The 288202-nt window shown below is 41.8% G+C and overlaps 15 protein-coding genes and 2 long non-coding RNA genes across 28 annotated transcripts; 9 read left to right on the top strand and 8 right to left on the bottom strand.

The window, feature by feature from the left end:
• Window positions 1-1235: 1235 nt before the first annotated feature.
• Window positions 1236-2591, bottom strand: LOC308320149 (tubulin alpha-1B chain-like; the record flags this gene model as incomplete). Its single annotated transcript, XM_080770467.1, has 1 exon — window positions 1236-2591. One exon carries the CDS (start codon window positions 2589-2591, stop codon window positions 1236-1238), a length of 1356 nt encoding a protein of 451 aa, XP_080626593.1.
• Window positions 2592-8028: 5437 nt separating this feature from the next.
• LOC308320148 (tubulin alpha chain-like) lies at window positions 8029-9390 on the bottom strand (the record flags this gene model as incomplete). The annotated part of the gene is made up of 1 exon (XM_080770466.1): window positions 8029-9390. The coding sequence occupies one exon, from the start codon at window positions 9388-9390 to the stop codon at window positions 8029-8031; it is 1362 nt and encodes a 453-aa protein (XP_080626592.1).
• A 1934-nt stretch (window positions 9391-11324) lies between these two features.
• Window positions 11325-12680, bottom strand: LOC308320147 (tubulin alpha-1A chain-like; the record flags this gene model as incomplete). Its single annotated transcript, XM_080770465.1, has 1 exon — window positions 11325-12680. One exon carries the CDS (start codon window positions 12678-12680, stop codon window positions 11325-11327), a length of 1356 nt encoding a protein of 451 aa, XP_080626591.1.
• Window positions 12681-13071: 391 nt separating this feature from the next.
• ggt5b (gamma-glutamyltransferase 5b) lies at window positions 13072-28103 on the bottom strand. The gene is made up of 12 exons (XM_080771145.1): window positions 27808-28103; window positions 22280-22407; window positions 21707-21802; window positions 19347-19542; window positions 18660-18820; window positions 17909-18055; window positions 17458-17588; window positions 16889-17073; window positions 16134-16225; window positions 15927-16036; window positions 15410-15520; window positions 13072-13653 (listed from the first exon to the last, which is right to left on the bottom strand). Exons 1-12 carry the CDS (start codon window positions 27984-27986, stop codon window positions 13507-13509), a joined length of 1683 nt encoding a protein of 560 aa, XP_080627271.1. The 5' UTR covers window positions 27987-28103; the 3' UTR covers window positions 13072-13506.
• Window positions 28104-44649: 16546 nt separating this feature from the next.
• Window positions 44650-51459, bottom strand: LOC308319316 (uncharacterized protein). The gene is made up of 8 exons (XM_080769330.1): window positions 51238-51459; window positions 50747-50869; window positions 49274-49432; window positions 48837-48965; window positions 48248-48385; window positions 48029-48151; window positions 47892-47939; window positions 44650-46878 (listed from the first exon to the last, which is right to left on the bottom strand). The coding sequence occupies exons 1-8, from the start codon at window positions 51302-51304 to the stop codon at window positions 46097-46099; spliced, it is 1569 nt and encodes a 522-aa protein (XP_080625456.1). The 5' UTR covers window positions 51305-51459; the 3' UTR covers window positions 44650-46096.
• Window positions 51460-51652: 193 nt separating this feature from the next.
• On the top strand, window positions 51653-57713 carry LOC308319662 (uncharacterized protein). 5 transcript variants are annotated; one of them, XM_080769777.1, is made up of 10 exons: window positions 51653-51776; window positions 52330-52409; window positions 52799-52951; window positions 53221-53409; window positions 53627-53722; window positions 54019-54186; window positions 54831-54992; window positions 55308-55436; window positions 55522-55581; window positions 55975-57713. In XM_080769777.1, the coding sequence occupies exons 2-10, from the start codon at window positions 52364-52366 to the stop codon at window positions 56742-56744; spliced, it is 1773 nt and encodes a 590-aa protein (XP_080625903.1). In that variant the 5' UTR covers window positions 51653-51776; window positions 52330-52363; the 3' UTR covers window positions 56745-57713. The 5 variants fall into 5 exon arrangements, with proteins under 5 accessions (XP_080625903.1, XP_080625907.1, XP_080625905.1 ...); XM_080769781.1 differs by lacking the exon at window positions 53627-53722 and having other exon boundaries at window positions 54055-54186; XM_080769779.1 differs by lacking the exon at window positions 53627-53722.
• A 550-nt stretch (window positions 57714-58263) lies between these two features.
• On the top strand, window positions 58264-66575 carry olfml2ba (olfactomedin-like 2Ba). The gene is made up of 8 exons (XM_080771051.1): window positions 58264-58752; window positions 58891-59154; window positions 59456-59563; window positions 60672-60827; window positions 61702-61897; window positions 63037-64008; window positions 64487-64663; window positions 65358-66575. The coding sequence occupies exons 1-8, from the start codon at window positions 58588-58590 to the stop codon at window positions 65972-65974; spliced, it is 2655 nt and encodes an 884-aa protein (XP_080627177.1). The 5' UTR covers window positions 58264-58587; the 3' UTR covers window positions 65975-66575.
• Window positions 66576-67210: 635 nt separating this feature from the next.
• On the bottom strand, window positions 67211-116246 carry atf6 (activating transcription factor 6). 2 transcript variants are annotated; one of them, XM_080769381.1, is made up of 16 exons: window positions 116014-116246; window positions 113581-113657; window positions 111160-111238; window positions 107991-108088; window positions 106894-107017; window positions 106203-106406; window positions 103427-103602; window positions 91701-91886; window positions 90515-90606; window positions 89197-89325; window positions 85929-86027; window positions 85541-85649; window positions 84521-84591; window positions 83079-83190; window positions 77710-77794; window positions 67211-69251 (listed from the first exon to the last, which is right to left on the bottom strand). In XM_080769381.1, the coding sequence occupies exons 1-16, from the start codon at window positions 116120-116122 to the stop codon at window positions 69055-69057; spliced, it is 1947 nt and encodes a 648-aa protein (XP_080625507.1). In that variant the 5' UTR covers window positions 116123-116246; the 3' UTR covers window positions 67211-69054. The 2 variants fall into 2 exon arrangements, with proteins under 2 accessions (XP_080625507.1, XP_080625508.1); XM_080769382.1 differs by having other exon boundaries at window positions 85929-86024.
• On the top strand, window positions 84569-103526 carry LOC308319351. The gene is made up of 3 exons (XR_013964460.1): window positions 84569-84679; window positions 94764-94803; window positions 103394-103526. It is a non-coding gene; the product is annotated as an uncharacterized lncRNA (long non-coding RNA).
• Window positions 116247-125025: 8779 nt separating the features above from the next.
• rxrgb (retinoid X receptor, gamma b) lies at window positions 125026-174786 on the top strand. The gene is made up of 10 exons (XM_080769953.1): window positions 125026-125163; window positions 154568-154815; window positions 161294-161438; window positions 161771-161950; window positions 162261-162421; window positions 165736-165865; window positions 167938-168070; window positions 170719-170810; window positions 171754-171859; window positions 174481-174786. The coding sequence occupies exons 1-10, from the start codon at window positions 125133-125135 to the stop codon at window positions 174626-174628; spliced, it is 1374 nt and encodes a 457-aa protein (XP_080626079.1). The 5' UTR covers window positions 125026-125132; the 3' UTR covers window positions 174629-174786.
• Window positions 174787-177200: 2414 nt separating this feature from the next.
• Window positions 177201-192692, top strand: lmx1a (LIM homeobox transcription factor 1, alpha; the record flags this gene model as incomplete). The annotated part of the gene is made up of 7 exons (XM_080769416.1): window positions 177201-177379; window positions 184818-185041; window positions 185594-185763; window positions 189605-189682; window positions 190671-190758; window positions 191845-192021; window positions 192550-192692. The coding sequence occupies 7 exons, from the start codon at window positions 177201-177203 to the stop codon at window positions 192690-192692; spliced, it is 1059 nt and encodes a 352-aa protein (XP_080625542.1).
• Window positions 186345-188051, top strand: LOC308319965. Its single transcript, XR_013964504.1, has 3 exons — window positions 186345-186419; window positions 187308-187368; window positions 187622-188051. It is a non-coding gene; the product is annotated as an uncharacterized lncRNA (long non-coding RNA).
• A 4505-nt stretch (window positions 192693-197197) lies between the features above and the next one.
• Window positions 197198-224388, bottom strand: selp (selectin P). Its single transcript, XM_080770464.1, has 38 exons — window positions 224322-224388; window positions 224085-224160; window positions 223186-223602; window positions 222126-222236; window positions 221823-222014; window positions 221541-221732; window positions 221190-221393; window positions 220779-220967; window positions 220400-220609; window positions 220029-220238; window positions 219672-219881; window positions 219288-219467; window positions 219058-219193; window positions 216038-216087; window positions 215465-215860; window positions 214493-214597; window positions 213715-213900; window positions 212173-212459; window positions 209127-209177; window positions 208938-209016; window positions 208305-208516; window positions 207769-207943; window positions 207307-207417; window positions 206935-207120; window positions 206649-206837; window positions 205613-205798; window positions 204864-205049; window positions 204010-204195; window positions 203502-203690; window positions 201965-202150; window positions 201174-201359; window positions 200713-200901; window positions 200122-200307; window positions 199760-199945; window positions 199281-199469; window positions 198968-199156; window positions 198106-198231; window positions 197198-198016 (listed from the first exon to the last, which is right to left on the bottom strand). Exons 1-38 carry the CDS (start codon window positions 224322-224324, stop codon window positions 197955-197957), a joined length of 6603 nt encoding a protein of 2200 aa, XP_080626590.1. The 5' UTR covers window positions 224325-224388; the 3' UTR covers window positions 197198-197954.
• Window positions 224389-226575: 2187 nt separating this feature from the next.
• Window positions 226576-227688, top strand: LOC308319918 (14 kDa phosphohistidine phosphatase). The gene is made up of 3 exons (XM_080770150.1): window positions 226576-226774; window positions 227111-227235; window positions 227388-227688. Exons 1-3 carry the CDS (start codon window positions 226633-226635, stop codon window positions 227478-227480), a joined length of 360 nt encoding a protein of 119 aa, XP_080626276.1. The 5' UTR covers window positions 226576-226632; the 3' UTR covers window positions 227481-227688.
• A 3777-nt stretch (window positions 227689-231465) lies between these two features.
• Window positions 231466-249395, top strand: firrm (fignl1 interacting regulator of recombination and mitosis). Of its 2 annotated transcripts, none has more exons than XM_080769407.1 (25): window positions 231466-231605; window positions 231765-231873; window positions 233087-233126; window positions 233266-233354; window positions 233438-233542; window positions 233722-233862; window positions 234029-234191; window positions 234363-234447; window positions 234748-234886; window positions 236059-236148; window positions 236263-236327; window positions 237294-237442; window positions 238328-238457; window positions 238897-239083; window positions 239570-239652; window positions 241374-241425; window positions 243338-243427; window positions 244000-244185; window positions 246326-246445; window positions 246875-246970; window positions 247065-247178; window positions 247570-247674; window positions 247782-247862; window positions 247964-248113; window positions 248773-249395. In XM_080769407.1, the coding sequence occupies exons 2-25, from the start codon at window positions 231784-231786 to the stop codon at window positions 248980-248982; spliced, it is 2760 nt and encodes a 919-aa protein (XP_080625533.1). In that variant the 5' UTR covers window positions 231466-231605; window positions 231765-231783; the 3' UTR covers window positions 248983-249395. The 2 variants fall into 2 exon arrangements, with proteins under 2 accessions (XP_080625533.1, XP_080625532.1); XM_080769406.1 differs by having other exon boundaries at window positions 231760-231873.
• Window positions 249396-249885: 490 nt separating this feature from the next.
• On the bottom strand, window positions 249886-261976 carry scyl3 (SCY1-like, kinase-like 3). 4 transcript variants are annotated; one of them, XM_080770164.1, is made up of 15 exons: window positions 261316-261976; window positions 259834-260018; window positions 258366-258551; window positions 257782-257895; window positions 257575-257631; window positions 257338-257440; window positions 256911-257010; window positions 256537-256617; window positions 256176-256315; window positions 255516-255697; window positions 254741-254912; window positions 254227-254337; window positions 253646-253816; window positions 250842-251617; window positions 249886-250525 (listed from the first exon to the last, which is right to left on the bottom strand). In XM_080770164.1, the coding sequence occupies exons 2-15, from the start codon at window positions 259996-259998 to the stop codon at window positions 250463-250465; spliced, it is 2421 nt and encodes an 806-aa protein (XP_080626290.1). In that variant the 5' UTR covers window positions 259999-260018; window positions 261316-261976; the 3' UTR covers window positions 249886-250462. The 4 variants fall into 4 exon arrangements, with proteins under 4 accessions (XP_080626290.1, XP_080626291.1, XP_080626292.1 ...); XM_080770165.1 differs by having other exon boundaries at window positions 256537-256614; XM_080770166.1 differs by lacking the exon at window positions 254227-254337.
• A 2418-nt stretch (window positions 261977-264394) lies between these two features.
• Window positions 264395-275074, top strand: lpxn (leupaxin). Of its 3 annotated transcripts, none has more exons than XM_080769424.1 (9): window positions 264395-264467; window positions 267693-267784; window positions 269150-269229; window positions 269548-269635; window positions 270369-270617; window positions 272481-272600; window positions 272922-273003; window positions 273090-273238; window positions 274232-275074. In XM_080769424.1, exons 1-9 carry the CDS (start codon window positions 264407-264409, stop codon window positions 274496-274498), a joined length of 1188 nt encoding a protein of 395 aa, XP_080625550.1. In that variant the 5' UTR covers window positions 264395-264406; the 3' UTR covers window positions 274499-275074. The 3 variants fall into 3 exon arrangements, with proteins under 3 accessions (XP_080625550.1, XP_080625548.1, XP_080625549.1); XM_080769422.1 differs by having other exon boundaries at window positions 272427-272600; XM_080769423.1 differs by lacking the exon at window positions 264395-264467 and adding an exon at window positions 265946-265984 and having other exon boundaries at window positions 272427-272600; window positions 274232-275073.
• The last annotated feature ends 13128 nt before the right edge of the window (window positions 275075-288202 follow it).

Here is a 288202-nt window from a genome sequence, read left to right as displayed (position 1 = left end):
CTCCCTCCCGTCCCTGTTGGACACTTATGACAGTGGGTGCTTGGGTAGGGCTAAGAGGATTATGAAGCTCCCAAGACTCAGACTGAAAAGTGCTTGATGTGTATGCACAGCCTGGAAGATTAAAACAAAAAAATGACTTGTCTGCAAATATCCATGTACATTTTGGCCAGACTGTTACTTGCACTAATGTATATATGCGTACTTAATGCATATATGCATATACCTTACCCCACGGCACATTGTATTATATAATAATAATCCCACTAATTCTGCACATTACACAATGCACATCCCGATTGCTGCTAAGATGTTTTTAAAGAGGGTTATGTGTATTTTTTTGTTTTGCTTTTTTAATTTGTATTTCTTATTTCTTATTTTATTTTTTATTTTATTTCAATACAGTCCAGTATTATCTTATTATAATAATTATCTTGTTTTATATTGTATTGCACTTGTTAACTGTTTATGCCACAAATATTTCACTGCTTGTACCGAGTTAGTGGCTAAACCCATCTTGATTCTTTTTCAGATACAATAAGACAGTATGTTACGTTTGGTTGGAATTTAATGTACATTATGCATTTCTTTCCGATGCACAATTAGTACTGCATTTATGTATTTTAGGTAAGATCCATCTTCTCTAGTTGAGCTGTGTTCTCCATCCCAAACGGTTTTTATTGGTCGAGATATGCATACTGCTTTGGGCACATGTTCCTGGAATATAGATATGGATGGGAAATTTATACAACAGCTTTATTAAGAGTGGGGACAACAGTATCTTGTTTAACTGTGACCTTATTTACTGTATAGCTTCTGATGCACTTTGGATTGTTTAAACAGTCAAACCGTATAGTGAGAGCTTCGTCTAGTGGCTGTATCTCAAATATTTAAAGGAGATAGCTGTGTATGTGTGTGGGTACACCCGCGTTGTTACCTCTGCTTCATCATGCAACAACACAGGTGTTCCCACGTTGTTGCATGATGAAGCAGAGGTATTCCCTCTACTCTCATTAGTTACATTTATCAATAATGTAGACATACTCATTTGTTGTTTACACTTTCTAGTTCATTTGAATGGTTGGACTAGTCTATGCCAGGTGACACTTTTATGTCAGGATAGTTTTGTGCAAAATTCTGGTGCCAGTTCGCTTACTCGCTAGCTGTCAGGAACTGGTGTAACATAAAGATCTAGGCGGGTCTGTTAATAGGTAATTTTATTTTCCAGCTAAAATGTCTCAATCCTCTTCTCCATCATTCTCTGCATCACCCTCAGTGGAGTCCATTCCAACTTCCTCATAATCCTTCTCTAGGGCTGCCATGTCCTCTCTGGCCTCAGAGAACTCTCCCTCCTCCATACCCTCACCTACGTACCAATGCACAAAAGCACGCTTGGCGTACATCAGATCAAACTTGTGGTCAAGCCGAGCCCAGGCCTCGGCAATAGCAGTGGTGTTGCTCAACATGCACACAGCCCTCTGGACCTTGGCCAGATCTCCACCAGGTACTACGGTGGGGGGCTGGTAGTTGATGCCAACTTTAAAACCAGTTGGGCACCAGTCGACAAACTGGATTTTACGGTTTGCCTTGATGGTGCTGATGGCAGCATTGACATCTTTGGGCACCACATCACCACGGTATAGAAGGCAGCAGGCCATGTACTTACCGTGGCGAGGGTCACATTTTACCATCTGATTGACCGGTTCAAAGCAGGCATTGGTGATTTCTGCAACTGTGAGCTGCTCGTGATAAGCCTTCTCAGCAGAGATGACAGGGGCATAGGAAACCATGGGGAAATGGATACGGGGATATGGCACCAAGTTGGTCTGGAACTCTGTCAGATCAACATTAAGAGCACCATCAAAACGAAGAGAGGCTGTAATAGAGGACACAACCTGACTAACAAGCCTATTGAGGTTGGTGTAGGTAGGACGCTCAATATCAAGGTTCCTACGGCAGATATCATAGATGGCCTCATTATCCACCATGAAGGAACAGTCGGAGTGCTCTAAGGTGGTGTGGGTGGTCAGAATGGAGTTGTAAGGCTCCACCACTGCAGTGGACACCTGAGGAGCTGGGTAGATGGAGAACTCCAGCTTGGACTTCTTGCCGTAGTCAACAGACAGGCGTTCCATCAGCAAGGAGGTGAAACCAGCTCCAGTTCCACCTCCAAAGCTGCGGAAGATCAGGAAACCCTGAAGACCAGTACACTGATCAGACAGTTTGCGGATCCTATCCGACACCAGGTCAATGATCTCCTTGCCAGTGGTATAGTGTCCACGGGCATAGTTGTTGGCAGCATCCTCTCTGCCGCTGATCAACTGCTCAGGATGAAACAATTGTCTGTAGGTCCCACTGCGCACCTCATCAATGACAGTAGGCTCCAGATCTACAAAAACAGATCTGGGGACGTATTTTCCAGCCCCAGTCTCAATGAAGAAAGTGTTGAAAGAATCGTCTCCTCCTCCAATGGTCTTGTCACAGGGCATTTGTCCATTGGGCTGGATCCCATGCTCCAGACAATAGAGCTCCCAGCAGGCATTTCCAACTTGGACACCAGCCTGTCCGATGTGGATGGAGATGCACTCACGCATCTTTGTATGATTCGGTCACGCTTGACCGGTACAGATCCTCTTCCAACTGGGTTCTTTCTGTCCGTCAGTCTCAGTCTCTTCTGTCTCGGTCTCTCTATCACTAAGTCACCTAATATATTTGACTCTACTGCTGATTGTTCCTCTACATTTAGTGATCAAGGTTGCTGTGGACATTATGTAGATGATGATTGAGCTGTTGTCCGACGTCATACACAACACAAACCATTGCCAGACAATGCTGATTTGCCCTTACTGGCCAGAATAGTGAGGAAAGTCATAGTAATTTGTGTAAACCCATAGTCTTATTGTATAGGTTATTTGTACAGCAGACAGTTGATTGCTACATAAGGTACATAAGGTGGGCCATTATTGGCCATTGTGATTGGTTAGCCGATTTGCTCGTTTAATGTTTTGATGTTTAATTTACGTCATATTTAGCAGAATTCTGACGTAATTTCTCCGTTCATTGTCAATGGCAAATATTGAGACGGGCGGGAACAAGATTTAGCAGACATTTGAGTGGAATCCCCCTTTCATTGTCAATGGCAAATCTTGAGACGTGTGGGGACAAAAGCTGTTTATAGAAGGGGCTAGCGCCCCTTAAAAATGCACCATCCCACCATGATGAATACCTGAAAATAAATAATAGACAAAGTTTAATTGCTAGTAGTTCAATTGCAAGGGCAATCGTCCCTCACCTAAGGGAGAACTAAAATTTTGTGCTTTGTGCTTTTGTGCTTTTGAGAGGAGAGAACTACCATAGCACAGATCTTGGCACTAAGGAGAATGATGAGTAGGTGAAATGAGTAGGTGAAAAAGGACAACTTGACTGTTGTACTAGCTGTTTCATCTACTTCAAAAAGGCATTTGACTCGATCCACAGGCACGATGGTGAAGGTCTACTCTACGGTGTCCCTCCCAACTTACTCTGGGCGATAGAGACCTTGTATTCAGGAACAAGGGTCAAGGTGGTGACCCCAGATGGCAACAGCGAGGAGTTTGACATCCGGGCTGGGGTAATGCAAGGGAACAAACACCCTGGCCCCTTTCCTCTTCATCATAGTCCTGGACTGTGCACAGGATGGCCATCAGTGGACGAGAGCAGGATCTTGGCTTCACCCTGACAGTCCTGACAGACTTGGACTATGCGGACGACATCAGCCTGCTCTCCGACAACGTGGAACTCCTGAGGTTATCACCTATAACATCTCACCGGAACATCCACCTCTGACTACAACAGGAGGCACTGTGCTGAAGGAAGGCGCTTGCATGGAGGGCCCTGAAACGGCATGACCAGTGTACCTCCCCAAAAAAACGTTGTCCTTGCTTGGAGTCCCTTTGTAGATTTTGTCGAAGACTTGTTTAAACTGTTAAACTTAATTAAACTGTTCCGGACTATGTCGGACTAGGGTACTGTTGTCTGAAAATGGAGATGTCCCTGTCTTAACTTGTTTTGACCTGTATGTCACTGCTTTGTTCCACCACTTTGTTCTGTTTTTGTTTTTTGAGCCTAAGGGGGGAGGGGGGTATATATGTTTAGTTTATATATGTTTTGTATTGTATTTTGTATGTGTACATGTCATATGAAAAACTGTAAAATAAAGTTCATAAAAAAAAGAAATTCCTTGCAGATGAGTGTCAGAGTTTAGAAGTGCTCATTATCAGTAAAGCAACATCCTGCTGCCTCCTGCATTATGTACAAAATCCAACACTTAGAAAAGAAATCACCTGCAAGGATCGTCTTGACATAACATATCTATATCTATCTATGCTCATAACATATCTACTGTGGATTTCTATGAAACAAACACTTTGCAGATATTAAGAGGATAATTCAAACTTTTTAATACTTTTCTGTTTGGATGAATGGGCTGTCAATGGGAAATTGCTATATAGTTACCACCTTGCTGGCAAAATGGACGTGGTCTGCATACAGTATGGTCAATTGGGACTAAATAGAGGATTTCAATCCAGGAGTCCAGGACAGAAATCAATTAAAGATCTAGACTTGTGAGATAGTGTTATACTTATACTTGACGCGATCAAAAGCTTTATCCAAGTCCAGTGAGACCACCACCTCTCGCATTCCTCAGAAGGCGGTGAGTATAAAATGTTAATCAGACGCCTAATATTGAAGAAAAGGTGTCCACTCCTCATAAAGTCTGTTGATTCTGGGTATTGTCTAGACAGTTTGCCAAGAATTTGGCCAAGATACTGTATTACTTTTTAATCTGAATTTAGTAGGGAGATAGTGTGGTATAATGCAGGTTACAAGTATTACAGATTCAGCCATCATATTTTTTTGTTTTTGTATCTTGTCAATAAACATTTAAAAAGTTACAATCTTTCCATTAAAATACATATTCAGTTGCTTTCATCTCCATGACAAAACGATAACAAAAAACTACAGGGAATGCACATTTTCTATCTTCAAAATTCCCATTTCACTCATAGTGCACATAAAAAAACGAAGTAACTAACAATGCTATTGATTAATTGAAAATGGTGGACCCTATTGTAAACAAGTCTAATGCTTTATGGTGTCGTCCACTGTTAACATTTTTTGTATTGAGTTGTACTTGAAATGTACTGTAATTCTGCAAACTGTTAATAAATCAATCAATCTTATTGTGTTCTATTGATTGTTTACTCTGCCTTAGCTTAATTCCTGCTTCTACTATTCTGTACTAATTGATTGCCTGTATTATTACTGTTGCTTTGCATTGTTTTTAAATTTTCCTGCTTTGTGTGCTGTTTACTTTTGCTGTTTCCTTTTTTAAAGCACTTTGTAACGTTGTTTTGAAAGGTGCTATTGAAATAAAGCTTTATTATTATTATTATTAATCAATCAATCAATCAAAAATGCTAATATTATCTGTTAAAAAAATAATGATGCATATCCTGCATTTATAGCTAGTTCAGGCAGACAACTCAAGCTCAAGGCAGCACGCCTACCTGATCAGGTGACCAGTCACATGCACTACCTGATCAGGGCGGGCTATTTTAAGTTTTTAAACTGCTTACCGGTATTTGCCTCCTGGCTGTGCTGTTGTGCAACTGGTGCTGCTGTTGCTGCCTCTCTGCTGCTGTCCGTTGCATCGCCTCGCTGTCTGCTGCTGACGATAATATACCACCGCCTCCCTTGGGGTTCTTATCATTCCCTGTAATTCTACATTATATGAATAAATTAATACATTAATACAGTAATAAATAAGAGTTATAAATAAGAAGAAATGCATAAATTGATGGGTTAGAAAATCTTGCTGGAAATGACCAATAAATCTTTATCACAGACAAAAACACACCACACTGCAGTAGGCTACAAAGGGAAATAATTTCCAAGTTTGTACTTGCCGTATATAAAACTACCCATAAACAAATAAATATCACTTCAAGTTAAAGGTACATAGCTACTATGTAACCTAATTGCCCTATGCTTACATAACAGAATATACTATACTGTGTGTGTGTGTGTGTGTGTGTGTGTGTGTGTGTGTGTGTGTGTGTGTGTGTGTGTGTGTGTGTGTGTGTGTGTGTGTGTGTATATATTATATATATATATATATATATATATATATATAGCAGTTATCAGCTTTTGTAAAAAAAATGAATCCTTGTTTACAAACTAACAATTTAGAGAAGTTATACACACTATAGTATACATTTACCAAATCATTGATAACTCAGCAGAATGAGTAAGTGAAATCAGTCTGTACAAAATCCTTGAGAGAGAAGTAAATTGTCACAATGCCAACACTGAGAACACCCATGTGGGTAGTTTTATAAAGAAACCTATACTGACCATTATGGCTTGTTGAATACTCTCAGAGAAATAATTCCAGAAAAAAGAATAAACGTAAATGTGACCAACCGACAATTTGTAATAACGTGAACAAGATAAAAGGGAGAAGGATAAAAAAAATCACACCTGTGTGAAGTGAGGGGCACTCAGACACTCTTATCATCGTACATCATAATGCATCATCTCATACTGGACATTCAGAATGCCTGTTTGCCTGTTGCCACAAATGTACATCATATTTGGCGGACATCTGACCTAATTTCTCTTTTCATTGTCAATGGCAAATATTGAGACGTGTGGGGTCAAAAGCTAGCGTCGCTCAAAAAAAACATTCACGTCTCGTTTTCACCCTCAACCTGGCATTACCTCCATAAAGGAGGTACAAGCCTAAGCAAGACATGCCATTCCATCTGGGAAGAAAAATGTGATGCTACCCAAACACCCATGAACCTCTAGCTCCCTCTGTATAGCATATATTTTAAATTATGATTGAAAAATGAATATGGCAACAATATTAACATCTGTTAAAACAGATAATGGAGTATATAAAAAGAATGCTATCAAAATAACCAGGTCTCTCATAACCCAAACTAAAGCACTGTATTGAGAGGCAGAAAAATAACAAAATAGTGATACGAATGACAGCTTCGCCATTGATGTACACAGATAAAAGTGCCTGATTAGGGGCCCATTTAACTGAAGATGTGACAATCTAGTCTGTAAAGAACAGAAATGACATGGCATGATAATGTGAGGTCTAGAAATAATAAATACCAGCCTGCACGACAAGGGGAAGGATGACATCTATAAGACCATTATGTGCCTGTAACAATCCATTTAAAAGCAAATAATAATAATAATAATATGATAATGATGATAATAAAAGGCCAGCTCGGTAGGCCTATAGGTAAGCCAAATATATTATTAAAAGGGGTTATCAACTAAGACTAAAAAAAAACTAACAAAAAACTAAAACTGAGTTCTATACTATGGGTGTATATAATGTATAATTTGTTATTGTCCTTTTGAGGGCCTCTTATAGAGGGCCTCTCTAAAAGAGGTTACAAACATACCTTATTGTGTTGGGTATATTCTGTTATTAATTAACAATAGAAAATAAAAAAGTGTTGCAGTAGCTGTTAAATATAATGTAAAATGTTACTACTGTAGGTAGATATTACTTTGACTAAACGATACGAACAACATTCTGTTATCGTTTGTTTTTTGTAAATATTTAGTGGACTGACTCTTGAGAGAGACCATTCATATTTTGTTTCCACTATTTATTATAATATTATTATTTACTTTTTTAAATTTATTCTCCCCATTAGATCAGTACAACTCCTTTATACTTTCACCTAGGTTGCAATCAAACTTTGTGAATTGTTATACATTTTGAAATATTAACCTTTTCTAACTTTATTATACTGGAAAGTTATGGAGAGGCAAATAACACCATAAACTGAGTTATATATGCACACACTTACATAGTAACTTCCAATATATGCAAGGGTTCCTGGGCAGGGCAATGAGAGAGACATTAACTGGTCTTTACCTGCTTAACTGGTGGTCAGTCTGGTGGTCAGTCATCGGTCTATCAATAGGAAGTCATTCTAATTTTCCAACTAAATGACTTTAAGTCTCGTCTCCTTCTCCTTCATCATCTTCTCCAGCATCCATGGACTCAAGTCCAACTTCCTCAAAATCCTTCTCTAGGGCTGCCATGTCCTCTCTGGCCTCAGAAAACTCTCCCTCCTCCATACCCTCACCTACGTACCAATGCACAAAAGCACGCTTGGCGTACATCAGATCAAACTTGTGGTCAAGCCGAGCCCAGGCCTCGGCAATAGCAGTGGTGTTGCTCAACATGCACACAGACCTCTGGACCTTGGCCAGATCTCCACCAGGTACTACGGTGGGGGGCTGGTAGTTGATGCCAACTTTGAAACCAGTTGGGCACCAGTCGACAAACAGAATTTTACGGTTGCCCTTGATGGTGCTGATGGCAGCATTGACATCTTTGGGCACCACATCACCACGGTATAGCATGCAGCAGGCCATGTACTTACCGTGGCGAGGGTCACATTTTACCATCTGATTGATTGGCTCAAAGCAGGCATTTGTGATTTCTGCAACTGTGAGCTGCTCGTGATAAGCCTTCTCAGCAGAGATGACAGGGGCATAGGAAACCATGGGGAAATGGATACGGGGATATGGCACCAAGTTGGTCTGGAACTCTGTCAGATCAACATTAAGAGATCCATCAAAACGAAGGGCAGCTGTGATGGAAGACACGACTTGACCAATGAGCCTGTTGAGGTTGGTGTAGGTAGGATTCTCAATATCCAGGTTCCTACGGCAGATATCATAGATGGCCTCATTATCCAGCATGACAGTACAGTCAGAGTGCTCTAGGGTGGTGTGGGTGGTCAGAATGGAGTTGTAAGGCTCCACCACTGCAGTGGACAGCTGAGGAGCTGGGTAGATGGAGAACTCAAGCTTGGATTTCTTGCCGTAGTCAACAGACATACGCTCCATCAGCAAGGAGGTGAAACCAGATCCAGTTCCACCTCCAAAGCTGCGGAAGATCAGGAAACCCTGAAGACCAGTACATCCATCAGCAATAAGACGGATCCTGTCTGACACCAGGTCGATGACCTCCTTGCCAATGGTGTAGTGTCCACGGGCATAGTTGTTGGCAGCATCCTCTTTGCCAGTTATCAGCTGCTCAGGATGGAACAACTCTTTGTAGGTCCCAGTGCGTACCTCATCAATGACAGTGGGCTCCAGGTCTAAAAAAACAGCCCTGGGGACATACTTCCCAGCCCCAGTCTCATAAAAGAAAGTGTTGAAAGAATCGTCTCCTCCTCCAATGGTCTTGTCACTGGGCATTTGCCCATTGGGCTGGATCCCATGCTCCAGGCAATGTAGCTCCCAACAGGCATTACCGACTTGGACACCAGCCTGTCCGACGTGGATGGAGATGCACTCACGCATACTTGTATGAAATTGTCAGGTTCTTGCTTGTCTGTCTCCTAATGTATTATCGCTCCTCTCCCTTGCTCTATATTAGCCTATTGTGGTAGAACTCAAAGTTAATGATTATTTTCATGCTACAACAGACCTTATGTAGTTTGAACGAGTTGTGGTCTCTGACATCACACACAACACAAACCGTTGCTTAATGACACCAACTTGCATAGGTGTGTGAGTCCTGATAGACAAGCTGGCCAAATCTGCTCCACATACGTAGACTTTGTCTGTTTCTTGGTATAGGTATTGTCAGGTATATTTGTCATACATATGAAAACCAACCAAATGAATTGATTAATACCAAAATTATATTCTTAGAAAAGCACACACACAAGCACTTGGGTGGCACCGTGATATAAGTAGCTGCCCAGTGCCCACCACTGTGGAGTTTGGGTATCCGCATCCATCCGCATTCAAATTTGTTAAGCATCTATACAAACACAATTGCCCTGCGTTCATTTGGAGGAGTGGGTCATATTTGTCACTGCACATACTCCTACAGGCTGGGCCGGCACCTGTCAGCACGGACACGGAGTGTTGGGCGGGCTGTGGGAGGAGAAGGACAGAGGCTCGCTTTGTCCTTCCGGTGGGGGCTCCTCACTGGCATATGAGCCAGTAGGATACAACAGCAGTGACAATGCAGATAAGGAATCAATTAATTGGCATAATGACTAAATTGGGGGGTTAAAAAAAAAGAAAAAGTGCACACTTGTCCTCCTAAGTGTTTGTTCTCCTAAGTGTTTGTTCTCCTATTTTTATTTAATATTATCTTTGTTTATTTAATAATCTAATTAATTGAAGGAAAGTCTTAACAAGAGTAATACTATATTTAAAATGATCATTTATCAGTAATAGGCATCGCATCCCACTGATTACAATGAGAGCTGTTTTGGAGTTTATCAATTATTTCTTATATAGTTTTGCCTTGGCAAAATTCAATTAATTAAAAATAAATATTACCATATTGGATCAGGAATGTGACAAGAAATCTTGAATTAAAGGCTTCATGGGGTGAGTAATTGATATTAGGAGGATTTGTTGGGGTGTCTGTTCAGATCAAAAATGATTTCTACAAGATATGCACATTTTGAGACATCATCACTGAATTTTGAAGCTAGCTCTGTGTGATTTTCTTTTCTTTTTTTTTTAGAATGGAAAGACTCCAGAATATTCATAACTGTTTAACACTGTTCGGCATGAAAGTCATCAAACCTAAGATGGCAAAGTAGAGCAGTGTGTTCTCCCACAGCAGAACAGAGAATAGAAGAGATGTGTTTGTAAAGGCCTCTTCTTATCTTGGCAAACAATAGTTAGAGTTTTCATGAATAAGTCCTTAACTTCTGACAATTCAGCTAAAACTTTTTAAGGGGCAATGACTGAGTCTGTTCATTTCATTTGTAATTTTTTTCTATGATTTATCTTTGGTAATAATATTGGATTAATGTTTGGGAACGAACACACACACACACTCTTATATAGATATATAGATAGTTGTATGTTCCCGAAACAATGATTTAGCAGCCATGCAGTGACTCTGAGGACCTCTTGGGGGCACGGACAACCTTTTGATTTGTTTTTTTGTAAATATTTAGTGGGCTGGCTCTAGTAGAGAAACTCACATTATTTTGATGTTTGGTTTGTTTATTTATTTGTTTATTCATTCATTCCCAAAAACACTGGATCAGTCCAGATTTTTTCATGCTTTAACCTCCGTTGCATTCAGAATTTAAGGTTGATGCATGGTGAATGAAACTTTGAAATATTTAACTTAGTTTAGTTTTAGTTTAGTTTTTTGCTTCATACTGAATTATGAACATTGCAAAGCACTTTGATGAATGCGCTATAGTAATGCATAATTTCCCATTCAGGGTCTATCAATACGAAGTCCTTTTAAATGACTAATCCTCTTCTCCTTCATCCTCTACATCACCCTCAGTGGAGTCCATTCCAACTTCCTCATAATCCTTCTCTAGGGCTGCCATGTCCTCTCTGGCCTCAGAGAACTCTCCCTCCTCCATACCCTCACCTACGTACCAATGCACAAAAGCACGCTTGGCGTACATCAGATCAAACTTGTGGTCAAGCCGAGCCCAGGCCTCGGCAATAGCAGTGGTGTTGCTCAACATGCACACAGCCCTCTGGACCTTGGCCAGATCTCCACCAGGTACTATGGTGGGAGGCTGGTAGTTGATGCCAACTTTGAAACCAGTTGGGCACCAGTCAACAAACATAATTTTACGGTTTGCCTTGATGGTGCTGATGGAAGCGTTGACATCTTTGGGAACCACATCGCCACGGAATAGAAGGCAGCAGGCCATGTACTTGCCGTGGCGAGGGTCACATTTTACCATCTGATTGACCGGTTCAAAGCAGGCATTGGTGATTTCCGCGACTGTGAGCTGCTCGTGATAAGCCTTCTCAGCAGAGATGACAGGGGCATAGGAAACCATGGGGAAATGGATACGGGGATATGGCACCAAGTTGGTCTGGAACTCTGTCAGATCAACATTAAGAGCACCATCAAAACGAAGGGAGGCTGTAATGGAGGACACAACTTGACCAATGAGCCTATTGAGGTTGGTGTAGGTAGGACGCTCAATATCAAGGTTCCTACGGCAGATATCATAGATGGCCTCATTATCCACCATGAAGGAACAGTCAGAGTGCTCTAAGGTGGTGTGGGTGGTCAGAATGGAGTTGTAAGGCTCCACCACTGCAGTGGACACCTGAGGAGCTGGGTAGATGGAGAACTCCAGCTTGGACTTGTTGCCGTAGTCAACAGACAGGCGTTCCATCAGCAAGGAGGTGAAACCAGCACCAGTTCCACCTCCAAAGCTGCGGAAGATCAGGAAACCCTGAAGACCAGTACACTGATCAGTCAGTTTGCGGATCCTATCCATCACCAGGTCAATGACCTCCTTGCCAATGGTATAGTGTCCACGGGCATAGTTGTTGGCAGCATCCTCTTTGCCACTGATCAACTGCTCAGGATGAAACAATTGTCTGTAGGTCCCACTGCGCACCTCATCAATGACAGTAGGCTCAAGATCTACAAAAACTAATCTTGGTACATACTTTCCAGCCCCAGTTTCAACAAAGAAAGTGTTGAAAGAATCGTCTCCTCCTCCAATGGTCTTGTCACTGGGCATTTGTCCATTGGGCTGGATCCCATGCTCCAGACAATAGAGCTCCCAGCAGGCATTGCCAACTTGGACACCAGCCTGTCCGATGTGGATGGAGATGCACTCACGCATTTTTGTAGGGTTTAGACACACTTGACAACAACGGATTCTCTTTCAATGGGTCTTGGTATCTCGCACTCCTCTCGTCTATCTCTCCAAGTTCTCACGATTTCACACTTTACCTATCTTGTCCGTATGGTTTGGTTGAAGTCAGTGTCTGAAAGCATTTACACCCCACACCACCTTATGTATAGCCTAACCAATTTCTGGTCTGACGTCACACACAACACAAACCATGCAGACTGCTGCATTTTTCTGAAAAACACATAAAATGAATCATGACTTGAGAAAATTGGAAGGCATGTTTAGTATGTTGTTTTTGATTTAGTGAAGCACTGAATCTCACACGCAATAAATACATGTCTGGATTTTACATTTTATTGTCTTCCAAAACTTACCAGAGATGTATTCTCATGTATTCTTTGTAGACATAATGAAAACGGAAAAATGTGAATAAGAGTTATTAACCAAAGTAGCTACAAAATAAGACAATAAAAGCATTCACATTTCATTCACAAAGTAGTACTACAGTAACCAGTGAAAATATCTAGCTGCCCTGCCAGCGGCACTAAAAACAATCAGCCATGTTGGTCCAGCCATCCGTCCGCCTGCCTGCCACGATCTTGTGACCACTGAAAAGTAACGTGACCACTGGAAAGTAACAGTTTTGGAGTGCAGGGTCCAGTACAAAGATGATGGCCTCTTCGGCCTACAGAACAATGATGGCCTCTTCGGTCTACAGCACAAAACCTTTCAGCCTTTGATGCTGTATGATAGAACATTGCATGTGTTCAGTGTTCGTAAAGATGCTTTGAAGTCTTGTTGCATGAATTCAGTGTCAGTATCCAGCTGCTTGGCCCAACTTCCTGGAATCTGATATCGCTGTGATGCAGCCACCTTTCCGTGATACTGCATTGACCACATTGAAGGCGTAATTTAAATCCTTCACTTTGTGTCCAAGAGCTTTCAGCCCCTCTATCACCACCTAAGAAACACACACGCGCGCACACGTACACGCGCACACACGCACACACACACACACACACACACACACACACACACACACACACACACACACACACACACACACACACACACACACAAGAAACTACTGTAAATGTTGTAGGATTGTACTTCAATAGTCTCTATCAGACTGATTCTAAAATCAAGCATATTGGTCAGTGTACTAACAAGTTCCTGGGATTACATAGGAATAATAAATTGGACTGGATGTACAACTCTAAGGCCCTTTTTGTAACTAGCTCCTCACCACTCGCCCTACACACTTCCACTCGGTTTGAGCATAGATATAAATAATAGAGACGCAATGCAATGCAAATGGATGGAAGGGGAAGGTGCGTCTCTATTATTTATATACCTATGCTCAAACTGAGTGGAAGTGTGTAGGGCGAGTGGCGAGGAGCTAGTTTAAAAAAGGGGGCTATGCTTCATCATAAAAGCTATATTATGATGTGCTGCCATCACCAAAAAACCTACATCAGTGGTATGGCGAGGATCCAACCTGCCCCCTCTGCCCAGCTCCAGTGACTCTCAGACACATCATGTCTGGTTGCAAGACCAGCCTCACACAAGGCCGCTACACCTGGAGGCACAATCAGGTCCTCAAGAGCCCTTGAGATCAAGAGGAGTGCAACAAACTCCTTACCCCCAAGAACAAGCAATCCCATCAAAACGACAATATTCATCCGGGAGGGACAAGAAAAGCCCAAGCATCCTCCAACAAAGCCAGAAACTGGACACCTAGCCATGGCCCGGGACTGGAAGATGCTTGTCGATATTGGCCAGCAACTCATTTTTCCACCTGAGATTGCTTCCACCAACCTTAGGCCAGACATGGTACTCTGGTCCCCTTCACGCAAGTTTGTGTACATAATAGAGCTCACAGTCCCATGGGAGAACTCTGTTGAGGAGGCCTATGAGCGCAAGAAACTGCGATACACAGAGCTGGCAGCAAACGCAATTCAGCGTGGCTGGAATGCAAAAGTCTGTCCAGTCGAAGTGGGATGCAGAGGATTTGTGGCTTCTTCCACCATCAGGCTACTGAAGGAACTTGGCATCCATGAACTCCATTCAAACCCCTCATATGAGGTATGCGGTCAGCTGTATGGCTGGCTCAGGGAAGAGGACGCCCCTGCCTTGCATAGTCATGGGACACAAGCTAAGGCTTGATCACCCTTTAGCTGGCCACCTTTGATGAGGGTGTATATAGAGTTGGAAGGCCGAAACACCCGCTGATTCAAAGGCACACTACTGAGGATTTGTCCCAAAATTGACATCATACCCTAGTTAAGAAATACACCTCCTAATGCCACTCTTAACATCAAGGCAAATCGCATTTGAGCCCACACCATCTATTGGCACAATGGACAGTCTTAACATCACGTCCCGTGTTTTATGATTCTATGCTCAAACTGAGTGGAAGTGTGTAGGGCGAGTGGCGAGGAGCTAGTTTAAAAAAGGGGGCTATGATCTCTACAGGAAGGGACAGAGCACGCTGTTCTTCCCAAGGAGGCTCAGGTCCTTCAATGTGAACAAGAGTGTACAGTCAGTGTTCTATTCTTTGCAGTGCTTTGTTGGAATACAAGATGACCAGAAGGTCCTAGCACCGAGTTGAACTGGATAATTTGGGTTTATCTTATCTTATTAAACAACCAGAGTAGGCTACAATGTATTTGTAAGTCATTCACCAATGCTAGACAGTTATAATAAAAACAGATTACCTTATCAAAGCCATCCTCAAACATCACGTTGTTTTTGGCATCAACATATACAATTCTGTCAGCAATGGAATCTTTAAGATTCATCCCCAACCACAGGTGATTCATTATAGACTGGAGAAAAAAAAGAGTTTCAGAAATACATCTCACAGATATTGATATTGTTATCATAATCATGAAATGCAAATGTTTAAAAAGACTCAATAGGAGGCAATCAAATAATCTAAAATCTAAAATAAGTCTGTATTTGTAATTATTGTACACTGTGGTTCTGCAGGAGACTATAGCTATATGTATAAGAGGTCTGTCTCTGTTTCCGGAGCTAATCTTGTAAAGCGCTTGACTGAATAAGCACTACCTCCACTAATATTATTATTATTATTATTATTATTATTATTACATTTATTATTATTATTATCCTTTTTTACATATACACTTATACTTTTTAAAATACTTAACTTTCATTCATTTTATAATGTAACATATTAGGACAACTAAATTAGGTACATAACTGACTTACCAAGGCCATTGCTGTAGTTATCATGCTTCCCCCGGACCCTCCAATTACAAGAGTTTCTCCAGTCCTCGAGTCAAATATCACTGGAGCCATTGAGGAAGGTGGCTGTTCTCCTAATGCAAAAGAAAAAACAACATTTGCCTACATCAAAAAACAAGGAGAAAAACACAAAACGATAAAAAATACCATTTTAAAATGCTGTGGCATTACCTGCCCTCATGCCATCTGCTCTCCCACAGAAGTCAACCAGTTCATTGTTCAGAATTATGCCAGTTCTGGGAGAATAAATGGCGGAGCCAAAACTATAAAATAACATAACAATGTAATATTAGAAAGCATCAGAATTGATTCTTTTGTAACTGAATACATTAAAGATGATATTGTCATGTGTATAATGTGTTGTAAAATCAATGAAAAAAGATGTTGATGAAATAATACATCCACAGAGCTTTTAAGAAATGTTCAGAATAAAAGTATTGCTTTGTTTAGCTCTATAAACTGATGGTCACACTATCTATGTGCATGTGGGTAAGGTACTTTTTTAGACTAAATATATTGTTGCCATCAAATTACAATGTTTTCAAATGCAAGATTGCTACAGTTTGCTGTGAAGGAGCATCATCTAGTGGCTGAATGTTAACTATTGAACCTTTAAATAGATTCACAGCAAGCAGCTACTACTGGCCATGTGTACTATTGTTTGCAGATGTTCACCCATGAGCTTTTAGCATAATGAAACTGCAGTCAGTTTCAGTATGCTAAACTTGCCCACCTCACCTCAGTGCTTATATCTGCGTTCCATTTGTAACTTTACAAACAATGTTGACATTGACAATCAAACAATATTACTATGGGTTAGTAATAAATCGGTCGTTTCAAGCTGCAACCCAAATCCCTCCCAAACGGTTGTCTGCGGAAAGGGTCCTCAGTGCAAAAAAGGTTGTGGACCCCTGCTTTCAACTCACATTTGATTAATAGTACTTGTGACAGACACAGCAGAACCATCCTCAGCCAGGACAGACACATGTGTGGTTCCCATGCGGTCAGAGGAAGGCTGTATATTGTAGTACGAGTCATTGTGTGTACGGTCTGTGGATATCATTGCCCTGATGTGGTCAATGAAGTCTGGATCAATCAAACGAGTTGCATTCTGTGAATACATAATGCCAGGATGAGCTAGTACTGTGGCATCTTACTGTTTCTAATGGAGATGTAGTCATGATGATCAGAGATAGCCTACGTCTTGGGACATTCATTCATACATTTCTTGGGCTTTCTTTCTTGCTATCATTTTAGCAGACCTTGTACTGTACTTCCCTGTGCTTGTCCATGCAAACTGTTAATAAAGTATTCAATCAATCAATGAAAACGGCATTGCAGAACCAATGAAAAACGATATATATTATTATTAGGAAACTATTGTTATTTAAAGCAGTGCAAGGGCCTGAGTTTGTTAAGTATACTGTTTTCCCCCATGTTATAGCCCATATGTGAAATAAGTTAGTGTAAGTAAATCATTTCTCATGTTCCGCACCTTTCCAGAATTGAAGATAGGATCATAAATACTCTTCCTTTGCCCGTTAGCAAATTTAGCTGCCTCAATGTAACGCTGGTATGTTTGGATCTTCTCATCACCAATTAAGGATTTAGGTGATAGGTGGAACCCTAAGTGAAAGCATTTCAGACAACTGTCAATACTGTCACTGAAATAAATGGAATAGAATGACTGATTAACAAATAAAACTTTGAACAATAACATTGTATGCTTCGTAAAACGGACGGCAAATATAGTAGAAGAGGCTACTGGGTGCAGGGTTAGGACTTTTTGTGTTATCCTTTTAGCCTAAATGATTTACTGTACCTCTGTGCCATTTACATTTTTGACTAATAAAAGTATTCAATCAAAATCAATCAGGTGTAACATTCTGCACTGTGATTGCCACAGTCACTGGACTACGCAGGGTCTATTGAACAGTTAAAGAGACCTTCCATGAGCTTGACAATGAAGGCGAGCAAGGCTCCCCCAGCAGGAGGTGGAGGGATGTGCATTAAGCCATTTTCCAAAGGAATTGTCCATGCCTCCTCTATTCGAACCCGGAAAGAACTAAGATCCTCCAATGTCATACTCCCACCTAGCAGAAATCAGGAGGAATAATAAGATGGTAAGATGCAAACTGTTGACGTGTCATACAACTGATCGGCATAGGACATTTAAGAACATTTAATACACTGAACATTTACATTTTAAAAGAATTTCAGTTTTCCATGTGTCTATGAAGTGACAGTACTTCGTTAGACACACTGGAGTCATTTTTATGTGCAATGATGTATTATTCCCTTTGTATTTAGGGTTTCTTCCTGGAGGCTGAACCCTTGACAGTCAAATGTGCCAATGAAAAAAACAGGAATATAGTGACATCACATTATCAGCCCCTCCCCTCACCACCCACCAGGCAAACCAGGCATGAACCAATGAACTGGTGGGGGTGCCCACATAAAAACGACATTTTAACAAATACTGTACACTTTTTTGAAAAGATTCTTCCTCCTTATATAACAGTAAGACCTGATGATCATGTTTTAGGGTGGAAAAAATCATGGCACTCCATCTTTAAAGAGTATAAGTAAGATTCATTCAGATTATGTATGATTCAGAATCATGAAACACCCCTAGTTGTCACATGCTACTTAAAGCATAAAGAACATCAGTAGTATAGCACCCTGCTGACATCTCACCTGCCTCTTTAATGTCTTGGATCAAGTCGAGTCCTATCTTCCCAGTGTAGAAGGCATCAGCCCCTTGCTCTGCTATGCTTTCCATGGTTTCTGCCAGCTTAGGGAACTTTAAAATATCCCCTTCATTCATAACCGTCTTGTTCTTGTTACAGAACAACTCACTGGAAAAGAACATCCACAGAGTCAGAGAGCAAAATACTTACTATAGAAAATAAACCATAAACAGAATCCACATGCAACAGCAATACAATGCACATGACTATGTGCATGGATGCCTCTGCTCTGCTGTCGGTGTGTGAATGTAAAGCACTTTGACTATAGAAATGCAGACCATTTACTGTAATGAAATGTGCTACTCTCAACAAGTGTCTCTTTAGAAAGGCAGTGATACCAGTTTATAATCTATTTTAAAATGCATTTCATCCACGTTTTCTAGACAGCTCATTTGACACACATTTGATTTGAATCTAAAAAGTTCTTCAGGTATGTGGGAATCATTAATGTAAATCACTTCGAGACTTCAGGAAAAACCTACACATTGTGTGCTGCATCTAGAGACCTGAATGACAAATTAATCACAGCTGGCTTTCTTTCTTTGTCAACATATTTTTTAAAGGCTTTGGCAAACTTGCATTTTGCTATTACATTATGAAATGCAAGATCATCACACATGGAGAAATACTATACCACAGAGAGGAGTTCTTCACAACTGGTTCTATAAGCCGATGTTTCAGGACGCCGGCCAAAAAGGGTGGCAGAGAGAACCCCTCCCTGGCCAGCTTAATGGTGGGTTCAAATAACTGGGACCAGCGCAGCTTCCCATAGCGTTTATGAACTTCCTCATAACCCCGGAGCTCTCCAGGAACACCAATCCACTGGCTGCCTATAGTGCATGCCATAATAAAGAACGGAGAAAACAGAAATAAATCATACACTACAATTAGAACAAGAAAAATCTAAATTAAATTCTGTTTAGATTCAGTAAAATGTACAATTCCCAAGTGGGCTTACTAGTTTTAGTATGATTTTTATTTTTTTATTGTTTAAGAATGTTTCATTTTTTATTTTTTATTTTTTTCAGTTCAGTAATAGTATGGCGCCCCGTCAGATTGAAATTGATGACCAACTAACTATCTTTGATGGTCAGCCTTTATGGTGCGTTACGTCTCATTCAGAAACTTGCCCTATAAGCCGGGATGGGGATTTCCAAGCAAATAGAAACTACAGCCTCTCTCTTCCTGGAAAATTAGCAGGCTGAAATAGAAGCCCTTTTTCTTGCAATTAATTAACAAGTTAGACATGTTTGAAATGACAGAACCTACAGATGTCGTCACTGACTGATAGGAAGGTTTGTGAACTGTCCACAGCCCTCCTGAGACACAGTGGTTAGACATAAACGGTGCCACCTTATAGCGAGCATTAGTGAGAAGAACCAATCATATGAAGATAGATCCTGAACATGGGTGAATTGCTCCTTTAAGAAACTTACGTTTGTGGACTTAACCCCACAAAACTGCTCTCAGTCAAGGCACTTGATAATAAATCATGTTACTGTGACTGTCCCATTTTGATGCATCCACAGACCAGCTGTGCCCTTTGACAACCTTCAGGGATTTGAGCAAATGATGCCTCTGAGATTGACCAGCGGAGGACTCTCAGAGGTCTTGGTGAGTGCAGAGAGGTCAGGGCAACAGGCCTGTTGTCCTGACGGCCAGTGAACCATGGCTTTAGTTTCTGGAGACTGGAACTACGGTTGTGAAACGGTCTGTTCTTTTGACAGAGAACAGCGATTGAACCCTTGTAGGAATTCTATGAGCAATAATAAACAACAGGGAAAGTTGCGCAAAGGGGGTTTGGTCCCCACCCCCCCACCCCCAAGTAAGACATATGGCCACCATGTGAATATTAAGGTCAAGGGCTTGTAGACTCAGCATGATGTCAGAGCTTGTCTTTTACTTAAAGTTAACACGCTGGGGAAACATTGATCTATTTAAATAGCTAATAAAGATTAGTCAACTCCCGCAACTGGTGGATCAATAACCATAGTTATTGATCCATGGTTTGCATTTTAACTGGTTATTGTGTTCACTTGTATGTGAGATGTATTGTTTTGAATGGTTTGTCATACTGCTCTCTTGCCCCGATCACTCTTGGAAAAAAAGATTTTAATCTCAAAGAGTACTTTTACCTTCTTTAGTGCTGTCATTATTAATAATAAATTAACTAATGTTATTGTATTTATGCTAACAGTAAAAAGTGAACCAAATGATATTTCTCAGCAACAACATAAATGATAATGATCATTGACAATGAGGGTAATGTGAATAAGGATAATAACAACAATAATAATGTGTAATCTAACGGTTATGTAATGCTATCTCTACGGTGACACTGGGAGGGGGGGGGGGTTGGTGTAGGATGCAATTCTCATATCTGACTTTTGTTTGTGAATCTGTTAATGTAATGAGTATTACGATTAATTTTCTGTTGTAAGTAGGGTAGGCATTTATAAGCTTTTAGCTTCTGCCTACTCCTTTTGATCATCTTCATGTTTTTGGTTTTGTTTTCATACCAGCTTACGTTCATTGTCTAAACTAAAAAAGGGACATTTCACTTTCAAATAAAAAAAAGTTCAAATATACTACACTATTCACAATTGTTAGGGCCCAGCACCTGTGCCTGCATTTATTCCACTTGCCCGTTACAATATAAATTACACTATATGTTCTTCTTTTTATGAGGGGGTGGGACCTTTGCACTAATATGTAAGCACTTTTCTGCAAGTGTCTCAGTCATCAGCATGGTGAAGCAGAAACCGAATTTCCTGTGGGATTAATAAAGCTCTACATTCTTAAGTAACTGCAGGGCAATATTTCTTTCTAATGTGCATTATTGAAGACAACACATATCTGTTAAACACTTTCCATTATATACTGGCAACCACAATTACAGCAAGCAATTGTGTTTTTAGATAGCATACAAAATGTACAAACTAAAAATACATTTATTTTATGTTTGCTTATTTATACAACAACCACTATTCCTACCTGTGGTAAGTATCATGCTGGTCGGGCAATCTTTAAGAAGATTAGCCTTGAATGACTGTGGGACAGTCTCTCTGGAGTTGAAGACTTTTACTGCACCTATAGCAATAGATATAGATATGATAATCTAGTTAATGATTACAAATGGCAATTGACCATATTCTCACAGCAGCTGTTTTGCGCTTACTTCAAGTTCACACTCACCGCGTAGGCTATGATGTAAGAGCAAAGTGGCTGCCATACTGTCAACTGGGTTGGGTAAGGGTCAAATTAGTACAAAATCACACCATAATGTGAAGTGAGCGGTGGCTTTGGAGTCAAGCACAGTTGTTGACTTAATAGAATGTGTAATGTCTGTAACGCGCAAATATATATATATATATATATTTAATATTAATATTAATATTGAGATCGTACTCAGTCATGCGGGCAGGCGGGCGGGCGGGCGGGCGGACGGACTGACTCAGTCATGTATACATACATACATACATACATTCATTATGGACAGACGCACATAGCTGTGCATAGGAGACTCAAAGATATGGTGAGTGACACCCCACCCCCACCCACACCCACCTGTCTTATCCTTTACAGTGAAGATGGAGCCGCCCCCAAGCCCCATGCTCTGGGGATTCACTAAAGATGTGCACAGAAGAGCTGCAATGGCGCCATCTACTGCTGAGCCTCCCTGTAGCAGCATATCTCTGAAAAAGCAAAATAATTAGAAACATGTGTTTATTGGATCAACTGAGTTTCTGTGTCAGCTAACCAAACACACATCATGTTAACTACAATAAAAACTGAAACTAGGTATGGGAAATATTTTGTTAACTTAATTAAAAACTAGGCTTAAGAAGGCATTAAAAAACAATATATAAATATATATAATACCTTCACCTATAACGGTGTTGTTGTTCAACATTAAGCAGGGTCCCTTGTGACTGTATAGTAGTTTGGTTCCCAATAAACTTTCTCTCTCTCTCACACACACACACGCACACACCACTCACGCACTGTTGCACGCGCACACACGCACGCACACACACACACACACACACACACACACACACACACACACACACACACACACACACACACAATTAATGTGTTAACTGCATTATCACCCAAGTTATTAAAGAGTACGCCTGTCCCATCAGGTTTGAGAGGCTGCAGTGTGTGCAGCTTGGCTAACGTTAGTTATTGTTCCAACTTCCAATAAAGTGGATTCAGTCATAGCCAGGGAACTGGCTAAACAGGTTGTATTGTGTGTGTGTGTGTGTGTGTGTGTGTGTGTGTGTGTGTGTGTGTGTGTGTGTGTGTGTGTGTGTGTGTGTGTGTGTGATGTGTGATGTGTGTGTGTGTGTGTGTGTGTGTGTGTGTGTGTGTGTGTGTGTGTGTGTGTGTGTGTGTGTGTGTGTGTGTGTGTGTGTGTAATCCACGTAACTCGCGAACCGTTCGCCCCACTGACTTCAAATTTGACACACCGTTCGTCCACACTACCACAGGGAGTGCAGTGCCCGGCCTTGAGTCCAGAACCAGCACAAAAGCTTCTGCACAGGCTCTGAACAGGGCCCAAATTAGCCAATTGATCACACCTGATCACCCCTAGATCTCCATATATGGAGCTGGGCCTGACATCACAATCATGTTCTCACATCTGCATAGACTCCATATTTGGGCATGCCTGACAAAGAACTCCATCATTTCCAACTTGCATCGTTCCAAGTCTCTAGTAGTAAGATAATGAGTGACATAAAATAAATACCAAGTGGAAAAAGCTGCATTTTGTTATACCAAGTCATAAGAAAAGGAATAGTGTTTAAAGGAGTAATAACTTAGGTAAAGAGTATCTTATTACACTTCCTGAGTAAAAGTAATGTTGCTTTAGGGTGCAGGTCAGAGGTTGTGGAATAGTAGCCGTATACATCCACACAGGCATGCACGGACACATGTTGGTTTTGCAAACTTTGGGGGACTTAGGATAGTGTAAACTGTAAATCAAAGTGTCAGAATTACAATTCTATGAGGCAAGTTCAAACCAGAAGCTAAATATCCTGGCAGGTCTCATACAGCATACCAGAAGCTCACTCACCATGCTATTTTCATTTTCCCCCCTTTATATCGAAGTAGTCTGAATGCTGAATGGACTTTTCATGGAAACGTACAGTAAATGAGGTGATAGCTCTAATTTAATGGAAACCATGGGGAGAAAAGAGAGGTTTTGAAATAAGAATTCCAAGAACCTTTACCATCATGCCCCCTTAACTTATAACCAGCCTTCACTGGTCATAATAATGAGGGTAATAATAATGATGATAATAATAATAATAATAATAATAATTATTATTATTAATCAGTAAAAAATTCATAACATTTTTTATCTATAGAATCTTTAATAATGCATTCTGTTACTAAATGAAAATGATGACTATATATGACTATATTATGCTGCTATTCTGTAGTTTTTGTTGTTCCACCATTTATTCTCCCAGAACTGCCACCATTCTCAACAATGAACTGGTTGACTTCTGTGGAAGAGCAAATAGCATGAGGGAGGACAAGTAATGTCACAGCCTTTGATTTAAAATGGTCTTTTTCAAGTAATGTCTCTTTTTCTCTTTTGGTGCACCTTCCTATGTGATACTGATTTGAGGACTGGAGAAACGTGTAATTGGAGGGCCCGGGGGAAGCCTGAATAGCAATTTGGCTTTGGTATATTATCCAGTACATGTTATTTACAGTTCTGTGGAACCATGAAGGGTCAAGGATTTGTAGAACTTCAGGTGGAATTAGTGGAATAGTTTCTAGAACCACTTCTGAAAGGAGCAAAATTAAGCCTTCAGTCTTGTGTTAATGATGAGAAGAACATGGAAATAATTCATGAAAATCTAGATCACTGGTTCCAGTGGGTCCCCAGCAAATTAGTTGATACATCATCACAATCATTTAATCTCTTTATCCATTTATATGTTGGCTATTCTAGATGTACAAACTCACAGCGAGTCACTTCGTGCTCAGCTGCGCTGCAAGCTTGTACATCTGCTATTTTTGAGTTGAGTTTTTGAATATATATTTTATTTATTTTGTCCTTCTGGTGCGACGGGTGGTCTTTGGCACTTTCAGATAGGGTCCATGGCCAAATACATATCAGTTTGACATGAAAACAATTGAGAACCACTGCTCTAGATTACATGACACAGAGAGAAACTGGCTTCCAAGTTCATTGCCAAGTGAGGCAGAACAGACACTCAATTCAAAACATATGCTGTGCTCAGGAAGGGAAAAGAAAGACTCTGTGGAGTTGGTGCCGCTGGACAAACCCATAATGTAGCTCCAGTACGTGAAATTGCAAATGTCATGGAGGATATTTGGGCTTTATGAGAGCAAAAGAATGAACACAAATGCTGTGACTGCAGACTGCACTTGAAAATCCGAGAGTGTACAAATGTAACCAAATGGATCCATAAGTATTAAATAAGGATAAGGCTTTTATGTGAAGGTGCATTCTATATTATATACTGTAGAATAGATGCACCTCAGTCACCTCACACAGAGGAAAAAACATAATTTCTGCCCGGCAGAGTTAAGGATATAACAATTATACTATACTCATATACTGCATGAGACGAAAGTGCTAGAGACTGCAATTTAGAGTACAACTTTACTGTACGTGGGTTTGACAATGAGAAGTACAGTGTTTGGAATAATCCCTTTAAAATCTGTCGCTTGCAAAACTACTGTGGCAAGAGATGGACAGTGACATCCATTTCCTCTCATTGTTCATCAGAAGCAAACAGGATGTCCAGGGTCAGATTGATGACATGTGATTACATTAGATTAACTCTGCTTCAGTCAAGCATACAACAAAGTCTAAAGTCTTTTTACTACAGGAAACAAGAAAATAGAATACTGCTGAAAATCTAGGCAGAGGGCTGAGAAGGTGGGGTTTAACATTTTTAAATAGAACTAACGGATACAGGATAGTTGGGCAGTCATGGGGGGCACCAGGGACCCGGACATTTCACTTCGTCCGTTCACATTCGCCGGCTGCCAGGTGCGGCTGCACTAATAACTTTGGGGCAGGCCTGTCTAGAGTTTGAATGGACAGTAATCAGTCAAAAGGGAGACATCAAAGAGGAAGAACGGGTGAGGGATCAACATATGGAACAGGTCAGGCGTGACCATATATGGAGGTGTGACTGTGACCGACCGCACGACTGGCGGGAAATGCAGGTTTTCATAATGAACTGCGACCTATGGTCCCACAATTGACATTATGCACTTTATGCTCCTCTTTTCTCTCTATCCTTTTTAACTGCAATCATGCAGTTATATGTGGGGGTTGTTCTCCATAAACAAATATTCTAATGCGCTAGCCTGTGACCAAGTGTAGACTGCAGACGTAAACATGTTCTGTACTAGGGTTCCACAGCCGGCCAAAATCATCCTCTCGGCGTATGGCTTGCAGACATTTTGTCCTTTTAATAGGTTCTGTTATTTTCGATGGCAAACGTATAAACTTTAAATCTGGATTTTTAGCCTTATTTTTTGTGAAAATTTTAACATAGCAGCCCTTCGGTAGCCTGATTGTCAGACTCTCCCCCTGGGCACACCTTAGCGGACAGCCGCGGACAGAAGAAGCTGTCTTTCACGTAATTTCCTTGTTTTTAGACAGCTGGTGGATGGAAAAGAAGCTCCACCTCCGCGGCTGACTGCCACGACGGACAGATTCCCGGAAACGCTCTCCTCCGAGGCAGTGCCGGTTCTAGGCCTTTAGTGGCCCCAAGCAACATAGTATTATGGGCGCAAGCCACCCCGGGTCCAGAAAAATCTGTACATTTGCCATGAAAATGCTTCAATCTGGTGCACTTTGTGATCAAAATTAAGAAGCTAGGTGGGGGCCACATGTGGCCAGTAGCCCATGTAAGGGATAGGGCAGGTGGAAGGCCCATCTCTATACACTGACACGGAGCAAGACAGGAACGCCCATAAACGTCACATCCGTTTTTTTACCCTGGGCAGAATTTTCTATGGCTGCCAATGCAACTTTTTCCAATCCTTAATCACATACGGACAAACATCTATGCCGATAATATCTAACTTGCGGAGGTAACATGCCTTGTCCACGGGCAACAGATCTTTCAACGTATGGCATTGCAAATACGTTTGATAATCGCTACTCTGCGCAATATTGTTTTGGAAATGCCGCAAATTGCATTGCAGTGAACGAGAGGAAATCACACTTCCCCTGGGGGTGGTGACTCCGCCCTGAATATGCGTTGTCGTGTCAGTGTATTCTGATTGGATGAAGACTGGGCCACCTAGCCAAAAATGAAACCTAAGGTTTTTTGACCCCCAGCCAGGGGTTAACTGGGCTACTGGGGACAGGGAGGAACTCCTTATAACTCTATAGTTTTATCACAACAAAACAAAAAAACAAGTGATATTTGAATTAAGTGAAATCACTGAATATACCATCTTTAAAAAGTAAATAAATTGCAAAATGGTCTTAACTTAAGTAGGCTAATGTATAGAGAATGCACGGTACATAGTCTACATGATCATTATCAGACTTAATTTTATCATTCAAATTATTTTTTAAGGACTGGTAGAAATTTGTAGCAATTGTAGAAATATTAGACCACATTATAGGCCTACCTACTTTACTTAAACATGTAATTTCTTTACATTTTTAAATGGCAAATTTAACACACCAATTGTCACCAAAGGTGCCCACTCTAACTTGATGCCCACGCCCAGCCCACCTATCCTGTCCGAACTATGACAACTGCGTAGCGTATAGCTTTCAGTTGAACACATACAATTACAAATTATTTTTGTCTACCATAATGATAACGTAATGGACCGTCACCTTCGCCATGAAGGAAAAAAAACAACATTCACGCAATATGAACTCAACTCGCCATGAAAAGAATTAAGACTATAAATTGTTACACAGTTAACCAAAATCGGTAGACCTATGGAAAAAAACAAAAAAACAACATTGGATATCGTTTTACACTTAGCCTACTTAATTTGTTTATTTAGTTATTTTAGCTATAGGCTACAGCCTGTTTAATCAAAATAAATAAATAAATAATTACCTGCCAATCTCAGAACAACGCTGTGAGTCTGCAGCTACAGCAGCGCGTTTGAAGGTGCCGTGGGAACAACATCGTTTGTCGACCAGCAAGGCAATGCACACACACATGATGAGAGCGACTGCACAAAGTAAGACAACACAGAAAAGGCATCTCTGCCAGGGCTTATACTTTATAGCCATTAATTGGCGTTCTGTGGGGGCGGCAGCCGGCAGGTAGGTGTACCTTTTCCTGCAGCTAGTAGACTTATGATCTTTTCTATCTGTCGGTGAGTCTGAGTGTAGGAACGAACTGTGATTGTGGCGCGCGTGTGCGGCCAAATAAACTGAATGAGCTCTGAGGTTGCTGAAACCCCTCCCATCCATTTGGAGCCCACTGTCCCCCACCAGCCACCACTTAGCCTACTCCATATACGGAATTACGGATACGGACGAAGTGAAAGTGAATGTGCGTCTTGTGCGATTTGTGTGTGGGGAAAAAGGGATGTACGCTGGAAAATCGGTCACACTGGAAACCCACCGTCATGGCATGCCATGACAAGCCCAAGCCCCGCACCATGGGAGACTGGGCCTTCTGCCACTTCAGCTACTTTATCAGTGGCCTTTTTAATACATCTGCCAAGATTGACTTATTGATGCATTTGTGTGTTTTCTTTTTTGGGTAGGCCTATGGCATGCATAAAGTGAATGGCAGATCGAGTGGCAACTGGCGAAGTGAGTGACAAAGTGAATTTAATGTTGTTTAAAATAATTTAATGCAAGGACTCAACTGTCAAGGCCAGAAAGTAGTTTTTTTGTCACTCAGTATAGGCATACCAGCACAACTTCCGGGTATGATGATGATGTCACACGCATAGGCCTACCCTCTATAGGGGGTCTCTTAATTACCATGATCTGAATTAAGTATAAATGTCATTGTTTTTTGTTTTTATTCTTATTCTAAATAAGAATGTTCTCCTGAACATGTCGGTGTAGCAGCAGACATAAGCTGATTAGGTAACACCTGTGCAATGACACATCACTACGGATAAACGTTTGATGATGTCACGACTGTGAGCAACAGATTTTACAATGCGACAAATTATGCTGTGGTCTTTGCATATTTTGCATCTGCCTGCAGCATTAGGGAATTTCTTTTTATTCAGCTTGACAGCATACCCAACACGTACGGCATGCCAGGCCAGCATGATATAATGCCAAATACTCCCAATTTTTGCGAGAATCTCCACACACACCGCGCACACACAGACTTGATACTGAATAAAATTTGACCTGGCATCAACCCCATACTGTAACTGAAGCCAAGCTGCCTGCCAACACAGAACGGTTTCAGGGAGCAGAGTCAGCCAGATTGTAGCTGTGTACAGGATGCTGGAGGGTATAAAGCCAAGAATCTGACAGCTGACATATTTATCAACATAAATAAATCATGTGATTATAGTGTGATTATAAGACAGACAAATGGTTTTTTCTAGTCAAAGTCAAAGTCGTACAATTAGTCACACATTACCGCAGTGAAATGTCTTCTCCGCACTTGGCGCGATGAGCTGCAGCGTCCACTGCGCTCGGGAATCATTGGCTGATTTGACCCCTAATCCAACCCATTGATGCTGAGTGCCAAGCAGAGAGGCATTGGGTCCCATTTGGTCTTTGGTATGACCCGGCCGGGGATCGAACCCCCGACCTCCCAGTTTCAGGGCGGACACTCTAACCACAAGGCCACTGGCCATTGTTCTACCATCCTTCATTGCTAGGGAGTGCCAGTAAAGCTGTTAGAAGCTGATACAAATGTAGCATTTACTTATTTACTTATTTATTTAATGCACCAAGGGAAAGAAAAATATAAGGAACCAAGAGAGGATATCTTATATTTCCACTCTTAGTTTGCATTGCACAGTGCGCTCAGTGCGCTATTTCCGAACGCGCCCCTGTCTCAACATCGTGTGACCTTTAGCTGCTTGACCCAGTGTAAAACACTCATCTACTTAAGCATATTGATATCCATGATCCGATGACCATCAACTAATAACACTTTCCAATACTTTGTGTGTGCATAAAGGATCAAGTCAAACCAAGACTAGTCAGATCTGGAACGAACGAGGTCATCCTCTCTGTAGCTGATGATGTTATTCACCTGTTCCCTGAGTTAACACGTTGCAGGTTCTCTCATTTTACGTTGATTTTAGTTGAACTTGCTGTCTTTATCTGCTGTACAACATTGCCTTGAGATAGTCTTGCTTCACTACCCAGCAAGCCAAATGACGTTATGATGACGTCCCCCAGTGACTCCGGTGACGTTCAGGACTAGGCCAGATCACAGCCCATATGATCTTTACGTCATTTCCAGGACATCTTCACCAATTGAAATAATAAAGCTTATTCTGCGCCAGATCTGACTAGTTATGATATGACTTAAGTTGATGTGGCCTCGATCGGACTCTGTCTCATCCAGGGACGTCTGTCTTAGTGAGCAGAATTTATGTTGGTTGAAATCAGGTGATATTCTGGGCCAGATCTGACTAGTCTTGGTTTGACTTGATCTGGCCCCAATAGAGACGTCACTAATTCGTCCAGGTCCTGACCATGCTGGCTGGGTATGGTAACATGAAACATGAGACCCCATCTTGTTGAAACATGCTGTTCATGCTGTTGAAATGTTCTCCAGTTCTTGACTCAACCATTAACAAATAAACTCCTCCCATGACTATATAAAGTTCAAGTTGTGCATGTGTCTGTTGGTGGCAGGCAGGCAGACAGATTATGCCCTGATATGCCTGACATCAGCACAAATTGTGCTGATGACAGAATTTGCACATTCAAGTTCAACAAACAAATATCTTTAAGATGGTTAAACTGTACTGTAGATAAGTGAACAATAGCACACTTGTTTGTAATATAATGCTGGTGGAGTGTACAGTAGATAACATTTTCCTTAAAGTTGACCGATATGGTGTGTTATTGTGACCGCAAGTCGCATTTACTATGAAATCGTGCATCAGTTAGTTAGTTAGTTAGTTAGTTAGTTACCGTAGTTACAATTAAAAGGAACCATGGCTCAGTGGTCCAGGCACCTTGGCTGGTAATCCAGTCTGGCAGTGTTCAACTCCCGATCCCGACGGCCTTTACTGCATGTCTTCCCCCCATCTCTCTCCTCAGCCTACTGTCTGTCCCTCCATAAAGAAATATACATATATAATATATATAAAATAAAGGCGAAAGCCACAAAAGTGTAAACTTTAGGTGCCAGATTTTGGAGTTGGTTCATTGACAATGAATCAGTGACTATTTGTGTTTGTGGGTTGCTTCAAAGTACACCACAACAGGGAGTTTATCCAACAATCCGTGTATAAAGAGAAGCAAACATAACCAAAGTGTAAAAAAGAGCCCTTTTATGGAGTCTTCAGTCATTCTATAAATGACTAAATATTGCCATCTATAGGTGGGAAAAAACATATTTTGTTGCATGGTTAAATTCTAAGGTGAACCGAAATAATGTTTTGCTAGAATAAATGAGACAAATTTTGGATTGTTTAGTTATTCATATTAGAAAGGTAAGAGAGATGGGTATTAATTAGACTGTTTTTGTTTCCTTTTTAGCAATATAGCTTAAAGTTACAGTTAACAGCCTCAAACATCCAGAAGAAACACAAGACATCGACAATCTCCATCAGAAGAAGACCAGTAGTACAGAGAAAGAACATGAAACCATGATCAAAAGATACAAAGAAGGCCCTGAGAAAGAAAGTAAGTAAGTAGATAGGTCGGAGAGGCTTATTGACCTTTAATTGGTGCGTCCTGCCGACCAAATCAAAGGTTATGGAGAATATATATATATATATATATATATATATATATATATATATATACACTATACACAAACAAAATACACTTATTATGGAATACTGTAATAATAAATGTTAATTTTATTGACTGTCCTGCTACGTCAAACTGACTACGGTCAAAGGACAGCAGTGAAGCAAGACTCAATGGATTGAAGTTGGCAAGGACCATCATCTTTTAGGGAACTGTGTTGCTGTCTGACAGATTAATATTATACTGCATAAACAATATAAAACACGGTCAAGATCAAGGTAAACTTTATTGTCCAACAAATGTAACTGCGGTAACAATCGTATGACTTTGACTTTGACAAGGGAAATTTAAGTTGTCTTACCCTATGATCTTCCCTGTCTGCACCAATCTGAACAATTTGGACCTCAGTTGCACTGAGATATCACAGAACCAAACTGTGATGCCAAATCTGACCAGGCTTTCCAAAAAGATGATCTTCCTTGCCAACTTCATTCCATTGACTGCAATAAAAGTCCTTTGACCGCAAAACGGTCATTTCTGATTGGGTTTCTGACAGCATTTTTTAGAGAAGGTTTAAAAACCATTACAATAAAGGGACAGCAACTCAGGGCTCAGGGACAACACTCTCAAACATATGTACGTATGTTCCTCAGAGAAAAGAAAACAATTCACCATTTACATAGATTTTGTCAGTAGGCAAACTGGTCACAAACCTACTTCTCCAAACGATAGTCTGAATAGAATGCAGTCCATGGTCCAAATATATACAGGTAATAATAAACACCCCAAATAATAATTATTTAAATAAATAATAATTCATAAGTGTCATGTTTTATTTTTTTGTGATTTTGTTTTTAGTTGAACCAATGGACTTCCATAGAGTAGCACCATCTTTGTTAACAGTAAACTAGGCCTACTGTATCCTGTAGAGGGCAGTGACATATTATGTAATGTTCTTGGAATTCATAATAATTAATCAGAGATATGCTTCCGAAGTAACCATTTAAAGACTCTACACTCTACTGTAACGCTGTCTTAACATGATCCAGTTGCATGGTTAAATTCTAAGGTGAACCGAAATAATGTTTTGCTAGAATAAATGAGACAAATTTTGGATTGTTTAGTTATTCATATTAGAAAGGTAAGAGAGATGGGTATTAATTAGACTGTTTTTGTTTCCTTTTTAGCAATATAGCTTAAAGTTACAGTTAACAGCCTCAAACATCCAGAAGAAACACAAGACATCGACAATCTCCATCAGAAGAAGACCAGTAGTACAGAGAAAGAACATGAAACCATGATCAAAAGATACAAAGAAGGCCCTGAGAAAGAAAGTAAGTAAGTAGATAGGTCGGAGAGGCTTATTGACCTTTAATTGGTGCGTCCTGCCGACCAAATCAAAGGTTATGGAGAATATATATATATATATATATATATATATACACTATACACAAACAAAATACACTTATTATGGAATACTGTAATAATAAATGTTAATTTTATTGACTGTCCTGCTACGTCAAACTGACTACGGTCAAAGGACAGCAGTGAAGCAAGACTCAATGGATTGAAGTTGGCAAGGACCATCATCTTTTAGGGAACTGTGTTGCTGTCTGACAGATTAATATTATACTGCATAAACAATATAAAACACGGTCAAGATCAAGGTAAACTTTATTGTCCAACAAATGTAACTGCGGTAACAATCGTATGACTTTGACTTTGACAAGGGAAATTTAAGTTGTCTTACCCTATGATCTTCCCTGCTGTCTGCACCAATCTGAACAATTTGGACCTCAGTTGCACTGAGATATCACCGAACCAAACTGTGATGCCAAATCTGACCAGGCTTTCCAAAAAGATGATCTTCCTTGCCAACTTCATTCCATTGACTGCAATAAAAGTCCTTTGACCGCAAAACGGTCATTTCTGATTGGGTTTCTGACAGCATTTTTTAGAGAAGGTTTAAAAACCATTACAATAAAGGGACAGCAACTCAGGGCTCAGGGACAACACTCTCAAACATATGTACGTATGTTCCTCAGAGAAAAGAAAACAATTCACCATTTACATAGATTTTGTCAGTAGGCAAACTGGTCACAAACCTACTTCTCCAAACGATAGTCTGAATAGAATGCAGTCCATGGTCCAAATATATACAGGTAATAATAAACACCCCAAATAATAATTATTTAAATAAATAATAATTCATAAGTGTCATGTTTTATTTTTTTGTGATTTTGTTTTTAGTTGAACCAATGGACTTCCATAGAGTAGCACCATCTTTGTTAACAGTAAACTAGGCCTACTGTATCCTGTAGAGGGCAGTGACATATTATGTAATGTTCTTGGAATTCATAATAATTAATCAGAGATATGCTTCCGAAGTAACCATTTAAAGACTCTACACTCTACTGTAACGCTGTCTTAACATGATCCAGTTCACTGTTTTGAAATCTGATGTGAAGCAGACTTTGGGTTGATGTGAAGCAGACTTAGATTTACACCTGTATGCATGAGCAATGAGGAACAAGGAATTCCATATTCAGTCAGCTGTCAAGTTGTAGGTTACATAGACTACTGCTCTAAGGCAAAAGTAAAGGTAAGAGGAACTGTTACCTTTGTTAACTGTTATTTGTAACTATTATTACAAATGTATCAAACATCATTTTATAACACATTTACAGCCACCATTCTGGACAAATATGGCTAGTATAATATCTTCAGGCAAACAATCTTTAACTTGGTTTTAGACACTGACAAATCACCAACATGTATACCCTAAAAATATATAGGGTATACCACACTGTAAGTCCTACAGTATGATATATATTTTTAGACCTGGATACATTTTCATTTACTCAATTTCTGTACTTTGAAATGTAGAAAATGTACTTTGGACATTATTTTACACACTTTGAGTATGTAAAACGAATGCTTTCCACTTTTCCCATGAGCTTCTGAAATTCACAGCCAGCTGGAAATGATGGGTGCTTGCATTTAAGGTCACATAACATAATTCTCTACATACAGGGTCAATTTACCCACTGAGTCATCTTACCCCTCTCTCCCTTAAATAGTTTCTCAGAAATAATATGGATTTATTACAGACAGAATTTCACTTTGTAAACTCACTTTCGTATTTTGTAACATATAAAAAATAAGTAGGCCTGCCCTACACTCTTTTCAGTTGCTCAGTACAGAAACTGTTGTATTGGTATCACATAGTTCCTCTGTATTGAGTAAGTGAACACAGGTGTGAAGCTATTGGTTTACCTGAAACATCATGTTTATTCTATGTAGGCTACTTATTTATATTTTGTATAATATATTAATCTTTTGTTTTGTTTCCAGATGTATATCTTCTCAGTGGTCCTTGGCATTTCAATCACACTTCACATCTTTACAAATGTGTTAGGTTACAATACCGGTAATTTTCCATCGGCTTGTAAATTGATGTTGCCTCAACATGAATCTCCCAGCGGTAGCTTATATGACGCTCTCAGCAGCACACCACCATATGAGATCACATACACAAAGAGAACCAACTTCAAAGAGCCGATTACGGGTACAGTAAAACGTATTCTCAGTCCAAACTTGTCAAATATGGCCACTTTCCAGAATGATATACAGTATATTTGCCATGAGACAGTGGGTGGGGCATGTCATTGTATTTTCATTTCAAGTAGCCTAAATTTTATGTCAGATAACAATAGCTATATCTGCTGGCAACGCTGGTGTCCAAAAATGATTTCTGTAGAATTGGATCGATTGGAGCACCAATGGTGTCTAATTGGAGACGCTAGACTCTAGCGTTTACAATTGGTTGGGAGGTTGGGAGTGAGAATGTGTTGTACAGATGTGTGTTCCGCTCTGTGAGTCTGTACATGTGCGCCTTCTATTTGTCAATACTATAGTCGATCTACAACTTATAATATTACGTGTGGTATTGCCAAACGTTGTGAGCTTGTAGATCGGCAACATAACACCATCATATCTGTCTCTCTCCTTTTCCAGTGACTCTTAATAGCACCTCAACCAATCATTTCAAGGGGTTTATGTTGGAGGCTCGGGAACAAGCAAAACCAAATGTTTCTGTGGGGACTTTCACTTTGTTGGATGAACTGACTCGTCTCCTGACGTGCAATGGATTGCGAGTAAGTGCGCACACGCATACACGTAACACGCGCACACACACACACACACACACACACACACACACACACACACACACACACTGCCATTCTCAAATGCTATATTTCTATTCTAATTGTATTCAGTTCAGTACCTAGGTTTAAACGCCCATATATGTAGCATCAGTACTCTACACTGGTGAGGTCACCAGAGTTGAGATCACTGGCTTTAAGCCCAGCCATGAGCCATTCTTCTTGACACAAACATACAGAAGCTTTAAACATTATGTACGTGTCTCCCTAGGCTTCTGCTGTTAGTAATAACAACAACCGAGTGAAGACATCCATTCATGTTAACTGGACTGGAATGGAGCCAAACATCTTTTTTAGGTTAGTCTTTTAATAATTATGTAGGCTTATATATAGTACTATTATTGAAGGAGCGTCCGTCTTATACAGAGCTATACTGAGGGGGTTGATCCCGTGGTTGGACCTGGCTGACACGCTGATGATAGAATTGTACTGTTCGCTGTGTGTCAGTGCTCCAATGATAAAACACAGGCAGCTCTTCATTATTATCATTATTATTGTTGTTTCAGAGCCACATTTCTTGAGGAATTTGATATCTTTTGGAATCCAATTGATAAAACTGTACAAGCTCCAACTACAACTACGACCACTACTACACAGACCTCCACAATTCCAACTACACAGACCTCCACAATTCCAACTACACAGACCTCCACAATTCCAACTACACAGAACTCCACAATTCCAACTACACAGACCTCCACAATTCCAACTACACAGACCTCCACAATTCCAACTACACAGACCTCCACAATTCCGACTACACAGACCGCCACAATTCCAACTACACAGACCTCCACAATTCCAACTACACAGACCTCCACAATTCCAACTACACAGACCGCCACAATTCCAACTACACAAACCACCACAACTCTAACAGCAACAACACAGATCATCACCGCTCCAACAAGTCCAACTCCAAATCCAATCTTCTCGGTAACACAAATTCAGCAACATTTTGTGAATTAATGTATGGCCGCTCACCAATGTATGGTGATGAATGTATGACAACTGCTATGTCTCTCTCCCTGTGTTTCTCTATGTCTGTCTATGTACTATTGTCTCCCTCTCTCCCTTTAATGTCTTCCCTCCTTTCCCATCGTTTATATTCAGTCCTATCTTCTGCTAGGCTTAGTGTTCTTGATTGGAAGTAAATGTTTCTACACACTGACTTGGGTAAGCTTTTCTTTAAACATATAACTTCAACCATGACTTAATTAGACCTCCACAATTTTAGAATTGCTTCTAAAAAAAGATGCCTTAACATTGATCAGAAGTTCAAACTTCCCCTCTCTTACATCTTACAGATAAACACAGAACGCATGCTTGAGGGCTATCCGTACCTTTGTCTAGGTTGGGTGAGGGTGAGGGTGAGAAATGTAAAACTTACACATTTATGTATCTCTTTACATCTGAGGTTTGCAACGTTGGCTTGTGAATTAAGAAAATAATAATATACTCTATTTTCTTTTAGGTGTGTGTAAGCGCTAATTGTTGGATGCTGACTCTGATAGCTGAAATCATTGCCTTGATAATGTTTTTTTTATTGGAATCCACACATGTGAGTGTTTAAAAATGGTTGCTTTTGATTTTAAAACAAATAATCTACATCTACACAGCATCTGAATATGTACTGAGATTTTTCTGACAATCAAAGCTGTAGCTTCCGTGTGTGTGTGTGTGTGTGTGTGTGTGTGTGTGTGTGTGTGTGTGTGTGTGTGTGTGTGTGTGTGTGTTCAGGTGGTGGATCAGGTCATTCTCATTTCTCTCGTTTGTGTGGCGATTGTTCTTTCTGTTATCAAGTGGATCCTACCACGCATTGGACCGAGTCATGAACTGTACGTTTCTGCTGAATCAATACAGACAGACATATTGTGTACACTGTACAGTATATACATATTGGGTGATTGATTGATTCTTTTGGGCCTTACATATGGTCAAGCTCCAAAGTAGGAGCTTGACCAAGAACATCAGCAACTATCAGGCACAAATGTTATTATTATTTTTTTAATATATGTTTATTGGTAGTAGGTTTCAACAATTTAGTTCAGTTAGTTCCCTCACCCCATCCCTCCCCCCACAGTTCAAATGTCTTTTTTAATTATTTTTAGGAAGGACATCTATCTTTGTGCTGACCCAATGGTGTCCTTCATCCACGAGATTTTTTGCGGTAAGGATTTTTTTTTAAACATTTTTTTATCTCATTGAAATGACTCAGAGTAGAGCTTATTTGGGTACAGTCTTGGGGTCAATTATACTTGCCGTTTATCATGTCATGTTTCATAATGTTAACCAGTCTTCGAAAACTAATTTCTGACTGACTCAAACACAGTTGCTGCCATCTTTGTGTGTTTGAGGGAGATTGTGGATTGGACCCTGCAGAATAATACAGCCCTCTTGCTTCTGAAAGTGATGGGTGGCTATACGACTTGGCGGTTCCTGTTTTACACCGTAGTCTTTATTTGCCACATCAACAGAAACAACAGGCTGTGCAAGAAAGGTTAGGCCTAGATTTATATTTTATTTCATATTTTTATTCTTCTATTTTAAATACAAATTGTACTATACATGCTTGTGCAGTGATTGGTTAAATAGCAGAATAAACTATTTGACACTTTTTCATTTGCAGGACGTTTACAAATGAGGGGTGGCACAATACAAGTGAGAATCTACACACTATTAATGATGAGATACCCTAGTAATAAGCATATTTAAAGCATGGCAAGATAATGCATTTTTACATTACCACTAAGAATAATAAGGCCCTTTTCACTTTTATTATTTATTTCACTGTTATTCTTTGAATTCAAGGTGGTGGCCAGTGGAGGAACAGCAGGTTAGAACGGCTAGCATTCATTCACACATGGATCAATATATTAGTTTCTTCTCAAGAAATCGCTGCAGGCTTTCTACAATTTTTCTTTTTTAAACTAAAGAAAAAAAAAACGTTTGGAGACCCCATGCAATGTTTCTTTCAACGTTCAAATTCTCTGTTTTTTGTAAACGACAGTACTTGGCGGATTAGTAGGAGTACATCCATGTACTTCATTTTGCCTTCTATATACTTAGCCGTATATTCTGATTTATTATCATACAAAATATGTACATAATCTTACTGTATTTGCAGTAAATATAGAAAGAAGATAATATTAATAATAGTTCTTAAATGTTGTGTGGCCTTGTTCCACTCTAATTGGGTTAGGGTACATGAGTTTTGTATTTGAACCCTGTAAAGCGAATTGTCAAAGTATTATAGAAGAACCCACAACCATAAGAATGTACCTAAATGATTTTTGGATAGTGTCTAAATGTTTTTACATCTTTCTTTAGGATGTAAATAATTGAAGACTAGTACTACATCTGTTTTAGTCTTTGACACACACATCAAGAGAACAATCAAATCTAAATGATTAATTAATGATTAATAATTTCTGTTGCAGGAAACTTACAAACATGTGATGAATGGAAGGAGGTGAGAATGAACACACCTTATATTTATGACTTACATAAATGGCTTACCCAGTTGTGAGCATAATTAAATAACAGCAAGAAGTAAACATGCCTTGGCTTTTTCACTACTCTCTGAATTCCAGATGGCACACAGGCGCAGCCAAAGAGCCGGGACAGTCAATGCTGTCGTCTCTTTTATCTTCTATCTTGGAAACATTTGTTTTGTTGTAATGCTTATTGGCTTATTGTATTCCATACATTAATTTATGAAAATATATGAATAATATGAAAATATAAGTAAATTAGGGGTGTCATACTCGCAACATCAATTATTGGGGTATTAAAACATGATGATGTGTATCTTTAAGACTGCACTACAATATTTAACCAGTAAGACGCCTAAGGACGAGAAGCACGCATCCGCCTCGTTGACGGCAGACTGCTGGGTGAGCGCTGGCGCTTTGGCATGGGATTTGAGGGTTTGAGGTCAGATGTAGAGTTGCTGGCCAATATCGATGGCCAGCAACTAAGACTGCTTATAAATCCTTTACAAGCGCAACCCTCTCTAGTATCATGGAAAGGTACTTTATAAATACTTTGTATGTAACACTCTAATGCAAATGTGATTGTTCATGTTTGTGTTTAGCAATACAAAATAAATGACTTAAAATAGACTGCATGTGTCTTTTTGTTCTTTACCACTTGAACCCTAGCATCCTTCTGGGGTGTACATTTGGCAAACATATAGATCTACAAGCTTGAAATGTATCACAACTAGAGGTGCACGATTATGAAATTATGACCGATATCTGATCTCCGATTATTTGCAGGGTCATATCTGCCGATACCGATTATGACCGATTCCGATATTTTACGGCCCACGGATTATGTTTCCTTCAAACATTAGAAATACACAAAACAAAAGTGACAGAGCCATTGACGGTCACATTATTATTGCATCATTAATATCTGTGAAAATAATCTGTATTATTTTGAGACCGATCCAATACCAATATGGCATTTTTATGGCCAATTTTGATATGCTACCGATTATATTATAAGAACTGCCATGGCATTTTCAACACTTCATGTGGCAAAGTCAAGATGTGTTTTGACTTGAAGCTGAACTCTGAAATACTTGGTTTGCCTTAAATGGGAGTTGAATATCTTCATGTGCCAGGCACCACCAGTCAGTAGACCAGGAATGTTAACATCATTACATCACACAGTCAAATGTGCCACTACTAACCTTCCAATTTCTCTTATAGGTAGAATAAATATCCTCAAAATGAACACACTCCCTAAACTGTTGTATTTGTTTCAGAATATCCCCCTGCCCCCTCCCCCTGAAGGCTTTTTTACTCAAATGGAAAAGTTGTTTCGTAATTTTATTTGGAATATTGAATTTGTTATATTTACCTTATGATAGAGCAGGGCTAAAGTGCCCTAATATGTTATGGTACTATTGGGCAGCTCAGTTGAGAACTATAATGTTCTATTATACAGAGAAGGGATCCCCCACATGGAGGAACATTGAATCATACTCTTTGAAGCTCCCACTGCCCGAATATCTTTACTCTAATTCGAGTAAAAAACTGATAAAATATACAGCTAATCCTATTGTTAAAAACATGATTAAAGTTTGGCAGGATGTCAGACTTTATCTTTTGGATATCCAACCCAGTTTTTGATTCAGCCCAATTTGGGGAAATGAATATTTCACCCCAGGAAGGGGCTTCAAGATATGGGCCAAGCAAGGGATTAAACAATGGAAGGATGTTTTTGACAAAAGGGGGAATCTACTCTCTTTTGATGAACTAGCTGCTAAATACAATTTACCCCGTACACACTTCTTTAAGTATTTACAACTCAGAAGCTTTATAGGGGATAAACAGGTGAATTCTCTGACACTCCCTCCCCTGTCAATAATAGAAAAAGAGCTTATCAGAAACCCCTTTAATAGGGGCATCATTTCTGATTTATACTCTATGTTAGTAGAATTCTCTCCTGAATCCTCTGAATCCAAATATAATGCATGGAAGGCTGATCTACAAGAGGAATTGACATTGGAAGAGTGGAGCTCAGCCTGTATGGATGCTCAATCCCAGACGGGTAACACTCGGTTAAAACTGTTGCAATGTAATTCGCTGATGAGGGTCTATATCACTCCAGAGAAATTAAATAAATTTAGTGCAGATATTCCAGATACTTGTATCAGATGTGGTAAAGACAAAGGTACACTTTTCCATTGTCTGTGGGCATGTCCAAGAGTGAAAGAATTCTGGGAAGAAGTGAGGAGGGAGATTCAGAAGATATTGTCGATAGATATTGAGCTTGACCCGAAACTGTTTCTATTAGGTCTTTACCCACCTGGCGATTCAGAGTAGCGAACAAAGATTTCTAGATTTATGTTTACTACAAACCAAAAGGGCTATAGCCTTATCGTGGAAAAAGACCCAGTATTGCTCAGTGGTTTAGGGAGTTATCATTGTGTCTTCCTCTGGAAAGAATCACTTATACTTTGAAGAATAAACAGAAGATGTTTGATAAGGGGACGGTTTATCCAATATATTACGGTTAATGATTTATCTTATTTAATGGTGTAGTGTATTGGCGCCCAGACATATAGGCATTATACAGTAGGCATATATATATATATATATATATATATATATATATATATCACTCATTCTTGAGATGAGGGACAAAAGTGGAAAAAAGAATGTCCCACACATAAGAGCCTTATTTTATGTAAAAAATAAATTAATTCATAAAAATAAAAGCACTTGCAAAGTTAAGTGTAATACAGTTGTGTATTATTATGCCCTTAATTTCATTATAATTTCAATATAATAATATTAAAAGATTTGTATTACTTAACTTGATTACTGAAAGCCATTATAAGATAACTGAGGACTTTATATTATTGTTGAAATGATAAAATTCAATTAAAAGGGATTTTAGTGTGTCTGACGGAGTTGACATGAATCAGGTATTAAGTGCATAAATGTCCCATTTTAGAAAGAAATGTTATGCGAAAAACCTGTTCCTTCTCAAGATTGGTAGTTGAGACCTGTGTCTACAAATACATCTATTTGATTTGAATGTATCTTAAAAAAAAAAAAATCCAGTTTGAAAAAAGTTTTGTCCCTTATCTCAAGAATGGGTGATATATATATATATATATATATAGATAAATAGAGTTGGGGACACAATCTGGGGTAGATATGTGGAGAGACCCAGTAATCTGACTGCCTCCAACTAAAACAGCTGGAGGAACTCAAATTGGGCATGCAGAGGGATCATTTCACAAACCAAGCCACCCTTCCCCTTCAGAGGTAGAACAGAAGTTAGTAGCCTACTATGTTAAGATGGTTTCATCATGTCATAAAGACACATAATAATACACCTGTGTTTACAACCACTACACACTGATACAGGTGAGGACATGTATTTCACATTGGATAGATTTCACATTGAGATATATGGAGTTGTGGGTTAGATGTAGTCTTATAGTCCATGTTTAAGTATGAGTCTATTCTTAAGATATGGTATGAGCATTGAGTGATACTGAGGGGAGACATTCCGCACCCTCGCCAGGCCTGGGTCAGACAGGTCAGGGAACTGGCTGGCTAGGACAAAGGCCTGGTTGATCAGTAACATCTGGTCATCATTAGGGTTTGGGACACACACACATACATCTGACACGCACACTGGCAACCATACAAATCTATACACATGCACGCACATGCACGGGATTGGATGTGTGAGACTCAGTATATAGGAGCCTCGTGGTAGGACGAACGGGGCTTCTCAGAGAATATTGGGTCCTGTTTGGTCATGATTGTGGCAAGCTCATTGGTGTTCTTCAAATAAACTCAAAATGAGAAAGAAAAGGACACTGCCTGGACCCTCTCTTTTTTATACAACCTGCCTGGTATATTCTCCACCATTATGAACATTAATATACCACAAATCTGGCGAGCTAGCCAGGAGTATACTACAATGGTGGAAACTGAAAATGTCTAATTGTACTCTCTGCAGCTGTTTGGTCTTGTGGCCATAAGGACTCTGTTGTTGTTACCATTCTAAGTGCCTTTATTTTATTATACTGTATTTATGTATGTACTGTATGTTCTTGTTTTGTTTTTCATTTTAAGTAATTGTATTGTATTGTCTGATGTATTATGTATTGTTTTGTTGTATTGTCTGTTTGTTAAAAAAAGAAAAATGCAATAAATATAGAGTTTTCTTAGACGGTCCGTCTCTGTGTGAGCCATTTGCAATTACTTTGCACCAGTGGTGGAAAGTAACTATTAAGTACATTTACTCAAGTAGCTGTAATTAAGTACAATTTTGAGGTATTTTTACTTTACCAGAGTATTTACAATTTCCAGTACTTCTACTTGTACTCCACTACAAATATTGTACTTTTACTCCACTATAACTATTTGACAAGTACATTTTGATACTTGTTATTGTGTTGTTATTGTTACTTGCAACAAAATAGTAGATCAGAGTATTTCTACATTGTGGTAATACTTTTACTGTAAGTAAAAATGTGAATACTTCTTCACCCACAATGACTCCGCCAGGTCATATCAGTCACACCCATTCAATTTCAGTTGATAACAAAACATACTCTCCCTTCATGCCTTCGGCCTGGTGGAGACAATAAAACAATAAAATATGTTTCCTTGTGCTCCCAGTCTGTTTTTGTCAAACCATTGCACAAAATAACAAAAGCAATATGGCACCCCCTGTTGGAGCTCTTTACTAATTGTATGATTTGCTGGACTGAAGATATACCCCATCTTCCCCAAATGTGTTGCCTGAGCAATCGATCATCATTAATTAGCTGAAGCTACAAAAAGGTTATTGTGAGGCTCATTGCACAGTCTGCAACATAATTAACAAAGAACTGACGTATGTAAACAAATTGACTACTTTGCTGCCTTAATTTCCATTATAAACAGTAATCTTAAGAGTATACTACAGTATATGGAAGACCACAATGTGATTTGAAAATATTTACTTTTGATATTTGTGAGTTTGGCGGAAGCTCAAGTGAGGCAATTCTCTGGGCAAGATACAGAACAGACATGGGTGTAGTTGTGGATCACTTTGTAAATTAAAATATTTTGGCTCGTATTGCAACTTCCTTCTTCACGTTTGTTTTCAAATGTTGAATTTGTATGCACTACATGTGAGTGCATTCAATATTAAGAGACATTGTGGCCCGCAGGAAGACTAGCTGTGTACTGTCATCCTAACAAATGAATCTTTCTAATTCTGACCACTGAGAAACTTCAACCCTGGTTTATACACTGGCAAGTAACACTGGCAAGTACCAAAATAATCTTTATTGAAACATTATTCACAACTTAACATAGTAGCAAAATCACTACAAAAAAATACATCTCAATATATGACCAAGACAAAACTATGAAGGAGTGGGGAAATTATCAAACCATTTAAAGCCAGATTCCATAAGTTTAATCATGCCCATTGTCTCTCTCTGGACAGCAGTAACTGCAGCGACCACATTGAACCACTGCAGACGTGCTAGTTATATTGTATTAAAATATATACACTACCATACAGATTGGTTACTTTTTATTCATCAAATCTTGCATTATCAAAATAATCTTCTCTGTGTGAGAATGTAAGGCACAATGTGTGATTTGCTGACTACAATTTAGTCAAAAATATGACCATATCAAATATTACATTTGTAAATGTCATATTATGTCCCCAGCTAAATTTGTTTCAGAGCTCAAAACATTGTGTGGACACAGTCACACAAATATACAGAGGTTTAAAAACACTCCAATCTATATAAGACAGCATCACAAATATACTTACAAAATGCAGCATGGAATCAGTAGCTACTACCATGAAGGTAAAAATCAGAAGATACAGTATTAGAGCAAAAGCAAAGCAAATGATTTAAATACGGAATGGAATGAAATTATCTAGTGCTGTGTACTGTAGATCACCAAACTCTATACGATTGAAAGTGGTTGAACAAGGTGCCATCATCAGTTTGTAATTCAGACAAAATAAACCATAACAGGATATATTCATAACATGAATAAACTCTGGATATTGAATAAAAACAAATGATAAAGCCTGCTGTACAGTACCTCACATTGGTTATCAAATATCTTCTGGTTTTACTGCCAATAAAATAAAGTACAGAACAAGAGTGGTATAGTATAGTGCAGTTATGGCCAATTGTAACATTGGTCTGCAAACATAGGTACTGTATATACTGGTAATAATACATTATCCTGAGAGGGGCGCACATGTGACCTTCAAATATTTCACCTCCATTCCCAATGGTGGGGTTTGACTACAAAGAAGGCCAGCCTCCGCATCATCTCTCTGGTATTTCAGCTGCTCTTTTCTCCAGAACCCCTTCAGGGGAGTCTAGACTAGAGGAACAAAACTCATTTGAAGCGGTATCCTCACGACATCCTCAAGGTTGCCAGTTCAGTCCACTGGTAGTCCCTCAAGCCAGACATTCCAAAACTCTGAAAGATACACGGAGTCTGTAACTATGCCTCCTGAATGCCGTTTACGCAAGATGTTATGTGTTTTCGGTTCACCAAACTATATTTTTATATCTTAAAAATATATTTTTTGAATTTCATTTCTGCTAAGCAGCAAGCTATTATATAGGCTTCAACTAAATTGTGCAACTGCAAAGACAAAACAAAAGTCGGGGCATCCGCTTTACTCCCTCTCATTTTCAGCGCTTCTGTTTTTGAAAAGTGTGTGAGCCTACAGTCTGAGGCTAGTTCACTGGCATCCCTTCTGCTCTACCTCGACCTCTGCTGCCACTGGCAGGATAAGGTGTGAAATGCGGCTCCACAGTCCACTGAGCTTGTTCACATCCATCTCATTGAAGCCAGTCTGTCTGTCAGTGCCTATAAAGCGTTCGTTAATACAATCGTGCACCATCTCCTCAACATCCTTCAGACTCTTCTGCTCCTGCACCTCTTCTTGGGGAAGCAGCACCGTGAAGGCCAAGAACACCTGCTTATAGGCAGCAGTCTCGTGGTCACAGTAACGGTAGAAGATGAGTGTGGAGGCCGGAGGCAGCTCCTCGAATCGGTTGATGACAGCCACAGGCTTGTCCCCTTCGAAGGCTCCCCGCAGCTGGTTGTCAATGTCCAGCTTGACCTGGTCACTGTCCAGGTGAGCTTTACTGGCTCCGTCAATGTGGAGGACAGAGGCGTTGAGGGCAGAGGAATAGGCATAGGCCAGGCCTCGGGTCAGGCAGTACAGAGTCTTCTCGGCCTTACGGCCTGCCGTCAGGATGAGGCTGACCGGCTCAGTCGGATGATCCATTTGGAGATGCCTACTCAGGTGGATCCTGCTCCTTTTCCACAGCTCAGCACGCTGGCTGGGGAACTGGGCCTCTAGCGCCGACAAGTGAGCAGTAAACTGGTCTAGCGTCACGGATGTGGATGTACGCTCTCTGCCGTCTGCATGCTGACGGAGTGCTGGGAACTTGTTGTAGGCCAAGAGAGCTGCAGAGCCCAGTAGCAGTAACAGGAGAACTAACCACCATGTGGACCCTGTGGAACATAGTTGGACATGAGACATAATGTTAGTGCGTGGTAACAAGTAGGCCAAAAATAGCAGATCTACAAATTCATTAATCAATGCATTGTGAGCTTCTAGATCTACATTTTTTACAAACGTTCACCCAGATTAGGGATGCTACCACAAGATTTATGTTAGATTTTACCGCTTCGATATCTTTCTCATTTGTTCCTTATTCATGGTGGTGAAAATAAAAGGCAAAGAATCTTTGAAAAACATTTAAAAATCAAAGCAAAAGACAACTCATTAGTCTACAACCATTGCTACGTTCAAGTCTTCCAATTAAACTGCTAGATACATCTGCCATCAAAGGTTTTACACAAATTTGCCATTGGTGACGTTGCCAAGATTTTGTTTGCCACACAAATTCTATTGTTTTTGCATAAAGCACTAAAATAACATTTATTTTGTCACTAACTCAACTATTAATCAGCATAATTGTCAGGTTACTCAATTTACAATTCAGGCATTTAGCAGATGCTCTTCTAGAGCGATTTACAGTAAGCAAGAACACCACATGAAATACACAAAAAATGTCATCAAGAATCATTAGAATAGGAAGAGTAGAATTGCTGTACAATGAAACTATGAGTATACGCTATAGAGTGCTATGTCTACATAAAATGCTATCTAAATTACACAAGTTCAGCTTTTGCATACACCTGAAGGTCGTCGAGGCTAGGGCAAGTGCTACGGCAAGTACTATGGGCTAAGATAAAGGTGGATTCTCAGACTACGCCGGAAGATTGGGAGTGAGTCTGCAGTTCCGATTGCAATGGGAAGTTCATTCCATAGTTTTGGAGCCAGAAGGGAGAAGAGTCTGGGACGTGTGGAGGGTTGTCCCGGCTTTTTTAATAAGCAAAGTACACATTAAGCCCAAACCACATCAATGCAACTCATTGAGTTACAATGAGTTGCATTGGTGTAGTTGGGACAAACTGTTTTGTCCCAAGTAGTCCCTATACCGGTGTGGTCGAGAGCTTACCTCTAGAAGGTGATCCAGCACTTCCCTTGGTGGCAGACTTCTTTACACCTTCAAATCAAAATAAAATACATTTTTAGCAAACAACTGGCAAATGAACTAAATATTCTCAAGTAGTGGAAAATGTGACATTTTCTTACCTTGCGATTTGTGTAGACTTTTCACAGGTTTTCTTTTAGCAGGAATGTTCTTGACACATTGTCGCGGTGCATATAATGCTTCAGAGGTGAGGGGCCTCTTTGCAAGGTAAACCTTCGGAATATCTTCAAATGTGTGGAAATATTATTAGCATAAGAAAATACATTTTTCACATTTTTCTTCCAAAATCAAGATTTTTGATGAATAAATACAACAGTTACCATTGCTCTTGGCCTCCATCTTCTCTCTGTACTGTGCCATGCTGGTCTTGGAGACGGGAACCTTGGACATGTTCTCTGCTGGTCTGCGCTCTGGAGCAGACCTAATGAAGGTTGCAGGCAAAGCCCTATCTGTTTCATCTGAACACAAGGGAGCAAGAATGATTTGCCATTTCGAATTAGTTATTATATATTTCGAAATAGTAATTATTGGAAAAGTACTAATATCACAGTAATATGTTACTTTCACCTAGTTACTGTAACACCATTGGACAGCATCATCTACTTGTTATTGCTGTTACTATTATACTATACTATTATACCATTATTTAGTTTGCACCACAGGGTACATCGTACATGCATGCATTGGTGTATTGAGGACTTTCTACCGAAACTAAAAGTCAACCGTAGCAGACAACAAAGATTGAGACAGATGACTTAACCAAATATAAACACAGGGTTAGGTTTTAATGGATGCACATTAATGAATAGTAACCAAGGGGTTAGTAACCAAGTTTCAAGAATATGTGAGGTGTCTTTGCATTACATCAGCCTGCATAAAATCGAAGTAAAACTTACGACACTACCGTACCTCTGCTGGTTCTTAACCGGCCTAAGGCCAGATCTTCAGTACGGATGGGTGGCCGACGATGTAACATCACACAGGGGTTCATGTCCACAGCTGGAGTGCTCTTGGATAGTGGAGCGGAGACACGGGTAGCTGACAAAATAAGATGCCAGAATGAATTGCCTGGTTTTACAATTACATAATTGTAATTATAATTAAAGTATAAACATAAGATTTGTGATTATGTTCAAGTAATTGTGTAACACAACTGCAGGCTCAGATTCTGACAGCTCTTAACAGATTAGCTCTAATTGATCACTCTGACTCGTCTGATTGACGAGGTCATATGATCATATCGGATTTCAAAACTCAAAAGACTATTTTGAACAAGTTCCATCTAATCATTGTCTAATCATACAAAATATCACAATGAAATGTCAAGTGAGCAGGACACATCTTACACTGCAGAGTAGTAACACAGGAATCTTCTGTTTGGGTCATTTCCTGGTCTTCAGTATTTTCTGAATTATCATCCTTTTCCTGGACTTCCATTTCATCTTCGTCATTACGGTCATGCGGTGATCCGTCAGTCTCTACTTTGCTCTTCTTGTTAGGGGATTCTGGGTTAGTCGGAGAAATTTAATTTACACGACTTGGAACCAAGTACCTTTAGGACAAGGGTTCTTAAACTTTTCAGTCCGTGTCCCCGCGAAAGAATGTTAGGGACTTTAAGCAGTGACTGTTTCAGGACGGCGACGCAATGCGGAAGTACGGCTGCTCCGACGCCGTCGCAGTCAAAATCGTTAAGCAAACAGCCGACGGCGACATTGGTTGCCATGGTGACGCGCGTCCATGAAGCATGTGTCAAACATAACATAACTTTTTTTTTTAAAACACCCCGTCGAGCGTCAGCTAATTGCCGATATTGCTTAATTCTTACATGCGCTGGACATGATCAGCAGTGGAAAGAGGAAGGTGCTGGAGCAATCCGTGTTATTCTAAAACCGTTTTAATAAACATGGTTAATATGACATAATGGTATTAGTGTTATTTCTTCATTCAGAGCATGCCAACACATTTCACAGCATAAGAGAGGTGATGGAGCAATCGGTGTAAATGTATGACAGCTATAATTTCAATAAACATGGTTATGACATGGCGTTGTAGACACTACGTGTAAGTGTAGGTTCTCCCGTAGTGAAAGGGCTGTGACGGAGAACAGGTTTATGTATCAAGCACTGATCCATTTCCGGTTGCCGTATCCGACAGCCAAAAGCCCTTTCCACACCTAAGCGCAAAACGGTTTTGCGCCGCGGACAGAAGAAGCTGTGCGGGGTGTGCGCAGCTGGTTTTTAGACAGCTGGTGGATGGGTATTAAGCTCCACCTCCGCGGACGATTGACGCGGAGGAGAGCGCTTCCGGGAATCTGGCCGTCGCGCAAGTCGTCCGCGGAAGTGGAGCTTCTTTTTCATCCACCAGCTGTCTAAAAACCCGGTTTTGAAGCTGCAGCCGAGAACGTGCGCGGCTCTTTTGATAGTGTGGCAGCACCTGTAGCCGTCGTTGCTTAAAGTCGCTACTATCTTTGAACTGGGGACCTCCCAACCTGACATGCACGTGGCATTACATTTAGTTTGACTCGTTCCACAGATAAATATTGTGAAAATAGACGAACTACAAGCTTGTATATCAAATATATTTTTTAAGTAATTAAATTGTAACTTTAGAAAGGTGCAGATAGATACCCTGTATACATTATACTGTATGTTGATTTGGTTAGTTTACTGTTGAGTGAGAAAACAATGTTGCACATTAATCTCATCAGGGGAACCCCCCTTGGGTCCTGAGTCCTGACCCCCGGTTTGGGAAACACTGCTTTAGGCTATGGCAATTACGAAAAGGCCGTTAACTATAGCGCATTCCCTGATTCTTCTTACCACCATCCTCTGATTCACTGTCTTCATCATCTTTGGAACCGTTGACAGCTATGGCTGAGATTTGGTCCTCTGTCCCTCTACGCCTCCTCTTTAGAGGAGCGCTGGATGCCAAGCCAGCAGTCCCTTGCAAAACATGAGTTAACCATTAACTTATCAATCATTGTAATCCAAACAACGCAGCCCAATTTAGGGAAAACTACACGTGTAGCAGTTTCCTTCCTAAATACCAATGAACTGAATGAAAGTCAACATCATGGGAGTGACTCCAAAAAGCAAGTTAGTGAGTTGTTAACCTGGATAACTTGTTATTGTTCATAAGTAACGCAACAGAAATCCATCCATTATCAAAGGCGTAGTATAGCCTTGCCCTTATATATATACACTGTATCCCTAGAAAATAGAGGTGACAACTTTAAATGTGTTATGTACAGTGTTATTACATACGAGAGATTTGATTGTGAAACCGAAAGATTGTTGTGATGAAAACCAACCTTTCATTGACGACCGTGTGGTTGGTCGTCTCGACGCAGACTGAGTAACCGTCTTTCCCGAATCCATGTTTTGTGTGATCAAAGTTATAACGCTGCTGTGTGGTGCCAAATAAAGCAAGCTAGCTAAATATTCCGAAGAAACATCGTCATTTAAAGTATTAACACAAGAGAGATCAGCTTCCTTCCCGTCGTCCAAAGTGTGATGTGATGATATTGTGTAGCCTGTGGGTGTGGGGGGGACGTTTTAGGCAGAACACCGGAGGTGCATATCAGGAAGTTAAGCAGTGTTGCCAGATTCTGTGAAAGAAATAAGCAACCAATTTCCAAGAATATTTAAAGAAAAACAAACCCAAAGACGCTTATAATAGGCGGACATGGCAACACTGAAGGCACGTACTACCATATGACATGTCGTTCTAAACAAACATGTAAAGGGAACAGTTCCGTTCCGCCTGTAACACGGCCGTCTGACGTCTGTGTATGTCTGCTGACATATGGGTCAAATTCCACGGTTATTGCTTTCTAAAAGAGGACACCCGGTAAGATATTTAGTCATTTCTAGAAAATATGCATTGGGATACGCGCTGTGACGTAGTTTAATTATAACGTGTTTGACGAATCAGTCCCAGTCATTAATTTCCGTTTGCAAACCTTAATAAACAAACAGTAGCCCGTTTCTGTGCTGATCGATAAGCCTGGTGAGGTGACGCGAACGAGCTTAGCCTGATGTCAACAACACTGTTGGCCAGCTGATAATCATATCTCTATGGACGGTGCCAATATATTAGCTTTCTGAACACATTTTTATTTTTACAGTAATTGTTCATAGAAAAAAAGTAAGGGTTGTGTCTGGTGTGTACGGTTTTGGTTTAGTTTTTAGCGCTAGCTTAGCCTTGGATCAAAAAAATATGAATCGTCTGACTAAGATACGAAAGCGAAACCTACATCGATAGTCACTCTTGAAGAAGTAGTCTCGGTACCCAGGCTTTAACGGCTAGCCTCGGCTTGAACACCCCGGAAGAAACATAAGAACGCCTATCTGAATCTGATCATTAATATGAATCACTTCTTGACCCCACTGTCTAAATGTAGCTTAAAGCCTGGCTCACTTCACTTCAAATGAATCATGGCCGAACCTGCTGGGAGTCATGGGACAGAGAATCTCCAGTCAGGTAAGGTCCAGTGGTGAAAGTGCATTGGATACAGGAAGAATGGGCACACACAAAAATAAATAATGCAATGTGCAAGATTTTAACATACATTACATAGTACATCATTGTCAGACCTAATGGTACCTTTCAACTGTTTATGCCCATAAATAATAATAATAATACGTAATAAAGGTATAATTGTGAGTATTTTATCTCAATTATTCATTTTATTTAATTCCCTTATGTTTTTATTTGACACTGAATTTTATACACTTAATGGCTTGTTTTTTATTCTGTTGCTGATTATTCGTTTTTTTATAAGCATAACTTAGGTGTTAAGTGCTACAGTACAGTATATGTTTATTATTGTCTTACCATTGTCTCTCTACCATCTAATGGATATTACACAGAGAACACAGACGATGTGGACCAAAATAAATGTGACTCTGCATCAGAGAATGAGGTAGATGGAGACCATGTCCATGATAAACCAACAGACGCAAATGAAAACCCTGAGAAAGATGAAGAAAAGGAGCCTGTGGAGTCATCAGGGTGTCAGAAAGGTACAACTGCTGTTTATGTATGTGTGAGCCAAAAATAGCTAATCTATTCTATTGGTGATTATTTATTCAGTTTTTCATAAAGCTCTTCATAACTTAGTTATGATAAGTGCTAGTACAGTGCATAAAAATAAAGTTTATTATTGTCTTACCATGATGAATATTATGTTGTATTTGCTTGTCCCTGTTGTGCCTACATATGACACAGAGAACACAGGCATTGCTGTTTTCCTTAATCAGTCAGTGTGACTCTCCATTACTCTTTCCTACAGTCGGTCACCATGGAATAGCAGTACCTCTATCAGAAGGCCACAGCAGCAGTACAGAGGTTAAGGAAAGTGATCCTGCATCAGTGAATGAGGTAGATGGAGACCATGTCCATGATAAACCAACAGACGCAAATGAAAACCCCGAGAAAGATGAAGAAAAGGAGCCTGTAGAGTCATCAGGGTGTCAGAAAGGTACAACTGTATGCTGTTTATGTATGTGTGAGCCAAAAATAGCTAATCTAATCTAGAAGCTCACAATGCATCACAATGCGGTGAGCTTGTACATTAGCTATTCCCAGTATTATTGGTCTTTTTCTAAACTTTCTGGTAAATCTTATTTTTATTTTGTTTTTTTGAGTGGGGGGGTTCTCTTTACCATGGCTCTTCCTTACACCTCCCTTTTTTACAGGCTCCTCCAAACTATCCACCACATCCACAGATTCAATAGACAAGCCTGACAGTGTCATAAGCAACCAAGAAACTCTTGCTGGGAATCAAGATGACGGTGAACCTTTTTTCTTTTTTTTTTATTTGACACTCAATTTTATGCGATTGTTTTTTTTTTTTTTTATTCTATTGGTGATTATTTATTCAGTTTTTCATAAAGCACTTCATAACTTAGTTATGATAAGTGTTAGTACAGTGTATAAAAATAAAGTTTATTATTGTCTTACCATGATGAATATTATGTTGTATTTGCTTGTCCCTGTTGTGCCTACATATGACACAGAGAACACAGGCATTGCTGTTTTCCTTAATCAGTCAGTGTGACTCTCCAGTCTCCATTACTCTTTCCTACAGTCGGTCACCATGAAATAGCCGTACCTCTATCAGAAGGCCACAGCAGCAGTACAGAGGTTAAGGAGAGTGATCCTGCATCAGTGAATGGAGACCATGATGAACCAACAGACGCAAAGAAAGGCCCTGAGAACAATGAAGAAAGGGAGTCTACTACGCACAAATCAAAAGGTTAACTAAAATAATAATTTAACACCCAGTCCCATTCAGGTATGCGGTTAGGCGCAAGCTTGGCTCAGGGAGCATGCAGAGTCCAAGGCACTTTGGATAATAACATCATATACTGTGTTTGTAAAACTTTATTTGTTTATTTAGACAGGATATTGCATATTAATGGACATTACATATGAATGCAACGTGAAGCCACCAGATTTAGCAAAGATGTTAATTTTCTCTACTGTCTGATGGATATTATGTTGTGTGAATTTGCGTGTCCCTGTTGTGCCTACATAATATGACACAGAGAACATAATAGGCAAATGTCACATTATAGTAATGTAGGCTGCAGAAAATAAACTGGAGCTGACACAGTATAAGCACATATGGGCGTCAAGGCTCTACGCGGGAAAAAGCCACTCGCAGCAGGCGTCTCTTCCTGGTTTTTAAACAGCTGGTGGATGGAAATGAAGCGCAGGCTTCATTTTCCATCCACCAGCTGTCTAAAAACCAGGAAGACTCCTGCCTCTCGCAGCATTTGGCATCTTCGCTGTGTGTGCACTGACGGTTTGCCTGTTCCAACAGAAATAGAAATTGTTGTTGTCCTTGATAAGTCAGTGTGATAAGTCAGTGTGACTCTCCATTACTCTTTCCTACAGCCAGTCAGCCTGAAATAGCTATACAAACTCCATCAGAAGATGACCACATGCAGAGTAACACGGCATCAGAGAATGAAGTAGATGGAAACCATCATGAACCAACAGACACAAAGAAAGGCCCTGAGAACGATGAAGAGCTGGAGTCTGCGCAGGAATCAAAAGGTAAATCTTGGTTTTGTTTTGGGTTTTTTTTACATTTTATACGCTTTGTGCATTTTTTTAATTCTATTGATGATTATTTATTCAATTTTTCATAAAGCTCTTCATAACTTAGTTTTTGTTAGTGCTACAGTGTATAAAAATAAAGTTTAAAGTTTATTATTGTCTTAGCATGATGGATATTATGTTGTGTGTATTTGCTTGTCTCTGTTGTGCCTACATAATATGACACAGGCAAATGTGGACAAAAAAGTCACATGTAGTAATGTAGTAAGTAAGAAAATAAACTGTAGTTTATAATTTGCCTATTCTGAACAGAAGTAGAAATTGCTGTTAGGAGCAGTACAGAGTTTAAGGAGAGTGACGCTGCATCAGAGAATGATGAACCAACAGACGCAAAGAAAGTCCCAGAGAAAGACGAAGAAACAGTGTCTACGCATGAAAAAGGTTAACTAAAGGAATTGTTTCTCTTTACCATTGTTTCTCTTCCTTACACCTGCTCTTTTTACCGACTCCCCCAAACTCTCCACAGATTCAACAGTCAATCCTGACAGTGTCATAAATAACCCAGAAACTCATGCTGGAGATCAAGGTAATGGTGAACCATGATTTTATGTCAATTGTAATTATTCACAAGGTCTTGAAAACCATTGGTGTCATTGTCTGTTATCATTTAGGGCCACATCAAGCGATTGCGGAGTGCCTAACACACTGAGAGTTATATTTTGCGTGTCTTAAGTACCAGGTCTTATTCCCTAACTTGAGTAAATTAAAGACCTGGAGGCGTGATCAATGCTCTTTGGCCACTCAGAATAGCCAAATGGCATTGATCACGCCTCCAGGTCTTTAGTTTACTCAAGTTAGGGAATAAGACCTGGTACTTAAGACACGCAAAATACAGCCCTGAGTAGCAAAGATGGATATTTACAGTTATGGACAAAATGGCAGGAGAAAGAATTGACTGTCTGGATTGTGTTCTCTATAGGTAACAAGAAATTGTGGCTTTTAGCCGGTTTAATAGTCCTGGTTGCAGTATCGCTTCATGCCTTCAGCTCTCAGTCTCCACCTGAGCAGAAGGAGGTCCGGCGAGTCGACGTCTTCCTCAAGGAACTGGAGATTATACAGTCAAAGTTCCCCACTCAGCGCCCTGAGCTGTGGCGGAGGGGCAGGATACACCTGAAGAGACACCTCCAGATGGAACGGCCCACCGAGCCCGTCAGCCTCATCCTGACTGCAGGCGTTAAGGCCGAGAAGACTCTGCACTGCCTGGCCCGAGGCCTGGCCTCTGCCTTCTCCTCTGCCCTCAACGCCTCCGTCCTCCACATTGACGGGGCCAGTAAAGCTCACCTGGACAGTGACCAGGTCAAGCTAGACATTGACAGACAGCTGCGGGGAGCCTTCGAAGGGGACAAGCCCGTGGCTGTCATCAACCGCTTCGAGGAGCTGCCTCCGGCCTCCACACTCATCTTCTACCGCTACTGCGACCACGAGAACGCCGCCTACAAAACGCCCACTCTGATCTTCACGGTGCTGCTGGCGGGCGAGGAGGAGCTTCCCACCCACCTCAGTCTCAACGCTGTGGAGGAGATGGTGGACGACCACCTCAAGAAGAAGTTCCTCTCCACAGGCCGCCGCATCACCTTCGACAGGATGGACCTGGACAAGTACAGCGGCCTGTGGAGTCGCATCTCGCACCTTATTCTCCCTGTGGCCTCAGAGGAGACCATGGAACCTGAAGGCTGTCAAGAGACATAGACACCAACAGACTTAATATTTGAACTAACCACTTAAACCCTCCATTCTTAGTAAAACGGACCTGGGTTACAACTGTACATGGACCGTTGTTTTTGTGTGTCTACACCAAGGGCCAATATCTTGCCAATCAAATCATCACTATGGGGTACACAGTACACACAGACACACAAAGCTGGGCATAGGCAAAACAATTGTGAAAATGTTTAGGCATAAGTGGTAAGGCAAGATAGGGTCCCAACTCTTTGCTAAAAATAAAATGAGCTTGTAGATCAGCTATTTTTGGCAAAAGCTTCCCCTAGAATAGGCATGCTTCTCTCATGTGTGTAAAGTCAAGTTTCATTATAGCCTAATATCACAAATCATGCACAGAAAATGTAAACTATGATAATTAACAATAATTAAAAGCAGCGCAGTGCACAAACTTCCCCCGCAGGATGAAATGGGTATTATTCTTAGATACACGTGTGTGTGCACACACATTTAATTGGTGTTCATGGCATTCCGTGTGGAATATGGTAAAATGCCTGACGTTCTCTTTCATAGTGCTTTATCAGAAAGGTAGCCACAATACTTACTACTGTCCTAGTGTGTATAGAAAATTCATCTTGAAAAACGTGATCTCAGAAAATACTTCTATTTACTTTGTCTCTGGCACTTTACTCTTAAGTTTTCAATGTGTTTATTTTTATTTTTATTCGGAAGGAAATTACATCTGTGCTTTGTACAAATGATTTTAAAAACATAGTTGATCATGGTCTCAAATATTATGACATTTATAAGTATTGTTTGGTTACAAACTACTAAATTATATGAGGCAACACCCCTCTTGGGTTCTAGTACCTTTTAGTCTTTGATAACTCGGGAATTTTGGATTTTCTGAATTTAAAAAAAAATGTTTTTTTTTAATGACAGGACGTGTATCATCAATGAAAAAGTGCCTTACAAGAATAAACTTTTCAATGTATTGTGCTCATGTACATGTATGTTGTTATAATTTATATTGCAGCCAGGGGGCAGTACATCCATACTGGTCATTTTCTGTAATGTCATGCTTATTGCTACTCTTCTCTGAATATGCATTGGAATCAATTAACTTCTGATAGTTAACTTTTTCGTTTTATTTCATTCATTTTTGCCGATGCTGATTTTTCCCAAACCGAAACGTAATTTATTAAATTGATAAGTTTAGTGTGCCATTTAGTCAGACAGACTGTCACGTTTCTACATGTGGATACAGTCCTATTCCTACTAGGCTACTACAGCGTTTGTGTGTCACAATGTCAATGCTTTTTAATCCGTTATTTTTGCGTTGCGTGATTCTATTGCGTTATTTTTGGTTAGTTTGGCGACAGGCAGTGCCGCAATATAGCCTGCCCTACACAGTAGGCCTACAGTACTACTAGTTACTATACTGCTGGATGTTGGCCTGCGCAGTGCGCTCGCGCGCGCACACACTCTGACACACGCACTGTATAACAGCCGCCTCCATTCATATGGAGAGCATCGCAGTGAGGCTGAGGGAGGGGAGCGCAGATTTCCATCACAGTCACATCAACTGGAGGTGTGGACAGAAAGCGTGCTCTCATCCATTCCTGAATGCACTGTTTTCTGTCAGGAGGACTAGCTAGGCTACTACTTTAAAAAAAAATATATATATATAGGATGAGAGCATGCTATGTTGCTTGATCTCACCTTTAATGGCTTTTATAGTTTTTGTTTTTTAAATTGCATTGCCAAAAAGTAGGCTATGAAATTACCAAGGCAGTTAAATAATTGACAGGCTGTGCCTGATTATAACAGCATTATTTTGTCTATATTATTTTGTGGCAGTATACTAGGCTATATGGATAGGAATAGGGTATGCAGTTTGTGCGTGTTTTTCGCACTGTGCTCTGCTGCACCAAGAGATCGGGTAACTGAAAGTTTTATTCGGCCTGAAATGAAGTATGATGACCATGGCGACCACCTACAAGAGGAGATAGACGGCCAGGCAAACATTCTCTCACAGGTAAGCCAAATAAAAACACACTTTGGTTTGTTCATATTGAATATGGATTATAGTCACTGTCATATTATTCCAATTTAGGCATTCAAAAGTTTCTGATTGTTCGTGGTGGAATATACATCCGTCCTCTTCTCTTTGTAGCTGCTGGGTGATTATGACAAAGTGAAAGCCCTCTCGGAAGGTTCTGACTGTCGGTGTAAATGTGTTGTCAGACCCCTGAGCAGGAGCGCCTGCAGACGGATAGAGGAGGGCAGCGCCACGGCGCAGGACTTCTACACGGTGGAGACCATCACGTCCGGACCCCAGTGCAAGTGCGCCTGCATCGCCCCTCCGTCGGCCGTCAACCCATGCGAGGGAGAGTACAGACTGAATAAACTTAGACAGGCTGGAAACGAAAATGTCAAGGTGATGTGAAGTCCAGTGATGGCCATTTACTATACACACCTACTCCCCCGGGCCAATACGGGATTGAAGGCTTCTGTTACTCATCTATTGCTTATAGATGGCCAACCCGATCACTGGGCAAACAAACAGCATTTAAATTCAAGGACTCCCTTCTCTGTTCATACTTCATAACCACAGTCCACAGACAGAGAAGTTGGATATACACGCATATAATTCTTGGATGGGTTGGGGATATTTTATTTATGAGATCATTGGAATAATGGGTAACCCATTTTGATGGAATCTACTTGGTCATTTCTAGCTCTCCTCCATCATTGAGCTGCTGGAAGGATCCTTTTATGGCTTGGATCTACTGAAGCTACACTCCATCACCAATAAGCTGCTGGGGCGTGTGGAGAACATTGAGAAGGTAATGATCGAGTCCTAGGAGGAGACGACTGACCTTCACATTATGCAGCAGGATGTGCACAAGCAGCATAGCATGGAGTAGATTATTAAAGTATGCCTTGCCCTATGTATGCACTAGCCTATACTACAAGTCTAATGTAGGTTATCCAGGTCACATGTGTAGGCCTACCAATCACAATTTATTTAAAGGTTAGGGTTAAATGTATAAATAATAATAATAGCCTTCTCAGAGGAATGTGCTGATATTTCAGGGCATTCTTTAAGTTTACACAGTATTACATATCTATTGTATATGTACTTGCTAGTTACTCTAGTGCAACACCCGGATATCGAACCCGGGTCTCCCACGCGAAAAGACAACATCTTAACCACTAATCCAAGGGGATTCGGGACTGGGGGTGTTATTAAACTTCTAGGCCATCAGTGCTACACTAGCACATATACTTGTTTCCTTAGCACTCTACTGAATCCTGTATGTAATCATGTGTTGGTTTAGGCTCATGGTTCTTAATGTGAATGTGCACTTTGTAAGTTGCTCTGGATAAGAGTTTCATGTACATTCCTATATTGTAAATGGTAAATGTTGTGGGGGGAAGCCAGAATTAGTATTAGTATCATACCCATGGGTCTAATGAAACACTCTCCCTGGCTGGGACTATCCCATTTATTTTAGGTTCAATTAAACCACCTTAACCTGAAAAATGGGTCCAAACTGTAGCCTATAGTTCTACTTGTCTTGACAAGTTGCAAATTAAAATCTCAGGTACAACAACTTGAGTATAAGCTAAATGGAAACAGTGTCTTCATTCACTTTTTTATAGAAAACTCTAAATTAACTTGTCTAACATGAATTAGTAGGCTACAGGTTTAAAATGAATGCTGGTATTGCCTATACACTAGTTGTGAAAAAGAATATGACAACTGTTGGAGTATGACAAATTGAATGTGATTCAATACATTTTACACTTTCTGCGTTAAACTCTGACATATTTATCCATAAATGTGGTTGTAGTCCTCAAACCAGAGTTATTTCATGAAACCCTTGCAATTGGTACAATGCTTGATGTCCTATAACAACATAAATATGCTCTGTTCATCAATTCATCCAGACAGTCTCTGTGAAGTTGAACCACAGTAAGGTTGAGGCAGAGCCCCAGAAAAGCCCTCTGGTCCAGCCGCATGTGACAGAGAGCCCCCCTGTCCCTCCTAATGACGTGCTCCAGGAGAAGAGTGACGTCAGGGCTGCAGCATATCTAAACCCAGAGGCAAGTCAAACTTGGTGGGATTCCCAAGGGCTCTATACTAGGCACCCTCCTGTTTTACCTTAAGCTTGTAGATCCGCAATTTTGTGCAAAGAAATTGCCCCAGAATAGGGATGCCAGGGTTCAGCACATGCTTAAATGACCAGTAGTGGATGGTGGTATTGATTAAGTCCACATGTTGTATAGCACTAGCAGTGCAGTGTGTGGTCACTTCTACAGGAGCGGGTCTAATGTGTCAAAGCATCGTATGCTTTCCTCACGAAAAGGACTTTTTTGCCCACAACACTTGGACTGTAAAGACGGAGGCTAAGTCCTGTCTACGTAAAGTGTGGTCTTCTAAAAACAAATGAACAATGATGTGTTCTTTCCATAAATCGTTAAGAATTATTGAGGTAATGCTAAGATTTGGCAAGCCCACTCTGTTTTTCACATCCGAATGGACATTAGTGATCTGTGCAGCCCACATAGAAGTTGACATGTAGGTAACGCCTTGCACTACTGGACTCTGATCCAACTCCAGTATTAAGATAAGCTTGTCCACCAGGGATGGGTGGACCTGGACTGGATGAAAACCTGCGAATAAATCCGTGCCATCATATCAATGTTGTTGTTTCAAAATTGTGTGTTCAATCTTGCCTGTCCTCACCTCTCACACACAGCATAGTGAAATGCCAAAAAACTGAAAATGTATATTAACACTGCAGGAAACAATCCAGGTGGAAATTGCTTGGCAAAATACATTAGCACAGAATGTTTATCAGCCTACTTAACAGTTAAGTCGTTCTTCACAGCTAATGAGAAGTTGTATAACCTGATTTACAGTATACTATTCTAGTATAAATTAAGCATACAGTAAAACTATATTTTGTCCTAACAGGAGAAGTATGAGGAGAAGTTTATTGGGGAACCTGAGTCCTTCCTAAAGAGGGATGCTCCTCTCCAAACCCCTACAAACCAGAAGCATTCTGATGCGGTGAAGACGGGTCCCAATGGAATGATCATCAGAGGAATGACCTTTTACAAATCTGATCCAGATCCTATGGTGGCTGACGATGGGGAGCCCGGTGAGAACTGTAAGTGCCAACCCCGACAGAGGTCATCCATCACTTGTCATATAAACCGATAACAGGAAGGCTTTTGTCCGTAACTTGGTAGATAACAATGACATGTTTCTATTTCTAATCTATTGCGATTGCACATATACTGTAGGAAGAGATTTCAGTATGTTTTTAAAGGTGTTTATTTGAGACACAGTGCTGCTAACTTCAGCTGTTTGAGAAGAGCATCTGCAGATTATAAATCAGTTCAGAAAGTGCATCGTAAACTGGTATTCTCACAAAGCTCTGGGAAAAAGAAACATCTCAAGCAAGCTGCTCAGTAAACTGCCATTGTTTGTGCAGACACAAACATTGTGTCCATTGTTTTTTCTACTGTTTAATTAAAGATGCAAATGCAATCCGTAGGATTTGTGTCCTAGCTACCAGGGATTTGAAACCCTGGTAGTATAAGGACCAACATTTCTACTGGTGAGCTAGAGAAGCCCTCTTGGGCAGGGCAGACATTGCGCTTTCAGCTTCAGGCAATACCTCTGGTCAACCAGCAGTACATTTCTCAATGAAAGAGCAGGGAGACCATGCACCTCCAACCACCGCAATTGTGTATTATATTGTGTTAGCATACTCAACCATACAGATTGGTCAGAAATTATGTTTTATTCAGACAAAAAGTTCTGTATTGCATCTTTAATGGTATGCTGCTGCCGCTTTGCTAACTGCCACCTTGTGATGTCCTATATATCATAATACTTATAGTCGCTGTCGGGAAGAAACTTTGCATCTTTTAATGTTTTTTCTTAAATTAATGTCCTATTTTATATTGACAAAAATAGGCGTTATACAAGCTTACTACATGTGTTGTGAGCATGTCTTGTAGATCAGCCATTTTTGCAATTATTTAAACCGTTTTTCTTTTCTTTCTTTTTTTAAACATTTTGCCTGTAATGACAATATGCCCAAAATCGGGAGGCAAGATGGAAAGTTTTTCTGACTGTGGATTTTATAAATATTTTACCAATGTAAAGTACTAACAAGTACTTGTGACAATAACTACAGTAATGTCTTGAACATAGAAGGTGTCCTTAGTTCCGACAGTGACGTTATAACATTCTGCTTGGATGTTATGTAATCATGTGGTGTTATACTCATCCTTGCAGTTTTTGAGTATCATGGCTTCAGCGGTGATGGCCCGGCCTTCATTGAGGAGCACCTCCTCCAGCACAGAGTGCCTCCCAAGCGCAGAGTACGGGTACGACCTAAGGAATCTCAACCACCTGAAGCCACGAAGACCAGCCAATCAGCAACGCCTAAGCACACAGAACTGGGCGTGTCCAGTGACACCATGTCAGCAGATTCAAAGAGCGTTCAGTCGACAACGGAACGTGTCACGGTGAGGCCATCGCCAACCTCACGGCCAAGCAGGAGCACAATCCTGGGTTCTATTATTCCAACCCACACTCGCAGCACTCCCAGAGCCACTAAATGGCCCTTTCCCGTTATGCTCAAACCAGTCAGTAGCACACCAAGCCTGGTCAGAGAAGATCCACTCAAAAGCACTATCACTAAAACCTTGATCACGCCAAAGCCACACACATACAAGGCCCTGTCAACAAAAAACGCTCAGTCACCCATCATCACCATGATGGACATCTCTTCTCTGGAACCGCCAAAGATGATAGAAGTGCAAGATGCAACACAAACCTTTGCAGGCACTACTAAAGCTACGCCCCGTGCACCAAGTCTACCCACGGAGGATTCCGTCACAGCCATCTTCACAGACGTTGCCACAAGCTCTGCACCGGTCATACCCACAGCCACCACCTCCACTGTGGTCACGACGACCACAACTAGAACAGCAGCAATTACAGAGCAAGGAACTGCATCCATCCCCTCCTCTGGGTTCACTATGTCAACACAGAGGCAGACAACCGTACCATCTTCTCCACCCTTTACCAGGTCTATCATGACCACCACTACGCCTACTACTGCTACTGTCCCTACTAGAACCACTAGACAGACTGCTCCTACCAAACGCAAGTACAGCATCAGCTGGGATGAGGAAGAGAATGGACCGTCAGAACCAGACGAGTCAATGCAGAGGAATGAAGAACCATCGCCAGAGAAACCAGGTATTGTATGAGTTGTATGTAACGTGTACTCTATGTGGTGCTTTCCTGTGGACGAAGAGAGTCAAAGGTGTTGCAATGCGATTAACCTGCTTGAATTACCTAATTAATTGGAGTTTAACCAATTATGAGTTTAGGGTGACGGTAGCTTAGTAGTGGATACTGGATAGGGAGGGAGGTTGTCACCCTCATACCACTTCACATGTGTTGAAGTGTCCCAATTAACCCCCAACTGCTTCTCTGTGAGTGTTCATCATACGATCTGAGCAGCCATAAACTGTTTGAAGCTATTCCCCCCATGGGATTAAAAAAATTAAATGATGTAGACTTTGACTGAAAGTTATAAATCCCACTGATTTTACACCTAAGAATGCTATTAACAAACCATCCAGTATTAACATTACTTGCAAATTCTATTTGAATTAAGCCTGAAAACTGCAGACTAATAAATCTTCTGTCCAACTCTCTGGCTCATTCACAGAGGAATGTAAAGACACGTTGGCGACAATCTCAGAACCGGTAACTCATAACACGTATGGCAGAAATGAGGGAGCGTGGATGAAGGACCCAAAGTCTGGTGAAGACAAGATTTATGTTACAAACTACTACTATGGAAACAACTTGTTGGAGTTCCGCAACATGGAGGTCTTTAAGCAAGGTAGGAGTCAGTGGTCAGACCAAACATACACTTATAGAAACAAGCTTGAGGAATCGGTTTACTAGTGTATACCATACTGTATACCTTCGTAACAAGGTTATGTTCTTGCCTCCATTTGATTGTTTGTCTATGACCAGGATAACTGCCGGATCACCATGAAATTTGCTATGCACATTTGTGCTCCGAAGTAGAAAAGAAACCTACAGATTTTGGTGACTCTGACCTTTCCTCTAGTCTAGTGTCACCACCAGGCCAAATTATCACTTTTCAAATGAGACAATGAGACATTCTTGAACCAGACAATATTAGATGTACACATAATAGGTCCCCAAGAGGGAGAAACCAATTGATTGGGGTGATACTGTGACCTAACTTAGCAGTGAGCAAACTGGGGAGTTTTATTTGGCCTTGATCAAGCCTGCAATTCGACTGAGTACATAATTTTTTTAATTTTTTTAATGATATCCTTTGAGTTTATTGCCTTTATTGATAGATATACAGTTAGTAGGTGAGAGCGGGGAGAGACACGCAGCAAAGGTCGTCGGGATCGGGACTCAAACCCGCGACACGCTGTCAGGCTGGATTACCAGCCTAGGTGCCCTGGACCACTAGGCCCGGGACCACTAGGCCCGGCCCGGGCCAACTGAGTACATTCTTGTTCATGAATGTTCCGCTTGTTTCTTTTCCTCTCTAGGCCGATTCACCAACTCCTACAAGCTGCCGTACAACTGGATTGGAACAGGCCACGTGGTCTACGACGGCGCATTCTACTACAACCGAGCCTTCTCCCGTGACATCATCAAGTATGACCTGCGTCTACGGTACGTGGCCGCCTGGACCTTCCTGCACGATGCCGTGTTTGAAGAGTCCTCGTCACCGTGGGAATGGCGTGGGCACTCCGACATTGACTTTGCGGTAGATGAGAGCGGCCTGTGGATCATCTATCCGGCACTGGATGACGAGGGGTTCCTGCAGGAAGTGATAGTTCTGACTCGGCTGGACCCATCGGATCTCAGCATGCAGAGGGAGACCACGTGGAGAACGGGACTGAGGCGCAACCACTACGGCAACTGCTTCATTGTATGTGGCGTCCTGTACGCTGTCGACAGCTACAACCGAAGAGACGCCAACCTAGCTTATGCCTTTGACACACACACCAACACTCAGATGACCCCTAGAATGCCCTTCACCAATAACTATACCTACACCACACAAGTTGACTACAACCCCAAAGAGGGTGTGTTGTATGCATGGGACGATGGACATCAAGTCACATACAACATCAAATTTGCCTATGTAGGCAAACCCTAGCAAGGGTTTGATAGTCATTAGTTTAGAAGCAAAGTAATTGTGTGTGTTGGAGTGGATTGTAGATCAGTCCACACAGCCAGCAATATATTGTGATGAAATGCCCTTTTATAAAGTAAATTGTCTTGGTGATGAATATACATGTTGGGTGCATTTGTTATTTTCCTGAGAGAAAATAATTGTTTCTATTCAGTGGGGAAGCTACATGAAACGAATGTTTCAGTCAACACAGCACATTTACTGTATATACTGTAATATATAAAAATACATGAATGTAGAGAAATAATGTCACGGCAAGTCAATCAATACTTAAATACACAAAGCTATAACAATTAACCCTGAGGAACGCCTTCATCACAGCATACCATACTACAAGCAACCAGATTTTATGGACTAATTGTCTCGTTCCATGTTCTGTTTTATACACATTTATTTTTATATTACAGTTTTCTGTGCATTCCTTGATTCCTGTACATGTACCATAAGACTTCTGGCAGTAAATGGGTATCTGTTGACCTTTGTTCGATGAAAGCACTTATTACGTACTCCCTGCATATCAGATTGTACCGTTTTGAAGAGACTGCAATAAAGCTCTGAAAATACTAACTGAAAATTCACTCCTTTGTTGGTTTAATTCACAGTTAAAGTCAAAGTGGCCATAATTACCTCCTGTGAGCTGTAATCCAATCTGCACAGTCAGTCAAGGGGGGAAGGCAACGAGATCTATAAAAAAGAAAAAGGCTACAAAGGACACCCAAGGGCACCCAAGTATAGAAAGTCATGTGCTGCCCTGTAATTTCCTCCCTTACCTAAATTGAAAAACTGTAGTGCAAAATATCTCAATCTCAACCCACTGTAAATATCAAACTAAGACTAGTGGTGTAAAGTAACTAAGTACATTTACTCAAGTACTGTTACTTTACTGGAGTATTTAAAATACTACTCCATTACATCTCAAGAGGCACATATTAGACTTTTATGCCACCATGTCAAACTTTGATTACTTTTACTTTATTATTACAAAACATACATTAACCACTTCACTCCTCCACATTTCGGCCATTTGATACAAGCTCACGGTGAGTCATTGAGAGCTTGTAGATCTGCTCATTTCAAAACGTTTAAAACTTGTGGAATGGGACATTCTGCATGAGTACATTCTACTTTTGGGTCTTCAAGTACATTTGATACCAACACCTTTTTCAACAGACATACAGGAACAGGCATATTCAGTGTAAATCCAGTGTTTTATTGACTTTTTGGCAATAGGATATCACCTGAATCAGATGTGTTTTTGAAACAAACGGCAACAACAAAGTGAACAAACATAGAAAGGCTGTGCTTAAAATCACACAACACACTATTTAAAGAATCCGCATTACATGGGTATCTATCGGTTGACCTAGAATAGAATTGTCTGTGCAATACCACAGTCAAAAGGTTTACACTTTGGAATATGCATAAGATAAGATAGCAACATCCTACGCTACACATTCTTGCCAATAAATAACTATTACATATTTCCCCACCATACAAAATCCCAATTAAATTCCTTTTCACCTATTACCAGTCACCTACAATAGCAAGGGGAAGTTGCTAAGGCATTACATCTACAGAGGGAAGTTGCACAACACAGGAAGTATAGGTAATAATTAATAACACCTCTATCCCTAAATAGTACTATATGCCATCAGGAAATATTTTCTCACCCAATATTTCTTTCAATATTGTTTTTCACTATGCCACATTTTAAATACAGATCATTCTGTTTAACAATGAAAGTGCAATTAGAACAAGTGGACAGAGATATCAAATGTGATACGGTATCTTCACTTTTACTTTACCGATTCGAAATGTTGCAAATGCATTTATCTTTTTGAGCTCAGTGTATCACAAAATGTTAAAATCAGTAACCAATAGATTTTTCGTGGAGAACAAGCAAAGTCCCAATTGAAGTTAACATTATGGAGGACACACATAATAAAATAAAAACAATATCTATGCGATGAATAGTCTTTTGAAAGCCTAATTGAGAAAAGAATGTCCTCAAATGTACTGTACATTCACTTTGTTTTTCTTGACATTTAAGCAGCTAGTGGCTAATATCCCAAAAATAAGTTCACAGAATTATTCCATATTAGTCCAAATAAATATGTATCTTAGACTTCCTTAATCTATTTAGGTATTTAAGCAAAGCACAGTGCAAACAAACAAAAACACAGAACATAAATTCTTTATCAATCCAATATTGAGAATAAAGCATTTCAATTCCATTCATGAATAAATGGAAACCCAAACCATCAGAAATAATAGTGGTTGCTATTTTCACTGACTTCCTGAGTATATGCTGCAAGTGTTTACCATTTACTTCTGAGAAATAAAGTATTAAACTTCATGCACAGAGGAAGAAAAACAACAAGAAAGACGCGAGTAAGAAAAATAGATCAAAATAGTGTTCCCTTTCTGGCAAGGCCACACCGTAACTCAATGTTAACATAAATGTGTTAATTTCAACAATGAAAAAGTATATTTTCTGTCTCAATTTATTATGGCTTGGTGCACTGCACATAGAGATTTGTTTTTTAACAATATGACATGCTACTCTATTGTAGCTTGGCCAGAAAGCAACAACCAAAAAGAGTAAGTATTCATGTTATGAGGTGACTCAGGGTTCAATGGCCTGCCGCCTGCTGCTCTGCAACTACCTTTGTGCAGGGCATCTGGGGATATGGGGAAAAGTCAGACTTACCACACAAGGAGAGAACATCTTCACCACACAAGGAGAGAACATCTTCTCTTGGGTCATCACATACAGATTACTTCCGGATATCAAGGCTGAATAAAAGAATGCGGCAGACGTGACACTGACCATTTCTACTTCAGCCTTCTCTGTGGGGAATCTGGGACTGAGTTCCCTCCCAAGGCCAGAGGTGAGCCCACGAATGCCAATTCTGATCCAAGATCAAAAGACAGACCAGAACTATTAAATCAGTGTATAAAAAAGGTAAAAGATTAGTACCAGAGGGCTGGAAAAAAGTTCCACCTTTCCGGAATTACAGCGAATGCATCAGTTGACTGGGTTCTCAAGCGGAACCCATGAGGACCCCGACAGGGGGTGTGGCCTGGCTCTCAGCCGTTGAGGGTTTGTAGAGAGTGTCAGTGTGGTTGACCCGGAGCAGCGGTGGAATGGTGGATGACTTGACGTGGATGATCCTCGTGTTTGTGACCTCACAGTCGATCTGCATCATTATCTCAAAGCCCTTGTCTGGTATTATGCTCTCTGTAATGGCAGAGAAAGACAAAGTATTTTAGCTAAGTCATAGTTTATTCACCTGCACAGCAATGAATCGCAGCGGTAGAGCAACAAAACACAATTATAAAGCACTTAAATAACAAAATAAAGATTTGCGCAGGTGAGATTTAATAGAAAAAACCCCAGGGGCTCATAAAAAACATATCCCCTTAAAAGTTAGGAATTTATACCATGGCTGGCTTTAACGAGATACAAACGACATGTGAACAACCTCTGTTCATTTATTCTATTTCTGTCTAACAAGTAATTGGACATGTAATGGTTTTTGTCATGCCTTTCCCCAGTGCCTTTTTAAAATGATAAGGGAGACAGCGCTTAGGTGGGGGTAGGGGGTGTTTTGTAGGGTAGGGCCAGTTGGGGGTTGAGAACCACAGCAAAAAGAGGGTTACAAAAACAGCTGGAGGCCAGAGGTGAGTCACGCACTGGCTTTCTCCATCATGGAGATAAACAAAAAACAAAACAGCTCCAAACAAGAGGAGGACATGCAAATTTGAGGGAAGGAGAACAGAGAAGAAATGCTGGCAAGAGTGATGGAGAAAAAGTGATCGCTGATGATGACTCAGGCATTTTGTGTTCATGAAACTGAAACCCCAGGAGACTGCAACACTGCAGATGGTATAGGTCAGCACAATGAAATAAAGTTCGTTATACTCAGCGTCAAGGGTAAACATTTGCACAAAAAGGTCATCTTGTAAATTGGAACCCCAAACAAGTACTGTAATTACCCTTTACTCTGCAGAAAAACTGAAATAAGGTTGTGAAAAGTCTACTGATGTTTAAACAAGTTGTGTGGTCCCTGGTTTGTGGAATCCCGCAGTCTAGCTGAATTGAATGGACAAGTATTCACTGTGCCTCTTGGGGAAGCACACCTTTGAGTGCACAGACAGACTAGTAAAACTTTAGCCACCAAAGCCCATAAACAGCATGTTCAAGGATCCATCCATGTCAGGCTTATTTACATTACTGCATGCAACTTGCACTTAACAGACTTCTGCCTCTTATGGCTCTCCCTATGAGCAAAAGAGATGAGTTGGTGAAGAGTGTGACAATAACATTCCCCATATGGACTGCACAGGAATGGCATGCCACCACCAGGTTTTGGTAGTCTCATATGACCCAGAAAGGCAGCTAAAGAAGGCTTTAAAATGAGGTTGGTTAGAAACAGACGTCTTTTTCCAGAGACACCTGTCAGAGACATTAGCTTCCCGAGCCCTGCCATAGGGTTTCCATATACTTGGGAAGCAGATGTGGAATCTTGTTTAATTAGATGGGCGGTTGCTGTGCGATAAGTCCTTCTTCAGCTGGAGTATTCATGCCATTGGATGTATCTCTGTCAGTGTATGAGTCCATCCACTCTACTGGAGTGAAACTTGGCCTTTTCATATACATCTGGCAACTTTGAAAGTCATCTCAAGGAGTACAAAATCTACAAAATCTACAAATGTCACGGAATGTTTCCATTAAGACAGGAGACACTACGCTACAGTGTACCTTTATACCTTGATAAGATCATGCTGTATGGGTGTACAGAAAATTCTCCTCAAAGTTCAAGTTCCGGTTAAATGAAGAAGGGTCCTCATGGCAAATACTGGAGATAAGCTGTCTTGGTAGGCTTTAAGTAGCAGTGCAGTCTGATGACCCAGAAAAACAACTACAGTATAAGTAACTGGCTGGAAAAGCAGGTGCACACTGCCCACACACAGAAATGTGTATTCTCTTTATTTCTCATTTCAGGCTATAGCCTTTATCAAGGAAGCTTGAAGTTCCATTCAATACCACAGAATTTGAAATATTGCTGTGGCAATTATTTTTCCTTGGCTCCTCTGTATTAGCAGACAGGGGGCCGTTGGCTCCTCTGTATTAGCAGACAGGGGGCCGTTGGCTCATCTGTATTAGCAGACAGGGGGCCGTTGGCTCCTCTGTATTAGCAGACGGGGCCGTTGGCTCCTCTGTATTAGCAGACAGGGGCCTTTGGCTCCTCTGTATTAGCAGACAGGGGGCCTTTGGCTCCTCTGTATTAGCAGACGGGGGGCCGTTGGCTCCTCTGTATTAGCAGACAGGGGCCTTTGGCTCCTCTGTATTAGCAGACGGGGGGCCGTTGGCTCCTCTGTATTAGCAGACAGGGGGCCGTTGGCTCATCTGTATTAGCAGACAGGGGGCCGTTGGCTCCTCTGTATTAGCAGACGGGGCCGTTGGCTCCTCTGTATTAGCAGACAGGGGCCTTTGGCTCCTCTGTATTAGCAGACAGGGGGCCTTTGGCTCCTCTGTATTAGCAGACGGGGGCCTGCGGAAGATGATGCAAAACGTTTGTGCATGTTACTGTTACATCGTCCCGGTGAAACTCCTTGCTGTCAGGTGAATAGAACCAGCTGGTGACTCCATGTAGACGAGGCACTTGGAAGTCTACAACTTCCCCAGTAGGAAGGGCCAACAGGCCAACGCTGCTGGTTGGCAGCGACAGGGAGCACAGTAAACGTAGGGGAATTGGCAACAACTAAATTGGGAGAACAAATGGATGACAATCCCAGAATCATTTGAAAAATAAATAAATTCAAGTTTACAAAACAAGGTGCCTAGCTTTGGTGGAGCACATACAGATTCAAAGACGTTGCCATGTACAGTACAAGGACAATACTGGTCGCATCCATATTTCATGAAATTACCAAAACAGCTTGACGGGGCATAAACAGTGGGGCAGGGAACACAAAAACACACAGCCTGGAGGGCCCAACTTCAAAAGGCAGGTCTTTGAAGGGGCTGCCAAGACTAGACCTCTTGCCAGGTCTCCTTTCTCCCCTTTTACCGGTGCCATCTGGAGACGCTCCAGAAAGTTCCTTCCTGGCCTCTTCAGTGGCAGAATGTGAGCTAGTGTGCGCGCCGACTAAGCCCTATGGTGTGACAGCATTACATTTAGAGGAAACTCAAGGGGGCATCTCTGGGGGACAGTGTTTGCCAGCTTGGCGTGGACACCGACAACCGAGAGGACATGTTTGAGATGGGAGTTCTGTTTGTATCCAAAAGGAAGCAACTCATCAGTAAGCATTTGAGTCAATAAGAAGGAATTAGCTAGGTCTTAATAAGATGCTCATTAGGGCATTCAAATTATCTAACAATCTGGCCAAATTTGAACTGGGACTTTAAATGAAAGGCTCTATCATCATCACCATCATTATCACCACCACCACCACCACCACCACAGAATTGGATATTGTTTTAGGGGCACTAGCCCCTCCTATGCACAGCTTTGTGTGCGTGTTTGTAGCACGGAATGTGATGTATGATGATAGGAGCACCCCTCACTTCACACAAGTGTGATTTTTATTTATATGAGAGCAGGGAAAATAAACTGTAGAAGTAGAGAGCTACTAGAGAGTAAGTAGTGAGGGCTAAACGACTGGACTGGCATGAGTGGCGTCTAGTCAAGAGGACTGGTGGTGGTGATTGTTCTGTTTAGATTAGGAGAGTAGGAAAATGTGACCCTGTGACTCCTTCAGCACTGCCAAACTCTACACTTAACCCACCATCACAAGCTGCCTGTTAGCAACAATAACTAGACATTTAAACCCAAAGAAGGCAAAACAGACTGCAGTGTGGCATGTGCACGTGTGAATATAATATCCCAACAGCCTATTGTATTCACCTGATTTTTTTTGTTTTTGTTTTAAGTGACGTCAGCCCTGAGAAATCCCTCTGCTCAAAACATGTCGGTTTCAATTGATTGAGCTTCTTTTAAACTCAGGGGATCATTAAATAAACACTCCTTTTAAGGAGTTCAGCATTCAGCCATGGGAGATATTTTTAGAGGGAGAATCACAGGTCAAAAATGTCAAGTGTCTTCAACAGAACCTATGAACCATGGACATACAGTCAAGACAGAGGCAGGCGAAGGCCTACATCAAAGTCCCTATCGCCGCTGTTCAGTGATTGACCAGGACAGACCAAAAAAGATCATTCAGTACGTATTAGCAGAACCTATCCGCCTCTAACAGATGAAAGCCATTTAGCTGAGTGGGGGGGGGGGGCATTCCTGAAGGAGAGCAACAAGGAGCTGGAAAGAATTATCCTCCGCTCCGGAGCAATCACTGCTGCACAGAGGGGACAGCATTTCTGCTTTTCTAGGGGTCTCCCCCAAGCTTAAGATGTATACTCACACAGAATCTTTTCAAACAAAGATTACATGAACATGAATGTAAAACACGCCTGTGAGACAGAGTCATCTGAGGGACATATAGCCTATGTACACAGGGTTTATGAGGGCCATGTGTGCTTTGACACGCCACAACTTCTTACTGGACACTGATAAAAGGATTTCCGTCATGTCACGGGCTCACAACAGCAGGGAGTGGGCCGCATTGTGAGTTTGTTGATCTGCTATTTTAAATCAATCTGCACAATGAGTACTTTTACTTTTAGTACTTTAAGTGCATTTTGAGGCCAATACTTTTGTACTTTTACTCAAGTAAATGTTAGCTGGGGATGAACTCGTAAGAAATCACCAAGATTTGGATTTTAGTTTTTCAATTTTGGCGTGGTGTTAGGTTTTCAAAAAGCTGTGCAAACAAGTTGGACGCGCCCCCCTAGTGGTCTGTTTGCACTGACACAAATATTATTTGCGTATAACTATGGATGACAACCAAAATAATTGATAAACAAGATTTTTTGTGCATTCCGTTACTATTGGGTGTGCTAAATAACATACTAAAATTCTACGAAAAACTAACAACTAGAAGAAAGGCATCGTTTTCAAGATAGATGCCTCATTGGCTGCTGCAGTTCGTTGGAGCCATGTGTGTTGACGGGAGGGTGGAATAATTTACACTGGTATGGCGGAAGAGTGGACGGCACACTAAGTCACGCTGCCACTCAAGTGACTACTGGCCAATCGCGGCGCATCTTTTCCAGGACAGTACAGTACCACTCACTTCAGACGGGTCTGATTTTTTTAATCAATTCTTTTGGTTTTCAATAATACCTATATTCATCTAATATTTGAGTCAGTGGAAACAGACCACTATTTTTTCCAACACTGCGACCTTCCCACTCCAGCTAAGAATGGGAAGAGTAGGGCTGCAACTAACGCTCATCTTTATAATCAATTCATCTGTTAATTTTGTTTTTAAATCCGATTAATCTGTGATTAATTTTAAACCATAAGTGAAATAAGGTAATAAAATTACAAAATGACAGTACGCACACCACATGCTATTTGAAACGAAACAGACATCTTGAAAGTGCTCAATGTGTTTACCCAGCTGTCAAAACAACTTACTTTTAAAACATGGAACAAAGACAGTCAAGTTTTGATAATAGAACATTTTTAGAACAGTAATTTTAATATGATAAAGCACTAAACCGAATTCCAAAATTTGTATTTGATATATTTTCTATTGATCTAATTAATATAATGAATTATTCCAACCCTTCGTCAAAGTCAATTACTGTCTTCTGGCGTAAGACCCTTCTGGAAAATATACATATTTACTACTTCACTTTAAGTTAAAACAAATACAAAAATACACACAGACACTATTTTTAGCTCTGACTTCCCCCATTCCTTGTTCTAGCACTTTTCTCTAACATGATATAAATATTGGCAACAACCAATGGGGCTATGTCACTTCCTTGCTTATAATGCTGATTATTTAGGACTTGAAAACGTTTCTACAGTCATACTTCATTTAGGGTTGTGTGTGTACAACAGCATCAGTGAAATGTGTTGAACACAAACCTAAACTCCAACATCTGCTCTCATCTGAACTCCTTGTTGAAAAACTGTTTTCAATCTTCTCTTTACAGAATGCCACATGATCAAACCCTTAAATTAGATGCAAAACTACTTTTCACAAAATAAGAGGGCAAAGACATCTGGTGTGAGCACAGAAGCACAATGTTTTGATTTTGTGGGTGATCCGTGTCAGATCATCCAAATCCAACATCCTTTTCTTGTGGTGAAAAAAAAACATCTTACGAGACCCAGTGTCTCTCACTGAATACAACCATTGTTGGCATTAGGAGCAATTAGTCGAAAAGGAGATCTAAGATTTCACTATTTGCCTATTTACTTCAATGGGTCATCTGACCGGTAAAGCTTCAGCATTCCTCCATGACAAGACCAACCAAGAACAATGTTTACCTTCATCAATCTTCATCTCCGTAACCCCTCACTACCCACACCCCAAAAAAGCATTTCCCAATGGCGCAGTCTTCCATGCTGAGTAAGAGGATCATATTCCACTGACTCACTCCTCCCTGGGCTAGCTAAAACACAAATCGAATCTGTTGCTCCATCCCGAGCCAGGGGAGGAGAGGGAGATAAGACGAAGACAAGAGGATCAGTGATAAAGATGCCAAATGAGCAGCCAAGAACAACAGTCTAATGTATTTCTAATTACTCACACCCTACAGTACTTTGGCCCGAGTCCGCCTTGACCAGAATGTTCTCACTGATCAGTTCGTTGTCATGCCACTTTTACAGCGTGGCTCTGCCGTGTCTAAGATCTGTGTGTGTGTGTGTGTGTGTGTGTGTGTGTGTGTGTGTGTGTGTGTGTGTGTGTCGTCTATCCAGAGCTAATCTGGACGCATTGGCGCCAATCTTTGTATGCATGCAGACAGTAATAAGCCACAGAAATAACGCCCAACATTTCTTTCACATATGTTGTATGCTTTTTTTAAATGTTTAATTACGTTTAACCATTCGGACCGCATGCCACTTCAGTTATGCAATACGGTCGGTACCTGTTGTACACTTACTTGTGTCAGTATTATGATGACGTATTGATGACATCATGTCTTTCATATCACACTCCCTTGGATCCTCGTCAATATACATGCCAAGTTTTATGTCCATCGTTCTAGCCATGGACAAAGACTTTTCTACAATGCAGGCACAGACCATGACCTCCAACTTAAGTAATGAAATGTGTCTGTGATCCAGCAGTTATAGGGACCACAGAGCATGACCTCCAACTTAATTAATGAAATGTGTCGTTGATCCAGCAGTTATAGGGACAACAGAGGATAGTGCTGGTTCATTTGAGGCCAAGCAAGGACAGATTCCTCCATAGGAATGTAACAATGTCACAATATTATGGGGCCCACAACCGGTTTCCAAGGTATCTATCTTGTCTTATTTGTCTTTTTGAGTGTCTTCGCGGCGATCATGTGTGCGGGGTGTTTGTGTAGATTCATTGATCTTTAGAACATCTCTCCTGTCAGAAACTATAGCAGATGTTGTGGGGATCAGTGAGGCCATGCAAGTTCTGCACGGGTGATCCCTGTGAAGACACCCATCGTCCTTTTGCATGGCAAAAAGGAGACACAAATAAACTTTGTTCAAATTTGGTTTGCAGGTTGCTGATCTGGAAAGGTTATGGACAAAAGCAAAAAACTGTCAGGCATCAATCACACGATCATTGTGGAAAATAAACAAATTGAGAAACCAATTGTAACATCTCCACCCAGAAAAGCTTGTTGAATCAGAACAAAACTCAAGCCAGGCCTAATTACCATAGTTCGTAGCCCCACATAACCACCTGAGGGCTGAAGAAAAGATTTGTCCTAATGTTGGTGCTAAATTACACTTAAACGCACTGCTAGACCAGGCGGTAAAGAGGGGCTGCTTCAGTGCTTCAGTTCTGGGCAGATCAACACGCCACACGTGCAACTTGAGGACACACGCACAGGCGCTCGTTATTAAGCGGCGGAGCTGCACTGGAGAAATGTATTATATTAGTATGAGGATCGGCTTGGCACATTTTCTTGCCCCCCTCGGTGCGTACTGCACGTATGCCTGTTGACGGTACGGATATCGAGGCTGTATTTTAGTCAAACACCAGCTCTGTAAGAAGATTCAAAATCTAAGGTGACATAAAGCCTAAAAAGGGGTCTTCAACAGGGGGTCCTCAGAGACACTGCAGGGGGGCCGCCAAATCTTTGTGTGTGTGTGTGTGTGTGTGTGTGTGTGTGTGTGTGTGTGCATGTGTAACCGTGCACGAGAGAGAGAGAGAGAGAGAGAGAGAGAGAGAGATATTTATACAAGTGACTTTTTTAAGTAATCATTTGTCTTTTGGGGGTTTTCATAGAGTTACATCTTTAGTATATATTGTTAACAGCTTTGTGTGTAAAGCCCAAACCGCACCAAACGGGCTAGATGGGACGAGACCACACCAATGGGTCGCGGTGCAACTCCTCGATGTCCGCACGATGTAAGAACAGGTAATAATAACCTTCCAAACACCGGATTTTGGCTCATTTTGAGCAGAAAAAAGGAGTAATAAGCACGCACATGAACGTCAGATTCTTCTACCATGTGATAATTCCTTGCAACCATTTCTAGCTACATGCAGTACATTTTTGTGAGAGGAGGTGTTAGGAGGTGTTGTTGACTCCGTTCCCAGCTCACCTGTCATCTAGAGGCAATTCTTACCATTTATGTTCATGGCTGGCAGCACCACAGACATTTTGGGTCTGCTTCCTTTGTTGTGGCTGGTGGCAGGCAGCAGAAGGTGATCCTGAGAATAAAAAGGTAATAGAAAGCAATAAATCTTTTGGAAGCTAAATTAAATGGTACTGTGTGCTTTGGCAATTGTTGTACATTATATCATGTTTCAGAGATTGAGCTCACATCCTTATGAGCAACTCGGCTCCTGGAATCTACTCCCCTAGTTGAGAATGATCCAGAAGAATACTTGCAGTACGGAAGAATAAAGAGGATACAGTTACAAGGGGTCCAAGGTTAAAATGGTCATAGCCAAAGGCGACAATTCACATGAAAGCCTCTCACACCACACAAGCTAATAACCGCAGCGTTCGGAAATCAAACTGCTCCCATATGAGCATTTTCTCCTCATGTATCACTTCAAAGGCTTCAAAGCCAAAGCAGTTCAACATTATCTTAACAATCAAGTTTGCACCGTGAAACTGTTTTGTGCAATCATAATCATAAGATGCGAGATTTAATAGTATGCACCAAACCAATCAACAGGAATTCATCTCATTGTGCAATGGATGATCACAGGAAATCTTAATATTTTGCTTAAAATAGTATATGTACATATATAATAATTTAAAAAAAACGGTTTGCGATCCGCTCTTTTATATTTTTATAAAAAAGAAAATGACAAATTATGCTTATAAATAATATGCCTAAAAAAGGTAAGCCAGGATGAAAACACATAGGCAAACATGTTTTTCAAATGAGGTACTCAATGAGAGGGTCAAGAAAGCAAACATCTAAAATGGTCAATGCCCTCCGCTCAGGACAAGCTGTGAGGAAGAGGCCACGTCTGTATGCTAGCAAACATGTGTGGGCCAGTCCTCCTGCCCAGTGCCTATACAAACAAACAAAGACACAAAACAATGCAAACCTGCAGCACATGAGGCCACACATGAGACAGGGTTTACTCAGATGGTGTCACTTGCCTCTTCCATGGGTACAGCTAGCGACAAAAATCTGGACCCGAATTCAAAGATGTGGGCGGTGGCGCTTCCACGTATGAGGTGACAGGATGTGGAAAATGTGACGCCATTCATTGAATCTGGCATCAAGTTGGCCATGTGGTGAAAGAGTTGCTGCCATTAATGACAAAAGCAAGCCGAGATTAGAAGGGCTGGGGGGAGGAAAAAAAGGGAAAAAAATCATGTCTCTATAGAAAAAACACCTCTGATCTGAACGGCCATCACCTTGTGTGGCTCAAGCATTCTGTTCCAGAACAGATGCGGTCTATCAGGGGACACAGCTAAAAACCTGCTACCGCCATCATATTTGGCTGCCAAAAGAAAAGGTGAGATGATAAAGCAGGAGGTTGCAGAGGTGAGGACAAGTGTGAGGGAGGGGGGTGAGTTGGTAAAGGCCAAGGTTGGGGAAGGTACAGGAACTCTGGAAAGACTTCAGATGGAGGGTAAAGTTGTACAAGGCTAGGAAATGACGACGCGAGAAGTAGTGAATGGGCAAATTCAAGACTAATTGAGGCTGGAGAAGGCGTGAAGAACTAAAACCATGCCAGCGCAGACAAGGGATCTTTGTACTGTGCAAATAACTGTAGATGTACAATACAAATGGAGCAAGGGCAAGTAAGGGAAAGAACAAGGCCCATGTCTGTATTCAGGGGACGTAGCTGCAGTTCCTCAACAGCGAACTGCAGCGTTGTCAAATCTGACATGATGGGTGCAGCTGCCATAGAAGCCAAGCTTGGTGCAGACATAAGCCCAACTTATGCTCTGAAAAAGTGTGATCTACAAGCTTACAGCGCGTCACGGATGCAACATGTTGTGAGCTTGTAGATCGGCTTTTTCCGGTGAGCGACACTGCTGTGCGACAAAGTATAAATTAGGCTGTAATGGCTCAAATCCCCACAGGTTGCAAATGGCCAGTGTTTCCACCACCTCACCTCAAGGCATGCTTATATAAAAGTCACAGGTGCTATAACAACCCTGTGAACACACAGATGACCACAAAATGACCGCTACAATACAAACAGTTCGAACCTTTCGCTTTCATAGGAAGTCTACGTTTTCCAACGTGTTTCACTCTGTGCTGTCGGGTAAGCGACCTCAACATGACCACGTCCCGGTGCTGAAGATGGAAGCCTGACCGCACATTCTATTACAGCCAGACCATGGCAGATTTTTGGGTCCGATGCCATTCCCCATTTTGGAATCCTACTTGTAGACCACCGATTATCGATGTTTGACCAATATTTTGTAAAAAAAAAGAAAAAAGGCAAAATCTTGAAATCAATTAGGTAAAGTTAGGAAAAGTTTCTATTTGAGAACATTTTAACGTTCATCCAATCAAGTGATGAACATATATTCTGTCCTATGTCACTTTTGGATTATGCCTGAAGAAGGTCAGTAGACCGAAAGCTTGCCAAATAAATTGATTGTGCGCAGATCTGAGTGTGCGGAGCTTCCCTTTATTTTTTCTCAGAACATTTTAACGTAAAAGCACACAAACTGAACCTCTTTTGGAAATGTTCAAAACAGGGGTACAAGTAGGAACTGGATAAAAATCAAGGCACTTCAGCTACATAATTACTGATAGTAATGTGTAAAGAAAAAAGTCCTCCCACAGTGCTGAAAATGGAAGACTGACTGACCACACTTTCTATTAAATTAAATTAAGGACACCGAGAGGCTGCGATGATGATGAACGTGGCAGGAGTTCAACAACAGGACACCAGTTGTATTGTTCCGGATTGGCTTCAGCGTTTAAACACATTTCAGATCTCAGCCCAGAGCTTTGGCTGTCTTGTAATAACATCACATGTGCTGGAACAAAAACAACAGCCCCGCCCCCTCGCAGACACACACACACACACACACACACACACCCTGAAACCCAGGAAACAAAATACAGCCAAATAAACGGAGGGGCGAAAAACTAATACAGGTCTGTAAAAATTAAGAAAAAGGTCACATTTGGCAACGGGAACGGTAATTTGTGTACTCAGCATGTCGTATACAGCTAAGGAATGGCTGAACAGTAATCAATGTTTTTGTATAACATTCCCGTTTCCAACCGTTATAATTGCAACGTTAGTGATTAGACGGCACCAAATCCAAAGAGACAGCGAGGGAGGCAGAGGTCCAGAACTCCATGGAAAGACCAGCAGTGCACACATCTGCCGATCAAAACAATTATCATGATCTTGTGATCTCGACTCTTCTCGAGTATGCGTGATCTTGTGATACTTTAATTATAATCTTTTGTTATCATGTTATAATGTTAAATTGAATTAAACAATTTCTGTTAGTCTGTCCTCACTTAACCACCTTAACCTTGATGTCCCTGTTCTGACTGGTGCAAACATTAGACAACAATGTTTAGTGTAGAGCAGGAGGGGGCCAAGTGTAGAACCCTTGGAATCCTATACAGTACTAAGTATAGGTTTGAAGTGTTTTATGCATCATTCTTTTTTACTTAAAAAAGGGTTTTAATGAATTTTTTTTATTGAAGTGAACTACAGTACCATGTTCCGATTCAGTGAAACAGCAGATGAAGGCTAGATACTTGACCTTTAGAGGTTCTGAACCAGGATGCACCAATGCCTCCATTGTCCTTACTGTGACCAGGTCAACTCTTAAGTCAAAACGTTTGGGAGATCTTCAGTGACATGGGTCTGTTAACCTTGATCTTACCGATGATGCAAGACTAACTGCATGCCAAGTCTCTGACCACACAGACTAATCCTGGGGATTTGACAATACAAGAATGCCCCGGAGGTGCTAAGGCTGATGAGAACCAGAGGCAGAGTCCCGGTTTCATTTCCCTGACTATGGTCACACGTGATTGTGAGGGAAGGGAACATGTCTTCAATTGAATGAACGGAACATGTCTTCAATTGAATGGAGGGCAATTTCAGATTTACAGGGCTGTTCTCTTTGGCAGGATTAGTCATCTCTGACCCTTATTTTTCCAATAAACAAAGTTGTTAAGGCGGAAATTGACATATGTTTCTTGGCATGGCTCAGAATGACAATATTGTTAAACAGAGCGGCAACTCCAGTGAAGAACATAATATAAAAACTGGGTTATAGACAGGTTTTGTTGTAACTATACAATTAGAATTCTGGGAAGTGGTGAAATGCTTCCAGCAGATTCCTTTTGTTTTGGTCAGAACAGATGCATATAAAGTAGATGGCACGGCACGTACAGTCGTGCACCTTTCTTAGGAAAGAAGTGACAATGTTCAGAAAACCAAAGCAATCAGGGAATTCCCTCTGAATAAGTTGTCCTGTGTTTTTCATAGCAAGAAAAGGGAAATTAATTGCGGGTTACATAATCACAAAGAGGGGGAAAAGATTTCTGAATAAAGGCAAAGTGAATTAACGGCGACATGTGGTCATGCCCCAAATCCTAGAACATGGTTCTGATTCTGATGATTACAAATGGCTAGACTGGAAAAAAGGTGGGGGGGCTACACCCATGGGTGTGTACGAGGTCAAAGACTTCACCGCTGACTCTGCGTCTTGCATTTCCATTTCAAATCTAAACCTCGACATGGAGAAGCCTGGTGAGAGATGCTAATGTCCCGACATGGAGGAGAGGCCTGCTGAGAGATGCTAATGTCCCGTGCAAAGGGGCCGTGGGCGACGTGCTGCCCGCAACGCAGAGTCTCTCTGACCATTTCAAACCAATTAGCAGCTGGTGCCCAGCTTTGTGATCCGTTTCCTTTCTTTTTTCATTTTCATCATTTCTGATTAATTCGTTCTTTCTTTTATGATTGACGTTTCATAAGTCAATCCATCTGCATCAAATCATGAAAAATGCTTCTCATGTCCAGCTCAGGAACTTGGAAAATATTAACAATTTGGATGGATTGGATTAATGAGTGAAGTTATAAACCGACACAGAGGCTGTGTTGGAGCCAGCGATGACTGCTCCTATCAACTACGTCTCTTTAGCACACAGCTGCGTGTTAAACATCAGTTAACATGTTCAAGGTCCATGTTTTAGCAGTTTATTCTTCTTCAAATACGTTTGCACTTCCTGAAATAGCATAGTGAAGCTTTTAACCAGTGCCTAGCTATGCCCCATGTTTTTTCTGTTAGCTGAATTGAGATTTTTTAAAGAAACAGCTGAATATTAAAATGTCACAAGTAGTCCTTTTTATCCCTAAAAGGACAGTGGACTTTTTTTTAGGAGACTCAAATAACCTACGTCAAACTGGGTTTGTGTAGTTCCAGAGGCATGAGTTGTTTTTACCATGACACAATCAACTGAAATAGACCAAGTATCCCTTTAAACTTGTACCGGTATTAGCCATAAAGTGCTGTGCTCAAGATAAAACTCACCCTGCGGAATGACACCACATAGAAAGTGTCGCCGCGACGATTGATTTCATCAAAGAAGTCACTGTAAGTCCGGTGAGGGGCGTAGTAGACCTGAAGCTCACTACCCGGACTCCTGTTGGAAGATGAAGTACAGTCAGGGATCAGAGAAATACTCAAATGGTGCTTTCACACCAAGGACTTGGGCCCAAGTCCAGTTGGTTTGATTAACTTTTTTGCCTGGGTCCACTTGGAAAAGGTTGTCTGGAGTACAGTTTATGTGTACTAAGATATCATACACATCCGGTGTGAAAACAATTAGCTACTTAAAAGACGGACAAGCAGCCCTCCTCTTACGAAAACAAGCGCTTGGCTACAATGGCTATATAAAGTTTACAAAATCTGATCATCAGATTTTCAGGGCCAAACATTTCCACTGAGAGCAGTAGAAACACCCCTACTATAACCGAGGGCTATATTGGTGCATCTTTGTGGAGTCCTCATTGCCAACAACCCAGTGATGCAATCATGCAACTCTTGATTCATCACTGGAAGACCAAACCTGATTTATTCTTTGTTGCACATCATTTTGCGTAACGAAGATAGCCGATCTACAAGCTCACAACATGTCTCAGTGCAGCGCTTTGTGAGCTTGTAGATCTGCAAGTTTCGATGCGCAACACCAGGGCGTGCAACTAAATATAAATCATGCCTGACAGACAACAGAAGCTCTGTGGTTTCCTGGGTTCAGCTAGTGTGGCTGAACTGCTACAGTGGCTCTAAACAAGATTTACACAATGGGAACACCATAAAACTGAGGAGTGGGACAGCTACAAACAGATCCATCACATTACACAAAGACACGGTTAAACTGAGGAGTGGGACAGCTACAAACAGATCCATCACATTACACAAAGACACGGTTAAACATGTCAGGGTTGGAATCACGATTTTACGCAAATTGTCTTGTCAGAGTGGGAGATCTACTGCACTGCAAAGGTTAGAAAAGTGGGGATAGTGGTTCGGGGTACTGTACTGCAGATGTGAAAGGTTTTATAGACTGACTTGCATTGCGGAAAACATTGTGAGGCCAAGAAATCTCTGGCTCTATCAGGCAGAGCCAAACCCCTGTGAAGCTACAGTATGTGCTAAGCTCCAACTTTAGAACCACCGTGGCATAAATCAACTACACTATAAACAGGGATGTGATGACGAACTCAACAAAAAGGAATAGAGGGAAGTTGGTATCTCACATTGTAAAAAAAAATAACAATAAAGAAAAGAAAAACTCTGAAATCAAATAAATGTGTATATGCTGCACTTTAATTGGAAAACAAAATACACAATGTGCTTCAGCTATTAAACTAAAGGCCATACTCATAAAATAAAATGAACGCTAATAAAACAAAATCACACCCCAATATAAAGTGCATGATAACAAATATTATATAAAACACTTGACTCACTTTTCTTCAGTGGGTTCAGTGTACTGGACAGTCACTATCCGGGCGATATCAGCCTCCTCGTCGGTTGTCTCCTATTGGGACAGGGTGGCATGGATAGACGGACACAAACAGAGACACAGAGGAAGAGACAGTGAGAGATGGACGGAGAGGATAAAAAAGGTAATATATGTGCCTGTGTTTATTCAATATACTACAGCTTGTCATCCAAACCCCTTGATGAGACTTTACTAACAAAGCATGACTAATCTCCTCATAACACTACTCCCCAACGCAACCTCTCCTCTGACAAACTGGATCTAGTGTGTTGTTCGTCAGAGCTTTTCTGAGAGGGGCTGCAGCGAGGGCTCTCCTGGGTTCAGCAGGATGGATTGCCCTCATTAAGGCGGGGGGGGGGGGGTGCTTGGGGAAATAGCAAACTGTCAATGCTTGTCCAGAAACGGCTAACACTTAACAAGCTTAGTTGAGGAGAAAATCATTCATTCAAATTAGTCGAAATGTAACTAAACAGTGGTGATATGTTTAGGTACGCCTTAGGATGCCAGGACTAGTTTAAAAAATAGATACTCAAAATAGTGTAAAAGTATGCATGTGCTTGAGTGTGTGTGTGTGTGTGTGTGTGTGTGTGTGTGTGTGTGTGTGTGTGTGTGCTTGTGTGTGTGTGCGCGAGCGTGCAAGCATGATAGAAGGCAGGTCATTAGAGGCGGGAAATAATGCAGCTGAAAAGTTGCTATGTTTTTTCCTTTGCAAAAACATGAATGACCAATCACCCCATTCACTAACCAAGCCACTGAGCAGACATGTGTGACTGGACCCATTGGGACAGATTAAACAGAAAACACAAACACAAAAAGTGGAATGGGAAATAAAGAGCAGCAAGGCACTGAGTGCCTTCCACTTTTTTGCCCCATTCTAAATCCCATAGACATTTTTTTTAAATGACATCACAGGTATTTTTGGCTTATGCCCCCCCCAGTATATGCATGCTGGGATTCAAGTGGTTCTAAATGTGTGGTGACTCACCGTCACCAGGATGGTGCTGGTGGCTTTGTGCTGGTTGTTGTTCATGCGTCTGGACTTGGTCTGCTCCACCTCGTGTCTGTGGACCCAGCCTCTCAGTTCATGGGCCAACCTGCCAATCACAGTTGATCTCAGGTGTGAATGAATGCACACACGTTGTTTTTTATTCAAATTGTTCCATATTAAATAAATTAACATTTCTGCATATCCTAAAAGATATAGAACACATCTTATGACTTATGGTATATATTATTTACATATTGTAAAATAAACTGCTCTAAAAATATACTATACAAAACAAAATAAGGTTTTGGAAGCTGTAAATGTACTGTGACAACAAATAATGGCTATAAGTAAAGTGAAGGTAGAAGAACACAGATGGAGCACTGACTCGTTGCACTTGGTCCTGTTTATGGGTGGCAGGCAGGGTGGAGGTGGTCTCAGGAAGACAGGATCCTTCACCAGCATCAGGGCCTTATCTTCTGAACTACTAACCCAGAAACGGAGAGAAGGAGAACATATGACAGAGAAGATAGATTTATGATGAGGCCGTTACAGATGTTGGGAAATTCCGACACCATGCCAGAATCTAATTCTAAAATGACGGTCTGTTAATCAGAAAACGTTTCCACACAGTGAGACTATGTTTTTAAAACAATTTATGAGTAGAAACATCCATGGTGACATAAAAGGGTAAAAGGAGCCTAGACAACCCCAAAACACAACAAACGTGGTGTCCAAACGTGGAGGCTATTTTAACGGAATTGGTTTTTTTTAACTTGCCACGTACAGAGCCCCCATGCATAGCTAAGAGTCCATTTCTGTCCACTGAGCTAAGGCAGAAGGCATGTTTGGATGGAGGGAGATATTAGGCTTTGAGCTTTATGCAAAACCTCTCGTCAACTTGTGGTCCTACGTGATCACATTCACAGGGCCAAATTATCTTATTCAATAGGGACCACAACACCACCTCCAAAAACCGCAGTTGTATTAGTTACTTATATTGTATTATTGTACCATACAGATTGCTAAATATAACGTTTTATTCACACACGAAAAGTTATAGATTACAGTGAGTCAAAAATGAGGCGTGTCACAAGGGGTGACACAAAGATCGCAAACATGAAAGAAAGAAACCGCGGCTGTAGGCACATTGCATGAGATTAGGGATGAAAGCAGATGAAAGGAGTGGTTCACAGAGAACCTTGGCTGTTATCACAGCGGGCCTCCAGTCCAAACATTAGGGATTAGCAGTACACTACTCCTCACGTCTAATTGGCTGCATCTTAGATTACATACAGTAAAATCTCAGAGCGAAATATTAATCTGGGCAAGGTGATGATGTAAACTGTCTACAGGTCGGTGTTCACCTGCGAGGGCCTCTGGATCAAGATGGCTGCGGCAGGTTTAATTCCTCCCCCCGGGGGGGGGGGGGGGGGAGGGCTAGCTGGGACTGTGCCTCACGATCCAGTTTCTAAATGGCCTAGAAACGGTTCCGCGAGACAGAACATGGCAGAACACGAAGGCTATGTCGTAACTCTTTGTCATGGGTGCGTGTTGAGCTTGACACACACACACACACACACACACACACACACACACACACACACACACACACACACACACACACACACACACACACACACACACACACACACACACACACACACACACACACACACACACACACACACACACACACACACACACACACACACACACACACACACACACACACACACACACACACACACACACACACACACACACACACACACACACACACACACACACACACACACACACACACACACACACACACACACACACACACACACACACACACCAATGTCGGGTTGCATGCCCCACCCCAGCCCTATACTCTTCACTAGGGCTGCAACTATCAATTATGTTCTTATTAACGAGTGTTCTGTCGGTTACATTTTCGATTAATCGGATAATTGAGAACCATGTTTTTGTTTATATATTGACGAATCAACGCAAACAAATCTAATCATCTAATCAACATAAGCCCTACTTTATATTTTGTCATTCAACAGTGTTACATGAAAATAGTTGATCAACAAGCTCACAACAGCTTGAGGATCTATTTTTGGCATTAAAAAAAAAAGTTAAATGGAAACATTTCTTACATTCCTAATTTTCATAATTGATTAAATCGATTCATTTTATCCACCCCCACCCTCTCGCACCATGCCCTCCACTGTGCTCGGCCCTGTCACCCCCTGTGTAGCGGCTAATGTGTTCCTTCCTGTAAGCGTTGGGGGTAAATGGTGCTGGGAAACCAGATACAAGAGATGAATGGCTTGCATTAAAAAGCATGACCCACCCCATGCCTACATGTGACACAACACAGGTTGGCCACGCTCTACACCAGGGATATTCAATTGGCGGCCCGCGGGCCACATGTGGCCCGCGGAGCGCCTCCTTGTGGCCCCTGGAAGAATTTTGAAAAAAAAAAAAAAAAAAAAAAAAAATCATTTTTTTTTTTTTTTTTTAATCTTCATATAATAGGTCCTCACTAATAATCATGATACTCGGTCTGTGTCACATAGGAGGGCTGTGGGCAGTTCAGAAACCCACCCAACAGTGACATCAATGGAGAATCCAAGCTAATAGAAACTGCAGGCTTTCTAGTCCTGAAAAGTTACGAAAATGGAAGCCATCATTCTCACAATAATAAACCCTGTTAGGGTCCATTTGGTTCCATTTGTACACTCTCAGAGTTACAGACCCATAAGGGTCCATTTGATTCCAAACCATTTCCCTGGGGACCCCCTGGAACTGCCTCAAGGACCCTGGGGGTCCCCGGACCCCAAACCCCACTTTGGAATCACTGCTCTATGTAATGTTGTGTGTGTGTGTGTGTGTGTGTGTGTGTGTGTGTGTGTGTGTGTGTGTGTGTGTGTGTGTGTGTCCGTCCAGCTGATGGTCGTTAATGTCAAAGCAATGCTGTTTATGTACTGTCAAATAGGTCTAGGCCTACATCTATTCTAAGGTGGCATATACCTGTATAGACATATTACCCTGCTCATTACTGTGCGGAAATATACATAAATCTTCGTGTTTGAGCACAAAAAGCATTTTGAGAACCCACAAATTTCCGCGCTTCGCGCGCACACTGTGCGGCCCCCCACACACAATCATTCTACAGTTGTGGCCCCCGGCCTAATCTAATTGAATACCCCTGCTCTACACGCTGTTCAAAACAACACTGGCAGGGGGTGGGTGGGGGAGCAGTACAGGTAATGTACCAGACAAGAATGTTATTCAAGCAATTTACAAATTATGTCTGTGGACTGGTGTCACATTTCCAAGAAAATCCTAGAATCTTTATTTGTTTTGTGTGTAAGTCTTTAGAACAATAAACTGTGCCCGTTAATGTATGGCTTTATGTCAAGCGAGGCCAGACCCTCGTCGTACCCCTCCTCCGTTTCATAAACTCAGAGAGCTAGGGGGAGTGGGCGTGGGGTGCAGGGGTCAGTCATCGTCTGGCACGTTGTTTACGCGTGGCGGTAATGAGCTGTCCGGCATCAAACCTGGCCCCGTGCACAGGTGCGTCCTGGTCCGAATGCCGACACGGTATGTAAATACAGTACGGTGTCAGGGGGAAGGGTGTTGGCGGCTGAGCTCATTACCTGTTGGCGGGGCCGCTGGCGAGCTGCTCGGGGCCCACCGTGGCCTCCTCGGAGAAGCCCAGCAGGTGCCTGCCACTGTGCTGCAAGGGGTCCGTCTGGAGATGGGAGCCGGGGCCACCCTGTAACAGTCTGGGGGAGAAATGGACAGGTTGGAGACAGGGGGCAATATGGGAGACAGGGGGCAATATGGGAGACAGAGAAATGGACAGGTTGGAGACAGGGGGCAATATGGGAGACAGAGAAATGGACAGGTTGGAGACAGGGGGCATTATGGGAGACAGGGGGCAATATGGGAGACAGAGAAATGGACAGGTTGGAGACAGGGGGCAATATGGGAGACAGAGAAATGGACAGGTTGGAGACAGGGGGCATTATGGGAGACAGGGGGCAATATGGGATACAGAAAGAGGGAGAAATGATATCAGGAAGGATCAGAAGAGATCAAAGAGAGAAATGGGGGCCTCGGACGGACCGAGGGGCCTCGGTGTGGAGGAACATAATTGAAAAGAACAACACTGTAATGGACTGAAACGAATGCCAAATTCCACGCGGCCCCACATCCTGTGCACAGGAGGCTTTTAGTCTTCAAGCCATCAGCAGAATCTGATGGCTTGGAAGTGGTCTTGACTGAATAACCCAAAGCACACGCGGGCACAGATACACGTGCGCACAACAGCACTCACTTTCAACAGTATCACTGTACAGGGTGGCATGTTCATTTCATTTTCAAAGGGATCTGGCCCATTATGCCAGCATAGAGCAAATTCTGATGGTGAACGCCAGTGACATGTGTGCACACGCACTCACACACACACACACACACACACACACACACACACACGATTAAGATATTAACATGATCAGAATGTTTTGTAGCCGACTGCAATTACTTTTGCATTACCTTTATTATTATTCTGCGTTACTTAAGTTTCCCCTTGCCTTCGCCTGGATACTTTCACTGCTGCCATGTATAGTTATGGTGCTTGGTGTGGATGGTCCATTGTAATGTCAAAGTAGACCCACATATCTTTTACTCTTACTGGTCCATTTGTATGCTTAAATTAGTTAAATTAAACGCCATTGACACAGGGGTGAAAAATGGGTTACAAAATCGTGGGATAAAAAAAATATAAAAAAAAACAAAAAAACGCCAAGGAATTTACTGTGTAGTCCGATGCAACCTCAAATCCCATGCTACTAATTCTGTACATTATACTCTAGTCTAGTTAGTAAATCTCACATCTTTGGAACTGAAACATCACATTCCCAGTGCAGAGTATATTCACACACTTGCATGCATGCACGCACACACACCCACCTTGTTGGTCCTACATTGAGCACAACAAAGACCAAAACCGCCATGAGACAGACAGCTTTCCTTTTGGGACTGATGGTCTGAAGAACTGTGTTCTGTAGAGAGAGGAAAGCACATCACATTATCTTCAAAACTCAAACAAAAACAATCCTACTCCTGTGTCTCATACTGTGGTACTGCCATGACAATGTTTTTGTCAGGCCTTGCTCTTTCCCTGGTCAGGGAATTCAGTGAAAAGACAAAAGGTGATAACTGTTTTACATTGTTTGGGTTATTTTGTACTGTGATTTTACAGCCTTTTCAGACGAAAAAGGTTAATGGTGCATTTATATAGTGCCTTTAAGTGCTTTAAAATGTGCATTACATTCACCAATTCACATGCAAGGCAGTGGCACAAACCAGTACCCTTGCCGAGCCATGAAGCCCATAGGGCAAGGAGCCTATCTCCTATTTCTGTAGTGTGAGGCAGCCCCCTGGACATGACTAGTATGTCGCAGGGACTTACCCCCAATCCAACCCTTAATGCTGAGTGCCAAGCAGGGAGGCACTGGATCCCAGTCTTTGGTATGACCCGGTCAGAGATCGAACCCCCGACCGCCCAGTCCCAGGGTGGACGGTCCACAAAGCCACTGAGCTGGTTGACAATTCATTCAATTGTCATACAAATAATTGTGATTAACTATGAAATTGTGTTTTTTGCCATTGATAACTGGGACATATGAATAAATGTTTACCTCTATAGGCTTCATAAAACTTTCCCAAAATAAAAAAACAACATAATAATTGTGTGCGTGCGTACATGCGTGCATTGTATATGCATAAATGTGTAAGCTCACCTCACCAGGCTTTCCAACGCCTCGGAGGAAAGCCTGGTCTCTGTTTCAAAAGTCCGTATGATCCTGGCTGGGGCCGGATGATGTGGTTACGTCATGTTGTAGTATTGTTTTGTAGTCGCCAGACAGGATGAACAGGCGGCGACAACTTCCTTTTCCCTCTCAATAAAAGCTCTCGCTTACGAGAGCTTTTATTGCTTTTATTCAAACAGGAAGCAACAAACAGCTTCCTGTTTGTTGTAGGCAAACCATTGCCTACAACATGACGTAAGCATATCATCCGGCTCCAGCCCGGATCATATACCGAAATGAAATGGTGCCCAGGCTAATAAATGTGTGAGTACACCATCTCCCACCTCAGCCAGTATTCCTTCCAGCTGTTTCTTGAGGCAGCCGTTCTCGCTCTTGAGCAGCTCATTCTCGTTCAGCGCCATCTTCAGGCGGACCTCCAGCGTCAGCAGGTACTCCTTCTTCTTCTTCCGAGACTGGGACGCCGACTCACGGTTCTTGATCATCCGCTGCTGCCTCTGGGAGACCTTTGACTGGACGGAAGGGACAAAGGAAAATTATAAAACAAAACATTCGTAAGACAGGCTTTATTTTTATTTTTTTGGCGTTTTCGGGCCAGGCAGGGCCTCGGCCAGCCCAGTTAGGGCCCAGGTAGGTACCCAGTGCCATGGCGCTATCTGGTGGTTGGGCTCTCGTTGCCATAATTCACTGTGAATTCACTGTGTTGTCCGGAAACCTCTGAGTCAGGAAGTAAAGTCTGCTATTTCACATGTCCTGTGATTGTCATTTAATCCACCCAAAATTTACTTTTGGTAAGCGAAATACTATCGTTTGGATACATCAGACGCAGCTTGCATTTTGGTCTAAAAAGTGATTCCGAGATATTTACGTTCTAAGAGGGAGGATCAACATATGGAATGTCAGAACGTGTCAGCTCCATATATAGAGTTCTATGATGAGGTCAGATCAACATGGTGTCCGTGAGGCCAGGTGTAGAGTTGCTGGCCGGCTCCATTATGCAGATCTACTGTAGGTGATGATCCAGTCTTCTCCATGTATGGCTATCGAGGGTTTATGAGGTCAGTGTCGTGATCTAATATATGGAGATGATGAATTGCATTTTATAGTGCTTTTAAAGTGCCCCTTCATTCATTAATTTGTTCATAGGGAGGTGAAGCGGCGAACAGTCAACGTCAGCGTCCTCACTACCCACTTTCACACATCAATGGTGGCAAGCTCACACCGACCTACTCATTGGAGGCAATGTAGGGTTCAGTGTCTTGCCCAAGGACACGTCGACATGTGGACAGGGGGAGCCGGGATTCGAACCGCCGACCCAGGGATCATTGGACGACCTGCTCTACCGATTGAGCCACAGCCTATAAAGAGATGGCCATATATGGAGCGTGTTACGAGGCTGCAGGTCCATACCCCTGAAATGCAGGTTTACGGTCGCAATTCATTTTCCCACTTTGTGTATTTTCAGATGAACGCCACACTACCCATCACATCTTGATAACAGCGCTCTTCACCAATCCAAACAGAGCGATGGAAGGGGGAAACACGCTGTTGATAGTGGAATACTCTGTAACGTTATACATGTCTGTCCAAGACACCTGTTGGGCAGCGGATCACAGACACGTCTCATGGTGTGACCTCATGTTTGTCTATATTCTCAAGGGCTCCTTGGATGAAAAAGGGGGCCTTTCATTAGTATGATCCATCTTTTTCTGCCAGATCACCAACAGCAGCTGCCAGCGCCGCTGACAGCACACAAAGGGAGGGGGGATCGTCTCACGCACACAAGTGTACAGTACAGACAGACACGTCACATACAGTACAGCAATGCGTCTCAACATGGGGTCTGGGGACTCCCAGCGATCCTTGAGGACTAATAGAACCAAGGGTCCATTTGGTAAACAAAGCAGAGCAAAGAAAAATGGCTGCTTAATGCCAAAACAATCATAATGTGCTCTGTTATTCCAAATTCTCTCTTGCACTATTCTCTGCCCCACACACACACACACACACACACACAACCACACTAAGGAATGCGGCTCCTTAAAATTAAGCCTGTGAGAAACCCAGGAGTACTGGGGTGAGGGAGGGGTGATGGTAAAAAGCATGAGGGGGGTTAGTTTGGTGGGAGCTACATAAAAGCCAGGCTCTTTGTACACGAGCACTCTGGGAAGAAGGCATGTGCAAGAGATGTGTCACAGAATAAACGATTCCTCTGCAACGTGACACAGGTTTTAACAAGAGGTCGTATCAGATATATCAGATTGGCCGATATAATATCGGGACGATATTGGCATTTCATACCACGGTACGGCTAAGGGGTTACTTTTAGGGTACAGAGTCCGTTGCATTAATTATGGATAGCGGAAATGTGAGTGAGTGAGAGAGAGAGAGAGAATCAGTTGATACTGGCCTGTTGGCTTTACTGTTCAACAAAACATTGGTATCGGTATGGGCCTTGAAATATCCATATTGCATTACCCCTAGCTTTTTTGCACTGAAGACTGAAGGAACACCCCCAGGCCCTGACGACTACACGATAAAACTTCTGCGGGAAATATTTATGCCTACATCCTCTCTAGAGGGATCAGGAGGTCACACTCACCGAGGCAGAACAGGGGTTATGAGAGAGGGGACGCCACACTCCTGTGTAGACGTGATGGAGTGACTGTTTACAGACTGTCATGCAATGAGGGATGAGGTCACACACACACACACACACACACACACACACACACACACACACACACACACACACACACACACACACACACACACACACACACACACACACACACACACACACACACACACACACACACACACACACACACACACACACACACACACACACACACACACACACACACACACACACACACACACACACACACACACACGACTGAAGTCAAAGATTGACAGGGTCTGGAAATAAACATGGCATTTTGCATAATTTTCACATTTGGAATCACTGGATTTTGTTTATGGAAGATTTACCTACAACCATTAGCGTCCAGAATTTTTGCAAGGGGCACCTAACAAACAACACCACTACCTACAGCAGTGGTACACAAGCCACTGTACAAAAACATCCTCAGTGAGACAGAAACCAGTTCTGTTCACCCAACCTGACCCGACCAACATGCATAAACCTTAACATGAGCAGCGGAGGCAACTGAACATGACCCGCTGACTGTGAGGAGCCCAAGCACCTCCATTGTCCCAGCTATACACGCTTCAACTAGCCTTCCTCAAACACAAACACCCTCTCCCCACCAGTAAGTCCACGGTCCTAATAACCCTGCTGGTGATTAAGTTATTTGGATCCTTGTATTTGTGTTCCTGTCTCCTGAGAAACCTCTCTCTCTCTCTCCCTCTGTCTCCTGGCTTAGAACTGGGAGCTGTGCCACCAGCCCGGAGCCTGGGAACATCGTGAGTAAGCCGTTACCATGGAGGAATAAGGGAGAAAGGGAGGGACTTCACACCACTGCGGTGCTGAGGCTGAAGAGACGTATGTGGGGAAGGGAGCAAAGATGGAAGAATGGCACCTCTATCTCAATTAAAGGCATTCAACCATTTATTTTAAATGAGGCAAAATAAGAAACCCTAGGAAAATCCGAGCTTGGGCAGAGGGCGCAGTGAATCTATTTAGACCGTACGACGTGTGGGAACATCAGAACTAATCCAACCGACGGGTTGCTAGGACGTGTACACACGTCCTACAGTCCTAGCGCATTTTCATTGATATCAAACGAGAGAAAAATATTCAGAATGTTCTTCTTTTTTATATCAAACGAGAGAAAAATATTCAGAACCGTCTTCTTTTTTTGATGTCATCAAGATGTGATTCACCATGTTAATGATTTTTTTCAGCTCTAAGGTATATTAATGACATGGTAAAATGTTGAAAATGAGTGGAATGCCCCATTAAGTATACAAATGTGTAGCAGGGTGTTGCGCTGAGAAAGATCATTTGCGATCATCTGGTGGGCGTCCTAGGTCAGTGGTTCCCAACCTTCCTGTGATCAGTCATCACTTGAAAATCTTGACAGCATTCACAGCCTACCCACTTATCACAGCTGTCGTGTTAAGTGGGTTGGCCAAGTGCATTTTCATAGCATGTTTATTTTGATGATCAATCAATCTATTGTGATCCGCCTTGGATCAATGGAACTAACGTGGTATACTTTAAGTGTGAATGAAAACTGTTTTGCAAATTATTTGGGGGCCTACTTGCAATATCCTCGTGGCCCACAGGTTTGAAATCGCTCCGATTAGGTGACTAGAATGAAAACCAGCCCATCATGTGGGTCTCCTGACTCCCCACAACCGTAACAGCCAAGGCATCGTTGGACACCTGGTCGCTGCCCTGCTGTTCAGGCCTGCACATTCCACTGAAAAAGGTCAAAAGGTTAATTCAGGAGGAAGTGCATGATGACCCATCAGTTCGTTCAAACGGGGCGGTCTTAACTTCACAAGGTCTTAACTTCACAAGAGGAAAACTTTTCTTGAGTTTACAAGAGGATGTTAACCCTGCTAACAGTGGCACGTGTGTTCCACAGGTAATATGGGAGATATTTTTAAAGAGTTGACAACAAGGCAAAGAAAGACGAACATTTGGTCAAATTGACTCAGGCAATGCATTTTGAATTGTTATTCACGAACGTGACATGAGGTATGCTTTGAAGAGATGGATCGAAAAAAAAGCATGCCTCCATCAGATGCTATATGACCTCAGCCGAGTTCTTCCACTGAGAAACAATCCCTGACACTAACAGTACACCATACATATGAATTATATATGTTCCTGATGGCTGTTAAAGTACCTGTGCACATGTTGCACCATTTTCTGTCTTTATCTACGATAATATGTGTTGTCTGTCCAGTTTTGTATCCATCATCTGTTATTTGGTGTGAACCTACTAAGTGGCTAATTGGCAATCCACATTGCAGAACTATTCCAGGCAATCATGCTGTACCAAAAGTCAGTTCCAGTAACCCGAACAATGCAGCGAATTATAATTACAACAAACAAAAGTATCAGAAACAGACCAACAATAGAGAAATAGTTTCTCTGAAGAGGTCCAATTAAAATAAATAAATACATAATAGAATGGAGCTTTGATTATTGCATTTTTCCATCAGTTCCATCTCTCTGGACTGACTTTCGTCACGCTCCACTAGTGTCTCCCCCCACGCGGTGGGACCTGCAGCACTGCCAGGCTGAACTGATTTACACAGCAGAAATACATACTGTATATGCCTAAACTACAATCCCTGAGTGCATAGGAGCCCATTACATCGCAGTGACACAATCCCTGATGGCCGTTTACAGCTGTCACAAAGCCCCTGCCCTGCACAACACCTGTCCCATATATGTAATCATTAGTAGCCATTTCACACCCAGGCTTACAGAGAATAAACTTGCTGTCAGGTGGAAACCTTGTATATCCAAAACCATTCCTTGTTTATAAAAAAAAATTAAGGAAAGGAGAGGTCGCACAACCTCGTAGTCCCGATGCCAAAAAACTTTTTATTTTACCAACGTTTCGACAAAACTTTTTTAAAAACATGCCTACAACAGAAAATTGTGAAAATAGCAGATCTACAAGCTCGTGTCGCAGATTCGTGACACGTTGTGAGCTTGTATTTGTGGTATTTTAGCTACTTATCATGACACTCTTGTATGATAAAGTAGAGCATAGATATGAGAAAACAAAAAGTTGAAATACGGAGATACAAGGTTTCTGCCCGACAGCAACTATATAACTATAGGCCAGGATACACACCGGCAACCGCACACACAATGCACCTGGTTAAAGCCTGCCATCATTTACCAACCACTGTGCTGTATCCAAACCACAATGAGCTTATAAAATGAGCACAGCTGCAGTTGGTCCAAATAGCAGCAGACACACACACACACACACACACACACACACACACACACACACACACTATGGCTCAAGTGTTTTGCAGTGGCCCAAGGCTGCAGCCGAGTTACGTTACAGAACAATAAACCATCACACTGAACTGGTGCTGCAGAGCTGATATGGCAACCCTTCAAACTGTACCTACTTCAGATAACCATTATTCCTTAACTGTACCTTCTTCAGATACCGATTATTCCTTCTTTCTTGTTTAAAGTGCAACGAGATCTGTGGAAAAATTCCATTCACGAAGTCCAGTTCAAATACTATGCCGGATTTACATTATTTTCATGTTTTGCCCTTTTTGAACTTCTGTCTACAAGTCTATCCTGAGAACTTGGCAAATGTTTTATTCACCGGGTTTTCGACTCCAAAGGGCCTTGTATAATTTAGCTTTTTTTTCCTCACAGATCAACGTGTCTGACCCCTCCTCTTTAATTGCTTATTGTAAACTTTATTGACTCGTCCGGCTTCACAAATGGGCTGAGAGGCTTGTTTGTCTTGGACTCTGGGGCTTGGAATGCCTCTCCAACACTCTTGAGGTCTGGCACAGCGAACGTCTCTCCAGACTCCATTAATGCCCGTGATGATAATTAGGATGAGTTCCTCTCAGACAGTTTTAGCGGCTGAGTGTTTTCACAGTCAAAGGCCAATGTTCATAGAGACAATGAACGCCACTTATGAAATGTTGCTGATGGAGAGAACCACTTCAATCCCAGCATCCATATTCTGGGGGGAACATAAACCCAAAATAGCCTCGTCGGACGGCTGTTGTCGACTAAGACATTTGGTATAGAGGGAAAAAGCGGTCCAAGTACAGAGGCAACTCAGGTCAAGTGGTTAATGAAAAATGACTCATGGAAACATGGTAGTCAACATGCATAAGTCAACTGGTATCGTAGGATGTTCACATTCACGGTTGCAACTTAGGATGCTCTTGTCCAGAGAGAACGCAATTTATGTATAACACTGTAGTAGCTGAAATTTGCAGGTTTTCTGAGCTTAGCGATATTTTGTCATTGTCTCACATCAGAAGCAATTAACATAATAAATTCCACCAACGGGGACTTTAGTAGCACCACAATGAAAATGTGCAGAATACGAAGAATAACACGCCATTAACAAGGAAGTGGCGCTCACACGAAACAAGAGAGGAAGACAAATGGAGAAGAGAGACTGAATGAGGGCGCATTTGTCACACCAAGAGGTCAGAATGAAGGAAAAGCCACAAGGGATGGTTTGTGCTGCAGACAAACCGCCTGTGAGAAGAGCTGAGGTTGCCGTTAGTCAGGGCAGCAGTGCTCAGTGACTTTCTGGCTCTGCAGAGAATTCCACTGAGATACAAAGACTGATAGTTAAAGGTTAGAGAGCAGAGGCCTCTCCTTGCCTTACGTCTAATCAGGAGACGCCGAGAGGGAATAACATTTTTTTAAGGCCATTGTTTGAGCCGAGCTCTGGGCCTTTTAATGGAACACAGTTGACGCTCCCACCCTGAATACACGAACAAAAGGTTTGAGGGAGACTTTTATTGAGAAACCGCAGGCTTGTAGTATAAACAAGGCGCGCTGTAATTGAGTTTGTGTTTTGCTTACGCCTGGTTTAAGTCTCATTGGCAGTCCGCGCTATAGTTAAGTAGTACCTTACAGGATCCCCTGAAAGCCGTGTGGTCTGTGTGTGACCATGCTGCACTGTCATCATCCAGACCCAGGACTAGTGATGAGTGTGTGAAGAAGGGACACCGCACATTAATTGATTGTATGGATGGGAGGATATGATCTTTTTATCATGATAAATCATACTCAAGATTGTCGGGATACTCGTGAATATCCTGAAGACTCCAACAGGAGTGTGCCACAGGTGTTCTTTTTGCCACAATACCATTTAAGACTTTTTTTTTATTTAAACGCAATTTTGCACCGCGACTTGACTTGAGCTATTGTATTTTACTATTTTTATAAGATTGCTTGATTGTTTGTTAATTTTACTGCCCCTTCCGTCTGTGATCTGAAAACGTATTCATTTACGGAGCTTTTACAACACATAACTACAGTAATTAAACCAAGTTAATTTAAATTAGAGGATATCAGGTTGATAGGTGGAATATTTGTATCAATGATTTGTTACTCTCATTGTAATTACATGCTGGTCGTTTGAAAGTGTGTAAACCTGCTCTGGTTTGTTTTTCACAAAAAAACTAAAGAGTGTGTGTGTGTGTGTGTGTGTGTGTGTGTGTGTGTGTGTGTGTGTGTGTGTGTGTGCGCGCCATGTAGTGCGTGCCACATGGTGTGTGCTTGCATCTTTCCACCACAGCTGTCCTGACATCACCCTTTCAGACGCCGTCAAAGGCAGAAGGAAACCGCCCTTTGTTATATCACAATGTCCGATTCCTTCTAAGACAAGGTCAAAACACGATTTATCCTTACGTAAGACATGGGCCCTTCCAGTAAAACTCCCATCGGCACAAATAAAGCTGAGGCCAATAATGACTGTTGTATCTGCGAATGTTCTGGCTTTAAAAAGCAACGATCCCAATGGAAGAATCATGGAAATTCATGGCCTACTGTGATGACCACTTATATCATCATAAATCTGTTATATTTCGGAGTCCTAACTGTCGGCTATATTTACCATGTTTGGTCTTGCTAGGGGGTTGAGTTAATGGTCCAAGTGTGTGTGACTGAGAGACATGCATGTCCTGTAGTTGTATAACTCCTCTGGAAAAAAGACACATCAAGTACAATAACAATAATAGTGATGACAGACGTGCCTGTTTTTTGCCCTGCTGTTTTATGTTACAGTATTTTATCCTGGAATATCAAAGTTAATAGCTTTTGAAATCCAACAAGCTAAAAATAGGGCAAGATGAGAGTATACTGTTACCAACAGTATACGAGTGACCATAGCAACTAGCCATAGCAACTAGCCAACTACAAAATTATAGTTAACGAGTAATGCAAGTTCACACTTGCACGCCTGTCTGCACACATTCATACTGTAAGTTCATGCACTCACTATCTCTCTCTCTCTAAAGCACGCACACAGTCACACACGCACGCACACCCATCAGACCACCTCTTGAAAGCATGACTTTATCATTATGAATAGGCTTTGTACTGTATGACAAGTGCTCAAGCCACGGTTCTATTTATGCTGCAACTGAATGTACACAACCTTAGAAGAGCCCTATATCTACCATAGAGTAGTCTGACAACCTCCCACCCAAACACCTATATCTACCATACAGTAGTCTGACAACATCCCGCCCAAACCTATATCTACCATACAGTAGTCTGACAAACTCCCACCCAAACACCTATATCTACCATACAGTAGTCTGACAAACTCCCACCCAAACACCTATATCTACCATACAGTAGTCTGACAAACTCCCACCCAAACACCTATATCTACCATACAGTAGTCTGACAAACTCCCACCCAAACACCTATATCTACCATACAGTAGTCTGACAAACTCCCACCCAAACACCTATATCTACCATACAGTAGTCTGACAAACTCCCACCCAAACACCTATATCTACCATACAGTAGTCTGACAAACTCCCACCCAAACACCTATATCTACCATACAGTAGTCTGACAAACTCCCACCCAAACACCCAGGAAGAGAACAGGAAGCAACACAGTGGGGCTGGTGCAGAGATTGAGGAAGGGCGGGGGTGACCCGGGTGAGAGAGAGAGAGATAGAGAAAGAGTTTCTTACGCGATCATTTTGAGGTAAGAGGCAGATGTATTTTTCTCAAAATTGCAATACCAACACAAACTTTCAGATGACGACTTTGGGCAATGGCAAGCCAATTAAAGCCTACCTAATTTGTATGTTTTTGTTTTCCTATGCCAACCTGTAGTGTTACACATTGATTCCACAGCCACGATATAGTCAATTCTTGACGAATAATTGCATTTTTAGTACAAGTTCAGCATTCTAAGCTCCTCTTGAAAGGGTATTTGGCTAGTGTTATACGATGATATATGATTATCCAGGTCCCATTGGCTAGTTGGTTGTCTAAGCTCCTCCGTATTGAGTTTTATTTGATTTTATTATAGGTGAAGGTGGAGGAAAGTAATCTTCCACCTCGACTTTCCTTGGAGACATTCTGCTCGCTTTTGCTGTCACTTTCACTTTACATCAACTTAGTGAAATAAATACACGCAGTTCGCCTGGTTGCCATAGCGGTGTGATTTCCATCCACAACTGTGCATGGTTTGGTGATATATACTGTAGGGTGGGAGGGATTTGAAAACCCAAACATCCAGTCATATCATCCACCGTCCAGTTACATTCAAGCTACTGTAACTGGTTTGAGCGTATAGATATGCATGTCATCTAATAATAATCTAATCATTTGGTCCGTACTCTTTTGCGGTATTTGTCACTGCATATTTGCATACAGTGAAATGTGGTATCTGCCTTTAACCGATCATAGGTATCAGGATAAGTGGGCGCTATGGGGGAAGCAGTTAGGGGTCACGTGTCTTGCTTAGGGACACGTGGACTTGGGCGGGAGGCCCGGAACGCGAAGCGTGGACCTTCTGTCTCCCAGCCAGGCAGTCTCTCTCTCCACCCACTCAGGGGACCTTCTGTCTCCCAGCCAGGCAGTCTCTCCTCCACCAACTCAGGGGAGCTTCTTTCTCCAAGCCAGGCAGTCTCTTGGGCTAGAGGCCCGGAACGCGAAGCGGGGACCTTCTGTCTCCCAGCCAGGCAGTGTCTCTCCACCCACTCAGGGGACCTTCTGTCTCCCAGCCAGGCAGTCTCTCTCCACCCACTCAGGGGACCTTCTGTCTCCCAGCCAGGCAGTCTCTCTCTCCACCCACTCAGGGGACATTCTGTCTCCCAGCCAGGCAGTCTCTTGGGCCAGAGGCCCGGAACGCGAAGCGGGGACCTTCTGTCTCCCAGCCAGGCAGTCTCTTGGGCCAGAGGCCCGGAACGCGAAGCGGGGACCTTCTGTCTCCACCCACTCAGCTATGGCGGTCTATTTAGAACTAGTGTACTGCACTACTTTTCAACCACAGCGCACAAGATCAGGCAAGACAACAGTATTCAGAATGAGCTGAGGAAGACACTAAAGAATTACAATGTCCCTGCAGAATGGGAAGAGACACATCACCATGCCAAATGGAAAGTTTATGTCTCATCAGCAACAACTGTGGAGCAGGATAGACACTTTCTGACAAACCACAAATCATTTGTCAGGACTTTTCCAGCACACAGTGAAGTCAGAACTGAAATCTCGACCATATGAAAGTGGATCAAGTGCTGAATCATCAGCCTGCATTATTGTATGCAAAACACTTTTTCCCTGAATTTATCATTCATATGAAAACAATTAATTTAGGTTAGGTTTTATTTGTATTGATTGATATGTTTGCATTATTCAAATTACCAGCTTATAATAAGACAAATGTGGTGGTTTTTACTGTCTGGCGATGGTAGAGCTCACCAGCCTTGGAAAACAATTACGGTAAGTAGATATAAGTGCACTAAAAGGTTTCCCACGCCTTGCCTCAAAAAATACATAACATTTTATATCTTCCTTCATTTGACACAATATACCATAATAAGGAGGGGAAATTCTTTAATGACTATTAGAAGTGGAGGAGACACTATTAAAACCTGATTCCACATCAGTGGTGGTCCCAAGTATTCTCAGATGCAGACGGACCTCACAGATGAGGTCAGGGGACCAATGAGAAGAAGAAGAAATGAGGCGATGCAGTACAGTAGAGTAGGAGAAGGGGCTTGATGGCGGCGCCATTTCCCACATGGAAAAGGTATGCGACTATTGAAACTGAGAAACTGAATTTATTTGATGGGATCATGGCCAACCCTTGCCGACGCCTCATGTAGTCGGCTGCGTGGGCGGCTTCATCTATTTGACGCAGAAAGAATTCAACCGAATCCTCACAACAGTTCCTGAGGGACGGGAATAGCTGTTAACAATTATTATGTGACCTTGGCCCCGACGTCTATGTGCAACCGTGCCCCTTATTTCACACGCACAGTCGCACATACACAGAGCACAAAACCACCGTGTTTGCAAACTGAGCGTAGATTCTTTTTTTTTTTCAGTGGACAAATGAGAACACTGTGGTCAGGACTTACGTCATCGTCCGAGGAGGGGGCTCGAAGTGTGACGGAGACCATCTGCGGAGCGGCGACAGTGCCCGTCACGGCCATGTCCTGGCTCAGCGTTGGCATGGTGACCACATGGCCCCCGACCGTCTGTGGTGTCTGGATCTGTAGCACCTGGCCTGGCTGTGGCAGCACCATGGGACGTCCTGAAAAACACACAACACACACACACTCTTAAATTACAGGAGACAGTCACACTGTAACTATACTTTTACTATATGACAAGCTTTGGCTGTGGTTGTGCACGTCTTTGTTCCTGTTATAGTTTATTTTTTTGTCTCTGTGTGTGTTTGTATGCATGTCTTAATTGTTGTGTGTGCGTGTGTGTATAGTATGTGTATAGTATGTGTGTATTGTACAGTGTGTGTGTGTGTGTGTGTGTGTGTGTGTGTGTGTGTGTGTGTGTGTGTGTTTGTCCGTCTTGAGTTCATGTTCACCACATTTGTCTGGACAAACCATGAACGACAAGAAACTCAGCCCTCGCTAACCCGTTGCAGCTGGCAGTCATATCAGTCTGGCTCATCCGAACAACCTCCATGTGCAGATGCAACAACCTTCCCTCATTCCCCAGTGACCCGCATTAACCTCTGGACTTTAACAAGACATGCCGTGTGCAAACTGAAGTTCAGGTGGAAACGATGTTTATTGTCCATGACCCAAGGTCTAAACACACTACATTCCTAACAGCGTTCAAATATGAGGGTGTGACTTTTTTTTACATGTACATGCATCTGGCCGTCTGTATGCATGTAGGAAGGTTATGGGTTTGGGAGATTATGTATGGTAAATATTGCTTTAGTTAACATTTTTGATTAGTTTTTATATAACATCTAAGTTTTATCGACTGGGTGTGTTTTCCACACATTGACAGCAATATGAATGTGACAGTTCATGAAGGTTGCGTTCCCATGGCTGACACCATATCTTACCCTTAACTAACTGGTCCTGATGGAGTAAATCCCACCCATCTATTGCTCAAAGTAGGTTTAAACAAACAATGTCTGGTATGTATCTGAACTTGGCCTTCTTGTGCCTACGTGTGGGAACGCGTGCGTGTGTGTTTAACTTTTTATGAGTGGGCACAAATAAATAAAGATGCCCGTCTGCCCACATTTACACAGGCTTGTGGTCTGAAACAAAACAAAAAAAAAACCACGACAACAAACAATAGTCTCCTGTTTATAGATGACCTGTTCACGGTTTACAGTAGCGGTCAGTGCTTATCCCTACCCAGAGAGCCACAGTACAACAGTCTGAGCCAGGGGACATTTCTCAGCCAGTCCTGCAGTGTCTCAATCTCATTCTAAACGACTTGTTGTCAGTGGAAATCGTAGCCAACAGTGCTAATGAAAGTAAGTCGTGCTAAGGCTTCGGTCTTTTTCCAAGCTGACAGAGGAGGAGAATGAATGTAGAAGACAGTTCACACGAATTTGGAGCCTATATTGGGTAAGTTTGCCGTTTCGAAATGTAGCGCTGCGCCCGATATGCAAAGCTCCATGGTTACTTTAAATCCATCATATCAGAATGTGTTCATTGGTCAGGTATGTTCACATACGAGGCATGTGGAAAGTGAACATACCTGGCCTATAAACACATTCTGTATTGGCGGCTATAAATCATGGAGCCCAGCCTCACATCATAAAGCACCAATACATTTCCAAACAGCACAAACACTTTCCCAAGCCTCCAATGAATTCCTGTTGACTGTCATAATCCTCACATAAAGGAATATTTAAAATTTTACTACATTATCAAGTTATGTTTTGTGTAGTGCTATCCGATAATTAACTTGAATGAAGTCAGGTTCTTAAACAAAAAAACAAAATCTTTGAGAGCGTGTGCACACACACAAAAGTACATATATTACTTAATTATATTAAGTACATGTATATTAAGGAAAGTGTTGTTTGGATTGACATTTTGCTTTGCAGGTTCCTTCACCTTCACCTACACACACACACACACACACACACACACACACAATACTGTAATGTTAATATATATATATATATATATATATATATATATATATATATATATATATATATATATATATATATTTATTTTTTTTTAACTTTTTTTTTAAGGGCTTATAGGCCTACATTAATTAAATATGAATACATTGTTAATTTAGAGTGGGATTGTAATGTAGAACGACTGTGTGCTACTGTAGCTAGCAACCATCTTCAAAGTAAAGCAAGTGATTACATATGTGGGTTTGAATTTTGACAAGTCAGCAACTCCATAACCAGGCCAAAACAGGCTGGGGAACAATGAACATAGGGATACAGCGCCATCTTCTGGACAAGTTGCAACAGAAAAAACTGAAAGAAATTCAGGGATCTCAGGACTATGATAGGGATCAGCTCTCTAAATTAGGGGATCAACTCTCTAAATTAGGGGCACGACAGTTAATCAAACTAATCGATTATAAAAAATAATAATCTGTAATTTCATAGAATAAACAATCAACAATCAATCCCTATTTCGGGAGAAACGTATTTTTTTTATTTTATTTACTTCACAGTTTTAGCTTAAGTATAAAATAACAGTTGTGAAAATTATTGGTAGTTGCAGCCCTATTCTAAATGCCCTAATCTACAGTAAGAATCAAAAATGTAACACAGTGCAACACATGCCGCCGACTGTATGGCTCACCTCACCTCAGGCTAGCCTACAGTAGATGCAAATAATGAGTATGGTGTGATGCAAACAAGTGCAACGGGGGCGCAGTGTGGACGGTCACCTGGAGGGGGCGCTGGCTGGATGCTGATTGGAGCTGCCTTCATCACAGGCAGAATGGTGGCATGGAGAGGCTGGAGGATGATGGTCTTAGTCTGCAGGGGGGGCGTGGCGTGAGCCAGGGGGAGCGCTGTGATCAGTGGCCTGGGCTGGATGGACACCTTGGTACTGAGCTGGATGAGCCTCTTGACTGTCTGAGCCGGTTTGGCTGGGAGGAGAGACAGGAAGGGAGGAAGAACAGCGTTTATGGTAAATAAAGGGCAGTTTGGCTCATATGTGAAAGGCGGACAATGTTGTTTTGGTTGTTGCTGTTGGAGAAATGTCCTTTTTACAGTTATATTAATCAATGCAAAGTCAAACTTGCCACTACAACTCATGAAATGGATTGTAAATACTAAATAGACAGATATTTTGATTTAACAGTAAATCCCATTTAGCTTGCCTCCGTCTAGAATAGGATTAATCTTCATGTATGTGTACAGTATATGTATGTCCCCTCAAAAGACCACAGCTCAATTACAGCTCACTTCGCTACATTTATTACATACATGGTCCTTCGACATCCTACCAGTTGGTAACTACATGTACTTTAAATGACTACATAAGACAAAAACTCTGCATTTTACAAAGAAGACAAATCATGTGGACACTGGACAGACTAAATGAGCCCTGTCAACAGACGGAGGTTGTCTCACCCCGTGCAGTCAGGCTGGCTCTTTTCGGGGATCTCTTGGCTGGTGTAGGGGGCTCAGAGTATCCACTGGACTCCGAGCACACAGAGACAGGAGAGGGCTGGGACTGTGGAGACAGGGCCTCATCCTGGAGCAGAGAAAGACAGAGCGAGCTTAGGACATTATGTTTTACAGCACCATCAAGGACACTACAGAGTAGTAATAAACCAGAATGAGGCTGGTCCAACAGTCTAGGCCTACAGTGAGTTTTTAAGTAACAGGGATTTATACCTTGTACTTTGTTTCTTGTACACTGTATGTTTTTATGCTTTGTCTCGTAATGTACCGGAACTGCCTGTCTGTTCTGTTTCTATGTTTTGTGTGGGGACTACGGATGAAATTTAGCATCTTTCTAATTCCGGTGTATTTTACAGTATGTTACATTTGGTTGTAATGTTCATGAATATGCTTGTCCCATCGAAATAAACAGCTGAAGATCCACATTTGCGTTACATTAAGGTGTATTTGCAGTGCACACCAAGGACAATAATACCATTAATATGTTAAAATACAAATGTCCTTGGCAATAAGATACTGGCAGTACAAGAAAATGTCCTTGGATTCAGTCAGCGGACAGACATCAGGGGTCGAGAGGAGGATATAAACTTTGCCCTTGTTTTGACGTGCTGTGAAAACATCTGCCTACATAATTATGCAAATGTGTCCAAAGTTGTCAGCACCTTTTTTTAAATGAGGGGGCGTGGCATATATCAGGCAGACAGTGAATAATTAGTTTGACAAGGTGTTTAAGGCAGTCATTAATGAAGCGTCTCTGGTGTATGTGTTGTGTGTGTGTGTGTGTGTACACGTGGGAGCGTGCATGTGTGTGGGACTGTGGTCTGTGTCCAAAAGAAAAAGAGCAGCATCTGCCAGCGAAAGCGATATCAATGTTTTGAGCACCATCTGTGACAAATCCCGTTTTCACACTGTGCCAAGATAGGCAACAACGTAAATGCTCTCATCAAAAAACAAATGCAGACTCTCTCCAATGACATATTTGCATGGAGAATGAGCATGTTAAACACAGACACAGTGCAGACGGCGAGCAGGGGCAGACTTACTGATAAGGAGTATGGGGACAAGGCTTCCACAGAGGCAGGAGAAGGGACAGAGCTCAGAGTGTGGGCAGGTGAAAGAGAGTCCACGCTCACCTCGCCATCTGGACGCACAAGGACAGTGGTACAGACATGTCACACGGGCTTACCGAGCTCGGCTAATGTAGTCAGTAGAGTGTACACGGGAAAATCCTTCATAGTCCGGCAGACGGGGTTGTGGGGTGGGAAATTTGGTATATAGGTTCTTTTTATTGGCCTAAAATATTGTCTATATACATACATTCATGAATCCACTTGCTGACTGGCTGTCGGTATTGAGCAATTTCTTTTATAGGAGTTCATATGTGACCATACCATTGACATCGTATATAAAAGGCAAAAATGTCAAAATGTCATTATGCTTTAAGTAGCATGTGACATGTCAAACTAGGGTTTTTTGATGATTCTTAATCCATTCCAAGCATTAGTTTTGCACAAAAAACACTCCTTAAAAACGGCCATTGCAAAAATCACACAAATGTGATGAGGTCAGCACATTTTGGGGAATTTGGGCACGGCTATGAACGTTTATAGTTCAAGGAGTTTTTTCTGTGCAAAACTAATGCTTGAAATGGATTCATAATCATGAAAACCCCCTAGTTTGACATACATAAAGCATAATGAAAATATTGCCTTATATATGATGTTAATGGTAGGATCACATATAAACCCCTATTAAAATAAATTGCCCAATGCCAACAGCCGGTCAGCAAGTGGATTCATGAATGTATATTGTATAATTGACAATATTTTAGGCCAATAAAAAAAAGACTATATACCAACTTTCCCACTTTAAACAAAAGAAGCCTGTAAACTGCCGGACTATAATTCAACTCAGAGAGTATAAGAATTGGCCAATCTTTGTAGTATAACAGTTGAGAGCAGATTATCATTTAACAATGATTATAGTTTACCACACGACACATTTTCGGTTAAATATGCTGCTGCACACACAAATAAAGACGGTACTCTGCATTTCTTTCTCCTAATTCACAGAAGACAAATCTCTACAACTTTTTCTCTAGCCGATTGTGACCAATGATCTCTCCAGTTACAGGGTCTACCGTAATAACACACCATCACACAGAGCTCCCACTTCAGGGTGCATAACTGTAACAACATTTGAAGCAAGAATCCTATTGTTGTCTTCATGTACTTTACTGTAACTTGATATGTTGCATCCATGACAGACTATAAGCAGAGGCAAGGAAGCAACCAGGTGCTCAGGAGGTGTGCAGGTATAAAAAATAAAAAAAATAGTAAAAAGGTGCTCCTGGGATCAATCTGGATAACACATCTATAGAACAAAGCACACTTAAGGTTAAAAAGGAGGAAAACTTTATTCAACCGACATGTTTCGACCTACATACGGTCTTCATCAGGGCTAGGGCCAGGCCTCTAGCCCTGATGAAGACCGTATAGGTCGAAACATTTGATTAAAGTGTTCCCGTATCTCCGCTTTGTTCTATACATGACAGACCTAACTTGACAATATGCATAGTTAATTTATATTTAGGTCATTCCTGAATAATAGACGTGCAATAAAACACTGCTATAAACCACATGACATTCAGAACAGCATAGTTTCATCTACAGCAGGGACCACCAACATAGGCGGCGGGTGCGTTTTACCTTTGGGTAGGCTACAGAATTGCGTTGGGGGGGGGGCTGTCACCGCGGCACCGCCGCGGATTTATTTATTTCCCAAATGGTCTAAAAATGAGTTATTTAGCATACTTTTACCAATAAATTAGCCTATACACAGACAACGACTGATCAGCCTATTTTGGACGATATGGGTCTTTTCTCGAGTCAGTGTGTAGTCTCACTAGTCTGTGTAGATTACCCGGCGGTGTTGCTGACCCTCCCAGGAGTCCCGGCTCATGGCTCTTCACAGACGGCACAGAGACAGCAGCCACTCCGCTGAACGTGTCAGTGTTGCTGCAGTGGTGTGAACTGTGAACCGTGCGGGCACTGGTGGTGGTGCTGAGTTATGACAGCCGACTCACAGGAGTCACAGCTTCTTCTTCTGAATTACTTTATCTTTGCCTTGAAAAATACATTTTGCGTTTTGCTGTTTCCCAAAACAAACCAGCGCGTGCTACGGACGAGGTTTACAGACATACCAATAGTAGCCAATCATAATATTATGCTGATTAGGCCAGTTGCTGTATAGCCTACCTACCCGATCAGCGACAACACACACACTACACACACAATAGCCTTCTATATAATGCTGCGCACATATATTATATATATTTAAAGAAAATACCCAGCATAATAAGCCTTACACACCCGCCGCCTATGACCACCAACCTGACTAAGAATCAACCTGGGGACCACTGTTGTGTTGGCTAGGGAACTGGGCATGTTGGGGAAAAGGCTTGAAATTAAGGGTTTTGATTTAATTTGACACAAGTACTTATACGAGCACATTTCCTAATGATGACTCAACCAGTCAATCCGGTACACTTTCCCTTAATCCCTTCTTGAGATTCTGTGGAATTTCTTCACCTCCCTCATTGACACATCGTCATAGGTCACCAGGAAATTTAGTGGGATGTTTCTCAACTAGTCCTCACTTTCCTACATTACTGAATGCATAGTCAGGTCATGGACCAAAACACCACATACACTACCTTCACGGATCACCAGTGGTCCATGGACCACCAGTTCAAAACCTCTGATCTACAGTATTAAAAGCAACAGTACACATCAAAGAACACGTACAGTATACCGGTATAAGAGGCTGCATCATAATAAAAATGGAATACAATCTGCTATGTTTTAAATACCAATTCCATTAAATATACCACCACCAAAAATAAAAAAATAGCAGTAGATGATGCATTTTTATTCTATAGTTGACTGACTCAGGTCAATAGAAGGACTAACATTCAACAGGCAAATTAGTTTTGTATGCATTTCTTTTTGTTATGCTATATTACATGTTGGTAATGTTGAAATGTAAACACAAGACTTTGATGAAATTTCAAAATAGTATATTTACGTTTACCATCTAACTCTCAACATCTCTTTTAAAATGTACGTAAATAAATTAACTTTATTTTTATTCGGCACAGTTCCAGATCGGGACTTTAACACAGATGTTGACTAATATGCTACTGTACATTACCTGTACAGGTGCTGCCTGTGGCTGCTCCGTTCCAGGGAGCTAGGTCCATGTCGAAGTCCAGGTCAGGAACCTCGGAGGCCTGGCAGACATATGTAACTCCATCAGATTCAAGTCTAGTCAAGACAATTGTATCTGTATAGTGCATTTAATGGTTAATGGTAATGGTGCATTTATATAGCGCCTTTATCCAAGGCGCTTTACATAAATTGTGCATTACATTCACCCATTCACACACACATTCATACACACATTCATACACCGATGGCAGCGGAAACCATGCAAGGCACCAACCAGCACATCAGGAGCAATTAGGGGTTCAGTGTCTTGCTCAAGGACACTTCGACACTAACTCTGGGGGAGCCCATGTTCGAACTGACAACCTTGTGGTTACCATCCAGCCACTCTACCCCTGAGCCACTGGCGCCCCGCCCCATTTCATACCAGGCTGCCAGAAAACTCAATATGATTCACATTAAATACATAATAATTGTGTAAACATTATACTACAAGCAGATATACAAAGTGCAGCCACCACCACTCATCCACCCACCCACACTCATAAGCATAAATAAACCCCACCAATCAACAATTAAAATTAGGGATGGGAATTATCGATTAATTCATTAATTGATGTTTTGATAACCGTATCGGTCAATTAACCGGTTAGTTGATAAGTGGCGTTGCTTTTTTTTAATTTTTTTTATCTGAGAATCTTAATTTCCCTCGATGTCTAACATAAAAAAATTAATTTTGCTGATATACAGAAAGAAGGCATATTATATTAACTACCGGTAACCAAAACCAAAATATTTTTAGATATGGGGAAGCAAATCCATAGTGAATAGATGCATCTTCAACAGATTGTCTGATGTGATGATCTCAGCTTGGTATAAATATACTAGGCTAATGTGACACTGATCAGGTCAGATATACATTTAGGATTAGGAGCTTGCTAGACCATTTAAAGCAGGGGTTTTCAATTTACCATGAACCTGGGACAACCACCATGACTAAGAATCAACCTGGGGACCACTGACAGGGATTATGAATGATGAATCTTCACTTTTCTACATTACTAAAACTAAATGCATGGTCAGGGACCAGGACCACACGGACCACCAGTGGTCCACACTGAGACTGAGCACACTCCACAGACCACCAGTTGAAAACCCCTGATTTAAAGAGTTGTAAATAAGTTGTAATTAAGATTTATTTATTGACAATGTACACATTATCATATCACTTTAAAAAATAAATAAGCGGTGCACACCGCTCCAATGACAGGCTGCATGTGTCCCTGTGTCTATAGAGCATACCAAAATCTCCTTGAGGGGGTGTCAACATATGTGTCACGTGGTAGCGGCCGCGCTGGCCGCCATACTTGTTGGCTTGTCTGGTTTGTTTACATTGAGCGACTATCTGGTGTGCTTGTATACGTTCTTTTTATAAACTGACCTCACAATGGTGCAGACTTGCTCAGTAAATAAGTGCCACAGCAGGTCACGTCGAGGGAATGAGCCAGAAAACGGAATTCGATTTTCAGCTTTCCAGCATGGAGACAGCATCAAGGAACCCAGATTGACGAGTTAACAAAAAGACGTAGAATGGCTTGGATCTCGACTGTACGGCGCACGGGCGCAGAGACATAATGTTCAACAAAGTATCTAAGCACAGCCGTGTTTGTTCACAACATTTCCATGTCCTTGTAAGGTATTTGGGCCCGACGTTCTTTCTATCCATCCTGGTGTTGGTTCACTATGTTATCCCCAAGAACGAGCTCAACATTTACAAAAACATACCACCGTCACTCTATTCTGAGTGATGTAGGCTAGAGTTTAAAGCCCACAAGAATGGCACCGCTAGCTTTTCAGACGCCGCCTGGTGACGTACACGTTTTTACACCCTATATCCCTATGAACCGGTATGTCTGTTCTGTTTGGGGTATGAACAGTACCGTCCGCTGGGCGACAGCCTACAGGGCCTTTCACACTGAACACAATAACTACAACAATAAAAGTATAACCAACAATAAAACTGTACAGTACAGTACAGAGTACAGTACAATAACTATCAAAAGAGTGGTACAGTTTTTCTCATCCAAGAGAGTACTCTGACTCAGAATCACTGGACGGACATCACTGGACAGTTCCCAGCAGTTGCAATATTCAGTGGTTCTCAATCTCAACTGTGGGTCGGGTCCCCACGTGGTTTTAGGGGTGTCCCCAAAAGAAAGAAAAGAAGTGCATCAAAAATAAAAGTGCACCAAAAGCAATCAACAAACTATGCTATAAAAACTGGTCAAACATTGGCCAAATTGTCAAATAAAAAGAAAGAAAGCTCACAACACAATATTTATCTGTGGAACGGGGGGGGGGGGGGGGGGGCTGAAAGGGTTGAGAACCACTGGGTTAGGTTACTTACATAGCCAGCATGCTCCAGGGCTTGAAGGAGTTCATCTGCATCAGGCAGATTGTCTAGCTCATCAAACAGGCTGATGTCTATATAAAGACAAGCATGGAGAGATCATGTTAAATCCCACCACTTTTGTTTTCACAAACAATTCAAAGCTTCTCAATTTAGTGGTTTTCTCTACACATCTCATTTCTCATTATATAAAATTGAGCACATAAAGAAAATTTACTTAAGTTTTTTTTTAAATGAATTTAATTCAATTGTATTTTTTTCCTCATAATATAATCTTAAGCAACTCTTCAGCTAACCTGTTTTCGCATGGTGTTTTGGCCCCCAGCCCTGATCACTGTGCATGAATGTCAACTATGCAAAACCTTCCTTTTAACCCATTAAAACCGGGTGTCATTTTCGATCTGAACCACTTTAACCGTTGTTTTACAAGCTAGTGTGACGAGCTATGAGCTTGTGGATCTTTTTTTCTTTTTGCAAATCTATGAATATATAATTTTCTTTCTTTTTTTTAAAGCAAACCTTTTAATTAAGTCAAATCTTTTATTCTGGGGGTCCCTCCCTGGAACAACAGGGTCGTTAACATGAAGGATTGATCACCACGTACTGATATTATAGCAATTAGTAAGGGCATTTTATCAGGTATTTGACCAATCTGGGAACTAAATCGTTACCAAGAAATTTCTTCGCCAATGTGTTTCTAAAAGTGTCTAATAACATGTACTAAAAGTTTGAAATTCAACTCCCGGGGGAAATTGAGTTATTAGCATAATATGTGACCATACCCATAACATCCTATATAAAGAAAAAAAGTCAAAATTTCATCATTCTTTCAGTAGCATGTGACATATGAAACTAGGGGGTTTTCATGATTCTGAATCCATTCCAAGCATTAGTTTTGCACAAAAAACACTCCTTGGGAGGAAAACGGCCATAGCCGTCATCACAAACGTGATGAGGTCAGCACATTTGGTAGCCCTACAAGTCAGAACCCAATGGTACTGAAGTACCATAAATACCTTCGGATACGTCCTTCTGCGCTCTTTGAGGGCTTTTGTTCGTTTGAGTTATTCTGAATGTGTCAACTATAAGTACCTATACATACCGCTGCGAATATCTCCTGTGTCGCGGAAGCCGTTAAGTATTTAAGTACTTTGTTTGACGATTTGGTCGCTTTGATTCTTCTCTTCCTTCCTTATTTATTGACACCTCATTGTACCGCCTATCTGGCTAGCTAGTGGCTATAGCTATGACAGAGCAGATCAGAGGCAGGAACGTAGCCATGCACAAGCCAACCGCACATTGGGAGGCGGTACAATAAACGGTAAATAAACAAGAAGAATCAAAGCGACCAAATCGGTCAAACAAAGATTAAAAATACTTAACGGCTTCCGCGGCACAGGAGAATTTGCAGCGGTATGTATAGGTACATGTATAGTGTAAATGTATAGTTGACATATTCAGAATAATTCAAACGAAAATAAGCCCTCAAACGACGCAGTTAAGACGTATCCGACGATATTTATGTCTGCGTTCTATCATTTCAATACGAAAACACAGATACGCACAGCCACAGGGACCCCACGGGTAGCCCGGTTCGGCACAAATCGATTGGGCTGACCCAGGGGGTTCCGGGCTACACATTTGGTCAAGTTAATATGGCCTAATTTAGCCCAAGGAGTGTTTTTTGTGCAAAACTAATGCTTGGAATGGATTCAGAATCATGAAAAACCCCTAGTTTCACATGCTACTTAAAGAATGATGATTTTTGGCCTTATATATGATGTTATGGGTATGGTCACATATTATGCTAATAACTCAATTTCCCACAGGAGTTGAATTTCAAACTTTTAGTACATGTTATTAGACACATTTAGAAACACATTGGTGAAGAAATTTCTTGGTAACGATTTAGTTTCCAGATTTTCATAGATTTCTTACTAAATATAGGTTTTAAGACATGTAGAATCAGCCTTCATGTGTTATAAAATGGGCGGGGGGGGGGGGTGGATCTCAACGGGTATCTAATCACTCCGGGCGGCCAATTTCATTATAACAGGTGTTGCTGTTTGTGTTTTCACTCAAACACATGAATGCACGAAGCAGGACTCGGAGCACCCACTGGCGACACGAACTGTAAGTATAGATGCATAATACTCAAAGAAGCAGTACAGAGAGAGACCACAATAATTGAATTAAGAGTCGAAGTGTTTGCATCATCTCTACTTTAATGTTGACAACCAAATGCAATGCACAGTCAACGGTGTCGCGCGCCGAAATTAACCTAGTACAAGCTCGCAACAGTTGCAGCACCTTGTACGTATAACTATACATCTGAATTATTCGACTTAACCGCATGATATGATACATTATATGATATGATAATTATACAAAATAATATATTCCGATTATTCATGTGACACTGTCACTCACCCCACTCTCCATCCTGGTCGATGGCCATGAAGCCAAGTCTGTCGCTGTTATTATTATTCATCATAAAATTCTGATGATTTTCGATGTCTACTGTTAAATCGGACGACATTCTCCCTCGAATACATTAGGAACGGATATATTAAAATATTTTTGATAAATATAACTTGTCCGCAGTGCTATATTAGCATATATCCATGTTGCTGTTTTGTTTTCGGGGAACTCGATTATACTACTTCCTGATGATGATCATCTGTGTAGGAGTTACACGTACGTTTAACCTTAAATCTACGGGTGCCGTCAAGGGATATACGACCGTGACGCAACATGGACGCAACCATGCAACCACATTACAATTACAACTATACGCCACACGGTGGAAGCAATTAGTCTCCAACGGTGATTCTCAATCTCAACCATTTTCATGCCGAGGACGCCCCAAATTGATATATATTTGGCTGCGGGCCGCCACCTGAAAATGTTTTGTACCAGGGACCTCCAGAAGTGAATATTTTATTTTTCAAAATTATTAAATAGGTTCCAAAAATTATTGTTATTTATAAAAAATAAATGGCAGATCACAGCGCAAAATGGATAAAGTGGTGCTATATAAACAATAAACTACTTTAGCTGGGAATCTCCCTGAACTCAAGGACCCCTGGGACTCTGGGAGACCCCAAACCCCACTTTGAGAACCACAGTGATTCTCAACACTGTCCATTTAAAAGGACCCCCAGGCCAGGCCAGTTTCATGTGCTTTAGGTCAGGGACCCCCCCCCCAGTTAATAATAGCCTATTTATTTTTATCTCTGGGACCCCCAATCTGCAGTGTAAAATCCCCACATGTCAGCTCATGGGTCCATTTGGTGCCATTCATTGTGAACTCTCTCAGAGTTACAGTCACAGACCTTTAAGAGAGGCCATTTGATTCCTTCTGTCAATCAGTTGGAGACCCCCTGCCCCTGGAAGTTCCCCGTCAAGGACTGCGGCCTGGGGGTCCCCAGACCCCATGTTGAGAAAGTATGGTGTAGTCAGAGGTCCTGTAACCTACAATATGTATGGTGACGTTGAACGTATGTTCAGTCAGTTGTGGCAAACAATGCCACTTACTGTAGTGTAGAGACTGTAGATGAATAGAATTGCCCCCAGTGCCTCTCACATCTTGGGGCAATGCATGACAAAATAAAGACCAAACAAGACCAAAGATAGGGGTTTTCAACTGGTGGTCCATGAAGGTATCTCTTGTGGTCCCTGACCATGCATTTAGTAATGTAGAAAAGTATACAAAGATTTTGTATTTTCTTCCACAGAACAGTGCACTAAACTTTTGTGCACTGTTCTGTGGAAGCCTCACAGCTAGACGGTCCTGGGTTCGATTCCCGCTGGGGAGGGGAATCGGTGCCCATCATCAGTGCCCATACCTGAGGTGGGGGTTGATGAAAGGGTCTTTCTGCATGTTCTCCCAGTGTCTCCTAGAGTAGGTACCCTCACAAAAAACATGCTGTAATCCTGGTCTCTAAACTGCCTCCCCCTGGCCAGCAGGGGAGCCTGATGGAGGGGAAAGGAACTGGTTGGGATAACGTGTTCCTTCCATGCGCTACGTCCAACTGGGGAAACTCCACCCTGTCAGGTGAAAAGAAGCAGCTTGGACTCCTCATGCATTGAAGGAAGCATGAGGTCAGTCCGTTGCTTTTGCTAGGTTGGCAGAGGGAGTGTAGAACCCAGGATTATATTAGATAATTGACACTGGGTGAAACATTTAGAAAGAAATAATACCTGGGCTAAGCTTGATATAATTTGTTGCATATAATTTGTCACAAAAGTGACAAAGTCATGACATCAAGCCTCTCTCTCCCCATGCATTCAACAATCATGACCGATCAATCATGATTGTTGAATGCATGGGGAGAGAGAGTATGTGTGTGTGTGTGTGTGTGTGTGTGTGTGTGTGTGTGTGTGTGCGTGCGTGCGTGCGTCTACAGCTAATCTCCGGCCCCGTTAACCGACGGACACACACACACGGACCGAGTGCAAAACATACGCTGTCTCTCCCCATACCATACCTTTGGCCTGGTGTTGACAAAAAGACAAACAAAATGGGTCTTCAGTCTTCACTCATCTAAATTTCTCTATTCAAATCAAAATCATTCCTTCAGAATAATTCAGACAAATGCATTCAAGCAACATCTTCGCGATTATTAAAAGAACCTTTGCTATATAAAGTTCTGTACAGTGTGTACAACTGTAAATATACTGCCATGAAAGATTACACGCCTTGTAGGTCAAGTTGCTGGCATTCCATAATGCAGTGTCCTATGTAATAGATGTGCAAATAGGCCTTCATCAGCTAGACAGCTAGACAGGATGAGTTGTCAGAGCACAGAGCAGTGTATGGTAGCTCTGTAACAGAAGAAGCCTGCTCTTTCAAGGAATGTATTCTTAGACTCTGGTTCTGATTCTTAAATGGCATGGTCACATTGGTGTGCTAAAAATTCAGTAGCAGGTGTATGACAGGCTTAATTCTTAATTTCAGATCGGAACGATATTAACCTGAGGTGGACGTGGACCTGTTATTCCGCTTTTGGATTCGTTCTGGTCAATTGTGACACACTCATTCCAATCTTAATGCCAAACACTGACAGAGGTCAACCATCTGCCTGCAATCTCTAATCCACGTTCATTATACGCCTAATAAGACATATTGATCCAATGGCTTTATGGTCTGTCTCAGGGATGATCGGATAGGGACAGTTATGAATTTTGTAAGCAATCCTATTTCATGATCCATTGCTAAGGCCCAGATTAGAAGAGTATACATAATGATCTGTATGGTCTGACCACACTGCAAAATTATAACAATCAAAGGCCTATAAGAAGATTTTTTTTAAAGGAATTACTTAATTGCTAACCATGCAGATGTGCTATGATGTATTGATAATTTTATTTTTTATTTATTTCACTGACAATGTAAGACTGCAACTACTGGCCACTCTATGTTACCTTACCTCAAAGTCAACCGCACAGTAAATGTCTGGGTGTTCATTTAACTGAGAGAGATGGAAATGGAACCAAATGGATCCTGTAAGTGTAAAATGGATTGATTCCATTTGTATTCTCTCTGACTTCATTAGGAGAGAAACAGAAAACGATAAAAAAGATACATTAAAAATGCTGTGGCATTACCTGCCCTCTTGCTATATGCTCCGACAGAAGTCAATCAGTTCATTTTTCAGAATTATTCAGGTTCTGGGAGAATAAATGGAGGAGCCAAAACTATAAAATATGTTACCTAATGTAATATTAGAAAGCATCAAAATTGATTATTTTGTAACTGAATACATTAAAGATTATTTTGTCATGTGTATAATGTGTTGTGAAATCAATGAATACTTTGACAAAAAAGATGTTTATGAAATAATACATCCACAGAGCAGTGCAGAATAAAAGTATTGCTTCTGCCCCCAAAATGTAAAGTATTTGTTTAGCTCTATAAGCTGATGGCCATGCTATCTTTATGTGCATGTAGGTACGGTACTTTTTAGATGAATATACAGGATTTTGCATCGAAGACCAAATCACTTCAATGACGTGTGGAGCTCTCATCCTGTGTTGTGATGGCGATCTGGATTCTAGAGAGTCTGCCTGATTCCATTGGCATGGTGATGGGACCTATAGTCATTCCACTCTCATCATGTTGATTGTGTGAAGCCTTCTCCAGACAGAGACATCAGATTAACCTGCAAGGGGGGCAGAATGGTTTAGAACATCAGTGGAAAATGGATTAGAGGGCTTTGGTTGCATAGGAACTCGTACATTTATTTTTTATACAATATATATATATAGTTGATTGATTGTGGCCTCTTTGATCATCTCTTGTTTTGCTCAATAATGTCCAAAATGTCAAAAGATAAAGGGGGTAATGATGACCACTAATAAATCAATCATGACTGCATGCCATTTGTACTTGTCTGACCCTGATGTCAAGGCCCTCAAGAAGCAATGGAAATGCCAAACCTGACTACCAGTATATGTCCATTGGTCACTAAATCACCTTGATTATCAATAACATTCACTCAAATGTATCCCAGAGTTGTGACCTAACGGTTAGTGACTGTACATACAGTATCATACAACTTTACCTGCACATGAAAGGCAAGCCTAGATGAAGAGAGATAAACAGCCTGGGGCAACTCCTCCCAATCCAATTACTTCTAGATCCGCTTCTGTTCACATAGCCCACTGCAAGGTTATTATAGGGATTCAACAATTAGGTAGGCATTACAAGCATTTAAAACACAATGACTGTATAATTACTCCAGTAGTTCGTAATGACATCCATTGGCTGACAGGTTGAGTGGCTGGTTTGCACATACCAGGGGAGCGTTTTTTCTTCCCCCCCTCCCATTATACTGTAACTATTAGCACTATCACCAGGTTTCTGCTGTGTAACTGTGTAATCAATCATCAAATGATTTAATTCATCATGGGATGTACTTTATCTCAAGGAATGATGTGGCTTGTGAATATGGTCCATAGCACAAACAATCGAGCCACATGGCGTTGCGTGCAGGTTGTCATGACCTCGTCTGCTATGTATGGTGTCCTGAGATTGCTTCCTATGGTTCACTGAAAATCCATTCATGCTAGTTGATGATGGGTGACGTAACACTTGCATTTTATGATTTTTCTTATATAGTGTACATTATTGTTTGATTTTTACTCTGGACATATATTTTTTAACAGTCGCCTGTCTGTAATGCAATTAGTCTCATTGGAACAACAGTTTAATAAAGAGATACAAATAATAAAAGCAAAGACTCAAGTCAGGATAATACAGGAGTAAAGGCCTATTCATACTCCAGTTTTAGGGGATAAAGTAAAACAGAGACAAGTGCTGCCTGGGGTGAGCTTATCACCACGGCGTGACGTCATGTTGTAGTTTTCGGTGGTCACCTTATCACCTAAAACTGGAGTATGAATAGGCCTTAAGACAAAGGGTGAGAAATGTAGTCAATTATTGGGAGAGTGGAAACAAAACCAAAAGAGCAATCTGATTCATATTGCACATGTCAAACCACAATATGTAGCCTACACATTCTAATAATCTTTGACAGTGGCTGGGCAGTCAAACAATTCTCAGTTTGGCAGATAAACATAATTGGAGCATCATTAGATCATATTTAATCATTTAAAGTATAGTATAAAGGGCCTTTCTGTGTGGAGTTTTCATGTTCTCCCCGTGTCCCCTAGGGTAGGTACCCTCACAAAAACATGCAGTAATCCTGGTCTCTTAACTACCTCCCCCTGGCCAGCCAGGGCGCCTGATGGAGGGGAACGGAACTGGTCGGAATAACGTGTTCTTTCCACACGCTACGTCCAGCCGGGGAAACACTCCCCTGTCAGGTAAAAAGAAGCAGCTTGGACTCCTCATGCATAGGAGGCATGAGGTCAGTCCGCTGCCCCCCCAGGTTGGCAGAGGAAGTGTAGCGCCCAGGATTACATTAGATAATTTGACACTGGGTGAAAAAATGGGTTACAAAATCGTGGGATAAACATTTAAGGTAAAAAAAAGTTATGTAGTATAACAACTACTGTATAGTCTCTAGCTAGATGCTACCAGTTCATTTCACTGCTTATTGTAATCTACTAAGAACAAACTTTGATTATTAAATTAATTCTAAATGTGCATCATCGCTATCATGCACAAAAGTCTGAAGTTTTTGTTTGTTTTTACTCCCATGCATATGCACTTTCTCATGATTTTTTTTGTCTCCTGTTTGACACAAAAATCAGAGAAATAGACAAATAGTGAAAATTGTAATTTATACTTTGTCAGACGAACCTCAACAAAGTGTGTATTTTCAAGAAATTCACTCAAATGAACATTTTCAACCAAAAAAGATTGAAAACATAATATTTGTCGAGCAACTCTTTTCGATAATATGCATTAGCCTTAGGAGAAGTGGATGAGAGGGGCTCCAGAATGGGAGCTGGAGCCACATTTCATCTTTTGTGTCCCAGATTGATGAGCTATGAGATGGATGATGTTCTCCACTGTTGTGTGGCATTGTCTTATCCAAGCCTCCACAAAGGGGTAGGTCACTTATCATCTCAGGCTTATGTATGGGGCTGGAGGCGGGGGTTGTCAGAACAGTGAAGAGGGTCCAGGCGGGTGGGGGTGGTGGGGGTCCCTCTGATAAAGCCTGATGATGGAGGTGGGCTAATGAGAGCAAAGGCAGATGGAGAAAGCGTCTCCCATGACAACCCAGCCAGCACCGCCACACCACACATATCTGGAGCCAGAGAGAGAGAGAGAGAGAGAGAGAGTGTGAGGGACAGAGACAGACAGAGCATCAGAGGAGGACAGAACAAGACCAAGAGAGGGGGGGGGGGGGGCTTCTGTGTGAATGTATACGCATTAATGTGTATCTTTGTGTGTACGTTAGGAGACACAACTTCTCTTTGTGTATGTGTGCCATATGCATGCACACACACACACACACACACACACACACACACACACACACACACACACACGTGCACATGCTCATGTTGCATGGAACGGCCGTTATTTTTCTTGCATGTGTATGGATTTTATGTATATGAAGTACCTTTTTCGTGGCAGTTACTTAAATTCATATTGGCCTTTTTTGCTGCACAACTTGTGCTAGCAGGTGGCCCAGGTTTGTTAGGTTTGGTTTAGGATTAGGATTTAGGACATTGTTTGGTGGGAATGGTGCTGTGAATACAAAGGGATTAGTACTGCAAAGGGCTGCTTCATTGACTGTGTGTTTGTGTGTATGTGTGTGGAGTCGACTCGGGTGGGGGTTGATGGAATCTGGAGGTGATGGATGGATCTGTTGGGCAGCAAAATAAAACGGTGGTCAACAACCTGCAGTTTTTGTAAAATAAAAATAAAATAAAAAATAATGACAATTATTATTCTTAGGTCATATTATGCTAATCACTGAAAATAGTGCATTGTTTGATAAAAAAACAGAAATGTTACACATTAGATCCACAATAGGTTTTGGACCTTAATAACTTAAATGTCCAATGCATGGAATGGACAACGAGCCGTTTTCTCCCAAATAAGCTCGGCCTTACACCATCGGACCATCCTACATGACTTAAACCATGCCGCCATTAGTGGACACACAAAGAGAGATCTGACAAATGATCATTTTAATGTCCCTCTTTGACTTTAATGAATTTATACGTTATCCGGCCCTAATGGGGTTGGTGGCGGTGGAGGGGCTTATAAGGAAGGGGGCTAACAAATGAAAAGCCCTGATTAGTGTAGAATGAGTCCAGAAAAAAGGCCATTCATCTTGGTTAGCATCCTCCTGTGCTCTTTTTATGGGTCGCCGTTACAAGGACGGGAGCCGGGGTTGCGTGTCCCATTAACGGGGCAACGAAAGGCCCGCTGAGTGGTCAGTGGCCGGCGTTGACGGAGCGTCTGCCCGCTCCTCAGTTCAAGACTGTGAATGCCTCAGTGCGGCTTGACTCCTGAATAACCTTCTGAGGTACCGCAGGCTCACCCTTACATGACCCCACACTCTGAAGACAGATCTGGGGGGATTCCGGGGGGTCCTGACACCCGCACTCCCAGGCAGCTCCACTAAGCCTACTAGGTAAACACAGGGAGAGACCCCAGTTCAGTCAGAAAAAAGTAGAAGGCCTGCTATAACCAACATTTGGAGAGAAGTAGAAATCAAGAGAGAGAGACAGAGAGGAGGGGAGGGGGATGGACTTACTGCACAGTGCACACCTCTGAATGCCACACATTGGCAGCAGTAGGCCTACAAACTATGTATCCACATTGTGGATACATGGATTCCACAATATATGCCTATTGACAATATTACAGGATTTGACCGAACTTAAAGCTACACAAATGCATATAAATGTGCCTATATCTTGTTTGTTTTAGGCCTACATCAAACCAAGATATGATTACATGTCCAATTAGGCTATTGTTTCAATGGATTTTAAACCTTTGAAATAATAAATAACTGTCTCCGAGTCATCACTCTGTGATTCAACAAAGATTGCCTTATCTAAACAATTACATTTCTGTACAAAACTCAACTTTCCACAAGACAGACAGACAGACAGAAAGAAAAAAAAACTATTGGCAATTACAACACTCGGACTCTTCCAGTTCCAGAAATCACCATAAACCCGTTGTTCTCTGGTCAAAGTAACATTTTACTCCAGAAGATTGCAACACTGTACCGCCGCGAGGGAGAAGTTTCGTCATGATCGTGTTGGAGCTTGATATGGACAACTGTTGTCCCCCTCACTGGGCCCCTGACTGTGTAGACCTGGAGAGTCCAGATTCCAGGGCCCGGAGGGACGGGTCGCGGTCGGGCGTTTTGTGATTGGCTAGTTCGTTGTCAGGGGAACCACAGATTATTTTTTGGAGCTAAACTAATAACTGATGTATAGCCTACTTGGGCCGTACGAGCCTGGCTGTGATACCTCAGAAGGTTATTCAGGAGTCAACCCGCACGAAAATGGTCATGGATGATCTGTATTGGATCTACAAGCTCACGCTATGTTTTATAAGCTAAAGACTAAAGACACACGTAGATCTGAGTATTTACAATGAATCTTATTCAAATAGTGGTTTCATTGACATAGTTATTGTCTGCTGTCTCTCTATTCTGGCTTATATAAGCAATGTAATTACACTGCAATTATTGTAATTATTTATAATTAGGACTTCGGAGTCATTGTAATACTATTGCACAGGAATTACATTGTAACTACTATGCCCACAGATGCGTCACACGTTTGATCAGCGTTTTTCGCTACAAAATATTTGATGTGATATTCATGACCAAACTGTCATACGGGAGGTATGTTTAGCCAGCCGTCTATGATTATTTACTACACGTTGTGTCAATCATCATATCAGCGGTTGCCTGACAACCAACCAAGCAACCAGCCAATCACAGCGCGGCCGTACCTCGGGGCCATGGGATGCAGATAGCACCGAGCCTAGTGGAGAGTTCAGTCGGGGCTTGGGAGTGGAATTCGCTGGGATGCTGCTGTGACGGAGGAGCGGCACTAAACTGTCGGGAAAACGAAGCAACAACTGAACTAACTGACACAGCATGGACAGCAATGATCCCTATTTACACCTCAGTAAGTAAACTCCCGTGTCCCGAGCGGTCGATTTCCAGCAGCACGTTGACTAACCTGTATGCCAGCCCACCAAGTTGTTTCGTGTGATTTGGCGTTGTGATTTTTAAGAGTGTGCTGTGCATTTTGTTCCAAATCCATGGCGTCTTTTTTTCTCCCCTCCGAAGTGTGAAAGCGTCCGCTGACTTAAATCGCCGATTGCAGTCCTGTCTGTGGTGTGGTCACGTTATGTTTTATTCTCAAGTTAAACACACATGGCTTTGCAGTTGTGTATTCACACACTGAGAGAGAGAGCTGCGGCCAATGCAAAAGTCAGGTGATAGCGGGGCTGTGCGTTCGGGCAGGGTCAGAGGTTGGCACTTTAATTGCGCTTATGTAATTTATGGCGCTCGTCGCGCGTCTCTCGCTAAACTGTTTGAGACAGAAACACAATTTATTGGTCTGGAATGGTCACTTGACCGAGAAGGGTAGGCCTGTGATCCGGCCTAAAGAGTGGTGATTTGTGCTTATTTTTTTGTACCTTTTTATAACAAAGTTCTCGTGGAGATACAGACACAGCATGCCATGTACCGTACCGTACCGTGCGGGACAGCGTACCAGACGCGCCCCGGCCGGGTCGGTGCTCTGCTGTCCTAACCTGGTGGATGGCTTTGACGTTTTGCTGTGCGCTTTTGCTCCGACTGGCAATAAAAGCTCACATCTGTGACTCTGCACTTGAACCAGATTAGATTCGGTAATAGAGTAAGATTTATGTTTGTGTTTTTCCCCCCTAGATCTATTCTAAATCTTTAGATACGTGAAGTAAATGGAACACATAGGCCTACATAACATAACACACCTTGACTTGACTATGCAGTACAGTACAGTATATGCATGTATAGCCTAGTATTGTGAATAGACTCGCTTTGCCGGTTTTTGCAAACCCTTCAATCTGCTATTCCGTGTGCCGGGAAGTTGGAGCCCTAGGCTCTTTGAGCTCCAGCGAGTCACACACTACATGCATCATTTATCATGTGATGTTTTCTTCTCTCCTTCAATGATACATTCATTGCCAAACCACTGCACCACGAATATAGCATGAGATTATAAACCCCTGCAGAGTGTGTGTGAGAGAGAGAGAGAGAGAGAGAGTGTGTGTGTGTGTGTGTGTGTGTGTGGGGGGGGGGGGGGGGGGGGGGGGGGGGGGGGCAGCCCCCCTTAAAAACCGAAGTGATATGTTTTGTTTAAAACGGCTCTATATAGTAATAGCAATCATTGCTATAGTCAAGACAATGGGTTTGTTAAGTAATCAGTAATCTATTCTCCCTGTCTTTTACAGCTCTTTATTACACAGAACATATTTTCATGTGTGTTACCAATTTCAGTCAATCTGAACCGTACCCAATACCATTTATCAGTTTAAAGTTGTGTAATCCCTTCAATTGCATTTGTTTATGCTGTATCCTGCATGAGTTTTCTCTCCTGATTGTATAACATAAACAGAATGCATTTTCTGTTTAAAGAGCTGGAGCTGGAGACCCTGTTACGGAACAAATACACTATATAGAAATGGCTGATATTAGAATATAGAGATATTGAACACTTATTTTAACAACCGCCAAAATCACTTTTACAGCACCTTTAAAGAAATTATTAAAGACAAAATTGTGCCAAATGTAATGTCACAGAAATTTCTGCACCAATTTAAGGGTTTGAAAATTGTTTCCATAATGATTGTTTCCATAATGATGAATGGGGAATGGGAGAGACATCTGCATGGGAGAGCATAGGGTTCACAAGTTTGCATAAGAAGCCCCTTGGGCTACAGATTTCTCCTCTCTGCCTTCGTCTGTCTGTCCATGACAAAACATGCACCATCATTAGGGCTCATTTAACCTAAACAGTCTATTCTTAGTACCTGAGTTGCAACTGTACTTGGCACCGCGTCTTTAGCCGATCTACAACCTCACAACCCGCCGCATACAGTATGCAACGCATTGTGAACTTGAAGATCTGCTGTTTTTTGCAGAATGTTTCTCCCAGATTAGGGCTGCTAGGGTAGGGTTCAAATGGTTGACTGCGTGTTTGTGTCAGAAGTTGGAACACAAGACCAGATATGTATATATTTGGCCCCAGACCCCCATCTGAAAATGTTTTGTTCCCGGGACCCCCAGAAGAGAAGATTATTATTATTATTATTATCACTGGCAGGTGACAACATCAGAATCATTTGAACACAACTAAATTGGGGAGAAAAGGGAGGGGGAAGGGGGGGGGGGGGATAATTGGCTACTCTAAATGAAAATGAAAAAGCGGATGTACAAGCTCGCAGTATAAAATATAGATAAAGGGGGTAAAAATGAAAATTCTGTATTAAGACATTTTGCTGGAGAATTCCTGCATCGCCCCTCACGGGACGTCTGGGTGGTGCAGAGTTAAAGTAATGTACCTGGCTGCTCACCACTGTGGAGAGACTGGGGTTCAATGTGTCCGCGGTGCTGGGTTGGCGGGTGGGAAGCCAGCAGGTGAGGACGTTTTCTGTCACTGCACTGGCAACTCCTACTGCAGGATAGTTGGGGCGACTGTTCAGCAGGTAGCAGAACTGAGAGGGATAGCGTGTTCCTTTGCATCTCTGTGAAAAGAAGCGGCTGGTGACTCCATGTGTGTCCGAGGAGACATGTGGTTGTCTCTACACCCTCCCTTGAACAAACAGTAGGGGTTGGCAGTGACAGGGACTATACACACAGGGGGGGTTGGCATGACTAAATTGGGGAGAAAATGAAAAAAATATATATTTTTAAAGCAGTTGATCAAAAAAGAAAACCAAATGTAATCTCAGCTCGAGTCAGTTGTAAACACTTGCCTTTGCTTTGACAAAAATGATTGCAATTATGAGGATGCTAACGCTCAGAATGTGTGGCATCATGTGGTGCAGGGAGCCTGCAGCCAAGGAAAAGCAATCTGAAGTCAGCAGCAGCATCCGGGCAAAAAAAAGGACGCCTGCCTGGTATCACGTGTGGATCGTTTCGCAGTCCACTCTCATAGATTTACACTTTCCATTACCCATTCAGATTCTCCCAATGTTGTATGATTCTGCATGTTTCAATGCAGGCGCATTCCGGGTTTTTAGCAGAATCGGCATTTTCAGCATTTGTTGTTGCGTTTCTTTTATCACAGTGGTGAACACCCACTTTGCTGCTCTTTAGTGAGGAGAGGGAAGTCACTTAGCTCGCAGATCTGCAAGGTACTTCCTACAAGAAAAGCACAATGGTGTGTGAATGGAGAAACAGAAAGGAAGAGACAGGGGACAGGGGGTAGATTAAGGTCATCTCATCGTAATAGTACTGGACTGGTCTTAGATCAGGTCCAATGCCTTAGTTGGGACTGTGCCTAAAGGCAACGTTAACAGCCCATGTTACTGTTCTCCACCATGGTCTGCATACATTTTATGTAACATGAATTAAATACCTTTACCAATTGCAGAGACTATAATTTGCATTCACTTGCACATTTGCCGAATTTGTTTCTTCTTTGGAATTTCCATTTATTTATTTATTTACTTAATATAATGGTTATATGTTATATATATTTATTTATTTTTACTCACCATATAATTATTCATTTCTTCAGTATTGAATAACTTAATACAGATTGTTGTGTTTGTTTTTATTTTCATTCAACGAAATCCGGTTCACGTGCAAATAAAGTAATTAATTTTGTTATAATGTTCTTTTTAAACAAAGGTTGGATAATAGAGTCAATTTCTACCATAGAGAACAGTCATTCCTCACTTGAACATCATGTTCATCCCATTAGTGATTAGCGAAAATATATTACACAATATATCAGAGTACACAGTACAGGCGAGAGAGAAATTGTCTGTGGGCTGTCAACATTGTCTTTGACAGTGTGTTAGGAGGCACAAGCATAACGCACTTGAGCAAAAGCACTCTGGTCTCATCACTTGCCAGGGTTCAGAGCCTCTTCCACTTTGTGTTTGAGGAACTGTGCCATTATCCAATGAAGGCATTCTATTTTGCTGAAACATTTATAGTCCATGTGTTGAATAAAAACAGGTTATTTGTATTATCGAGGCTATTAGCAAATTTAGCATAATGCAGCAATTTAGTTTTTAGTTCTGTTTTCCATATAGTCAGCACTTCAACAATCCGGGAAAAGGAACTGTTTGCGTCTTTGAGTAACTGTCCCAATTTTGTGCACGTATTTGCACACACACACACACACACACACACGGACACACACACACATGGACACGGACACACACAAACGGACAGACACGCACACACACGGACACAGACACACCCTCTCACAGTCGCAGACTCGCAGCCAAACTCTAGATGCTAATATGGTCTTCCTATGTATTACATATACTGGTGGAAAATAAAATGTGACCACAAGATCATGTGACTAAAGGAATGTGGAGGGGGACCATTTGGCTATGCATACTATGAAACCCAGCCAGTATTAAGCCTGCTCTCCAACTGGCTCTCCCTGTATAGAACATTCCCCACCCACCCTTGTGAAGTTAAGTAAACCACACAGGTAGAGAGGTGGGGCACTCAACTGGTATTTGCTCAAGGATTCTATAGTTTGAGCATTGCCTCTGCATTGGCAAGTAGATTAGCACACAATGCACACACAATAGCTTTATTATTAGGCACATTTTAGGGAGTGTGTGTGTGTGTGTGTGTGTGTGTGTGTGTGTGTGTGTGTGTGTGTGTGTGTGTGTGTGTGTGTGTGTGTATCTGTTTAATGTGTTTGGTGGATATTAGTTTAAAGTGTGTGGATTCTTGGAATCCGTGGATAGTTTTCTTGAAGCATGTCTGTGTTTTTGTTTTTGTATGTATACTCGTGTAGGCATGTTTGTGTGTAACCATGCATTCTATATACAGCAATAGGGAAAAGAGTTGGCGTAAGAAGGCCATTCTGCAGGCTAATTGTCAGTAATTAGTCATTAGCGAATAAGGTCAAAGTTTGATTAAATTCCTGCTTTAATCAAGCAGAGAACCTCGCAAGGCCCGACTGTAGCTGTTTTTGTGCTTGAGCTGCATATATCCCTTGCTTTGCTTATTTAGCCATAACAACATGCTACACATGAGTGGATCTCTCAAGTATGATTTTTCATTGACTAAATTACATACATACACAAAATCCCAGTCTTTCCTCTATAATAAGTCAACAATGACAAGTGACCACAGAAAGAACACCATAACCAGTGCTGGACTTTTCTTTTCTGTCACAAAATTATGGACCAGTGTTTGGTAATTGAGCTTTTTGCAATATATTCCACTGAGGAAAGTTTTAGTGTTGCAACTTACACCAGGACCAAAATTGCAGTGAGAGCAGAGATACTGTGTATAAGGAACTAAACTAAACCCACCCCAGCTACCACTGCTGCAAAATTTGATAGGGAAAGGCAATATTCTATAACCTTAAAACTTTCTTGCCTTCCATGCCCTTTAACTTAGACAGGTTTAGTTAATACAGTACATGCATTGCAATTTAAAGAGATAACACCCCCCTAGATTGTACACTGATGTGATTAAAAAAACGGACTGGTTAGCAAACTCATTAAAGTGATTAATAGATATGCAAGTGATGAAAGAAGATATGTGGCTAATCAGAGGAGCATGATCATCCCAAGTAGCGTCTAGCATTCTGATTTCAGGGCTACAGTATCTAACCACAAACTCTGCCCCACAGGACCACAATGCTAGCAACAGGAATCAGCCAAGTTCATTGAGTCTCATTAAATCTCCTATCCATCGACATGAACATGTTGTAAGCCTCGCTTGGCTATTTTGAGAGCCGAGTGCCATAATCAGTGCACTATAACACAGACAAACAAGTGCGTGTACCCACTCACAGATACATGCAAGTTAACGCAATCTAGCCACACAGAAAATAGAAGGGGGAAAAAAACATGTTTTCTTCTTCTGTTTTCTTTCATTTCTGTTATTTTCACGCCTTCTCCTCTCACTGAATGTTCTAGTCCTTGAAACTGTCCAACAGACATAAGATGTCACATGTTTTAGTCTTCCTTCCTGTCAATGTCATTGGCCACACTGCCAAAAATCACATTCATTGTCCAGTACATAAACGCTACCAAAACAACGAGGAGATAGAGGGAGGGGGCAAAACAATTAGAGGAACAATATTTACTGCTGATTTATCACTGCGTTTACATTCTGGCCTTTAAAAAAACAAAACATATTTGCAACTTGTTTAAAGCTGCAATCCGAAATGTATTTTAATGTATACTTGAGAAAGGAAGGCTTGACCCAGAAGGGTCAAAACGTTCCCTGGGAGCTGAGATACAGTGTGCGGACAGCCTTCCTTTCTCATTTTACGTATGTTTTGTTCAGCACCTGTAGAAGTTTTTGAGATGGCATGCTTCCCTTTGGACCCTATCTCTAATATATACTTTCTTATCGCTAATGTGCATGGTAGAGAATGTTAATACAATAACTAGCACATCTGCTTCTATTGAGAAATGTTATTTAGACCATGGTGACGGTTAGGACACCTAAAGGCCAATCCACACCAATGCAACCCCTTGCAACATGGAAACTACTGGCAACCATTATTCCCAAAGGGTTGCATTGGTGTGGATTATCCTTAAAACTATTTTGTTGCAAGGAGTTGCGACTACCGTAGTTGCATGAGTGCGGTCTGGCCTTAATGGTTGACAAATAATACTGCCTGTAGATCATAAGCGCAATAACTCCCGGCCAAATTAGTACGATGAGTCCAAGGAAATAACATAAAAGTTAATATAAAAGTATATATCACTTAATAACACTGTTGCAGCTTCATCCCTCAGCGAAACCAAGCAAAGTTTGTACCTGTTGATATTAGGATTTACAAACTATGGACTGGATCATTGCAGACATGAATCTTCAAAGATAAGACAGTGAACATATGGTTTTACTCATATCCCTGTGCTACATTATGTAAGCTGTACATGTATGCACCTCATTTACAAAGTCTAAATGGATAACAGGGTTAATTTGGTGGGTTTTATGTGGGCCATGATGATACACTTTTATATAACGTGGCATAAATTCAAGAAGGTCTTTATTATTTTAGATGCTCTCCAAGGGATTTGTTGGGCCTGAATGACGGGTTCCGTGTAAACTTAATTTATATTCCATTGCGCAATGATGTCGTTTTGGCAAAACCGACAGTCTTTTTGGTCATTTATACTTTGTAGTTCATACTACAAAGTATAAATTAGGCTTTATCCTTCCCAGTCTTTCTCCTCCGCTTGTGTGCTCCCATGGGCTCTTGCCAGGTTACTGTCAGTGGAGAGATCTGGTTTCAGATGGCTATCCCTCAAGCTCCACAAGTGCTGTATAGACATATGATATAGTCCCTTGCAGGTGCACAGCATGAGAAACCGTGTCTAGTCATATATATGTAAAGTAGCAACATACTACTCGCATTATAGCGCACCTATAGGTTTAGGGCAATATAGAATCTGAACACAGTTCAATAAATTGCCATTTTGATCATGTGTGTATATGTGGATTGCCTTAAATGCCTTTCCTTTCACTTTTTAAGCAAGCTAGGGCAGGCATAGCCTCGGAAACCCAGACGTTTTTATTTCCAGGGAGAGAAAAAAAGTCTGGGGCAGAGTCCACTTCAATTCGTCATACAGTAGCGCAAATGTCACTCACTCTCTTCTGATTTCTGATCGTCTGCACCACACTCCTCTCTCTCTCTCTGTTGCTCTAATTAATTAATCTCATGTCCAGCAGCTGTGCCTAGTTTCTCCCAGCTGCCTGTGCCATAAAAATCTGACCCATCTGAAGTGAGTGGTACTGTACTGTACTGTACTGTACTGTACTGTACTGTACTGTACTGTACTGTACTGTACTGTACTTGTACTGTACTGTACTGTACTGTACTGTACCGTACCGTACCGTACTGTACTGTACTGTACTGTACTGTACTGTACTGTACAAGCCCTCCTCCCTGCCCTGTGTGTGTCTGTGTGTTAGGCTGTGCAACAGTGACACTTGGTGGTGACCTAACGCTATTTCCGTGCTCAGACACAGCCAGGGTCAGACCCAGGGACACAGCCACACCCATAGCTGTCTATAGGAGTGGTTGCACCACTCAAAAAGCATATTGGTGATTTCCAGTCTAGGGCGGGCATAGCTGAATGGGTAAAGAGGACATCTGGGAAAAAGAAAGTCCCGGGTTAGATTTCTGTCTCGAGGTGTCTATTGAGCAAGATGCTAAACCCAGAGTCCTCAATGTGACCACCTAAAGCTGAAACTGAATTCTCCCGTCGGATGAATAAGATCTAACTGGTCAACAAACAGGTACCATGATATATGCTCTCTCATAGTCCAACTTCATTCAACCCCTATACCAATTGCTCTAGATCTTACTTTGGTTTTCAAACGTTTGGTGCCCAAGGCACATCCGTACCACAACATCGCCTCTATAACACGTCATCACTGTCATCACCCTGTAAATGTTTATTTTTATTTACAAATGCCAAACATTGTTGTGTTTATATCCTTGACGTTTCCCTGATAAAAATGTAGCATGTGTTTTGCTTTTGTGACGTCCAATCAAAATATTATATATTTAAATATTTAGTTAGTGTATAGAATTTGCTCTGTATTGGGAGTGGGACATGAGTGTGCTCAAAGTACTGATATAGTAAAAAATTAAAAATAATAACTTTTTATATAGTTATTTATAGTGTCTCAGACAGTACACCGTTAGTATCGTGAAGACCTTGACTGATAATGTAAAACTATTAATAAAGGTCAGCTTAGTATAAATGTACCCCAGGGTCAATGTTGTGCTTTATTTAGTTTGCTTGATGGTTTGTCATGTATTGTTCCTCATTGCCTTTAGAGTGTATTTTTGGACTCTTTGGCTCTGGATTTTACTTCGCTACAGTACGTGTTTGCTTAACCATCCCAGAGCATTGAAATAGACAGTTCCGCACTTCCTGGAATGCTAGGCTTTTTAAACACACACACACACACACACACACACACACACACACACACACACACACACACACACACACACACACACACACACACACACACAGAAAACACAAATGCATAAACACACAGGCAATGTTGCACTGTTTTAGCTTTAAGGCACTTATATGTAGGCAGTGTTCAGCATATCAGTTAAGCACTAATAGGCATGTATGCAGCCGGGCAGGCCCAATTACTTTCTTTCATATCAGGGAATTGCAGATAGGTAGAATAGAGAGGAAATAAACATTTTAGCCTCTGGCTAGTCCATGTCTCTCCTTTTTATTTAGTAAAAAGAAAAATCGGTTCTATGAGTCTATATAGGCCTATTAGACAGATCTTTTGTTGTACCAATACTGATATGAATATCCACCCAGAGAGCACTGCTATACTGCATCAATACAAAAAATATGGTCCTCCTCGCATGCAGTTTTTTGAGTGGTGCAACCACTCCCTTACGGAGCTATGTGTGTGGCTGGGTGGGTATGAGCACGGAAATAGCATGGTTGTTTTTCACCACCTGTGCGCAACCTAACACACACACAAACAGTAGAGGGACCCCCACACGGTAACTGTCATTTCTCAACCGTTTCGGACATGGGGCGGCTCGCTGGAATCGGCCTGGCCCCCTGGGCGCATTTCTGGGATGTTCCGGGGACCCCCCCGGGGACTCCCCGGGGACCCTCAGATGGTAACTCTCTCATTTATCTATCGTTTTGGATGTGGGGCGGCTCGCCGGAACCGGGCTGGCACCCTGACTGTGGTCCTTCCGGGGAAACCCACATGGAGTTGCACCACTCACTTCACACAGGTGTGATTTTTTTTGTAAAAAGGCTAGCATACAAAAGGTCTAGCCAATCACATACTCCATAGTCCACAGTAAAATCACTGTCTCTCCCAGACCCCTTAGTGTTGTCTCCCTCTTCTCATGCTCTGCAGCCGTGATCCCTTTTAAGAGAGTAACTGGACACTACTGATCTTACTGTATTCTTAAGTGTCATCCCAACCCACCCTTTCTCCCCTCCATACTGCCAGTCGTCGTCGTCGTCCCCCCACCACCCATGACAAACACCCGGGTCTGCCACCACAACAGGTGTCTCTGTGCAGATAGTTTTACCAACACCCAGCGTGTGACAGAGGGGGGGAGTGGGTGGGCAGAAGAGGTGCTGATCTGTGCGGCTGCCGGGCAGCAAGTGGTTCCTGTGGGATTGATTGCCGGAGGAGGATAATCTGGGTAATCCCATAAACGACGCAGGCGTGGGCGTGGCTCCACCTCCCCCCTCTAGTTCACTCTGTCCATGTTATGTCCTGCATGTCTGTCTGGTCATTGGCTTCTGTCGTCCAGGGGGCTCCGCGTGGTGCGCAACTTCACTTTGTCACCAGGCCAAGGCAAGGCTCCCGTCTCCCAGTTGTGAGTATTTGGCAGCCTACCTGGTCCCACACTTGCATCCAGAGGCATGTGGCATGCCACAGCTTCGCCTGTGTCAGAAGGACGCCCTGAGAGGGAGTCGGGTTATGGCCACTGTGAGTGAGTAGTCAGGTTTTGTCCTGAGTCCATGTGTTGTCTTTCCGTTTCTCTGTTTGTGTCTGTGCTCCCCAGAGAACTGCTAATGAGGGATTGGATTCAGTCTGAAGGCAGCTGAGACTGATTGTACTTCAGGAGGATGCGACTGTCTGTTCCTCCATTGCAGCCACTGCTGTGATTTTGTGGTTTGGAGAAACCCAATGCTTGCTGATATGCCAGAATAGGTACAAATGCATATCTTTAGTTTAAAGCCTCTGAAGCCACGTAAAAACGCTCTCAAGTGGTGATTTTTATTTCCGTCCTTATAGGAGAGGGAAACATCCCTAGGGCCACAGCGAGTTTTCCTCTAACTCTACTGGTGTATCTCTTTGATATATTTTATTCAAGAATGTAAATAGGCACTAAGGCACTTAGCAAACCCCTTAAGCTCTGAAATAGCTATACCCTGGAAATCTTAAGCAGTTAGTTCAAATGTAGAAAGTAGTTCATGAGCTTCAATGCATTGCTGCTTGCTGCAGTGACTTCTACTGCAGGCTTGCTACGTAACTGGCTTCTCCGTCCAAACATGTGGTTGAGTCACTGACAGCCCACAAGGGGTCAGTCAGGTGGTCAGTAAGGTGAGGCCGTTCATCAGGAGAGCTTTCCACTTTTCATCCATCTCATCTCCTCTCCATATCTCCTGATCTGTCTCTCAACACCTCTCCCTTCCTATTATCCCCTTCTCTTCTCTGACTCTGTTTGTGTCTGCTGTCTGTCACTCTGCAGCCTCCCATCAAACCCCTGCCTCCATTCAGTTGTTTTCCTTCCTGTTTTTGAAGAGGTGTGTGGGAGGTGTTGGTGTGCACACTAATAAACACAAACTTAGTGTAGACAGCCATTGCCTAGCCTCAGTGAGTGAGTGTGTGCAATGTGCATATGTTGCGTGTGTGCATGCATGCGCAATTGCGTATCTGCAGGGGGAATAGAATTTTTTTCTCCACTGTCCTTGAGCAAAGTAGTGACACATCCCTGTTCAAAGCAAGAGATAATTGCTCGCTGCTGGAAATCGGTAAAAGAAAAACAACGTTCGGCTCATTCTGGAGACCTGGTTTGAACTGATTGTGGATGACGGAGATGATGACATCAGAAAATCTCCCAGGAAACGTCTAAATCTAGCCCTCTCGTACCGTTGCCTGTAGGCTAATCCATGTACTATGAGCTGGTCTGCATGTTCTGTACCTTTCCTTTCACTCAGGATATCTCCAGTTAAATTAACTGTCTGGATTTTGCCGTACATGTGGGCCTTACTTGGATGTGGTCAGAGTCCCAGGTCAGGTCAGGCAAGTCTCTGACTCACCCAATGGGGGGGAGGGGTGTGTGTGTGTGTGTGTGTGTGTGTGTGTGTGTGTGTGTGTGTGTGTGTGTGTGTCAAAAATGTACATGGCCATTGGATTGTGTGTATGGTGTGGGGGGGATGCTTCCTGGGCAGCAACGGAGGAGCAGGAATGCATCGTCACCTCCCTGCCCCCTTGCATCCCCTCTGGCCTGTTGTACCCAGAATGGTGACAGACAAACTTCTAGGAACTTAGAGAAGGTTTAGCTTTAACAGATCACAGGTTTGATCTTTGGTTTGTTTTAGAAATACCCCCCCCCCCCCCCCCCACATGCACATACAAACACACACACACACCACACTGTTTGTTTGTGTTTCGCAGCATCGCCTGGTCAGTCTGTTCTATCTGGTCTGTGTGATTTGAATCGCTTGGTCGGGTCTGTCCAGATCTGTTGCTGTTGATGTTTGGGCTTAAAACATTATCTATCTCCCTCTCTTCTAAAAAAAACAAGAAAAAAACACATCCATTATCTCCTGTCTGTCACCCTCCTCCGCCTGCTCATCTATCATCTGCTCTTTACAATGAGAGAAATCTCCTGCTCATGCGCGTGTGTTGGGATGTGAGGAAATGACAATTCTGGCCTACTTATGGGAATATGTCATCACGACTTCCTCTTGATGTTTAGGAAAGCACTGCTTGTGAAACAGTATAGATATGACTGAGAGACATTGAGAAACAGAGAGAGAGACACAGACAGACGGAGAAGCAGAGCAAGAGGGTAAGAGAGAGAGAAAGGTCAGAGAGAAAAGGGAGAACAAGGGGCAAGAGAGAGAGAGAGAGGTTGTAAAATGCTGAACTTCTCTTCAGGGTAAGTCTGTGGGTTTATTGCAGGGCAAAGTGTAGGGTCAGTGAGGTTCACTTGCTTTGAACCTTGTGGGAAGTTTGTATGCGACGGTCACGGCCGGGAGAAACACCTTCCCTTTTACTGCCATTTGTTTTTGCACAAGGGGAAGGACACCGCACAAATGCTCCGTCTATGGCATGCAGCAATCTGTTTGCACTGATTAGTCTTAACTAGCATGGCCGAGGGACAATTCTATCCTTATTCGTTCCGCTCTTTCTTTTCAGAAGACAAAATAAAAACGGCAGCTCTGAATAGTTTGTTGTGGATGTGTGATGACGGAAAAAATCCTTGCTTTTCTTTCTTTGAATATCTTTTTTTCCCCCTCTGTAATAATATCCTTTTTGTTTATCTTTTCAATCATGGCTGAGATATAGTATACAGGACAGAGGACGCAAGGGGCTTTTCCCAATTTATGATCTAATGTTCTCAGCCAACAGAAGAGATTAGGAGTGTGTGATCATGTGAGCTTTGCAGAGGGAAGCTGTCATAGAGGGAGTGTGACTGTACACCCCCCCCACCCCCTCGTCGGTCAAACCCTCTGTCCTTCCCCTGCTCCTCTAGTGCCCCCCACCCACACGCACGCACACACACACACACACACACACACACACACACACACACACACACACATACTCTCCCCCCCCCCCACCGGCCTCCCACCTTCTTGACAGCTGGCCTGCCGAGTTGCAGATACTTACCCGGCGATAAGAGGATTTACTGACACAATTGATCAGACATCAACCTCATTTAGCAAAGAAACGACTGTTTTGTTGGGTATAGTGAGTTTGTGTGCATGGAGTTAAAATGTATTTTTCTTCCCCCATGCTTTTAAATGTGGGCTGGCAAGAGTGTGTTTTTGCACGCATTTATACGTGAGAGTATAGAATGCTTGTGTCTGCGGAGGGCTTACAGCCAATGAGTTGGTCTGGCAGTGAAGAGATTTCTTAATTACATGTCCACTGTATCTAATGAGCTCCACAGGCTGTCTCTGTGATTGCTTTAGGGTGCATTATGCTCTCTGTCACTCTGTCCCAGTGCTGTCAGCAACACACACTCACACTCACACACGCACGCGGACACTCACAAACATATTCACATGTGTTCCAACTATAGAGACATGTTCAGCTATCAGAAAAAAACATATTTGTCCAGCTTAATGTATTATTCAAATGTAAATATCCATTGACACTGTAACAGGGGAAACAAATGTTGGACATTATAGGGGGGAAATCTTTATGCTAAAAAATCCTCATGTAATGAAGAATATGGTATCACATTGTGAACACAGAGTAAGATTTTAATATATTAAATATTATTCATCAATCATATTTTCAGAATTTTGAAAATGTATTGTTTCAATTTCCTCTATAATTAAGCGTACAGGGATTACATTTATGCTTGACCTTACTAGTAATGCAACCTAAAAGAAAAAAAGGCAAATTAAAGTGTCTAGGGTTTCCTCTCAAAAATATATGCTGCTTACTGAAGTCATTTGGCTAGTGAAATAGTCATTTACCGGTGGATTTGCATCAGCGTAACAGAGGGGACAGTAAAGTGAGGGACAAAATTGATTTCACGATTTTAAGCAGTGAAATTGCTCTGCAATAACATGGGCACAAGCCACAAACACACAGGAACACACATGCACACAGGAACCACATGCACGCACAAAAAACACACATGGGCTTGATGAATTCACATGCTAGGGGTTTGTTTACATCTCGGTAGGGGGTAATCAGATAGATATTGAGGTAGGCTGGAGTCATTGTGTAGCAATCTTCTGCTAGCACCACCCCCATCATCCTCATCCCCCCGCACGCATGCACGCACGCGCACACACTCACTCCTCTAGTCTGCTCTCCATCCAGACAGGATATATTATTAGTTAGTGGGACATGGGCTTATTGAATTACCATGTGGCGGAGCCCTCCATCCAGGCCAGGCACTGCCCTGTAATTAACAGTCAGGGATTTTACCACTTTAACCCTGTCGTCACAATTATGGGTATTTCATTATAGGTGAAACTTTTTACTAAAAGGTTTTTTGTTGAAATGTTTTGTGGTTAAATGGTTAAGTGGTTAAATTGGCTAAAGAGACTCCGGTTTGATATTTATTCCTCTTCTGTTCAACATATATTTTTGATGGGCGATAGCCCCTCCTATGTCCAGCTTTTAGTGTATGTGCAAACACAAACGTTGTCCTACACAAACATTAAATGTCATTGACAATGAATGGACAATTTTGAGTGTTTGTGTAAACACAAACATTGCGTAACACAAACATGACAAAAGTGGGGACGCAACTTGTGATTGGCCGGAATGAGATAATGTATGATGATGTACGATGATACGAGGGCCCCTCGTTTCACACAGGTGTGATTTTTCATATAACTTTTCATATAAAATCAAAAGGACACAGGAGGGTGGACACTGGGTGTGCCAGTCCGGTCAGTGGCAGCTGACCGGATGGTGCGCCTTCGACTTTCAACTTCTGTTGAATGTCTAACCTCCACTCTCTGTCCTCTGCTTCCGGCCTCTTCAAGAGAGAAATATATATATATATATATATATATACAGTATATATGTTTTTTGCATTGCTGATGGAAGGCTGTGGTTTTGGTCCACCATGTTCAAAAACAGGCCTGCGCATTCTTTGTGATGTCGTCATATGTGTCTGCTTTTCTGCTTTGCAAAACATGATTTCACAACGCTCAGTCAAATTCATCATGTTCCATTCCCTTTGTTCACTCTGTCTGCAAACATTACATTACATAACATTATGATGTACTGTAGCCCTACTGAATGTCACACGCCTTGAACACAGAGAGCTTGTTGAGTGACTACTACTGTACATATGTACAGTAGAGTGATATTCATGAATATTCATTAATGAATGATTGAATATTTTATCCAAAGGTCATACACCATAAGGTGCCCAGCTCACATGGGCCTAAAATACACTATTGTACCAATAATTCCATTCAAAACAAAAACATATGGGTGCCAGTTACTGCACAGACCATATGCGCCTTGTAAGTGTGCAGACCTAAGATTTAAATCTGACACCTGTCATAATGTTGTCTCTTCTCTCTTGGCCTTTGGTTTCCTGTCTCCCTACACTGTCATAACCAAAATAAAGCATAAAATGACAAATATAAATCTTAAAACATGTACATTATATAATATAGCATAAGACGATAATAACACACTATATATGGCCACAGAGAATACTCAATTGGCAGGAGGGCATTATTTTCAGATAACTTGCATGGCTGTGGTGTCATTCTAAATTAATATCCATATTACAAATGTTATACCGTATCCCTGGTTACTGCTATCAATAAGAATAACATGAATTTTCAATATAAATTTAAACCCTTTGGGAGAACACAAAATGTATGAGTTGATATTTTAGTAAAAGACGTGACTGTTGCCTGCTGACTGATTGCGTTGTACTCATTTCTAGGTCGTTACTATGGCTCCCAGTTGCATGGAGTAGTAATGTGATGGTTATTCCAAGGCTGATGAAGATAAGGCCCACACACAATGTTTCTCCGCTTTGTGTCAGGGGCTAATTCGCCTCTGCATTGTGCCTTATTATAGTACAGTATACTTACAACTCATTCATTCGTCATTGGACCATGATGAATTCCATCATCTGAATGGGTAGAGAGACAGCCTGGAAAGCAGAAGGTCTCTGGTTCGATTCCTGGGCCGCTGCAATGTGTCGAGGAGGTGTCCCTGAGCAATCCTTAAATTAAATGCATCCCCCACACTCACTTGAGAAGCACTCATCTGGGTGAATCTGAACACGAGATTTCCCCCGTGGGCTAAAATATGTCAAATGATTTATCGGGGGTGGCCATCCCAGGTTTGAGCCCCGGCAATGTGTCGCTACGGTGTCCCTGAGCAAGACACTTAACCCCCCTGAGCTTAAATCTGACCAATTGGGCTGCAGTCAGCTGGGTGAAGCTGAAAACTGAATTTCCCCTGGGCAACCAATCAAATAAGTCTAATTATTATTACTATTCTTATTAACATATTTTCCCTCACAAGTCATCACATACTGATGCATGATCCTGTCTCTTAAGGTACAGTAGTTGACCAAGTTCCAGTGATGATTTGGGAATGAGAATGCAGCGTTGCATTGGAAGGCATTTCTTAAAACTTGAGTTAAATGGAATATATATATTCAAAAGTGAAAAGTTTCCTTACTGAGAGGAAGGGACCGCATACTCCAAAAAGTTCCTTGATGGAATAGGATTTAACTCTTAATTTCGAGTTTTATTCGCACAATGCATTTCACCGTGTTAGCATCTTGCCTACCACCCATCTGTTTCTATGGAATATGTATATATTTTGTATCGAATACTGTATTAGTCGAAATGAGATGAGATATACTTTATACCTGTAAGTAAACAGCACAGAGGTACAGTGAAACAAGCTAAAAGGATACAGAAAAATGATATACGTTACATACTGTATGATGAAGCATGCTGCCTGCATTCAGCGGCCATATAGAACAACCCAGAATATAGATGACATTTATGAAAGAAAAACATTTAATAAATTAAATACTATTACATATATTATATACAGTATACTGTACGTACATGTACATACTGTTTGTGTGTCTGTACTGTGGACAAAGTCATGTAGTTGAGTGTCCTATATGTCTCTCCAATGTTGTGAACACAAACTACTGTACATTTCTGCTACTGTTATAGGCAGTTTACACTAATAGGCAATTGCAGTCGTTCATAATACATTGTAATGCTACTGTAATTTTTCTGACATTATTTCTATCACTTACAAAGATTGCTGAGAGTTTGAAAGCCCATATCTGGCAGTGTTTGGGACTGATCGGCCTAACCTGCAGATACGATCCTCCTTTGAACTTGGTTCTAGAGTTTGGCAACAGGTGACCTTTGAGATGCAATGTTAGGGGTCAAAGGTGCCCTGAGCCTCTCTATCAGTTTGTTTTCTCTCAGAGATTGTTGCAGAGCTGCTAGTACACAGTGAAATCATCAGCGTTTATTTAACTCTTTGAGAGTTACAAATCGACAAGTTAACGGTGAGTATTTTACTGTAATGGCTATCTCAGACAGCACGACACGAGACACTCGCAACGTATAGTCGTAAGATGTTTGATTAATATATATATATTTAAATTATTATTGCTTTTTTAAATCTCTCTCAAGGTCCTCTGTCTTGCTTAAGAGGGTGTTTCATTTTGTGCCTTCATTCCTGACCGTCTCTTGTTTGTGAAACATGGGTGTTGACAGACCGTCAGTCAGCCGCATTCCAGGGCCTCTTTGTATAGGGCAATTTACATAGAATGGCAGTAGAACAGACGTCTGCTGAGGGGTGGGTCATTCAAGGATAGCGCCCTTGAGCCTCTACGGGACGATTTAAGCTTCCTCCGCTGAACAAGTTCCTGCCACGCGCGCACACACACACACACACATACACACACACCTCCGCACAAGCACGCACACCTCGCTGGCCATTCACTTTCAGGATCAGGAATCCCATCAGCTGACTTGTGTCCATGTGCTACACTCCCCACTGTACATAAGAACACTCTACTGTACTACTGTAAAGGCAGTACTAACCCTGCAAATAAAAATAAAATAAATGTAGATTAATAAAAAGAATATAATGTAATGCAATACCAACCCACTGTCAGGCAGGACAGGATGTTGACATCATCAGTGTTATTCTAACTCCCAAGTGTGAGAATTCTTTCCCCCGAAAAACAATCAATTTTGGTCAATTTGTTAAATGAACACTTGGGATTTACTTTACTCACAGGTCACATTATTTTCAGTGGTGAGTGTGTCTGCGTTTAGAGCCAGCTTTGGAACAGTTACAGTTGATTAAGCTTTTGAAGAGATTCTGCACTGTCTCCTCATAGAGCTTTACAATTCAAATGGTAACATTGACAGTCACAATGTACATCTTTTTGATTAATGTCTTGGTTTCACCTGAATGTGATGACGTGACCTCACTTACACTGAGGCTAGTGACAGATGTCCCTGTAGGTAATAGGCTTTGTAGGCAATAGGCATCTGCATCCTGAAATGTGTGTGCATTGTTGTTGATCTAGTGGGAGGACAACTTCTTGAAGTTGCACACTGCTGCAGCTTGCATTTGACCTCATTTCCATACATTTTTCATAACAGTTCCGCACAGAACTTCTCGTACTGTACAGTACATGCCAATCAAATCTTGCTTTGTATCAACCCCTCCTGTGAAAGTGTCTGTAGCATGTGAGAGAAAGCGAGAGAGAGAGATACAGAGACAGAGAGAGAGAGAGCACACTTGCAGAGTAGAGGATTTGAAATGTGTCTGAATTGCGGTGATAGTAATAACTTGAAAAAGCGCCCTTTGGGCGCTTAGCTCCTTCCTTCCTGAAAGCCCCCCACCCCCCTCACCGCACCCTTATCCCACCACACCACCCATAACCCCCACACCCCCCATCTCCCAAGCACTTCCTATGTGAAAGCCCCCCATGTCACTAGCCTCGGTCCCAGCCTTACTCATCTGCGAAGAGAAAAGCCTGGTCACAACCTAAGGCAGAGAGTGTATCGGCGGAAGTGTCAGACCGGAACATGCGTCGGATACGATATTTTTCGACCAATCACAACAATTCACAGAGAATGTAAACAGATTTGTAAAGCCTCAACGCCATTTCCTTGAGTGATACTTCTGCCAAAAACCGCCGATGCTTCTTTAGGTCGTCCTAATGATGCACTCTACAGCATAGGTCTTGCCCAGCGTGTCATGTCCCCATAGATATGATATTGTACTGTTTAGGAGCTCTGATACTGTAAACAGATTACGAATGTAATAATTATGCATAAATACTATAAAGTATAAATAAGAAAAAAAACATAAATAGAACAATTAAATTACCAACATCTTTTCTTGTATAATGCTGCGTCAAAGGATGAATATAAAACGTTTTATGTCGGTGCAAATTGGACAACATATACAGTACCATACACCAATATCAATATATATAATATATATAATGTATTCATTATTTAATTTATTCAAAGACATCAATGGCTTAACAGTTGCAGCTCAGGAGGTAGAGCAGCCGGCCGGTTGGGAAACGGAGGGTTCTTGGTTTGATCCCCAGCTCCCCCTGAGTTAGTTTTGAAGTGCAAGACTTGAGCAAGACACTGAACCCCAACATGCTCCTGATGTTGGTGCCTTGCAAGCATGGTTTCCTCTGCCGTCAGCGTGTGAATGTGAATGTGAATGTGAAGAGTGGGTGAATGTTACACATAATTGTACAAGCACTTTGTAAAAAAGGTTCTGCTATATAAATGCACCATTTGCATTGAAACTGCTTTAAGTCTGATTTCTACTTTGTATTGTCGTACAATGCGTGTCGAATGATCTCCAGTGTACAGTGCGGAGCATAGTGGTTGTCAGTTGTTGTTTTTTTCTTCTTGGGACATCAGCAGGGTTTATGGACTCTTGATCTCCAGCTCCAGAGAGAATGTTGACACATTGTTGGCTCAAGGGACTACAGGCCTATTACTATACAATATGTCCTACTCAGCACCTCTACAATAGAATGGGTCTTTCCTTGCCCTGAGGCATGGTGCTTGCATGCGTGCACATGTGCACGTGTGCGTGTGTCTATGTGTAGATAGCTGGTGGCGCACAGCCTTTTGCGGTACATCCAGTCCTCAGTTGTAACATAAGACTGTACACATAAAAGATCACTCCAGGAGGTTGAGCGCATGCTTCTAACTATAGCAGACAGTGTTAAAACGGACATGAGTGGGCATTATGTACTGTACTAGTAGTACTGCTTACTGATTATTGCCTTTTGGTTATTACTGGGTAGTAGTGGGTACGCACAATATTGACATTCTGGCCAATAACCGATTATTGGATCCAGGGGGTCGCAATAGAATTCGCATTTAACATCAAATTCAGTTATTTTATGCATATATTTTCTGTAAATGTTTTGTAGATTAATCTGATTTTAGATTGGCACTGAGTGCATCTCAGTCCATGCTGCCCATGAGACATGGATCTGACACACATGTTTGTTCCTAGGCATGCCATAGGCTAACATTAAAACATCTACAACTCAGCTTTGTGAGTTTGTAGATTTTCTTTTGCCTTCAGTCCTTTATTTATTTCTCCAGATCACTACAATCGTGGTGACAAAACATCTTACGGTAGCTCCCTGCAACGATGCCAACGGCAGAAAGCGTCTTTTGTCGAATATCTGCTGTTGAATGGGCATGGGTGGGTGGGTACACTGTACCCACTGTACCCATGGGGGGGTGGGTACACTGTACCCACTGTACCCATGGGGGGGGTGGCTACACTGTACCCACTGTACCCATGGTTGGGTGGGTACACTGTCAGGTTGAATGGGCATGGGTGGGTGGGTACACTGTACCCACTGTACCCATGGGGGGGGGTGGGAACACTGTACCCACTGTACCCATGGGTGGGTGGGTACACTGTACCCACTGTACCCATGGGGGGGTGGGTACACTGTACCCACTGTACCCATGGGTGGGTGGGTACACTGTACCCACTGTACCCATGGGGGGGTGGGTACACTGTACCCACTGTACCCATGGGTGGGTGGGTACACTGTCAGGTTGCAGGTTGTAGGGAAGCAGTCCGAGCATGCTCGTCAGCCTTCGACCGTCGGATAGCAGCGGGCTTCTTGTTGAAAAATACATCAAGCCACAGGCTATTTTAACACCATAGTAGCCGTCTGTCGATGTTGTCGGCTCTCTTTTTTTCACACCTTCCAACCGACTGATACCCCGTCCCCTACTTCATTATACCAGCCTGTAGTAATCTGTTGTCTGTTTGGTGGAGAGCTTCCTTTAAACCTAATGAGAATAATTGTATAGACACTTCAGTCTAGTGGTATGCTCATTCATCACCAGCCTAATCACTATGCATTAATCACAAAAACACACCATGGCATGAGTGAGGACTGAGGAGGATACCCAAAACCTGTCAACGTGAACTAGGCATCAGCGCTCTGACACAATGAAACAGTATGTCTTATGGCACATTTTGAAAGTGAACCTGGTCAGAGCCCTGGGCACTATAAAGTCATCTGTTCTGGGAGGAAAGGGTCTACTTCCAGGATGCTGAGTGTGCAAGTTTCATTGATATAAGTGGGCGGGGGTTTTCTACGCCTCCTCAAGTTAATGCTAGGGTTACTGTATACGTCTGTGATGTCGGGTGCACATGCAGATAAAAGAAAAACATTGCTTTGTTGTTAGTCTGACCTGATTTATTAGGACTGCTGAACTTCTTCAACAAAGGGTCTGTGATACAGAAGTGTGGCATCTCAGATATGATCGCAGTATGCTTTTGCGATCATTTGTTGTTGTCACTTACACAGAAAATGTAAAGAATTCCACTTAGCAGACAATGTCTCTGTCTGTGTAGTATAGTTAATGCTGCAATTGCATTATATTTTAGTGAATAAAACATTATTTTGACTAATCTGAATGGGAGAGAACACAACTGCTACTGGTTGACAAGAGGTATTGCATGCAATTTAGCCTCAGATGAGCTGTTCCTTAGCACAACATTAGAAATTGTGGCATAAATCATGCATAAGCTGCTTTTCCATCAACGCATCGACGTGGTTGGCAGATAACGAATGTGTCGTCATATTGGTGTGGCAACGTACCGTGACAAATATATGTATGTGTCCGATACCGATTGTTTTAAGTAATTATTGGCTGACCAATATATTGTGCACCCCTAGGCCTAGTTCGTTAATTTCATGGGAATCCCTTTATCACTGACCATAAGCAATATAAACATGAACTAAATAAATCGCTTGTACTCAGTCAACGTGTGGCTGTAGTACAGCTCTCCTATGCAGACAGTTGTGTAGCAGAGGGGAGGGGAGGGAGGCCCCGGTACATATTTGTCTTCCAGGCACTGGGAAGGCTGCAGAAAGACACTGAGTGAGAAAGGGGGTGGGGGCTGCAGTCTTCATGCTAAACAGGAAGTTGCACAACATCTGTTCTCTGGCATACAGAGTGGGAGTGAATGGCCAGCTGTGTGCATGTGTGCGTGTGCGTGCGTGTGGCTGTGTGCACATTTCTGTAGAAACCACGATGTCCATGCAAGCCATGGGACATTCCTCTCTCTTTCCCAATTTCTCAAAGCATAAAAAGGCAATATTTTTGTGTCAGTGCTTTAATACAGTCTTAAAATATTTCCCAACTTTGTTCTGATCCTGTTTCTTCCCTGCTCAGATCTACTGGATGAGAAACAACTAGGACTCGTAATCACCACCAAAGGTTATGGATCATAGCCAATTAGCCACATGTCCAAACTATTTTGAAGTTGTTTATAAAACTCAAGCGCTGTTAAAAAAAAAAGAAAAAAAAGAAAAAAACGGCTTACAGATTTAACTCATAATTTATCGGACATGAAAAGCAATGAAAATCTTTAAATGTTATATTTCCCAGGATAGTCCACATGATTCAATATAAATCATATTTTACCAGAGCAATAAAAGTCTGCTTGTGTTTGAAGCTTTTATGGAAATGATGAAGACTGACTGAGTTTTCTTACAGAATAATTAATTATATTAACACTTGCTGCCGAATCTTTCAGAAAAAAGGCATTAGAGTGCAAAGCAGAGGAGGGAGATTTTATTTTGAAAACGGCCGCCTCTATTACTATTACTATTACTATTCCATTACTACATTGCGCTAGTAAGTCTGATCTCTCTTTAGAAGCGTTAATATTGTAACCGAGATGCATGATGAAGTCAGAAATGAGAACAGAACATCTGCGTTATTTTTAATCTGCACGGACGCACCGTAAATTCAGTGAAAATAGAGGGTTTTGTCGGGCCGTAAACAAGAAAGTAATAGATGCACGTGTAACACCCGGGATTCGAACTTGGGCCTCCCGTGTGAAAGACCAATATCTTAACCAGTAGACCAAAGGGATATCCCTATGGACCGGGGTAGAGACTTTTGAGGCCATCAGGCTGTGAGTGACACATGTGCGCAACCAAACCGGTCCGGAGGGGCTGAGCAAGGCGCTGCCTAGCAACGTCCGTTTCCAAAAATCTGATATCAATACCTATCAATACCCATTTTATATCAATAAAGACCTTAAGACGCCCCCACATGTCCCAGGCTTGTGTGGACGACCTGGGCGAGTCAAATCTGTGTTAATTTAACTCTGAGAGTGTACAAATGGAACCAAATGCTCTCATAATGTTCTGTTAAATGAATGCATACTTTGACAATATGTGTCTGTTCCACAAGCGCAGTTAAGATTTGTTTTTGTCTGACAAAAACACACACACTCAGAAAATGATATGAAGGGTGTCTGGTGGCTCAGTGTCTGGCCTTGAGTGTCTGCCCTGAGACTGCAGGCCGGAGTTCGTTCCCTTGCCGAGTCATACCAGAGACTATAAAAAATGGTACCCAATGCCTCCCTGCCACAATGCCACATACTCGGCATCAAGTGTTGGACTGAGTCCCTAGGGTCATGTGGAAGGGGTGTACTTGTACATCATGCTGTCTCACGCGCTGAAACAGGATCTAGACTCCTGACCTATGAGCCACATTGGTTCAGCCAGTCAGTACCCAGACCATTATGTCCCATAGGAGGACCTGGATTCAAATCTGACCCCTGTCTTGTCACACTCTGATCTCTCTCTCTACCTTTGGGTTTATGTTGTCACGCCACACTGACCGGCTATATCTAAAAAGAAAGCATGGAAATAAAACTGTAGGCATTACTCTAAAGTCTTATCTCCCTTTAAGACAGCAAGTAGTTTTAGTCTCAAAATCCTGGCGTCTCCACAAAAACCTAGAAGTGAAACTGCTGAGGAGGGGTGTGGTGTGTGTGTCTGCGTGTGCACGCGTGCGTGCGTGCGTGCGTGCGTGCATGTCTGTGGGCATTGTGTGTAATTCTCTTGGCATGTCAGTACAGTGGTGGTTCTTCTGCAGGTGCTCAACCCCCTACACAAACACCGGGATTTTACATCTAACTACTGCACTATAGGACCAACTACTGCACCATTTTTCTCTGTATAGGCCATTTTCCATAGAATAAGATGTCTAATGTGTCAGCCTGTTGGCTAATGGCGATACAGTATAGAACATGTTGAAGGTGGTGTTGTGTAACGAGTGTGTGTATGTACATGGTTAGTTTTTCTATTTTTGTCTGTCCTGTGTGTGCGTGTGTGTGTGTGTGTGTGTGTGTGTGTGTGTGTGTGTGTGCGCGTGCGCATGTGCGCGCGTGTTCTGTAATTTGCAGTAGTGATTAATGTCCCCTCAGCTAAATGCATTAGGTGACGCACCATGGTCCTCATAGCCTGCTGACTGACAGCTTGCCTTAATAGGTCATCTATGTAAATGCCATCATGTCACTTTATATCGATGGATGCAACAACGCTGGATGAACACACTGGCACTAAAACCATAATGTGCGTTGCGTCCTGCGAGAAAAATAGCACTATTTGTTAATGGTATTTGCAGTGCTGTAAAGTAACCAAGTGCATTTACTCAAGTACTGTCCAATTTTCTACTTCTGCTCCATTACATCTCGGAGGCAAATAAATATTGTACTACTACAATTATTTGAAAACTTCAGTTACTACTAGTTACTTTGTAGATTTGAATTATTATTACAAAACACACATTAACATCTTCAACCCTAAACTTTGGCTATTCGAAAATAGACAATCTACAAGCTCACAACGTGTCGTGTTGTAAGCCTGTAGATCTGCTATTTTCAAAAGATTTTATTATATTTTTTTACATCTGATACCTTGTGAAATGGGACATTCTGCATAATGAGTACTTTTGGTACTTTAAATTTAATATTTTGATGGCAATACTTTTTAACTTTTAGTACATTATAATTACTGGACGTTTCCAAGTTGTATTACTGGACGTTTCCAAGTTGTAACTTGGAACAAAGTGTTTCTGCAGTACATGTTTGCAGTATTGACACTTTTACATAAGTAAAGAAATATGGGTATTTTTCCAAAACAAAGAGCTTCCTGCAGGGCTACCCCAGCAGCATTTTAATGCACCATGAAAACAGCCTTTTTTAAGTCTGATTATGCACCTGGCCAGATGGATACGCTATTATCTTATTGGTCCATCTGCCCCAAATCTCTAGCTTGATTGGTCCCTTCTAAATGTTAACTTTGTCTCTGAAAGATAGCAGACATGTTGATGTGTGCGGTTTCCGTGCCATAGCCGTAAAGATGTAGGCTATGGTAGCAGACATGTTGATGTGTGCAGTTTGCCATAGCCGTGAAGACACAATTACCTTTACTTTGTCTAGCAGCATGTTAGCATGTTGTAGCATTTTTAGCTAGCGCCAACCAACTTTCACGTAGAAACGGCCAAAAATCCCGCCTGCACGAGCATGCATCATCACAGCATTGTATTGAGCCTCTCTTTGCTAGACTGGGATCAGTTCTCTGGTCCGGTCTAGAGAGAATCAGCAGATACGGATAATGGTCTCTGCTCCATATTGTATTCTAACTCGACTGGCAAGACTAGGCTACTTGATTCAACTTTTATGTTGGGGAACAATAATCAGAACAATTAATATAAGAAACATATTGGTAATTTACACCTAAACTAAAGTCAACAAAACATACAGTACAGTGTACAGTATCAAATTACACAGCACAACTTGGTATATTGATGATTGCTGATTTAAGCACACATGGTCCGAGTCAAACTAATTAAATTTTGAGCTAGGTGTGACTATACACACCTGTTGTGTGCATCATAGACATAAAAAGGTAGACACCCCCTATGGCTCTGGGGTGTCTATATCTCGGGCGCCAATTTAGGGAGGGCAAGCTTCCGCGTGCGTCACAGAAGGATGTTCGGCAGGTCAGTCAGAGGCAGGTGGGGGCGGGTCTTTTCGTAACACGTATATAGGCACTTGGATCCTCCCAGAAAAGACACAATGTTTTGGCCAGTAGTGAGTGGCAGCGTGGGCCGTGGCTCCCCAAATATGGTGGCCGCGATACAGGTTGCTTCAATGAACTGCAGTGACGAACGGGGTAGGTTTGTGTGTGTGTGTGCGTGTGTGTGACTACACACCTGTTGTGTGCATCATATAAATCAGCCATCCCCACATCTGTAACAGTTTGTTACTGTGTACTGGTATAGTTTCTTCTTCAACAATTAACATGGCAAGCTGCGCTGTATCATTCTGTATCGAACTGGACAATAAAGACCTTTAGACTCCTGCGGTCATGTCCACCACCATTGAGCCTGTACACGAAGCCATTAAACTTAGTGAATGTGATCCATCTTGTTTTCTGTGCTGTACTATTAATAAAAGCTTTTACTTGTTTTGGATATGTCCATTGGAACGGTTCCTTTTTGTCATGGAAATGGCGAAACTTCTGATCACCAGAGCAAGCCACACTTCCTTGTTTTTACTCGGCCAGTCTCTGTGACAGGGAATAGGTGTGATTGATGTCTTTACAAGGCTGCCCGGAGCCACACATTCACAGTCATATGAGTGCGGGCGGTGCTTAGACGCCCACACGGTCAGGGTTTGTAAGAAAAAAGTGCTCCCCTTCCCCAGCTACAGAGCTGCGGGACCAATGTAACGCACATGGGAATGATATAAAGTGATTGAAGGTGTAGATTATCATGATATTTACTACGTGGTCTAATCAGAAACCAGCCAATCAGAATCAAGTATTGGGACTAATCATTTTAGAAATCTCGTTTTTACCTTAGCACCACCGACTTCAACTTAAACTTTTCAACCTATGTTGATATAATTGGTTCTCACTAATGTTCATGATAGAATACCACCATTTTCATCTACTCTGTCTATGTCTCATAGGAGTGACATCATCGTTACAAGATTTTTTTTAAATAACATTTAGATTTTCATTATCGTGAGAATGATGGCTTGCCTTATTGCATTGCAACTTTTCAAAGAAAAGCCTGCAGTTTCTATTAGCTTGGATTCCCTATCGATGATAGGGTTTCTGAACTGCCCCACAGCCTTCCTATGAAATACAGAACGAGTAGACAAAACTTGTGCTATTTTATCATGATCATTATTATATGGTATATATGTTGAAAAGTGGTGAAGTGGTCCTTTAAGCCTCGTCCACAGTTGTTGTATGATAATGGAGAAGGGGTTAGGGTAGGGGAGGGCTTAGGGTTATACATCACTAAAGTGATGTATTTCGATTGGGCTTTCAGCTTTCAAGAAGAAACCAAAAATACATAGGGAAGACATTTGAATATTATAACCACCTGGGGGTCTATTACACTAATGTTAACCCCATAGACACATAGAAAACAGAAAAGGTACAACAACCACACCACTCCATCTTTAAAAGGCCTACTAAAATGTATAATTGGTGTGGACTCTATGATTGGAGTTAATAGTAAATTACGTAAATTCTCCATTCATTGTCAATGTTTGTGTAAGACGAAAATCTACACTAATAGTGTAGAATAGCTGAATATAGTTTTAATGATGTTTGGTAGACAAGAAACACTTTCCTGGGGGGTTTATGTGGGTAATATGTGTTTTAAGATATTTTAGTATTTTTTTATTTATTTTTTGTATTTCAAAGTGATGTCATGGACACTGGGCTCACTTACTTCCTGGACTACATGTTGTCTCAGTAAGACAGCCCTCCCCCTATCTACAAGGAGGAGCAGTGCACCATAGTATTATGGGAATTGTAGTCCAGGAAGGAAGTGAGCCCAGTTTCCATGACATCATGGACACTTTGAAATACTAAAATATCTAAAAACACATATTGCCCACATAAAAACCCCCAGGAAAGTGTTTCTTGTCTCCCCCAAACATCATTCAAATAAGATCTGGTTGCCAAAGGGGTGAAGGGTCCCTTTAAGTACAATGAGATTGAGCTAACAGTTTTGTTTCCAGTCTGAGAAAAGTAGTCTAACGTGGCTGAGTAAACAGGACTCTGTCTGTCAGACGGACCCATGTATTTCCAGGATAACAGAGATAACACCCTCACAGGAAGGTTGTTATTTTGAGAGAGAAATGTCCCGCAATACAAATGCATTTAGATTTTTATTTGGTTGGTGACTGTTATAATGGTTGTATAAACCCTCTCGTGTAATATTTCTTAATTATAATATATTTTTTGGTCTGTGTCTCAGTGTGGCACAGTGTGGCTGTGGACAGTTCAGAAACTTTCTTTCTTTCTATTAATGAAGAATAATAATGGCTTCTAGTTCAGTATGCTAACTTTCCATAAAGATAAATGCTATACTTTCTAAAAGCTTGGAAAACCCCATCGATGACATCATTGGTAGACACTAGGCAGGTTTCTGAACTGTCCACCAATGAGACGCAGAGTTGAGTAGACAGAAATTGTGCCATATCTTATAATGAGCAATAATGAGGACCAAGCAAGTGTATGATGAAAAGGTTTTAAATGGGTGACCTGTTTCTGCTTCTGTAACGGTTTTCAATCCTTGCATCTAGTTGTTTTTGTTGTGCTTTGTGATTCGGTTCATGTACCTACCGGTATGTACTGTATGCTTATTGTCGTAAGTTTTTATTTATTGAAGTCTTACATTGTAACCCATGCGATAACCTCCTTTCTCCTGTGTTCTCTTCCACAGACTCCTCAGGGCCAATGAGCCATTCCCACCACCACCACCACCACCACCCTGCAATGGGCAGCATGGTGGGCCATCCCTCGGTCATCAGCACCTCCAGGCCCCTACCGTCCCCCATGCCCACCCTGGGCTCTCCCATGCATAATGGGCTGACCTCACCCTACTCTGTCATCACCACCTCTCTGGGCTCACCCTCCATATCTCTGCCCTCCACGCCCGGCATGCACTTTGGAACGCTCAACAGTCCACCGGTGAGGGGAGAGTGTGTGTGTGCGTGTGAGTGTGTGCATGCGTGCGCATGCTGCTAAGATTGTCTCTGGACAGCTACTAGTATGTGCTGAAAAATGTGCTTTGTCAGAGCTGTTTTCCAATGTCTGTTCTGCTGGGTGACACAAATTAATTCTTCATAATGGAACAGTACATTTCAATTCCCACAGTTACGATGCAGATACATGAATCTCCTTCGATGCCAACTGCTTCCCGCTGGTACTCACTCCAAACCTCTGCGTAGGTGTGGGAGAGCGCAGTGGAGTGGTCGTCTGAAACTCTACTAAAACTGTTTCTGCTAAACATTTTAGGTGCGAATTAGGACTTGCTCAATCGTGATTCCCTTCACAACCACTAGTTTAGAAGTTCCTTATGAATATTTGGTTTCAATAGAGTTATATTGGAGTCCATTTATGTCAATCTCGAGTGGTGTCGTGCCGTGGGTCACTCACTGACGAAACGGTGGCTATGTGGCTGGTTGGTCATTGCCTAGTGACCTTTGCTTCTCATTTGCATACATTTGAGCCAAAGCCAAAAGCCAAAGACTTATTTTGGGCTTTTTATGCCTTTATTGTGGATAGGACAGTAGGCTGATAGGAAATGAGGATAGAAAGATGGGGAGTAACACGTAGCAAAGCCTGTAAGGATCAGGACTCGAACCAGTGACCCGCTGTCAGACTGCCTAGCTGCCTATAGGTGCTGTTACACCAGCGGTCCTGTTACACCAGCAGTCCTGTTACACCAGCAGTCCTGTTACACCAGCAGTCCTGTTACACCAGCAGTCCTGTTACACCAGCAGTCCTGTTACACCAGCAGTCCTGTTACACCAGCAGTCCTGTTACACCAGCGGTCCTGTTACACCAGCGGTCCTGTTACACCAGCAGTCCTGTTACACCAGCAGTCCTGTTACACCAGCAGTCCTGTTACACCAGCAGTCCTGTTACACCAGCAGTCCTGTTACACCCGCAGTCCTGTTACACCAGCAGTCCTGTTACACCAGCAGTCCTGTTACACCAGCAGTCCTGTTACACCAGCGGTCCTGTTACACCAGCGGTCCTGTTACACCAGTGGTCCACGTTGTCAGACTGCCTAGCTGCCTATAGCTGCTGTTACACCAGCGGTCCAGGCCAAAACAGCAATCCTTTCCTTTGTGTGGGAATGCTATCTGAAAGGGGAGCACCAGCTGTGATGTTACTATTGGATGCTGTAGCGTAGTGGGTAACTGTGTTACCCAAATCAGCAAGACCGATAATTCGACTTAAATTGTGGTAAATATTCATGATGAATGGTAACTGGTGCATTTATATAGTGCCTTTATCCAAGGCCCTTTACATAGATTGTGCATTACATTCACCCACCCACCCATTCACACACAGACGGCGGAGGAAAACATGCAAGGCACCAACCTGCTCATCAGGGGCAATTAGGGGTTCAGCATCTTGCTCAAGGACACTTCAACACTAACTCTGACACTAATGGTATTTGGTAGTGGCTATACTACAGAATAATCTATGCTAGCATGACACAAACTCTGAGATCACAAACCCACCCAACCCTGGAAGCAGAGCCGAAATAAAGAGTTATTACATGGACATGACAACAAACATTTGAACCGTTCATAGGGCAGAAGTTAAAGATCCACATATAAAAAGCTTATACAATCCACACACTTAACATTCTGACACAGTGAAGACCTAAATGCTAATGGCGGAGGCTAGGGAGGTGGAGGGGGCTTGGTCACTGAAATACTGTTAATCTGGTAGTAGCTCAGCGAGTGATGTTGAGCATGTATTAGTAAATGTCGGTTTGCTTAAATAGACCAGATAGATACATTTAATTAGAATCGTGGCTTTATGTGATTGGAGGGCGTATAAGTCTGGGATCAGCAGTACGTGTGATACCTAGTTTATTGTGTGATATTTATTAGAATTAGACCATGCACTTGACACCAGTTTTCTTTCATTTATTGCCCGTCGTCACATTTCTGTGGAGCGACGAAGCCGTGCAGCGACGTATAATTTTAAAGCCTTAAACCCCTGGGTGAGGGTTAGGGTTAGGGCTCTCTCAGGGAGAGAAGCTTGTATTCTTTTTAATATGTCTACTTTTGGCCTGTTGGTGGCTTGTTAAGCTCCCACCGTGTGTGTGTGTGTGTGTGTGTGTGTGTGTGTGTGTGTGTGTGTGTGTGTGTGTGTGTGTGTGTGTGTGCGTGTGCGTGTGCGTGCGTGCGTGTGTGCGTGCGTGTTTCCCTGGTTGGAGCCTTCCAGGCAGCAGACGGGTGGCTTGAAGCCTGCTGGCCATATCCAATTGCTTGTTTAGCTCGTCTACATACCCCCAGCTTTCCCTCTCCTGCCCTACCCTCTCTGTGACCTTTAAACTTCTCGCCCTAAAGGTCAGCCCCGTGTGGTATGTTACTGCTCTGTCATGCAAGCAGACTTAACACGCTGTCCAACTACAAGTCCTTTAATGCAGACTTTATGCAAACACTGGGCCGGGATCCAGTTGTTCGTAAATATCCTATTTTTTATTTTGTTTTAAGTTTCCAACAATACATACCGGTATATACATGTTATTTGAAAGATTTTCAGATTAAAAATAAATAATCAAAATGTAAAAATGTAGTTACCGGTAAATAGGTCATAAGTGGTTAATTCATAATGTATTTTTGTTAGTTTGGGTCCCTGACTCCCTGTATCTTTTGGGTCTCGAGCGGAACGTTTTGGGAACTATTTGAGGGTGCCCAAGAAAGCGAGAGAGAGACCAGCCCCCATTTACTTGCCTCCTACTCCTCCTCTCCTCTCCTTATATCTTGCGTCAGGGGCACTTTTTCCTCAATTTGGGTTTTTTAGTATCGTGTGAGATACTAAATTATATCTCCATTATATCTCCTGCTCTCCTCTCTCCAATTAACACCTTTTCGCTTTTCTGTCAATGAGCACAAGGAATCCACACTGCTGATTAGAGGGAAATTACAATCACAGAGATTTGTGGAGAATTAAGACAGAAGGAGTCCTCTGAGCTGTGAATGTTCTGCGTCGAGGCAGCTCCAAATCTGGAGCGCTTTCTTTTATCAAACGGATTCGCATTACGGGTGGTTTGAAGAGGCACTTTCCGTTGTCCTAAACCTGTGTGTATAAGTATAAGATAGCAAATATAGGGAAAGCGCATCAACACACCTACAGACGCACCTCCACCCTCAAATATAGCAGTCAGCCAAATTAATAGTTCATCTACAAGCTCATGCATGCGCTGCAGATCGGCTATTTTTGGAGAAGAGATTTATAGACATTATGTGCAAATATAAAATAGCTGTGATACTTTATGGTTATGGTGAAATAAACCATTAACACTGGTTAGCTTGGAGGGGGCGAGGGGACATCACCATTTCAGCAAATTAGGCGGCATTCGCTATACACACGGAGACGAGAAAGTCGCGTCTCCAAACTTTCCCACTCTGGAAGGTGGTTTCAAAATTAGTCCCCAAAAACGCTGTCTCCATGTGGCAAAAAGGGCAGATCGGCTAAATACTTGCCCGGGTAACGCAGAATACGTCCTCGTCTGGACTTTCTCTTCTCTCCTTTTATCTCCCTGCTCTTCCCCTTTCTTTTGTCTTCTCATTATCTCTCCTGCTCTCCTCTCTCCAATTAACACCTTTTTGCTTTTCTGTCGTTCCCGTTGTCCATGTAGTGTTTTGTTGAGGATATCATAATGGGGTCTGGGGGGGGGGGGTATGGCCTGAAATGGCCTATAAAATGGCTTACAAATAATTATATATAAAAAATATAATCACACAACACGTCACATTGACACGTGTGCATTTATTTTTGCCACTTTTGTGCAACACTGTCTGTATTAACCATATTAAGTGGTTAAACAATAACAAGACTACACTTTTTTACTGCCTATTATATGGAGTCTGGACTACAAAAAAGAGAGAACCCGAGAAGCTTTTCTCCTTGAACAGTCTTCACAGAATGCACTACATACGGCCTCGGTGCTTTGATGATCCACCACAGAACCACAAAGCTCTAGCAGAGAGGCTGTAGACGATATAGAACTATAGATAGTATGGATCTGCGCCTCGAGGGACAACTCTGGGTTAATACGAGTACCACGTTACTGGCTCTACAGCCACCGTTCTCTGGCTACAGCCCAGCCACGATGGAGTTACCTTCGGTTCAGTGTGTCACACTGAACGCCTCATACCTTCTGCTTATGGGTGAACTGAAGTTTTACTGGAAGCGCAAGCAGCCCAAACGGATTCCGCCATGCATTTCTGACCCATTACATGCATGAAGAACGCTTTCTTGAATGATACGATGTGGGTTTTATTATTTTTTCATGCCATGTGTCTGATAAAACATGTATGACGCTTGACGTATCAATAATGCATGTGCAATTCTTGTCCGCGACTGCTGCGTTATTTGGTATGACTGAATCAGCACGTGGGCCTATGTCGGAGTGACTGTGACACGTTTTACAACAGTGTACAGCAGGTGCAAAGCATGTGTTTGGCATGTTGTTAATTGTATGTCGGGGCCATGTGTAAAAGGAGAGTGGCATCTCCTTGCTGAATTGTTAGGCAGGAGGATGGATGTTAAAGCATGCAACAGTTAATCGAATAATTGATTTAATCGATTATAAAAGGTTATTTAATAAAAACTAAACTGGTGCCCGGCTGTAGAGCACCGAGTCGGTAACGATGGAAGTTGGAGATCCAAGCCCCACCCGGCTATGCAATACCTGTTGTACCCGTGTCAGAGTGCCCGTTTCACCCATCTGTCGGTGTCCCTTTTATGCCCATATATGGAGATTTCTGCATCTGTCTCACTGTGTCCCTTGACTCCCTTTATTCCTAGTTCTGTTCTTGTGATATCAGAACAGGCCAGCTCCATATATGGGTGATCGGGTCCAGAGCCCGGGCAGAGGCCTTTTGTGGTGTTTCTGGGGATCTGACCGACTCGACACCGGGCACTGCACTCCCTGCGGTGGTGTAGAACGAGTGTATCGAATTTGAAGTCGGTGGGGCGAACGGTTCTCGAGTTACGCGGAGGATTACGTACTTACATACGTACACACACACACACACACACACACACACACACACACACACACACACACACACACAGAGAGAGACTTGGGTTGCATTTATAGATACCGGTAGATAATCTATTCATAATCAATCCCTATTTTGTCATTATAGGTGAAAATGTTAGTTGCAGCCCTAGTGGATGTTCATTTTAACTACAGTGTGACTGTCTGACTTTCGGGGTATCACACTGAGAGAGAGAAATGGTGAGAGTCAGAGATACTATTTTAAAGTGAGAAAAAAAACCATATACGGCGGTGACAGTAGAAAGAGAGTGAGAAGCAGTTTATTGGTGAAGTACGGTGTGTTCACATCGGAATAGGAATTCTAATGAGACCACGGAAAAGACAGATAGAGGAGAATGTCCCCTCTCCTCAGTCTCTATCTCTCCCCTGCTGTTAGGTCAAAGACACACAGAACTAAGTTCAGACGACAGCCATTAGGGAATAGACAGAGCAGAGAGTGTGTCATAAATAAACGATAGGATGAGCCTGAGGTGACTGTAGGAAGGATGTCCTGTACGCACCAATGCATCAAATATATAGGACACGTTGCCCATAATGTAGGTCAACATTGTTTGCCCGAGTTGGAACAGAGCCGTATGCACATAAACAAACAAATTAGCAAACGCAAACAAATAGAAACACATGCGTAAGCACATGTCTGCGACCCCGTCCCCGACCCAGCGGCTCTGTGGTCGATAAGAGGGAGAGCCTGCGAGTTCAAAGTGTAGAAGGACACGATAAGAGGTAGACCATAAAACGATCAGTTTGAAAATGTTTGCCCAGGAATTGTTATCCGAGCTGATTGGTGATATTGAGCCGTTTCATAACCACTGCTCCTCAGACAGAATTTGGCAGCGGCAACAGACATAGATTTTCACTCGATGATTATTTAACCCATTGCAAGCCCGTTAAACCTCAACAAATCCACAAAATTCAGGAGTGCTGCTGGGGCAGCCGGTGAGCCCATGGGCACCCTCTGCTGTCTGGGATGTGGAGCTGCGCCCTCAGTACATGTGACCGCTATGTGTTTCCCTCCTACACCTCCTCCTGTCAACAAACATTAGAAACCTGCATGGCAAGCCTCTAGCAGAGAAAACACAGCCCCTCCCTTCGTGGCCAAGCATGTGATCGCACCCTCAGACACTTTCACAACAAAAGTATGTGGGTGGGGAGAGAAGAGAGGGTGAGCGGAAAGCAAAGCGAGAAAACAGAGGAAGAGAGGCTGCAAGGCGACTGACTCACGCTTTCACTCAACCCCCCTTCCCCATCCCCTCCCCCTCCTCTGCGCCTCCGCTCAACTCTTTCCGCATTGACTATCCTCTTTTCTTCTCTCTCCTCTGTCACTCTCCCCTCTCCCTCTGTCATCCTCAGATGAACTCGATGAACAGTGTGAGCAGCTCGGAGGACATCAAGCCTCCCCCAGGCCTGCAGAGCCTGGGAAACATCAACTACCAATGCACTAGCCCTGGAGGAATGTCCAAGCACATCTGCGCTATCTGCGGGGACCGTTCTTCAGGTATGGAGGGGGTGGGGGGCAAAATAAATGGGGGTATTCTGGAGGTGAGAGGTCACTCTGCCCCAGATGGAGGCTAGCAACTCATTCAAACAGGAGAGTACACTCCTGGGCGGTTAGCAGATGCTACATCAAACCCCAGCTTTATTTGACCTGTTGGTAAAACCGGAAAAGTTTCAAAATCAACTTATTTTTCACAGTTTACACACACTCAGAGTCCTTATTCCAAAAAGGATGATTATTATGAATCCATAATGTTACAGACTAATGTTGCAGGCTTACGCAATCTGCTTCAAAGTGTGGTAGTAATATTTGCGGTTCTGCTGTTTACACAGGAAAGCACTATGGCGTGTACAGCTGTGAGGGATGTAAAGGCTTCTTCAAGAGAACCATCCGAAAAGACCTCACCTACACGTGTCGAGACATGAAAGAGTGCCTGATTGACAAGCGGCAGCGCAACCGCTGTCAATACTGCCGCTACCAGAAGTGCCTGGCTATGGGTATGAAGCGGGAAGGTATGCGCAATGCCTCACACTAACTATAGATTGTGTCCCACTATTAAGTTCATTGGATGTGTCTTCAGTGTTTGTATGTCCCGGAGCTTTGTCGCTCACCGAAAAATAGCCAATCTGCAAGCTCACAACGCATCGAGAGTTTGCAGATCGGCTATTTTTGGTGCTCGACACCATTTTTAACAAAGCAACTCGGGTTGTGTTGTCTGGAGGCATTGTTCGTGCACTGTACGTGACATCGCGGTGTCCCCGGAGATCACGTCCAGGAAGTTTAACACGTGACCTTTTTGTCCCCTTTCTGCTGCATGCTCAGCGGTCCAGGAAGAGAGGCAGCGTGGGAAAGAGCGGGGGGAGAACGAGGTGGAGTCGACCAGCAGTTACAACGAGGAGATGCCCGTGGATAAGATCCTAGACGCTGAGCTGGCAGTGGAACCCAAAACAGAGACGTACACGGACGGCAGCCCCGGCAACTCAGTAAGGAGAACCCCAACAGGGGCCACCAACAAATGTGTCCATGACAAAGACTTGGCCTTGTCCGTGGCAAATTTTAGATTTTCTGTCTCACATGCCATTATGTTCTTATTTTAACACCCACTTACTGAATGTCAGTCTCCAGGTTTTCTTCAGAATATGTATGACAATTATTTACTATTATTTCTTATTTACAACTCTATGGTTTTAAGACCCCCTTAACTCTGAGAGTGTTCAAATAGAACCAAATGGACCCGTAATGGTTCCATTTGAACACTCTCAGAGTTACAGACCTGTTATGGTCATGGCTATCCATTTATGTGTTTCTGGTAATATTATTGTCCACTCATTTTGTATGTCCGTGGCAAAAATGGAATGTTTTAAAATATGTCCACCACAAGCCAACATGGCGATGACCCCTGAACCCCAATCACACCCCGCCGGTGTCCAATCATGTGCCATGGAATAATTATAATAATAATCTTCACAGGTCTGTTCAAAACACCCACAACAAAAACGACACTCTGTACACAGAACCATCGTATCGGCGGGGCAGTTTGTTTAATGCTGCGATGGCTGAGGGGACAAAACTAAAACTGACCTTTTTCCAGGTTCTATAACTTTGTCCAGATGGCATGAGGTCATGGAAGAGATACAGGGGATGATCAGTGTAATTTGATATCCAAAGTCCTAACCTTAGTGTTCATATCGGAGAGTGTGGGTGTGAGAAATCCGATCTTGGAGCAATGCGGGTAAAACTGAAATGTTTGTTTCTGTTAGGCATGGACAGTATAGTGTAAAAACATGCTTTTGCACAGTAATAACAGAAGATGAGGGGCGACAGATAATGATCTCAATTTCAATACGTATTATATGGAGTCTTTGCTGAAAATGTGAATGGATAGATGTAGTGTGTTGATCAAACCTAAGTCTATTGTGCAGAGTGAGTCCAAGATATGTCAAACTGTCCACCTGTATTACAATTTCACCATTCATGAGGAGTGGATTAAGGATTGTTTGAATGACCAGTTATTTTGTTTTGTCCACATTCAACTGAAGGTCCGTGATAGAGTTATAGTCATGTTCACGGAGCAGTCTGAGAATGGCAGTATCATTATTTAAAGTATGTGATGTTTGTGGCTGACGGGCTAATACAGTCATTTGTGTATAGTATGTAGCAGTCTACTAGCGGAAGGGACTCGGCACACAACCCTGAGGGGCCCCTGTGTTATGTTGGTGATAACAGTTGATGAGAATTACTTTAACTCTTTGTGGTCTATACTCAAAAAGTTGTATGTCCAGGAAGGAATGTTGAGGTGATGCGGTTTCTTGATCATGTGATGGCATTGAAAGGTGTTGAAAGCGGAGCTAAAAGCAACTAATAGAATGGTGGCAAGATTGTGCGTAGAAGAATCCAGATGTTGGAGAATGACGGAGGCATGCCACAGCATCCTCTGTCCCCCACTTGGCCCTATAGGCAGACTGGTAAAGGGTCCAGCTGTGACCTGACAGCTGGCAAGATGATGTTCAGAATCAGTCTCTCCAGGCATTTTATCATTATTGAAGTTAATGCAAAGATCACCATCCAGAATCTAAATGAGTTGTTTTCAATATGGGTTCTGGGGATCCCAAGGGGTCGTTGAGGGGTTAACAGGGGCTCCCCAACTAAATTATTATAATTATAGCTTATTATATGTAGCCTAGTAAACCATCCCGGTTGAGCGATCATGTGTTTTCTTCTGCAGACCGGTCTGGTCCCAAGCGCTGGGTTCACGTTTTGCAGAAACCAAAAGGTGGAAGAGCCAACCGGGTTGGTTTGCCAGGCTAATGAAACATTAGGGAGCGTACAATAGATCATTCCAACCAAATAACAGTGGATTTTTATAAACTCCTGTCAGAGAAGGCATAACTAATTAGTGTAATGTTTGCTTTTGTACCTGTACTTCTGTACTTAAGGAGTTGGACCCAGTCAATGCATTAAGCTCGGCTATAGGTGGCTAACAACAACGTTTGCCTGATGATTAGTCACTCTTGTGGTGTTTTCCCCTCTCCCCCTTCTATAAGGATATGTCCGTGTGGGGTCCACGTCGGTCGGAGATATTAAATAATTAAATGACCGCGTGGTTGTTTGACACTGACAGACAGATGGAACAGCAAGAAGGTAGGAAACAGGTCGCTACTGCAGTATGAATCGGCCCGTAACGTGAACGTGTAACAGCGTGTGAGATATGAGAGAGAGAGACAGAGAGAGAGAGAAAAAAAGTCACACTCAGAGGAGGAGGTGGACAGTGAGAGGAAGCCTTGAATTCCCTATTATCACACTTGGCAGTGTGGAGAGCTTGTTCACAAGGTGATACCGTCAAGTACAAGTACACAGTACTCCCGGTCTGAAGAGATATTAGTAAGCAGGTAGCAAAGAGACATTTGTCTTACCCTTTGTTTCTACCGAGCCTAACGAGCAAATCACAGGCTTACAAGGCAAGGTGTCAAGATCAACACAACACATTCTGCTACTGCCAGCCTTAATTTGAAAACAGAAGATCTACAAGCTGCATTGTAGATTAGCTATTTTTGGCGCACTACACTGACCTGCAGCTAAGTATACTGTGTACACTGTACATCATGGTACAGGTGTTGTTGAGGGGGTTGATTAGAACAGTGGTTTTCAACGTGGGGTTCCAAACAGACCTGTACAGGTCTGTAACTCTGAGAGTGTACAAATGCTCCACCTCTTAGTTGTGGGAGTTGTTGAAATTAAATGTTTGAGTACCACTGGATTTGAATGTTATTATAGGACAGTAGTTTTCAATGCTTTTCGTATCAATGTCCATTATTTATAAATTATTTGTGCATTTGAAGTTTGAACCATGGACGACCATTTATTATTTTATTTGTTTAACGTTCTGTTTATTAAAGTTTTAGTTTTTTACAAATGCAGAAATAAATTGAGAGATACAAACACACAGACGACCATTTGATGAGATTTTGCCTCTCAGATCCAAGACTTTTTTTGTTGTTTGATAAGATTGTGTCCACAATTCCATGCTGTATTGCTGTGGTAGCCATAGGAGACATAACAGCCAAACATTGATCAAAATAACAATTCTTCTACATTCTCTAATTGTGTAGAATTAAGTAATGTAGATGTTTAACAATAATTTAACTTCTGAGAGCGTAACATGAAACCAAATGGACCCGTAACTCAAGAGTTAAAGATCTAATCAAGGTAGTTAGTTACCAACTCTCCATCATTTAGCTTGAGACCACTGGTTGAGAACCACTGTTATAGGAGATTCTTTTCTCTTGTGTGTTTCCAGACGAATGATCCCGTCACCAACATCTGCCAAGCAGCAGACAAACAGCTCTTCACGTTGGTAGAGTGGGCTAAGAGGATTCCACACTTCTCTGAGCTCCCCCTAGATGACCAAGTCATCCTACTACGAGCAGGTAGACACGTGCACACACACACACACGTGACACGCATGCACACTCTTATAGGTCTACGCTCGTCACAGTAGCGTAGACCTACAGTATATGCACAGATTACACAGGAGACAAATCTATTACTAATTAAGAATATGTAATTTTCACAGTTGCATACATTATGGTAGCACTAAAACCAGCATTGTAACTAACCAGCAATTCCCACAGACAGACAGACAGACAGACAGACAGACAGACAGACAGACAGATATTGGCCCGGTTTCCCAAAGGACACATGGTGTAAGATGTATGGTGTTGCACATGCTCAGATGCCCTCTAGGCCGCATACGGAAGCCTGTGAACATTCCGTGCATAGATGTGCCACGCAATGGTAGAAATGTAATAATTTAATTTAATAATATTTGGACTGCTGGACAGCTGACAGTAGGCTCTCTTTACTCTTTACTTTATATATATATATATATATATATATATGTGTGTGTATTTGTGTGTGCTGTCCAGCAGTCCAAATGTATTATTAAATTAAAATTCAGAATGATAGACCTGAGGCCTACCATTGCGTGGCACATCTATGCACGGAATGTCTATGTTCACAGGCTTCTGTGTGCGGCCTAGAGGGCATCTGAGCATGTGCAACACCATACCTCTCACACCATGTGACTGTGTCCTTTGGGAAACCGGGCCATTGGCTTTAATTGGCTAGCCTAAACATTATATTGCACACGCAACGGCACACTGGTGAGACATATCTTACACAATTTGTGTATTCTGTAATAATTCATTGTTAGTTTATTGGGATTTATTATGATATTGGTTGCACAAAAATGACCATTTCAGAGTTCAGACTAGTCCTTTCTACTCACAGATTGTAAGTGTGGTGGTGGGAGCCCTGTCCATGTGTTTGTGGTTGAGACACTGTCTGCCAGTGCCAGCTTCGAGAAAGTTCATGAAGATGTGGAGATCTTATTTTTTTAAGATTTGTTTTTTGTTTTGGCTTTTTGCCTTTATTGATAGTTATTAGTGAAGACAGACAGGAAAGTGGGAGAGAGAGAGAATGGAGAAACACGCAGCAAAGGTCGTCATGTAGGGGACTCGAACACACGACAGGCCAGAGCTTATATGTGGCATGCGCCTGGACCACTAGGCCAGTGGGCGCCCCGTGGACATCTTTTTTTACAGTCTCCTCATTGAGCTTTTCAGTTCAAGTGGTAACACTTAACGTGCATTTATTATTTTTCCATCTTGTGGTTCCACCTCACAGTTGCAGTGTGAATAGCTGGCATCCGGGCTGGATGTCTCATCTTCAACTGCGTGTGTATTGTTGTGAATTGGTGATAGGATAATTTGGCATCTTTACTCGATCTTTCTTGGGTATCTGAACAAAATACTTTAGTACAGTAGCGGACTATTTGTTACTTCCCATCTCTGCTGGCAGGGGATGTGTTTTAATGTCCTCAACGCCACACATCCAACAAGCTTTCCACAACGGTGTCATTATTTCATTCGCGTTAATGATTCCTTCCCAACTAGGCCTATTTATTTACTTTTTACGTGCACTCAATAAATAAATGAATGGCTTCTAGTTCAATAGCCTGCATAAACCTGATAGTTTGCCAATGTCCTATAACAGCTGCAACAAGTCTGCCCTCTGCTGGTGAGAGGTTTCGCACACACAACTCACAGTCTGTTTATTGATAGTTAGGGCTGCACCTATCGATTTTGTTCCGGCAAAGATTATTCTATAGATGTTGTGAGAAATGTTTTATAGATGAATGAATCAACTAATTTGATTTGTCTGATTAATGACTTCGTTTTTACTGTGTCATACAATGGTGTTTCGCAAGCCAGATGGCTCCCAGGCCCACATGAGAAGTCTCACAACAAGCCTAATGAGACTCATGAAGTCTTTATAGCTTTGGAGAGGGAAAAGACTTGCCGGTCCATTTTATCGGCAGAAGTGAAATGCCATTCATTGTTTAGAGATACGTTGGAAGTATTTTTAGGAAAGGGGTGATGAGAAGGGGGTGGGGGAGTGAAGCCAGTAACAAAGAATTGTGTTTGTTGTTTGTGTCTAGGCTGGAACGAACTGCTCATCGCTTCCTTTTCGCACCGCTCCGTCACCGTAAAAGATGGAATCCTATTGGCTACCGGCCTCCATGTCCATAGAAGCAGTGCACACAGTGCTGGAGTAGGGTCCATCTTTGATAGGTACGTAGTAAACCAATCAGGGTATGTCATACATGTCAGGGAACAGTTTACCTAAGAGTTATTATAATGTTTATTAGGCTGTGGCCTCTAGTTTGTTGGTGGTGTGCGTAAATGTTTAACCACGTTATCACTGGGGGGAGCATTAGCAAAAATAGCAGATCTACAGGCTCATAACGCGTCATAAAGTGACTCATAGGCTAGTAGATCGGCTATTTTTGGCAAAGAGATTGGTACAGAGGGGGAAAAGTGTTTCAAGCACAGAGCCAACTCGGGTCCAATTTAAGTCTAGAGGGTTTACATGGTTAAACCCTGTACTTTGTTGACCAGGCAGGTATCCCGAGGGGTCAGTGTTGCATTGCTGATTTTACCTTTGGTAGGACGCCATTTTCTTTTTTTTTTTCACTTAATTTTTATTGAAGGAAGAACAGACACAAACAAAAACTCAACTAACAAGACAATACGGGAGAGAAAAAGAAAAGAAAAAGGACTATTGCAATATCGCTAGGCTGAGAGAAGAGTTTCCACTTTTCCCATTTTTTATGGAATTTATCCTCTTGTAGTCTCAGTATGAATGTTAGTTTTTCCATAGAATACAGTTCCTCAATAATGTCCATCCATTGATCTTTCGTTGGTGGGTCCTGTTGGTACCAGCGTCGTGTGATTGCTTTTTTACTTGATGCTAAGAGGTGTTAGAAACTCTTCAGGGATATTTCCCAACAGTAGAAAAGAAACAGACAAAGGTATCTCAAAACACAGAATGGTCTCCAAAGTGGAGTGAATATCCTGCCAGTATTTCTGAATTTTAGACCAGAAAATATGAGCGTGGCCCGCTTCCTTGTGGCCACATTGTCTCCAGCAAGGCTGTTCTGTTTTCAGTTGGGTAGGACGCCATTTTAAGGACCTCACGTGTACGTCGCTTAACACCTACACTACAGGTCACGCAATGGACCATGGCGTGACCAAAGTCAAAAGCCTTTTATAAACTTTGTTGAGGTGTGAAATTTTGTTTTTAATCGATGCATGTGCATTCTTTAAAAAATCGATGCATCGATTTCATTAACACGAGTCAATTCAGATTAGGAGTCGAAAGTCGAAAAAAAAAAGAAAAGGTGCGAGTGCACAGAATTCAAACTGTAGGATTGATTATTGTAACAGACTGAAGTAATTCTTTCCCTTTGCATACCACACCGGAGCGCACTCGCCTATTAGTTTGCATTGCATTCAGAACGCGCCCTTAATTAAGAACCTAACTGCAGCTGTGCGTGGCTCTCAGCAGTGTCCCACTATTGACTGGCTGAATTTGAACTGTGTGTCAGAGAAGTAACAGATAGAAGCGCGCAAACTTTATCCCCAAACTATATACCCCACCTCCGTGCTGGAAATAAAACGTCTGGGTTTCCGAGGCTACATCCGTGCTGTTTCTGGTTTAGATTTACGCGTGGGACGCATGAATCTCTCCGTCTCCGGTCACGGCGGTCAGTGCGGGTTGTTGTTTATTTGCATGGCTCAGACAATAAGTAACAAACTAACATGAGAAAGTTATCGAGTTGTTGGAGGAGGAGGAGAAGGTTCACGTCGTTAACGTGGAATGTAATGGCAGATTGTATTCTGATGATGGCTGCTGTAATGTTAATATATAGACCTATGTCTTCTATATTGTGTTCTGAAGCTCGGCTGCTGTACTGCCACTAGTGTTAATGTTATATTTTGTATTGTGTTCTCGGGCCACTTTGCTGCGCCGCGCTGTGTGCCAATTATCCCCCCTCTCCTGTTGTGTTCTCTTTTCTGGTCTCTGTACAAGTGTACTTGCGTGTGTGCCTGCACTGTTTAGTATTTACTATTACATTTTCATGTTTTGATAATCAGTGCTTTGCCATTATAGATGATACATACACTGTGCCATAGCCCATATTGGGGAGGCCACTGTGTGCGCAGTGCTTTGTTAGACATGCTCCGTATTTGAGCGCGCACACCTCCACCCTGGCACCGCGTGCAATTATCAATGCAACAGATCTGAACGCACACATCGCTTTGCAATGCATCATTATGTTGTAAACCTCTGAGTTTTCTTCACTGAATGTTCGGTGACATGCCCAGAATAGGGACACTAGTGTTCATGTGGGTAATGTAAAAAGGTGGGCCTAATGGAAATGGACAACCCATCACAGGAATAGTCTGTGCATCCTATCCGTAATGTGTGCTTGCCGTTGCCGGTTAAATATGACAGACATCAGAACCGCCACATCCACAGCGATGATTTCAGCTCACAATACTTTCGGAATCTCTGCGTATGTAATATTAAATAAATACTAGTGTGGACTGTCGATCCTAACGATCGTAATTGAGAAACAAATCGGATTTGCCTACAGTCTGAAAAAGGTCTTACAGGCTGTGACCCATCCTGTATAATGTTCAGAGAATCATTGAAAGCTCCCTATGACACAAGTACAGTTTTGTGAACAGAACCGAATTTATTGTTTAAAAAAATGAATGCTAACTAGCAAAGACATCGACGTGTCGACAATATATGTGTCAACAATATATGGATTGCGTTGGCATATGTTAGAGTTAGAGTTTGTCCTTTCACCTTCTGTCCATTCACCTTCAATGTCATGTTTCTCTAACGCCAATCTCTTGGTCTCCTGCAGAGTCCTAACAGAGTTGGTGTCTAAAATGAAAGACATGCAGATGGATAAGACGGAACTGGGCTGCCTGCGAGCCATCGTCCTCTTCAACCCTGGTTAGTACGGTCAACTTTCACCTCGTACAACAGTGAGTGTTAGTGTTAGTGTTTGACTCTGAGAGTGTACAAATGGAACCAAATGAACCCATAAGGTTTTCACTGGTCGAGATAATACCCGAGACTCACATATATATTTTTCAATTAATGTTATTTATTGACTGTCTGTCTGTCTATCAGTCCCTCCCTCCTAGTACGCACAACATCACTGACCACGTTATTAACACGCTGAGGAAGTCTTGACGCCGAAGCGCTATTCATTAAAAAGTACTAGAAGGGTTTTTTCCCTTTCTCCCTCACTCGCTCCCTTTCTCTGTCTCTCTCGTTGACTGTCCCTCTCCACTCCCTCGAGTTGGCGCTGCTATCTGTGCCATGCATGGACATGCATGGCTGTGCGTAGCCCTACACACTTCCACTTCACACCTACCAAAGCTTTACAAAAAGCTGTCAATACTGTATGCATGAAGATCACCCATTCTCCATATATGGAGCTGGCCTGTTCTGACATCACAATCTGCATAGACTCCATATTTGGGCATGCCTGACAAAGAACTCCATATATGGGCATAATAGGGACACAGACATAATAACTGGGTGGGGCATTCATTTCCAACTTGCCGATATCGTTCTAAGTAGGCCAGTGCCCAGGGCACCGCTCTATTTATCCATAATGTACAAATTATGGATAAGATGTCAGGACAGATTTCCCCTTTTCGGGGAGGCGTCAGAATAGGTTATGGACTTAGATGGGTCTTCATTCAAACATCTTTATAACAAACATCTTTTAGTGTGAGATAATGTAGTTTGAATGCAGTTGTAATGGTTTCAATTGATGTTTAGCCAGGCATAGGGCACCTAGAATGTTGAGGCAAATACAATTTCTACGGATTTCATAGGATGTAAAAATGGATGACTATGAAGACTTGCTTTTTTTTAACTTCAGATGCCAAGGGTCTGTCCAACCCACCAGAAGTAGAAGGGCTCAGGGAAAAGGTTTACGCCTCTTTGGAGTCATACACCAAACAGAAATATCCAGACCAGCCTGGCAGGTAGGCAAGACATCACTCTACTACTACACTATAAAAAGAACTGTCCATAACCACGGTTTTGATTGATTGAATACTTTATTAGTCAGAAATGTAAACAGTCAGACATTAAGGCTAAAAGGATGACACAGAAAAGTCCTGGGGACTGGTTTCCATTGTGGTCCTACGTATTCAACATAGCATAAGAATTAACACAATAATGCATTGTCATCAAAGAATGCAAAGACTCTATGAAAATGGTGCATTTATATAGCACCTTTATCCAAGGCGCATTGTGCGTTACATTCACCCACTCACACACCGATGACAGAGGAAACCATGCAAGGCACCAACCTGCACATCGGGAGCAATTCAGTGTATTTCTCAAGGACACTTCGACACTAACTCTGGAGGAGCCCGGGTTCAAACTGGCAACCTTGCGGTTCCCATCCGGCCACTCTAACCCTGAACCACCGCCGCCCAAAGGATGTGTATGTACAAAGGAGAAAAGGGCAGGCCCCCTGGATGTACCATTGGGCTAGGTTGGGCTGATGAAATTGTAAAGTATTGCAATCCAATTCAAGTGAGATTTGTGTTTAGTTATTGCATATTTAGTTGTATTATTATGGTTAAAACATTAAGAGCTTCTGCTCTGCTATGTGCACTACAGACAGTGCCTGCTGTGTTGTGGGTTCTGTCTGTCTGTCTGTCTGTTGGGGGGCTGGGTACCCCAACAGAAAAAACTAAAATATCCCTAATTTTTTTAGCCACACAGCTTTTCCGCACGGACAAATTGCGCACCACGCGGCCGAAGGGGTCACTGAAGTGTTGTCTAGTAGGGCCCCTACTACTGTAAATCCGGCACTGGAAAAGGGAAAAACAGCGGCAGTGAATGACACCACCAATTTACATGTACAGTACCTCCCCTAGTGGTCTTCTGGTTTATCAGGCCAATTTTGAAGGAAATGTCAGCCGGGCATTCCACGTTTTGGTGCTACATCACATTTTTTCAGCAGCAATGATGACACAAATGACCTACTGATTTAGAATCTCAGGAAGCTTTGAAAACAAATTCCCAAATTGATTGATCGAATGATGACTTGACTTTTGCAAATTGATTGATCGAATGATGATTTGACTTTTGCAAAAAGTAACTCAACTCTCAATGAAGTACATTTTCATGCCATACTGATTTGTTGTTTTAAAAAAATAACAATGTTTTTAATCTTGTCTTTTTATTCATCTTGGCCTTATGTCTTACTGTTTATTTACAGTATGTTTTATGTTATGCTGCTGCATCACCCCAACCTAAGATTTTTACAATGAATATTCATTTAAGTGAAAATGTACTCTCTGAATCTGATATAAAGCTAAAGTGTGTCCACTAATGTTAATGCATTGCACTGATAAATCATATAACTGACTGGCTGGCATATAAATCCTGGTTGGCTGGGAATGATACTAAAGGACCTCTGTTGCATGTCACCACTCCACTCGGCTGACTGTTTATTGAGACAGATGGAATGACGACAACTGGAGGAGACTGGCTTTGGTAGTCACAGCAGTGAGGTCAATAGAGCAAATTACATGACGAGACAAAACCAGTAACTGTACATAACCTCTACCTCTTCCAGTTCAACTCAAATGTATTTGTAGTTTCAAAAGGTTTACTTGCCCGTTTACAAAGGAAACATACAAGTCTGCCCTGTCCTTAAAATCTACACACTCAATAAAAGAAATGGAAAAATCCCTTCGCAAGAAGAAAAATGAAATAAATAAATTGTGGGAATAATCACAAAGGAGCCTTCCAGAATGGACTGGAATGTATTAATACTTTAATGCAGAGTGGACAATATCCAAATGCATTTTTAAAGATTTGTTTCGGGCCTTTCTGCCTTTATTGATGGATACAAGTGAAGACCGACAGGAAAGCGGGAGAGAGAGAAGGGGAGAGACTTGCAGCGAAGGTCGTCATGGACGGGACTCGAACACGCAATGCGCTGTCAGGCTAGAGCCTATATGTGGCATGCACCTGGACCACTAGGCCAGCGGGTGCCCCATGTTTACATTTTCTTGAAATACGAGCACATGAGTTTAGTTTAGAGTGCCTTTAGTGAGTTTTCGATCCCATCTCCTGGAGAGTGTGTATCTTATAGCCAGTGAGAGCCAGTGGATGGATATGCTGTGGTTTTATTGGTTGTTGGCTAGTTGTTAGGGTGACATGACCAATTAAGGGTACATCCCTGGTACAGAGGATGAAACGGCACCCGTAGGTGGGCCCCCAGCCTGCCAGTTAGGATCCGAAATAAAGTAAAGTATACATCATTACCAGACCTAAATTTATCCTTCAGCTTATTGCTTATAATGCCATAATGACTGGCTATACACAGGTTTTGTAGCAATTGGTAGCAATTGTTGATATGTAAATGTTCAAGCATAAAAGCCATATCTCATGGCTTTTTATGTCAATGTAGCACTTTGAATGTAAAGTGCGTTACGAATAAAATGGATGATTATTATTATTATCAGGCTTTCTTTACCTTATTTCAGACCACTTTCCAAAGCTTGCATTTATTCTTTATTCCCAGACTTCTCAGGTGCCTTTGTACAGTAATGTGTATGTTTTGCCCATTTTGTCCATGCAGGTTTGCCAAGCTACTGCTGCGTCTGCCCGCCCTGCGCTCCATCGGCCTGAAGTGTCTAGAGCACCTGTTCTTCTTCAAGCTGATTGGCGACACGCCCATCGACACCTTCCTCATGGAGATGCTGGAGGCACCGCATCAGATCACATGACAAAAGTCCCCTCTTCGCTCATGTACATAAACTCCTGCAATCTCATTGATATGAAGATGAAAAAAGACATAAAAGAGACTTGATTCAAGTTGTAAAACGGCATATTTTGTACCAAGCACAAAATGAATATGAAATGTCTAAAGAATTACAAAATGTATTTTGGGTGGGTGGGTGGGAGGGGTCGGGGTGGTGGTGGTCCGGGAGGGGCCAGTCTTGAGGAGCGGACAGAGGGGATTCTTGGAAGAGAGAGTACACTGTCAACTGTCAAAAAATAAATTCTAATAGAATTGTTAACAGATTTTTTTTTCTTTTTCTTTTTTTTCCTTTTGTAAATAGATAATTTCAGGTATCGGTTTTAAGAGCAACCCAATGCAATATGAAAAGAGAAGAAAATCATATTTTATTCAAAGAGGATTTGTATAAAAACAAAAACCATCCCTACATTTCTAAAAAAAAAAAAGAAAAAAGAAAATACACTTTAGAATTCTTACAGAATAAAATTATTTAAAATTACTGAAATGTCTTGCTTGTGTATTTTTTTTTCTATCTTAGTAAAATCACATTAGGCCTATACCATAAAAGGACAGTAAGACTATGCCACCATTTGATGCATGCACTTTATGTTTTTCATATTTTACAGAGCTACTTTTGTTAACAGACTGATTCTGGCTTGAGCGAGATTAACATAAATAGCACTTATGATATTATGCGCCAATATATTCATTGTATTGATAATTATGATGACAACTCCTTCCACCATTTCAACTGACCCTATTGGTGCGATCTTTTCATCAGCCACTAGATGGCGTAAGTAGACTATACACTTGGAAAGATAGCCTACAGAAGCTGTGCGTTTCACTCGCTGCTGCTGCTACTACTACACTAACTACAGTATAGCTTCGGAGCTTCAATCAGATCCTAATCCTATCTGGGTTTATTGGGTTTTTCCATTGACGTCTCGGGGAGGCCTAAAAGGATTTAATTTGTTTTCTTTTTCTTCTTTGTATTGTAGATTACATCACAAATGATAGAGAATTAAAAAAATAAACTATATATATATATATATATATAGTTTATTTTATTTATTTAAAGACAAACCTTTGATAATTTTGTTTCTATAATTTTATATATTGTTCTATGTCCTACAATAAACTCATCCTCTTTTGGAGAAATGTGCATTTAATTTTTAGGGTGCATTTACTGGATTTACAACCTATAAGGACTTTATAAAACAATATTATTAGGACATTTTAGGACGCATTATTCACAATATTTAGAGATGGTATAGCCTATAGGCCTAATTTACAATATATGATAATATATCATAGCTATAGCTAAATCGGCCATACATTGTAGCCTATACTAAAATGGAAAAATAAATGATTGAATAATACCCAAAATAGACTACCGGTAAGCTAATGACCAAACATTGTTTGCAAAACCACATCATTATTTCATACAGAAATAATGATACTAATGTATTATTATATATTATATATAGGCTATGCCTACCGGTATTTAATTGTGTATAGCCTTTTTTCATTAGCGTATATTAATTTAAAAAAATAATTAAACCTTGTCCTTTTTCTTGTTGTGTGTTGTGTTTACCGTTTTGGTGACATTAATGTGGCTGTTTCATTCGGGGGGGGGGGGGGGGGGGGGGCTGGAGTCTGCACAGGCGAAAACACAGGGAGCGCTCATGCACGTGTGCAGGTGCAAGCTGCCAGGCTGTGTCCTGACTTCTTCTGACACACACACACACACACACACACACACACGGCACGCACGCACACGCACAATATTTGTTCTAATGACATAATTGTCAGATAAATATTCCATACGGGGAGAGGAGAGGATGAGACACCGTCGGACATGCTCTGATAGGAGCGGAGCGCCGAGCACTAACTTTGAAGATGCAGTGAGCATGGCAGCAGCACTGTGACTGAACTGAACTAACTTACACCGTGATGTCCCTCTTATGCACGGGGGGGATAAGAGTTCATTAAGAAACGCATTGCCACGATATTTAGGACGTTTTTTTGGTTGTAATTGTTGTTTTTAAGGTAAGTTGTTACTAGGCATGCTAACCGTTTTACACACATACTTTTCGTTGCATGACAAATTAGACAAAACGTGACAGAAACGTGCAGCCTTGCATGTGCTGTGCAATTTCTAATGTTTTACTGTGTTCATATCATTCATTTCTTTGCCAGAGGTTTGCTATGGTGGAAGGACAACTTGGACAAGCATCCTCACGTTTTGGTAAGATTTGACGCATCTGATAATCATATAGCCTAATTACTGTAGCCAAGCAAGCCGCAGATTTCTGCTTATTTTGTGTTTAGGCTACTATATGCATATTAGGCGGAATTATAAACAAATTATTTCAAGTTTTTTGATTGAAGGCTACTTTATTTACAGTTTATCAACAGTTAGCAAAATAGTGCAGTGTAGAATTATAGGCTATATATACAATGATGCTAAAGGGAGAACACACAAAAAAGTTAATTCATCATGTAGGCTACAGTTTGGGAAGTGTCCAATAAATGTACATTGTTTTCCTAACCCAGACATGAATCGCAGGGCTGTGTGTGCCGGGTGCCATCGTCTCATACGGGATAAATTCCTGCTCAGACTCAACGGCGGCCTGTGGCACGAGCAGTGCGTGAGATGTGCGGTGTGCGGAGACCCGCTCAGGAACACCTGCTTTCTAAGGGACCACAAACTGTACTGCAAACACCACTACTCAGAGTAAGTGCTACTGTATGTGGACTTTGTTGATTGCTGCAGAAAGTAATGATTGAACCACTTAGTTATAATAGGCCCGACATTACAGCGATCTGAAACTGCAAGCTCGATGCATTGCACTATGTGAGCTACAGCGAGCTGCAGTGTGATGAATTTATTTATGCATTTTCATTGTTCAAAAAAAGGGATTTATCTTATGTTTGCTCATTCCCAAAATGGGGACGATAAGCGTTTCATTATTGGTTTTGCACATGCACAGCCTACTGTAGCCTAGAGATGTTAACATTTTCTCAACATTCCAATGCATGCATGAATGCATGCATGCTGGATTAAAAATAAATAAAACTAGCCTAATAATAAAATTACAAAAATATAATAGAAATTGTGGCTCGCCTTACATTTTGCAATTCAATGTCAAATATCAGTATGCTATTTAGATTTTTTTGTGATTATCCATTTGCCACCTAAATGTTTAAATGCCTTATTTATCCTGGTAGCCAATGTAATGAACTAAAAATAGGATGATGATGATGATGATTATCCAGTTTGTACATTAGTTTACAATTAAATCAAAATTAACCAGATGCATTACAGTAGGCTATAGCGCAGTTGCACGCAATTTAAAATTGTGCACTGCAGGGATAATAATTAACATTGGTTTGCCTATGATCGGATTGACTTGTAATTGTCATTTTAGTTTTCACCTTTAGTTTTCTATTCCCACAAGCAAAAATGTGCATTTACTTATCAGTCGAATGCAATCGAGCCAGCAGCCTCGCCTGAGCCGACCGGCTTTGATTAGGAAATGTGGAAATATGGAGGCGTCCGATAGCAGCTTTGAACAGTCCTCCTATAACTAGGTAGATCAAAAACCTTCTGTACTCTTTTCTAGATTCACAGGACCGAACATGAGAATTACTGGTAGTCACCAACTCTCATAACCTCTCATAAGATGTCGCAAAGGTCAGGCTGTGTGGCCCCACTGTAGGTTTTGATATAGAGCACCGAAGTCTGACGCCAATATCGGTAGAGGGCGCAAATCCACGGGTTCGTGTACTTTTTATTTGCATTGTAATCCCCATAGGGGTATTTTAGATCGCCTCATATAAGTACTGTTTGAAAAATAAACATCCCCGGCCGCTTCACTCATATGGACATGAAGATTGAAGAATCCACTGACTGAGAGAAAACGCTATTGTTACTGCTACTGAATTAGTTACATTTTCGCTAGAAACAGACTGTATCATATATGAGTGACAGACTGTCGCAAACGATACAGAGACACCGATACAGAGACACCTCCAGAGACAATAACGCAGAGACAGCTTGTTTATTTTTGGACCACAACGTTTATATGAAACGATTTTAAGATGAGCCCATGTTATTCTCCATAGAGAAATTACTTCCGTGAACCAGGCAGAACCAGGGGATGAGTCAGGACTTCGGCGCTCTATATGCACTAAGGAAATCATGTCCATGTTTGTCCTTGAAAATATAAAAGTGTGGATGACAGACAGACAGACAGACAACAGGGACAAGCGAAAAGGTAGTGATAAGTTACTTGTTGGATACAACAGTACAAAAGTTATTTGTTGGATACAACAGTACTTGGATGCAGTATTTCTATTCCCTGTGATCTTTAAGATAATTAAGCTGCGTGCGTGCGTGTGTGTGTGTGTGTGTGCGTGTGTGTGTGTGTGTGTGTGTGCGCGCGCGTGCACGCGCGCGTGTGTGTGTGTGTGTGTGTGTGTGTGTGTGTGTGTGTGTGCGTGTGTGTGTGCGGGTGTGTGTGTAGTGTGGAGAACAAGGTGACTTCAAGAGGAAGTGGTGTTGTGGTCCCTGGAATGTAGAAACGTGCAATTTGTGCACGCACACGCGCACACACACACACACACACACACACACACACACACACACACACACACACACACACACACACACACACACACATAAACAAACATGGTCTCACCTCCACATACACAATCTTGGGTAGAGTTCAAGTGACACGTTGTCAAAATGTGTTAAAATTTCGAGGCCCATTCGTGTGGCAACTGCAAGCTGGGGACAGCATATGGTCTCTTCAAAGAGGCAGTGCCACCCCATAGCCCCTCCCATAAGCCCCCCCCCCCCCCCCCCCCATTTACACACACTGACACACTCACCTAAATAAGAGCCAAGGCAAAGAATTTGCACACCATAAAAGGTGGCAGCTCACATTATTTCTGATCAATTTAGTGACGGTCATTCTGCCAAGCAGACAGCAAGATGGGAAACATGACACTCCTCCAAGAAGTGGTGTCGTGCAGGACATGGGTACCTTTGCAGGTGCACAAGTCATTACAAAACCACAAAACCATGAACATTTTGTCTAATTAACTTATTAAGGTTATCACTTACATGTATGAGTCACTGAGCATGAGACATCTGACATAATCAGCATGGCTCGAGTAGTCTAAAAGCCTGATTAGTGCCTAATTTATACTCCGCTACACAATGACACGCAACACCCTTGTACGCTGGAGCATAAATGAAGCATAACGTGTGTGGCCATTGAACATGATGGCCCACAATGACAGAAATTCAGAGCAGTGCAGTAATTAGAAGAATAATATAAGGGGAGTGAGCCATATGCTATTGGGTCAGGGGGATCCCTGCCGGAGAGCCGATGAGGTGAGTGTGAACTTTTGGTGGAGACGGTGCACGCCATGATCCTGGCGTTTTGTGCCATGGCATCTGGATATACGGGCTCACAGGAGCCCCCCACGTCGAACGCTGGGACAACACCCAGTCGACCGTGAGATATCTGACCTGACCAATTAGCAGGAGGCCTGGTGCCAAAGCACCACCTCTAAGGTCTCATGTCTCAACCCCAACACCACCACCACCAAACCCCATCCTGCTGCACTGGCCAGGGTTCTGGCACCTTACACCTATACGCTGCTATTGTTCCAGTCAGGGTTTTCAAATGAGGTCAGTCTCTCTCTCTCTCTCTCTCTCTCTCTCTCTCTCTCTCTCTCCCCCCTCTCTCTCTATCCCTCTCTAGCTCTCTCTGACCAACTGTCTTCTCCTTCTGTCTATAATGTCCTTGCTGGCTCTTTTGCAGAGCCAGCTACTGGTGTTGATTATTTCATACTGTGGCAGCATTTGTCACCTACCACATTATTGTAGGCCTACTTTCTGTTTGGATCTCACCTATTTTTTCCTCATTGCTCACCCTGGTCAGAGGTAGCCAGACGGAGTTCTTGGCCAACATGAATGGAAAGTGTATAATGTAATACTGCCAGACTGCAATCACCGGAATCAAGTCATATACAGTATCAACAGATTCAGAGATGTCATTATATATTCCCTATTCAGTTTATCACTTTTAAAAAGTTGTATTACCTTTACAAAATATTGCAATATTTTGTTATTTATTTAGAAAGGTCGAGTGACTTATAAGTGTGAGAACAGGTTGAATGGCATGAACCCAAGTCACCAAGCAAGGGTAAATGGTCACATGGAATAATAGTATTACTATTATTATTATTATTATTTTGGAAAATGTAGTGCTTCAAATAATGTAGATGCTTAGGACTCGGAGTGTTGGTCAGCGTGTGACATCGATCTAGTGTGGAATTATAAAATCTGGTGTTTTTTTGTTGAGTGACACAGCCACATCCTACTATAAATGTGCCACATCTGTGTGTGTGTGTGTGTGTGTGTGTGTGTGTGTGTGTGTGTGTGTGTGTGTGTGTGTGTGTGTGTGCGTGTACGGTTGTAATGCACGTAACTCGAGAACCGTTTTCCGTTTTCCCCACTTCAAATTCTACACACGCGTTCCACACCCCCGGAGGGAGTGCAGTGCCGGTATAGAGTCGGCCGGACCCACGGTTCTCCAGAACCACCACAATAGGCTCTGGTCAGGCTCTGCCAGTCGGCCTAATCAGCCTAAATCCCCTGTGTAATTTCCAGCCTCTGCCTCAGCCAATTGATTGCCTTGGCAACCCCACACCTGCCAATTGATTACTTAACCAGTCCACTTTTTCCAGTCAGTTTGCACTCTTCAGACACAGGCAGACAGACAGATACAGAGATCTCCATGTGGGACACAGACAGATAGTTAAAATGGGTGCTATGACATATTATCGTTCCCAAGTACTGTATAGGCCGGTGGCCGACGGGAACGTACAGGTCTAGTTGTATAATTCATGCTGCCATGTGAGTGCTACTTCCTGATCCAGCTACACTGACAGACAATTGTCAGATTATCAGAGGATCCAGATTGGCTGAGCGCTTCAGTGAGCACGGGTACACCGGTGACCTGATTGGTCATCACGTCAGCATTGTGATCTGAGTTCTGCTTGACCCCCAGATCCTTATCTGATACATAGCTTAGCTTCTCAATCAGTGTGTGTGTGTGTGTGTGTGTGTGTGTGTGTGTGTGTGTGTGTGTGTGTGTGTGTGTGTGTGTGTGTGTGTGTGTATGTGTGTGTGTGGGGGGGTGTGTGTGTGTGTGTGTGTGTGTGTGTGTGTGTGTGTGTGTGTGTGTGTGTGTGTTCACTAAAGGTTCCAGGTTAACCTGATCCAGAAACAGGATCTGTGTGTCTGCGTCGTGTCCACTAGACCAGCGGTGTGTTTGTCTGACGACTAAAGGTCAGCTTTACAAGTCAGGTCAGGAACAATGGGAAAGAAAGTGTGTGTGTGTGTGTGTGTGTGTGTGTGTGTGTGTGTGTGTGTGTGTGTGTGTGTGTGTGTGTGTGTGTGTGTGTGTGACTGCGTGTGCCTGCGTGTGTCTGCGTGCGTGCGTGTGTCTCATGTATGTGCAGGTATGTGTCTGCACTCTGCATAATATGTTCAGGTACGTGTCTCTAGTTTTAAGAAATATTAAGCCTGATTTATACTTTATTGCGTACTTGTATCGCACAGAACCAAGTACAAATCAGGGGATACATTTCCACGAGACATATCAGACCTCTCAGTCCTCTACTGACTGAGTGATGTCAGTATGGAGGAAAGCAATCTTTTTAGCTGACTTATTCATCTGGAATGTTCTTGTCACTAATTGCAACGTTTAAATCCAGCGTGACCACGCCTGATCTCCTGGCAGTACTTCTGGACCATGTCAACGGAAACTCTGAAATATTAAACACCTCAAGCAGCTCTAGAGGTGCTTTTACCTTTGCATTAATGGTGCTTTAAAGTACTGCGTTAGTACATAATCTAATTAGACGTGCTGGGCAGGGCGTATCGCAGGAAAAGCAACTCGCTAAATGTATATGTGATCTCAGGGGCGGTAATGCCGAGAGGTTGTTCCTCGTTGACATCTCATGCATTAGCATCATGTTGTGCCATTAATTCAAGCACTTCTGTGTTATCATAGGAACCCAGAAACATTCAAGGTATTTCCCTGGGCTGTACGTCCTTTGAAATACTTCTTTGATGCATCTACCGTTGCCACAGGAATGTGCATACCACAGACGGTATGTTGGCCATATTAAAACACATACCACTGGGACTGCGGGGCAGACGGGCTGGGATCGGTCAAGCAGGCCGGCTGACCCTTCGGAGCTTCCTGGAATGGGCTTTACCGTTTCCCTAGCGACCCCACGGCAACGGTAATAGAGCTCAGCAATGTTTGGTGTCAGGACAGGATGCTGCCGTTCCAAACCTTTTAAAGCCTAATTTATTCTCCGCCGTACCGCGGTGTCGCGCGTCACGACGTGTCACATCCCGTTGAGCGATGAAGTATGAATCGGGCTTTAAAGGTCACTTTGTTTCATAATATAGTTTACGTGCATTATTTTGACTGTAAACATGATGCTTCATTTATTTTTCAGATTTAGTAGTAGCCTACTATTTGGTTCCAGTTCATAGTAGAGAGGAATAAAGACTTGACTATAGCCTACCTGCAACGATACAAGAGCATTGTCCACCCCAGTCTAACTGATTAGATCATTCATTGCAAAGTTTTGCTTATTTTCTTTCTTGTTGTCATAATGTTGCCTTGCCGCACTTAAATAATAAGTCCTTTTGTTGTCATCATTGGCAGGATAAATTCAACATACATTATTAATTCATACAATTGTCATTATAAATGAATTAGTGCAAGATAGTGATATAGGTTTAGGAATATGGATGTGCATCAATGATATATTATACAGTATGGTGATAGGTATGGGAAATACAGTTATAAGGTAGCATGATAATATGGATAAAATAAATTGATATATTCATAGCATATACAGGGTAGGAAATATGGATACAGTATGGGTAGCACTCAGATGGGTTAGTAGGATATGTAGGTAATTGATATAAATGTAAAATCTCTCTCCTTACTGACTACATGGTGTAGCCTATGTGTACGAGTTAACAAGAAAAGGAGTGCTGTCATGTTCTCATGCCTCCGTGGTGACTGGGCCAGTTAACCCCAGTCAGTCACGCCTGAGAGACAAACACCAGTTCCAGAATGATGACGCATCATCCTGCGTGACAGACCCCAAATGCCGAGGTGCCAACCAGCGGACAATAGTCCTGCTGCTTGAGGACTGGCTTGGCCTTTGTCCCGCTCTGGTTAAGCAGACTTAGAGATAATTCTGCGGATAATTCCCGGGACCGGCGGCCCCCGCCTGTCCCACCGGGAGACCTGATTCCCCCCCTCTGCCTGGAGCCATGGCCTGCCGAGAGCCTTTTCTTCCCGCCTCCCCGGGAGCACGGCCTCGGACACGCTAGCCGGAGCCACGGCAACAGTCTCTGAGGCTTAGCTCACCATCGCCTGGTTGCCAGGCGCTAAGACGCACACCCGCCACTCTGGGGGTATGTGTCTGAGTGGCTGGGAGGAGGAGGAGGAGGGGACAGGACAGGGGTGAGGGGAAGAGGCCGGTCGGCTCGTTTTGAGTGACAGCTCTACTTCTGCTACATTCCGGAAGGCGACGAAGCATTTCTCTAGTGCAGTGTGGATCTCAAACTTTTTATTTCAAGGACCCCCATAACTCAGAGATATGAGACTTGATATCACGATGATTTTGGATACCGTAATATCGTAAGATGATGTTGTTGTAATCACTTAATCCCTATTTAATTATTTCAAGGATTTTCAAAAATACAGTTGTGAGATTGTAGATTGGTTATTTTTTGCTATCATATACCATACATAAAAATGCATGATATATGAACAACCATAATGATAATGAGGTATATGGTGTGTTTCTTTCTTTTCTGCTTTATTTGTTGCAAATGTCTTGTGTGACTTGTCTTGTGTATTGAAAAACAATAAAAATATTCATCATAAAAGATATTGTGACATTTGATTTTGTCCATATTGCCCAGCCCTACTCCTCATTGTTTACTGGATTATTTCTCAGAGTCCTCCCATCCTGTCTCTGTCTCACTGTCTTTCTTTGCTTCTTTCTGTCTCTGTCTGTCTCCGTCCTCTCCGTCTGTCTGTCTCTCTCCGGTGCAGTCTGTTCGCGGTGCGCTGCGGGGGCTGTGCCGAGGCCATCTCTCCAGTGGAGCTGGTGATGCGCACGTCGGCTGCTGTGTTCCACCTGCGCTGTTTCACCTGCAGCGTGTGTTCCTGTCGCCTGCAGACCGGCGACCGCTGTGTCCTCCGGGACGGACAGCTCCTGTGTGCCAGAGAGGACTACCACCAGTGTCTGGCCAGCCCCACCTCCTCCGACGACACGGGTACACACTGACTGTGTGTGTGTGTGTGTGTGTGTGTGTGTGTGTGTGTGTGTGTGTGTGTGTGTGTGTGTGTGTGTGATTGCATTTTGTACGGCACCTTTAATGTAAATATTTGTGTCCTTGTATTTGTATCTCTTATGTGGACATAAATAAATGATTAAAATGTGTGTGTGTGTGTGTGTGTGTGTGTGTGTGTGTGTGTGTGTGTGTGTGTGTGTGTGTGTGTGTGTGTGTTATTCTATTTAGTGTGTATGAGAAGTGACAACTTAAACAACAATATTCACATTCTGATTAAATTAGTGTGAAATAAATGAAAATATTATATCTCCAGGATATATATACAAATATTTCCATGACAGAAAGAGGTAAAAGTTTAAAATGTATCAAAATGATCAGTATAGGTATAAAATGTTTGCAGTCTGGTATAAGACAAAGATGTTCTACCTGTATATTATCTTCAACCACCACCTGCTTCCTTTGTTCCTTTGTCCATTGTCATGGATGAACAAAATAGAAGCTGCCTTTCAACCTTTAGTCTTTTCCCTTTATTAGGTAAAAGTGATGAGGAGGAGGAAGAGGACAGTGAGAAGGCTCCAGGTGGACGTAGCAGCATTGACGACGCAGACAGCAAACGGCCCAAGAGACCTCGCACCATCCTCACCACACAGCAGAGACGAGCCTTCAAAGCCTCCTTCGAGGTCTCCTCCAAGCCCTGTCGAAAGGTACAGAAGACCTTTGATTTTTATTGCGCTACAGTTTTAGTTTCTATTATTCAAGCATTAAATTTGAATTAAATAGGCTGCAAGTATTGGGCTTGGGTTTTAGCTATTTTCGAAAGCTAATGAAATACACACATGCCTTCTTTGAGGTGGTGCATGGGTTAGAAATGATCATAATAGAAAAATCACACCCGGAAGTTCCAGACACACAGGAACGCGGCCCGGTTCCGGCGAGCCGCCCCGTGTCCGAAACGGTCGAGAAATGACAGGGTTACCGTGTGGGGGTCCCCGGGTGGTCCAACATCCAACCAACCAACCAAACGCTATTTTCGTGCTCGGACAGAGGGACCCAGGGACACACATACAGTAGCTGTCTATAGGAGTGGTTGCACCACTCAAAAACAAAATTGTTGAAGAGAGGGAAGAGGAAGCCCTGCGATCAAATGAGTGTGCAAGGTTTTATTCTTTTTCTATCTACTGTATGCCTTACTGCACTATTCCCTGCATATTAAAGGGGTATTCTCCTCTTGCACAATGTAGTAGACGGGACTTCCTGGTTCTGTATCCCCCGTCTCTTCACTTCCGGCCCATCCACAGTGCATTGATTTCGCTGCATTTCTACGGACAATATTATTATTTTCTCGTCACTGGTAAATTCTGTAAGTACGTTTAAAATTTACTTTTATTTGTATGGTTCATTAATATACCTTTCGTTTTTATCGGAATTGTTTTATCGTGTGTTTATTTCCAAAAATGTGTTCATTCGAAATGATGTGGATTGCTACTAGGCGGTAGGCGGTACTAGGCTACTGTAGATTCTAAGGTAAACCTTTTATTATGCTACAATCTGTTTAATAAGCTAACGTTTGTTAAGTGTTTTTATCAGTGGTGTCTTTTAAGCTTTTGGGGCTTTATTTAATGTATAAATAAATATACATCAAAATAAACGTTTACTGTTAGAGCAAGGACCCGTTTGGGGAAGCACCCTATGATGGTTTAATTTGTTTGTGCATACTGCATATACAGCATATCATCATGAGACATCATCACGTTTGTTAGACCTAGACTCGTTTGATAATGACAAAGAACACGTTAGCAACATTAGCATCATCATCATGACATTTAGCATCACAGATTAGCTCCGTCTGAAGCCAATCTCTCATATAGCCATTAATAAATGGTTTGCATAATTACAGTACATTCAAGCACAACTCAATACAACAACTGTTAACTGTGAATTCAATCAATTCATCATAATGATAAATTATGTTTGTGTTTGTGATGTTTTATAATGTTATGCCAAATATGTTCAGTATGTCTGCTTTTTCCACCACTGCCTGCATCTGATCACAGATAAATGTATTTATCTGTACAAACACTCTGTACTTTATTATTTTTTTTTCACATTATAAGGCCTACATACTCTTATTATTGCATGACAAAAGGTGAAATTGGGCTATCTACATGCTCACAAGTCACAATGCAATGTGGTCTTGTAGATATTTTTTTTATTATTCAAATATTAATAACCCTGTTTCTATGTGTAGGGACCCACAACCAGGTAGCCTTCATGATCATCTGACAAATACAGGAGGACAGTGTTGGCAGGTATGTTTTTTTTATTCATTTGTATTATTGTATCATACCACATCTGTCTGATCGGTGCAGTTATCCACTGGTCTCGCTCTCCTCTCCCAAACACACATCTTAATGAATTCCTGCCGTGCTTCTATGTACTCATATGTGTATTGGTCAAGACACTGTACCTAAAGAATGCAGCATTTTTGTGTCTGTGTTTCTCACAAAAGACTGATTCTTTATAAAATCTAATTGTCTATATGCGCCTCGTTTTTTGCTCCAGGATGAAGAAAGGCACTGTAAAGTATATGAAGAGGGCGTGTGGTTCTGCAGAGTTTTGCTCAGTCCCTCTTTGCTCTACATCAGCTTCAGTCTGTTCGCTCAGTTTCCATGCCATCCCAGCTAATGCTGAACTGAGGGCAAGGTGGCTTGTCAACATCAAAAGGGATGACTTCAAAGGAGCCACTGCCATTCCTAGAAAAATAATAGATTTTCAAAATATTGCATTCATGTGTGAAAGGTTTGATTTACAAGTATGTATCCAACTTCCAGCATACAAATGGAACCAAATTGATCAGTACAGGTCCATCCTATAATTTTACATCTTGACTTAGATCTTCATACACTTGTATAGCAGGAGTATGCATGCAGACAGATAAACAAACAGAACACAGAAAGCTTCCATATATGATACAATAATAATGAATAAAAAAACATACCTGCCAACACTGTCCTCCTGTATTTGTCAGATGATCATGAAGGCTACCTGGTTGTGGGTCCCTACACACAGAAACAGGGTTATTAATATTTGAATAATTAAAAAAAAGATCTACAAGACCACATTGCATTGTGACTTGTGAGCATGTAGATAGCCCAATTTCACTTTTTGTCATGCAATAATAAGAGTATGTAGGCCTTATAATATGAAAAAATAATAATAAAGTACAGTGTTTGTACAGATAAATACATTTATCTGTGATCAGATGCAGGCAGTGGTGGAAAAAGCAGACATACTGAACATATTTGGCATAACATTATAAAACATCACAAACACAAACATAATTTATCATTATGATGAATTGATTGAATTCACAGTTAACAGTTGTTGTATTGAGTTGTGCTTGAATGTACTGTAATTATGCAAACCATTTATTAATGGCTATATGAGAGATTGGCTTCAGACGGAGCTAATCTGTGATGCTAAATGTCATGATGATGATGCTAATGTTGCTAACGTGTTCTTTGTCATTATCAAACGAGTCTAGGTCTAACAAACGTGATGATGTCTCATGATGATATGCTGTATATGCAGTATGCACAAACAAATTAAACCATCATAGGGTGCTTCCCCAAACGGGTCCTTGCTCTAACAGTAAACGTTTATTTTGATGTATATTTATTTATACATTAAATAAAGCCCCAAAAGCTTAAAAGACACCACTGATAAAAACACTTAACAAACGTTAGCTTATTAAACAGATTGTAGCATAATAAAAGGTTTACCTTAGAATCTACAGTAGCCTAGTACCGCCTACCGCCTAGTAGCAATCCACATCATTTCGAATGAACACATTTTTGGAAATAAACACACGATAAAACAATTCCGATAAAAACGAAAGGTATATTAATGAACCATACAAATAAAAGTAAATTTTAAACGTACTTACAGAATTTACCAGTGACGAGAAAATAATAATATTGTCCGTAGAAATGCAGCGAAATCAATGCACTGTGGATGGGCCGGAAGTGAAGAGACGGGGGATACAGAACCAGGAAGTCCCGTCTACTACATTGTGCAAGAGGAGAATACTGGGGAAAAAGCTAAATGTATAATTTTCGGCCAAATACGAGACTGGGCTTCGGGGGGAGGGGGGGGGATTCCAAGCTTTCTGGAATGATGTGTGGGAGAACATACAGCAGATTCTAAGCTTACAAATACCAAGGACCTTCCTAGCTCCATATTTGGGTGATCTCCCAGATGAATTGACAGGCTTTGAGCAAAAGCCTTGAAAACATTTATTGCAGCATTAAATAAGTCCACTACATGTCTACAGGTGGAGCCCCCGTCAGCAGGAAATTGAAGATTATTTAATGTAAAATATGACTTTTAGTCTGTGGCCGGAAGGAGCGGCCTTTGAGGATGTTATGACTCATGAGGGTCACCTTCTCCTCACCTCTTGTCCCTTCTCTTTTATTCCCTTCTCCTCTCTGTCTTTTCCTCTTTGGCCCCCTCTCTCTCTGTTCCTCCTCTGAATCCTTTTCCAAGGTAAGGGAGACCTTGGCAGCAGAGACTGGTCTGAGTGTTCGCGTTGTCCAGGTCTGGTTCCAGAACCAAAGAGCCAAGGTAACACATACACAGTACACACACAGACGCACATGCACACACCCACGCACGCACGCACACACACATGCATACACACACACACACACACACACACGCATAGACGAACATGCACAAAGTCATATGCACCACTAATTAAAGGACTCTTTCGACACTGTGCTCGGCTGCCAGAGTGGAAATCAGTCAGGTTATCTCTTCATACAGGAAACTGATGACATCTTACTGCAAGATCGCTGTAGATTAGGGCCTGTATTTCCTTACAAAGTGGGCGCGTGTGTGGCTTTCCCCTTTGCAATGAAATATGTCCTTTCCTTCGCTATTAATGCGTTCGTTCCAAATGAGTGGCCACAGTCGTATGAAGAACACGGAGGGCTTGCTGAGCCTGCGTTGCAGAGGGTCTGTCGAGTGAGAAGTCAGAGAGGGGATTTTATAGTTGGACCTTTAATATATCATACAGGCTGACCTACTGTACTGTAGTATTAGACCAGTGGTCCGGGGACCAACAGTGGTTCTTGAGGAGATTCCAGGTAAATTATGGAGAGATGGTAACCAAATGGACCTTAAACTCTTGAGAGCATAAAATGAAACCAAATGGACCCATAAGCCATGGACCCTTACGGCTTACGGGTCCATTTGGATTCATTTTTTTATTTATTTTGTCCAAATGTTCCTGAGCTGGTGGAGACCTGTACGTGCCCTGAGGAACACCTTTTCTAGTGATGTTTGTATTCGCCAACCAACCAAACAAAAGTGATGGTGTAATCATGTAAATGTTTGTATTTTATTATTATTAGTTTGCCAAACACCTCCATAAAATGGCTGCCAGAATGATTTTTTTTAGGCTGCATTAGAATTAGAGAATGCTCCCTACCACTTCCTACTAGTGTGTGTAATATCAGGTAGGAAAAGTTTGTTTCACCTCACAACACAGTAGTGTGCCTCAGCGCACCGTTGCAGAATCACTGTGCTAATTGACAAAAGTCCTTTCCAGATGAAGAAACTTGCCAGGAGACAGCAGCAACAGCAGCAGGAGCAGAGACAACCTCATGAGCAGCATGATCACACATCACATCACACAGGTACTGGGCCTTCCAAACACCCTTTTCTGGAACACTATTAAAAATGCTTAACCCCTATTTTTATACTACGTCGTACAATGTCCACACCTGTTGTGAGCTTATAGAGCAGAAAGTTTCACAAAAATAAATGTTTTAAAATGTTTTTTGGGAAATGTGGGTTTTTTTTTTTACATTTTGGTGTAATGGCATGCCCAAAATGGTTATGCCAGGTTGACAGTGGTTAAATGTTGGCTCCATTCTTGAGGGCTTTTGATCCAGTCACGTCTCACATTTGCCATTGACAATGAAAGGAAAATTTACTTCATCATATGTAGACGAGCAAATGGAATAACTATTCACATAAATTCAGTTGTCATCTTACATGATCATGGTGAAAAGATGATAACATAAGTTGACAAATTAATTCATGAATTCTATTGGATGATGTACGACGACAAGAGCGCCCCTCACTTCACACAAGTGTGATTTATTTATAGATACGTTCACTGTGCTCAGACTAGGTGTTGCCTCCCTTTGTACGTTTTCTTTGCTAAAGAATGTATTGTGAATAGAATAGCCTACTGCAAGTTGCAGGTTGTTCAAACGGGGCGCATACTTAGTTTAGACTAGTCATTGGTTAGACATGGGTTAAGGTTAGGTTTAGACTAGTCATTGGTTAGACATGGGTTAAGGTTAGGTTTAGGTGTGCTGCCCCGTGGGAGGTTAGGTTTAGACTAGTCATTGGTTAGACATGGGTTAAGGTTAGGTTTAGACTAGTCATTGGTTAGACATGGGTTAAGGTTAGGTTTAGGTGTGCTGCCCCGTGGGAGGTTAGGTTTAGACTAGTCATTGGTTAGACATGGGTTAAGGTTAGGTTTAGACTAGTCATTGGTTAGACATGGGTTAAGGTTAGGTTTAGGTGTGCTGCCCCGTGGGAGGTTAGGTTTAGGGTGAGGGTTTGAGATAGGTTGATAGTTGTAGGACTAATGACTGGTCTAACCAATGACTAGTCTAAACCAAAAACTGTCTAAACTAAGTACTGCACCCGTTCAAACATGTAGCCGTCAGCCAATGTGACATGACCGCTGACACTGTGGTGCCCCACAGCACCACCCTGTGGCGGTTCGACCTCTGACCTGGACCCCCTGGGAACCTCATACCCTAGTCTTGAACACCACCACCAACTTGGGGTCACCACCCTGGAACAGCAGGATTATGATGTGGACCCCTTCAGACAGGGGCTGACGCCCCCACAGATGCCTGGAGACCACATGCACCCCTATGGTACAGACCTCATTATTGTCTTTATAGGGGAATGAATGTCCAGGCCAGCTACTTTGTATTGTTTGCTGCACTGTAAGGCTGAAAAACTACAGAAGGGCAAAAACATGTCAGTCTTCTGTTTGTACAATATTATGTAAACAATACAGATTAGATGCAGGTTTTTGCTGGTTAGATTTACGTGTGCCAATGTGCAAGGCCAAGGCAGTATTGACTTGTCAAGTGTGTTTATCCCTCAATGGTTTTTAACCTGTAGAGGGCAGCAAACTCACAAAATTGACCTAGGGTTTTCACATAATAATTAGCCTGAATAGATGATAAAATGTCCAAATTATGTGAAATATCCCCTTTAAGTCCTATCCATGTTGTCATTATGACAAATAGCTCCCAGTGTTTTAGCTATTAGTGAAAATCGTAAAAACTTGTTGTTGCACTGTGTCCCTATTTTGTACAACTTGCACAAAATAGGGACACCAGGATTAATGTATTTAAAGCAAACGTATGAACATTTTCTACTTTGTTCCTGTGAAGGTTTTAAGGGCCTCTATGGTGAGACAGACAGAGACCCTCTGTGTCACCTGGCTGACAGTGAGTGTCTCTACCTGGGAGACTCCTCTCTGCTCACCCCCATCGACCGCCTCTACTCCATGCAGGACTCCTACTTCACCTCCTGAGAGTGAAGGAAGGAGCGTCTCCTTCTCTTCCTAGCTCTACCCAGCCAGGCCTTCCTCCCTGTTCCTCTGCGTCTTTGTTCCTCGTCTTTATGTACTGCCTCCCCGCCTGCGACTACTGCACTGATTGTTGAGGAGGTGAGTGTACTGCTGAGGGGAGATGGATAATATATAGTATACCATCCTCTATAGACGGGTTTCTGCGCAACTAGGGAGCAGAACTTCAGCACTCTTTAAAGCATAAATTGGACTGGAATGCATCTTTCCAGTTTGAGACAGACTTGAGGTCATGGACGTAAATGCCTCTATTGGCCACTGGGCTGCACCTTCAACACCGCTGCCATAACTCAGCTGTGTTATGATAATTGTGTTATAGCGTAATATCAGCTGTACACGTTTCAGTCCAAACGATTTTGCTCCCTGCATGCCCGCACACCCAGTAAAACATGATACCTGTCTATAGGTTAGTGATAATTATCCTGATAAATACACTCAGGTTTACTCTATTTTGGGCAATGTAAGAGAGTCAACTACTGCATCCTACGATGGCTCTTCGAAGACATTTCAATGTCCAAAAACTGGGATATCCTATCGTCAGATTTTATCTCAGAAACGTCTCATGTATACTGCTGACAATTACTACACTGCCCCCCAGCTAGTGCTAGTGCCCTGTACAAAATGCACAGTAAAATCCTTAGTGAATTCTGAAGAGTCCATTTGGTTCAATCTTTACACTCTAGGAGTTACATTTTATTGTGTAGGTCTCCAAGATGTGTTGTGAGCGCATGCTGGCTTTGACCCTCCCTCACTCCGTCTGAAATCCAGATGAGTGTGAGAGAAATACGTATATATTGTATCTGTGTATTTGTATTTATTGACATGTGTGTGTATGCTGTTTGTCCTGTACAAATCAACACTAAATAAATAATGCCTTTCATACGGTAAAAATGCTGTGCTTGTATGTACTGCAACATATGACACATGATTTATAATCTGATGAATATTAAGGGTGGGTCCACATTGATATATTTGGGACCCCAAATGTGCCATGGATCATGCAGCTCATTGCTGATCTGCGGTGGGAATGATATGAGGGAGAGTGGACATAATACAGTGCAGACCATAGTGGTAGTGGGCGATACAAATCAAATGCTGATTTATTGGTATGGGTATAGGGGATTCATGTAGAGGGTTACAGCCAGGTCAGTCTATCCACAGCACTTATCGGTCCGATCTAGGTGACAGCCGAGCGAGGCATCTTCCAGTGGCTGTCAGGTGGATCATCAGACTGTTAAAAGCTGGGCTGTGACAGCGGCATGGGTCAGCGGCAGGTAAGCATCACATCCACACACGGCCCCAGACATCATCAACGCTCACATTGTGTGCCTTCGCGGTCAAAGGCCCTCGCTGCATTTTTCTGCCTTTTCCTAGCTTCTTCCTCCAGTCAAACGGAGTGGGGTGGGGGCTAGGGGGACCACCCAGGCACCATGCCCAGGTGGAATGTACTGATCCTGGGTAGGGAGGTTTTGCTACCCCTCGAGGAGGGGGATGGAGGTGGGGGGGTACAGAAAACGGAGGGGCTGAAAGCTGTGTCAGGTGGAGAATGCCCAGGGTGACATGAAGATATGAAGCTCCCGACTGTATGGAGTGGCTCCTTGGCCCAGCCGTGAACCCTCTTCTGGAACCGTCTCGTGTTTCCCACTATGAAATCAGACCTGGGAGAGCAGAGAGCGCAAGTCAATGGTCAGGAACAATCTAACTGTCTGTCACCGTGGTATGCCACTGCCAGCCGGAGCCGTGTGTGTGTGTGTGTGTGTGTGTGTGTGTGTGTGTGTGTGTGTGTGTGTGTGTGTGTGTGCACGCGCGCATGACTTCATACTGAGTAGGAGCAAGCAAACGTTGGGGTAAACTGTTGTCCATTGTTGTTTATTTAACGGAACAGTTTCTTGTATTTTGGGATAGGGGAAGGTATAAAGAGCAGCCAGAAACTTACATTTCAGGGAACCAAGCCAAGCCGCTCACCTGCTGGGTCATCCCCCTCCATTCGCCTTCCTGTGTGCGAGTCTGTGCACTGCTGGCACCATACCTCCATGGCTGGCACGCATATGCAGTGGCCGGCATCATCGGGTGGGATGAGAAAAATAATCAAAGTGTGATCATACGGTCACAGCAGGTAGCAATAACCTCATTATTATTCTGACGGCAGCCAAACACTTTCCTGTCAACAGTGCGGTTATTTATTGCACCCACCGTGCCAACGGCGGGCTGCAAACCCTCTGTCTTTTAACCGCTATAATTGGCTTCATGCTGTTTCAGTGCCCAGGCAAATGTGCACGCTTTGCTGAAGAAATCTTGATTTGGCCCGTTGATGTGTATGATTGGGGCAATTTTTATATACATTAGCCTCTGGCTTATTAGCCAGGCTAGATATACATAGGCCTACTTAGCACAGCATAAGGCTTGATTTACGCGTGGTTGCAAAATCACGGCGCGTCATAGCTCATTGTTCCGTTGTAAGCTTGTAGATCTTCTATTTTTGGCATGTGACACACACAAGTATAAGAATGACCTGATCCATCATGCAACTCCTAATTTTGCAGAATGTCAAAAAAACTGCAGGACACTAAAATTTAATTACAGTATATAGGCTACATAAATTAATCTATTTCTCATTTCATATTAACCTCCATGTGCTGATACAGTGTGGATCAGACTGACCCATCACTAGGGACATAGGGACACATGGAGCAGTGATGCAGAGATGCATAATACACTGTACTTCTCCTCTTCAACTCTTAGTGATGGGGTTGGGGGTGGGGGGGCATTCTGGCCAGTAGATTGTGCCACATTGACACTTCATGCCATGCTTTGGCAGTTTCCCAGGCTTTGTGGCACTTCCACCAGTTGACCCCCAGGTTGTGATGCTCATGCAGGGGGTGAGAGGTGGGTGACTTGGGCCAGTATGAAGGTGTTACAGCAAGACAGTGCCAGAGCACTTCACATTGCACCCGTGAAAGTGAGCAGTGGGAGAACGCCAGCGCTGATAGGGGTGGCATTGGCTCCGGGTGTAGACTAGAGTGGCGTCTTGGGAACGTTCGATCCCAGAGTTGGTGTTGAAGTGTCCTTGAGCAACCCTTTAGAACCCCTAATTGCTCCCGATGAGCAGGTTGGTGCCTTGCATGATTTCCTTTGCCATCGGTGTATGTATGAATGTGTGTGTAGGTGGGTGGTTGTAAATTAATGCATCATTATATTGTAAAGCGCCTCGGATAAAGGTGCTATATAAACGCACCATTTACCATTTATTTGATAGAGCATTTGATTTGGTTCCTGGTTATGTGTAAGATAAACTTTAATAATGGTAGTTTACTAGTTTCTCATTCTGTGCTGTTTAATTATCATTAGTGCCCTGTCTTTATAATCCTCACATTAACTTTTCCATTAGATTGCTTGTATACAACATCAGTAGTATGTACAGCTCCATCTAAAAAAAAAAAAAATGTGTTAAAGTTAATTTTCTTCCGTAATATAATTCAAAAAGTGAAACTTGAAAACATATTTTCAATTCATTGTGCATAAAGTGAAGTATTTAAAACCTTTTTTTATTTTAATCTTTATTATGGCCTAGATTCTCAGATCTCTGTGGGGTTCAGGTCAGGCCAGTTGGTTGGTCAGTTAAGCCCAGTAATACCATGGTCAGTACACCAGTTACTAGTAGTTTTGGCACTGTGGGCAGGTGCCAAATCGAGCTGGAAAGGACATGAAGCTTGTCAATATACTGAAGCACAATGTACTGTAATGTGGCACCTGCCCACTGAGCCAAAACTACTAGTAAATGGTGTACTGACTACTGTATTACTGTGCTTAACTGACCAGCCAACTGGCCTGACCTCAACTCCACGGATATCTAAGTTGTATTGTCAAGGTGTGAGACATGAGACTCAACAATACAAATGCATTTACGGCTGTTGTCAAAGCAAAACTGGGCTTCCATAACACCTCTCACCTACTTTTCAGATGGTCGACATTTCTCGTTTATTATTATTTTATTTTTTTTGGTTTCGTGAAATATTCTAATATATTGAGATTGGATTTTCATGAGCTGTACGCCATAATCATCAAGATTAAAACAAAAAAATACTTCACTTTATGCACAATGAATTGAGAATAATTATATTAGGGAAGAAAATGAACTTTTACACAATATCTTATTTTCTTTAGATGGAGTATACTGTATATTCCACACACTGCGCTGGAAAGGGGAATAGGGATTAGTTTAGTCACTGTGACTATTGTGAAATTGCATAAACAGGAAAAGCACAACAACGATATATTGAAACTATAGGGTGTTTAAGGGGGCGCTTGGCACAACTCAACTAAATTGGTACTAGAGGTTTGGGGTTAGGGTTAGTCACACAATGAGTGAGTCGCACTATGAGGGATATCAAATATACATTGTAAAGCTTGGTTTATTCTGTATTTTCATATTACAGTCACAGAGCATACAGTAAACACAAGCAGCACTCAAACAAACTTTAGAATGCATTCTTACATTATCACATAAACAAGAATAGCGGTGTGACTCTCATGTGGATCTCTCTGACATGATACTGATGATGATGTAAGTGATGTGTTTTGTCACAGCCTCTTTGGCCTGGTCTGCAGGGCCCTGTTTTTCTCCCACAGGTTCTGTAGGCTGGGCCAACTTGGGTTTTCCAATTAGGTGCATTGGGAGCACCTGGCCAGCACTCCCAGAGGCCCTATAAAACAGTTGGTGCTGGCCATTTTACCCCCTCGCTCTCTCCCATCAACCTTCTGTTTCTCTTTAGTTTCCTTAGGTGGAGTTTATACACTCTGCAACACCCCATTCTACATTGTGTGTTAGGCAAAATTACAATTACGGAGCATGCACACTTTCTGGCGTGCCGATGATGTCACATTTATGATGTCAGTCAGCTTCAAACCTGGGCATGTTTCAGCCTGATACAACACACACACGCACACACACACACACACACACACACACACACACACACACACAAAGACCCATAGAGACGACCTTGCGGTGCCATGTTGTAAAAAGAAAAAGCATGCATTATTGCATTTCAAACCAGGCTCAGGTGTCAAACTAATAAGATACTGAAAAATGAGTTTAAATTTAATGACACCCAATTTTCTTGTTCTTTTTTCTTAATTTATTTTTTATTGGATTATATTCCCTAATAGCCATGAAAAAGATGTAATGCCCGAAAAACTAGTATGGGCTCAACTCTCAAACGCCGGATTCACTCTCTCTTCCCACAATGATGGCTCAGAGTCCATGAAGCCTATAGAAATGAGAATTAAAACTGATTAGAAACACATTCAGTAAACCAATGTATACTTTGTGTAAATCTCTCCTCTCAGATGGACTCACTTTTCTTCTTAGTAAAACGCTTAGCAATCAGCAGACCAAGTCCTATGAGGGCAAGCACAGCAACAGTCGAACCTGCCCCAATGCCTGTATACATCAGCATAGCAGTTCCTAATGGAATACCTTCCTCTGGAAAGCACAACCATCACAGCATCATCAGCACAAAGTCCTTTATAGACAGTACTCTGATCTCATACAAATAACTAATGCTAATGCTTTATTTATACTTCGGTGTTGTGCACAGAAAATAGCCATATCAACAAGGTCAACATGCGTTGTGAGCTTGTAGATCAGCTATTGTAGGCGAATGACACAGGTGTGCAACTTAAAAGGTAGAGTAAGTGATATTTTCTGGTTAAAACAAAAAGATTGTCTTTACTAGATTAAAAGGTAATCATTGCTATAGAGTGTTTGTTCAATAACAGGAGTCTCCCCACCTCCCCATCTCTTTATTAAACAGAAAATACATTTTCAGGTGGGTTGTAAAATTTCAGTACCCATTTATCAGCTTTAGTTTTATAGTGTTCCATTTCGTTGTGTCATCACTTCCAATAGCACTTCTGCACGTCCTATCCTGTCTGAGTTCTCTATCCTGACTGGATAAAATTGATATCCTGTCAATCCCGACCTGCAAATGCATTTTCTGTGTAGTAAAGAGCTGGAGAGACATGGAGACTCCTGTTACACTAAACACTCTATAGCAATGAGTACTATCAGAATATAGAGCTATTTATTTAACACTTACCATACCTTTAACTTAAGTAGAAAGAGATATAGCACAATGCTGTTGTTTGTGATCGCTGTCAATCCACTGCACATAGCTTACCTGTGCAGGTGGGTACAGTATTCACTGCACATAGCTTACCTGTGCAGGTGGGTAGACTATTATTCCACCGCCCAGTGGAGGAACATGACAGCACGCCTGTTCCATTCATGGAGAAACCACCGTCACATGTGAAGAGACACTGGGAGCCAAAACCAAAATTCCCCAGGGGGTGAGAGCAGTTCATGAACAGGGATGAGGACTGAGTAGGAAAGGCCTCACACAGGACTACTGTAATTGGAGAAAACAAGAGTTTGGAGATAATTAGCCGACCACATAAAGTACCAGTTTAGGAATATAACACATTGTCAGAGAAGATTCAAATAGGAAGGTCAGATCCATGTTTGACTCTAACCTTGGCAGCTGGGAGACTCTTGACTCCAGAGACCTGAGGTGTTGCAGTGTATTGCTGGTGTTCCTCTCAGCAGGAACCCCTCGTTGCATCCAAAGTCACAGTGGGAGCCGTGACTGAAAGGGGAATATGGATGCCTACAATTCATCCAACCATGATGTGGACCAATGGCCAGTAGGGGGCATGGACGTGCTTTGAAGAAAAGATAGACATCACATCAGGCCAAACCACCATTCCACACCAGTCCAGACCAGTCAAGTGTTTCCTACAAAAGCATTATTCTTACCATTGATCTAACAAATAAATGCAGAGGACAGATTCCACATTATGTGAAAACTGTACTGTCGCAAATACCCCAACAATAACGTAAGGGGAGTCAGGGGACACAATTATTATTTGTATTATAGGGGTAGAACAACAAAATTAGAAGTATACTCTGGGAACACGAGCTCTTACTCAAACCTCTGTGGTTATTACTGTACCCTGACAGAGAGGAAGGCCGTGGCTCCAGTTGCCCTGTGAGAAACACTGGGTGGAGTTATCACCACTCAGATCAAATCCCTCTTCACACTGTGTGTTGCATGTGGAACCATAGTTGAACTCTCCCAAAGGGTCCTGGCATTGCATGGAGGCGTGAGGGGGAGCTTTTAGGCTGCTGCACCGAATCACTGCAGGAGTAAAACAGCTTTGATTTGACACATGAACTTGATACATGATATATATATATATATTAAGAGGTCATGCAATATTATTTTTCTCCTGAAGTTATCACTTTGCCACCAAGACAACAGCTATTCAGATTTATTTTCTGAAAGAAAGAGAATAAAGCCCTTCTCTGTCTTACCTGTGCATACAGGAGTTTGTTTGCTCCACTGTCCAGAGGCCAGACAGTTGAGTGTGCTGTTTCCCATCAGAGAATGTCCCTCCTCACAGGTAAAGTGACATGAGGAGTTAAATGAGAAAGGTTTCAGGAGGTCCACACATGTCATGTTACCCATAGAAGGTGAGGAGAGACGGGGACATCTGACAGCTGAGAAGAAACACACATAATTGGGAATCAATCTTCAAGAGGAGTGAGGCAAAGACGACCAGATTATCGTGGGCCCAGCTGAAGAAAACTGCTCAAAACAGAGTCCAATGGCGGGGTGTGATTGCGGCCCTATGCTCCACCTAGGAGCCTACTGGAATAAGTAAGTAAGTCAAGTTCAAGAGGAGGCCTCAGAGCTTTTTTCCCCCAAATTAACCCCTTGAACCCTAGCATCCCTATTCTGAGGGGAAGATTAGCCATCCTTGGCCTGAAAAATGTTGAAGACCCCTGATTTAGATGTGTAATACAGTCAAGGGAAATGCCACCTACTCATTCACATAGAATTGCATTCAAATAGCATGACAGACTTGAGACTTGTGTTATGTGTATACCATGTTTGACTCTAACCTTGGCAGCTGGGAGACTCTTGACTCCAGAGACCTGAGGTGTTGCAGTGTATTGTTGGTGTTCCTCTCAGCAGGAACCCCTCGTTGCATACAAAGTCACAGTGGGAGCCGTGACTGAAAGGGGAATAGGGATGGCTACAATTCATCCAACCATGATGTGGACCAATGGCCAGTAGGGTGCATGGACGTGCTATAGGGAGACAATGAACAAAAGATAAACATCAGGCCAAACCACCTGTAAAGTGCCAACAAGGTTTCCTACAGAAAATATTCTTAATTGATCCAAAAACTAAATGTAGAGGAGAAATTCTACGTATGTGAAATGTTTACTGTCGTGATAGGGGAACAACGGCAAAAGGAGAAGTATAATACTCTGGGTCCAGATGAGTAAGGCTGGGACCGAGGCTACTCTAGATCTGGGAACACAAGCTCTTACTCAAACCTCTGTGGTTATTACTGTACCCTGACAGAGAGGAAGGGCATGGCTCCAGTTGCCATGTGAGAAACACTGGGTGGAGTTATCACCACTCAGATCAAATCCCTCTTCACACTGTGTGGTGCATGTGGAACCATAGCTGAACTCTCCCAGTGGGTCCTGGCATTGCATGGAGGCGTGAGGGGGAGATTTTAGGCTGCTGCACCGAATCGCTGCAAAGGACCAGAAACAGTTATGATTTGACTACTATACTACATTTTTAGAGGGCATGCAATTTTGATCTCTTGAAGTTATCAAAGCTTTATCGGAGGCAGCCGAAAGAAGCAGCCAGTGGTTTTCATGAGGAGGAAAGACTCCTGCTGGGCACCGAAGTAGCAAGCCAGGAGGTATGCGGTCAGCTTTGGCTTGACTCAGGGAGTAGGACGCCCCTGCCATGCATAGTCCCACGAGAAGTTTGCCATGCATGGCTCTCTTTCTCGTGACGAGTCAGGATTAACGCACGCTCAGGTCTGATCAGCCTGTAGCTGGCCACGTTGGGGAGGGTGTATAGTGTTAGGGCCAAAACATCCCAAGGATACACTACTGATGGTGCGTATCCAGCTCCCACCATTCACCACCACTCATCACCAAGACGACAAGATGACACCAAGACATTCTACCATTCATCACGACGACACTCTTAGGTATGTGCACTTGCACAAAGGAATTTACATCTTATCCTGTGTTTGATAAACTATCATTATGCCACGGTCACCAAGACAAATGCAATTCAGATTTACTTTTAGAAAGATGATAATAAAGCCCTTTTCTGTCTTACCTGTGCATACAGGAGTTTGTTTGCTCCACTGTCCAGAGGACAGACAGTTGAGTGTGCTGTTTCCCATCAGAGAATGTCCCTCCTCACAGGTAAAGTGACAGGAGGAGTTAAATGAGAAAGGTTCCAGGAGGTCCACACATGTCATGTTACCCATAGAAGGTGAGGAGAGACGGGGACATCTGACAGCTGAGAAGAAATTAGATAGCAATTCTAGTAGTCATAGCACGTCATAGTACATATGTGTAGCATAGTAGTATAGATGTATAGCTTATATGTATAGTTTCATTATAGATATTCCACTGTTACTTTCTTAGCTACGCATGTTTCATGATAAATGTCTTTATGTGATGTATTCCCATGCTTTTGTTCTTGCTTAATGTAAGTCGCTCTGGATTAAGAGCGTCTGCTAAATGCCTAAATTGTAAATTGTAAATTGTAAGAAACACAAATATTGAGATATCACTTAATGGCACATGGGGATCATCATCAGTCAATTAGTTTTAATAGTTTCAGGTGAATTTTACTAACATAATGGGTATCATGTTAGTCAAGACAATGATTTAGATCATAATACAGTCAAGGGAAATGCCACCTACTTAATCACATAGAATTGCATTCAACATTATGTTGTTTGCCAAAGTCACTTATGACATATGGGGATGAATCAAGTACTGTAGAATATATAATTTCATTTTGACTTAACATGAAATGTGTGATAATAATTAGACAAAACAAACATTTATAATTTTAGGTTAGATTCAATCTAGTTAAGAGACATGTCAACTGCTTCTTGCTCATTAGGTTAAAAGAAACTACTCATTCGACACACATACACACTATATGTGTTGAATGAATTCAGGAATTATGTACATGCTATTCTGTTTATTTTGGTTATTGGGTTATATTATATTTTGGCCATCATACTAATCATCCTCTCTTTGAGCCTGAGGTCCACTTTCCGGAGATTTCAGGAGAAGGCAGCTTCAACTTAAGACTCTTATCTTGTCAAGCTAGTTGGAGTTGGAGATCTTTTGTTAGTTTGGGTTTTTGTTTAGTATCTCTGTAATTAGACATAGGTAATTGTTTTGACCTATTAGCTAAAATTGGTGAGTTTCTGTAGGTGTTGTGGTTGAAACGTGTACATAGCATATCTCTAATGCCGTCGCATTAGAGCTATGGATCAGAGCTATACATAGCCTATGTTGGTTAGAGGTGGGGAATGTGGTGCCCTGCATTGTGGAGGTGATGGTAGAGTCGGGGGCTATATTTACCAGCTGGGCTATTTGATTTAATCTGCCAGCCTGAGGCTATGCTGTAGTCTCAAGGTTCTAGTATGAGAACATGTTTGTGAATGGTGTTGGTTTCTCAGTAAATGGCACAACTCTGCAACCATCTCTGCATGCCTGACTAAGTGGCTTGTCATTATACACCTAGCTGTACGCCTCAATCCTGTTTTATAGGTCCTCCACCACCACACAACTTTACAGGCTTTGATTTCAAATTGATGGTCAAATCCATGTTTGACTCCAAGTCCAACCTTGGCAGCTGGGAGACTCTTGACTCCAGAGACCAGAGGTGTTGCAGTGTATTGCTGGTGTTCCAGTCAGCAGGAACCCCTTGTTGCATACAAAGTCACAGTGAGAGCCGTGACTGAAAGGGGAATATGGATGGCTACAATTCATCCAACCATGATGTGGACCAATGTCCAGTAGGGGGCATGGACGTGCTATAGGGAGACAATGAAGAAAGGATATTGAGATGAACATAATTCACATCAGGCCAAACCACCAGTCTAGATTGAATATTAAAGCTATTGTCCATAGGTGTTAACTACAAGAAATAATTCTTGCCATTGACCTACGTAAACCTACATAGATAAAATTACTCCAATCCTGAAGTGATAATAACTAAAGTGAATGTATGAGCAAATTAAAATGTAGAGAGAGACATCTTACAGAGATGTATTCTACTAAGAAAACAGTATGTCTGTGAGCAGAGATGATTCTATTCCAAGCTTTACTTCTGTTAACATAACGTATTATTACCTAGGCAGGGGGGTACTTCTCTAGTCCAAATGCCCATGGAGCTACACTCTGTCTCAGCCGTCCCATTCAGCAGAAAGCCCTCTTCACAGGTCAAATTACACCGAGAACCAAAACTAAACTGACCGTGAGGGTCAGAGCAAGATAGAGATCCATGAGGGGGAGACATTCGGTGACTGCATCTCTTCACTGAGAGAGAGAGAGAGAGAGAGAGAGAGAGAGAGAGAGAGAGAGAGAGGGAGAGAGAATCCAACATACAGTTAGGAGGATATCAGTATGCAACTATGCATATGACCCAAACCTGGATGGTTTGGTTGTTTGGAACATCATAGCTTTAATGCCTTCAAACACCAAACGTCTTCTTGAAAATGTATTTAACTCCTACTAGTTAACTCACTCTGTATGGAAGCATCAGCTAAATCCCAGAAGATTCAAGTTGAAAATGTAACATTATTTAGTGAGTTAAATGAGTAGGCTACCTATATGGAACTATCGTTCCACAGGTGGTGGCATCTGTCCATAGTCAAGAATAAACACCCAAGTTTTACCCATGCAGGCAGACAGAGGCCGTTTCTCAATACCCGAACTTGCTCCATGTGGCCACTGGTTGGGGCCACAGGCGCATTCTGTGCCAGGTTGACACACTACTACACTAACTGTAACTACCAGGATAAAATAGAAGATTAAGTAAGCACTAAGCAGTTTGGGACCCAAGGACTGGAGACGAAATCAAACTCCTATGTTGATTATGACATTAATTCATTACACTTTCAAGCTGTAGGGGTATAACAACAAAAGGGGAAGTATATATTCTGGGAACTCAAACTCTTACTCAAACCTTTGTGGTTATACTGTACCCTGACAGAGAGGAAGGCCGTGGCTCCAGTTGCCCTGTGAGAAACACTGGGTGGAGTTATCACCACTCAGGTCAAATCCCTCTTCACACTGTGTGGTGCATGTTGAACCATAGCTGAACTCTCCCAAATGGTCCTGGCATTGCATAGAGGCATGAGCGGGAGCTTTTAGGCTGCTGCACCGTATCACTGCATAGGAAGGGAAACAACTATGATTTGACATAATAATTTATATATTTTAATAAGATGTGGAATGTTGTTCACTTTTCTACTGTCACAAAGAGTAGTAGACTAGTAGTAACTTAATCGCACTCTGAATAAAACTTAACATTTTTTTATTTGGGGCGATAGCCTCTCCTATGTACAGCTTTTGTTGTATGTATTGTGAAATTTGTGCACAAACTTTGTCCTACACAAAAATTCCCATTGACAATGAACAGAGAATTTACGTCATATGTGGACGAGCAAATCGGCTCAGTGTCTATTTTTTTTCCCATTGACAATTTTACGTCCCTAACACAAACATTAGATGCCATTAACAATAAAGACAATTAAATGTTTGTTTTGACACAGTTTGTTTTATATCACCATTACATCACCTAATCAACATGAGTTAGACTTTAATATATTAGTGCCCCTCACTTTATTAGATGGCATGCAATTTTGTTCTCTTGAAGTTATCGCTATGCCACAGTCATCAAGGCAAATGCAATTCATTAGAAAGATGATAATAAAGCCCTTCTCTGTTTTACCTGTGCATACAGGAGTTTGTTTGCTCCATTGTCCAGAGGCCAGACAGTTGAGTGTGCTGTTTCCCATCAGAGAATGTCCCTCCTCACAGGTAAAGTGACAGGATGAGTTAAATGAGAAAGGTTTCAGGAGGTCCACACATGTCATGTTACCCATAGAAGGTGAGGAGAGACGGGGACATCTGACAGCTGAGAATAAACACAAATATTGAGATATCACTTAATGGCACATGGTGATCATCATCAGTCAATTAGTTTTAATAGTTTCAGGTGAATTTTACTAACATAATGGGTATCATGTTAGTCAAGACAATGATTTAGATCATAATACAGTCAAGGGAAATGCCACCTACTTAATCACATAGAATTGCATTCAACATTATGTTGTTTGCCAAATCCAAACACAAATGGTGTGACCTGAACTGATGACAAGTGTCACCAGGGTCTATTATCTGAGCAGGATGTGGCTTCCCACGGAAAGACGGGCCAGATGAAGATTAGGATTTAGGTCACTACAGTAACAGTGGTTATGTTTTGCAAAAGTGGGCGAAACAGGAAACATGACGTTTGCAGTTGAGTATTTCATAAAAATGTTCACAGAGAGTTTCAGTGTAAAATAATAATTTCACAATGAAACATGATAAAAACATATTTACCAATGGTTCATCTCACTCACGTCAAGATGAAAACCATTATTATGTTGCATTCATACATTGCATTTGGCGGTGTGGCTTATCTGCTCCTGTAATCCTACAGAACCATGCAGAACTAGGTGATGATCCAGTCTTCTCCATGTATGTATCAAGGGTTAGATGACCTCATGGCACGCTCGGCTTGCGCACAAGTAGGCCATACATGGCATACTTGTGTGCAAGGCGCAAGTTGGCAGCTCGACAGAGTGCATTTCTAGTTTATGATTGCTTTTCAGCCTTGTCAAATTGTATTAAATGAACTCTGAAACCTAGGGCACAATAGCAGGCCTAAAGTGGATTGTTCAATAGCCAAAGTCTAACTCTGGCTTAAATAAAACATACATTACCTGTACATGTGGGGACACTGGCGGTCCATTGACCAGCAGAGTCACAACGTATCTGCTTCTGTCCATTGAGTTCATAGCCATCATCACATCCAAACTCACATGTGGAGTTGTAACTGTGAGGTGCAATGGGATGGATGCAGTTCATAATCCCTCCACTGGGGGAAGTGATTTGATCTGTGCACTGAGCAACTGAAAAAGATAGGGTTGCATTGGAATGGTTTATTTATTTATTTGATTGTTTGTTTGTTTATTAGTTCAAACCTGGACGTTTGTGCCTATACAGTACCATGGCACAGAGGAGCAGTGTGGTCCCACTGGCCGGTGGCTTGGCATGAGAGAAAGGGTAAGCCCACCAGCCGGTATCCAAGGTCACAATGGAATTGGCAGGACGAGTTGAAGCGATGAGGTTCGTAAGGATGGACGCAGTGGACAGAACCCTGCTCCGGAGCCAACAAGGCTTTGCATGCTATGGCTGGAATTGGAAATGTGAATTTAAATATATAAACTAACATTTAGAACTCAAATCTTTGCTTCTGGATGTCCCTCATGGAACAAAATAATAATAGAAAAAAAGAAAAAAAAAGAGAATTTGTGGAATCGGCCTCAGGTCTTAATGGGTTAAGAGAATTGTCGTGGCTTCTTGACAATGTTTACTTACCATCGTCACAGTGTGGTGGACTCAGGAAGCCAGGGTGGCACTGACAGGTGTAGCTCCCTATGGTCTCCACACATTCTGCATGGACACCGCAGGACAGCTCTGAACACGAGGCTGCAGACAAACAATGATCTCACTTGAACAGTTGTGGAAGAAGTAGGCCTAAGATGTAGCAATATGCCTACCACAATGTAGAAAAACTGTCAAAATAAAAGTTCTAGTAGAGGTTTTATCATAATAGAGATGCAATAGAGATGTGAATCTCAGACACAAAATAGTAACTAAAGCCTTCGAAATTTTTAAATAGGTCTGTACGTACCAAATTTGCCTTTCAGAGCAGGATTATTATATTAATAATATAAGAAAATTACCTAAAATTGTACTTAAGTACAATACTTTGCTAATTGTATACTTTCCATCACTGTATACGAGTCAGTGATCTAGCTACTACAATCTGCTACCAACCTTCGTAGCAGATTGTTCCCTTCTTCTTGCTGCACCTCTCATCATTCCATTTAGTTGGTTCTTTATCTCTCTTGATGTACATCTCCACACAGTCCTGTTCATCCGTGCCTAAGTTATTGGGCTCCCCTGTTGCCCAATTCTCAGCTTCTAGGGTCAGGTTCTTCTTAGTTCCTACCTAGGGGTGCAACAGTTCATGGAAAGAAAATTAGAAATAACCGATAATCAATAATTTCATAAATCAATCAATTACTAATTGGTTCCTATTTTGGGCATGTCATTATAGGTGAAATAGTTTTTTGTTTTTGAAAATAAAAAAATAGCTGATCTACAACCTTGTGGTTTGTACAATATTTTGACATTTTCACTATTTTTGCAAGTTGTGCGACACAGTCTAAAATACATTCAAGTGACTAATGGATTAGTTGAAATGTAACACATTATTTAAGTGCTTCTCAGTTATTCGATTCATCAGAGTGTAATCGATAGAATAATCAATTAAATGATGTACAGTATAGTTGCAGCCCCTGTTCCTGTACCCAGGTCCAGACATGGTTCACTTTGCGGATGCCAATCCAGTAGTATCCTCCGTTGGGGTTGAAGGGCAGCATCTGGTTGAGGTAGTGGATCTCCCTGCGGTTCTGGATGGCCACCATGTCTGTGAAGTGGTCCTGGCACCAGCGGCGCGATGTGGTCCAGTCGCGGCCTGGGTCTGTGCTGTAGTTGTACATCCACGCCTGAACCCCTCTGTCTGAGACCAAGCAGATAAGATGAGATAAGATGAGACCTTTATTGATCCCGCGGCACAATTCAGTCGCCAGAAGCAGCATTGCAGTTAAGATATAATACCTACAGTTACAGGGCAAGTGAAAGTACAGTACAGCAGGGGTTTTTCAAAACGTCCTGATCTTCACCATGCTTTAACATTAGAGTGATATTAGAGTCATATTAATGCAGTACAAATTGAAATCCAATTATATGATATAGGTCAGGACCATAGGAAGTATGTTTCAGAGACAATAATGTTTAAAATGTAGTAAGTAAAAATGTGGAATAGGATTTCTACACTGTGGTATTGCTTTTAAATGTATATAAAACAAAAAACAACTAAATATGTACTTATTTCACACTGGATCTTGTTAATAAGTGTGAAGTGCTGGTTGGAAACACACCTTGGATGATTACAATCACTGCTACAATCAACATCCCACGATACATGCTGGGTCTAAGATGGTTCACTCCTTGAAACTTCTGAAAAACAAAATAAGTAATTGATGATAATATTGTTATTATTACTATTGTGCATGGGTAAGGATATATGACTGTAGGCTAGGTATACTGTATATATTTCATTGTCTTACCATTTCTTCAGGCTTTGCTCTATCTGTCGTGTGTGTGTGTGTACTTTCATTATTTCATTGACTACTGGTAGATTTTTAATTGTACTTCAGTGGTCGAGGCAACACCCAGTTTGGCAATATCTATTCTAACACGACTTCCTGTGTTATATCACCATGCACCGACTCCTCCTGATGCCTCTACCATTGCATATACACTCATGCACACACACACACACACACACACACACACACACACACACACACACACACACACACACACACACACACACACAAATTACATATTGCTGATTCGGTGCAATGCTTTATTTTATTTTCATTTTGATTGTTATGGATCACTTTCCAGTTTTTACATTGAAATTGATGATAAAATATACAGCAATTAATTAATTCAGTCTTTCAACCTTTATTTAAGATTCTCTGATTCTCTATCACTGAGGGTGGCCCTCATTTATAAATTATAATGATGCTGAAATTACACAGTTGAAAAACTAATAAAATCTGTTAAAATGGTTACCATGGGAAATACAACTGTACAAATCAACAGACGGAATCAGTTACAATAGCTATACAGATATGGACGTACATTCTTTTCTTTTTTTGCTCATTTTTTATTTATTACATTTTCAAAAAGGACAATATAGACAGACAAGAGTATAACACGGATTAAGGCACAAGTCAAAATAAGGGAAATAAAAACAAAATGACATAATACACTATAGAAAAGCAGAGTCAAAATTAAACAAAGCAGACATTAGACAACCAAAGCTACATAAGGACACATACTGTACAAGTCAGGTTTATCACAGCACAAGACATCCAACATGTGACCAAGTAGCCCCAGTACATTCTTCAAATTGCCAAGAGGTATAAGGGTATTCATGGTTTTAAGTCACTCACATCGTTTCATGAGTCTTTCCATATTCAGACCTGCATGAAGTATCTGAAGAACCAGTCGCTGGAGCAAGTACAAAAAAATCACACCCGTGTGAACTGAGTGGTGCAACTTCCCCCCCACCCTCTCTCTCTCTCTCTCTCTCTCTCTCTCTCTCTCATTAGCAGGCAACAGTGCAGCACTCACTCTCTCTGTTTCGCTCCTACTGGTACTACTGGTACTCATTATACTGGTGCTCATTAACCAACACATAGGTTGTCACATAGGTGAACCAACACATAGGTGAACACTGCTGCACCACTCAAAAAAAGAGAAAAAAAGACCACTGTTCCAATGCAACATATTGATGTGTCTTGCATGATGAGCCAGGATGCAGAAATGTTATCTAAACACATTTAATATAGATTTTCTTCATATATAATATAGCATGTGACAATGCAAGGCATGAAGCCGCAAATGAAACAATGTAGTTGTCCTTCAATTGTATGTCTCATTAGCTGGAATTGTTGCTTCTTCTGGCTCCCTGTGCAGTAGATACAGTGATAGAAGTTTTTAATTAAAATAGCTTGAATATGAAATTGAAATGGTTATAATTTTGGCTGGCCTGGCTGACATATACATTTTAGATACAGTTATGAAATAATATAATATGTACGACAGTAGATATATATTTAAATGATTGGAAATTAACCTCAATAATTAGACAAGGCATGGTGGTAGTGTATCTGTAGTGTATAGTTTCAACACTGACCGTAGCTGTGTACGTTTCTTTCCTGTTAGAAACAAAGATAGTGTGAGGATTGCATTATATTTGGGATTTTGAAATAATGTTACCACGATTGACGCAGACTTACTCTTTCTGTAGCAACAAAAGCAGAGGCAGAATACAGCTGAGCAGGCCACACAACTAGCCAGAGCCATTACAGCATGTTTATAGCCTGGGGAGAGTGAGAAGGGAAGATTAATAATGCATAAATGCTGTATTTATAGCCTAAACTATAGCCTAAATAAAATAAGAAAGTATATTTTAAGGGCGTATGCACAGGTGCATAGGCCAGTGGACATCAATGATAGGAATGAAAATACACCTGCACGCTGTGTATCTGCTCGGTACATGAGTATTTTCTTTTGCCGCCAGCATTAATTAATCTATCTATCGCGCATGCCAAGGTTTTTTCGGGCGTAACACTTACTTTGAAGAGCCAAATATCCGTAACCGCATGTTACAATGACAGAATGCTGTGTGTGGTGTCTTGACCGGTTGTTCTCTCGGTCGGTGGTGGAAAAACCCGACCACGAGTATCACAGTGCCTGCTTGTTTTCACCAGAAACGATATTCATATACAGGGCTTTGAATGCAGCCCATACAGTGCAAGTGGATCAAGTGCATCTTCAAAATGGCCGCGGCCACTGTCCCACTTTGACTGTTTTGCTAACGAACGGCAGCTAATGATACGATTTGATCAAAACATGCAGGATTAAAGAATATAAACCCTGGAAAACGTAGGCTACGGTTCTGGCAGGCTAGACGATTAATTTAAGCCTACGGTTACTACGGTTCTGGCGGGCTGCGTAATGCAGCGTTTCGGTCCCTCCGGACCTTCTTCAGGCAAGAGAGGGAAATAAAAATAAATAACTTGGTAACAGCAATGCTAAAATGGTGTGTCTTTTCTTTTTAAAATGTCCACAAATTCAGAGACCTTCCAGCCTGTTCCAAGCTGCTTCTCCTTTCCTTTTTCTTGGGACTACTGTCAGAAGATCTAGGATCTTGCTGCCAGGCATATAGGCCTATAAGAATTTGCATCTCAGATAAATAAGCAGATAGGCTATAATGATTTAATGAGTGACTCTCCAGTCTCCACAGACTCCACCGAACCCTAGTCAACCAAAGCAAGGACTTTACATCCTTGGTGGTCAAGCTTTCTGATTTACCTTTTATTCCCATTACTTCTCATTTATTCCCATTAATTTTGAATATCCGGACGCCAAAACACTTTCACCCTTCTCACACTTTCACCTCCAAAACAAAGGTCCATGCAGGCCTGATTTGGTGTATCCTAATGATAGTGACTGAAAAGGGTTCATAACAAAACTTTAATTACTTGCACAAAAAGGTCGTGGCCCTTTCCACCTGCCATCACTACCGCAGCTGACCTCTGTCGACCTCAGTAGCAGGAAGCCCTCGGAGCAGCTAAATCGACACGTCGAGTTGAACGTCAGGTTGGATCCCAAGCAGTTGATGTACCCACCGTCAGGGCAGTTGATGTACCCATCGTCAGGGCCAGAGCAGTTGATGTACCCGTTATCAGGGCCAGACAGGGCAGAGCATTTGATGTACCTATCGTCAGGGCCAGACAGTACTGGTCTGACAGTGGTCTGGTTCGATCCCGAGCAGTTGATGTACCCATCGTCAGGGCCAGACAGTGCAGAGCGCTCCACAACTAGAGAAACATAGGGGTTAAAGTTTATCTGCAATGATTTGTCACACTGCCAACTTACTGTGTGAAGATGGATTTCTGCTGTCGCACATAAACACACATGTTAGCATTTTCAGTGTGTTTTGCGCTTCAGCACAGGAAACAGAGGAAACAGATGTCAAGTTGGATGTGACCATAAGCATCAGAGGTTAATTGGGGAACCTCAGTTACCTTGTGGTTAGAGTGTCCGCCATGCTATAATGTCCAGGGGGTCTACTTGTACATCAAGCTGCCTCACGCTAAGGAAACAGGAGATAAGCTCCTGACCTAGGGGCCACATAGCACAGGAACCGTCGTTTCCCGAGGCTACTTACTACATAATTAGGGAGACAAGGTGACTTATTATGCAATACAAACATTCGTAATCAGTAATCCTTCAAGCTGTATAGGCAAAGTGCTGACTGAGGTGTAAATATGGAGCTGTTATGACAGTGAGGTATGAGATGAATGCTTTTTGAGTCAGTAGTATGTACTGTGTCAGTACTAGTATGTAGTATGTCAGTAGTATCAGTATGTACTGTGCTGTACTGAGCATATGCTGTGGAAGCTGCATTAAGAAATGTTTATCTTAAGATATTTTAGCATTTCTGCTTTATTTTGATAGTGACAGTGACAGAGGAAAGCAATGACACAAAGCAAACAGTCGAACTGGGGACAAGCTGAACAAGACATTTTGGAGTAGGTTTCGGCTGGGGATTTTCAACAGCCTCAGTTTAACGAGGGGGGTATGTGAGATGGAGGATGACTGATTTAAGCAGTCACACATGGCCTGAGTCAAACTAGAACTGGACTCAGAGCTGGGTGTGGCTGCGCACCTGTTGTGCATGGACTTGATCAAGGCACAACAGGTTAAATCAGTCATCTCCACAAACACTCGAAAAGGAGCTTCTGTCCGGACAGTGGGGAGCTATCTGCTTTCCTGTGTAAAGTGTCATACGGTGTGTTGTTCCTTGCACTGAGAGGAATAAACCAGTCTACTGAAGAAAGCTGCCCTGTGTTGTGTCCTTCCTTGCCCTGGGTAGTGTCGGTCACAGTGTCTAATTAACTTTTGAAGGTAAATAAAATACCCCACAATGTGCAGTACTAGTGGACCTGTCTACTTGGTTGAACCTGGTGCCTCGGCCAGTCTTTCCACTCTACACTTTAAGAGTTAAAATGAACACAGAGCATTTTGACATTGTGTATTTGGGACAATGGGAAGGTTATGAAATGCACATACCTGTACACTGAGGCTCTTTGTTATCCCACAGTCCAGAAGAGTTGCAGCTGAACACTGACGGTCCAGACAACATGAAGCCTTCCTCACACAAGAAGCTGCAGGTGGACTCAAAGCTGTGGGCTCCATGGCGACCAGAACATCTCATGACACCATGGTGAGGTTTGATAGGCTCCTTACATGCCACTGCTGTGAAGTATTAAAACAACACACACAAACAAGGTTCAAGCCAGGTTCAAGGTTTCTTTATTTGTCACCCCAATATATATCAGACATATAGAGGGATCAAATGTTGTTTCCCTCTCATCCACGGAGCAATAAAAAATATATACATATATACAAACAACAAGTAACAGTTGTGCAACAGATAAAAATGCAATAATGTGCAATGATAAAAATAATTAGGGGGGAGAGCTGGTAGAGAGTTCAGCTTCCTGACAGCCTGATGGACAAAGCTGTCCCTCAGCCTGCTAAACAAGAACTGATCACAAACGTTTACACAAAAGTACAGTAGGCTACTTAAATAAGGGCAACTTTTCTATTCTGTCTTTTATTTTAGCTTTTTAATTATTTGTTTGTTTTGTTTTTAATTATTACTACTTTATGTGATGCTTGTGGTTTTTGCAAGCCTGGCATTTTTTTTGTTGCGCATTTTAAGAGAAGGATGCCTAATGGACTTGGATTTTTGTCTCTCTCTCTGAAGCCTACAGGCTTCTTTCCTTTTCCTCCAGTAACTAATGCTCCTGTGTGATGTAAAGTCAAGCAGCAGCTCTCTGCGTACCTGTTTGGCACCTGTCTCCCTCAAAGCCAGGCTCACAGATGCAGCTTGTCTTGTTGATGGTCTCTGAACATTTCCCCCTTTCACATGAAGCATTGGTGCATTGGGCTGTCAGGAAAAAGTGGATTAAGAAATATAATGAATATATATGACACTTATTTACTATAACACTATGTATTGCACATTAGGAGTCCAACTAGTACTAGTGGTTCTCAAATGTTCAAGGACTCCCATAACTCTGAGAGTGTACGAATAGAACCCTTTAATTTATTTTCCTTACATTTGAACACTCTCAGAGTTAGACCTGCTATGGTCATTCAGAGCTAGCTCTGTGTGTGTTGGTAATAGTATTGTCTGTGGCAAAAATGTAATTTTGTCAAAAATGTCCACCACAAGCCAGCAAGGCGATGGTCCCTGTCCAAGAGGCAATCTCCACTTGATTATATTTTTGAGTGTCGCTAGCGCCTCCTATATTCAGTCATTAATAAAGGACCATGCACTTTCAGCCTATCTTCATAAAATTGGTCCGACTCCTCACTACACTAATGTATGATAAAATACCACCAAAATAATTCTACACGGTCTGTGTCTCATAGGAGGGCTGTGGGCAGTTCCGAAACCCGTCCATCAGTGACATCATCGAACAATGGCTTCCATTTTCGCCGTAGTACAGTTTCTATTAGCTTGGATTCCCCATCGATGATGTGACTGGTGGAAGGGTTTCTGAACTGCCCACAGCCACAGCCCTCCTATGAGACACAGACACAGTAGAAAAACATTATGCTATTTTATCATGATCATTAGTGATGGGTTGAAAAGTGGTCCTTTAAATTCCCATTGACAATGCATGGACAATTTACGTCATATGTGCCTGAGCAATTCGTCATAATGATGTACGATGATAAGAGCGCCCCTCACTTCACACTTTGTTAAATATTTGTCTCCCTTTTTGTTCATTTAAAACGTACTGCTCACCTTGGTAACAAACAGGGTATTTCTTATTAGCACACTTCTCATCGTTCCACCTCCCTCTGTTGGCCCTGTTGTTGACATATATCTCTACACAGAACTCTGTGATGTGGTTATTGTTGGGTTCGCTCTGTGCCCAGGACTCGTCCCCAATCCACGTGCTGTTATGGCCGACCCAGGTCCAGGTTTCATTTGCGTGGGTTCTGGTGATTCCTATCCAGTAGTAAGGGCTCTTGGTTCTGTTGGGCAGTATGCTGACCAGGTAGTCATTCTCCTCCTGGCTTTGGATGGCCACCATGTCAGTGTAGTTGTTCTGACACCACTGTCTTGTCTGGGTCCAGTTCATAACCTCTGGGGAGTGGTGATACGTCCAGCCCCTGGTTACATCTATTAGAGAACTACCTGTTGTGTAGTATGAGGGGGGAAAGAAAAACTATTTAAAAATGTAACGTTAATACATTTTTTAATTATTATTTAAGTTTAGACTTCATTCATAGCTTGTGAAATATAATTTACGTTTGTAGGCACTAGGCAGGGTACAATTAGTAATACTATTATAGCAATACATGTGACACTTACCAGTGAAAATGATCATCAGTGCCCACTTCAAAGCCTGTGAAGCAGTCCCCCTGGACAGGGACACACGGACACTCTTTACTTGTCCAGGAAACATCTCTTGCTTGAATAACAAAATAAATATTAAACAAAAAATGGTAAAGAATATCGTCATGAATTTGTTTAGTAAAGTAATTTCAGTCATTTTTCTAGTCCTGTATACCAAAATTTTTTATACTTACAATAGCAGTGGTAGTGGTATAATGTACTGCATGTAGTGATCAGTGTGTGGCTATGGGTTTTTATAGCCTACCTCCCCTTGCGTGACATTCATTCTAAAATTATCACAGAATACCTGGATGCACCATAGTTTACTGTAAGAAATGTGAATGGGTGTGATGAACGATTGAATAGCTGACTGATTACGGACAGGCCTTCTCGTAATGCACCCGGCAACCTTTTTCACTTAACAAAACACTTTTCCAGTAAGATATGAATTGTATTATTATTTTTAGGGGGGGGGGGACGTATTCAATAAAAACAACATATGCGTCATATGATAAGTTGAACAGATAAAAATGACAAGTTATAGGCTTTTTAGGCAGTTTTCTGTTTGAGTAGAGAGAGACAGAGAGACAATAGAAGCTTATAGTTGAGGGTTGAGAAGGGAAAGCTGACATGCAACACAGGCGTCTAGCCGGAATCAAACCGGGGACGTTGCAATGAAACGGGTTGTGCCGACGCAGTGTTAGGCAAGTTACTCATACGTGTAATACTTATATTATTACTTCTTAATAAATCTAATAACATTACTTATTATTGAAAAATGTATTTGTGACTCATATTATTATGTTGTTCAATACAACTCATAGCCAGCTCAACAAAAAGGGTAATGTACAGAGATACTATTAGATTAGTACTGAGAAAAGTAATAATATTACAGTAATTGTATTAAATAAGTTACAGCCCAAAACGGTCCACTGGTGTGCTCTAAGTTTAACCTTTCTTTTTTTGCTGAGTGAGCAGTGAGCACCCTGGTATTTTTCAGTCTTTTAAAAGATGTCTTGGCCTTAAATGATATGCAACAATGTGTGAATAAATGACAGTGACCTGAATGCCAGCGCTGCCGGTGGGAACTCTGTCACCCCGAGGTGAAACATCCAATCTTTTTCTGAACCCTCGAAACCGTTGACTCTGACCTCACTGAAACAAACAATCACTGTTACGTACCCAACAACACCCCAGAAATGTAGCTACAGCATACAACTTGAAGTTATATAACCATTCACAACATGGCACGACCCCCCCGGAGACAGGAAGTGATGGAGGGAGAGAGAGAGAGACCAGGTATCTGTAAAAGGAAATACCCACTCTGACCTGAACCCCGTGAAAAGTCTAGTCATCAGAAATACACCTATAGGAGCTGAGCTCAGCTGACAGGCTGAGATAAATATCAGTGCTACAAAAAGTCACTGGCTTAGATGTTTGATTGATTGAAAACTTTATTGACACAACGTGCATAATGCATATCTCTGCTGACATGAAGAAACCACTCGACTCCATTCATCATTTTCAGAAAATTCATTCATTTTTCAGAAAATGAAAAATTAAATTAAATATCAGGAAATTAAGAAGTTAATAGGTTTTGTCTGAAGCGCTTTTTTCATTGTTTCAATATTTTCTAAACAACACACAAACATAAAGGGTGGTTTCCTCCCGACAGCAACGATATATATAGGCTACCGTCAATGACTATAGATTTATAGCTTACATCTGTCAAAAGGAGAAAACACCAAAGAGTTTGAGAGCTTATTTCAAACAACATGCACGCACGCACGCTGTATTTTATGCATGTCTTGCGGACATGCACCAACATTTCACTGCTTGTTCCTGTATGAGTGAATGACAAGTAAAACATCATTGATTATTGATCAATATTATCTGTTTTGTCTGGTTATTCTCATCACTTGCAAGGATTGTCTAATATGACTGTAGTTAATGATCATGGTACAACATCCATACATTTTAAATGAAAGACATATACAGAAGAATGTCATTATAAAAGCTTTTATTAGAGAAAAATCATAAACACAACATAATTACATGTTCACATAATACACTGTGGGCTTCATAACCAGCAGTTAGCCTGAATAAATTATACATAAATATGCATAGACATTCTGAGAAGAATGCATTGAATTATTTTTTTCACAGTTGTGTCACAATATATAAATAATAATAATACACAGTATTGTCATTTTACAAACTACCTACACCATTTAGAATAACAAATCTTACAACATTCTAGCACAATAATGTGCTCAATATAAAACTCCCCTTGGGAGTACAGACACGTGTAAAAGACATTGATGAAAAAAAACAAAAAAAACAACCATGGATAATCTTCTTCCCAAATGCAATAATTTGTATACAAAACCCACTCAATGAGTTTTCTCTTGGTTAAATACAGGTTAAATTATACAACAAATTGAATCTCCTACAGTATGTGGAGATATAGACAAAATACTGATAGGCCAAGATACTATGGGTTTCCCACCAAATAAACATGAAAGCTTTTAAATATGTCTTCTTTCACAGTTGGTTGAAGTACTGTGACCGCTCAATCGCCGTCGACCAATCGACATCCTTCAAGGGAGAAACACATATTCTCCCAATCACATTTTACAGCTGCCGGTGTCATTTGAAAGTACAAAAGGGTTCTGGAGATTCCTGAAGAAAGAAACAACAGGTGTTAACTTAGTAATCAAGCTTCCTCACACTATAGTTTCCTTCTTAATAAGAGAATGTCACATACGTCTCAAAGTGTGTCCTGAACTTACCCATGATGCTGCTCTATATGAGGCTGTCACTGTCGATGCTGTTTCTGTAGTGCTGTGGAGGATCCAATAAATCTGACTCACTGAAAAGCACGACACCAGACAGAGGCAAATGGTTTACAACCTTACGTGATGTGGGTGAACACAACAAGAGAGTCAATATTTGATTCATTACAGGAGAGCGCCGACGCCTCGCCTACAACTCACCTGTTCAGCTCGAACTTATTCTTTCTCAGTCTGAGTCGTTTCAGCAGCCAGACAGCCAGGGACAGACCGGACAGTGTCGCAGCACCCCCTGCTGCCAAACCCAACGTGGTGGGGTTCACTGAAGGCCCAGAAGAACCTGTTGAAAACATAATCAGACATTTTAAACTCCTATCTTGAACTATGTATGCAGAGCTTTAGAGAAAGTAGTCCTTTCATATTCTCTTCCTTACGTTGGCAAGTAGGCATTTCTGCAGTCCAGTTGCCGTGTTGATTGCAGGTGATGGTCTCTTGTCCGTGTAATGAGTGGCCTTGGTCACACGTGAAGTTGCACTGGGTATTGTATTTCGCCTCAGAATCTGAACAGCTCACAACGCCATTAGCAGGATGCTCAAGGAAGTTGCACGTCACCACTGTGGAATAAGAAAGAGAGATAATTCATTTAACAATGCAAGCAGAAGTGCTAAACACGTGTTTGAATACAACTGTATCCTATTATCCTATTTTAGAGATGTGTTGATTAAACAAAGTTTTCAACCATTCCATTAACCACATAAAGAGTGTAGAGTAGAATGTTAGTATTTCACATGATATCTGAATAAACATCTACACAGTACCTGTGCAGGTAGGAGAGGTAGAGTTCCAATGTCCTGTCTGTGTGCATTCCATGTTCAGGGACCCCTGGAGTTCATGGCCCTCGTCACAGCTGAAGGTACAGATTGATCCCTGTGGATGGGGGTCCGCAGGAGACATGGATGAGGAGGGTGTAGGAGACACACAACTGATCTGGCCTCTCTCAGGAGCCACTGGAGCTGGACACTGCAGTGCTGAGAACAAGATAAGATTGTTAAAAGACTATTTTTTTTTTTAAGACATTCCATAAATAGAAATAATAATAATTAAGAAGTAGTGCTGATCGACAAGCTCAAAACGCTGAGCAAGTTGCAACGCGTTGTTCACTTGCAGGGACATACCTGTGCAGGTAGGAGGGGTAGAGTTCCAATGTCCTGTCTGTGTGCATTCCATGTTCAGGGACCCCTGGAGTTCATGGCCCTCGTCACAGCTGAAGGTACAGATGGAGCCCTGTGGATGGGGGTCCGCAGGAGACATGGATGAGGAGGGTATAGGAGACACACAGCTGATCTGGCCTCTCCCAGGAGCCACTGGAGCTGGACACTGCATTGCTGAGAACAAGATAAGATTTAGATGTCAGTACATGGTATATAATGCTGGAATCAGGCTGTTTGGAACCCTAACCCATGAGACAGAAACATATAAAAGAATACGTTAAAACAAGCTTGCAATGCTGAGCGAAGCGATGCGTTGTTCGCTTGCAGGGACATACCTGTGCAGGTAGGAGGGGTAGAGTTCCAATGTCCTGTCTGTGTGCATTCCATGTTCAGGGACCCCTGGAGTTCATGGCCCTCGTCACAGCTGAAGGTACAGATTGATCCCTGTGGATGGGGGTCCGCAGGAGACATGGATGAGGAGGGTGTAGGAGACACACAGCTGATCTGGCCTGCCAGAGGGGCCACCGGAGTGGGACACTGTAGTGCTGAGAGAAAGATATAAGTTTTAGATGTCAGTACATCAATCAATCACAAAAGGACACATTCAATAATTGTGATAAATTGTTAATGATTGTGGTAAAAAAAAAAAAAAAGATAATTATGTTACAAATTATTTCAGAAATAGGCACAGGCAAAGGTTGTGTGTAACAATACCTTTGCAGTTGGGTATGTCAGTCGTCCACTCCCCCTCTTCAGAACACTGAATATTGGACTCCCCTTGAAGTTCAAAACCTGCACCACACCTGAAATTGCATGTGGCGTCAGGTGGCAGTTCGTTGGTGGCATTACTACTACACTCCACAAGCAGGAAAGCATCTCCTTCAGGTCTCTGACAAGTAATAGCTGTAGGACAGACGGAGAGAGAGACAATGGAAATTAAATGATAAAACATAATTGTCTTAGTGTTTACCTCAAAGCTACTGTACATTTTTGTGAGTGTATTAAAATGCCCCATTTGTAAATGAAGAGTGCTCTGAATCTGAAACAGTACTTCGTACTACACCTGCTTTGAGGATGCTAGAATGATACCTGAAGCAGAATGACACCCATGAAGGTTGTGCTCACCTTCACAATAAGGTATGTTCTCACTCCACTCCTTTGTTGACGTGCATGTCACTGTGTTTGCCCCCACCAGACGGTAGCCCTGGTCACACGTGAAACTGCAGCTGTTCTCATAACTAAACATCATTTCGATGTTATTATCGCCACGCAGTGCCCCACAGTTGACAGCTCCGTTCTCTGGGTGCTCTAGAAATGGGCACATGATGGCTGCAAAACAAGAGAACGGTAAGTTAGAATAGATGCGACACGTTTTCCATTACATAATATAGAAAGATGTATAGCAGCAATACAAAAGTACAAAGTGCATAAAAACAATCGTTCAGAACACACAGAGAAAGGAATATGGGTCCGTACCAACGCAGTGTGGCTGTGAGTCATTCCAGTGTCCTGAGGCTTGACATTGCAGATGGTCAGACATGGAGCCAGCCAGGACATAACCCTCCTTACAGGAAAACGTACAGGTAGACCGGTAGCTGGAGGAGCCCAGAGGATCTGAGCACGTCATCAATCCCTTCTCAGGAGCATACAGTTCCTTACACTGCTTCACTGTAGGAGACAGGACATTTAAAAACACATTTACAACACGTGACATTCGTGACGATGACAATGAGACAAAAAAAGAGACTCTGAACTTACATTCACAGGTCGGCGGCTGTTCTGACCACTTTCCAGAGCCATTGCACTTCATGGGACCAGGAGAGCTCAGTTTGTATCCATCCTCGCAGGAATAATGGCACAGGGAGTTGTAGGCATACTCGCCATGCACATGGGAACACTTGACACTCGCTTTGGCATGGACTGTCACCTCCTCTTTGTCACACTGAACAACTGGTAAACAAAACAAAAAACATATTAGATATGAATGTCCTTGGTATAATCTGGATTTAAAGAAGTGCATTTTGGTAAATGTGGACTAAAAGACCACAGGTGTTTTCTTACCATGCTCACACTTATCGCCGTAGAAACCTTCATAACAACTGCACGTGTGGTTGTTGATGGTCTCCACGCATTCTCCGTGTTGGGATTGGCATGAATCCTTCTTGCAGGCAGCTGTGGACAGAAATGGGGGAAAAGGCCGTTGACTTTCACACTAACAGACCAGACTCAAAACAGTTTTATCCATTTGTTACTCTGGGAGTGTACAAATGGGTCCATTTGGTTTAGTTTGTATACTCTCAGGGCCATTTGCACCAAGAAAGATTAAGCCTTAATCTGGTTTAAATCAAGGTTTATCTATTAATCCAGTTGCACCAAACTTTAAACCTAGTTTTCACTAATCCGGTTTAGTTTTAAACCATCCTTTTAATCTTGGTTTTGTTTTTTTAATCTTGGTTTTAATTTTCACAGTAAACCTGGATTAATGTCAATCCTGTTGCACCACTACTTTAAACTTTGATTTAATTATCAATAAGGGATTAATTCTAAACCAGCAGGAGAGGAGGTTTAATTGAAAACAACATGGCAGCATATATACCTCTACGTGTTTGTTGTTGTTTGGGAAACTATCGGAGGAAGTGGTGGTGTGTGTGATCGACGGAACAGATCTATAAACCTACCACGCACCACGGAGTGACCATACGTCTGTTGTTTTTTTTAGCGAGCGAGACGACTTTTATTATTATATATATTTTTGCTGCAGGCACTATAATTTAAACATTCTCAAATATGAATGAAATAGTAATGCTAATGATGCTCACGACTGCTGCTGTTTATTTACAGCGCAAAACCAAGATGGCGGACACACAACAAAGTTTAATCCATGAATTAATCACAGTTTAAAGTTTTAATCACAGTTTAATGGATTTTAATCACAGGTTAAGGATTTAATCACAGATCTGTTGAGCAATGCTTAAAATTAAGTGGTGCAACACAACTCGAATTAAAATTAATCCTTGATCAACAAATCCCTGATTAACACTAAACTAAACTTTATTTAATCTTTCTTGGTGCAAACGGCCCTCAGAGTTAAATTAATTAATAATTTGCTTAATTTGCTTACCTGTGAAACATAGAGCCGTCTTCAGCTTCCCACAGTCCTCATCGTTCCACTTGCCTTGTTCTTTATCCCTCTTAATGTACATCTCCACGCAGTCCTCGGCCTGCTTTTTCGCTAACTTCTTTCCATTCTTCTCACCATTGTTTGGTTCGCTCACGGCCCAGTTGGTCGCTTCAGTCGTCAGACTCTTGTTGGTCCCCACCCAGGTCCAGTTGCTGTTGATCTTGCGGATCCCAATCCAGTAGTATCCGTCCTTCTTGGGAAGCCAGCTGTTGAGATGAGCGATCTCCTCCTGGTTCTGAATGGCCACCATGTGCGAGTTGTTCATCCTCTGGCAAAACTCACTGGCGTCATCCCAGTTCATTCTGGTGTCGGAGTAGAAGTAAGACCAGCTCTCTACTCTTGTCCAGATACTCAGCGCTGAAGAAAGGACAGTTTACTCATTCAGATTGCATTCACATTTTTGTATTCTGCATCAAACATCAGAACTGTATTCACAGCTCTGATATTTGGTGCTATTTTTCAGTATTATACTTAACTTCAGTGGCTTTTCTTCCATTTTATATACAGTATATGATATGATATTGCCCATGTTGTAAGGCTATTTTATTTTATTATTTATTTATTACTATACTTTATATTTCTATCATAATATCTTGTGCAATTGTTATCAACATTATTATTAGTTTTTTTGTTGTTATCAACATTGTTGAGTGACCTTGAATTACTGAATAATTCCAGTAGCTATAATTCTGATACCTTATTGTACTGTACAACACCTTGAATGTTTGGCGAAGTCTCTATCAGATAATAATCAACTAATGCTGGGTTAATCTGCAGATACTCTGAAACTGTTTGGCCCTGAATGTTTAGGGTTAAATATTTTAAATAGATTTACATACTTGAATAAATATAGATCAGGGTAATCCATGTAGCAATCTGAGATCCACTGGCTTGATGTAATCCAAAGCGGCCGTCCTGTAGCAACACACATGACATAACATTAAATAAATAAATAACCACCTGAAAAGAGTGAAGTGAATATAGAGAATTGACACACACACACACACACACACACACACACACACACACACACACACACACACACACACACACAAATTGTAACACACCACACTAACCATGATAGGTTTGTGTGAGAGAATCTGCAGCAGGTAATCTAAAAAGTATGTATATCTGTAGTCTAAGTCACACAGAGTATTCTGATTTGGTTGCCTCTCTGCAGCTCTTATAATAAGGGCCAGATAGGCCCGCCCCCAAGGCCCGTTTCACTTTTCCCGGGAATGACAGATTCAGTGGAAATCCCACCCCCCTCCTCACTTTTTTAATTATCGCCTTCATCCCATTGTGTTGGCCAGACTGAATGATAGAGCTACGGAAATGGGGTACCAACGCAGGAAATTATTGTTGTAGTTACTGTGTATAACATTATTGGTAAGTGGATGGTTCTCTGGTAATTCCCACTGCCTCTGATGTACAAGCTAATATAGCAAGTCACTTTGTGCCACGCTTTGAGCTAGTGCTGCTAGTAGATCTCCTATCTTATGTGCAACTCTTTGGATATTTTCAAAGCGAACCTTTTTAACCCAATCTTTGCTTCTGGGGCTCCCTGGAACAAAATATTTTGAGATAGGGGCCTGTGGCCAAAGAAAGAAATACATTTGGGGATCCTTGAACATTTGAGCACCACTGATATAGCAAAGTAAAATACAGTTTTTCAGAAAACTGATTTGGATAAGAATCATGAGTTAAGATGCAAAAATGAAAGTCATGGGTCTAAGACTGGCAGAGCAGCAGTGAATAAACAATGAGGGTACTTAAAATACAAAATGAATTATGCAGTAAATCCCATTTCAAAAGTTTTCAAATGTATAAATGTCCATTACCGCAAGCAAGGAAATACAGTACCTTGTTTTGTTGTATTTTGTGTCAATTTATTAATTTAATTAATGTATGTAATGTATGTAGCCGTGTAATAAGCGGATTCGCGTCGGTGGTTAATCACCCTGTCGGTGAATTATCTCCCAACAATGACCATCTATAGCCAGACATTATCCCTTACATAATGGCCTGGGATTGCATTTCCTACTCTCATGCATTTTATTTATGCAAAATAATAAATAAAAGTGAATAATGGGATTGCATTTCTCACTCTCATGCACACGGGCACACGTGTTAATATGTATTTTATGAGGGTCTAGGGAAGATGGGTTACAGTAGTAGAGGCGCCTATGGCCTGTTGACTGGTAGCCAACAGGTTTTTCCGTGATGGGTCATATCCTTCCTGTTCGACCGTTGACAGTGGAGGGCAACAGCTTACATGAGAGTGATGAGACCCACTGACCCACCTGAAAAACAATAGGAGATTTCCTACTTTTAACAGATAACAAGCAGTTAAAACTACCTCCTGTCAAACTACTAACTCCTGAAAGGGAAGAAATGCCAGCACTCAATATGTCCTTTTCACATTCACCTTCCTCAGCATTGACAACGCTGAGGAAGGCCCACTAGGCCACTATTGAGTGCTGATAAGGAATGATTATGTGAATCCCTACTCTCCTTGAAAACTGCTTTCAAAGAGCACAAGTGGATGGCTGAAATTCGAAAGTGGGCCCAGTAAAAAGTCTCCCCCCCTACCCTTTAATGTACATAACCCTATTTCTTTTGATTTCTAACCATTTGGTTAGATTGAATATGAAGGACCCCAATGGAAACAAGCCATAGTGGTTTCTTGGGTTATAAAGCAGACAGTGTACATTCCTATGCTTTTTTCCTCAGTAATACTAATAAATTATTCAATCAATCAATAAAGTGAAAGTAGCTAAATGATTAAATACATCAATGACCAATGGATACAAGAAGAGTGGGCAGTGTAGCCTACTGTGGGCCTACTAAAGGAAAAGTGGCCACCGCTATGCAAAATTTGCTATGTAGTGCAAAATGTTAAAAAATGAAGAAAAAAAAGGTCTTTATGTATTGTAAAGTATATGATTCATTTGAACATGCACATTCATCAGAACGACGATGTCTTATGTCCAACATTACACGTTTTGCAATTTGTAGCCATTGTAGAAATACTAGCCCTAATTTTTAATGTCAAATATTCATGTGTCGGCCTACAGTTTTTTTTAATACATTTTCGACTAAATAGCCAATTTTACATCACGGTGCCCACTCTTCCTGTTACTGATCCAACTGCTCAATGTTATCATAGTTAAATGTTATCATAACATTTAAAGTTTTTTAGGCTCAACATTTAATTTATAATTTTTTTAATATATACCGTAAAAAAAATAATTGTAGGCTGCACCTTTAAGAGGCAATATGGCAGGACGGCTCTACGTACATTACAACAACACCATGTTGTCTGCTTTCCTTGGAAGAACGTTGTCAGCGGTCCCCCCCGGTGCTTTGAGACTAGGCGTTGCAGCTATGGCAGACGCGCTGGCTAAAGTCCCCGATGTTGAGATTGATCCTGCAGGAACTTTTAAGTACATATTAGTGAGGTTAAATGTAAAAGACGGAGACGTGCACAAAGACATAGTAAGAGGCACAAAAGATGCCAAGTATCACAGTAAGTTCAAGCTAGTAGCGAGCTAGGCTAGTTTTGGTGCGCATTGCTTGATCTTGCTTTGCTTCGATTGCAGGGCAGTCTTGTTTAAATGAGAGTCAGGACATGCGTTTTAAATATGGTCTTCAAACGAAGAGCTGACGAAAATATACCTTGTTTACTGTGTGGACCAATTTCACCCCATATAAGGTCCTCAGAAAGGTGCAATGCATGTGTAAACTGGACGTGTATAGTAGCCTACATATTCTGGCTTTAAAAAAGTTATATTGAATATAATTGCTGATGCTGATCATTTAAGTCCAGCATGTGTATAATTATAGATATGTTCTCGTTTTATAGATAACATATTTGAGAAGGTCAACCCAGCTATGGAGGCATTGGGACTAGAATGCAAGTGTCTTGGAGGTGGCAAAATAGAGCACAACACTGACAACAAAACACTGAGGGTGTTTGGAGAATCAACTGTAAGTGCATCATTGCATGGATAGGAGATGCAAGTTCTTATTCTCTCACTCACTCACTCTCTCTCACACACACACAGTCACACACACACACACAAATCGTACAAATATTTTATATATTAATATTATTGTCAATATTTGTCCAACCTTTTCAGGGCTTCGGCAAAGCTGACCACTCTGTATCCGTTGAAAAGCTGAAGACTGCTTTCAGTGACTATGAGATCACCTGGTCAGATGACACAGAATAAGATGGACACTACTAGCAATCAATGTCACCGCTATTAACTTACTTCACATCATCACATGCAGCATGAGCATTATCTGGAATGTGAATGCCACCGATTTCTTCTTATCTCTGAAGCAAAAGGCCAGTTACAAACTCTAGTCTGTATTGGCCCTTTTGTATAATTCAATATCACCATGTGAAATATTAAAATAAACAATTGAACTGCTGTCTGCTGACACATGCTTTTGAATATAAATGATATACTGTAGTAGGCTATATAACATTTTATCAGCTTTTCAAATTTCCCATAGCTGTGCCAGAACAAAATGAGAACTGGATGACTGAAACAACTATCAAAAGCTGGAAGTTAGAACAGCTACTGGTATGTAGAATACCGGTAAGCATATTAACATCTGGAGCTGTTATACTGTATATGAGAACTGTCAGCAGGAAACAATATCAGACACCTAAGTATGTAGTAGCCGGGGAGCCACAGGCCCAAAAGCTCTGCTCAAGGAATAGAGATTAACCTGTGATGTCAATGTCATGACATACTTTTTATTTGTGTTTCATCTATCTATAATGAGAGGTCTGATCTGCCGGGGACATTTTTGTATACCACACCACACCATAGACAACGAATATAAGTCAACATTTTCCAAATTTCATCATGCATGATGAAAGTAAGTAGCATGTATTGTAGCATGTATTTAAGTAGCATGTGACATGTCAAACTAGGGGGTTTTCATGATTCTGAATCCATTCCAAGCATTCATTTTGCACGAAAAACACTCCTTGGCCTTAATTCGGCCATAGCCACTAGCCCAAATGTGCTGAAAGGACGTTTTTAGACCAAGGAGTGTTCCGGGACACATGCGCTCACATGCGTATAAATTCAACAAACCTATTTCTGCCACCTCTCCGAGTAGCCAGGGTCTATGAGCCAAGTGAAATTCCACACAGGAAGGTAATAGCAAAACATCCTGCTGCCTTGAGGGAAAGTTTGAGCTATATAAATAGATAAGGAGTTGCTATGGTGTCATCTGTTTGCGAGTGCTATGGCCTAGTATTTCGTTTAGTATTTTCTTTTTTTGTATTTATTTATTCAGCACAGTATGAAAACAAGACAATAGACAAATATAAAAAGGGGAAAGTGCTAGGCTGAGGCAAAAAGCCCAAGGGTCTTATACGAGGCCTCTACCTATGTAAGACCATAGGTAGAGCCTGCACACCACAGGTACAAGAAAGACGTTCTTGACACATGACCTGATGAAGATCAAATAGATCGAAACGTCAGATTTTTCAATAAAGAACGTCTTTCTTGTACCTGTGGTGTGCAGGCTCCATCCAATATCTACATATGGAAAAGTGTTCATCAGAAACGCACCTTAATGACTCTCATCAACAACACACGCGAATTATGAGTCATGGTGGAAATACATCTTCCTGCCAGCGTATCCAGCCAGTTTCCTGCACACCGATTAGAAAGGTAAAACATGACCTCCACGTTCTTCTTGTAAATCACTGAGCTTCGCCTGTAATGTGGGTAAGGGTTGTTTGCCAAAATCAAGCAAAATCAAACTTTAATATATATATCTTTAAGTCTACTATCATAGCTAGTATAGCATATATTCTGTATTTCAAGTACAGAATGTAAATTACCTTCCCAGCCCAAGTTGGCATATAGGCCAACTTGGGTTGTGGCATCATTCTGCAAAAGTATTTATCCATGTGCTTTTCTTTTTTTTTAAGGGGCACTATGTAAATAAAATATTTTTGTCCAATCTGTATGATAGACTATGTTAATACAATATAATGTATACAATTGGGGTGGTTGTATTTGATCTCCCTGCTCTTTTATTGAGCCATTTAGATTGTGTCAAAGGTCATGTCTCATCTAGACACAGGATCTGACACGAATTTTTATCTGATGGTAAAGATTCAATTTATCCCCTGAGCAAGTAGACAGGCTTTATGAGCTCAACGGCAAAAAAACAGGACTTGCGCAGGAAACCGGGTTCAGTCATGCACATGGAGCCATGCACATTAATTTAAATTCCAATTTGATGTGGTAAGGAATCTAAGGATGTTATAGAGGCATCTGAGAAAGAAAAAAATAAATGAATCCTATACCCTCTGCAAGAATACTGGAAGTAGAGTCACAAGAATGATTCGGGTCTAAGTGTTTGTGTTAATCTACTCCCATTTCCTAAAATAAGAAGTTAGTCCCTTCCTGTAGCAACAGCCACTCACCTGCCGGGAACAAAGTAAAACAATACAGGAGATGGTTTACCACAGCACTCAAGATCGTATCACTCTCTAGACTAGAAGAAGAACAATAGTGGGTTGTACACTACATGAAATCATTAAGGCACCAGCCACTGAACCACCCAGAGGTTTCAAAGGGAGAAATACCTCTCTTGTGCATATTTGGAAATGAGCCTAAATCACTTCCTTATCACTCCCATAAAATTATTGTTAGCCTTTACAGTAAGCCATAGGCATATTTTTTACCTATATAATAATTACTGTACAGCAATTTATCCTGTTCTATTTCCAATTCCCATCAATGAATTAACATTATTTTATTTTATTTGTTTTCACATTTAACAAGAAACTCTTGAACACAAACAATAGTAGATGCACAAACTTGGGAAGCTCAACAAGTACAGGAAGCATTCTCTTCCAATTATCACAGAATTTTGCCAAAGCCTTAGCTCTTGGCTTGGGCATTCCAATCTGCAGGCCTCTACCAACTGATTTATGGACATTAGAGGCTTCCAAATATGAACAGAAGCAGTTTACATTAAGTAACCAAATATTATTTAAAAAAAACCATTCAGAATGTGACAGTTTCAGTTGCACAGTGCACACGCACACCCACACAAACACACACACACACACACACACACACACACACATACACACACACACACACACACACACACACACACACACACACACACACAGTAGTGCCGAATCAACCCCTCCGAGGGTCCTGGCACTACACGCCAAATCAAAAGGCCCCATGCACATGCACGAAGTGATTCACATGCGCGTAACACAATCAAGAACGACACTTTTTGCGTTTGCGCACCCAGTGAATGAGAGCACTATTGACGCTGCTTATAGAGTTATAAGGCTGCTCCCCGACTAAGTCTCCCACCGAGTGGTTAAGAAACTGTTGGAGTTGGATATCCATAAACACTAGCTGGGGTTCTTGTGTTGCGTTTCATTGAAACCGATGACCTATGATTCTATGAATACGGTTTTGACGGAAGCAATAGCTATTTGAATTTTGAAATAGTCTCACACAGGGCCCTGCAAGCTGGATGCCCTGGCACTTAAACTCCACTAAATTCCATTGACCATTGTTAATCCGGGCCTGCACAGTGCACACAGTCACACACACACACACACACACACACACACACACACACACACACACACACACACACACACACACACACACACACACACACACACACACACACACACACACACACACACACACACACACACCTTTTTCCAACATAATGCATGCAAGTAGGCTTAGTAGGGAGGACAGTTTTAAAGTGATTTAATAATTAATGTAACAAATTCTATAACTGCAAAAACATTTAGAGGTGGCGTCGTGGCGGAAATGTGCTTGAAATAACTGAAATTTAGGTTAAATACAATTTGTTTATGAAGAAGACAGATTAGATAGAGACTCTCACAGTCTCACAGATTCACATCACTCCAGAGCATAGCTCCAGAGTCAGACTCCCTGACCTGTGCTCATCATCCCTCGCTCATCCCTCCATCCTCATCAATTCTTCTTCGCCTGGTTGTTATTCTCAGCGATTAACATTCGGATTGCCATATGATTGGTTGAATCTCGACTGGAACTTCTAGTAACGACCAATCACAGACCTGATAGATACGTAAGCACGCCCGCAACGTCACATGTGACACAAACAAGCGCGCGCTATGAATGTTGGGTTACATCCGTCACAGCTCACTCACTGGTGGCAGCATTCTTGTTATATACACACTTAAACATTTTACAATTAATAAACAAAATAACAACGTTTGCGGCAAATGGAACCTAACGTAGAGGAACTCCCAGGAATTATAAACGGAGAACTACTCGCTTGCTTTTAAGGTGAGTATTGTTTTGCTAACTGAAATAGCGTTAGCATAACAAGGCTAGCTTGCCTTGCTGAAATCGCAAATATACCCAGCTGTTTTACCCAAGGCTGATAATGGCTATTATTTTTCTCAGTGACTGACAACAAGTTCTGTATGTTATTTAATAGAGTAGACCATCTGTGGGTGTCGAGATGTCGCAGACCACTCTGTTGGAGGAGGTGGTCCAGTGGAGTCAGGACACCTGTCGTCAAGAACTGACATCTGTGCTGCCCAAACTTACTATATCCTTTAAAGTGCTGAGACTGCTGCACTACACTAACTATCTAGCCGGGCTATACACTATCCAGTATCCACCACAACCAAGTATTGGAGGAAAGAAATACAATTTGTTGAAGTGTAGAGGGAGCAGGAGCACTATAACTTCTGCTGCTCTTCCAAACTCTAGGGGAGCCTTTGCCCTTATAAGCTTCAGGCACTCAGTACTAATGTGCCATTCTGCAATTTGGGATGAATGGGATGAATCTAGAGTTGCAATACCCTCCATTGACTCTCCATTCATCCAATTTCCCTTTTGCCATCTGCTTGTATTAAACAACATTAAACTCACCAACATTGCAGCCCTAGGCCAAGATTGTATTATCCTCTTTCAATCTGCCAAGCTTTTGTTTAATAATAATGGAGGGTAACGGGTATTGGAAATTTGCAACTCTAGATTCATCCCATTATTTAAAAGAATCTAGCACTATTACTAACTATAAACTAAAGAGAACTATATCCTTCACCATTGTATTTTTTATATAGTCTGTGTTAACTCTGCCATCCACTTGACTTGACTCTGATTAATTGAATATGAAGGACCCCAATGGAAACAAGCCATATGCTTCATTGCTTACTTGAGTTTTAAATCCTCTTAGCAGACCAAAATATACCATGTTTATTATGTTTTTCTGTATATTGTTGTGGGAATGGTAAGATAAATGTCAGAACAAGGTGGATACCTTTAACATACATATGTATGTGATATGTATATTTTATTCTTTATAAATCCAGTGTGGTAGGATGGTGTTTCTCACCCGTTGCCGTGCTATGTGATTTGAGCCTCTGCCTATGTAAATTGTGCAGCATTTTATGGCACTATAACCAACATGTTGTTAACATGCCCAGATAGGGCTAGACAGTGCAGTCGATGGGGTTGGGGTTATGGCATGTATGGATTAATTGCATTAACATTTTTAATCAAATTAATCTCACAAATGAATTAACTCAGCTAATTTGACAGCCCTAATTATTAACATAGTCATTATATACATAATTTAATTAATTCTGGATTGCATTGCAGCTTGAAAGTTAATAGCAACAACTTGCCTGAAGTGGTGTAAATATCAGCAGCATTATAACAGCTGTAATTTACCTGGCATGGTAAACACATACAGCATGATATGCATTTTAACTGTTGAAATATAATTAATAATTGTGTTCCTTAGCTGTTGCTACTCTCTGCATCATAAATCTGAGAGATGGGAGGATCATATACGTAAGTCAGTTAATTTGATCACACACTCAGAGCTCTTGTCTTGTGACTAACTGACTATGCCAGTAAAACCAATGGTGCCTGTACTACCTGGTTAATTTCAGAATCAGTTGAGATGCTTCATTCATAACTGTCTCTACAGGTATACTAAAGGTTATCACAGATATGTTCCTCCCTCATATTGGTCTCCAAGAGCTCGAGGAGGCCTGTTTCTCTAAGGTCTTACCTAAGGTGACGAACATCAGTTTCTCATTCGTTGTACTCTTATAACAGAATAATTCTGTGTGCTAATGTGTGCATTGTAACATATGTAGGCCGTCGAGATGTTTGATACCCTGTTGAAGGAAATCTCAACCCAGGTTGGAGAGCTGTCCAGTCAGAACACAGCACTGCGTGCCACACTGAGGAACATTCTACAGGTGATGTCATGCTTTCGTAATGCGTGCACAAGTGTGGAACTCATCGCTTTGGTCCAAAACACATATTGTATATATTGCCATTGCACAAAGGTGCATAAATTAGGCTTCACTGTGTGAAAGGTGTGTTTTTGCTTAATTCTTAAAGTGCATTTTTAATTAGGTATTTCTGTATATTCCAGGCAATGATGCAGATAATCGAGGCGATGTCTGCATGTGTGCGTCACGTGGGCTCATTCGAGAGAATTCCTGATTTGGATACTGTTCGCACTTTACCCTCTTGTATCCTTAAAGTCCTAAGAGATACCTTCCAGCACTGCAAGGTAAATGATTTAGTGCACAAAATGAAGTCTTGACTCTTGTAATACGCACAACTTCAAAATGGTACTGGGTTGAAAAAGCATAAAAACATAACAAGCTCGTTATTCAAACCATTAAAACAGTCTTAAATTGTACCTTACTGAAACTAAATGTCATCCTTTCCAACAGGAGAGTGAGGTGATATATTGTGGCCGTCTGTCCCTGGTGGCAGACATGCTTCAGGGTCTCTTCAAGGAGGCCTACTCCCTACACAAAGGACTTATCGAGCTGCTGGACAAGATCTCCTTGGATATCAGTGCCTCAGAGGAGGAGGTGACTGATGTTGTCACAGGTGTGTGTATGTGTAGACGTGCATGTGCACACGTGGGTACATGTACATAATGCTCACACACAGATGGATAAACCTCCATGGTTATAACATTTTCAACAGCAGTATTCTTATACCACCAGTCCAGCACATCACTTGTTGTTTAATCAAAGACACTTGTGTTCTTTTCCTCAGCGATTCACAGCCTGCTGGATATCTGCTCTGTCATCTCTGACCTGGACATAGCACTTCATGCCAACACATGGAAATGCATTATCAAGTTAGTAGTGCTGCCACTGATCTTGGCACTCTCTCAGATCCCCATGCCAGTGACATTCCTTTGTTATACACAATGCATAGACTGGGAGAGGTTTTTGAGGAAAAACGGGGACGCGTCTGGGAGCCGTAAGGTTTCCGGTTCGATCCCCTGCTCTCACTGCATGGTTACCTTGTGTGTTTGTGTGTGTGTGTGTGTGTGGGGTACATTGTAAAGTGCATTGAATGGTTAGAAAGACTGGAAAGGTGCTATATAAATTATAAACGCAGTAGTACATTTACCATGCATGTGTGCACTGTGCAGACAGAGTGTAAGGTACCAGTCGTTGGTGGAGGCGCATCTACGTCACGGTGACATCAGCAACAGTCTGTGTGACAACCTGCTGGCATCCTTTCACAGCTGTCTGGAGCTGGCTGAACAGATCAGAGAGGCTGGTCTGCAGGTAGGAAACTGATTTGTATTGAAGTAAACAAAAAGGTAGGAGCGCACACCAATAGTGGGGAGGTGCTGACCACGGGAGACAAACTTGAAAATAGAAAGGAGAGGTTGCACAGCTCGTAGTCCCGATGCAAAAAATACTGTTTATTGAGTTACCAACGTTTCGGCAAACAAATTGCCTTCTTCAGGTATGATTTGTATTGAACATGGTCTTAACTGATTTGATAGTTATTTGATCCCCGCAAGGAAAATCTTTTATTTTCAGCATTAGTTACTAAAGAAAAACAATCGCATTTCTGTGTCATATTCGTGATGTCCTTCAGGTCAAATGTGACCCATTTGTTATACTGAGTGAGGTTTGAACATTGGAATTTACCTAGAGAGGTGATGTTTTGCTGATATTTCTGTGTTTTGTTGTCCTGTTATCTTCAAGGTTTAAGGTTAACTTTATTATCCCACAAGGAGAGAATTGTTTTGCAGCCAAGCTCAAATAAATGCATAAAAATGCATAAAAATAGAATACAAAAGGACAACATCCACAATTCCACACAGTAAATCACAGGGCTAAGCGTAGTACAGGGAAATGGAAGTTCAAGCAGGTGCACTGCAAATGTGCAGCGTGCAGGGAAATAGAAATTCATACAGTTACAGTACCTTGAATGTTGGCTGCCATTAAGCATATTGATAGCACTTTCTGTAAGTCTTAGTCCTTTAGACCTGAGGGCAATATGCATTTGCAAACTGTTTGTGGATGGTCCTGGCAATCCAATATAGCTATAGCTCTCCTAAGGACCAATTGCCTGTTATAAATGTCCAAAAGCTTCATTAATGATATGACTACCCCCACAGAGATCTTGCTGGCTATTTATTATTTTCGGTCATTTTACGAAACCATTTTTGGATTCGTAACCATGCAATAATACAAAAGGTTAAAACGGGCCCAATAAGTATTGTAAAAATTGTGTAAATACCGGTACACAGAACGATGCTATTGGGCTTGTCTGCAGAAGTTTTTGGTACATGGCCAAATGTTTTTGCCACTCTTGTTTTCACATCAATATAATGCTAGATACTGTGGCCATTAAAAACAAAAGGAAATAAAGAAAATATTTGTTTTCATGACTGAGTTGATGCTCTTGTTTTATTGTCTTTTTTTACTTTTTTGTTTGTTTTAAGAAAACTGCACAAAGCCCAGAATACAAGCTGTTCCAGAAAACCACAAAGATGTGCAGATTCTTTGCCAATACTTTAGTTCATTACATAAAGGTACAGGATTAGTTTCTTCGCTTCTTCCCTGCTTTTCCTTTCAATTTTCCTTCAACTCTGATTACACATCAAAACTATTGAAATGTGAATTTCTTCACTCTGCCTCTCCAACAGGAATTCAAATCATTTCTGACAAAGTATTGTTCCCGCTTTCACCAACTCTACCTCCAGATCACCAGGTAAAGTTTTGAGGCAAAAATTATTTATACCCAAATGAATCCATTTGGTCATTCAATACTGACTATTACAGTACACATGAATGGTTTATCATTTAAATTTACAGCCTATTATATACACATATAAACGCACGTGCAGTCGTGCACACACTGTAATGTGTATTTAATGGGGGCCTATTCGGGAACCAGTATTTTAGGTCAAAGAAGCAGTAATAAGTAGCCTTGCCGAGCCATGAGGCCCATAGGGCAGGAGCCTATCTCCTGTTTCTGTAGCATGAGGCAGCTTGATGTACAAGTACACCCCCTGGACATGACGCTAGTATGTCGCAGGGACTTACCCCCAATCCAACCCTTGATGCTAAGTGTCAAGCAGGGAGGCACTGGGTCCCATTTTTAGTCTTTGGTATGACCCGGCCGGGGATTGAACCCCGACCTCCCAGTCGCAGGGCCGACACTCTAACCACAAGGCCACAGAAGCAGAGGCGCCTGTTTACTACAGGTTCCCAGAAAGTGATCAGTCATATCCTTCCTGTCTGACCATTGACAGTGGAAGGCGACAGGCTTACATCAGATGAAGAAAAAGGGAAAGTCCGCACATTATATTCCGTTTCACCAGTGTAGGGCTTCAACAATAATGAACGTTGTTGACTCGTAGTCGTAGGTCAGTCGGTACCCATTTATCAACTTCAATTTTACCAGTATTCAAGTTTGAACGTTGTCTGCTCATTATTTTGTGTGTAATTACTTCCAGTTTCACTTATTTATCCTATCTCCTGACTGGTTAAAATTATTATATCCCAACTTGAAAATGCAGTTTATGTTTAATAAATCACTAGAGAGACGGGGAGATCCCTGTTAGTTTAATAAAATAATAGTAATAAGAAGCACTTACTATGCTATATAGTATGTATGTTATATACTATAAAAACAGGTGAACTGAACATGAATAGTATGTTTGTCTTCTCCCAGTAAGTTTCCTCCTAGCCTCGGTGCCCTGGCTATTCCCTCTCCTCTCTCGGGGGAGCTGAACGTGGCTGCCCTGGTTCCCATGGAGGCTTTACTCTCCCAGCTTCTTCCACTACGGCCCTTTGCCGAGGTTGTCCTCCAACTTGACCAGCGTGAGTACACACACAGCAAAATCTGCAGTTGTTGGGATTTTATTCCGAATTTTGACACGTTCCGAGATATTTGTAGACCTGTCACTAATTGGCAGGCACACTGGTACAGAACAACGGACTGTACGTCACATAGCTACAACACAACCTGTACATTACGTCCACAACCTGTACTGTATGTTACGTCCACATTTCCAGCAAAGTAGAATGGCTACCCTTTTCAGTACTTTGAAAAATCTATCCACATGCATGAAAAAAAATATTTCACCCACTTCTTTACACCTGTACCTGTAAACCTGTGATGTGACAGCTGATTCTCTTGTCCTTGGAAGAATTCTACTAGGCCAACTGCTTTCTTGGCATACAGGGTGTTTTGCCCAGTGGTGAGTCCTCCCGGCTGGCTGAGTTAGATTTTCACTCTGGATTTTGCTGCGTAGGAGGGCTTGTACTCAGCTTACCTCTTGTTCATGTTGTATGCCATGGATGATGGCTCTGCTTCCCTTCTGAGATGGAATAATATGACATGATCCTGCCTCCAGTGCCACTGTTCATGCATCTGTTAAGTAAACAACAGAGTTTGCGGAAATAAGGTTGCCGACTACGGGCCTTTCATGTAAAAAATGGGGGCACAATGCAGTCCGACAACTCTGGCATTCCCTGGCATTATTCCTAATAAATGTGTCACTTGAATGTGACCCATGTGACGTTCACTGCTGCTCCAAGCATGCAAACTTTTCATTAAAAGGAAATCTGTTATCGGAGTGTGAGTGGCTGACTGCCAACCAACGGTATATTCACACGCCAGTCCCAGTGGTGGTAGTAGCAGGAGGAGCAAGGATACAATACCTTCCGATTTGCCTGACCATTGCCTTTTATGTTTAAACACAGGGTTTGGTCCTGAGTTTGAGCTTCCCCATTGTCTTCTGCTGGCTAGTGTCCTATCCCAGCTGCCTTCCCAGCCAGAGGAGGTGATGCAACTCTGGCATAAGGGCAGCGAATTCTCAGAGGATACTCCCAGGTAATAACCCGGGACCCGTCAAAGCACTAATTTCCTTTAGGATAACAAATTGGAACTTTTGGGTTTCGTTTTGAATAAAAATAACTCAATATGTGAGCTCGTCTGGCCAGGGCGAGTCAGTCCAGATTCCAGAGTAGTGCTTATCAGAAAATCAGCCCATTTGGATTTGTTAATCGTAAGGGAATAAAATACAAGTCTGTGAAGTCTTACAAATCCAAATGTTTAATATAGACGATAGTGAGTTAAGAGAGTTTAGAAATTTGTGATTGTGCATTACACAGTAGTTAATTTATTCACTTGTGCTTTTAAAAGTTGCATTTGAAAGCTATTTCTTTCTAGTTTGTTTTTTAATCATACATCTTCTGAATAACCTCAGGAACATTGATGCTTTTTGAAAATGATAACATTTAGTATGACCAGGCCACAAAATGTTTCCAAGGCTCCCACTCTTCCAGGCTGTGCTCAAGAGTTTTCAACGATGTTGCGTGGAGCGAAGAGTACCTGTGATGTTACCAGGGGTCATGATGAAAGGTCAGGCCCAGGGTACAGTCACCCTGCACCACCATGTGTGTGTGCAGCTCTGTGCCAGTGTGGCCGCCCTGCCCCCAGCTTTTTTCCCCACACTGGTAAGGACAACACACTTTGTTTACTCTATGGTGGAACAATTATGTGAGGAGATATTGGTGTGTTAACCACTCTCTTGGACAAAACCAAGTCAGTCTGGGAGTGGGACCTAAATTTGTAGGCATGGGAACATTCTTTAAGGCTCATTCGCACCACTTCCTTGTGTCTTACGCTAGGAACCCACTGTGGGTGTAAGCAAATTTTTCACATTTTTTCACATTTTTCAGTCGTTCCATAAAGTATGAAATATGGCTTAAGGAGATACCATTAACGTGACTAATAACATTGTCCAGTGGTAATTTATTGTTGGTCTTTCAAGCCATTCTGGATAACATTCTTTGATTTGGATGTTGTTTTTCCTTCAGATTTCCTGCCTTTCATAATGGGCTGTTGGGCTTTTTACTTTTCCTTTCATTATTGCCAGCTACCGTAATATTTTCTGATGGCATTCCTCTATCCCTGCCTCCGCCTCTCCCCCTCTGTCCCAGGAGCTCTGTTTGGTGGAGGCGGTGCTACAGGCTGACACTCAGACGTCCCTCCTGGCATCAGACATGTGGTGCTTCATGGCACGGTGAGATTTCTAAACCGCTTCATAGCCAAGTATTTGTATAAGGAATTTGCAGTTGCAGGAACAACCCATCTTTGAAGAATTATCACTAAATTACCGTCAAAGAACTAGGATAGGATAGACTCGCCTATAGAGCATCATATACTGTAAGGGTGGCCAAGTAGTAGCTTAGGTGGTAGAGCGACTACTTGGGAATGGGAAGGACAGAAAGAATTGTCTTTAGCAAGACACTGAACACCCATCTTCTCCTTATGGGCAGTTTGGTTCCTTGCATGGTTTCCAGTTCCACCGCCGTCGCCCGGTGTGTGTGAATGTTTGAATGTCATGCAGAAGCGCTTTGCGCCATTTACTATACAACTATAGGCTGCTACATTGTAAATGTTTACAATGAGAATCGTGATCTCAATTCTTGTGGAGGAAAATCGAGATTCACATATTTGATTAATAATCGTGTAGCACTAGCCATAATGATTATCTTTTCTTTACATTTTATTGTTATCCTCAACATTTTCAAGGAATATGTACAGTATTTGTCATAATGACCAGCTTTAAAGTGAGATTCATAATAATTTCAAGTCTTCACTCAGCGTGATGTGGATGTGATGAAATCAAATATCCCAATTATGCAAGTATAAAGTGTAAAGTTCTATATTTTTAATAATTAATAAATCAAGAAACAATCAGTGTTTATACAATCAGGCTAGGCTAATAGTTGTTCTTCCTACTTTTATAGGAAATCACTTTTATTGTAATTTTGATTATTACAGTTTGTATTTCTTTGGTCACGGTTCCACTCTTGTACCTTCCATGTTATTGTCTCACTCTTTTTCTCACTTTATTATTCTAAAAAAATATTTAATCCTGTATTGTATGTATTCCCTAATTTATTATTATTAATATTTATACTCTTTATTCTGGGAAACACTTGAGTGTTTACTAGATAATGTAAACATGTTAGTTTAATCCAGGTCCCTCAGGATAGGATAGTCGCTAGATTATACTTTATAGATGCAGATGGAACTATTTCCTGTGATTGTCTAAAAACCATCTGGCATGGCACAGGACTTGCAGCGATTTCTAAGAATCTGGCATGGGAATCTGGGAAATTCTAAAGCTATCTGAACCGGCACCTCCTCAGACTCCTCTGTCCTCTCCATTCCAGACTACCTCCTCAAACGTAGTCACAGTTACACAGAATTTAGATCTCAATCATTCTCATCCTACTGTCTATCGGATAGACAAAATCGCGAATATGCTTGTACTGGAAGTGCCCGACAGGATATTATCCTGTCGGGCACTTCCAGTACAAGCATATTACTTCCAGTACAAGCATATTTGTGATTTTGCGTGTCTACTCCACATATGCTGTAATGCCATGACCAATTACACCGTTGGCAAATGTTGATGATGGCACTTCCTCAGATCTTGCACTTTGTAAGTCACTCTGGATACAGTCTCCTACAGTCTGTACACACATGCCTAAATATCATATGTGTGGCACGCCCACGGGCCTAGCGGTCTGGCCTGACAGAGTGTTGTGTGTTCGAGTCCCATTCATGACGACCTTTGCTGCATGTCTCCCCCCGTCTCTCTCTCTTTTTCCTGTAAATCTTCTCTTGTATCTATCAATAAAGGCAAAAAAGTCATTACATAAAAATAAAAAAAAGTTTGACAAGTCTGTGTAAACTGTATTTCACTGCTGATCATATACTGTTTGTCCACAGGTACGGGACAGCCGAACTTTGTCTGCACCACACTGTCCTCATCGCTAAACTGGTGGGTGGATAACAGCAATATGAGATGGCTGAGTGAAAGTCTGTTTAGATGAGCGTTAAAGTCCTACTGTTGTAGAGCATTGTAGTACAATAGCTGACAAGGAAAAATGTACTTGAATATGTCATGTACGTATATCATATAGACCAGGGTTTCTCAAAGATTTGATGACTGAAGGCCAATTTGGGAAGATAAGACGGATGACCAGATCTTATGATACATACTAGTAGTTACACATACTCGTGACATTCTTTAAAGCACAAAGGTAAAGTACCGTTACATTGTTAATTAAAATCTCAGTAATTTGTAATATATTTGACTTTTTAATTTCGACCGTAGGTCGCATTTACTATGAAAACCTGCATCCGTTAGTTACCTCCGTCCGTCCGTTAGTTAGTTAGTCACCCACGTCTCCATATATGGTCATGCCTTGTGACATCACGCCTCCATATTATGGTCATGCCTCGTGACATCATGGAGACCCTTAGATCACCATATCTGCATATATGGAGTATATGGAACTCTACATCTGACCTCAAACCCTTCTCCATATGGAGCTGACCTGTTCTGACATTCCATAAGTTGATTTGACATCAAACCCACACTCAAGACACTCATATGGCCAGTACAGAATTCATTCCATATATTGATCTGACCCCCATGCCAAAGCGCCAGCGCTCGCCCAGCAGTCTGCCATTTGCCGTCACCCAGGCGGCTGCGTGCACCTGACCTCTCCCTCAGGGCGTCTTACTGGTATATATATTTCCATGTGGATTTAACACTGACCACCTCTGATATGCAGTACTGTGTAGACTTTTTATTATAGACCAAGTCAACCGATCATAATATTGGGTGAACTGATGGAATGGGACCTTACTTAAGTGAAATTGTGGCTATGCTATCACCAATTTTCACATTACTTCCTGTCTATGACCATTCTCTACTGTATGCACACTAAAATACCAATTACCAAATCCCGTAATCCTTCTCTATGGGGACTGGGGAGTGAGGAGTGGGTTAGTGGGCTCACTCTGCTTTGTGGCACCCCAACAGAGGTGACAATATTATTGGTGTTATTGAACTTGAAGGGGACAGGGACACCTGTCCATAGTCAGAATAAGCTGAAAATCACACGTTTCCAATCCTCTCCCAGTGCCGCGGCTCCTCCTTGGTCTCCACATTGTTTATTTCGGAGACTAAATCTATGACGAAAAATGTTCGTCGACTGCCTTTTTTTACTGACTGATAATAAAAACTAAGCTACGATGACTAAGACTAAATATATTGACAAAACGCCTTGTGTGCTTGTAGATCGGCTATTTTCAGCATGCAACCAAGTGTAAAAAGCTGACATTATGCTGCCACCAAGGCCTGCCAAAATAACATTTTTCAACAAAATCAACTGTAGATTTTGTTGACTAAAATGTTATGATATTTAGTTAACATTTCAGATTTCAAATTATGACTAAAACTAAATGGAATTTTATTCAAAAGACTAAAGGTGAGACGGGGAGAGTGACGGAGAGTCGGAGACTACTTTGCCTGGATCAACGACAGGTCTGCCTGCGACAATGCACCGCAGTGCGACAATGCACCGCATAGGCATCTTGGAACGGGCAAAAAAATAAAATGTTGCATAGTGATGAAGCGCGCTCTATAGACTCCTGTAATGGCCGTTTATCTCAGAATTGAAGCTCAGGTGAAGTGATATGAGGTGAGGCAGGATATTAGGAGGTCAATAAAAAGCTAGAGAGATGCTCCGGTTAGCATAAAAGCATACTGTATTTCATGCTAGTGAAGGGTCAAATCAAGCGGCGGAAACGTTTCAAGAGCTGTGTCACAGTTTTTTCTTCTAGTTTTTGCCTAAATGGCTTTAAATTTGTTAACATTGGCCTGCTTCTCTCTCGTCCTTCAGCTGAAAGTATGTGGTGAGGGTTGTCATCAGGAGGTCCACCTGGGCCTGCTGCTCAGACGGCTGGTGTTCCTCATGACCCCCAGCCACCAGGTCAGTGACGCCACTGGGAAGTCCCTTTAATCAATTCTCACTTAACCACTTACACCCGTCGACCCGTTTCCTCAGAGTTAAGGTCACAATAAGGTTCAGGATGTGGATATTACTCATTTCATAATGAGATTGAACTGTTCCTCGTGCTGTGTTTAGGACGACGGCCAGTATAGAAACCTATTTTAAATCTTAAATGGAATTGGGGGAAGTTTAATTGTGTGCGTCATGTGTGCGTGGGTGTGTGCATCATCAGGATTATCAAGTCGCTGTACACTGATCAAAGATGATGTTATGAATACTGCTATCATTATGGTAATAAATAGTGTGACCAACTACAAGCTCATATCTACAAGCTCATATCTACAAGCTCATATCTACAAGCTCATATCTACAAGCTCAATCTACAAGCTCATAGCGCGCCACCGAGTGGCGCGCTACGAGCTTGTAGGTCTGATATTTTAGGAAAATCGTAAAAATGTGGAGCAAATCTTTGAATATATATTCTTTCAAAGTGAATGTTTTTAACTCTGGTCTAAATGGGTTACCGGTATGCATGTTTCTGCTCCTTTTAGATGGAGTTGGCGGAGCGCTTCCCTCCCTCTCAGATGGAGAACCTGACGGTGTGGCAGCATGTCCTCCTCAGAGCCCTCTCGCACGATGTTCGCCTCCATGTTGAGTCGGACATAATCGGTCTGACCCAGCAAGTCCTGAAAGACTGGCAGGGCGGGGGACACAAACTGGGCCAGCTGGATAAAGTGGTGAGGGACACCACTAATTGAGTATAATTAGTGCTAGTGGACAGTGACACTTGAGGTCAGTTTATAAGCATGAGAAGATGGTAGAGCCTAACTGATGCCATATTGTTATAGTAGGTCTAATCTCGAATTTATCAGACTCCTAGACCAAGGGTTTTCCTCTGATTCAGATTGTGAACCAGGGACCACCACCCTGACCACTGTAGTGAGGAGACACTTGCTATGCATCCCATGTCTATGCATCCCAATGTTGCTCAACTAATGGTCCATGAGACTACTAGTGGTCCATGGCATATATAGGTCTGCAGGTGGTCCATGGGAAAAGGGTTTAAAATGTTAATGCATAAATAAAAGACATACATACATTAAATACATTGTTAAATGTATTAAAATATTAATATTCTGTCTGTCTGTGTGTCTGTCCCGCTGTTACTGTATATGTGGACCTGGCCCCTTTTATGCCCATATATGGAGCTGAGTGATTGCTGATGCAACACACTCCATATTTGGACGTATAGCGGGACAGACACACAGACAGACATGATCTGCTAGGTCTCATAGTAAGTGCTCACTGGGTTCGCAATAAGTCCATCCGTGTGGGCGAAGAAGCTTTAAATTAAATAATGTATTTTAAACATGATTTAATTTGTTGCACAATACAAGTGCAACAAAAATATCAAGCCTTAGCCAAGGCATTATTTAACTGAAATAGTAACTTCTCATTCTTGAGATTTTAACTCTTGAGAATTTCTAGCTCCGATCAGAAACCACTTCCTCCGCTATAACATCAACATTGATGCGTCATCATTCATAGCACTGTTCCGGGGTAGAAAATAAAATAAAAAATCACTTTTCCTACTTTACTAAATGCATGGTCGGGGACCATATGCAATAACAACACCTGTCCTTGACCAATGGTTCCCAAACTTTTTCATGTCAAGGACCCCAAAATGATACTCATTAGCCTGCGGACCCCCCGTTTGAAAATATATGCCAAGGACTCCCATAAGAGAAGATTTTTGTGGCTCTAGCAGTGACTTTCAACCATTTTCATGTCAAGGGCCCCCGGTTTGAACTGAATTAGGCTACGGTCCCCAATTTAATGGCATTTCTATCTCTGTGACCCCAATGTATTTTGTAAAATCAAACTTAATTTAACTCTTGAGAATGTACAAACAGTTACAGACCCGTAAGGGTCCATTTGGTTCCTAACTATCATTTAGCTGGGGACCCCCTGAAACTCCCTCAAGGACCCCACTTTGGGAACCACAGTCCTAGACCATCGATTACCGATGTTTCCACCAATGCTCATGACAACGCAGTCTGAGCACGTAGAAGTGTTTTTCATGTACATCATTCAGGCTTGGTCTACTGGCCTTAGAAATGCTGCTGAAATAGACCAAGAGAGTAAGATGTAGAGGAGAAGGTGGTCTGGCGGTATCAAATAGTGTTTACTAATGCGCCTCATCATCTTTCTCTTGGAGATGCCAGAGGGGTGTGGATGGTTACTCGGGTCAAATACGATGTGTGCCAGAAAGTTTATACAATCAAAGGAATGTGACTGATTAGGGTAGTTTATTGTCCTGTGGTCGACGCTTTGACCTGATCTTACACATTTCTGGAAAGCCGTCCCCCCCCGCCGCCCCCCCCCCCCCGGGCCCTCTCTCTGGCACTTCAATTAGATTAAAAAAAGTTCCAAGAATTATACACAAGAAGTTTTCAATTCATGCAATTCTCTGGTGAGACTTTAGCGCAAGTGTGTGAGTGACCCAAGGTCTCAAGAAACCGAAGACAGTTTTGTATGTCTTGAAAATTTTTCATGTTCTGGAAAAATGTGGACAAACGATTGCAGGTCACAGTCTTGATCTTGTAGACCTGCTATCATCCCACCCTCTTTCATTGTTATTTTTAAGAGATGGCGCAGTTGACAGTTCATACCATAATCATATCTGGTTAGCAGCTGTTATTAACATTGAATTAAAAAGACTTAGTTGGACACTATCAGAGTACTAATATGTGATTTTTGAGAAATCCAACGACTGGATGGAGAAAATAATCTGCAAATAAATACAACTAATTCCCATGAAACATTAGACTGTATTATGGTGCATGTGTGTAATTATGATCTCCCTCTGGTGTTCAGAATGGGGTACTGTCGCTCCTCTTAGTGGTGGCTCGAGGTGGATCACCGCCTGAGGAGCAGTGTGTGTTGTCCACGCTGAGGGTAGTCACACAGCTCTGGTTACGCATGTGTCCTTTGCAGGTAAGGGCCACGCACGCACGGACATCAACATTAAATATATACACGGTGGTGGAAAGAGTTCTCGCATTTCTTACTCAAGTAAAAGTAACTACTGCAATGCATAAACACTGTTACAAGTAAAAATCCGGTAATCAAGTGAAGGTATTGGTGTCCCGTTTCACAAGTTTTCCAATGTATTAAATGTAGACAAATCACCTATTTGTAAATGGTATAGGGCTGAAGAGGGTAATGGGTTATGTTTGTAATAATCAAAATCTACAAAGTAACTAGTTGCTATGTTTTCAAATAATTGTAGTTTTGTTTTTAATAATATTTGCCTCTGAGATGTAGTGGTAGAGTAAAAGTACTGAAGATTGGAAGTACTCCAGTAAAGTAATAGTACCTCAAAACTCTTTTTCTGTATCATGATTGTCCCTTTGACGCTTTTAGGTGGAGACTCACCCTGTATTGCAGTGCACGCTGCGACTGCTCCTGTCCATATCTGCCATGTTGGTCAAAAGCATCGAACCTCAAGTCATATGTCAGGTGTGCCACTACTGCCTGTTACACATGTCATATTAATGTCAAAAACTTCGGATGACTACTACAGATTGTCTTTGTTTCTTTTTTTGTGTGTCAGGCTTTGGTGTGTGTCCGTGCACTGGTGTCTCCGAAGTGTCCCGATGAGGTGGTGCTGGCTGCCCTGGAGTTTATGGCCTCTCTAGGGAAGATTTTCATCTCTCATGAGAGCCAGGTACTAAAAACAAGGACCATTACTAGAGATTCCATATATTTAGCCTTGAAAGATAGCCATTTTCCCAATTCATCTTGGTAGATTTTGCTCCTGGTGGTTCTGGTTGGTTGGATGGATCATAGAAGGCATATTTTCAAACTGCCACATTCTTGATAGGATTTAGATCTGGACTTTGACTTGGCCAGGGTAGTTTAGTTACCTTTTGTTGTTTAACCAATCCTGCTTTGCATTGGCCTTGTGCTTCGCTGTGATCACTGTCCTGGTGAAATTACTCCCCCACTTCTGTTTTGTAGACAGAAATCTCATATGACCACAAAAGGCTCCCTGTAACCTTTTGTGGATGAGTATTGTCATTTCATAGCTTACTATTATTTATGACTTTGTCCCTCAGAACCAGGCCTTGCCCAGGCTCAGTAGTCTGTTTGGAGCCCTGCTGGCTGAGACATCGTGGCTGCTGCACCAACACGCCCTGGAGGCCTTTGCTCAGTTTGCAGAGGTAATACTGGGGAAAATAATACATATCTTGACACATATATTATATTTACAAGAGAAAAAATAAAAACTATATATTGGTGGTGGAGTGAAGAATGTGGTATGTTCTAGATCACAAATCATGAAGCCGTGATCTCCCAGAGCTTGTTGGAGGAGGACACCAAAAACAAAGTTGTGAATTATCTAAGCAAGGTAATCGGCGCCAGCACGTTTCATTAGGATGATCTGTCTGTTTGATGGGATAACAGACAGCAATAGAACAATGGCATTTACTGGCAATACTTTTCTTGTAGACCATAAATGGCCAGGAAGTGGCGGCGGCGCGGAGAGAGAGACTCAGGTTGGAGACGCCAGTGATTGAGCAACACAATGAGTGGCTGGAGAGTAATAACAAAACTGTTGAAAGCAGTTCCGTTGTTCTGGCCTCCACTGACACAGAGGAGGTGAGTAGCATAATGATCTTTTAAAGAATCAACATATGATTCAGCTGGTAAAAGCGAGACTTTGTCTAGCAATTCCATCACAGCCAGTAAAGGACCACTTTTCAACCTTCATATAATAGGTCCTCACTAATAATCATGAAAAGATGGCACGACTTTTTTTCTACTCAGTCTGTCTCTCATAGGACGGCTGTGGGCAGTTTAGAAACGGTCTTCCAGTGACATTAGGCAGACTTTTTTTAAACAAAAATATTTAGATTTTCATTATCGTGAGAACGATGGCTTCCATTTTCGCATTGCAACTTTTCAGGACTAGAAAGCCTGTAGTTTCTATTAGCTTGTATTTCCCATCGATGATGTCACTGGAAGACTGTTTCTGAACTGCCCACAGCCCTCCTATGAGACACAGAGTAGAAAAATAATTGTGGTCCTTTAACTTTAAACTTCCACTTTAAACCTGGCATCTCTATTTTGGGCCTGTCATTATAGGTGAAAATGACAAAACAATAGATCTATAAGCTCACAATGCATTGTGGCGTGTTGTCAGCTTGTAGATCTATTTATTTTTTACATTTACTGAATAGGGCTTAAGTGGTTAAGTCAGACAGAAAGACAGATGTTTCTTCAAGTGTAATCATGTGACACGTGTGTCGTTCGCTCAGCCCTGTTCAAAGAGAGCGCGGCAGGAGACCAACACCGAGGAGGAGTACAGACACTGCATCCAGACAGCAGAGAGTGCTTTGAAGGCCCTGGGGGCTCTCACTGAGGGCCATGCCAACACCGCCTCCCCACGGCCACAATGGCTGGATTCCAAGCTGTGTGAGCTACAGCTGTTGATAACTCAAATCAGAACAGTCCAACCCACTAGCTAGTGGCTTTCTTCCAGTGCTTCTTGTTTTTATCGTCAAGCTAGTTAAAGGGATAGTTCAGCCAACAAAATGACTCAATTTCCATCGACTACTTGCCCCATGAAGCCTTGAATTCACGGATGTTTTTTTGTTGCATTCCTAAGCCAATCATTTGATGACCGAAACAGACTCCGCCTGCCATCAAATTATTGGCTTTGGAATGTGACAAAACATTTTCGTTGAACTCCATGGTGTGAGTAATCTATTGAAGTAATTTTGCGGGTGAACTATCCTTTTAAGTACCTTTTATACTGTATAAATGTTTTGGGAATCTGTCAAACCTTGACAAATTATTTCACCTCATTAGAGAAAATGGGTCATAATGGCCTGCCTTTGTATGACATCTGAGTGTTTATTAAACTATCTTTTTTTTTATATACAGATCTGTTTAATTTATTTTCTAATCCCCCCCCCCCTTATTTACCAAGGGTAGTAGCTGAGCACAAGTGCTCAAGGGCACTTCAGCTGTGTTGGGTGAGTGATGACCAATCACTTCCCGACCCAGATTCTTCCTGTCCATCCGGGGAATCGAACCGGCAACAAGGGTGCTCCTCTAACCCTTGGCTTAGGCCACCGCTGTCCCAAGAAAATCCTCTGCCTAGTCCATATTTTCCAGTGTATGTCCTGACATTAATGCCTTAATGAGGCAGTTATCAGACATGTGCCACTAGTGATTAAATAACGTTTCTGCATTCGTTTGAGTGATCTTTCAAATGGAATTCTAGGAATCTGTTTTTAGACAGACCAGGACTATTAGTCAATCTTTGTCTGAAAAACTGGCTCTCATAGCCACATTTGAAAACTTGTTGAATGGTTAATGTCTTGTGTAAACAAGCATTTGTCCCAAGTAGGAAATGCAAAACTGGGTCACATTAGATACCATAAACCTTTTTATTTCACCAGCAATCAGAAAGATACCAATAAATTATGTCAATCTCTCCACATTCATTCAAAATGCCAGCCTCAACTGATCAGGCTTTGGACAAGTCGGTGTCCCCTCAGAGTTTAAGTTGCAATGCAAGTAGTGAAGTATATGGCACAGTACAACCTAGAGATGAAAACAAGTTAATTCACTTCAGATTAGAGTTCCAAGTGTAATAGCTTCCTCAGAATTTGGCAAAAAATATTAATGGCTTCATTTTGATTCCCAGTCTAGCTGGTTATAGTTACCAATGGAAAGCAGACCATCCTTCCAGTACAAATTTTAAGTCACCTTCATGAATGGTATTAAACATCTTGAGACATATCAAAAAGAAAGTGTGCTGTTTTATCTATTGCTGCATGATCGGTTGAGGGAATCACTGGACCCCTATAATAGATGGGATTATAGATTGTTTCTTTTGTCATGATCCTTCTGCAGGCGGAGTCTTCTTGCAAGGTGAATTGTTTCCGTAATGAGTCTCTAAAATGTTGCTCCATATAACAGAGCCAGGTCCAAAGTTCATCACCAAGCAGTCTCATCATCCCAGTTAAGATCATCTCCATCTCCCCAGCCATCTGCTTCAGCCTGAGAGGGAGAGAATTATTATTTTTAATAGTCAGCATACAATTATGCAGCCTTTGTTGTTAAGTCTCCCACATGCAAAGTCTATAGCAGTTACTTGTTAGTGGGGGGGAAAAATGCTGTTTTTACACAGATGTTATTTTGGTTGAGGGCCACCCAGGGACCCGTTTTTATATCCTAAATCTTTCATTGGCTAGTGTCCCTGTACTACCATACCATTACCATACAAGCTGGAAAACATAGATAACAAAAAACCTTCAAAACGGCACAGGAACACCTGTGAAATAGGGTTTGAATATGAGACCTGGCACACACTCACCTCGGTCAGCTCTGCAGCTGCGAACTTGGTAGTGAGTGTCGGTGTATCTATGCATGAGTTGGCCTGTGGTGTTTCTGTGTGCTCTGCATTGGTGGTCGTAAAAAGTCCAGTGTCATTCAAGTTGTACTCTCCAGGGAGCAGCAGAGTTGGAGAAGACAGCTTGATGTCCGGCACCATGTCCGCAAACAAGTCCAGCTCTGGGTCTCTGTTCGGCTTCCTCTTCACCTCTATGGTGAACTCTTCCCCAAGCCCATTCCCTGCCCCCTGACTCCTCTGTTTAGGCCCGGGCTTGGAGGGAGGTTCAGGGTTGTGTGATTTCTCCCACCCATTGTCCCATGAGGCAGTGCTATTAGACTCTGCAGAGGCTCGCACGGCCACGCTCAGTTTCAAAGGTTTGGAGGACCCCGGTCTAAGTGGTTCCCCCCGTGCAGGGTTTACAGGTGCGGAAGTGGCATGCCCTCTGGGTGGGGTGAGAACAACTGGCGCAGGAGCTGTCGGGGAAAGGTCTGAGGTGGGCTCTGTGTCCTCGAAGCTGTCCCAGGGCTCCTCATCGGCGGTTGTGAGAGGCAGTCTACTGGAGCTGAGTGGAGTTGTGCTCTCAGCGGGCTGGATGTGGATCTCTACTGGGTGTCCATCCCTATCCCCCTCCTCTGGGTCACTCCAGTCTGGCCAGTCCTCCGCCGGGCCCACCAGTCTCTCCGGCTGCTCCGGGCTGTAGGACGGGGACTCCGCCCCGCTGGTTCGGCTGAAACCGTTCATCTCTCTACTGCCGATAGCTGAAACACAAATCAGGACCATTTTAGATAGGGAGTAGGCCTTATGAAGCATGTACTGTAGACTAGAGCAGAGGTTCCCAACCACTGGCACACGTACGCGAGAAGGGAATCCCAAGTTTTCCCCGTCATATCTACAATAAGGAGAATCCATTTAAAAACACGACTGAGAAAAGAGAGGACAAACACCAGACCTGAGAACCATTAGTGGGCAGCGGTTTGGCCGTTGCACACATCTTGCCTGCCCAAAATGTAATTCCTGGAAACCGTTTCCCGACCTTCACAAGGATTTTCCAAACAGCGGTGAAAAGTTGACTTGGTCCGTTCGAATGAAAATACCAAGGATTCGTCAGCGGATGCGTCAGTGACTGATTCATAAACGGCTTTGAGACCCTGGTACTTCCGTGTTGCGTAGCATAACAGTGACATCACTGTCCAAGTCTTTGGTATCTTTACCGTTCATGTGTGCTCAGCCTCAGCGAGCAGTAGCAGCAACAGCTGCAGCCTATTTTATCTGCTAATCAAACAAAACACTATACACGGCGACAGTACAGGATTATTATTTCATGTCAAAAAATATCAAGATGATGTTGCCAACTACCAGGTCAGTCACTCTGCATGTTTAACTAAAGTTTACCACATTTCTGAAAACGACAAAGGACATAAGCCTAACCTATCAGCCTAGCCTAAGCATACTATCATTGTTGATATAACGCCATTTAGGTCAATGATGGTCATTATGTTGCGATATGATCATAATATAGCAGCAGGTAGCCTCCTAGCCAGTAAACTGTCTGGTGGTTTTGGTACAATGTTATGACCCCCCCCCCCCCCCAATATGCTGGTTCGTGACCATTATATAAACTGTCAGCCAAGGACTAGAGGATAGCATGTTCCTCTGCTCCTGCTGGGTGAACTACAGGAGGGCCAGAGCCATGTTCAACTTTGGTTCTGAGAAGTGCAGCTGCTCCTACTGTACATCTTCATGGTAACAACACTGTCAAGCCTTGTATTTCCATATTTATTTTTATAAATTAAGTCATCATACTAACTACAGTGTCACAAAAGTAGCAAGAATCGAACTACAAGCTCACATGTTGTGATGCGATAAAGATAGGCTATTGTTTTAACAAACGTTTGTGACCAAATAATAACTACAGTGAATCCTTTGAACACAGGTTATTTTTTCCCCCCACTTCCTGATAAGTGTTTGGTGGTGAGGGCTACAGGGAACACCCGAGTCAAAGGCGTGTGGTAGAACTGGTTGAGCTCATCCACATTGCCCTTGCCTGGCTAGTGGCTATATTCCTTTGTCCTTTGCAACATAGGTTGCCTTGCAACCTATGTTGCAAGGCAACCAGATAACAGTTACCAATATAATTATATAATAGCTGTCACTCAGGAATTACAAGTTCAGGCAGTCTTTATTACCACCAGTGCCCTTCCAATACATCTCTTCTAGGGCTGCCACTATCAGCTGTCTTCTTAGCAACTATCCTATCGATAACTATTTTATTAAAATTAATACATTTTCACCCAGTATAGTTTCGCAGGTAGGACGTACCACGGAAGGAACACATTATTCCAACCAGTTCCTTTCCACGCCATCAGGCCAACCCCATCTAGCATATGGGCGCTGATGATGTGGAGGAGAGAACGCGTCCCTGGTAAATCATTTCGCTTGATCAACTGTTGCACCCCTAATCTCTTGCACAGAGAACCTGTTGAGTGAACCTCAATGGACCATCTATGATGACCATTTCCTCCTGAAAACATGGTTTGTTGTAGGCTGCCTCAATGTGTTGACGAAACCTACATACAGTAAAGCAGACACGATACATATTTGTGCATGGGCGTGTATACATTCCTAATTGAATGTTCAATAGTATCTAGTTTGCATGACATGATACTGTACACTACAGTAGTACAGCTGTAGAGGATCATTAATCTCCATTACAGCAGGTCCATTATAGCAGGTACCCACAACATCAATAGAGTATAGAAATGAATAGTCACGAGTGATCATATCACCTAATTTGGATGTCAGTGAGTAATTGTTGGGGGTCTCCCTACTCCTCTGAACACTGTCCATGTTCTCCAGGACCAGCCCCCCTGCTCCAGAGGGTTTGGGGAACAGGTTCAGGACCTTAGAGGGCTGGGCCATCTGAGGGTGGAGGCCTCCCCCTATATGGACTGGAGAGGCTGAAATACAGAGATGAGAAGAAGGCACAATGTTAGGTGAGATTAATATGGAATACACAGCATTCTGGGAGGATCACAAACCAGGACAATATAACTACTACCATCAAAAGGAGAAAGCGGAACTGGATAGGCCACACCCTTACAAAGGACACAAACAACATTACGAGACAAGGCCTGGACAGGATAGGCTGAGGAGAAACACCTGGAGACGTTCCACACTCCCAAGACCTAAACAACAACATAGGTGAGCTGGCAGAAAGCAAAAGCTCAGGCCCAGAAGAAAGTGAGATGGAGAGCTCTGGTGAACTCCCTATACCCCTTTTTCTGCAGAACCCAGAAAAAGCTTATCCATATTAGTTTGCAAAGCATGCATGCTTCTTCCCAGGAAGGACCTTATTTCACATTCATACCGTCATGTACATTCAGTCCTGGAAGCTGCCCAGGACACTCTTGGCCACTGAGAAGTATTGCTGCATCAGACTGGATGTTTAATTCCATGCTCAAGGGCATTTTGATGGTAACTGTTGAGCAAGGGAAGAGCATTGCTTATTCAACTTCACAGCTAGTCTAATGTTTTGAATTGCACAATCTTTGAATCACAAGCCTGCTCCTTTCACTTTTTGATTAGAACTCCCCAGCTAACTCATTGACTGCCGCTGAAGTCTATAGACGTCATTTCAAATCCAACACTTCACAGTCTATAGGCGTCATTTGGTTTTTCTCAGTGTTTACGATACAGGGGGTTCTTCCGCAACCTGTGAGTTCATCTAAGGCTTGCCGATCAGAGGATAACCAGAAAACATGAGAACAAAATAAATTGATCACCTATCAAATCCTATTATAGGATTAAAAAAAAATAATAATAATCTCTGCTTTGTTTCCAGACAGTGTTTTGGTGAAAACAAGATGAGCGTTGTTCCTTACTTTCTGGGGTAACCTCTGTAGACTTGGTGAAGTTGGGTGTGGTTCGTTTGAACACTTTGGTTCTCTCCCCTCCTACCACAACCTGCGCTCCTAGCAATGGCACCAGCACTGCCAGGCTTTGCAGTGTCAGGGAAACCAGAGAATCATTGGTGTCTCTCATTCCAAGCAAAACCTACAGGTGAAAATGGGTGAATAGAGTAAGTAAAGCCTTATGTACATAACACATTTTTAAACCACCATTATACATTTTAAAAGTGTCAAATTGAACCCCAAACTGTACACACAGAGATGTTCCCGGCTTTAAAGGTATAACAATGCATAAGTGCTCCATGTCTACATGAAGGGGTTAAATGGTAAATGGTGCATTTATATAGCGCCTTTATCCAATGCGCTTAACATAGATTGTGCATTACTTTCACACACCGATGGCAGAGGAAACCATGCAAGGCAACAACCTGCACATCGGGGGCAAATTAGGGGTTCAGTCTTGCTCAAGGACACTTCTACACCAACTCTGAGGGAGCCCGGATTCGAACTGGGAACCTTGCGGTTCCCATCCGGCCACTCTACCCCTGAGCCACTGCCGCCCCAGGGTTACCAATAAACAGACAAACAGAAAAACATTGTAAGCGATTGTTTAAAAATGGTGAGAGACTCAACTACACTTCATTTAGTAGAAGACCGCTTTGCGGTAACCACATTGTTAGAAATATTAACGATTACAAAATGTGTCTAGAACTTGTCATTTGCACATAGCTCATAATGTCATTGTCACCTGAGGTAGGATCTGGTTCTTGAGCTCGTCGTGGGAGAAGAACTCTGCATAGACATGGATGTGACCCAGCAGGACGACCCTGACATGCTCCTCTTTGACCTTGTAGAGCTTGAGGAGCTGAGGAACCACGTGGTTCCGGTAGAGGGTGACGGAGAGCAGGCAGCCTTCACCACTACTGGAATCTGTCAAACACGGCAAAGAACGGTAAACTAGACTCAAAAGCTACATTACAAGTACAGTTGACCAATACTTTTACAAGTAATACACAACCCAGTGTGTTCATTTAACACTTGTTTTTCTTGTACAACGATTTACTATTTTCTCAATACAAAAAGCAGCAAGAAGCTATGTACATAGCGTAGGTAGCGTAAATTCCACTAGTTCTCATGGTCTAGGGACCACCAGGTGTCCTTAAGCAGGTTCCAGAGGCCGGTCCCCAGGGGTACATTATGATTAATACTTAGGAACCAAATGGACCCTTACGGGTCAGCAAATAACACAAATAAGAGTTAAATTAACATTTCATTATGTGTAGATTTTGTAATGTAGACTGGGGTCCAAAAGATAAGAAATTGTATCAAATGGGGGTCCGCTGCGGCGCCTAAAGCATAACAAACTGGGGATCTTTGAAATTAAAAGGTTGAAAATAAACTATCTAACCCTTCTTTGGCCTTAGGAGATGAGGCAGGAAGCTTTTCACAGCCATGGGCTCGGCAAGCACCAGAGGATTGAGGAGTTTGGGAACAAGGCGGGTAGCAAGCAGCTCCTCTGGTAAACTCTGGACCCTGTCTAACAGGAACCTAAACACACACACACGATAACCAAAAACACCAATAATCAGCTCTACATAAACAGCAAAATTGCCTTGCACTGATAAATGACTAGAAAACAAGACCATTCAAAATAAACTTAACTATTTTTACATAAACGTATTACAATTTTCCTTAATTAGCGTTACTCAACTTGTCTTTTACCATGTGTATAAAAATACAATTATTTTGGATGCTGATGAATGACTCACTTAAAAAATTCATTCTTTTCTTCCTCAGTCTTCAGGGTCAGGCTCTTCAGAAAATTCATCACTTCTAGAAAGTCATTCCTGCTTGTGGGATAAAATACAAGTTTGATTCATTATAATGGTCTCTGTCGGGTGGAAACCCCATCTCTCCAAAACTGTTAAAAATAGCAAACGTAGCAGATCTACTCCATGCCATGTTTTGAGCTCTGCTACTTTTCATGCTTTTGTGTGACGCTGTAGTAATGTAGTATGATCAAGTAGGGTATTCATTTACGGAAAAGAACACAAAAAGAACATAAGATAAGAGTTTTCTACCCGACAACAACGATATAGAAAAAAAGAGGTGATAATTGCAGAAAGGTGGTGATCCATCAAACCTGAAGAAGTCATGAGTCAGCAGTGAGCAGAGTGGAGGCCGCGACGAAGGGTCAGAGTTCAATAAACATGCCTGCAGGGTCGTCTTCAGGCTATCAGACACTATGGGACAGCCAGGAGAATAGGTGAGAGAGAAAACAGTGCGTGTGTGAGAGAGAGTCTGACCGTTATATTGACTATTATTTAATCCTTTATTATTTATATTAAATCATATTTAATTCACCCTTTTTAATGACATTGGTATCTGCAATTATGCATCTGATGTGCCCTACGTTTAACGATTTTGAACCTGGCATCCCTACTTTGGGTATGTCATTGTAGGCAAAGCTTTTCAAGTTCATTTTTCAAACAAAGCAGATCAGTCAGGCTCTACTAGTGAAATCCCATTTCTCTATTCATAAAGATCTCAGTTCATCAGCTTATACTCACCATAGCCATTCATCAGTGGAATGAGGGCCTCCACCATCATTCCAAATGAGAAACAGTCTCGAGAGTGAGCGTATTCATCAGGGAGAGTTCTGAAGCCCTCCGCCTGTTAACAACAGTTCATGTCAATCTCCTTTAACAGATCAATGAAAACAATCGATTCATCAATTTATTGTCATGATAAACAATCCTCCGTTGTTTTACTTTTCTTTTTTTGTGCGTGGCTCAATATCCCATTACCTGCTCTTCTGGAGGTACAGAACTCGTCTCTCTCACGTTCTGCACGCTGCTAAGAAACTATGGATGCAAAAAGGACAATAGAGATCAAAACATTTTCGTGAACTGATAAATACATAGGCACAGCCACTATGCCTCTTAAAAATACGTTTGGATTGCTTGGCATAGTATGTTTGCATAGTTAGGCTTTTTACATCTGGTATCTCTTACCTCAGGGGTAGCCTCAGAGAACTTGCATACAGTCTCCATCGCTCCCAGTTTCCAATGACCGTCTTCACTGACAAATACACATGACATGCAGACGTTGTTGTGGCTCGATTTGCCCTGTGGGGTGAAAGAGGAATAGTTTATATCCAAGATCAAGACATCTTGGGATAGGATGCTGTTTCCTATAATGTTCTGTAATGTCTCCCATGTCCTTGCGGGCAGAAATGTGCCATGTATTGCACAGTAAGTAATATGTGACTTTTTCTATTTGTGCTTATGTGTTCGGGTAGGTTGAATATTTCAGCTTTGCCCTTAGGTGGATTGTGTGAAGTGGGTCTAATCAAATTTTGTCGTTAATTTATGCTAAACTGACAATCCCATAATAAACACGAGCAGTGATCTATGAACCATGTGGAAAGTGTGTTGAATAAATTCTGATAAATAACACATTTCTATATCACTAAGAATCGGAGCAATGGAAGAACCCTCCAGAGTCCTATGTCAACGCCAGCATCCATTCCGGAGCATCGTTTATCCATTTGCATGTGTGTGTGCATATGTATGTGTATGCGTGAGCTTCTTCTCACCCTCTCGTGCAGGAAGATGAGTGCCTGCAGAAGGTCATAAATGCCTGCGCAGATCTCCTCTGGGGAGAGGCTGTCCAGCAGCAACTCCAGAGGTTGCACACGCTCCGTCACCAGGTGGATACCCCCGTCCTGCACAGAGCACGACAGGAAGCGCAGGAGACACGGGTGCCTCAGAGTCTTCAGGTGCTACAGGATATGAAAGAGTGTGGATTCAGTGGGCGGCACTACGGTAGCCTTCCCTTGAGTAAGTTAATTTCACCTTTATGACTAGGGTTCATAATTCAAGGGTTCGTAATTTCACCATTATGATTAGTTGTCTTCCTTTCTTTTTTTAAAGAAAGATATACAGTAAGGTTAGGCATGTCTCATACTTTGTGAATGAAAACATTTAAGTCACAATGTGGTGTTCAGTGGGGAAGCAGTACTGTTGTAACAGTGAAAGTTACCTTTTTGTGAATTTATGTGGTTGAAACCTGACAATTAGTTGTGTTGATAGTCTTTGCATCTTAATCTCTCATGTACAATGCGTTAACTGCTAATATTGTTTCATACGTTTTTTAATTATTTATTTTTTAAATACAGCTCTTATAGTTTGCAACCAATGGCGGGGAAACATGAAAACAATAATATTGGCTTTACAAAGATCTATACAGAATGAAGAGCTATTCAGAATGAAGACACCAGGAATCACATCCAATTTTACTCACGTATTCAGTGCTAAAATCACCAAAGCCTGATCACCTGACCATTATTCATATCAAGAACTTTATTCACTTAATACCCTTTATTCACTACCATTAACTTTAAGATTTTTACTTTATTTAAGTCTTTTAGAGAAAATACTTTTGTACATGATATTTAAGACAAAAGACCAACAATTTGTGTAAAATGGACATTTCTTACATAACATGCTATGGTACATACTACATACAGTAAAAACCACACTATTCAGTCTTATGCATGATGTTTACTTTACTAAAATGTCCTGCCATGGACACAGTAACTTCATTCACTATCGTGTTGGTGGTTCTTGAGCGGTGGAAGAAATCTATACTCACTCTAGCAAGCTGGTAGATGATATCAATCTATAATGAAACCACTTAAACCCTTCTGTTTTCACTCTACACTAAATATATTCTCCAGAAAAAGCTGATCTACAAGCTCAGAGCTTGTATGTCTAGCCTGGCTTTTGCCAGACACATAACGTGGATTCACTGACGCTTCCGCCCCAGGCAAAAGCCAGGCTATAGTATATCTGCAATTGTTACCAAACGTCAGCACCAGAATAGGTATGCTGGGGTTCAAGCGGTTACATCACATTGAAAATAATATAATTTTGTCACCTCAATTTCAGTTTTCCAAGGACATTCTATATAAGAAAGACCCAAGGCCAAGATAGGTGAGGAATAACTCCTCATCATGCAACAGAGGTAACACTGAACTGAAACCACATTACAACGGTGCTTACTTTAGCAGCTTTGTTGACTTTGTCTTCATTGCCCTGCTTGTGAACAAACACGGATGCAGGCTTCCCATCCTGGAGAAGGGCTGAGTACATGGTCATCCCTGAAGGCAGTGTCAGGAGGGTCTCCTCCAGAATGCAGCTCCGCATAGCGCTGCTCTCGGCCCCCATGGAGGCGGTTCTTCACAGACCTGGAAAGGGGGTCATGGCAGGGAAATATATCAAATTATCAAATCGGATAGATAGCGTATATTTTAATTTGTCGTTCTCAAAGGGGGGTCCGGGTACTCCCAAGGGGTAACGAGGTCCTTGAGGGGGGTTCCAGGGAGTCCCCAGAAAAAATAGTATATATATATATACAATGGCTATTCTGGTGATTCTTTTAAGTGTTGGAGTTTGGAAGCACTCGTTTTTATTAACAGGTCGCGCTGCTGCCTCCTGCATTATGTGCAAATGCGAAACAGGTGGTACGCAGGGCCGCTCAGTGACTTCGACGAGTGCTTCCAAACTCCAACACTTAGAAAATATCTTGACAGAAAGTAGCTCATAACATGTGTACGGTGTATTTTTATGAAACAAAAGCTTGGCAGATTGAAAGAGGATAATTCAAGCTTTCAGCTAGAACTGCAATGTTGGTGACTTTAACGTTGTTTAATACAAGCAGATCGCAAAAGCAAATTGGATGAATGGGGAGTCAATGGAGGGTATTGCAACTCTAGATTCATCCCATTATTAAAAAAATTAGAGTTGCAAATTGCGGCTAGCCTAAATGCAGAGGTGGAAGGTAACTGAAGTACATTTTGTTCAAGCATTGTAAATAATTACAATTTTGACTCTTTCCATTTCTTTATACTTCTACTCCATATCAGAGTCAAATATTGTACTTTTTACTCAGCTACAATTATTTGCAGATGTATTAATCTGATATATTTTGCATTCATAAAAGTCATACATTAACCAATAAAGCTTTAACATCAAAAGTTTGGTACCGTCAGTATATTTTGATCATGCCAATGCTATTGTAAATTTACTCACAATTTGGAATAGAGGACTTTTACTTGTACAGAATGGCCTGTCATGGAATTGCTACTTTTACATCAAGTTTAAAAGAAATCTGAGAACTTCTTCAAGAACTGGCTAAACATCCATAGTGTATCAGGAAATGAAGAACTACAGTCTGTGGTGACACATGGTATTGGTAGCACACTGTTTAATTGAATTAGGTTTAGACATTCCTATTTCCTAGTACCAGCCTTATCATATCAATCATGCACATTTTCCGCATCCAGAGACATCCTGTCGTTTGGTTACATCGTGGTGGAAGCTTCATGTCATAATAAATTAAACATATTTAAATAGGGGGGGTAGTGATGATAGATGATAGTACAGCACAGCACACGTCATTTAACAGTGACGTTGATGAGCAATCAATCAATCAAGAGAAGCTATAATAGAGATACAACAAACATGGTGTTTTAAGACCATTACCTCTTTATCGTTATAATCCGCAGCAGACAGAATGTAATGTAAAGTTGTAGGCTGTTAGCTGGCTGTTAACCTAACCTCGCCGCTACGTGTAAAGCCAGCTGCCCATTGCAACGCTCCTCCTCAGCTCAGCAGGCCCTCTTCTTCACTCACACCATGTTCACTTCATGGCAGCAGCGGCAGTGTATGAATATGAAAAATAATGATCCAGTAAGACACACTAAAGTGTCCGGGAATCGATTATAAACACAAGCCAGTAGAATAAACACACAGGGCTAAAATAAATCGCTAATGTGTGGATCGATTTAACTTGCTGTTGCTGTAAACACCGACTCTTCCGGTCAGAGATTCGGACCAAACCATTCCGACTCAAACAGTAGGGGCGTGTGAACATTATCAAGGAACGAGATACGTCCAAAAATCCCCAATAATTTACAAACTAGACAATTAATAATACACCAATAACTATGTATTTGATATAGTAAAGCACGAACTGTTTGCACTGATCTGCCTGATCTGTGTATGTATTATTGAGTTCATACAAAATCATAAGACCCCTACTATAAATGACCACTGGTTGCGACCATAGTGGTGTGAGAAAACGCAGGTACGTGAACTTCGTGAAGGTGAATGCACACATAATGCAACTGAGATGCAGCTCAGGCACTTATATTACACATACAAGTAAGTCACAGCAGTGGTGTAAACTAGCCCTGTGGTTCCCAAAGTGGGGTCCGGACCCCCAAGGAGTTACAGGGGGGCCCAGCTAAATGATTATTTCTACGGCTCTAGCAGTGATTCCGAACCAAATGGACCCGTGACAAATGGGTCCATTTGGTTCGGAATCACTGCTAGAGCCGTAAAAATCCTCCCTTATCAGGGTCATCACTGGCATATGTTTTCAAATGGGGGGTCCGTGGCCTAATACATGTTAATTTGGGGGTCCTTGACACGAACAAGTTTGGGAACCACTGCTATATGGGTCTGTAACTCTGAGACATTGATTTTACAATATTATCAATATGGGGGTCCCAGAGATAGAAATTACATTAAATGGGGGTCCGTAGCCTAATGCATGTCAAACTGGGGGTCCTTGAAATTAAACGGGTTGAGAATCAGCTGCAAAAATCGTCTCTTATGGGGGTCCCTGACTCCCTGGCAGATCTCTTCAAATGGGGGTCCGCGGGCTCAATTTGGGGGTCATTGACATGAAAAGGTTTGGGAACCACTGCTGTTAAGTAGTAAGTACACGTAGGCTAATTAAGTATTGCACTTAAATATATAAAGTATATCCAATTTTCAATTTTACCACTAGTAGGCGGCAGATAGTGCGACGGTGTCAAGCAACACGCTGTCTTATAATAAATTATGTAGTAAAGTGACAAGATAATTCAAGGAGAATAAATCAATGCGATTGCCACCGTGTGTGGATCAGCAATTTATTGAGCCTCGGCACACCGCTGTGTGTCCATTCCCAAATCAACCATTGCTGTAGGAAGCTAAGTTGCAAAGTTGTCAGGCAAAATACAGTGTCGAAGTCGAACTGTCGATTGCCAAAAAGAGTAGATTGTTAATTGTAGCTGGATGCATTCTGTGTGGCAAATTAAGTCGTACTGCCTGGCCTGGCATGGCCCATAGCCCTGGACATCATTAGACTATTTAATTCACCTGCATTGGTGCGTTAAAGAGATGACGCAGCAGGACTGCCTATAAATATCACGTCGCTTAAGCTTTCACGCCATTCCTGGACACTTCGCTTTCACGGTAGGTCAACATATTTTGTTTCTGCGGATACTCGAGTTGAATCCAAATGAATCAACGTGTTTCTAATGGCCATCTAACTCACCCGTGACATTTATTTTTCTCCTTTCAGACATCCCTCCTCGAGATGAGAGCCAAGGTTTGTGTTTTTTTTACTGTATTATGATGTAGTTATTGTAGTAAATCGCATCTTAGCCATGCTAGCTACTCTGTAGTACTCGCATGTTAGACATGCTAGCTACTAGCTAGCTATTTAGCCATTCCCAGCTAAATGTGTTAACCTAAAAAAAAAGAGGATAGTAAATGCACATGCATTTACTCTAGTATTGCATTCGTCTTTCTGGTGTAATGAGACTTGTTTTTTTCCCCCCCTCTTTCAGTGGAAGAAGAAGCGTATGCGCAGGTAAGATATTCAGTAGCAACTGCTAGTGCTAATGTTAATGTATTCCCCATCGTAACGATATATTTTAGAATTATTTATCTTATCTGTGGTGTCCACTACATTTGCATTGCAGGCTGAAGCGCAAAAGGAGAAGGATGAGGCAGAGGTCCAAGTAAACTGTCCCCCATCCATCCAACATGGCTGTGTCAACCGCAACAAGGCCCGACTATCCATGGCTGTTGACTGCAACGCCTGGACACCTGGCCAGGTTGAAGGGACCACAGCTGGAGCACATGGTGTTCATGTCTAGTGTGCTTTTCAACCAGGCAACTGGATTGATTGGAGCGCTACATCAAGACCAATTTGGATGACATTTTATTGTTTGGGACGTTTTGTGAATCTGTCAAGAGTTTGTGCTCTTTAACTTTTTGAAACAGTTTTTTGTTTTCAGAATAAACAAGATTATTGGTTTAAAACTTTTTGTGGCTTTATTCAAACTTCATATTCCACCACTTTTGTATGTGGCTGGTTTATTTAATTATTTGTTGGGAAGTAACACAGGTGGTGGAAAAACAACCATGCTGTTTTCGTGCTCAGACGCACCCACCCAGCCACACTTCTTTGCCACAGTCCACGGGTCTGTGTGTACGAACATGTTGGTGACCCCTGGTTCCACACAAGTAGGCTTATGAGCTATGCACTTTTAAACAAATTTTCAATGCAAATAGACTGATGTGGCCTATTTTGAAATGGTGGGTCTTAAGAAAACTGTATAAACTAACGGGCCTTAAACTGTGTATAACATAACAGACATGAGTTCATGGCACTATTAGGCCTACTATGACATCTCTTCAGTGGCAACCCCACCTCATCTATCCATTTATCATCTAGGTAGGCCGTCCGTCTGTCTGCCCATCCATCCAGGGGGTCAGAAGCTGAGGTGTGGACTCCATGGGACCAGACAGTTGGGGGTTGGAAAAAGGAGAAGAGCAATGTCCCGCTGAAAACTATGGTAACATACTTTTTGTTTTCCATAATCTGAGCCAGTTTAAGAAGTGCAAGAAGAAGTTGAACATAGAAGAGGCCCCAGAATGGAGCCTTGCAGAACTCTGCATGTCATTTTTGTCTGTTCAGATACAAGTAGTCCTGGTCGTTTATACATAGGATTAAAACCAGAATGTCCTTTACAGTTTTCCAGTCTAGATATGTTGTGGACGTGTCCAACTGTCCATGCAGCACTGAGATCTAACCTACTCATGTAACGTTAGTTAAAACACTAGTGTTGGCTTTTTCTTTTTCTGCTGACAATGTCAAAATATCAACAATAATTGTGCACTGAGATCTAGTACTGGACGGTGTGACCTTCAGACTTAAAAAAATTGGTGGCCGATGAGGGGCATATCATGTATGCAGTGGTGGACAACAATTGTGTTAACTTTAATCCCTATATAATTTGTACGACGAATGGCAAAAATAGATTATGTACAAGCTCACAGCAGTTTGTATAAATTTTCACTATTTTTGAAACTTTCTCAAAAATGTTGAAGTGAAGCAATTTATGGTCTTTGATCTTTGGTCTCCAGCCCCCCCTGGGAAACACTGCTACTGCATTGACAGTTAACTGTTTTCACTCATTCTTGCTCATTGCTCAATTTCTTGACCTTTTTCTTTTTTTTACCCCATCTTAGCTTTAATGTTGGAGAATGGGATGTTTGAAAACCATGTCATGTAGCCACACGGCACCCTGAAATTATCCCCAGGCTAGCTAGGCTAGGTCATTTAGTTTCCCCCTCCTGAGTCTGGGTTTTAGAAGAAACAAGGGAACTGGTGTGCTATGATCAAACCAAGAATAGCATATATGAAGACGTCAGCACTCACACATAGGCTATGAAGTAACACTTCTGATTAGGAGCAGCAGCCCTTGTCCTTCCTCACCCTTTCTGAGACACGTGATGTGGAAAATTTGCATGTCTCGCCCCAAAGTCTGAACTTGCTAGGTTCAGGACTTTTAACAGTTAATCAGTCAAAATTCATAGGGCTTACGTATTAATCCTTATCTACTACACTAACTACAGTATATAAAGTTCAAGTTGTAGCCGGTCACACAGGACTCGAGGGCCTCCAATATCTTTTGATGGATGTAACATGAACCTCTTAACCAATTTATTCTAATTTCTGCCTATATTCATTTATCTATCACACAAATTACTTGTAAATGAAAATTGTAGATTTATGAGGGGCTCCTCCATGACCATGCCGTTTCCTGTATTCCACTAAAATTAGTTTTTCACTTCACTACCATTGTCATTATTATATTTTTACGTGACCTTTATTCTTAAAAAGAGATGCAATCTGTGAAAACACATACGTTTGCATCAGAGGAAGTGACAGTTAGCACTCTGAGGATACCACAGACACACGCACGCATGTGACTTACGCGCGCGCACACACACACACACACACACACTCACAGAGACAGACAGACAGACACATGCTGGCTCAGTTACAGGGCAAACATGGATGAGTTAGGTAAGAGCACATATTATCTCTCACACTTTGCATTGCTGTTTGGACATGACAATAGTTAATCAGTGGGTTTAGCATAAATATATAGATACAAACTGAATAATTAAACAAACCTAGTTGAAAGCAGTGGTGAAATGAGGACATTTCACCACCTTTTGATCATGTATAATGTATGTTTAAACGGGGACATTCATGCTCTTAACTCTTATATGAATGCTAGCTGTATTAATGTCACCTTCCCTTTAGAAGCTCTAACTTTCAAAATACCTGATGTATAATCACATTATGACAAAGGAAGCAAGCTGGATTTCAGTGTAATGAAGTGAAAATCTTTAACGTCATTTACAAAATATCCTACAAAATAAATTGCCAAAATCACCTATCCACAAACTTGAGAGTTTGAGATATCTTGTAGATCGGCTATTTTCACTTCTCATGTGTCATTGTTAATGTTGTAGTTATTTCCGTTTTTATTGCATTGTATGCATGTCATGCTTACGCTTTATTTCCTCTATGAAGCTCTTGTGGCGTCTCTGCCCTGGAAAGGTGCTTTACAGATTACGGTACTTGCTAACAGTACTTACTACTGAGCAGTGGTGTAAAGTAACAAAGTACATTTATTTACTCATCTCAGGGGCAAATATAATATATATATATATAATATAACTAACTAGCTAACTATTGATTATTATTCCAAAACATAACCCCTTCAGCCCTATATACATTTTGGTCATTTGAACATCCACAATCTACAAATTCACAATGCCTAGCGACGCATTGTGAGTTTGTAGATCTACTATTTTCTAAAGATCTTTTATACATTTGAAAACTTGTGAAATGGGACCTTCTGCATAATGAGTACTTTTACTTTTGGTACATTTTGATGCCAATAACCTTGTGCTTTTACTTTTGATTACCAGACTTTTACTTGTAACAGAGCATTTCTACATTGCAGCATTGGTACTTTTACTTAAAAATGCAGTACCTATTCCACCACTTTCTTTTTGTATTTAAATTTTTATTCACCGTTTGTAGAATGGATTCAACGAAAGTACAGGTCAATACAAAAACTGCTACGAGGATAAAACCAGAAAAAGCACTAAGACTTTTTACATCAGGATCCTCCAGTACAATTGAGCCTTGTAACCATAGCAGAAGTTTAATTTCTGCAACTTCCTGAACAAACCTCAACCTCAGTCCGAAGCACCTTACATTGTACAGTACTCTGTATGCATAGTGTACTACTGTACAGCACTGTTTCCCAAACAGTGGGTCAGGAGGACCCATTTGTGGGTTACAGACCAATTACTATGGGTCACGACAAAACATTCTTTTCACACTTTTAAATTGTGAAAATAGCAGAAAATTAGACGCGTTGTGAGATTGTAGATCGGCTATTTTCACTACTTTTTTTATTTGTAGAATTTCTTAGATTTGTTTGTAGAAAATGTTTTTGTAGAAAATGTGTAACATTCTTGCAAAAAATATATAATAATAATAACAATCTTTTGAAACATTTCATTTTTTATAAATACGTTTTTGCCTTATTTTGTTAAATGATCAATAATGTTTTTATAATTGATTCAATCGATTAACTATTGCACCCCTACATTTGTGCTGATATTTGTCTGCACACCCATGTATGTATGCTTCTGAGTGTGTTCAAGCATGTACGATGATTTATAATATATGATCATGTGTCACATCGTAGATCAATTGTTGGAGGAGTTGGTCCAATACCAGCATTCACCAGAACTTGAGTCAGTCTCTGAGAAGAGTGGAGAAGCATCCTCATCCAGAGAGGTGAGGACAAAACTACAGATTTTATAGAAAAATGCTTAATAAAAACTTGGTCACAAAAAACTACAGATTTTATTCATTTATTTATTCATTTGTATCAAGACATGGTACCGATATATGGACATTCCAAGCAGAAGACAACCTTTACCCCTCCAACTGTACTTCAAAGGATGAATGGAAAAGAAAAAATGCTTTTACAAGAAGGGATGTATTGACACAGTGTTCTTGATGCTTTGATGATTTAAATAAAAATGGCATGATGTTGATAGTTACACAATCACTATTGCATATTGCATGGATGGACCTCAGCACGTGGTCACTCGCTCCTCACCACACAAATTGTGATTGTCATTCATGTTAATCACTCACTAGTCACTACACAGTATCAAGTTGTCCACTGTCTGATGTTACAGTATGCAATGTACAATTACTCAGCTCTCTCTCATAATCAGTGAAAACAGTATAGGGAAGAAAACTTACTTCAGAGAAAGTGAATATTTCAAGCTAAACATGGATTGTGCAGGTTGTCATAGTAACTGACCAGAAAACATTAACCACAGTGAAGTCTAATCATTTCATCGTACTCAAAGATTTTTTTATGTTGATCCGGTGTGTGTGTGTGTGTGGTGAATACTGTACTTTGATGTATTAGTTTTGTTTTAAAGGTCCAATCGTCAACATTGTTATGAAAACGGATGCTAATCTTTTTTAATGTTTTTTGCGACCGCAGTTAACAATGAAATCGTGCATTTCCCGTCAGGCAGTCAGTCGATCAGTCAGTCACGCCACATACATATATGGTCATGCTTTGTGACGTCATCAAAATTAAGCCCATATATGGATGTCATCAATATTGGCAAGCACCTCTACATCTCACCTCAAACCCTTAGTTCTCCATATATGGAGCTGACCTGTTCTGACATTCCATATGTTGATCCTCCCTTCCTCTTCGATGTCTCCATTTGGACTGATAGATGTCCATTTAAACTCTAGACGGGCCTGCCCCAAAGTTATTAGTGCAGCTGCGTCCTGCAGCTAGAGTTCTCAACAGGCCAGAAAATGAAGGCCCAGCGCTACCTGGGCCCTCATCAAACCCTGTACACTCAAGACACTGCCCCCGCTGCCACCCATACATCTCCATATAAGGAGCTGACCTGTTCTGACATTCCATATGTTGATCTGACCTCATCAAACCCTGTACACTCAAGACACACTCCACATATGGCCAGTACAGAATTCATTCCATATGTTGATCTGACCCCCCATTCCAAAGCACCATTGCTCACCCAGCAGTCTTCTGTCACCCAGGCGTTACTGGTAAACTGGCTACAGAATTATGTAGTGATGCTGTGTGTTGTTTTTCAACAGTTGCTGTTAGCTTCAGGTTATGCTGCACTAGCAGTAGCAGCTAAGGAAGGAGTTCGATCTACATCCCCCAATGTGTACAGGTGAGCCTCAAGTTACATTTCATGTGCTCTGTTCTGTTAAATCCTGTGTAAACTATAAATATTGTACATGCATCATTTTTTATTTAATTAATATACAGTATTTCTGTTCTTTGTGAACAATACTCTGGTGTGCCTATTTTGCGCATGGAAATAGCAGAGGAAATCTACAAGCTCACAACGCATCACAGCTGTAGCGGTCTACTATTTTTTGCATGCATGCAAATATTTCTGCATGTGTGTATCTGGGTATAAAACTATGATGTGTCATCATTAGCATGGTATGAAACATTTGGACTAAACAAACATTCGTTCTGTTAGTGAGCTGCCAGCACCTGTGGAAGCCTCCTTAAACTCCAATAAGGACCTGGATTCCATCCTGGATGACCTTTTGGCCCTGGGACCAGCAGTGAGTACAGAGGATAACACAATGTTTGTCACAGTGGCCCCAAGATGCTTAGCTACACACACAGATCCTCAGCCGATAAATTAGCAATGAATTGACCTTTGAGTTCGGCCGTTCCTCGGGGGTTATAGAGGAAGACCGCATTTGTAACTAAATATTGTAGATATCAATGAAATTGAGAAGGAGTTCCATTTAATGTTCTATTCTCCTTTAAATATTTGGTGTGATGTGGTTTAGTGATGAAAATACCTTAAATGGCTACTTAAGGTATTTGCCAAGCAAAAAAGACAATATACATGTGATATTTTTATTTTGAATATTGCTTCAATTATTTCTTTGTAATTGTGTTTTAGTTCTTTCTTTCTGTATACTGCCTATCTGCTTTCTGCTATCAAGAATGGGGAAGTACTACTTCATTACATGAGCTCTTTGAGATGCACAATAATGTTGTATCAGCAGAGGGCAGCCTTGTCATATTTAAAGTATACTGTGGCGTGGGATATATTCTCCCTGCTGCAGTTTGCTATACTGTGCCAGGTTCAGGTAAATCTTAGAACCCATCGGCAAAAATAAAGGAAAAACAGTGCCTTTGAATTTGACCTGAGCCAACTCAGTCTCGAGAGACCATAGGTTCAGGTTAACCAAAATATATATAGTATACCAAACAGGTAGAGATTCAAAACTATAGCCTACTGTATAAAAACACAAGGTATTTATTTAATATCTTATCTTTTAGACGCCACCGTCTTCCTCAGCCCCACCACCCCTGGCTCCAAAGCTGTCTGTGAAAAAGAAAAGCTATAATGGATTTCAGGACAATGACAGCACTGCAACAGGCGCTAAGGTGACAGGACCGACCCCGAGTAGGAAGACGGATGCTATAGACGATCTTCTGGGAGGGCTGAGCTCTGACTTGGCGAAGATCGGTGTTCGCACCACAGCCAAGGGCCACTGCGCTTCCTGTGGCAAGCTCATTACAGGAAAGGTAATTCAGGGCAGAAACATAATACCGTTGTAAACCTCTTAACCACATGAACCCCAGCATCCCTATTCTGGGCTCGTCATAATTAGGTGAACATTCAGGAAACATGGATGTGAACAAAATATATTTGGAAACACAAATAACAGATTTACAAGCTCACAACACAACAGTCATGTGAGCCTGTTGATCAGCTTTTTGATCAGTGCACACCGCTCCAATGCCGTGTGTGTCCATATGTGACTAGTCCATATGTCCGTTTGGGGTATCAACAGCTGCAATACCGCTGGGTGACCTAAAGTGGCACTGTTGGACAGCCCAAAGGGCCAATAACACAGTACAGTACAGTACAGTACAGTAACTATCACAATAAAAGTATAGTTGCACCACTCAGTTCGCACAGGTGTGATTTCTTTTCACTATTTGACTGACAACGTATAGGGTTTAAGTGGTTAATATGCATCTCCATAATTTATGCAGTCTCCAGGCGGCAAATGTTTGGGATTTCAATTAAATTGCTTACCATAGTAAATATGACATCTCCCATTGCATCTGTTCCTGGACTGTGTTCTCTGCATCACTGCATGTTAGGGGTGCAACGGTTTTCAACCGAAAACCGAACCGTTCGGTTCCACATACACGGTTCAATGCGCTCTAATGAACCGCGCTATTTCGGTTTGCATTAATTCATTTATTACAGCTGCGAAGAATGTATTTCTCGGTCACACACTGGCCTACTTAGAAGTCTAGCACTCTATCGGTCACACACCGTCCTACTAAGAAGTCTAGCACTCTTTCGGTCACAGAAGTGTAGCACTCTGTCGGCCCACCCCCTACATACACACACACACACACACACACACAGAGAGAGACGGCATGATGAGGAGAATCCAGCACTCGTCTTTAAACGTCGTTCTTGGAATAATTATTGATCGTCATACACAGAGACACACACAGCGGAGTAACCTCGCGCCAACAGGCTTCTAAGCACGGTCGTTGTAAGTTTGTTCAGATCTGATTCTGCATCTGCACTCGCTGTTTGAGTGCTAATTAAGAGGGAGAGTGAGAGCATAAACAACCCGCAGCAGGACATTCATTCCGTCAGAAAAGTACCAACAAAATACTCCCATGTCCAATCCATGACTGTAGATAGAAGCCCTTCTTCTAATAATATAAGCATAATATCCTTAAATCCTCATGTAGACTTATTGTAAACTTTTGTAGGCTATTTTTCTGAGACACGACGCATTCACTGTGAATGACTCCCCTCCCAGGAGGCACTCTCCTCTCCTCTTTCCTGCATGTGCTTAATGCCCCGTGTGAGCGCATAGGTGCATTTATTTCGCCTTGAAAATAATGATGAGGCACATTAAAATAGCAATATAAGGTATTTTTCCCCCTTTCAAGTTCAAAATAATGAAAAGGCAGAAATGCCTAATAAAATAATATATGCTAAAAAAAGAGAAGAAAAGAAAATGCTATAAATAAACTTCTTTGAGTGGTGCAAGCCACTGCCTGGCTGGCTGGCTGGGTATGAGCATGAAAACAGCGTGGTTGTTTTTCACCACCTGTGCACAACCTAACACACACGCAGATTATTAACTGTATATATGATGATTTCGTGTGTGCCAGTACAGTGACACTAGTACAGTACAGTACAGTATAGGGTACAGTAGGGCGCGTTCCTGGGGATCACTTCACAAGGGGGTATTTTTTTTTACTGTACCGAAACCGAACCGAAACCGTGGCCCCCATACCGAGGTTCGAACCGAACCGTGGTCTAACTGAACCGTTGCACCCCTACTGCATGTGTAGATGATCACAGCCCTTGGATCGACGTGGCACCCTGAACACTTTGCATGTGCCAAGTGTGAGACAGAGCTGGGCACCGGAGGCTTCTTTGAGAGAGACGGACGAGCCTACTGTGAGAAAGACTACCAAGAGCTGTTCTCTCCTCGCTGTGCCTACTGCAACGGAGCCATCCTGCAGGTGCTAATCCTCCACATTCACCTGAGAGTGTTGAAACATACACACACTTTGACTCTCTCAGACTCACAACAAGATAAATGAACACAGCGTTTTACGCTCCCCTTTTTGTCGGCTTATCTATAAATTATCCTTACAGACATATTCTAGATACTGGGTATTATTTTTGTAATGGGTTTCTGAGGTACTGTCGAAATCGCTGGCTGACTTTTTGAACATCTCTATTTGTTTGCATAATAAAAGATTAGTGATCCTCAGAAGAGGGTACTGAGATAACAGCATTTCATATTTCTGTGGCTGACCCGTCTCTGACTCCCAAACCAGAACATCCTAACTGCACTGGACCAGAACTGGCACCCAGACCACTTCTTCTGTGCTCACTGTGGAGACCGCTTTGGACCTGAAGGTAACAGGTTTTACTCCCAGTCGTCACAAAAAATTATCAATCAGTCAGTCAGTCAGTCAACGGTGTCTCTGTTTTCTTCCTGCCAGGGTTCCTGGAGAAGGACGGCAAGCCATACTGTAACAAGGACTTCTATCGCCTCTTTGCTCCAAAGTGCTCTGGCTGTGGGGAGTCAGTGAGACAGAACTACCTGAACGCAGCCAACGGCACCTGGCATCCAGAGTGCTTCGTCTGTGCTGTGAGTCTTTTACCTCAGACCACACACACGCATGCACGCACGCACACACACACACACACACACACACACACACACAGCTGAAGAAGAAATGAGCGGGACACCCACACTGACACAATGCCGTAAGACTGCTGGGCTCTTTATTTATAATGTCTTGACCACAAGACCGATGGAATTCTGAAACAAGGAAACGAGGAAACCTTGTGGCTGATGAAGCTGTTGGGACACTGAAGTGTTGCAAATGAACACAGGAGTTTGTGTTTGGAGAGTAGGCTGCAAGTCGCTTAAGTTCTCCAAATGTGCTTTCGTTCCCAGCACCTGTCAGAGTTGCCTAGATAGAGCATGAACACTTCCACTTCTCCTCCACTGAAGAGATATCTGTCTCAGTATTATTAATGTTATGCCTCATTTGTACTCTGTCATACGAGTAAGTATAAATCAGGCTTTAGTGAAGATCAGAGAGTTGTCTTCACTATTTCTTCATTTGATCATGATGACACTACTTCTTCATTTGATCATTATGACACTATTTTTTCCTTTGATCATGATGATAGCCAAACAAAGCCCAGATTATCTTTCCTCCAGTATTAAGTAATCCCCTCCTCTCCTTCTCTACTGTATGTGTTGGTTTTGCACTCATTCACCCCAACTTTCTCCCCAGCATTCTATTCAGTTTGATTCTTTTCTGTTCAGTTTAGAAGATATTCCGTGATGAAATGAAGACAGGATTAAAACAATAGATGATATCATATGCCATGCTTTTAAAGCAACCACAAAAAATACAAACAAAATATTTTATAATTAGCACAAAATCAAAGACAAATGTAACAATCATTCTATTTCTTAGCCTATTGCCTGATTTAGTTAGTTTACTTTTCTTTATTTAGTTTATTTACTAATCTACAAGGTCGTCACACACATTCTTGTAGTTGCAAAATCAGTTTTTCCTGTGAGGAAAATCCATTCTCTCTTCCCTCCTCTCTGTTGCCCGACCAGGACTGCCGGAAGCCGTTCACTGACGGCTGCTTCATGGAGATGGACGGCCGGCCCCTCTGCTCCCTGCACTTCCACACCCGCCAAGGCACGCTGTGTGGCAGCTGCGGCGAGCCCATCACGGGCCGCTGCATCTCTGCCCTGGACCGCAAGTTTCACCCCGAGCACTTTGTGTGTGCCTTCTGTCTGCGCCAGCTCAGCCAGGGGGTCTTCAAGGAGGAGAAACAGAAGCCATACTGCTCAGCCTGCCACAGCAGGCTCTTTGAGTGAGATTGGATATATATATATATATATATATATATATGAACCAGTTGGTGGAAGAAGACGTGTCACATACGGATATTTTCTTAGTGCCAATAGCACAATGTAGAAACACTGCTTGCTACAAAAATCCTGCATTCAAAACTTTCAAAACATTGGCATCAAAATATACTAAAGTACCCATTATGCGAGAAGACGTCTTACTCTGACCCGCCCTCACATTCATGTTGGATCTCTGATATATACTTTTTAAAATTGGAAAAAATGTAATATACACTACATATACGCCTGGTTCCATCTCCAAATTCAGTAAAGTATGGCAGCCTTTTCTATCGCATGTTGACCGCCTTACACTCGTACCCCCGACTGAACCTGATTCAGGTTACCTGACCAGCCTGCCTGTCTTGCCTGGATGATGTTTGTGACCATGAGCTGATTTGTATATTGATTGTATTGGAGTTTTGTTTTTTGGTGTGTTGTTATATTCTTGCGTGTGTGTGTTTTTGTATTTTTTTGTTTTTGTTACTCTGTTTCTTTGTTTATAATAAATAAAACTTCAAAAATGTAATTAACAGAACGTTAAGAAAAAAGTACTCATTATGCAGAATGTCCCATTTCACAATTGAATCTCAAAATCTGTCAAACTTTAAAGAAATAGCAGATCTACAACACTTTGTAATATTTACAGTACTTGGGTAAATGTACTTTACTGCAGTGGTTCCCAAACTTTTTCATGCCAGGGACCCCCATTTGAAGAGATATGCCAGGGACCCCCATTTGAAGAGATATGCCAGGGACCCCCATTTGAAGAGATATGCCAGGGACCCCCATTTGAAGAGATATGCCAGGGACCCCCATTTGAAGAGATATGCCAGGGACCCCCATAAGAGAAGAGATTTTTACGGCTCTAGCAGTGATTCTCAACCCGTTTAATTTCAAGGACTCCCAGTTTGACATGCATTAGTCCACGGACCCCCATTTAACAGCATGTCTATCTCTGAGACCCCAATTTATATTGTAAAATCAATGTTAATTTAACTCTGAGAGTGTACAAAATTTGTACACTTGAGTTGCAGACCCATGTGGTCCATTTGGTTCCAAACTATCATTTAGCTGGGGACCCCGTGGAACTCCGTCAAGGACCCCTGGAGGTCCCCGGACCCCACTTTGGGAACCACTGATTTACTGTACCTTCCACCACTTCAACCACTCCTATGTCGTAATTGAGCAGAAGATGTGAGGTGACAGTGCGTGTTAGATTAAAGAGGAACCACAAAGATTGTTGTCATCATATATAGAAATTGTAGTTAAGGGCTTTTGTGTGTGTGTGTGTGTGTGCGTGTGTGTGTGTGTGTGTGTGTGTGTGTGTGTGTGTGTGTGTGTGTGTGTGTGCATGCGTGCGTGCGTGCGTGTGTCAAGATGGTCATATATCATCTTGACCATCCTGGCCATCTTGACTGTCACGGGGCAATCCGTGCCCTATATACAAAGACACATGACACTGCTTTCTATAACATGCAAGGACTATTTTAAAATTGTGTGTTGGAATTTAAATGATCACTGATTGCCAATTGTCTCTCCTGCACTGCTGGTGGCATTTCCCTTGAGTAGGAAGGGGCCAAGTGCTATGCAGGAGAGGGGTGTTTCTTATGCTGTCTTATTATTGTCATCGAGTTTACAGGCTGATTTATACTTTTTTAATTGTAACGCATTATTGAGCATGTTTAGGTTACTTTTATTCAAGTTGTTATTTATGGCAGTATGTATTTGAAAGTATTTATTGAGAATGAATGTTGCTAATTGATTCTGTGTCCTGTGGTAGGATCCACTCCTATTTAAGGGAGGCTGCAGGGACAGACAAGTTAGTTAGTTGGATGTGGGCTTTGACACAGAGAACATCCCTGAGGGAGAGCTGCAGGGCCTTGTGGGATCAAGGTACAGCCTGAAGAGAGCTCTCATCCTGTTTGTTTTGTTAAGGAGTGTTGCCCAAGTATTTATTTATCTTTTTGTCCTTTCTTTATTTTTGTTGCCAGTAATACAGTGTGCTATTGAGACTTATTGTCTGGACCTTTGGTGGAGGAGTTTGGGGAAAATAAAAGCACTACAATCTGACTGTTCTTGGAGCCTTGGCCGTTCGGGCAACTTTACATTGACCATCTTGACCTCCTCCATGGTTAGTTTGTTTACGTCTTTTCTCTCTAACAGTACAGAGTTACACACACTAGTTTAGGTTGTTGTTCTGTGTTCCGGATGGTTTAAGGCCCGCTCTTCTGCATCCGATACTTCACACATACATACCGACGAGTGTGCATCGTTTCCATATCCGCTCTCAGTCTGCAAAGCAACTCCACCCCAACCCAGTCTACCATTATAAATAAACACTCAAACCCACAGTTCCACCAAGGCTGGTGAAAATAGTAATATTACTTTTGGAAAAAAGTAAATGTAATATTATTACTCAATGTGAAAGTAACTAGTTAAGTTACATATTACTGGAAAAAAGTAATATTACTGAAAGTAATATATTACTCAAGTTTCTTGACAACACTGATCATCACAGTGTTTGGTTTGGAGTGGATGAATTAAGCAATATATCTGTCCATTTTCAGTTTTCTAGTATTTCATGTCCTTCTGCTGTAACAGTTATTCTAAAGGTAAATCTTGCAACAGCAAAATTGGAGATGTTTTTAGTTATTGCCTGATCAGGTGGTCAGGCTTTCAGTTGTGGATATAATGGACTAATGGAGACTGAAATACACAGTGCTACTGACAATCTGACATGCAGGGTAAATGTTCTGAGGAAAAAAGTGAATCTCTCATGAAAAGCACAAAGATAATAAACCACCTGCTTGTAAAACACAAGAAGAATGTATATTTCCAGTTAGAAAAAGAGAGAAAAAAGAACAATTACATTTTACATTTGCGAACTGTAGTTTTGAGGGCTCAAAATAGGTATATCGCTGACACTTAAACTCTACTGTATTTCATACATCACGATCACATAACATTTATAGAGCAAGAAAGAATAACACGAAAGAGCACAGTTTTTCCTGTGAGGAAAATCCATGGTTTCCATAAAACTATCCTCAGTTTGCCATAAGGCTTGGCAGTCTGCAAATATTCTCTGGCAGTGAGCAGGCAGCAGATTGAGAGTGCAGTTTGTCAAGGCGGCCCCACTATACTGTAGCTTGTATTGGCAGTCTCTGGCAGGGACCTGTACAGTGCCAAGCTAGGTTTTCTCTTACCCAGACTGACCATTTGCCCCCTGGCATGTGATGGGTTCAGACAGCCACTCGCGACTCGCAGCCTCCACACTGCCTCTTTTATTGCAGTTTATGGAAGATTGATGAAGCTGCTGAAATCTAACAATGATGAGTTCAGAAGGACCCTCTCATCACCTTGTCCACCTGGCATATACAGGAACACACTTGAACGCTTTTAGAATAAGTAAGATACCCAAGCCTTGTTTGCCTCATTAATCTTTGTAATCCAGTAACCTTGTTTCAAATTGTGAAGTTTAAGTCAAGCTCTTAAATTTAGATGAAAAGCCCTGGCACATTCTTCTGAGGCCTACACTGTACTGCACATTCCTATGCATGAAGAAGCACCTTTCTCCTGCTTTATGTTGGACACTGTGGACCTGCTGTGTAGAGGCAGAGGGCGAGGGAGACATGGAGAAGAACATTAATCATGCTGTCATCACTATTGGTTCAAAACTCCCTTTGACTCACATTTATAAAGTATACTAGTTGACCTTTAACTTGTGATTTATCCAAACCCCAAAGTGTCAGTATGTGACAATTTTAATCTAGTGTACTATGAACTACTTGAAATAGGCCTATACTCCTATTTGAGAATTGATTATTAAGAGAGCTGTCTGGATTTCAAGTCTTACTGGAATTCAAAATCAGACATGATCTGTTCAATCCAAATAGGTGAAACGCACACTTGTAGTGGTGAGGTGCCGGCCAACAAAAACAAGCTTAAAATATAAAAATGTAGCCTCCATAACTTTAACACTACGAGTGTGGGCTATACTCTTTTATAATGTAATGCTTATTAAGTTCAATGACTTAAAGGATTAGTCTTAGAGCCACAATTGAGGGTGATGATCATGTAAAATGTAAAACATTTGAGACTCAATTAAAAACTACATAAAAATTTGGTATATACTCCTCTTTGTTCAGCACAGTAGTCTACAGTTTCATCTTATGGCACTGTGAGTGGACCTGCGGCAGGACTTCATGCTCTGTTTCCTGAATATGGCTTTATAGAGCCAGAAATTAGCGGATGGCTTACATTTAGATTAGTGAGAACCGTCAGCACCTACGCAGCAGTACTAGCAGGGTGGAGCGTAATTCTCTGTTTCCGGTAACACTATAACCCTAACAACACAGGCATTTTCTTGAGAGACGCTGAGAAGTGAAAAGGGAGAACGAGCTGAAAGGCGAAAAAGGAAAAACTAAATACAATGCAGGAAAAGGAAAACTGGCATTCACATGAAAAAGTATGAGTGTTATCATATGGCCAAATGAGTAAGGGAGGAAAAGGCTTCCTTGGCACGTAATAAAAAAGAGAAAACATGAAATGTGAGCAGGGGCCCTTATAAAAAGGGCTGGTGAATAAAGGGCTGTCTGTGGAGAGCGGTGGGAGTGTAACTCAGGTGACATTTACTGCAGTGAAACTGCGCACTGGGCCATGAGATGAGAACTAGGCCTGCACGAAGGGAGGCATAGGGAGGGTGACAGAGGTGAGTGTTAGTGTATTAGGGCATAATGGATGCTGAGCTTGGCCTGGGGGAGGGAGGCTGAGGGCTCCAAGGAGTGCACTTGGGAGAGTTACCCCAGCGTGACACTGAAACCCAACACTTGTCCCCACCGCCTCCCCACACCAGCCCGAATCGCTTTGGCCGCTGGGCCACCTTTGAGGAGGACTTACGGGCTAACTATCCAGACAGACACAGCCCCATAGCGGGGTCACGCCCAGACTGAGTTGGCCCCTAGCTTGTACCTCTACCCTGTAAACCTAGCAGTTCAGATCAGCACTTGAACCCATAACTGTCACATTGAGCTCATGTACAGACTCCCTCATTAGCCAGTACTGTGCACCTATACACAGTTGCATAGACGTGCACACATGCATACAGTACTACACACACAGCCGCACACACGTCTGGAACCACCAGCTGTAGACAAACTCAAGCTACAAATCAGTCCTTGCGATGTGAAATCACAGCTCCGTTAGGTGTGATAAAAATGTGGACGTATCTGATTACTATTAGATCATTACTAGGCATATCCATTGACACAGGAATTCATACCGATGAGAATCACAGAGCGTTGCATCTGTGCAGCAAAGACCACTATGAAGAGAGCTATAGTTAGACTATCTGCATCTGACAATCTAAATGGTACCATAATAACGGATGAGATTAATTACGTTCTTTAATTTAACAGAGTTAGAACATATTTAAAACAACAGTCTGCACATTATTTTAAACGGTATAGATAGACAGCAGAAATGTGAGATGTGCAGATGAGATGAGCTCCTTTTTGGACCCGCCAGCACGGGCAGATGTCCAGACACAACAAACATGGTGTATGGCTAAAGTACAACAAATGTTACTTAAACAAACTTAAATCAAAAAGGCACCTCATTTACAAATAGCTTTTGGCTATCTGAGTACAATATAACAAAATAATTTCAACATAGATGGGCGGATAAAGATAATACTTTAGTAAATAAATACCCCTTTATATTATTAATTATTACTACATTCTTAAATGTGGCAGATCTTCTGGTTTCCGTCCAGGCCTTTATATCTTCAATATGGTGTTACCGTGTTCCCCTTACAGTTACGAATAGCCTGTCTGTACTTTCATAGAACAGACACTTTTCCAGTCGAAGCTCTTTGTTTAAATTAGACATAAATATCACATGATGACATACGTCTGAGCTCACTTTGCCACTTTTGCATGAGCTGATCTTTCAGCCTCTGTTCAATTAGTTCATTTCAACCATATGTTGTTAAACGTTTGTGTAGGACAAACCAAACCACAATCATCCAATATCTGCTTAAGCTGCACGATCTAGGACGTGCAAATAGGGGAAGGAATCAATGGTCACTTGTCTGGTCTTTGATGAATTGAACAAGGTGGACCCTCTTGTAAACAAGTGTAGGCCTAATGCTTAATTGGGTCGTCCACTCGCAGTTAACAGTCTTTTGTTTGTTTGAGTTTGTGCTTGTAATTCTGCAAACTGTTAATAAATATTTCAATCAATCAATCAATTAATTAATCAATCAATCAATCACATGAGTTTAGTTCACAAGCTCACAACACAACACATTGCACTGCGATATGTTGTGAGATCAGCTATTTTCACAGTGACACTGTCATACACTGAAGTATATGGACACACATGGTTGTCATTTTATGTTTTAGGGTGTTTTTATAGCATGCTTAAAAATGGAGGCGTAGTTTTTCCAATATACAGTACTGTATCTATTTTTCTTTAATGGGAGTAGTTATCTTGAGTTCTGTCGTCATGGCTAGGTGTGCCATTGGACCCCATATAACCCCACATACTTTTGCAAAGACAGAAATACCTCTGCATATAACATTTTAGAATGGAAATACAGTATTTGAATACACAAAAATGTGGGTTATACATACAGTAAAACCTTTTGAACACACATTAAATCTGTGATTCAATGCGCTTCATCCTCCGAGAAAGAATGTTGCCACAGTGTTATAGTAGGCCTATAGTACTATAAATATTTGGTTGTTATGCTCCATTATGTGTTTCTGATTTTCAAGACGAGGCTCTTTTCTGTTCTGTTCTCTACGGCGTGTTTATACGGCGAATATAAAACACCTTGCATCATTCAGTAGACACATTCAACTCCTTAGCTCTTAATAACTCTCAGACCAAATGAGTTTGTGCAATAGTGTTTACAGTTTTGGTGGGGGTTTGTGTGAGGTTCTGCACGTACTATACATCAGGTTTGTTTAGCTGTGTATCTTTTTCCATACCGATGATCTGACATGTGTTATTTAGGGTGGACGCCTGGAAGGGGATGGTATTTGGCAATGGCATCAGCAGACAATTTAATTTATAGGGAGGTCTATCAAATGGGCACCTTTCATGCAGTGGTGGAAAAAGTACCAAGATGTTTTATACTTACGTTAAAGTATCAATTGCACAATGTAGATATTCTGTTACAAGTAAAAGTCTGGCATTGAAAGTGTATAAGTATAAACGTATTAGCATCAAAATAAGTTTAAAGGACAAAAGGTATTCATTACACAGTTTTTCAAAATGTATAAAAGATATATTTATCTAAAAGCTCACAATGCGTCGCATTGCGAGTCGACACGTAAGCTTGTAGATCAGCTATTTTCATATAGCCAAAGTATATGGCTGAAAGTGGTTTAAATGCATGTTTTCTAGTAATCCAAATCTACAAACTAAAGTAACTAGTACCTCACAAATTTGAGTAAAAATTCTGTACATGTAGGCCTACTTAGTTACTTTCCACCACTGGTATTTGGCATCAGCAGGCAATATAATTTATAGAGAGAGCTATATCAAATGGGCACCTTCCATGAGGTGCCCATTTGATAAAGCTCTCTTTAAACATGTGTGATGGAAGTTCCATCACACTTATTATGATCATAAATCCTGCTGAAACTATAGTACAGGGAGTTCTGGCATCCCAAAACAAGTGGCTAAATCATAGAGAACAATGGGTGTATATAGTCAACTCCCAACCCTGATTTATACTTTGTCCTACAGCGGTGTCCCGTGCCAGAAATAGCAGATCTGAAAGCTCACAACTCGCCACAGTGACAGCAGGGAACGCCATTGTAAAAATGAGTAAATTAGGCATGCCATGAGTATAGTGCCACCATTTGCTGCCTACTTCATTACTTCACCTGCTGTCAGAAGTCTGTGATTAATTGGTGTGACGAAAAAAACTGAAGTATGCAGAGATCTGTAATAATAGCTTTATAATTGAAAAACACCAGGATCCAGTATGGTTTCCCTGGTCACTGTTGCTGGGGTAATAAATAAGTCTAATATAGGAGAACTGTAGTTCCTTCTCAGCATGAATCTCATGCCCATAGCTGTGCTGTACTGTACAAGTTACAGTACTCTACATGGTTAACTGCTAAAAATGGTGTGATTACATAATTACTTTCCATGTGATTTTGTTGCAGAAGTTGAAGACATTTTTTTTGAAAGTTCAAAGTGGGTTAGGTTTTTTTTAAAGATAAATGCCATAAAGCTTGTCAAGTTGTATAATGGCATTTGGAATCTTCCTATTTTTATGAATATGACACTAAAACCCATTGCATATGGATATGGTTGCATCTTTACTTGCAGGGCTAGCTTGCAATATGCGTTAAATGTTTGTATTTTGTGTTTTATATAGAGTATTATGTCTTTTGTTTTAAATGCACTGAGCTGGTTTGCAATTCAATTTCGTTGTCTCGTACAATGACAATAAAGATATTCTGATTCTGATAGAGTCCTCTAGTGGTCAGTCAATGAATTACCAATTAAATATGGTCCTTAAGCAGCTGCGCACATGGCTTGCCAGGCGCCTGAAAAAGTGATAAATACAATTTAAAGGTAAGAGTTGGAGCAATTTTATGTCCATTGATTAATACTTTTTAGTACGTTTCGGTTGAATGCTTTGTTCTTTGACAATATAGTTACAAATCTAATCTTACAATAGATGTTTGTAAACAAACGGGTACCGCTATGGATGTTTTCACAATAATAGCCTACAATAAAGTGTCTAACTGTCTAAGATTGTAGAACATCTAATGTTCAACATTAGCTAGGCATATACGGTAGTTTAATTGTCAACCTGTGGATATTTATAACAATTTCTAATACTAAACATCATCATATTGTGTCCCAATTCCAGAAATATGAGAATATTATTATTATTCCGGTCGGGTACGATGATGTCATGTGCATGTTGATTGATGAAGTATTGAAGTATTTATTAACAGATTGGAGAATCGCTGGTTGACTGATCACTGATCTATTTGAAGTAGTTAAAAACATCCAACTCACGCTTCTCACAAATTTGAATGCATTTCATTATATTGTCAACTTTTTTCCATAGCCTATAATCATGCTTCAGCTAAATCTTTTTTAACAAACCATTCAAAATAGCCTGTAGCCTATTCATTTGAAGCTAATTCATTATTTATCAATGTCATGTATTCCTGGAAAGTTTCTTGCTAACTACACTTGAGATTAAAAAACAACATAGTTACATGTAATACCTAGTTTCCTCTCCAACTTGCATTGAAATTTACAATATGTGTTTGTGTGCCATGGGTTCATGGCTCATGTTTTGTGTGTGTGTGTGTGTGTGTGTGTGTGTGTGTGTGTGTGTGTGTGTGTGCGCGTGTGTGTGCGTGCGTGTGCACGTCTGCACAGGCGTGTTCACATGTATGTGAATGGATGTATTTTTAAGAGGAGAGTAAAAGTGACAATTTCAACACTAACCCAGAGGGGATGGACTTGGAAGTGGGTTCTTTGTTGGGCCTTCAGACCAGGGCTGAGCTATAGCACCACTTTGGGTATGTTTGTTTTGGCCATCCTCAGATGCCGGGTGCAGGTATCACACCTGATTCATGACTGGCCTCTCTGTCCGACGGGAACTTCTTGTTGTGCTTGGCCGAACGCTGAGTGCTCTCTTCTATCTCACACTCTCTGTGACATACCGCGCTGTGTACAGTACAGTACAGTACAGTACACACACACTCACACTCACACTCACACTCACAGAAACATCAGTCTTCACAATCTGTCTCACGCCACACTTTTAGCAGGGCAATTTCTTTAATGCCACTTTTATAACGCTTTGCCATTTTTGACGCTAACCAAACACACACACACACACACACACACACACACACACACACACACACACACACACACACACACACACACACACACACACACACACAAACATGTAAATAATCATACTGTGCCGATGCAGATTAAACCTATTCATTCACACAACAACATACCATACTGTATCCATGTGTGCACCATTGGCTTTATTTCATACAGCCTGTCGATCATTGAACATCACATGTGAACTCTTCTTCCTCCTCCTCAACTCCAGGGGTTAAACGGTGTCAGCTGAGGGCTCCCAAGGTAGACGCAGTGGGAGGTTCTCAAAACAGGTTCAAAACATTCCGTCTTCTCTTCCTCCATTCTGCGTCTTTGTCTCATCTCTCTCTCATCTCCTGCCAAAAAGCCTTGGTTGGACCGATCCGCACCAGACGGTTAGAGAGGGTGTGAAAGAGAGATACACAGAGAGCGAGAGAGGGGGGCATTATATAGTCTTATAGACAGAGGGGGTGAGAAAGAGGGGGACTCTGTAGAGAGAATGTGATTGAGAAAGGGGGTAAAAAAGGAGAGAGGACAAGAAAGGGGGAAAAGAGTGAGCTTATCTGGAGCCCGAGAGAAGAACTGACCATGCTGTCTGGGGTTATGAGAAAGATTTATATGAGACTGAGCTCCTTCTGTGCTAGCTTTAGTGTCAAGAAGATCGATGGTTTCATTATGCTGCCTCATTGTGTCCGGGTGTGTGGGTGTATGTATGGTACGTTGTGCTTCACTTGAGCAATGCAGGCTGTGTGATATGGTGGTGGGGGGGGGGGGGGGGGGGACTGCACTCGTGAACCGGTGGAGCTGTTTGCGGAAAATTAAACTCAGCTTGTAATTGTTTGAACATGTTTTGAATGGCGGTTAAGGCTGTAATGACTTGGCCTAGGATCCGTGACATCACAGGGTTTCGGTTAAGAGAAGGCTGGGGCCGAGGCGCGGGTTTGAAGTGGGGTTAAACTCGGGTTATGGCTCGGGGTTCTGATGCTGAGGTCGATGCTCTTTGTGAAGACTTGGATTGAGGCTCTTGCGCTGCGTTGTTTGATCGGTGGATTTGTGGCGTTTGGATGGGCATAGGGTTTCGGCCCAATGCCCCGGCGGCGGGTGGTGGTGAGCGGTGGGTCCATCGGGGGTCAGACACTGTGCAGACTGGGCCTCGGAGCGGGACAGAGCCTACTGGGCCTGTGGCTCAGAGGCAAAGCCGTCGGGCTCTGTAGCGGCCACAGCATGGATCATTATGAGATTTGTTTTAAAGAGTGATGGTTAACCGCATTACGGCCCTGCTGACTGAGAGTTGAATGGCCTCCTGGGTTTACACAAGCTTGTGGAGGTTTGGGAGGGTTTTGGAGGCCAGGCGTGGAGTAGATCGGCGCTGGTGGCTGGCTGATAAATCACAGCCGCTGCAGGGGGAGCACACAGAGCCAGCCTCCAGTCAAACCTCCAACACGCCTGCCATGGAAAACACTGGGAAAGGCTGCAGCCTCTGTGTGTGTGTGTGTGTGTGTGTGTGTGTGTGTGTGTGTGTGTGTGTGTGTGTGTGTTGCATCTATCCATAGCTTAGTGTATAATGTGATGCAAAGACATAGAAACACTCATTCAGATAGCGATGCGGAGATGGAGATATCGATACGCATGGACAAACATATGTACGCTCTCTCACACTACTAGTACACACAGTCACCAGGATACACAGACAGAAATGAATGTAAAAAACAGACAGAAATATCCTTTCACAGCTTTTTTCTCTCTCTCTCTCTCACACACACACACACACACACACACACACACACGCCCAGTAACTCCCAGCAGGCCTTTACAGTAATTTCATTAGCAGCCGTTCGTTTTCCAGCACCTCAGCCTTGGCGTGTTTGACAGAACATCCATTTAAATTGGACTGAGAGGATCCAGGTTGGGCCCTGGCTGAGGGACACATTAACAGCTCGCTCCAAAGCCACAGGCAGGCCCAAGGAGGCACTTTTTCTAATCACTAATCCCGCCGCAGTACTCTCCACGACACCCTGTCACTTCTGGACCCATTAAGATGCAATCATAAGCCCCGTGTCTGAACCAAGGCACCGCACAGCGTACATGTGATGATAGAGTGGGAGTTATGTCTGAGCATAAAAATGATTTAGTGAGGCGTAATTCTAAACCTTCACATTACTTTCATCGTGAAGATTACTTCTTCATTATTATAATCCTGCCACTTCAGTCATTCCAATGCCATCAATCTGTACAAGCGGCCTCTTGTACTGCATGTTTTCAGCCATAATTTTTTTGTGTTAAAATTAAGTTTTCGCTGGGTTCCAACGCAGAACTGAGATCTTCCTTGTATCCTTGAGCCATCTGCTTTATTTCAACATGCCATTTACTTGAAGGAGGCACATTCTTGAAACGTATAAACTATAATGAAAGGAGAGGAATTATCTCGCATGTTAGTTTTCTTTTCCCATTCGATCTTATTACCTAACATCCAGATTTGTACTGTATAGGATGTCTGTTTACAGGACTTATTATGTCTTCTACAGCCATGTGCACCAGTTGCCAAAACCAAGCTGCCTGACTCCTGTTCCAGCCAGTATCTAAATAGTGTACTTCATTTCCTGATAAGCGCAGCTACAGTGGTTTCATTACAGCATCCTTCCATATTCCATTCCATATCAGTTTGTCCTTGACCCAAACCCTTGACAGTGTTACATTAGCAACGTCCCCGCGTGTACTGACACACACAACCCTGTCTTGTTTTGTGTTTCTTTCAAATCTTTGCCTCAAACCGAAGCTAACTCTAATTCCTGGCAAGGCCAGTACAGCGCATATTTCTCAGTCACTCATTCCTTTCCTTAAGCATGATTTATATTTTGATGGTGTCGTGCACTGAAAATAGCAGAGCTACAAGCTCACAACATGCCACAATGCGACAAGTTGCGAGTTTGTAGATCTGCCATTTTATTTTGTTCTTTCCATATTTTCTCTCAATCTTTCTCTCCTCCCTCCCCCTCTCCGTTCGTGTCAGACAGACACATAGCAACCAGCAACAGCCAAGAGAAACAGGAACTGTAGGATTATTCGGTCGTTTTTATCAACATCTTCCTCGTTCCTCCCCTCCTCCTCATCCTCCTCTCAATGGCAAACGGGTGTCTGGCTTCAGAAATGTTTCCACCAAACAGCAACGTCTCAGCCGGGGCTTAAGGCAGGATTAGAGCTCAAATTACCGACTCTGTGGCTCATTTACTCTTTGAATCCGCAGTCTTCAAAACAAAAGTGAATGTGGACATGTCCAATGATATGATAATAGCATGAAATAAGAAACACATTTTAAGAGGGGGAGATCTAGTTCCAGAGGCCTTGACGTTACTCAAAACAACGTGACTTATCAAACCCGCACAGACGAGAAGAAGGGGGAGGCCAGGGGCTCATACAGGAGTGGAGATGTACGGTAGGCCTATATGTGCAGGAGTAGGAGAGGAGTTACTGGTATGCTTTGTTAATGTTAATGTAAATGATAAACAGACTGCATTTACATATAGCTCGTTTATAGCGCAAAGCATCCAAAACATCAACTTAACCTTTGTAAGCAGGCTATGCCTTATTCACACCAAGGCAGGCTTCTTATTGGTTGCCACTTTGTCTTAGCGGTTAGCGCAAACCTCAGCAAAAAAGTTGAACTTTCCTCAACTTTTTCACACTGGTTTTTGCTGACTCCACCTCCTGTCACAGTGAATCTCTCCTCACCATAGACAGTGCATGCGTGGAACCATGCCGCTTTCTCAGAGGTAATGACACTAACTGAGA

This window comes from Protomyctophum bolini (assembly GCF_963924005.1).
Source record: "Protomyctophum bolini genome assembly, chromosome: 8".
Classification (NCBI taxonomy): domain Eukaryota; kingdom Metazoa; phylum Chordata; class Actinopteri; order Myctophiformes; family Myctophidae; genus Protomyctophum; species Protomyctophum bolini.
The sequence above is the reverse complement of the archived record's forward strand: the minus strand, read 5'-3'. Positions and strand labels throughout refer to the sequence as shown.

Coding starts and splice junctions, on each gene's coding strand:
- ggt5b (XM_080771145.1), bottom strand. CDS start 27,986: ATGGCTATAAAGTATAAGCCCTGGCAGAGATGCCTTTTCTGTGTTGTC. Junction 22,408..27,807: donor CGTTGTTCTGAGATTGGCAG/GTAATTATTTAT, acceptor TTGCTTTTTCAG/AGATATGCTGCTACAGGGAG. Junction 16,037..16,133: donor AGCAGATGGCATGAGGGCAG/GTAATGCCACAG, acceptor CTTTTGCATTAG/GAGAACAGCCACCTTCCTCA.
- LOC308319316 (XM_080769330.1), bottom strand. CDS start 51,304: ATGGATTCGGGAAAGACGGTTACTCAGTCTGCGTCGAGACGACCAACC. Junction 50,870..51,237: donor CACACGGTCGTCAATGAAAG/GTTGGTTTTCAT, acceptor ATGTTTTGCAAG/GGACTGCTGGCTTGGCATCC. Junction 48,152..48,247: donor GATGGAGGCCAAGAGCAATG/GTAACTGTTGTA, acceptor ACACATTTGAAG/ATATTCCGAAGGTTTACCTT.
- LOC308319662 (XM_080769777.1), top strand. CDS start 52,364: ATGGCCGAACCTGCTGGGAGTCATGGGACAGAGAATCTCCAGTCAG. Junction 53,410..53,626: donor GTCATCAGGGTGTCAGAAAG/GTACAACTGTAT, acceptor CCTTTTTTACAG/GCTCCTCCAAACTATCCACC. Junction 54,187..54,830: donor TACTACGCACAAATCAAAAG/GTTAACTAAAAT, acceptor TCTTTCCTACAG/CCAGTCAGCCTGAAATAGCT.
- olfml2ba (XM_080771051.1), top strand. CDS start 58,588: ATGGATAGGAATAGGGTATGCAGTTTGTGCGTGTTTTTCGCACTGTGC. Junction 58,753..58,890: donor AGGCAAACATTCTCTCACAG/GTAAGCCAAATA, acceptor TTCTCTTTGTAG/CTGCTGGGTGATTATGACAA. Junction 61,898..63,036: donor TGGGGAGCCCGGTGAGAACT/GTAAGTGCCAAC, acceptor TCATCCTTGCAG/TTTTTGAGTATCATGGCTTC.
- atf6 (XM_080769381.1), bottom strand. CDS start 116,122: ATGTCGTCCGATTTAACAGTAGACATCGAAAATCATCAGAATTTTATG. Junction 113,658..116,013: donor CGACCAGGATGGAGAGTGGG/GTGAGTGACAGT, acceptor GTCTTTATATAG/ACATCAGCCTGTTTGATGAG. Junction 106,407..106,893: donor AGCCAGCCTGACTGCACGGG/GTGAGACAACCT, acceptor CTCTCCTCCCAG/CCAAACCGGCTCAGACAGTC.
- rxrgb (XM_080769953.1), top strand. CDS start 125,133: ATGGACAGCAATGATCCCTATTTACACCTCA. Junction 161,951..162,260: donor TATGGGTATGAAGCGGGAAG/GTATGCGCAATG, acceptor CTGCATGCTCAG/CGGTCCAGGAAGAGAGGCAG. Junction 162,422..165,735: donor ACGGCAGCCCCGGCAACTCA/GTAAGGAGAACC, acceptor GTGTGTTTCCAG/ACGAATGATCCCGTCACCAA.
- selp (XM_080770464.1), bottom strand. Junction 222,237..223,185: donor GACGGCTCTATGTTTCACAG/GTAAGCAAATTA, acceptor TTCTGTCCACAG/CTGCCTGCAAGAAGGATTCA. Junction 214,598..215,464: donor ATACCCTGTTTGTTACCAAG/GTGAGCAGTACG, acceptor TTTTCCTGACAG/CCCAATGCACCAATGCTTCA.
- LOC308319918 (XM_080770150.1), top strand. CDS start 226,633: ATGGCAGACGCGCTGGCTAAAGTCCCCGATGTTGAGATTGATCCTGCA. Junction 226,775..227,110: donor AAAAGATGCCAAGTATCACA/GTAAGTTCAAGC, acceptor CTCGTTTTATAG/ATAACATATTTGAGAAGGTC. Junction 227,236..227,387: donor GGGTGTTTGGAGAATCAACT/GTAAGTGCATCA, acceptor CAACCTTTTCAG/GGCTTCGGCAAAGCTGACCA.
- firrm (XM_080769407.1), top strand. CDS start 231,784: ATGTCGCAGACCACTCTGTTGGAGGAGGTGGTCCAGTGGAGTCAGGAC. Junction 233,543..233,721: donor CACTGAGGAACATTCTACAG/GTGATGTCATGC, acceptor TGTATATTCCAG/GCAATGATGCAGATAATCGA. Junction 246,446..246,874: donor TACGCATGTGTCCTTTGCAG/GTAAGGGCCACG, acceptor TGACGCTTTTAG/GTGGAGACTCACCCTGTATT.
- scyl3 (XM_080770164.1), bottom strand. CDS start 259,998: ATGGGGGCCGAGAGCAGCGCTATGCGGAGCTGCATTCTGGAGGAGACC. Junction 254,338..254,740: donor TACAGAGGTTACCCCAGAAA/GTAAGGAACAAC, acceptor CTTGCTCAACAG/TTACCATCAAAATGCCCTTG. Junction 253,817..254,226: donor AGGACTGAATGTACATGACG/GTATGAATGTGA, acceptor TCTGTATTTCAG/CCTCTCCAGTCCATATAGGG.
- lpxn (XM_080769422.1), top strand. CDS start 264,407: ATGGGACCAGACAGTTGGGGGTTGGAAAAAGGAGAAGAGCAATGTCCC. Junction 269,636..270,368: donor TTTTGGCCCTGGGACCAGCA/GTGAGTACAGAG, acceptor CTTATCTTTTAG/ACGCCACCGTCTTCCTCAGC. Junction 270,618..272,426: donor GCAAGCTCATTACAGGAAAG/GTAATTCAGGGC, acceptor CTGCATGTGTAG/ATGATCACAGCCCTTGGATC.